Below are 288,358 nucleotides of genomic sequence, written 5' to 3'. Positions count from 1 at the left end.
CGCGATGTTGTTGCGTTCCCGCCGTACCCGGTACTCGTTGCTGTTCTTGTCCACCGACTTCTTGGCCTTGCCCGCGCCGGCCCCGCCACCGCCGCCGCCCGTGCGGAGGTCGGGGTGCGTCCCGGCCAAGCCCTTGAGCGCGGCCCCGGGGCCCGGCAGGCCCGCAGCACCCAAGGCGGGCGCGGGGTGCGGGCTGGGCACGGGCGTGGGTGGCGGCGTGGGGTGGCCAGGCTGCAGGTGCATGGTGGTCTGGCCGCAGTGCGCGATCTGAAACTGCAAGTGGGGGGCGGCCAGGTGCGCGGGAGACGCGTGCGGGTGCGGCGGCGGCGGTGGCGGCGGGGGCTGGTAGGGGAAGAGGCCGGCCAGCGCCAGCTGCTTCGCCTCGTCCTCCTCGCGGGGCTCCTGCTTGATCACCAGCGGCCGCAGCGCGGGCGCCCCGACGCGCTCGTACAGGGGCTCCAGCCTGCCGTCCAGGTAGCCGGCCGCCGCACAGCCGTAGCCAGGAGGGGGCCCGTGCGCCCCCGCGGACATGACCGCGCCGCCGGGGCCCGCCGGGACACCCGGGTAGTCAAAGTCACCGCCGCCACCCGCGGGGCCCGCCGCCGCCTTGGCCTTCTCCTGCTGTCGGCTGTGCTGGAAGAGGTCGGCCAGGAACTCGTCGTTGAAGGCGGCCGGGTCGATGTAGGCGCTGATGTCTATAGACGTCTCGTGCTCGCAGATGCCGCCCAGCGGCTCCGGGGCGGCAGGTGGGGCTGGGGGCGGCGCGGGGCCCGCGCCCCGGGGAAAGCCAAAGGCGGCGTTGCTGGGCGCGTGCGGGGGGCTCTGGAGGTGACTGCTCATCGGGGGCCGCGGCTCCGCCTCGTAGAAGTCGGCCGACTCCATGGGGGAGTTAGAGTTCTCCCGGCATGGCGAGCCTCGGCGGCCTCCAGCCTGCGCGTGGCGCCGCTGTCGCCGCCGCCCACCCAGTGCCCCAACTCGCTCGCGCCCGCGCAGCTTCGGGTCGCGAATGGCCAGGCCCGCGCGGGGACCGCTTTTATAGAGGGTCGGGCATCGCCCCCTGGTGTCCAAGCCTGTTTCGGACCGAGGGCGCCAGCAAGATGGTGCCTGCTGGGTCTTAGAGCCCGCCTCCTCTTGTGACTTTCCAAGGCGGTGAGTGGGGCGGGAGCATAGTGCTAGTCGAGAGAGATCGTGGCGCAACGCCCACTGACTCCTGCGCTGCAAGGCGAACCGGGCTTGCGGCGCTCAGCCCCACCCCGGCGGCGCTGTCGCCCCCGCACACACGTGGTCCGTGGTTAGGCGCCCCTCCTTTAAGCCTCTAAGTCACCCACTGCTAGCCAACACTAGGGAGCCCGGGAGCATCCAGAGGCCGAGCGAGAGGAGATGGAGATTGGGGGGCGTTTGGAGAGAGAATGCTAATCTTGAGCTACCGTAGTGTAGACTTGCCTTAAAAGCTGGAACTAGGCCTGTCTCTCAGCCGGATTTCTAAAAGGCTGTGGCGAAGAGCCGCGGCGCGGGAGGTTGGGGACTGTTTTGGACCAGCAACCTAGCGGGCACCTCCGAGTAACGAGGCCCAGAGCGCTGAGATTGTGCGTCTTTATCTCTGAACTCCAGGCGACCCCACTGCTTCCAGGCAGAGCACCTCTCTTTCGCCCAGCCTCTCTAGAACTCCAGAGTCCCACGGGCTCTTCAGAGTAGTAGGGCGCTAGGACCCTGCGGGGAGCGGAGGCAGCCGCTAACCCTGGAGCCTGGTGGACCTAGCTGGTCCACCCTCCTAGACTGGAAAACTTTCTTTTTAATTATGTCTCCAGGCCAGAGCGATAGGCTTGCTAGGCTTACCAGGCGAACGAGGCTACCCTGCGTGGAATCTCTAGTCAAGTGTTCGGGACCCACCCCCCACACCCTTGGGGACCCGCGGGTGGGTCCTCCGAGACTCGCGGAACAGGACACCAAGGAGAGCGCGCAGGGGCGGGGAGAGGGCAGAATGTTGGAGTGAGAAGAGTGAACTTGAATCGGGGACTGTGATCCCCAGCGGGGCCCATAGTCAGGGGCCTGAAGCCACAGTTTTCTTTCCTTACTGTCATGGGGGGGGGGGGGGGCCGCACTAATCTCGGTAGCTCTGGTGTCCTGTTCCTGGCTACGGAGCCTTTCGAACACCCACTGGGAGCCCCCTGTCGGGTCCTCGGGATCCTCCGCACCGCGCCGCCTACAGGCTCGCGGCTGTGGGTAGGAGTTTGCGTGCATCAGGTCCCCAGCCACGTGGCGTCCGGTTCATTCTCCACCTGGATCGCGGCCGTGGAGGTCCGGGACAGAAGGGGCCTGGTGAACACCCAAGTGTCTCGCTTTTGCACCCCGAAGACCCTTTTGCAGCTTCTGAGCTGAGGCCTTCCGTCCTCTCGAACTCCATTTGTCTGCGCTTCATGCTGGAGGTCTTCCTGTGACACTAGGGTTCGCAGGTCAAGGCCCCCAGTGCAATGGCCATGTTAGGCCAGAAAAGGCGGTGCGATCCGCCCAGGAGGCTCTAGGAGTAGCTGCTAAAAACTGTTGGGGAGGTCTGCTGTGCTTCCACTGTGGTTACAGTAAAGAACCGACTTCGTCTGGAGGACGCATCCTGTACTTTAATCAAATTCTCATTCAACATATTCTCAGTGATTAATGGCCCAACTGCTTCATTTTCTGTCCAGAGCGCATAAACAAGATATTTTTAGCTTGATGCTTTTGAACAGAGCGAATAAAAAGCAGATACACTACATAAACAACCCGGTGTGAGCAGAGGATCGCTTTCTGGGTCAGATGTGTGCGACCCATTAATACACCATGCACCTGTGGAGTGTCCCCTGAAGAGAAATCCTTAAAAGCCGAAAGGGATCTTCAGTCTTTCTACTGAGCTAAAAATAATGTTTGTTTGTTGTTTGTTTGTTTGTTTTTCCCCTGAGGGGGAAGGGGAGCACTGTGAGAAACTTCCTGGCTAAGAGAGACATTAGCGGGAGGCTGATGGCTTTAGTTGTCTATGCAAGCACAGGACCTTAGGGTTGGTGGAAGCTGGTGCACAATACCGTCATCAACCAAAAAAGGTGGGATAAGTGTGAGGTGAGGGGCGGGGACTAGGAGTCCCGCCCCAAAGCCTGCAGGTCCCGAGTACCTGACAGAATCCTTTTTACTGCTCTGAACTGTGAGAAGTGTCCCTGCGTATGACACAGGTAGAGGGACAGATATGTCATATGCAGTCAGCTGGTAGGAAAAGTGTCATCATAGAGAGGGGGACACCAAAGGAGCAGGGGGCAAACCATCACCCATGAAATGGTCTCATGGGTTAGAAGTGGAACCGGTCATTAAGGCTGTATTCACACCCAGCCCCGGGAACTGGGTTCTGGAGAAAGCAGCCACTGATTTCCGGATTTCACTGACTCTGATTTCCAGCCTCCTGAGTGATGGTCAAATATATATATATATCTTTACACAACTCTGTGAGTGGAATCCCACTGCCGTCACTGAAACGTGCAGCGGGAGAGGTCTTCACGCAGGCGTGAGCCTTTGAGGTATTTCCTGAAGTAGGCAGGAAGTCGCTGGAAGGATAAGGAAGAAAAGCCTCCCCCCACCCCCACCCCTTTGAAGGAGGGAACAGCAGGTGCAAAGGTGGAGAGGCTGCTGGGAGCATGGCCTGTTCTGGTAACAAAGGACAAGGGTATTTGACAGGCTGGAGTGTGGGTAGAACTAGGGAGGGGCCTAGATAAGGCTGGATCCACAGACAGGGTTGGGTTGATGGCCAAGGCCATCCCAGGTAAGCAAACCGGCTTTATCTCAGGAAGCATTTCTCCACTTGTGGCTGGTCTGGGAGGTTTTGGTTCTCTCTCTCTCTCTCTCTCTCTCTCTCTCTCTCTCTCTCTCTCATTTTTTTTTGTCCCATTTGGGTTTCTGAGAGCCAGCTGGAATGGAGAGGGACTTTTGTCTAGATGACAAACATGCACCATCATCAAAAAAAGGGGTATGATGGTACATTCCTGTAAGCTCAATAATCCAGAAGCTAAGGCATGAAAACTACAGGTTCACCAACAGTCTAGGCCACAGCGCAAGAACTTGTTTCAACCCACACCCTCTGCCAGAAGAAGCTACAGAGGCAACCTAGGACCTATCTAAACAAGATGCCAGGCTCCCGGCTGGAGTTGACATCTTGTGACATATATGTCTTCCTCCAAGCCCCTGGAGCAGGGAGCATAGGGGACTCGCTTGCCAGACAGCACTGGGCTGATTGGTGGGTTGGTGGAGGGCTTCTTATCCAAAGTTTATTAGTTATTGGAGAAGCTCCCGGAATCACCCAGTAGATTACACATCTTATCAGGAGGCCCTGAGTAAGCGAGGGACTCCAAAGACCCATTAAAATACATACCTCATTTACTAGCCAGATGACCTTAGACAAGCCACTAGATTTCTCAGTAATTCATTGTAGGGCTTGTGGAGGATTACCTGCTGAGCTCGGTTCTGGGCAAGATGTTGATACTGAGAAATAAGGCCGTCTTGCGCTGTTCTCTCACTAACTGCTTCTAGTAGCACTCGTTATTGGGGTTCTGGTTTTCTACAGAAATTTATCACAGTAAGGAACTCACTTCAGTGCGATTACAGGATACCTGGTGTGGTACTACGCTGGGGTTTGAGGCCTGGGGTCTTAGGCAAAGCTGTGTAATATTGTTCTCTACCAAACACCTCAGGAGTGATTTGCCTAAAAGGGAAATGTAGCTGATCATGTGCAAGATCATAACCATGAGTATGTGGTATATCAAAAAAATGCTGAGACCCTGAGAATCAGCTCTTCCTAGTTTTCTCTTCCTATTCACGGACCGCGACTCGTGTGTGTAATTTCTTTTGTTGTTTGTATTATATTTTCCGTTTGCTGGAAGCTATTAGACGATAAGCAAAAGCAGAGATCCTAGAAGAGAATCAAATCAAACTGCAGAATATTTTAAAAAAATCATATCAGTTTTATTTAGCAAATTGGGGAAAGTTCTTTATGGCATTTTGGAGTAAACTCCTTGATGAACCCCGGAGCCATCATCCAGCAAAGAGGCAGCCATTAAAGCAGATGCCAAACGCTCGTCTTCTCCATGTGCCTAAGGGGCCAAGAACAATGGTGCAAATTGCAGTCCCCATTTTGTGTTTTATTAAATACCAAATTAACACTGAGCCAGTAATTTGGTATGTAATAAATAATACTAAATAAATAATTTGGTATTAAATAAATACATGGCCAGAATCCAAGCACTGGGAGGCTAAGGCAGGAGCATCACAGGTTCTGTAATCTCATTGAAAGTTCAAGACAAGTTGAGGCTTTATAGTGAGTTTCAGGCCAGAAAGGAAGGAAGGAAGGAAGAAAGGAAGAAAAAAGGAAGAATCAAACCTAAACACCATCCTTCAAAAATTTCCAAAACCAAGAAACTGTTAGGTAAAATAGTTTATATTTCCTGTCTTAAATAACATTACTTCAAGGCTGGGGATATAGTTTAAGTGGTAGTGCTCAACCAGAATCTCCCAGTGAGTGGTTGGGGTGTGGCTCAGTGGTGGAGCACATACCTGGAATCCACTAGTAAGGAATTAGAAGTGTGGCTCAGTGGTAGAGCCCCTGCCTCGACTTCATTAGGAAGAGGTTGAGGGCATGGCTCTGCAGTAAAGCCTTGGACAGTATTTCCATCCCCAGTACAGCAAAACAAGCAAAAGACAAATTTCAGAATATGCTGGAGGACCAGATTTTGACTTAGAACTTAGCTTTAGAAAACCTGTAATAGGGGAGGTGGCACACACATTTAATCCATTTGATAGACAGAGGCAGGTGGATTTCTGAGTTTGAGCCAACCTGGTCTACAAAGACAGTTTCACACCAGTCAAGGCCACACAGTGAGTCAGTCTCTCTCTCTCTCTCTCTCTCTCTCTCTCTCTCTCTCTCTCTCTCTCTCTCTCTCTCCATCCCCTTTCTCTATACACATACACACACACACACACATATATATGCATGTATACATATATATGTACATACACAGACACACACATGCCAGAGAAGCCAATTATGTGATTATGTCCCTTGTCTTCTCTGTCCTAAAGCCCTCCAGGTAAGCCTTTGGTCCTAAGGCAGCCATTGCTTTCTAGCACTGGGTTGAAATACTGCCTATGTTTTGTCCATGCTTGGGCCTGGGGATATACATACAGGCTAACATCTGATAAAGAAGCCCACAGGAGTCTAGGTAATGGACTCTGAGCTTTGGGGCAGGAAACTCCCAAGTCCAAGAAGAGGACAAGGGGATCCCCACCAGAGGGCATGAGGGGTCAGCTACTGTGGAAGCCCTTGTGCTTGAGGCTGCATGCGGGGGCAGGCATGTGCCAGGCAGAGTCGCCGTGTCCTGGGCTGCCCAGCAGCTAGTCAGCACAAGCAGAGGAGAAGTGACCCCATCTATGTGGATGACCTTGCCCCAGTTGGGAGACATAGCAGTGGCCAGGAACCCCACATTTGAAGGCCTGGTAGCGCAGGCCTACAATTCCAGCTATTTAGGGTGGCTGTAATTTCAAGGGCAGCTTGGGTAACTTAGTAAGACCCTGGTTTCAAAATGAGAAGTCAAATGAGAGAGCCGAGGGTCTAGCTCCGTGGCAGTGCACATGCCAAGCACATGGGAAATGCTAGGTTCACCCCTAGCAACATAGACATATGCACAGTCACAAATCTGCACCCCGTAATTCATCCCTCCTTCACCTATTACATGCTTGCAGGTCACACACACACACACAAAATGAGTCTCCACAGTTCCACTAACAGTTTTTCCTCTTGGTCTGCTTGTCTCCACTCCTCTCCAGCAAGAGAGCCCCCAGTACCTTCTAAACAACACACTCCAGCTATGCAAACATACTTTAACAGCTGGCATCTGAGGAAGGAAGGTTCTGGAAGTATGTATAGCACGAATACACTGTTACCTACCGGCACACAAGCTTGCCTAGCCTCTGGGGGCTACACTTTGTTCTTGTTCCCTGAAGTGTTCTTCGTAAGTTGGCACAGCCCCTTCCTTCCGGTCACTTGAGTGCCACATTCTCAGAAAGGTATGAGCAATACCCTCCCCCATGGCTCTTGGGCCACCACACCACTTTATTTTCCTCATAGCTCACTCAGAGAATGGTCTTGTTTACTTATTTTGCCCATCCCAGCTCCACAAGAGGCAGGGACCTTGTCTGTCCTGTTCTGCATAACTCCCCCCCCCCCCCACTAGAACAGGCCTTGGCTGAGAAGAGAGCCTCAAATACTTGTTAAATGAACACAGAATGAACTATGTGGAAGAAAGCAGCTAGCTACCCAGACGACTCCTTACCCCAGAACTCAGCCAGAGAGGACCGTCAACCCCTGGGCCAACCCCTGGTCTCCAAAGCAGACCCAATTCAGAACCCCTTGAAGCAGTTCCCAAATACCAGACTACATGCAGCGGTGCCTAGAGCTGACTAGAAGGAAGCCCCCCTCAGGCAGCTGTGATCCCCAGAGGCTTGGCCGAACAAAAAAGTGACTTGGAAAGAGGAGAAAGAGCCTGTTTTCTTGGGAAAAATCCAGAAAGGACAAAAGTCTTTGCCAGTGAAGGTTCCCAGAGCTGGACCCAGAAGCCCCCCTGGCTCTATTGTGTATCTGGTCCATAAGGGGGCTGGTTGAAAGAGGGTCCCAGCTGGGCCAGACATAGAACCTGGACATGGCTGGTCCTTAGCTCCCCAGGGGCACAGGTCTGCTTCCCTGCAGGTTCATGTGGTAGGAAGGAGCAGCTGCAGGCTGCAAACCAACCAGGGCAGCCTGTTGAGCATGGTTTTTGTTCCTCTGACCTCATTATGCCAACCCTAGCCTATCTTCCTGCTGATTCCAAGGATCTGTGCCCTTAGTACATTGAACAAATCTAAACAAGGCAAGAGACCAAACTTGGTACAAAATTAAAAGGTGACAGGTGACAGCCCCAATGTAAGCATTTGATCTTATGAGCAGACCCTACTCCCTGAAGACTAAGCCCCCCAACACTGAGTAAATGTCCTCCACGTGTGACATTGAGGCTGTGAGACAAATGAGATGCATACTGTGGGCTACTTGACTTCACACACGTTGCCTTAGACTCATTCTCCCCTAGAGGAAGCCAGCACCAGTGTTCTAGGGTCTGTGACAGTGCACGGTTTACAGATATGAAGGGGCAGACTTTAAAGGTCTCCATGCTTGGAATAGCGATGGAGGTGGGACTTCAGCTCATTGTGGGACAGCATGCTGCTTCCACTTGCTAGGAAAACATTAGTGGGGTGCATATCTTTCAGCCATGCCTAGTAGCATAGACCTGTCATCCCAGCTACTGGAGAAGTTAAGAGGCAGGAGGATTACAAACCTAAGGCCTGCTGGCACAACTGAGTGAAACTTTGTCTCAGAAGAAAAGATAAACAGAGGGCTGTGAATGAAGCAGACCTGTAGAGCTGGGGCAGTGCTCAGTGAGAGAACACTTGTCTAGAATCCCCCAATGAGGGGATGGGGGCGTGGCTCAGTGGTAGAGCCCCTGCCTAGAATCCCCCAGTGAGGGGCTGGGGGTGTGACTCAGTGGTAGAGCTCCTGCCTAGAATCCCCCAGTGAGGGGCTGGGGGCGTGGCTCAGTGGTAGAGCCCCTGCCTAGAGTCCCCCAGTGAGGGGCTGGGGGCGTGGCTCAGTGGTAGAGCCCCTGCCTAGAATCCCCCAGTGAGGGGCTGGGGTTGTGGCTCAGTGGTAGAGCCCCTGCCTAGAATCCCCCAGTGAGGGGCTGGGGTTGTGGCTCAGTGGTAGAGCCCCTGCCTAGAATCCCCCAGTGAGGGGCTGGGGGCATAGATCAATGGGAGAGCACCTGCCTAGAATCACCAGTGAAGGCTTGGGGGTTTGGCTCAGTGGTAAAGCATTTGTCTAATATAGATGCATAAGGCCAAAATTCAATCATCCAGATACCAGGAAAAAAAAAAAAGTCAAGTTGAGTGTGGTGCCACACATCTTTAATCCCACTGCTTGGGGAAAAAAAGCAGGGGGTTCTCAAGGAGATCCCAGTCTACATAGTGAGTCCTAGGACAGCCAGGACTATGTAGAGAAACTGTGTCCCAACATACTACCACCAACAAAATCCTGTAGGAAAAAAAAAAACCCACTAAATTCGTAAACATACGTGTAAAGGAAGAAGTGAGGGCACACACCTGTTAGAGCTTCCGACGATGGGGAAAGGGTTGAGCTTAAGGTCTGAAGCCTGTAACTTAAGTACTCTGCTCTACTGGCCATTTGCATTTATTATGCTTACAGTTTTATAAACCATAAAAACACCTTAAGTCGCTTTAATAGTTTTATTATTTTTATAGTTTTACATACTATAAAATATTTTAAGTTGTCTTCATTTACTCCACAGATATAAAAGGCTGCAGTGAAGACTGGCTGGCTTTGCAAGGCATGCAGAATGCTTTCCAGGTACTATGTTTCCAACGAGAATAGTTAAGCCATGCTTTGAGAATGTTATTCTTCTCCTCTGCAAAGTGAGCTTTCCCAGATGAGGTGCTGTATGTGGCTATGGATACCAATCATGTTCATTTCTGCTGATGACATGACTTTTTTTTTTTTTTTTTTTTTTTTTTTTTGTGAGACACCGGGTTTTTCTGTGTAGCCCTGGCCGTCCTGGAGCTACCTATGTATGTAGACCAGGCTAGCCTCGAATTCACAGAGATCTGGCTGGCTCTGCCTCCTATGTTCTGGAATTAAAGATATATTCCACCACCACTGGGCTGGGCTGATAGCACATTCTTATCCTAAAGAGCAAAAGCTCATCTATGTATGTATAAAATCTGCCAAATCAGAATGAATGGGAATCAAATCTAAAGAAAAATGAGAACACAGAGATGTTATTTTTAAAACAGCTAATGTTTGCCCAGTGGCGGTAGCACACACCTTTAATTTTAGTACTTGGGAGGCAGAGACAGGCAGATTTCTAGAAGTTCGAGGCCAGCCTAGTTTATAAAGTCAGTTCCAGGACAGCCATGACTACATAGAGAAACCCTGCTTTTAAAAAATCAAAACAAGGGAAAGGGGATGGCATCTGAAATGTAAATAAAATATCCAATAAAAAATTTTTAAAAATCAAAACCAGCCAAAAACAAAAAGCAAAAACCTAGAAACAATGACTGATTGAACAGCCATGGAATAGCTGGTTAATAATAACCTATACCTCTATTAAAAAGGTAGAAGAGAGCCGGTGAGATGGCTCAGTAGGTAAAGGCTTTTGTTTTGCAAGCCTGGAAGCCTGAGTCCAATTCCAGCAACCCATGCAGAGGTCACAAAGGTGTTGTCTGATCTACTTACATCTGCCATCACACACACACACACACACACACACACACACACACACACACACACCTTTAAAAACGCTAGAGGGATATAGAAGGATTTCTGATCTATTTATTCATATTTGTTCATATATATTTATTAGATCTATATGTGTATGGATGGAGGGATTAGGAAACATGTTCTAATAGCAGACTTTATTGATTTGGAGCTCTCTCCTATGAAAGTTCTGCACAGTTGTCAACACTAAGCCACATTCAATTTGACATGCAATATGAGTCATTTTTATTGAAGGGAAAGGGTTTCGTTGTGTGTATATGAACTTCTAGCAGGGCAGGGTGGCACATACTTGTGTGGTGTGGCAAAACTTTTCCTAGTGGAATGTAACACACACATCTACTCACCCAAGTTAGGGAACTCATAAGAGACCAAAGTATGGATACACTGGAGTCCAATTTTGTGCACCAATGAGTTTTCTTGGGATTACTTACAGGACTATGTGTGAGAGGTTACTTACATGAACAGAAGTGATTCAAAGACAGCTGCATCCCCAAAGTCCACCTAGCATGGGTCACAGCTCACAAAGCTAGGAGGCTCCGGCACACTGTACAGCCTGCAGACAGCTCAAAAGGTTGGAAGGTTGTCCTTTCTAGGTGCCTCAGTTGGTCTAAACCCCTTCAGGCAGCTTAGCAGGTTCTGCTTCCAGTCAGCTGGTCTGGTCTCAGTCTTCTTTGCAGCTTTGAAGCTCAGCCTGTCTGAAGGTCTGTTGTGCAGCTCAATTTCACTTAGCCTGAGAAAGACTCCTTGGTCTTATTGCTTTCTTTGGCAGGAAGGTGGGGGGGAGGTGGAGAAATTTGGTCAGCTTCAGGTACTTCCTGAAGCTCCTTCCAGCTTAAGGAGCTAGCTAGCCTTGGGAATAGAATGTTTCAATCTCAGAAGAAAATGTTACACAAATTGTAACAAATTGTCATCCCTGCACTGTACTTAAGAGGCAGTGGAGGGAGGAGAGGGATTGTAAATTTGAGGCCAAACTACTACATAGCAAATTCCAGATTATTTTGGACTACAAAGAGAAACCTTTTAAGAAAGCAATGAACCTCCACAGATCACTACAAAGGAATTACTATTTAAAAGGAAATAGAATGCATAGGTACATAGTGTGTGTGGGTACACACACACACATAAGGAGAATGGCACTACAGAAAACACTTGTTCTATATTCCATGTATGCAAAGAGGAAGGGAAGGTCAGTCTGTGTGTATATTTATATCTGGGACCTTTCACACTCAAGGAGAGAGGCTTGCAAGTGGGTGAACATGTCTTCACTGTATGGTAAAGATATATGGAAAATTAAACAGTACATAAGCAATAATTAACTGTCCCTCAATTCCAAACTGTATCTCTATCTACTCAAAACACGTCATCCTTTGGTCCCGTGAAAGGTTTGCGTTCATTTGCTAGAGCTGAAGAGCCAAATGGGCAAAAATATAAAAGGACCTCCATAGGACTTTTATCTTCATCAGTGGCCCCAAGAAAATCCATAAAGCTGTCAGCTTCAGTAGAGCACAAACCTGTTCCCCAGCGTGGAGCTGGATTTTCCCATCAGTACTGATTAGCAGCTTAGGGAGCATGGGCAGGGCACACTGGCCCAGCCCACTTCTCCACTTCTCCCGTTGGTCTCCATTTAAGTGCTTTCAGCCAGAAACCCAAAGGTCAGTTGAAAAGCACATAACCCACTCTAGTGACACTCCCTGTTGGCCAGATAACTTCCAAGGCCTAAATCCCTGTGTACCATTATGGGAACCAAGCAAACACTGTTAGAACTCCCAGTCGATGTCGACAACTGGTAGAAGTGACATTGGGAAAACTGAGTTTCAACAAGCATATTTTAGCCTCCAGTTAAAAATATATCCGATTAGAAAAACCATCTTGCATTCATTCCAAATGCAATATTTTTCAAAAAATAATTTTTAATCTCACCCAAGGTGCAGTAACAGTTAAGGAAAAGCCAGAGTGTGTCAGATTTCCCCATAAAACACTGTGCTTCTGGAGTTCAGTGTTTCTCGGAATGAGAGGCACTTGCAGGTGACCCTCATGAGATGAGGTTGTTCTGGCCTTCTTGTTTTTTTCTGGGAGAAATTACTGGAAGGTAAATAGGTCACTAGAATCTGTCTAGTGGCTTAGTGACAGGGACCTTGCCCCGAGTGGATGCTGACTGCATTTTTGGGCTGCCTGACAACACTAGCTTCTGTACTTCCAATGTCTGGGAATGTTTTCATCTCCTGATTCTCGCCTCCTAACATGAAAAGTGTCCCTCAAAGGAGGCACAGAATGTAAGATTGACAACCTCTCACCTAGTGAGAGCCACGAAACTCAAGGAGAAGAGCTAAGGAAAGACTCAGCTAGTCTCCCACTCTGTGGCTGTTTAACCGGACACGGGCACCAGATCCTCTGTCCTCCTTCCTAAAGCTGTGGTCAATACCTGGCATCCTGTAATATTTGTCTCTTCTGCAGTTGATATGGATGCTTTTGTTTCTGCTTTTGGCTGAATAACTCCTCTCCTCTTTCTTCCCTACCCCACCCCCAACCCCTGCCAGCCAGAACTCCATTCACACTCCAGGGATAAGCCTCTGGTTTGGATGACTAATAAGGTCCTGGCCAAGTTCAAAGTTACAGATGACTCCTGCGCTTCCTGCTCTGAGCTACCACCTTGATCCTGCCACTTCTCAGAACCAGGTTTAGGGAGAAGAGAGCTGTGCAGACTACGGCTTGGTTTAAATGCCACTTGCGCACCATGAGTTTGGCAGGCTGTCTGCCTCTCTTGCTTCGTATCCTCATCTTTCAAATGGGGATAATGAACCTTCTTCTGCAGAGAGCTGCAAGGATTAAATAAATAAGCCTTTCATAGCTCTTACATAAATACTGAAGATTACCTTTGTCAGCAAGGAAAAGAAAACGGCTAGTGTAGGAAGTTTTAAATTCTTTCTTAAAGCCTGGTGTGATGGCATATGCCTGGAATCCCAGCACTGAGAAAGTAAGAAGAGCCAGCAGGATTGTGAGTTCAAGATCAGCCTGAACTACATAGGAACACTTGTGTCTTGACACCTAGGTGAATGAATGAGGGATTTAAAATTATTTGTTAAATGGAATCAAAATCTTCTGACGAGCTAGAGCAGAAAATCTTAATTGTCACACACACGTTTACACACATGGTGAAACACACATACACACGTGTACACACACACACACACTCATGGCATGCCCTTGGGCACAGACTCCTTCAGAACCAGTTATCAAAAATCCAAACTCTGAACAAATAACTACGAATCAACTACCCAAAGACAATGGAGAGTTTATAAAAGCAGGCAGCTGCAGCCAGGAGTCGACATCTGGAAGAAGGAGACATGGCAATGTGAGTTTCTTTCTTTTTAAATCGTGTTTTGCCTGAAGATGAGCCCCGCCTGCAGCAGATGAGGAAGCTAAAATGTGGCAGAAGAATGTGCTGTGCTATTTGCTTGATGAAAAAGGCTAGTTAACAGTGACCTTCATCACCAAAAACTTGAGGAGGGAGATCCTAAAAATGGATGCAAATGGACCAAGAAGTCAGCTCTGTGTAGGAATGAACTAGCTACTGTGAAGTTTATAGGCCTAAAACAGACACCTTGCAGCCAGCCAAGACTGAAGGAATAGTCTGAACTGCCACCTATGACACTTTGAACTCAGTCAAATTAACTGTATGCTAAAAAGGAAATGAATGTTCTTCAGGAGAACATAGTAACATCTCTGGTGTCTCATTTATAACATCTGGAATGTGACATCGCCATACTAAAAACCGTGAAACACTAGCCATTCTTAAAAAAAGCAAATGAGCAGAGACTAACTCCAATGTGACCGACACAGCTAGGGTTGACAGTGTGATGGAATGGTTGTCTTAAATAAAAGAACAGAAAATATTCAGTGAAAAAATTTTTTTAAAAAGAGCAAGTAGAAATTCTACAGATAAAAGTAACAAAACAAGAAAAAAAATTAAACTCACTAGAGGGCCTTAAAAACAGAAAAGAAAGGCTCAGGGCACACCTCAGTGGTAGAGCCCCTGCCTAGAATCCTCCAATGACGGGCTGGGGGTGTGGCTCAGTGGTAGAGCCCCTGCCTAGAATTCCCCAGTGAGGGGCTGGGGGCGTGGCTCAGTGGTAGAGCCCCTGCCTAGAATCCTCCAATGAGGGGCTGGGGGCGTGGCTCAGTGGTAGAGCCCCTGCCTAGAATCCTCCAATGAGGGGCTGGGGGCGTGGCTCAGTGGTAGAGCCCCTGCCTAGAATCCTCCAATGAGGGGCTGGGGGCATGGCTCAGTGGTAGAGCTCCTGCCTAGCATGCACAAACTCTGTGTTCAATCTCCAGCATGCAACAAACAAACAAAAATTTCCCCCAAAATAAAATAAACACGAATTGCCATGGACCACCCCAGTCAGGTATGGGAGTCCCTGGGATGAGGGTCCTCGAAGGCTAGATGGGTAAGAATTCAGCAGCGGCAAACAGAAACAAACACAGAGGCAGTAACTTGTCACAGAATCTGCAGGGGTTGGTGTAGTAACGAACAATAAAGCTCTCCTTATTTTGATTCATTCTTTATTTTTAGTGTGTTAGGGATTGCTTCCAGGGCCTCGGGCGTGTTGGTCCTGTGGTCTACCGGAGCTACAAGCCCAGCTTTTTACATTTTTAAAGTTTATAGCTTACATGTGTATTTTATTTTAAGTAAATTCAAAGTAAAGCCTGAAGAGAGACATTTCAACAGTTAAGCAGATGTAGTGTTCAGAGGACCTGAGGTTCAGTTCGCAGCGCCCACATGACTCACAGCCGCACTGCAACTCCAGTTCTAGGGAATCCAGCAGCCTCTTCTGGCCTCTGAGGACCCCTGCACGCACAAGGCGCACGCGAGCATGAAACTAATAGATAAACAACTAACAAAATACTTGTCTTAAAAGAAAGACATTCAAAGTGTACTAGCATATAGAAGACAAATTAACATATAAATGTTATAAAAATACTATATCTGTTTACTTCTTTACCCCAAACTTCTATACTACTGGAGTACTAAGAGGCAGCTCCTGTCATAAGTGTAGTGTGAACCTTCCGTGTGTGTGTGTGTGTGTGTGTGTGTGTGTGTGTGTGTGTGTGAAAGATATGGACACATGGTGTTACTTTCTAGCTTTAAGAAAAAATAAAAAGAAGTTCCCGCAATACATATGGGTCTCTGCTTGCAGTTTTCAATGATACTTTGTGTTCTGACCATCCTTCATATTATTATGTAGATCTTGATTATTCTTTTCCTTATGTATTAAGTTAATGTGCAAAGTAAAGGGTTTCACTGTGGCATTTCAACACACGTCTCCTTCTACTTTGTTCTATCTGATCCCCTGTGCCCCCTCTGCCTTCCCCTGTGTCTCTCTCCCTTCCTCTGACTCATCTATTTAAAAAAAAAAAGTACTGCATAGAAACCAGGCAAGGTGCTGTATGCCTGTAATCCCAGTACTTGGAAGGTACAAGAAGACCTTCAGCTACATAGTGAGTTCAAGGGCAGCCTGGGCCTCAAGCGAGCAAACAAACCCTGTAGAGACGATGGGAAGTGTAGCCCAGGATGTGCAGTTCTGGGTTCCAGTTCTAAGTCTTCAAAAACAAAACAGCAGCTTCAGCAGCTGCAGCAGCCGCAGCAGCAACTGATGAAACAAAGAAATGAAGAGAATCCACTTTCTTCCAGCCCCCAGACAGTATTGACTAGCAAAGAGTCTGTTACTGACTAGTTACTAGTGAAGTTGTTGGGTCAAAGGGTGGGGGTGGGGGTTAAAATTTAATCGAGACTGCAATTATCCTCCATAAGGCAATATAATGCCACACACCTGCCAATTGATAGGGTGTCCACGTGCCACCTGTGGTGAAGACCTATACTTCCCTGTCTCCTGTGCAAACAACAATATAGTCAGGGTTCTTCAAGTATTTATTTGTTTGTTATTGACTTGAAACTCCTTTTCCCTGGTTACCTAAAAGATTAATAAATATGAGATTACCCAATGTTCTCACCTTGCATTATCTTTCTCACAGTGTCTAGTGAATCCTTATTTTTGTATCCATTCATTTTCAAAGGTCTTATTTGTATTTTGTCCTGCGAGTCTGAGTGTTTTACCTGGATCTATGTGCAGCATGGTGCAGGGCTTGAGGAGGCCAGAAGGGGGCGTCCAGTCCTCTGGAGCTGGAGTGACTGACAGATGTATGCTGCTGTGTGGGTGCTGGGAATCAAACCAGGGTCCTCTGGAAGAGTAGGCAGTGCTCTTAACCGCCCAGCCATCTCTCCAACCCTCTACTTTTTTGAAATAGCAAGTAGTGACCTTCTTGGTTGTGTTTCTAATAGGGCTAGAATGAGAGAAAGTTGTGAAACGTATTAAAGGGCTCTTAATGAGGAATCATGCTTGGTGACACTTTCAGGCCAGTTGGCTTGGTGCAGGTGCCACATGCTTAGATCTTAGCCCTTGAGAGAAGCAGAGATAGCAACGCCCTGTCTGGGAAAACAAACAAACAAACAAAAGCAAAAACCGACCACCAAGGGCTGGAAGAGAATACAGGCTTAGCATTGCAAGGTCCCAGGCTTAGTCTCCACAGGATAAAAAACAAAAATCCTATTGCTGTATATGGTGGTTTGAAAGAAAATGTCCCCCATAGGCTCAGACAATGGCAAATTAGGAGGTGTGGCCTTTGTTGGAATTGGTGTGGTGTTGTTGGAGGAAATGTGTTACTTCACTTCCTGCTCCTTGATGATCCAGATGTAGAACTCACCTTCTATAGCACCATGTCTGCCCGCAGGCTGCCATGCTTCCTGCCAGGACAGTAACGGGACTAAACCTCTGAACCTGTAAGCCAGCCCCAATGAAATGTGTTCTTTTATAAGGGTTGCCTTGGTCATGGAGTCTCTTCACAGCAATAAAATCCAAACTATGACTCTATACGTCATCACTGTTTAGCATACCACTTAACTAATCTGTTTATGTTTGAGGCTGTGCGACTGACAACTGTCACATGGCTCTTTTTCTTCTGGAATGTGTGCCCTAGGAACACAGCCGCTAGGTTGTGAGGAAGCCCATGTGATGTCCAGAGACCCAGCTAGCGTCAGTCTTCCTTGACATGAATGAGACTCCCATCTAAGCACTAACCAGGCCTGACCCTACTTAGCTTTGAGATCAGACAAGATTGGATGCATTCATGGTAGTATGGGCCAGAGAAAAGGTTTAGAGGTTAAGAGCACTGGCTGCTCTTGCAGAGGACCCAAATTCAGTCCCAGCAACCACATTACGAGACTCACAGCTGCCTGTAACTCCAGCTTCAGGTGACCAGCCAGCCTCTTCTGGCCTCTGAGGGTACCAGGTACATATATAATGTATATAAATTTATTCAGGACTCACTTACATGTATAAAATAAAAAACAAATCTTTAGCAATAAGAGCAAAAATACCTTCCAGTTAATAGGTAGAAAAGATAGAACACTACCCGGCCAAATCATGTATTATATTTTACTAATTAATTAGTATAATTAGTATATATTAATTTATAATTTACTAATTAATTCATACTTCTATTCTTCTCAGTGAGATATGTTTGAGTTTATTTATGCTATCTTATAATATTTCTATTTTATTTCTAGCTTAAAAATTTTGTTTGTTTATTAGGTCTCACTATGTGGCCCAGGTTGTCCTTGAACCTGCAACCTTCCTGTACCAGCTTCCTATGTATCTTTTTACACTAAAAACATTTTTACCTGGTTTAGAAGAGGACTTTTGTACTTTGAATTATCATTGTTGCAGTGAAACACCATGACCAAAAAAGCAAGCTGAGGAGGAAGGACTTTCCTCCATATCACTGTTCATCATCAAAGGAAGTCAGGACAGGAACTCAAATAGGACAGAAACCTGGAGGCAGGAACTGATGCAGAGGCCATGGAGGGATACTGCTTACTGTGTTTCTCAGTTTGCTTTCTTATAGAACCTAGGACCACCAGCCCAGGGGTGGCACCACCTATAGTGGGCTGAGTCCTCTCTCACCAATCATTAATTAAGTAAATACCTTACAGATTTGCCTCCAGCCTGATCTTATGGACGCATTTTCTCAACTGAGGTTCCCCCTCTCAGATGACTCCAGCTTGTGCCAAGCTGACATAAAACTATTCAGGACAACTTTCTTAATTGAATTCCTCTACAAATTAGAATATATAGAATTTGGGGCAGGAGGGATGACTCAGTGGTTAAGAACATTTGTTAAATTAGAGAATTTATTTTTAGCTACATGTATGTATATGTGTTTGCATGTGAATTATGCACATGGATGTTGGAGTCACATGTGGTTGTAAGCTGACTAAGATGGATGATGGGAACTCAACTGAATCACTATCTTAGCTAGGGTTTCACTGCTGTGAAGAGACACATGACCAAGGCAACTCTTATGCAGGAAAACATTTAATTGGGGCTGGCTTACAGTTTCAGAGGTTCAGTCCATTATCATCATGGTGGGAAGCATTGCAGCATATGACCAGACACGGTGCTGGAGAAGGTGCTGAGAGTTCTATATCTTGATCCAGAGGCAGACAGAAGGAAGCTGTCTTCTGCTGGCACCCAGGAAAAGGCGCTGATCCCACACTGGGCAGAGTTTAGGCATAGGAAACTTCAAAGCCCATGCCCACATTGACACACTTCCTCCAAAGAGACCACACCCACTCAAATAAGGCCACACCTCTTAGTAGTGCTATTCCCTGTGGGCCAAGCATATTCAAATCACCACAATAACTACCCCATCTTCCCAGCCCCCAATCCCCCCAAAAAATGTTTTAAGTGAAAAATCATCCATAGTCTAAACTCGATTGTAAGTACATATACATGTGGATGCACACTGTTTTCTGTGCGGTTTCAATGTCAGTCATCTTTGTTGCAGAGTTATTTTGTGACTCTGGAATTCCTTACAGAACTTCAGGGGTCACATCTGTACTCAGTTTTATGTCTTTGGGTAACTGAAAATGTCTCTGTTGTGTGCTTTCTAGCTGAGTCCTGGATGGATTTGGCAGAAGCCTCAGGTTCACATTGGGAGCAACTTCCAGGACTAGCTATAGGGCACTCCACCTTCTTATATCAGTCTATGTCCAAGGTGAGACAAGATGCTAATGGGTGTCTCACTGCCTTGTGGGTAATATCTATCTATCTATCTATCTATCTATCTATCTATCTATCTATCTATCTTGGTGCTTTAGAAGGTCAGCTTTTTCTCTCTCCTTCTCTCTTTTCACCATTATCCACACACCTTTCCTTCAACACTTCTGTCAAAACAGCCTTCTCCTTGCCGTCTGGGGGATGAAATTGAAGGCCTTGTTCACACTAGACAGGTGCTCCACCAGGGAGAAGCATTCCCAGCTCTTCCCTTTCTTTCTTGAGGCACCAGCAGTGACCCACCCTCCCTGGGCCCAGGCCTTTTCTTCCTGCTCTGTCCACTTTCTCTCAGCCTCTTCATGCACCATCCACCAGCACTGACCCCCACTGAAAGGTATGCCAGTTAATAAACAAAACAAACAAACAAACAAACAAACCCCACCCACAATATCTCTCACTAGCTTACATCAGTTCTACTTAACTCAAGGTTTTGTTTGTTTCTTTCTTTGAGACAGGATCCCTTCCCTATAGCAGACTGGCCCAGAACTCACTGTGAAGGGCAGGTTGGCCTCTAGCTCACCACAATGCTCCTGCATCAGCCTCCTAAGGACTAGGGTTACAGGTGTGAGCTCACATTCCTGACTCTTCCCTCATGACTAGGTTTGTGACAGAAACCTAACATCTTGCTCACTCATCATGGATAGTTGCATCTTAGTCCAACAACAGCTCTTGGTGAGAGGATCATGGTGTTTACAAATCCAATAGCCTCCTTCCAGGCCCTACTTCCTTTTCCTCCAGGTAACATTGAGACTTGTGGACATTCTTTCATCTCTTTCCTTCAACCCATTGCTTCTCAGTGCCTTTATCAGACCCTCCTCTCTTAGATTCTAATCTTGTTTAGCTTCTCTATACCATTTGTCTGGGTTTTTTTTTGTTGTTGTTGCTGTTGTTCCTGTGACAAAATACCTGAGGCTGAGCACTTTATAAAGTAAAGAGGTGTTTTTTCTCTATCATACACAGTTTTGTAGACTGGAAGTTCAAATCTTGACAACCCCATATATTTGGCCTGTGGTGAGGACTTCATGTAGAATAATATAACAATGATGGCAGCGGTGATGGTGATGGTGATGGTGGTGGTTGTTTATTGGTGATAGTAATGGTGGTGGAGGCTATTTGTTGGTAGTGGTAATGGTGGTAGTGATAGTAGTAATGGTGGTAGTGATGATAGTGGTGATGGTTGTGATGGTGGTGGTGGTGATAGTGGTGGCTTGTTGTGCATATATTTGTTTCTTCCCACAGTGAAGAAACAAAGATTCAGACTTTTGCTTTTTAACAACTTAAGCTTTGGAGAAACTGATACTCTTTGAAAACTTTATTAATCTCTACCAGGGCTGACACTCTCTTAAGAATGAGTTAACCACCTTTAACTAGGTACCATCTTCCAACATCTTCATACAAGAAGCACGCTTCTGGGCCTGAGCTTTTGGGGACACACTCAAACAGTATCCAGACCACAGCATCTATCTTTCATATGGTTTCTCTCTCTCTCTCTCTCTCTCTCTCTCTCTCTCTCTCTCTCTCTCTCTCTCTGTGTGTGTGTGTGTGTGTGTGTAGCCCTGACCTAGAATTCACTGGGTAGACCAGGCTGGACCTTGAACTCATAGAGATCCTGTTGTCCCTGCTTCCTGAGTACTGGGAATAAAGGTATGTGCTCCCACTGTCTCCCCCAGGGCTTTAAATGGTAAGCCCTTTGCTGATCAATCCTAAGCTTATATCTTGTGCCCCCCCCCATGCCCCCGCACCCTCATCAAACACCATTCTTCAGCAGTCAACCTTGCCAGCTGTTCGTTCCCCAGGTGGTATCTCACAGTGACACCTATGAGCCTGGAGTGTGTCTGCATTCCAATCTGATCCCTTCCAATTAGCTAATAATGCCAGCCTCTATATCTGCTCCTCCCTCTGCGGCCATGTCATATTTCTCAGTTCACTGCAACTGACTGACTTTAGGCAGGTTCCATAACCCCCTATCAAGGTCATTAAATTATGAATGGTTCCATTGGTTAATTCATTCATTCATTAAGTCAGAGTCCTCGGATGGGCTAGTCAGTGCCATCCAAGCCCTCAATGCCTCTGGAGGACACTTCACGTTTACACCATCTTAGAAAGGGGAAGGGGATGGGCTTGTTTTCAGACATACTGAACTGCAGTTTGATCCTTTACTGAAATAAATGGGGAACTAGAAAATATTTGGTCTATTTGAACATGTACATAGACATAGACATTGTAGATATAGACATAGACATAGTCTAGACATAGTCTAGACATAGACATAGACTAGACATAAACATAGACATAGACAGACATAGGCACAGACACAGACATAGACAGACATAGACATAGATAGACATAGACATAGATAGACATAGACAGACATAGACATAGACAGACATAGACATACATAGACACAGACACAGACTAGACATAGACATAGACAGACATAGACATAGACAGACACAGACTAGACATAGACTAGACATAGACATAGACAGACATAGACTAGACATAGACTAGACATAGACATAGACTAGACATAGACATAGACAGACATAGACACAGACACAGACACAGACATAGACAGACATAGACATAGATAGACATAGACATAGACTAGACATAGACATAGACAGACATAGACATAGACATACATAGACATAGACACAGACACAGACTAGACATAGACATAGACAGACATAGACATAGACAGACACAGACTAGACATAGACTAGACATAGACATAGACATAGACATAGACAGACATAGACTAGACATAGACTAGACATAGACTAGACATAGACATAGACAGACATAGACTAGACATAGACTAGACATAGACATAGACTAGACATAGACATAGACAGACATAGACACAGACACAGACACAGACATAGACAGACATAGACATAGATAGACATAGACATAGACTAGACATAGACATAGACAGACATAGACATAGACATACATAGACATAGACACAGACACAGACTAGACATAGACATAGACAGACATAGACATAGACAGACACAGACTAGACATAGACTAGACATAGACATAGACATAGACATAGACAGACATAGACTAGACATAGACTAGACATAGACATAGACAGACATAGACATAGACAGACATAGACATAGACAGACATAGACACAGACACAGACTAGACATAGACAGACATAGACATAGACTAGATATAGACATAGACAGACATAGACAGACATAGATATAGACAGACATAGACATAGACAGACACAGACATAGACACAGACACAGACTAGACATAGACATAGACAGACATAGACAGACATAGACATAGACAGACATAGACATATTCAGTACTGGGGATGAGTCAGACCCTTGTTCATATAAAGCATTCAAACACTGAGCTGAGTGCTTACTTAGCCCTTTAATATTTTTTTTCATTTTGACACAGGCTCTCACTAAGTTCCTTAAGCTGATGTAGAACTTACACTGTTGCTCAGGTAGAGCTCAAACTTGTGATCCTTCTGCCTTACTTCCCAAGAAGCTGAAACGATAGGCCCACAGCATTACACCCAACTCCCCCCACACACACACTCACACTAATTTAAGAAGACAGAGTCCGAGTTTCTTGCTGCTACTCAGTGGATCTGTAGAGAGAATGACCTTTCCCTCCAATAAGACAAACTACTTTTGGTGCAGAGGGCTCCAAAAAAAGCACTTCCTGGGGTTCAGGTCTAGCTAGTCCTCATCATAGATAGCATGGTATTGATGGTCTGGGTCTAGTATTGAATTCAGCCTCCTCTTCCAAAGAGGCTTTGCTGTGTGCCTAGTATATTTTACTCAAGACACCATCACATTCCCTTGTGGGCTTGGCGCATGATGCATCAGTACAGAGAGGAAAACAGATGAGCCTAGCCATCCCTCGGAACTTGACTCTGAGCTAATGCCTCCATTCTTTTAATAGCGCTGGTTCCTCTTTGGGCTCTGCCAGCCTTTTCTCTACATTCCTGTGGTAGAAAGCAGCAGCAAAGCACAGTTGGCTTTTTTTTTTTTTTTTCGGGTGTGTCCTACCATACTTCCCTCATCTCGGTGGCTGTAGCTTGCTGCTGGCTCCGTTGGGTTAGCGCCTGCTAACTGGCATGTGACCTTCTCCTGCAGGGGCCTTTGCAATGTCATTGTGTGGTTGTGCTTCCACCAAATATGGCCCCTTCATTACTCTGCACTGTACATTTCCCCTCTGAGGCACGGTCTTATTGTGTAGCCCAGATGAGCCCAGAACTCACTCTGTTCAACCACACTGAGCTTGCACTTGTGTTCCTTCCACCTGAGCCTTCTGAGTGCTTGGAGTTTTTAGGCATGTGCTACCAAACTTGGCTTACGCTGCATTCTATGAATTAACACTTTGCAAATCACCAGCAAGCCTTGAACTGTCCTGGTCCGCATAACCAGGAGAAGGAAGTGTTGGCAAGAGTGTGGAGAGTTGGGGGCATTTGCACAGTATTGGTGAGAGTGTAAAACGATGCCTCCAGCCTGGGAAAAGCTACAGTAGTTCCTCAAAAGTTAAAAATAGAATTCCCAGGGGCTGGGGAGATGGCTCAGTGGATAAGAGCACACACAAACACACACACACACACACACACACACACACCCCACTTACCCTTCCAAGGACTCAGGTCTGGTTCAAGGCAGCTATGTCAGATGGCTCACAACTGATTGGAACTGTAGGTCCAGGAGATCAAATACCTCCTGATCTACACAGGTGCATGCGCACATGTGCGCGCGCGCACACACACACACACACACACACACACACATAAATGAAGTAATTTTTAAAATTTTTTTATTGATTCTTTGTTTCACATCATGCATCCCAGTCCCACTGATCTCCCCTCCCCTTTGTAATCACCCTTGCAACCTCCCCCAAATAAAAAACCCACACAAACAGATAAAACAAACCACAGAAAACATCTCGTCCTGGAAGCTGTAGGCTTCTGTGACACCATCAATATTAATCCTCATTTTTATATGATCCAGCAACTGTGATTTAGGGTATATATATCCAAGAGAATTGGAAGCAAGGTCTCAGAACTGCTTTTGTACATGCTTGTTCAAAGCAACATTACTTACAAAAGCCAGACATTGTAAGTAACTCAAGTATTCATTAACAATGTATAAACTAAAAATGAAGGAATCGCATGTTGCTATATTATACTAATAAGCTTCAAAAGGGGAATATTTTCTATGTGTTGGTTTGTCTGTGATTTGGTTTCACCCAAGGCTGGCTTCCAACCTTCAATCCTCCTGCCTCAGCCTCCTGAGTTTTGGAATTACAGGCATGTACTACCACCCAGCAGAAAAAGTCTGGTGTTGCTGTCATGTGGATGAAATCTGAGGACATTTCGCTAGTGAAATGAGCACGCCACAACGAGGCCGTGCTGCCATCTGGGAGGTCCCTACAGGGGTCACGTTCATAGAAACAGTGAGGAGAGAGAGAGAGATGCATCCTGGGGTGGGAGGGAGGGGAGAGCTGATCCAGTTCACTGGGTCCAGTTTCCATTTTAAAACAGAAAAAAAACCTACAAAGTCATCCTGTACACTGGATGTCGTAAATGTGCTTAACACTGTTGAACAGTGTGCTCAAAGTGGTTGCGGTGGTATCTATATTATTGTGACAAAATTGTCTTCCTTTTAAGTTTTGTTGTAAAGACTTATTTTATTATTTAATTAGGTGTACCTACCTGTGTGTGTGCATGTGCACAAGCATGTCCCAGGAGGCCACCAGAGGGCGCCAAATCTCCTGGAGGTGGAGTTCCACAGAGTTGTGAGCCATTTGACATGGGTCCTGGGAACCAAACTTGGAGCTTCTGCAAAAGCAGCAAATCCTCTTAACAGCTGAGCTATCATTCCAGCCTCCTACATTTTTTTGTAAAGAGTAGAACATGGATCCAAGTCCTATTCTTCCTTCTCTCTCTTCCCTCTTCTTCCTCTCCCCTCCTCCTCTCCCCTCCTTCTCCTCTCCCCTTCTCCTTCTCAATCCTCCTCCTCCCTTCTTCTTCGTCATAGTTTTGAAACAAGGTGGCACCACACAGCTCAGACAAGCCTTGAACTCATGACCCTTCTGCCAGATACTTGGATAACAACTATATGCCACCATGCCTGGGTCACTCATTCAATTCCTTTCTTTTTTAAAATTCTTTTTATTTTACTGTATGTGTACGGTTGTTTAGCCATCATATATGTCCTGGTGGCTGGTTTTATGTGAACTTGACACAGCTAGAGTCATTAGAGGGGAGAGATCCTCATTTGAGAAACTGCCTCCATAAGCTCAGGCCGTAGGGAAGCCTGTAGGGCATTTTCTTAATTAGTGATTAATGGGGAAGGACTCGGCTCATTGTGGTAGGGGGCATCACTGGGCTGAAGGTCCTGGGTTTTATCAGAAAACAGGCTGAACAAGCCACGAGGAGCAAGCCGGCAGCAGCACCCTTCCATGGTTTCTGCATCAGCTCCTGCCTCCTGGTTCCTGCCCTACTTGAGTTCCTGTCCTAACTTCCTTCAGTGATGAACAAGGACATGGAAATAGAAGCCAAATAATTCATTTCCTCTCTAAGTTGCTTTTGGTCACAGAGTTTCAGCAATGGCAACCCTAACTAAGACAAAGTCTACGCACTACATGAGTGCCTGGTGCTTAACCCCTCGAGCTTGAGTTTTAGTTGTGAACTGCTCTGTAGGTGCTGGGAATTGAACCCCAGGCTCTGGAAGAGCAGCCAGTGCTCTCAATTACTGAACCATCACTCCAGGCCTACCATTCAATGTCTTCATAGGTGACATTGCAGCATACACCATTTGTACAAGGCCTGGCCAGATGGCCTTCCTGAGGTCCCTTCCATCTCATCCTCCTGCCAAGGAACAACTTAGCTCATTGGGCCCTAGTGCAGATGGGTATCTTACTTGCTGGCCTTACTGACTTACATGAAACAGAAACTGTGTGTAGTTAATTTAAAGTAAACCTGAAGAAACTTGTAGACACCAAGGAAATACAGAGCAGCCTTGTAGAGTGCAGTAACAGAGAAATAGTTTGCTTTGCTATGTGGGTTTCTAATCTCATGTAACCGTCAATTTTGGCTATTAATTCCTCGGCCACTCAAGTCCTATGCAGAAAGCCTATGCCTGTGTCTTGAAGTATGCCCCCTGTGTTGGCTTTTGAAATCGTTGAGTTTAACACTGCTGCGTTTGGTTCATCCTGGGTTGGGTTTTCTGCTGAGGATCCGATTTTTCCAGCACCACTTGAGCAGAAGCTGTCTTTTCTCCGATGCATGCTTTGGGGATCTTTGCTGAGCTTCAGATACACATGGCTATGTGGCTTTATCTCTGCCTGGTATTCTATTCCATTGGTCCATGTCTGTGCATGTGCCAGCATCAGGCTGTTTGTGTCACTGTGGCTCTGTAGTAGGATGCGAAATCAGATATTGCTTTTGCTTAAGATCACTTTGGCTATTTGGGGTCTTTTGTGTTTCCAAGTTAACTTCAGGGTTTTTTTTTTTTTTTTTTCCCTATGTCTGGCCTCACACATTTTTAGAGAAAGAAGATAGAGAAAGCTGAATTAGAGAATAACCTGTAAAATATTGCCCTTTCTTGTATCATTACTATACTTGATCTTACTTTTTAAAGTTTTACAACACAGTCTGAAAGTCAATCGTTGACAGACTATACTAACTATGCACCAGCAATAATGATAAATATGAATTTCCTTAGCCAATTAAAAGCAGGGTAGTCCCAGCAACTCCAGGTTGTTGGGAGAATCTCTTCTCCAGAATCTCTACCTGTTTCCCCTCCTTCTGTTCTCTCCCCTCTCCTTTCTGTACCCCATTATCTCCTCCCCCTCTCCTCTCCTCTCCTCTCCTCTCCTCTCCTCTCCTCTCCTCTCCTCTCCTCTCCTCTCCTCTCCTCTCCTCTCCTCTCCTCTCCCCTCACTGTATTCCTCTCTCCTCTTCTCTCCCCTCTTTCTGCAAACTCCTCTCCCCTCCCTGCCTCCCTCTGTACCCCCTCTCCTCTCCCCTTTTCTCTCTGCACCCCCTTGCTCTTTAGCATCTTTGTCCTGTCCTCACAGATAACTTTCAAAGTGAGGCGAACTGTTTACCATCCTCCTAGTGGTGAGCTTAACAGATGTTGAACAAACTCAGGATGACTTGAGGTGTCATGCCTGAAGCCAGAAGAATGTTTCCAACCGCATGAGGATTCCTGAGCCAGAGACACTGTGACCTAATAAATATTTCCAAGTACGCTGTGACGTTTGGGTGAATTTATTTTGTAGAAATAAAAAAAGAAATATGTCACACATGACTCTGCTTGACCAGAAAATATAAACAGAAGCAAAACTGTGTGTGGTGCCCGAAGTCAGGGCACAGCATGTGTACTGAGACACAATTTACCACACTCTGTAACATGGAAGCAGAGAAGCCCCATCAAGAGAGAGACAGAGAAACAGAGCCAAGTATGCATGTAAGACAGTTTTATTCAGCCACAAAGAATGAAATTATTGGGGACAGAGGGCCTGCTCACCAGTTAAGAGTGCTTGTCACTCTTCCAGAGGACCTAAGTTCAGTTCCCGGCACCCATGTGGGGTGGCTTGCAACCTCCTGTAACTCCAGCTGCAGGGGAATGGCGTCCTCTTCTGGCCTTGGCAGGCATTGCGCTTATGGGCACCTATAGACACAGCACACACACACACACACACACACACACACACACACACACAATTTAAACATAAAGATAAATTTTAAATAATAAAGCTATGCAAATTCCAGGGAAGTGGTTTTCTCTAAGGTAAGCACTGGCCTCCTGCCTTTGGACAGGAACCCAAAACTGAAACTTATACCATAAACCCTTCTAAATCTGGGCCTTTTAGGCACCATCATCACGTGAGCTGCTTCCTTATAATTAATCTGTTTATACACACATGTGTGCCCATACATTATACTAGGCTCTATTTTTTTTTTTTTTTTTTAGAACTCTAGTGCAATATAATATAACAAAGATTTTAAATTTTGCTTTGCTGGAGACGGGGTTTCACTATGAGGCCCTGAAGGCCTAGAACTCACTCTGTAGACCAGGTTGGCCATGAACTCACATAGACCCACCTGCCTCTGCCTCCTAAGTGCTGGGATTAAAGGAACGTGCCACCAAGCACATACACAATTGTTAAATTGATTAACTGTTCAAGAAAGTAGCTGGAAGGATAATTTCACCAGTAAACAGGGAGAAATCTCAAAAGAATTAGGGGAAAAAGCACACTGTCTTCAAAAGCAGTAAGGTGGACAGCTCAGTTTGCCCTGGAACAAACAGAAACTAGGATACAGGATGCTTGTAAGAACCCTCCTACCTGAGGCAGCCCCTCCCTTCTCCCACACTGACACTTGCTAAGACACTGAATCTGTAGTTAACAGACGGGTGTTGGCATCTCTCACCTGGGAAATGAGTTCACATCAGAGTGTGGCTGGCCAGTGATCCTGCTCCCTGCCCCTTCCCAGCCAAGGAATCAGAGAGCCCAGATGCAAGCATGTGCTGTGAAACCGCCTTCCTCAGAGAGCTATAAGGACTCTGCCCTGTGGGCCTGATTCCTCTCTTCCAAACTTTCTCTGTATCGCTGTGGTCTGAACTCTCCTTAGAGGCCACACCATGCTATCTATATCTGATGCTGGGACCTGAACTCTGTTGAGAATTCCTGCCATGCTCTTTGTCTATCTATTCATCCATCTGTCCATCTGTCTGCCTGTCCATCTGTCTGTGACATTAATAACTCCTCTAATAAACTCCTTATCCCCAGTGTCCCCTTGAAGTTCATATCCAAGGCCTTCCTATGTCTTCTTTGTCCTGGGGCAGGCACAGGGTTTCACTACATAAACCAGGGGAGCCTTGAATTGGTGTATGGGTCACCACATCTGGAAGATAATATCCTTGATAAGTTAAAAGCAACTAGTTGCCAACCTAGAGCTCCACATCCAGTGGAAGGAAGCTTCAGAGATGAGGGTGAAAAAAGATGGGCGTGGTGGCACACACCTGTAATCCCAACACTCAGGAGGCAGGGTCAAGGGAATGGAGGCCAGCCTGGACTACAAAAAAAAGAAGGAAGAGGAGGAGAAGGAGGAAGAGGAGGAAGAGGAAGAGAAGGAAGAAGAGGAGGAAGAGGAGGAGGAGGGAGTGGAATGTTTAGACAGTCAGTGACTGAGAGAGCAAAATGATCCCAGAGTTAAGGAATAAACTATTGGACATGGCGGTGCACGCCTTTAGTCCCGGCACTCAGGAGGCTAAGGCAAATGGATCTCTGTGAGCTTGAGGCCAGCCTGGTCTCAAAGCCGAGTCTCTAAGCAAATGCTGACTGTAAAAACCAAGATAGATTGTCACAAAGCGGGCTAGAGAACGTTACCGAGAAACAAAGCCAGAGCTGAAGCTGTGTGCTCTTGAAGCTAACTCTGATGGTTCATTCTGAGGGAGCGAGGAAGGGAAGGGACTAGGACAGTGTCCACAGAAACAAACAAAGAGTGCAGGCTTCAAAAAAGTTTCACTGTGAGTCTGCAGAGCTTCTCCCTACTCAGAAACTCAGGGAGCCAGCGTAGAGTGCGCCAGAGCGCACAGGAAGAGAACAGAAACTCCAATATGTAACAGGCAACTGTGGTCACTAATTAATCGATGGGCCACAACTCTGGGAAGTTTTTAATTCCCCAGCTCTTCCAGTCTGCTAAGTGCTCCTGGCTCAGCATCCAAAGAAGCCCCCAGGAGTAGTTGAGTCACAGACAGAGGGAGCTGTAAATTGAGCCAATTTAGAAGGGAGTGGGCAGAGCCAAGGGGCCTCCAGCAGAGTGTGGAATGCCTGCATCACAAGATAAGAGAGGGATAACATACTCAAATCTATTTAAATCTATTTTTAATCTTCTTGGAAGAGCTCACTCTCAACTAATTATAAATGACTTATATTCTGACCTTAAAAGTCCAAGATACATCTTTAGGTTAGTTTGTTTATTCATTTGTGTGTGTGTGTGTGACAGAGAGAGAGAGAGAGAGAGAGAGAGAGAACGAACATTTGTTTATGCACACCACAGGAGCTCCTAGAAGCCAGAAGAGAGTTTTGGATTCCCCCTGGAACTGGGGTTACTGGTAATTGTGACCTACCATGTGGGTGCTAAGAACTGAACCTGGGTGTTCAGCAAGAACTATCTTAATGGATGAGCAATTCAGTTAGTGGATGAAAATGTTTGAGCCAGGCAGCGAGGCTCAGGCCTTTAATCTTAGGGCTTGAGAAGCAGAGACACATGGATCTCAGTGAATTCTAGGCCACCCTGTTCTACATAGTGAGCACCAAACCAGCCAGGACTAGTAAGGTCCTGTCTGAAAAATAGAAAACTACACACATATACACACATTCACACACACACTCTTCCTTACACTACTTACACTCACACACACATGCTCACACACACTCACACATAACACACATTCACATGCACATATTCACACACATATTCATACACACACAGACAGATAGACAGACATTTACGGGAGGGAGGGTATCATAAGCAAGGAGTCTTTGGATATTTTTATGCTTATAAATTAGAGGATTCAAATGCAATCTAGTAAAAAAAAAAAAAAAAACAAACCCTATAACAATCTATTAAAAGCAAGCAAAACCTGAGTAGTGTCACATCTAGTGAATACACTCAGTGCATGGTTACATCTCTTCCTAGAAATGATACACCAGGTCCCAGGGGTAGATACCACTAAACAGTCAAGGACAGTAAATATTTGTTTTTCCAAGAACTGCTATCAGGGGGACACTTCCCGACTGGTATAGGAAGACAGAATGACCTTTATCCCCTAAAAGGGTTACCTCAGTTTGATAGTCTTTTTTGTTTGCTTGCTTTATTTTGAGACAGGGTCACATGATGTGTCCTAGGCTGGTCTTGAACTTCCAGCAGTCTTCCTGCCCACAGCTTCTCAAGTGTTGAGATTAAAGGCATGTGCCACCATTGGTATTTTAAGCAAATGATCAGTTCCCAGAATAATGTAATACAGGGAAAAATCATGCGATTATCTCAATAGATGCAGCAGAGGTGTGTAAAAATACAGCACTCATTTGTGGTAAACTTTCTGTCATCGTTAGCTTCAGCCATCAGAGGGAGACTTTAGCTGAGGAAATGGTTCCTTCAGAATGGACTGTAGGCACATCTGGGGTGATTTTCTTGATGCTAATTAATGGAAGAGGGTCGTCAGCCCACCGTGGGCAGTGCCATTCCTAGGCAGGTGAGCCTGGCCTATATAACAAAGGAGAGCCATGGACAGCAAGTCAGTAAGCAGTGTGCCCCCACGGCTTCTGCTTCAGTCTCTGCCTTCAGGTTTTTGCCTTGAGTTCTTGTCTTGGTGTCCCCTGATGACGAACTGTGACCTGGACGCCAAATAAACTTCAAGTTCCTTTCAGTCAGTGTTTTCTCAATGCAAGTGAGAAGCAAGTGGGAAAAATTTTTCCTCCCAAACTAAAAATAAATGCAAGGTTGTAGGATGCCTAAAATACCTACAAATAGGGGAGGAAATGGGAAACTTGTATTGGCAACCTGGAAAAAAATGTATAAGAAATTTATATTGATTCGTTTTTGCATTAGTTGATCTAGGCAGTGATAAGGAAAGAAAGAAGAGGGAAGTGCCTGCCCATGGTTCTGGCACTGAGGAAGCTGAGGCAGGAGGATTACTGCAAGTCAAAGGCCAACCTGAGCTACCTGGCAAGACCTTGTCTCTAAAAGGCAGGGGGTGATAGGTAATGGCTAAGTTGGTAAATGCTTACCTGGCAAGCATTAGGACTTCAGTTAGATACCAGTTAGTACTGGTATTTAAAACAAACAAAAACATGTGGTTGCTCATGCTTGTAAGCCCAGGGCTGCTGAGGTGGTGGCAGGTGGGCTCCTGAAGCTCTCTGGTCAGTTCCAGGCCAATGAGAGACTCTCTCAGAAAAACAAAACAAACAAAACAAAAGCTTGTGTGGAGGACACCTGAGGAATACCACCCACAATCAACCTTTGCCCTCCGCATGCATGCACATACACATACAGGCACCTGCATACACAAAAATATGCATACACACACATACCAGGTATAAGGACTGGAAAAGAAACTGCTATTGTTTATAAATGATTTGACAAAGGCAGTTGCAGCCAGGCCGGGTGACCTGTGTTCCATCCCTGGGACTCACATGGCAGAAGGAGAGAATGGATTCCTTTGGGTTGTCCTCGGACTCCCACCTGCATGCTATGACATAGATGTTCCCGCCCCCCTCCCCAAATAAATAAATAAATAAATGTAGAACGTATTTAAAAGCCTATATTCAAGTCAGTCCCATTGACTTTGCTGTTGGCTCTGCTCTGTCTTGTTTGAGGAATTGGACTAGGGGTGTCACAGGTGCTAGGTACCACTCAGCTATAACCCCAATTGTTTTCTCGATTTTGATTTCCAGACTGTCTCACTGAGTTGGCCAGAAGGACCTTGAACTCTCTCTGCAGCCAGGAAGGCCTTGAACTTTCTACCCCCTGCCACAGCCTCTTGAGTTGCTGCAATTACAGACCTGAACCACTAGTCCTGGCCACATAGTCACACTCCTTGTTACCTGGGGCTAGACCTTCAAGACTGGAGTTGCTGAAGGGGATGCATGACTCCATGCAGGAACTTGATCAACTACCACCTCACAGATCTGCAGAGACTTGATGGAGCCACTCTGGGAAATGACTAGGCAATACTGCACACTGAATTTAGCATGTGACTTTTGTGAGTGGTGCAATTTTCTTCTCTAAGTGAGTTAATTAACATAAATTAATTAATTAACAATAAATAAATAAATAAATAAATAAATAGCTTCAAATCAGCCTGCTGAGGGTCTATATCCAATTTAAAAAACAAATAAAAGACCTTCGTCAGGACAATCCAAATGTCCCTGTCGTCAGGAGCACAAATCATGAGCATTAGAACCATCCAAGCTCCTGACAGCATTTCTAATTAACACTACCATTAGCACCTTGCAAAATCCCTCCTCAAAGACCACACTTTCGAGGCTGGAGATACAGCTTAATTGGCAGAGTGCTTACCCAGAAACCATGAAACCCCAGGTTCGATGCCCAGCACAACCGGAAGCTGAGTGCGGCAGCACTCACATGGAATCAAAGAGCTGGGCAGACAGAGACAGCAGGATTGGAAGGTTAAGGTCATCCACAGCTATACAGAGAGTTCTAAACCAGCTTGGGCCCCTGAGACTCCGTCTTAACAATGACAATAAAGCCAGCTTTTATAGATAAAGAAACAGCAACTGTACTATTCTTAGCTAAGGGATTACCTGGGAGTTCTAGGCACCAGTCCCCCATGCATTAAAAAAAAAAAAATCTTCGTGTAATTTCCCCCACAGCAACAGGTTAGGGCATTATTAAAGCAGTAGAGCTTGTACTATGTACCACAGTTAATTTATGCAATTATGATTTAACACCGCATCTGTGCGAACGTTTGTTTACATTTCTCTGGGTTGCAAATGGCATTGTGCAGTCATGCATAGCATCTGCAAGAGTTCGTTTTGATCCACTGCAGCTTATTATAGTCTCTGCATATATGGTAATAAATGATAAAGCATCACATCCCCTGCAGATATTTCATGTATCTATAGCGTTATCTTTTTTTTCTTAATGTTTTCAAGTTGGTGAAAATCTCCAATAACTGCTACCTAAATCCACACTTAGTAGGTCTACACCATTCAAACCTGAGCTTCTCGAACGTCAGCTGTATTTTTTATTATGGAATTGAGAAGAAAGGTTTCAGAAGAAGAAGAAGAAAAGCAACCTGGAGAAAAACAAGACAAGAATAGACCCAATGCAGCTACCCAGATGTAGTTCTTATCCCCGAGGAATCCAAAACTAATTTTCACCATGGATTCCCCTTAAGGACGGCGTTTCCTTATCCCCCACGGATTATTTAGGCGAACTCAGGCTTTGAGTGTCCCAAAGCTAGCTGAGTCTGCAGTTGCTATGCCCAAACCCCTCTGTTGCTAGTCCCAGTTACCATAGAAACCTGTAATCAAAAACAACCCTTACCCACTTCTTCCTTATCCCAGGGGGCAGAGCTGAGCTCTCCAAGCTGCGGCTTTGGCTACAGCCGACGCGGGGGTGGGTGGGAGTGGGCGTGGGGGTGGGTGGAACTGAGTGCGCTGCAGATTTATCCTAGACTCTTCACAGGATTTGGCATCTGCGGACCTCATGTGATTCTAGCAAAATTCTGTGTCAAAACCAGCTTCGGTTTTCTCACAACAATCCTGGATTAATGAATACCCCAGTATTCACAGGTGGGGATTTCCTACCCAGCTGGCGCTTCCTTGGCTCAAGGCCCAGTCCTTCCATTCTCCACCTAAGGAGGAGGGCATCCTGGCAGGTCTCACGGGAGTTTTTGGAAGTAGGCGTAGCAGCTACTAAACCCGTCCATGAGCAAGAGAACACGCTCAATTCCCGGGTGCTTCCTGAGAGCTCTTGTTTGGACAAGTTTTAGATCGATGGGCCCTTTAAAAAGTAGTAATAATTCGGGCTGGAGGGATGGCCCAGTGGTTAAAGAACTTGCTGCTCTGGCACAGGGTGTGAGTCCGGTGGGATCCCAGCACCCATGTCAGGTGCTCTAAGTAATAGTAATGATTTGTCAAGTAGGTAGCTTGGGTGGATTTTATTTAAAATTCTAATGGTAAGTAAAATTCACCTAGGTGCCCCTCCCTCCCTCTTTCCTTCCCCATTCCTCTCTTCCCCTTCCCCTCCCTTCTCCTTCCTCCCCCTCCGCTCCCTGACCCGCCCCCTACTAGTACACAGAGAGGCTCATCTGGGAGGTGGCGGCAGGAGGATCAGAATTTCAAGACGCTCATTAGCTACATGAGATGCTGTCTTCAAAACAAAACAAAACAAACAAACAAAACATAAAAAGGGCTGACGAGATGGCATGGGGTAACGGAGCTTGCTGCCAAGCATGACTACCAGGAGAGAACTGACTTGAAAATTGTCCTGTAACCTCCACTCTTACTATTGTGTGCACACGGACCCTGCCGCCACTACTAAATAAATACACTTATGTAATTAAAATTTCTAATCTAAAAAAAAAACAAACAAACAAACAAACAAAAAAACCTTTACAAAGTCATTGAGATGGCTCAACAGCTAACGACAACCTGCTACACCCAACCTGACTCCACCTGAATTTGATCCAGGATACCTACGTGATAGAGGGGGAGCATCTCAGTCTGGCCTCTGGCCTCTACACTTGCACTGTGGCAGGTGTGCCCAACGATACGCAGGTGGACAAAATCCACATGGAACTATAAAAAAAAAAAATTAAACATCTTCCCAAAAGAATCCCACCGGAACAGAATTATTTTCCATTGAAGTGTGTGCACGTATGTATATGTGTTCATGAGTGTGACATGTATGGAAAGCCAGAGGTCAATATCAGGTTTGCTCTCCACGTGATTTTTTTTAGATAGGGTCTCTCCTTGAGCCCAGACCTTACCAGTTTGGCTTGACTGGCTGACCAATAAGCTCTAGGCAGCCTCCTGTCCCCCAGTGCCATGGCTTCACACAAGTTGTACCATGCCTGGCTTTCCACACTGGCCTGGGGATCCTAACTCAGTTCCCCATGTTTGCACGGCACGTTCTTTACCCGATGAGTCATCTCCCCAGCTCAGGAACAAACATCTTTAGACCAAGGACCTTAATTTTTTTTCTAAGGAGGAGCTCTCTGCTTCTCCAAGTACATATCCTATACGCAGTCCTCAGAAAGCAGGAAGAAGGGCGAGAAGGGGACTGTTCCCAGAAGAACTTGTGGAAGTCAACAATAGCAGGGACCTTGAGGAAAAAGCATGCTGATTGTTAGGTGACATGACACCTGTGGAAAACCATTTAGGGTATTCTCTCTCTCTCTCTGTGTGTGTGTGTGTGTGTGTGTGTGTGTGTGTGTGTACACCTTGGGGGCTTTAGCATAACCGTGTCCTATGCGTTTGCATTTGCTCCCACCTCTTTCACAGTGGCCCATCTGACTATTGCATTGCACTCCTGGAGCTAAAACCCACAACTTCAAACACCCCATGGGGTAAATTCCCTGCCACTGGGCTGTATCCCCAGTCCCAGCATACTACCAAAAAGGCACAGCATCTGGTATCTCGCACTGGTTCCTCCTCTGCCTCCTGTGATTTCCCCACCGTGGAACTTTGATACAATGGTGGAACTTTGATACAATGTTCGTTCACTTCGCCACTTATTCTATCTATTGTTTGTATCTGATTCCCTCCCCTAAAATAAACCCAGAGAAGGTGGGCTGGACCTACTTGCTTTATTCCTTGGTATATATCAAATGCTTAACACTATGCCTCACATACAGTAGTCACTCAACAAATACTCACAGACAACTGAAAATCCAGTACTTTAATAAAATACCAAGCCTTTTAAATTGAATTACATTTTTTTCTTTTGCCTCCACTCAAACTGGAACATTTGGTCAGAACATCTTTGCAGTGGGCAGGGGAGATGGCTCACTGGGTAGAGGCACTTGCTGCCAAGCCTGACGACCTAAGCTTGATCCCAGGAAACCTTACGGTGGAAGAAGAGAACTGAGTCCTACAGGTTCTCCTCTGACCTTCACGCCCAAGGTGGCATGTTGATGTTCACAGTAATTAACTAATTAATTAGAAACTTTAAGAAAACTTTGCAAAGGGCTTTGGCCTCAGCCCAATGATAGATCATTTGCCTAGCATGCACAAGGCTCTGGGGTCCTCCCCATCTCCCATCTCACAGGAACAAAAAGTCTTTAGTGTTACCCCAAAGTATATTGCAATTGATTTTAAAGATACTGGATCAAGTTGTGCTGTTTCTGATTCTAGTTCCATTTAAAAATGAGTTATTAGGCTAGACTAATGGCTCAGAAGTTAAAAGCATGTAGTAACTGCTCATCCAGAGGACCCGACTTTGATTCCCACCACCCATGTCAGGTGACTCACAATGACCTGTAACTCTAGCTCCAGGGGATCTGAGTCCTCTGGCCTTTGCAGGCACCTGCATTCATGTATTCAGGTACCCACATACAGGCACACATTCATATGTACACACACATGCACCCCTCCACACACACACACACACACACACACACACACACACACACGCATGCATACATACACTTTAAAATAGTAAAAGTAAATCTTAAAAAATAATTATCAGTAAATATTAATCTCCTAATAGCAAGATATAAAATCCTAGAAAAATTTTAGTCTACAACATAAAGTGATTTGGGGGTTAACTAAAGAGTCCCTGAAGAATAATTTAAGGACAACACATACATTTGTCTTTAATCATGGAGTGAAGCATCTGAGGCGCTATGTGAAAAAGGCTGACAGGCGATTAGAAGGACCAAGTAGGAAACTGGATGCCAAACTCCTGCCAGACACTTTGTCTGCCTCTGATTTTCCCTGAGAGAGACATATTTTAGCATACAAGTCTACAGAGGAAGAAACAGAGACCCAGAGGAAGAGATAACCAGCCCAAGGTCACACAGACCCCAGCTGAGTGGGAGCTTTGGTCTGCCCCTCCCTAGAGCATCTCCCCAGACGGTCTTCTTGCTTTCCAGAACACAGCACAGCATGACGCCGCGCACATGGTTTCATATTCCCGGTCAACACATATGTTTTTAGTAATTGTCGTGTTCCTAGCACGGTGCAGGCTTCCTTGGAGATCACTGTAGGAAGCCCAAGGACTCACTGGGAGGTGCATGTTAACCCTGGTTTTATGATAGGATGTGACAACTGATTGGGGTCCATTTTAGATGCCTAGGGAGTTCTGAAAAAGAAGAAGTAGAGGAGGAAGAGAAGAAGAGGAGGAAGAAAAGAGATAAAAGAAGGAAGAGGAGGAGGAAGAGAAGGAAGAGAAGGCGGAGGAGGAAGAGAAGAGAGGTCCAAGTTCTGTCAGTTGCAGGTTTAGTCCATTTTCTGTTGCCAAAGCAAACACCTGAGGCTGGATAGTTTATACAGGCAAGAGGTTTATTTTAGAATGTGGTTCTAGAGTCTGAGAGGTTTGAAATTGGGCAGCTATATTTTTTTTTATTTTGTTTTGTGACAAAGGCTGGCCTTGTAGCCCAGGCTGGCCCATATTCTCCTGCTTCAGCTGTCTGAGTGTTGATGTTAGTACTGTAGAGTGAAAAATTATAAAGACCATTTTGTGAAATATATGCAGGCCTTTTTTTTTTTTTTTTGGTTTTTCGAGACAGGGTTTCTCTGTGTAGTCCTGGCTGTCCTGGAACTCACTCTGTAGACCAGGCTGGCCTCGAACTCAGAAATCCGCCTGCCTCTGCCTCCCAAGTGCTGGGATTAAAGGCGTGCACCACCACCACCTTAGACCTGAGCAGAAAGAGTGCAGATTCCAGAAAGTGGAACTGGATGTAAGATGTCAGGCCTTTACTGCCACTGTCCCAGGATACATTCAGGGAAGAGCAACATTCCTCAGGCCTCAGGGAGGGGGACCCGCCTGTGGGTGGGGAAGGCCCAGGGCAGGAGGACACATTACGACCACAGAAAGGGATGCAAGTCACCTGGGTGGTTCCAAGAAGTAGCTAACTTTCCACTGTTCTTGGTTACCCCCCACCCCAGGTTTTCCCAGTGTTACAGCCTGCTGATGTTCAAAATTTGTAAAACAACCAATCATGTGTAACCACACAAAAATGCAACCAATCATGAGTAACTGAGCGAAAATTCCTCCCTTTCCCCACCCTGTGCTATAAGAAAAGCCCCTCAGCTTGCTGGCCTTTTGTCAAAATTCTGTTACTGCGTGGACGAGCAGTTTTGACCTTGGCTAGCCAACTCTCCCCAATAAACCTCTGCTGATTGCATCCAGGTATGGTTTCTTGTGATTTTTGGGTGGTCGTGATTTCTTGAGACTTGAGGAAGGGTCTCCTGAGCTTGGGGGTCTTCAGTACACCAAGCCCAAAACAGTTAATGTGACTCTTACTGTTATTCTGCAGCATTGATGTTGGAATCCAGAAAGCAAGCACTCTACCACTGAGCTACACCCTCGCCCCAACCCCTCACTGGGGGATTCTAGGCAGGGGCTCTACCACTGAGCTATACCCCAGCCCCTCACTGGGGGATTCTAGGCAGGGGCTCTACCACTGAGCCATACCCCAGCCCCTCACTGGGGGATTCTAGGCAGGTATTCTCTGCTGAGCCATATTCCCAACCCCATAGCCAAATCTTTCCAGGTCCTCAAGCTGTTTCATAGTACAGCACAGCACACACAGCACCACGTGTGACATCGTCCAGCAACAGCATGCCTGAAGATTGATGGACATGTGGGAGAGAGTGAGTGGAGACACCAGGCTCTATTCACAACGACCTGCTATATAGATAACTACCCCTCCAGGGGATTAAGTACATTAATCCCTTTGTGAAGGTGGAGCCCCTGTGACATAATAATCTCCTTAAGGTCCCACCAGCCCTCAATATCATCATCCTGGGAACCAGTTTTTCAACCCATGAATTGAGCACAAATCACTCAAACCATCTCACAGGCCCACGGTTAGGACCTTGGATCTGAAACACAATGACACAGAGTGTGAGCCATCACCAGGGAGCGGTGACTACAGCAGGCAGAAGCCAAACCTGAGAACACATCTGTTCTTAGGTGCCAGTGGCTAAGCTGGTTGAAAGATTTGCCTCTCTGCTCCCATTAAACCAGTAAGCTCATGGAAGCTTCCAGAAACCCATGTATTTGGTTTGATCTTCAGTCTATTAGCCTGTCTTCATTGGGCAAGAATATCTTTCCTTTCGCTCTGTCTTCAACATGGATGGATTACAGTTTATGGAGCCTGTTTAGCAATCATTAGGGAGACAGAAAGTGAAACTTGCTCTCTGGAAAACTGTGGTTTGGGCTGGGGAGGGAGGGGAGGAAGTCGGTGGGAGAGTGTGAGCAGATCATGTACGAGGCTTTAGATTCCACCAGAAAAACAAAAAGGAAACTAGTTCTGACCCTTCTTCCACGGGCCAAAGGCTGCCTGAGTCTTTCTCAACCAACCTGGGAAATGGCAGTTTCTTTCCTTTAGTTCCTGGGATCTACTTGAAGCTTGCTAATTGCACAGGAAGCCACAGGACCAGAGCTGGAAGTCCCTCTGTTTGCCCTGGGAGAGACAGTAAGCCAGGCTGGGCTGGAGCTCTGGCTCGGGCATCTAAGAGGGCTATGTCAGTGCTTCTGGCATCCTGCTGGGTTGGTTCTGTGTGACTGAGGCAGGGAGAGGCTTTCCTGTAGTTTGGCTCAACAACTGAGATATTATCGGTAAAGTTGTGCTGTGCCTGGTCCTGAAACCATGAAAGAATTAAGCTCAGGCTGACGCAGTTATGGGATAAATACCGACCATAGCCCCTGTTCCCTTCCACAGTACCCAGCGTTCACCCCCACTTTATTCTCGGGGCATATCTGTGCCTTTAAGTTCTCCGCACCCACAGTTACAGTGTGGGATAGCGCCTTGAATTCATCAAAGCCAATTACTGCAGTTCATTTTTTTCAGCTTGAAGTTTTTCATTTTAAGTTGTCATGGGAAAATAACTCTTAATAAATCCCTTTAAGTACAAGGAACTAGGGCAATTATGGACATTTTAAGAATTATTGAAACATTTTAAAGTTTTTTGATGAATGTTCTAAAGGACACAAGTAATTTTTTTTCTTTTTTTTCTTTCTTTCTTTCTTTTTTTTTTGTTTTTGTTTTTTTTTTTTTTTTTTTTTTGTTTTGTTTTGTTTTGTTTTGTTTTAGAAGGGCTTCAATTACTTTCAAGGACAGACACCGGGCACACGGATTGTTCCGATATAATTAATTATCTGCCTCTTCCCACAACAGTCACACCTTCAAAACATTGAGGTTGGCCCTAATTATCTGAGATTCTCCCACACTGGAATAATTGCACACACCCTTCGGAGCCATGACAGATATATGTTGGGGATGAATTATAACAACCAAAGAGGGAAATCAAGTTCTGTTTGTTTAGGTGTGAGTAAACCCTATGGTCATGCATGAAATAGTCACAAGTTGATAGAAAGCGTCTGAAAACCCAAAGGAGGTGCCTAAGGCCAAAACCACATAGGTCAAGTTGACCAATGGCATTGACATTTTAAAATTAATTTTTATTATTTTTATATCATCATCATTATTATTGTGCATGTGTGTGTGGATGGTATTTGTGTATCTGTGTGTACAGAGGCCAGAGGAGGACATCAGGTGTCCTAGTCTATCACACTCTACTCCCCTGGGGACAGGGTCTCTTCCTGAATCTAAAGCTCACCATTTTGGCTAAGCCTGGCTGGTCCTTGAGTTCCTGGGATCCACCTGCCTCTACCCCTGTTCTCTCATGAAATCTGAAGTTATAGGCACATACATCCATGCAAAACCTTTACATGGGTTTGGGGAATTTGAACTCAGCTCTTCATAATTGCATAGCAAGCATTATTTTATAGATATAGATATATAGACATATATCCATCCTTCCTATTTGCTGTCCATGATACACTGTGACCAGTTTTTAAAAGTGTCACCTGTAAGGCCAAGCACGGTGGCACACACTTTTAATCTCAGCACTCATGAGACAGAGGCAGTAGACCTCTGTGAGTCTGAGGCCAGCCTGGTCGCCAAAATGAGTTCTAGGCCAGCCAGGGTTACGTGGTGAGACCCTGTCCAAACCAAATCAAACCAAACCAACCATCCAAACATTTTTTAAAATGAGAAGAGAAAGGAAGAAAGAAAATATCACATGCCTTATCAGAGCTGCACTGAGGAGTGGTATGTAGGTCTGGAACACAAAAACAAAAATAAGCTTTTGAGCGGGCCTGGGCACGCCGTGTGTTCATCAAACAGGTCTTTTCTTTGGCACTAGAGTTGGAATGTACAGCTCCAAGGAAACAAATGCCTGTCAATCCCGACCTGGGATACCGATACTGGCAGCCAGCTCAGAGGCATTCATCATGTGACTCACGGTTCCTACAAGGCAGGCGAGCCGGCCCTGGGAGGCATGGGTACCGTCACTCATGATGCACCTTCCAGACCCCTTTCCCACAGGACTGGAAGTCTCTCTGACTCTCAGAAGAGAGAGCTGCAGCTAAAGGAGGGATTTGAACTGAAAAGCTGGACAGAACAGGCCAAATGTTGATTTCCACAGGCTGGGTAACTCTAGGGGCTCAGGCAGAGGAATTGTATGTTTCAGTCTGGGCTACAGAGTTGACCTCATCTAAAATAAAAATTAAAACAAACAAACAAACAAACCCAATCAAACCAAAAGCAAATAAAACCAAAACATTAAATGAAATGAATTATTGATTTCCACTTAACTATTCCTATAGTTTGCCCATCTTAACACTTAAATGTAAACCAGGCAGTGGTGGTGCACGCCTTTAATCCCAGCACTTGGAGGTAGAGGTAGGCAGATCTCTCAGCGCAAGACCAGCTTGATCTATAAAACAAGTTCTAAGACAGTTAGGGCTACACAGAGAAACCTTGTCTTGAAAAAAACAAAACAAACAAAAACCCCCAAATCAAACAAACAAACAAAATAACTCCAACCAACCAAACAACAACAGCAAAAACCACAAAACAACAACAAAAACAAAACAAAAAATAAACAAAGGAACCTAACATCTAGAACCAGTGACATGGCTTAGCGGGGAGAGGAACTTGCTGCCTAGTCTGAGGACCTGAGTCCTCTATCTAGTCTGAGTTCAATCCCTGGGTCTCATAGTAGAAGAGAAAACTGACTCCTACAAGTTGTACATGCTCACGCCCGCACGCACGTGTGCACACACACACTAAATATAGTGATGCAGAGAACCCCAGCAAACTTTGCACTGGGATTTGGTCCTCATTTCCTTCCGAGTTCCCCCTTAGAGGAACTGGAATAGGTATTTAGGTCTTAGGGATTCTACATTTAAGACATGAGTTAATGCTGTGCTCACCAGGGCAAGTGGGTTCTTGACTGGACGGGTTGTTAACAGAGCAGGGTGTGAGGAAACAAGTCAGCTCACGCTTCCCCTTGCCCACCTCACTTCCCTTTCTTTCATGGTGCTATGACCCACCACGAGGCCCTCACTAGCAACTGGTCAGATGCCATCTCTGCATGCTTGGACTTCCCAGAACCATGAGCCATACATACTCTTTTTTTTCTAAACTACCTGGCCTGTGTTATTTTGGTATGGTATAGACTGACACGGTTTTCCTTGGTGACTCAGGAGAGATCAGTGTTTAGACCTGAGTTTTGAACATATGTACAGCAGGAAGGCCTGTGACCTGGGTAGGCTGCCCTTCCATTTTTTTTTCAGAGGCATGGCCTCTCCCCTTCTGATGGACCCTTACAGGAGGGAACAGCACTAACTCCAGCTATGAGTCAGCCTGCCAGTCCCCAAAAGGCCTCCATCTCTTTTGCTTCATATCTTTGGCATCAGAAAAGGAAAGTCACATTAAGGAACTAACTGTATACTTTTTGGCGGTGTGTACCCAGAATCCCAGCATTTGGGAGGCGAAGGCAGGAGGATTCAGAGTTTGAGGCCAGCCTGGGTTACAAAGAGATTTGTTCCAGGCTTACCCAGGGCCATATAGTAAGGCCCTGTCTCAATTTTTTTTTTTAAAGTTACCACAAAAAGACTAAGTGTCAGATAACTCTTTGTTTCAAGATAAAGGATGTCATCAAAATTAACTGAGGAGTCCTTCTTACTAGCTTGCTCCCGTGGCTTGCTCAGCCTGCTTTCTTATAGAACCTAGGACAACCCACCCAGGGTTGGCACCACCCACAGTGTGCTGAACCCTCGAACATCAGTTATTCATCAGAAACAAGTTTGATAGACTTGCCTACAGGCCAATCTTATTGGAGGCATTGTCATAAGAATTCCTCTCCCCAGATGACTCTAGCCGACACTGAGGGCTTGCTCCACTAGCACAGGAGCCTGAGCTCGTAGTCCTGGTCCACATAAAATGCTGGATGTGGCTAAAAGCTACACAGTGAGACCCTGTTTTTCAAAACAAAACAAATCAAAACAGCAAAGCAAAAATGGATCGAGAAACCAAAATTTTATAAACAACGAGAAAAGATATAATCAGGGTTCTACCTGGAGGGCTTAGAAGACTCTGACAAACAGAGGGTTTGACCTCACACTTTAAGAAACAGATGACAGTTACTTGACAGACAGTGAAGATGTGACGTCTGGCTTTGTGGAGCAACCTTCTCAGCCTCCCCAGATCCTTTTCGGCCAGGATCCTGCATCCACTGATTTCCTGTCTACAGCTGTAGCTTGTGTGAAGGTTGTCTCATCTACCTAAGTCAGTGGCTGTGCTTGTGACACAAGCAGTCAGTATAACTGTCACTCACTGTGACACCCAAGCCTTGTAGCTTTGAGTGCAGATCTATCCTGTGTGTCATGTAGCTCCTCCCATGGCCTGGAGAGAGTGACCCTTTAAAATGGCTGAATGATATACAAAAGGCTCCCCTATGGATCAGAAGTCAATTGAGCTTTGGCTCTAGGCCCCCAATTTGTTACTTTTTTTTTTTTTTAAAGACAGTTTTCATTGTATTGTCCTGGCTAGCCTGGAACTCACTATGTAGACCAGGCTGGTCTCAGACTTAAGAGAGTGTAGCCTGCTCTGCCTCTGCTTCCGGATCAAAGGCTGGATTAAAGGTGTGTACTGTCATGCCTAGCCCAAGGCTCCAAAAGTTAATTCATTTTCTTCTCATTATTATTTTCTAATTACAACTAAATTTGCCTTTTAAAAAACACATCCATAAAACCTATGTACCTGAGATTTTAAAATACTCTTTTTCCTTTACAGCACTACACACACACACACAAAAAAAAAAAAAAAAAAAAAAAAGAAGATTTTTCTTTTTGGCTGGTGAGTTACTTGATGGTTTTTCATGATCCTTTTTCTTTTACATCTGGTTTTATTGTAGATAATTGAAATTTGAATTTTTGGGGGAATAGATTTACATTTCTCTTGCTGCCCAATGTGAAATCAGTTTAACTAAATGTTTCATGAATGTTGGAGAAGAATATATATTCCTTGGCCGACAGAACATTGATGTATTTATTATCTAAATATAACTTATTGTCTTAGTTGGGGTTTCTATTGCTGTGAAGAGACACCGTGACCACAGCAGCTCCTTTATAAAGGGAAGAATTTAATTGGGACTGGCTTACAGTTTCAGAGGTTTAGTCTGTTATCATCATAGCAGGAAGCATGGCAGTGTCCAGGCAGACACGGTGCTGGAGAGGGAGCTGAGTGTTGTACCTCCAGATTGGCAGGCAGCAGGAAGAGGGTGAGCCACTAGGCCTGGCTTGAGCTTCTGAGACCTCAAAGTCCCTCCTTCCAGTGACACACTTCCTCCAACAAGGCCACACCTCCTCACAGTGCCAGTCCCTGTGAACCTGTGGGGGCCGGTTTCATGTGTGTGTGCACATGAGCCTGAAGTCAGAGGACAGTCTTGGGTCTCATTCCCCAATCGTTGCTGCTACACACCTTGTTTTTGTCTTTTAAGTATGTGTATAATTTATTTTAAAAATAAAATTTTATTTTATTTATTTATTAACTTTTAAAAGTTTAATTTAGTTTGTACATGTGTGCCTCGGTGTATGTGTCTGCATGTGTGCATGCAGGTGCCCATGGAGGCCAGGAGGGGACTTTGGATACCCTGGAACTAGAATTATAGGTAGTTGTGAGTCACCCAATGTAAGTGCTGGGAACTGAACCAGAATCCTGTACAGGAGCAGCAGTATGTTAATCAGTGAATCATCTCTCCAGCCCCAACTTATTATTTGAGACAGGGGCCTGGAGTTCACCAAGCAGGCTAGGCTGGTGGCCAGCAAGTCCTACTGAGCCACTGTCTCCATCTCCGAAGCACTGGGTTAAAGGAGCAACCCCCTTCCCCTGGGCTTTTTTTTTTTTTTTTTTTTTTTGATAACTTATTTATTTTTATTTTATCAGCACTGGTTGGTGTTTTGCCTGCATGTATGTCTGTGTGAGGGTGTTGGATCCCCTGGAGCTGAAATTACAGACGCTTGTGAGCTGCCATGTGGATGCCGGAAATTGGACCTGGATCCTCTGGAAGAGCAGCCAGTGCTCTTAACTGCTGAGCCATCTCTCCAGCCCCCTCCTTTAGGCCTTTTAATGTGGATTCTGGAATCTATGTGACGTCTACATGCTTGTGCACCAAGCCCTTTACCAACTGAGCCATCTCACCAGCCCTCCCCCTTGACTTAAATTCTTTTCCTTAAATTTAGTTTTTATTATTTTTTATGTGTGAGTATTTTGCCTGCATGCATGTGTATGCAACACATAAACTTGGTGCCTCAAGAAGTCAGAAAAGGGTGTCTGATCCCCTGGGACTAGAGTTACAGATGGTTGTGATGAAGCTATGTTAGTGCTGGGAATCGAACTTGGGTCCTCTAGAGGAACAGTCAGTGCTCTTAACCATGAGTCCATCTCTCTGTCTCTCTTTCTGTGTATGTATGTGTATAAACACACACACACACACACACACACACACACACACACACACACACACAGAGTCTTTTTGTGTAGACAACCAGGGTGGCCTGGATGGAATTTGAAATCCTCTGTGTCGCTTCAGAGTGCTAGGATTATAAGTGTTAGCACTGTGGTCAGCTTGAATCTGGGACATTTCAAACATTCTGATTCTTTTTAAAGACCCTTTAAAAAATACTTTCAATGTTCCTTTCTGTACCCTCTCATTAGGTTCTTAAAGATGCCTTTTAAAAATGCTTTGTACTTATGGTTACATAATTGTGTTTAATCTTGTCAACTGGATGGGATTTAGAACCACCTTAGAAACAAGCCTTTGGGCACGTCTGAGACAGAGTTTCTGGTTTGGGTTGAGGTGGGAAGACTTACACTGAGTAAGGGCAGCATCCCTCCACAGGCTGGAGTTTGGACCAGATGAGGACGGGGAAGCATGGGGAACTGTCACTCACTTCTCTCTGCATCCTGGCTGTGGAGCAGTGTGGCCATTTGCCTCATTGTCTGGCTACCAGAGCTTCCCCATAGCAACGGAGCATAGTGCCCTAGACCAGGAGCTGAGGGAACCATTCCTCAACTAGGCTTAGTAGGTTTGGTTTGGTTTGATTTTATGAGACAGGATTTTCTCCTTGTAGCCCTGGCTGTCCTAGAACTCACTCTGTAGCCCAACCTGGCCTTGAACTTGGATAAATCTGAGACTGCCTTTGCTTCCTGACTGCTGGGATTAAAGGCCTGTACCACCACCGCCTAGCAGCAGGTAATTTATCACAGCAAGAAAAAAAAAAATGGACAATGATCTATATTTATCTGTGTTCAATTTCACTTACCATAACGTGTAATTGTGAAATCTTCTGCTGAAACTTCAATTTGGATCATGCCCTGTCCCTTTTTTAAAACAAGATTCTACATACAGAGTCTCAATATAATAGGGTTTTATATATATATATATATATATATATATATATATATATATATATATATATGGGTTGGCCCTGAACTTACTATATAGTTCTCAGGCTGGTCTTGAACTCTCAGAGCCCACTTGCCTCTGCCTCCTGAGTGCTGCGAGGTATGCACTACCACATCTGGTCTATTGCACTTTCAGATTCAAAATTCCTTTGTGTTTCTAACTAAATAATTTCATCTCGTGGATAGTCTCTATCTGAAGTAATACTGTCGTCTCCTCTTTGAACTCTTTCAACCACATTTTCATTGTGTTCTGTGTGTGTGTGTGTGTTCTGTGTGTGTGTTCTGTGTGTGTGTGTGTGTGTGTGTCAGAGGACAGCTTTCGGGTGTCACCACGCAGGCCTGGGGAATCAGACTCAAATTGCTAGGCTTGGTGGCAAATGCCTTTACCTGATGAGCCATCTTTTCAGCCCTCAATGTAGTTTTGATGCATGTTCTCCCTGTGGCTAAGGACCTGCGTTTCTCTCGCCTACACAGTGCCCCTCCCAACACTGATGGTTATGCAACAGCCAAGGACCAAGAAGGACACAGTAAGGAAACAGGGACATTTTCTAGGCTTTCTGGTGTGTTTCACCCAACTTGGTAAACATCTTAGACAGAAAGCTGGCCAGGGTGGAGGGGCTCTGGACCATATAGTTGGGCAGATGATGACAGGGGCCAGCTGTTGCATCCAGGACTGCAGTTCACCCTCCTCAGCTTTCTTCTCCCATGTTTCCCTAGGAAGGGAAATGTGATGTGTATTGATTGACAGCTTGACTGGGTTGAGAAGTGCTCAGGAGGATAGTAAAGGGCTTTCCAGGGGTTGTGACTGAGGGTGTTTTCAAAGAGGGTCATTAATGAATGTGCTGGGAATCATCCAATGTGCTGCAGGCAGGGATGGACTGAAGGAGGGTTGTAAGCATGGCCCAGTGTGGTGGTACACACCTTTAATCCCAGCACTACAGAGGCAGAGGCAGGTGGATCTCTGTGGATTATGGGCCAACCTGGTTCACATAATGAGTTCCAAGCCAGCTAGGGTGACATGAGTGACACAGAGAGACTCTGGGGGTGGGGGTGGGAGGAAGTGCACACATGCTTTCGCTTTCCTGGCTGCCTCGATGTGAGCTGTTTCTCTTTGCCCCACCTCCCTTGCCATGATTTACTGGAACCTTTAGAACTGTGAGCTAAAATAAAAATGTCCCTCCAAAAATCATTTTTTGTCGGGTGTTTTGTCACAGTGACATGAAGTCTGACTTATTAACACAGGAGGCTGTCTTGAATCCCAGAGAAGCTGTTCACAGATGGACTAACTTTTCAAGCAGGGCAAGGCAAAGCCAGGTTGTGGAAAATGTCATGGTGGATCCTTCAGGCCCCCATTCAGGGTGGGGACATTCATTCATTCCCCGGGGCATATTGTCTTGTTTTTTGTTTGTTTGTTTTTTGTTTGTTTGTTTGTTTGCTGTTATTGTTTTATCAACTTGACACAAGCTGGAATTATCTGAGAAAAGGGAATCACAGTTGAGAAATATCTTCCTGGAACTGGCCTGTGAGCCTGTGTGCATTTTCTTAATGAGTGATTGATGCAGGAGGACCAAGCCCATTGTGGATGGTGCCATCCTTCGGCTGGTGGTCCTAGGTTCTATAAGAAAGCATCTGAGCAAACCAGTAAGCAGACTTCCTCTGTGGCTTCTGCCTCAGTTCTTGCCCTGACTTCCATGGATGTTGGACTGTGATGTAGAGGTATAAGTAAAATAAACCCTTTCCCCCTCAAGCTGCTTTGGCCATGGTGTTTCATCACAGCAATAGAAGCCCTAGCTGACACATGTGTACTCTATGTCTTACTTGGGCACAGTGCAGAGGTGTGTGTCTTCCTCTTAGACGAGGGCAGTGCACAATGCAGCATGGTGGTTGCATTGTGAGATTGTGAGACCCTGTCTCTAACAAAAGAAAAAGCAAAAGCTGAGCATAGTGGGTGTGGTAGTTTGTATATGCTTGGCCCAGGGAGTGGCAGCAGTGGCGAACACCTGTGATCCCAGCACTTGGAAGGCAGAGACAGGCAGATTTCTGAGTTCGAGGCCAGCCTGGTCTACAGAGTGAGTTCCAGGACAGCCAGGGCTACACAGAGAAACCCTGTCTCGAACACCCCCCCCCAAAAAAAAAGCACTATTAGAGGGTGTGGCCTTGTTGGAGTAGGTGTGTCACTGTGGGTGTGGCCTTGTTGGAGTAGGTGTGTCACTGTGGGTGTGGGCTTAAGACCTTCATCCTAGCTGCCTGGAAGCTAGTCTTCTCCTAGCAGCCTTCAGAAGAAGATGTAGAACTCTCAGCTCCTCCTCCACCATGCCTTCCTGGATGCTGCCATGCTCCCACCTTGATGATAATGGACTGAACCTCAGAACCTGTAAGTCAGCCCCGATTAAATGTCATCCTTTATAAGACTTGCATTGGTCATGTTGTCTGTTCTTGCCAGTAAAACCCTAATTAAGACAGTGGATGAAACCGTGTCTATAGTCATGTTGAATTCAGTGACACTTTGAGGAAAAACTCAGACCAGCAATAGTTTCAATAGTTAGCAGATACCAGGAGCTCAGCCTTGGGTAGAGGACCAAGAACTAGGAAAGACCTGGACATGTGGGAATTGGGGAGGAATGGCCTACCAGCCTGTCCATTAAAATTCAGTGGATAGTTCTATTTTTGTTATGGTTTATTGATTTTTATTTAATGCTTGTGAATGTTTCCTGCAGGCATGCACATGTTCTACATATGCGCCTGGTAGCCATGGAGACCAGAAGAGGGTCATCAGATCCTGTGGAACTGGGGTTATAGATGGTTGTGAGCTACCCTGTGGGTGTTTGGAACCATACCTGGTTCTCTGCAAGAGCAGCAAGTACTTTTAACCACAAAGCCACCTCTCCAGCCTGTTGGTGGACAGTTATAGCTTTCCTTCTCCCTATCTGTCCCCCATTTCTTTCTGATCTAGACACAGTCCCACCTCAAAAGCCATTCTGGATACAGTCACAATTGCTTTCATCCATTGTGAAGCCAAGAAATCAACTTCCATTCAGGCCCTTGTGTTGCTATGATGAGCATCTCAAAGAAACAACCTAAAGGAGGAGAGTTTGTTTGGGCTCACAGCTCACGTGGTCAGCTGGCTCCACTGCTATGGGCCCATGAGGAAGCAGGGCATCATGGAGACAGGAGGCGGCCATAAAGCCAAGTTGCTCACTTCACAGTCGTGAGAAAGTTGAGAGGAAGACAGGAAGGGGGCATAGAAAAGATACCTTCCAAGATATATGCCTGCCAGTTTCATCTTTCTCTTTGCTAAACTTGCCTTTCTCCTTTCAGTATTGGTGTGTACCGAGGTTCAGAAGGGCCTTGAGTTGTAAGAGGGCTAAGATGTTTCCTTTGGTAGAGCTGGTATCGAGGTTACAGGTTCTTCTGATTTTCCTTTGAGAGTGCACTTCGATCTTCAGGAACAGACATTACTTTTGGCTCAGCACAACCTTACTGGCCCTCTCCTGCTGCCCAGTGTGAATCTGTGGGTCTATGAGTCTGTGAGTTAAGACCATAGAGCTGCCCAGCTATAGAGCAGCTATAAAGGGCTGTAGAGTTTGCTTCTCTACCTTGTGTGAGCTCAGGATGTGAGGGACAGGAATGCTAAGGAGCTGGGTGTGTAGTCGGGAGGGAGGCCTGTGGGGTCAGGCGGACAGTGCCTCCCCGAGAGCACTGAGAAATGATGTGTCAAGTTCTTAAAGGAGCTGGCAACTTACATGGTGGGAAGGAGGAGACTTGGGGGTTGGGGATGGGAGATCCTGGAGGAGCCAGACAATCTGGTAGCATTAGGAAGTGAGACCCCAGAGGAGGAAATGAGAAGGGAATGACTCCATAATGGCTCTCGGAACCGAGACTGCAATCACCAGGAATGGAGCCTGTGCAGTGGGGAGGGGCAGAACTTAGCTGATGGATGGAGAGAGGAGGGAGGTCCCAAAAAAGGTGTGTGTTTGGGAGGGGTGGGCCTGTAGTGAGGTAGGGGGGAGCTAAAGACATGTCTTTATAAGCTACTTTCTCTATGTCCCACTTCCGATGTCTCTACCACTTTGCAAACTAGGACGGATAGCTGGGAACCATGCGAGCCTGTAGGAAACTTCCATATTCAAACCATAACTGTGGGCATGACTCTTCATTACTGGGGTGGCTGGGTCTGCCAGTCACAGGACAATGTTTCAGCCTCCCAGTATCTCCAAGTGCATCCTTGAATGGTGCTTTATCTTAGTCTATTTCTGGGTACTGACAAGGTACCATTAGCATCTTTGGCTCTCCAAGTCTCTTGAGGACAGACCCCATCTACTCCCTACTTAACTTCACAGGGCTGATGCTAAGGGCGTGGCTTCCTGGGTTTTACAAACACTGGGTCCTAAAGACATTGAAAGGACTCTCTGTATTCATCCTTCTTCCCACTGGACTGGAAGGAGTCTGCATAGAGATGAAGGAAACGTCACTTCCTGTAATGACTGCAAGCAGCCCTCATCACCATTCTACTTCCCACTATTGTAGCCTCCATTCCAACCAACATTCACCTGATACATGCTCCGGGCCCCGGCTCTCCAAGCCTGAGCATCTAGTCCTCAGTTCAGGCTCACGGAGGAACCCATGGTTACTGTAGAATCTCAAAAGGAAAAAAAAAAAAAAAACGGAAAGGGGAAGAAACAACGAACAACAACAAAAGCGTAGAAAGGAACACAAAGTCCTAGCTGGCCCCATGCCCAGGAATTCTGCCCCACAAGCCCATTCAACTTGGCAGCTTCCTCGGCCTTATTTATATGCATTGAGTAACAGCCCCCCAACTTCACAGTCCCGACCTTGTTCCTTATACAACTCTCAGCACTTGGAACAGTGTGTGGCGGGGTGAAAATTCAGCAAACATCTATCGATTGAGACTGATTTAAATGATGATGGGGTGGGGGTGGCAGTGGTGGCAGTGGTGAGGAATGAATAACTGCACACCCATCTTCCTCTGTCTAGGAAGTAGGACCCTTTTTCATCAGACTGTGTCTCGTCATATAGCCTGGTCTCGTCATATAGCCCAGGCTGGCCTCCAATTCAGTCATTCTGCTTCAGCCTCGAAGCTTCAGGTGAGGACTGGCTTCCCTTGCTTACGCAAAGATGGCTGCCTGGGCTCCCACGCAACCTGGAGCTCCACTGTGGCCTCATCCCACAGCTTCTTCAACTTCTTCCTCCGCTCCACTTTCTTTTCCTCCTGTGCTCTTTACTCTTCTGCTTTCTCTCTCTCTCTCTCTCTTTTTTTTTTCCCAGATGTTGGCTTTCCTTGTCAACACAGCCTACTATTAGCCGGTGATAGAAAACGGGACTGAGATTCATTGGCTGAGTTCAGCTTCACTGCTTGGTGTTCTGGGCTTCAGTCAGATCCATTCACTTTCGCGCTGGATCTCCTAGAGCTGGAGTCACAGACTATTGTGAGTTACAAGAGGTGACGTGGGTGCTGAGAACAGAACTCTAGTTGTCTGGAGGAGCAGGAAGCGCTCTTAACCACTGAGCCATCAATCTAGTCCTGAGACTCATTAATGCTTTTTAAAGTGGTTCAGTTAATGCTAAAACTCCAATAGGGTTGGTATTCATGTGTGTGGGTGAAGTAGGGTGCAAGGGGTGAGGGTGGGGTGGTGGTGTACATGGCTGTCATACAGAACTGGGGTTGAGGGGCACAGTCATGGGGAGTTCAAGTTTGAGACAAATGAATAACAAACAACAGAACAAAGCAAACAAAACGCAGTACGACGTTCAAATAGTTTTTTTAAAAACCCAAAATTTTAGGGGCCTGAATGGACGGTTCAGTGGTTAAGAGCACTTGTTCTTTCAGAGGAGCAAAGTTCAAGTCCCGGTACCTACAAACACTGGTAACCCCAGTTCCAGAAGATGCGACACTCTCTTCTGGCCTTAGGGCACCAAGTACAGACCGGCTGCACATGCACACATGCCGACAAAACACAAAATGAAAGAAAAACCAATAGATCTTTGACTGCAGCAAATGGTTTTAGATGGACATCTCAAGAAGATTATGCTCAGTTTACACTCACTGTGCATCCAACTTCTTCAACCTTCCACGTTAGTGCTGGACACTGGGCTAGGTGTGTTACAGTTAACTCAAGTCCCTGCTCTATTTGTACTTCCGGAATGTTTGCATCGTATCCTTTGGTTTGCTTGCTTGTTTTCTGTTCCAGGTCACATCTGAGGATGCCAGGAACTGGGACACTCCTCGGCTTTCCCCATGGTAGTCTTGCTTGGTTATGGGGGCTGCTTGGGAGCCTTATGGAATGTCTCCCTCTGAAGCTTTTTCTGTGGTTAGGCTGAGGTTGCCAGGGCCTGGAAGACAAGGAAGCTGAGTGCTACTCTCATTGGATTCTGTCAAATTCATGGGCACCATCAAGATTTATGAGTTCTGCTGTTGACTCTGACGCGCTGGCTCCTATGTTTGCCAGGCTTTGTCACTGTTAGGCTACTTCTGTCCTATGCTTCTCCTAACACTCCGGTGTGTTCATTTTCTAAGTCGCGTTCTTTCAAGGTGCAGGTCTTTTCTTCTCTTTCTTCCTTCTCTCCTGCCCTCCCTCTTTTTTTTTTTTTTTTTTTAAATCTTTGTCTGTTTTGGGTTTTTTGAGACAGGATCTCACTCCCTAGTTCTAGCTGGCCTGGCAATTGCAGTGTAGACCAGGCTGACCTCAAATACAGATCTGCCTGCCTCTGCTCCTCAAGTGCTCTGATTAAAGGTGTGTGTTCCCACACTCAGCCATCTATCTCATTTTCTCTCTTTATTTAATTGGGGGGTGGGTGGGACTGGAGAGAGCTCACAGGGTGTAAGTTCCTGATGCCAAGACTGTGCACCTGGGCCCACATTGCAGGAAAGAGTAGATTCTCACAAGTTGTCACCAGAGCCCCATATATTTTGCACGCATGCTCCCACGTACATGTACACAGAGGAGTTAGCTTGCTACTAAGGATCCAGAGTAAGTAGATTATAAGGAATTTCTCGTAGCAGATTTAGCTCCTCTTTGCAATTTATGCAATCGTTTGCTAATTGTATAGATTCATGGCTCTCTGTTTTATACTCCAGTTTACAATCCAGTACTACCTTCTTTATTTTGCCTCTCAAGCCATCCCAGCTTTGGGCAGAGAACTCTTCCACTGGATCCTGTGACCCTTTGACATACTGTGGGAATGCTGGTCCCTACCTGCATATATGCTGACAGCCTAACCTGCAACGTGCTGGTAACTAAGGAGAATCGATGGGGCCATGAGGGTGTGCCTTCTTGATACGTCAGTGCCCCTCTAAGAAGAGATATGGAAGAACTTGCCCTCCAATGTCCTATAACCTCTCCCCAACCTGCACAGAGGTCATGTGGGCTCACAAGGAGTTGATAGCCACTGAGAAATGAAGAGAAAATATCTCAAAATGATGTCTATCACAGGGTGTGGTATCATATGCCTGACAACCCCAGAACTTTGAGGCTGAGACAAGGGGATCTCTGTCTTGGCTATAGGGAAAGATAGTCTCAAAAACAAAAACAAAATTATAAACAAACCAGGGGCTGGAGAGTTGGTTCTTGCAGAGAACCCAGGTTTGGATCCTGGGTTCCATAGTGGCTCATAACCACCCCTAACTCCAGTTCCATGGCATTTGACACTTAGTGATTTCTATGAGAATTATGTATGCATGTGGTGCACATACATACATGCGCATAAAACACTTGTACACATTAAAATAAGAAATCTGACTGAAGAGACGGTTCAGCTAGTAAAAGTGCTTGTCCCCAAGCCTGATGACCTGAGTTCAAATCCCTAGGAGCCAAAGGGTGCAAGGAAGAGATTGGTTCCTGAAAGTTCTCTCACTTCCATGTGCATGCCACACCCATGGATGGCACAAGCACATCCACACTCATGAATATACACAAATAAACAAAAAACAAACCTGAAAACAAAAATAAACACAACGCCGGGCAGTGGTGGTGTACGCCTTTAATCCCAGCACTTGGGAGGCAGAGGCAGGTGGATTTCTGAGTTTGAGGCCAGCCTGGTCTACAGAGTGAGTTCTAGGACAGCAAGGGCTACATAGAGAAACCCTGTCTGGAAAAACCAACCCCCCCAAACAAAAACAAACAAACAAAAATCCACAATAATAAAAACCCCAACAACCTACAACATAATAAAGCCAAATGGCAAAAGGTCAGCACTTTAGTCTCAGAGGCCCCCAGCAATCAGATATTGAGAAATTAACTTGTCTTACTTAAGCCAGCTGCTGTGTTATGCTGTTTTTGCAAGCACACAAAGACACACATCCTCATTGATTTGTTCTTGAGCTCTTCCTGTCTGTCTCTACAAGCTACACATCTGTCTTTGCATTTCTTACCCTACTCCTAACATCAGGAATGTCTCCGAGGAACATAGTTTCTTTTATTGGAGAATAGTAATTGGGAACTATCTTAATTAGGATTTTACTGCTGTGAACAGACACCATGACCAAGGCAAGTCTTATAAAAGGCAACATTTAATTGGGGCTGGCTTATAGGTTCAGAGGTTCAGTTCATTATCATCAAGGTGGGAGCATGGTAGCACCAAGGCAGGCATGATGAAGGAGGAACTGAGAGTTCTACATCTTCATCTGAAGGCTGCTAGTGGAAGATTGACTTTCATGGACTTAGGATGAGGGTATTAAAGTCCACACCTACAGTGACACACCTATTCCAACACGGTCACACCTCCGAGTAGTGAGTGCCACTCCCTGGGTCAAGCATATACAAACTATCACAGGAACTGACTTTTTTTTTTTTTTGAGACTGGGTTTCTCTGAGACTGGGTTTCTCTGTATAGCCCTGGCTAGCCTGGACCTCACTCTGTAGACCAGGCTGGCCTCGAACTCAGAAATCCACCTGCCTTTGTCTCCCAAGTGCTGGGATTAAAGGTGTGCGCCACCACTGCCCGGCAGGAACTGACTCTTAAGAGCCACAAGTTTGAGATAGGTAGATATTCTGGGCCTTCTGTGGGTAGGCACTAGCTCCTTTTCATGTCTGTTGTCCTAACCCTCAGAATGACTGTCCACTCTGTGGGTAGGAAGAGAAGTTCACCTAGGTTAAATGACAGCCAGCACTGCCCAGTTCTGTCTCCAAGCCCATTTACCTCTATGATGGACACTAGTATCTCATGCACCACAGACAGACAAAATTCTGTTTATCTTCAGTTTTATGCTAATACACATCACAGATGCTGCAGTAATTTACCCCATAACCATTATGGGACAGAAAATTGTGCTTATTCTGTGAGGGGAAGACACGAAATGAGAACCTCCCAGATCCATAAGAAATACATATTGAGGGCTTTAAAAGTTTGGATTAAGTGCATTTTGTTCTATGTATGACCACGAGGTTATGGGGGCTCCATGGATTGTGGTGGTTTGTGTGAGAAATGTCCCCCATAGGCTTCAGTATTTGGACATTCGACCTCCAGTTGGAGATGCTATTTGGGAAGGCTATGGAATCTTTAGGAAATATAGCTTTGCTGGAGGAAGTATGACACTGGGGAAAGGCTTTAAGGACTTAGAACCTCACTTTACTTCCAGTTCCCTCTCTGATTCATCTTTGTAGGGGTGAAGATGTGGTCACAAAGTTTTCTGCTCTGGCAGCCTGCTGCCATGTGTGCCCCCACCTCCTTCCCTCCCCATCACGAGGGACTCTTCATTTGGAACCATAAACAAAAATAAAGCTTTTCTTCCATAAGTCACTTTGGTCATGGTATTTTAGAAATTGGTATCAGGAGTGGGGTATTGGTCCTTATGGACAGAGATGTCATTACCTCTTCCCTTATGTGCACAGATGGCAAGTATTTATGTCATGTGCAAAGACGACAGACTGAGATGCTCTCACATGTCACACACCGGCCCTCTGTGAGCAGATGACATCTTACTGTATAAGATAATCAATGACATTTGGCATGGTGGGAAAGTGATTTTTCATAAGTATTGATAATGTTTGCCAGTTGCTGAAGCTTGCATTGCCAACTTTTTCTATGTTATGCATGTCATTCATGTGTGAAGTTGAGGCTGGCCTAAGACAATACTAGCTTTTAGAACTCTAGATAGAGATTTTACCCCAGAGGTAAAACTTCAACGATGGTGTGGTATTTTGAATAGGTTTGGCCCCCATAGACTCATGTGTTTGAATGCTTGACCCACGGGAAGTGGCACTATTAGGCCTTATTGGAGGAGGTGTGGCCTTGTTAAAGGAAGTGTGTAGGATGGGCTCACACTCCATCCACTATGGAAGAGACCTTTTTCCTGGCTGCCTGTAGAAGCCAGTCTCCTCCTGGCTGCCTTCTGATGGAGATGCAGAACTCTCAGCTCCTCCAATACTATGTCTGCCTTCACATTGCCTTGCTCCCCACTATGATGATGATAGACTAAACCTGTGGAACTGTAAGCCAGTCTCCAATTAAATGTTTTTCTTTATAAGAGTTGCCTTGGCCATGGTGTCTGTTCACAGCAATAAAATTGTAACTTAAACAGATGGGGACCATGTGTCAGGAAAAAGAACATACCTAAATGTTTCAGACTGACTAAAGCATCCAACAGAAAGACCTGCCATTTCAAGTGGTATTTATGGGTTTGTTGGCTCAACACCCCCTCATTTCACTGAGAACAGTTCCTCCATCTTCTCCAGAGTTGCCATGTTAGTGCACTGCACCCAGTTCCTGGCCATTCGATTATTAATGGAGGAGCACTCAACACAACTGGGCCAGTCTTAGCGACCTTGCCTAGAACTCCTAGGACAAGAACTTTAAAATGTTTATTTCTGAGGCAGTCAACATAGAAGCTGCTAGTAGCGAGCATAAGTGCAAGCAGAAAATAAAAGGGGAAGGGAGGGGAGAGGGGAGGGAGAGGGAAAGGGAAGAGAGAGGAGATGGGGTGGAGGGGAGAGATTGGTTTGGGTTCTGACATGATCTAGGTATTTAATGAAGAGCACCCCACAATTTTTTATTAACCGACTCCCATACACACACCCTTAGGGTCTCGCCTTACTTGACCTGGAATTCTCTGTCTACACTACTTGGCTTCCAACTTCCAAAATTCTATAAATGCCTACACTTGCCTTCTGAATGCTAAGATTATAGATGAGCAACATCGAGCCCCACTTCAGGTTTTTTTGTTGTTGTTGTAGTTGTTGTTTCGCTTTGTTTTGTTTTTTTGGGGGTTTTCTTTTTTGCGGGGGGTTTGTTTTCTTTTTTGAGACAAAGTTTCTCTGTGTGGCCCTGGGTGTCCTGGAATTCATTCTGTAGACCACCCGTCTCTGCTTCTTAAGTGTTGGGACTAAAGGCATGAGCCACCACTGCTAGAATGTTTTTTGTTTTGTTTTGTTTTGTTTTGTGTTTTAAGAGTTCAGGTTCTGGCCATGGTGGTACAAGTCTATAGTCCTAGTGCTATGTACGTAAATATGGGAAGATTGCAACTTTGATGCCATACAGCTCTAATAGACTGTTTCAAAACAAAGCAAAAATTTCAGGGCATAGGAGGGAAAGGCAGGTGGATCTCTGAGTTTCAGGCCAGCCTGGTCTACATAGTAAGCTCCAGGTTCTGGCTATATAGTTAGACTCTAATTTTAAAAAAGCAAAACAAAACAAAATTAAAAACCCAAACAGAACTCAAAATCCTCAAACAGAAATCAAATTAAAAAATAAAACCCCAACTAACCAATTTATTTCTAATCAAAGGATCCCTATTCAATGCCAAATTAATATCTCAAATTATGGTAATACGGCACAGATAAGATCTGCCAAGACTCAAACCTGTGATGTATGACCCCTCAGTTCTCAGAGTATGACAGACACAGTCCAGACCACCAGCTGAGGTGGTTTGTTGTATTAATTTTTAAGGAACTTTGGTCCACTATTTCCTCACTATGATATTTTGGAATGGTGATATATATCCTGTGATGTTGGGGGTATGCGATCTGCCTTTTGCTTTTATAAGGATTACAGAGATTGCATGAATCTCAGAAGAGACTTTGAACTGTGGACTTATAACATTGTTAAGACTCTTGTAGACTATGGGACTTTTGAAGTTGGACTAAATGTATGTTTCATTATGCTGTGGCTAGGTGTGGCCTCTATAGACTCATGTGTTTGAACAAGCTTATGGGGCCAGGGAGTGAAATGTGGTGGTTTGAATATGCTTGGCCCAGGGAGTGGTACTATTAGGAGGTATGGCCTTGTTGGAGGAAGTATGTCACTGTGGGGATGGGCTTTAAGAGCCTTGTCCTAGCTGCCTGTAAGCAAGTCTTCTCCTGTTTGCCTTTAGAACGAGATGTAGAACTCTCAGCTCCTCCAGTACCATGCCTGCCTGGACACTGCCATACTTCCTGTCATAATGATAATGGACTGGACTGATCCTCAGAACCTGTAAGCTAGTTGCAATTAAATGTTGTCCTTTATAAAAGTTGCTTTGGCCATTGTGTCTCTTTATAGCAAAAGAAACCCTAACTAAAGACAGAAGCTTGTACCAGGAATTGGGTATTCAAGGCAACTACAGCTTTCCAGCTTCTTGTTCCAATATCTGGGATCTACACATGATCTTTTGGGTTCCTCCTAAGGGCTTGGGTCACATCTCCAGCTCTGTCCTCTGTAGCACTTTAGGCTCTGGTTTACTCCACTCCACTGCTGCAGCTGTCCATCATCTGGACTTTATATAAGAGGTTTCAAGCATGGTGTTGGGGTACATGCTTATAAAACCAGTGTTCAGGGGAGTGAAAGATGATTCTCATGAATCCAAGGCCAGCTTGGAAGTACATAGTTCTAGAACAGCCTGAGCTATAATGTGAGGCCATATCTAAAACAAAAAACAACAACAAAAAAATTTGGTCTGGAGAGATGTTTCAGTGACTCAGAGAACTCACTGCTGTGTCAGAAGACCAGGTTTCAGTTCTTAGCACCCACAAAGATGATCACAACTGTTACTCAAGTTCCAAGAGATCTGACGCCCTCTTCTGGCCTCTGCAGGCACTGCACACACGTGGTATACCTACATGCAGGCAAAACACACATACACGTGATAAACTGATAGATGAAAGTACAATTTAAAGACAAGTAGACAGTGGCTGGCAAGATGGCTCAGTGGTTAAGAGTGCTTACTTCGTTTGAAGAGATCTGGAGTTTGATTTCTGGCATCCAGGTTGTCTGGATCACAGTTACTTGTAACTTTAGCTCCAGGTGAATCTAATGCCTTCTTCTGACTCTCCAGTTACTGTACTTGGTGCACAAACATGCAGACATAAACATATATCTAACTGAAAAATATATCTGAAAGAAAGATGTATTACAAAATCACTCTCATTCTTATTTTATGGAAACAAAATGAAGATACGATAATTAAACTTACTGTTAAAAAAATCTGATGGGCCACATTAGTATCAACATCTTCCATCTTATATGTATTTGAGTGATTGAGTCATTAGAGCAATGTGAATGTGAGTCTGACTTAACTTTGAACTGTTGCAGTTCACCCTACTTCCATTAAGAGCCATGTTCATTCACATATTTGCATCATGCCAATGCTATCCAATACTTCACGGGAATAGCTCTCACCATGTATGAGGCAGGGGCTCAACATATTCTTTCAGTCTTCACAGTAACACTGTTGTCCTCTCCACTCCAGATGACACAGAGGTTAAGGGATTTGTATAAGGTCACACTTCTATGTGGTTCTCAATCTGGGGTTCCCCTCTCCTTTGGGGGCTAAAGAACTCTTTCACCTGAGTGCCCTAAGACCATTGGAAAACGCAGATATTTACATTACGATTCATAACAGTAGCAAAATTACAGTTATGAAGTAGTAACAAAGTAATTTTATTGTCAGGGGTCACCACAACATGAGGAAGTGTTAAAGGGTTCCAGCAAGGGAAGGTTAAGAACCACTGATGTAAGGATTGGAAGCTGGGAACGTTCTGACTCTGGACCACAGCACTTTGGCAATCCCTGTGGTTAGTCACAGTAGTTGTTAAGTGGCTAGCTTATTTAGCCAACAGGGTCTCCTACTTCTCAAGTCCTTTGAAAGAGACTTTAATTACTGCTGGATTACAATTTCTTTGGGTTTCTAGAATATATTTGAACATTATCAGGGCACAGTTATACACAGGACATTTCCTTTTACTGGGATGGCTTAAGTCTTTGTGGCTTGCAAGAAAATAGACTAGATTTCTTCAACCTGGAGGCAGAGTCTTCCCCGGGGTTCTCATGTCCTTATGCTGAATGTTTACAACTGCTGGAGGTAAAAAAAGATCCTCCTGGGCTGGGTTTTGGCTCAGTGGTAGAGGAGTGTTATCCTGTATGCGACACGCCCTGTGTTCAATGCCCTGCCCCCCATCAAAATCATTGTTGGGCTCACTTGGTCAGCCCTACTCTACTGGGGCTTCTTGCCTCAGCCAGTGACCTTATGTTCTGGCCATCACAGGGCCTCTAAGCAAAGCCAACCCCCCCTCATCTTTTAAGCTTCTCTGACACATTAGATCAGGTCTGGTCCCTTTCTTACAATCTCTCCTAGCATCTTGGACTTCTTTCCTTAAGCGTCTATGAAAATGGGGCTTGAATCATGTCTCTATGGTTCTCAGAGTAAGCTCCCTGTAGGCAGAGACTGTGTGTTTATCTTCTTCATTGCTGAGTCTTAGTCCACACCTTAGCATATAGCTGGCCTGTGCTCGTAAACAGGAAAAGAATTATAGGCTATCAGCTAAAGAGGAAATCTCAAGACTCCTGAATGCAGCTGACAGGGTGGCTGGCAAAAAAAAAAGAGGCTAACTCAATATACATATGATATGCAAGGATATTTTTATTTTCTATAGTTTTTATAGGATTAGAAAATATTAGGGATAAAATCGTGATCTTTGTGAGAAACAAAGCACAGTTTATCTTTGATAGTGATAAAAGTCTTGAAAAAATTTTGGCTCTTAACACAGAGATCCAAACCTAAAGAGACATACTGGTTTTGAGACATTAGCTCCCCAAATGTGCATGGGGTTATCAGGGGTCATTCTCTGTGGTTGCCTTTTTTTTTTTTTTTTTTTCTTTCTTTCTCCTTTTTGCAGGTATTCTCATCTCTCAGGGATTCCTCGAAGTCTAAGTTGAGAGCTGCTCTCCTGGCCTTGGCGATGAAGAAACATTTCCTTTTTGAAAGCCAGCGAGTTTTGAATGATAAACATTGCTAAAGAGGAAGCAATCAAACCTATCCCGCAGGCTGTGCCCTCCATCCAGTACGCTGCTTCCTGTTTTTTTAAAAAACAAAACCAAACAACAATAACAAAAACAAAAACCGCTTTTTGATCCTCTTGTGAACTTTTGGGAGAACCTGGCTTGACTGCTTGTCACTTTTAAGAACACTTTGGAAATAGTGATTTGTCTGGGAGCCACAATCCGCTGTTCTCAAGAGTGTGACAAGTGCTAACCCTAGCATTGGACATTTTTTTTCCTCAACGTGCTTTTGTCAAAATAAAGCTCGCAGATACCTCAGGGCCTGGAGGCCTAAACAAACAAACAAACAAACAAACAAAAACAGTAACTCAAAAATCCACCTGAGGAAATGCCACTTCCCTAAGGCAGGTGAGGCTCTCATAACTCGGACAGAACTTTTCTCGCCACGGGACACTCCCATGGCTCAGAGCCGCCGCCTGCCACCACCGGCAGCCTGAGGGGGAAACCACGGAGCGCTCCTTCAGCCTGCGCCCGTGCTGCCACGCCCACCACGCCTGCTCCGCCGCGTGCCCGCCTCTCGCCGCCACACGGCTTGTGATTGGCTACTGGCGCTGCCCGTCTTGAGGGGAGCGAGCGTCGCTCTTCGAACCTCGATTCTTATTGGTCACGGCGGCGGCGGCAGCGCGCGGACCCGAAGAGGAGGGGAAAGCCGGTGGCCGCGGTGGCGGAACGGGCGGAGGCTGTCGGTTTCGTAACCGTCGCTCCTCCTCGCCGACTCGCGGGCTGCGAGGCCTGGGTCGAGTCGGGCCGCGCCGCGCGGGGCCGCTCGGAGTGAAGGCTGTCTGGGGGCGGGCGGGTCGGAGGCGCAGGTAAGGAGGCCTCGGGCTTCTAGCTCGGAGGGGTTGGGGGGAGGAGGCCGCGGCTGAGCCCGCCGCTCGCGTAGGCGCCGGCCCGGCCTAAGGAGACCCGGCCCTGCCCGATTCAGCAGGTTGGCCCGGAAGGCCCCTGGCGGCTTGGCGGCGCGGGCGGGGGCCCGGAGCGGCGTCTGATGCAACCTGCGGGCAACACCCGGCGGGGTTGAGCTCATCCCTGGCGGCGGCCCAGCGCCGCCGCGCATGGCGCCGACCCCCGCGCTTCCCCGGGCGCCCCCTCACCACAGTCGGGGAAGGGATGGAGTACCAGGTGGCCACTCCAGAACTTGCTCCCCCCCAACGACGTGCAGCGTGACAAGCCTGGCGCGCATTGGCCCCTGGGGATGGAGGGTGTTCCTAGAATAGAAGGTGGGCCGAATCTTACTTTGGAGCCACCTAGGACTCTTCCTGTCGCTTCCCAACCGGCTCGGTCTGGAGGAGGAGGGCCCGGGTCCTAATTTGGAGTTAATAACCTAGTGGTCATCTAGGGAAGGCACTCTATTTTTTTACACACGTAACGTTGCAAGAGGGAGATTTCGCTTGGTTTTTTGGACGCGGCCGTGTGTCCTGCAGTTCACTGAGAAGGGGAGGTCATCCTAGATGAACGTGCACCAGTTCACTAGACGCAGAAGGTCAAGCCATGAAGCCTTTCCTTGGCTCGCCTGGAGGGAACTCGGGAAAAGAGCCAGCGGAGGTATCCAGGTGGAGAAGTTGGGCATGCGTGTGTGAGGATTGTTTCTCTTTCCAAGCGTGCTTGTGTATTTCTGGTCTCAAGGTTGGCATGCTTAGTTTTGCTCTGCTCTTTCCTGGTTTTTGTTTGTTTCTTCGTAAACTGCATCATAAGATATATCGAAATTAGAAAGGTTTTAACCTTTGTGGGTTGCACAACTGCTGGGGGTTGTGTCTCTTGAGTTTCCACCCACTTGAATCCTTACTTGAATATATTATCATTGTATGCAGACCTGTCTCACAGAGGGAATTTTGAAATAAAGCACCACAAGGTCTTTCTTTACTGAGAAATTGTACATAGACGAATTCAGAGTATGGTAGGCAAGCCCTGATACCTCTGAGCCACATCCCTAGCCTTCAAACACTCTAAACTCTAAGGTCTGTTCAGCTGTTGCCACTTGAGTAGTAGTTATGATAAGCTAGCTATCCCTGCGGTTATTTCCCTGTTCCTGAAAAACTGTAAATAATGACAGGATGCTACTGAGCTGAAGAAAAACTTGAGCCTGTTTCCTGAGTCTGATGGGCATGCTTGACTGACTCAGATATTTTTATGACCTATCAGAAACAAATAGGTGGGGACACCGTCACCGTCCCCCATCTTCAGTATCCTTTAAATTCTCACAACACGTCATGATTGCCAGCCCAGCTCTGTGATCTTGGAGAGGTGCTTTCATCCCTAGTGAATTAAATGCTCCCTGGGAAAGTCCCTGGGAACATTCCCTCCTGAGATCATGGGAAAGAGACACAGGACCTGGTCAAAAGTTGCCTCAGTCACAATAATGAGTACTGTAGCAATTTTAGGTTTCCCTCAGAGGGATGGCTGCATAGGTTCTTACACTCGAAAGTTTATCAGTCCTCTCTCTATTCTGTTACCCTATCCTGCCAATAATGAGGGGGAAAATCCTGAACAGGAACTCCTAATAAATGTATATTTATAAACAGTGTATTTGTTTTGAATGTGCTAAATAGTATTATAAATAGCTTTAAAGGATAACATTAAAACAAGCATAGGAATAGGTTTAAAGGTTAACATCCAAACAAGCGGATGGTTTCTTCACAACTCCAGTGGACCACTTAACACTGAAGTCTTTGAAGGAGTCTCCTCTCTTTTGTGGACTCTGCCTTCAACAGTCTCCAGGAAGCTGGAGTTGTCAGAGAAACTGGGGGAGCAGATTGGATAAAAAGCATAAAGAGAAACAAAGAGCATTTAGAAAGCATTAGGTAGTGGTCCTGAGTTGAGCGTATGGGAGCAGAACTTGTAGAGAGGGTTAGGACCTTGGGTTTGATTTTTGTAATCTGGAGTCACAGACATTAATTTTTAGTAGGAAGATATGACATAGTTAGGTTTGCATGGAAGATAGCAACCTCTTTGGGGGTCAAATGACTGACCCTTTTATAGGGGTCACCTAAGACCATCTGAAAACACAGATATTTATATTAAGATCCATAGATTCATAACCGTAGCAAAGTTACAGTTATGAAGTAGCAACAAAAATAACCTTATGGCTGGGGGTCACCACAGCAGGAGGAACCTGTATTAAAGGGTTGCAACATCAAGAAGGTTAAGAACTGTTGCTCTAGATAGTCTAGATAGTGAGTGGTTGGAGGGAGCTCAGGCTGCTACACCTGAGACTAGGGCCCCTGGGAGATGATGTCAGCCTGAGGTAATTTCTGTGGCATTAGGAAAGACAATAGATGTGGGTTATTTTTGTTTGTAAATCTGAAGACTGAACCTTCATTAAGGAAATTGAGTGAAGATTTTATTTTGAGAGGCTAAAGGAGAGATATATGGTTCTATCTAGGTTTATGAAAAAAGTGACAAGCTAGGAAAGTTGTGTACAGGTTTATTGTTCCAACTAAAATTTTTATTTTATTTTACTATTCTAATATTCCAGAGTTTCATTGTTTTATTCTTTTGAATGAACATTATTACTTTAGTTAAGAAATTTGCATTTGAAAAAAGTCTGTTACTCATTTAGTCTCACATTCGTAAAATCCATTGTTTATATGCAGCCATGGTTCTCCATTGTGTCTTCGGAATTATTTTGGGAGCTCCACTAAAACAAGACTGAAAGCCCACATCCAAAACTTGTTCCTCAGACTAACAGCCTGAGAGTTGGGACTTGTAAAAAATTGCTGGTGTTGGTCCAGGGACCACTTTGAGGACAGCTGCCCCTCAGCTTTCCTCTTGCTTCTTGGGTGTTTGACAAGCAAAAGGAAAAAGGCACCACCCAGCTTCCTGTAGACTGAACTTTGGAGTAGATTAGTCCATCCAGGAACCAGACTTTGATTTAGAGTTAAATATCCAGATATTAAATGTCAGATTGCTTTGTTGTAGAACTCAGCCAATATTTGTGGAAAGGAACAAAAGCATAAATGACCAGTGTCTTTGTTCAGTGCAAACCCAAAATTGTTCTGTTTGAAGCCTGTTAACTCCTTGGTCCTCCCTCTCCTCTGTCTCTCAATCTTTCTTTTTTAGACAGAGTCTCTCTATATAGCCCCTAGTTATCTTGGAACTTGATATGTAGAGCAGGCTAGCCTCAAGCTCACAAAGATCCACCTGACTCTACCTCCCAAGGCTGGCTTTAAAGGACATGCACCACTATATCCAGCGTACTTAAAAAAAAAATCATGAATTATGTCTTACTCTCCTTTTTTTCTTGCAAGTTTGTAGGCTCAGTAAACAATACTCTTGTTTTTCTAGCCAAAGGCTCACCCAAAACCTATCCTTTGTTCTGGTTATTGACTTAGCAAAATTAGAACCTTACCCCATACCTGTATCTTTGAGTTCAGAAACAGGCAGAACATCCTGAATTTGGAGCCTGCTGAAAGTTGTTAGTGACTAGAGTTCGTGGTTAGTTTGTTAGTTGGGGCGTCATATCATTTCCACAATCATATCATCTCCTGTACAGATGGAGTTGAAGCTCACAGGAGGGAAGGGATATGTCTAAGTTTTGTAAAACTGAGGGAGCCAGTGCCAAGGAAAAATTTGATCTTGTTTCTAGTCTGTACTTCTTTGGATCATTGCTATCTTTGAGCTTGGCTAAATTGACTGTAGAGATTAGTTTTGAAGAATAAGAATACAAGAAAATAGGCAAGTAAGAGGAACGTGATTTTTGAGGCAATTCCAGGTGAGGTATTGAATTACACAAGCCCTTGAGCTAGGGTTACACCCAGTATACCAACTTGATAAGCCCAGGGTTAAATGGCAGTCCGAGTGGCTTGAGTTAATGTTGAATAGCCAACTCTTAGTTTTTAATTAATTTGTTTACTTTCTTTATTTTGAACAACCACCTTTTAAGTGGGAGAAAAACCTGGCCACAATCATTTTCAAGGGAAGTTGTGAAATATCCATTGTGAGCATAACCCAGAGTCCATATCCATCATGGCTTGGGAGGAAGCTTTCTGTCTTCCTTTAGTGCTGGAGCAAGAACAGATGACCCGCTAGCTCAGGGCTGGCTGGTGGCTTTTAAAACAATTCAAAGTAATGATATATGGATATTTGAAAGCAAAGATTAATAGTAATAAATAATTTTAAAAAGGGCAACTTAATAAGCATGCTTGAAGAAAGGCTTGGCCAGAGTTTGGGTTGGCCAAAGTTGTTGATGTTTACTGACTGAACTTCTCTTCCATGGGTGTGCATCGAGGGCATTTTCCTAACTCTAGCTAACTTCCCTAACTTTGTCCATTGAGGTCATTTTAGCAGTTCTGGGAAAACAGGATAGTTCATGGTTCCTAACAATTCTTTGTACATTTCTAAGGGTGCTGCGTCTCCTAGGGAGATACAGTTGATTCAGCTGTTAGTTTGTAGTAGGTTATTAAAATGTAAAAATGCAAATCAACTAATCAACTCAAAATAGCCCACAAGCCAGGTGGTGGTGGTGGCAGCAGTGGCAGCGGCCCAGGCCTTTAATTCCAGCATTCAGGAGGCAGAGTTGGAGGCCAGCTTGCTCTGCCGAGTGAGTTCCAGGACAGGCAAAGCTAAACAGAGAAACCCTATCTTTAAAAAAACAAAAACAAAAAAACCATAACAGGTGAAGACATTGCTAATTCATCCTGGGAATATTGAATAAAGGAACTTGCCAGAATCTTAGCGGCATCCAGACCCTCATGAATTCTGCAGACTGAGTGTTCTGATCCAGCGTGTGTGACTTGAAACACACCCCCCACCCCACAAATGCAGGCGTTTATTCTACAATAATTGAACTTGTTTTTTGTTTCCATGCTTACCCTAAACAGCTCAGATTTCTCCCTGGCAGATTGTCCACTGATATTAACTCATATGCTACCTAGTATTTCCTGCTATGCTTTAGGTTTTTCGTCCCCTTTTTAATAGTTACAGGTGGACTGGTCTTCAGCTTATGATGCTTCTGACCTTTTCAAGTTTGGAAACTTCAGTATGGTTTGTAGTTGCTCCTGTCAGCAAAACCAATAGGTTGCCTACTGTGTTAAGTTTGTGCAAGTTTAATCTGACTTGATCCTGTCATTTCAAATATTTTAATGCAACTTATTTTCTAACTAGGTTCATGTGAAGATTTTTTGGCAGTTGAGTGTGGCCTCCTTGGATCACATTGCTCTGATTTCTACCTGTTCTGTATTGGTAAAGGAACGTGCCCAAATGAGCAAGCTGTCGCAGCCAGCCGCTACTCCAGGAGTGAACGGAATAAGTGTCATTCATACTCAGGCACATGCCAGCGGTTTACAGCAGGTTCCTCAGCTGGTGCCCGCTGGGCCTGGGGGAGGAGGCAAAGCTGTGCCTCCAAGTAAGCAAAGCAAAAAGAGCTCACCCATGGATCGGAATAGTGACGAATACCGCCAGCGCAGAGAGCGGAACAATATGGCCGTGAAAAAGAGCCGGTTAAAAAGCAAGCAAAAAGCTCAAGATACACTGCAAAGGGTAAACCAACTCAAAGAAGAAAATGAACGGTTGGAAGCCAAAATTAAGTTGCTGACAAAGGAATTAAGTGTACTGAAAGATTTGTTTCTTGAGCATGCACACAACCTCGCGGACAACGTGCAGCCCATCAGCACGGAAACTACAGCAACAAATTCTGATAACACAGGGCAGTAGATCTTCCAGGCTCCACGGCTTTGTGACTTGAACATGAGAGGTGTGACCACCCTGCACCCCTTGGTTCAGTGGCCGAACTTGGTTTTGTTCCATTGGAGGTTATTTTCTAGGCTCGCACTGAACAGCTGATTAGCCATGTAATTTATCTGGTCTTAAATGATAATGGATTTTTGAAGCACTAAAAGAAAACTTAGGGTTTATGGTTAAAACAAAATTCCTGGACTTTAATATTCTTAATAAATCCTCACTTCCCCAGAAATGCTTCTTTTGTAGGAATGGGAAAATGGAAGGTCATATAGAAGGTTCTGGGTTCTAATGAGATAATACCTTGGATTAAGAAATGCTGAATTTCATCTGTGTTCCTCAATTTGTGATTCTTATTCTAAATTGTGTATGGTAAATTCTAGGGTTACAGAAACCAATCATAATAATTTGGCCCTATTTTATAGATGTATAAACCTGTGTTAGTATCGTCAGCATTGTTTTTTCCAACACATACACATTTTTAAAAATGATGTTAGGTAAAGCAATCCCATCAGGTCATGTTGAAGAGGTGGTTAAAAATACAGGTTGCGTTTAGGAAGGAAAGAAGTGGTTTTGTGCTCCCTCCCCCCCCCCCCCCCGTTTGTTTTAAAGGGCATAGAGTGCTGTTGAACTTTGGGGGGGTCTTCTGCTTATTGGATGAGCATTATCTGTGTCCTAAAAAATAGTATCTACTGTGTACTGACATTTTAGTTTCTGTGGACGAAAGTAAAGGCAGCATTTGGTTTGGGGGAGAAACCATTTTTTTTTTTTTGTCAGCCAAGTTAGTAAATAAACTGCCTTGGCTTGATGATACATACCATGATTTAGAATACTACTAATTCATTTGGTTTCTCCTGTGTTTGTTCAGAATAACTGCCAGTGGGGCCATGATTTTTAAAGGTAAAGTTTCTGTGTGTGTGCTTGTGTGAAGAGGCACTTTTTGATGTTTGATCTCAACTAAACAATTAATAGAAAATGAATCAACTTCATGCCATCACTCAGAAGACTAGTCAAAGAAAACTTGAAAGTATGAGGTTTGAATCTTTAATTTATTTCCTAAATCTTTTTATTTTTATTTCTTTGAGGATTTTTTTTTTTCCTAGTTTAGTGGGCTGTTCTTCCGGACTTCATGTGTTATTGCTTCTATTAGTATGCTTTTATGTTCTGTATAAATTATTTTAGAGAGATAGTCTGATAAAACTCAGGATATTGACTCTTTTGTTGTGAAACCAAAAAGCTGGGTGTCAGTAGGCTCTGCTCTTATCAGTGTTGTATTTAGATCATCTTCTTGGTAACTCATGGTTTGTGCACAGTTCCAGCGCCAGTTTGTCGGTTCCTGAGATGGTAACTAAACACAGGGCTTGTGTGATCAGAGTTTGGGTTGCTGGAAATCTTGTTTGAATGTGGTCATTTCTGGCCGTGTTTCCTACTAGGACTTGGTAACCCCAGTGTCACTCAGGTTGTTCCCTAGCATGGCAGGAAGTTGCTGACTGTTCTGGACAGAGGCTGTCAGGGCTCTGGAGCTCAGCAGAGCTGAAGACAGGAGCTGACACTGTTCTTTGGGAGCCAAGAAATGAGTGGGGTTTTAAAAATTAGGGCCCAACACCAGTTTACCTTGGTTGGAATAGCCATCTACTCATAAAGATTGAGAGATGATGTGGATAGCTAACAAGGACACACCCATACAATCCTAATCGTCACCAGCTGATGGATAATTATGTCATGAATTTAATTGGTGACGCAGTTAGGTGATGTATGTACCTATGAGGGTAGGCAGACTTGGGAACCTCTGCTTCTGAATACCAGTTTTCACAGATGGATGTCCTTGTGGAATGTGAGGTCACCAGTGCTAGGACTTTAAAAAGCTGTAGGGAAGTCAGTGCTCAGAGTTTCAAATTGAAACATACAAATGAGTTCAAGCTTTGCTCTTACCTTTGTAAATGAGATTGTTAGCACAAGTAAGTAGTTCCACATTGAACACAGATGTTAATTGGTGTTTGGACTTTCTTACTCAAGTGGGTATGATGTTTAGCTTGATAGATTTCTCTGTAAAGTTGGGGGAAACTAGGTTTGGGGAATGGGTAAACTGTAGAGTAACTTTTGAAAGTCTTGTTACTGGGGAACCTTTAGAGTTTGATCTGTCTTCAGATCAAACAAGGAGTCAAACTGTAGTGTGGATTAGCCATGTCTGTCTCCTGGGATGGCTGCCTTTGACTAGTTCTAGGCATAGAGGAGGGATCAGAGCTACCCTTTGTGTCTGGCCCTTAGGGTCACAGGTGACTTTGGGATCTCAGTAAGGATTTTCCTAAAGTATGACTGGGTGTTTGAAATGCAGGTCATGAGGCCATTCAGTTTTTATGATTCTCAATTTATAGAAGTAGAAACATGTATAGTTTGATAAGAAAGGGATGCAGCTGTTTTTGATGTTTCTTAACCCCTCCCACCTCTTTCCAGGGAAGCTTCGTGCCTGGACAACCTTTGGAGCACGAAGAGTGCTCCTGATGCCTTAGAAATAGGAAAGATGCCTGTTTGTATGACAGGCTGGGGAAGATTGCATTCCACAGCTAATCAGATCTGCCTCAGGAAAAATACTAACTTGTTCTGTTTGTTCCTGGCCTTCAGTTTGTGAGATTACTCTATTTTTTTAAAATATAATTTTATTTCTTTCAACAAATTTAAAAATAAAAAACACCTTTGGAACAATGACTTTTTCTTTGTGGGTTTCTTTATCTTGGACATGAGCAAGAAGTTCACTTGTAGTTGGTCCCAAAGAGCTTGCAAGGTGCCTCTTGCTGCTGTCCTGAGCTGGAGTGTACGGACTGCGGGGTGCTTTGTGCAAGTTTGGATTTCCCTGAGTGGACAGGGAAGTAGTTGTCTCTAAACTTGGAATGCAGCTTCAGTTGATTGTAGTTGTTTGGTCTAACTTAAAACTGCATTCCAGTGTAGGGGGCAGGATGAAAGGGGCTGCCTGTGTCCTGGTGGTTCCTAGCCTGTGGTTTCTATTTGAGGTGTATCCCTAACAGTACATTTAGAGTATGAATACCATCTTGACTTACATAGGGTATATGCCTGGGTATGGAAGTACATTGGCTGATTTCAGAAATATCAAGAGTTTGAGAAACCAGTCTGAATTGTGTGTTCAGGGGGGAGGCCATTTAGATGCTTTGCTCTGGTCCCTTTAGTCTATTTGTGTTGGGGAAGTAAGTTTCTCATTGTGTGGTTGTGAAAGATGTGTGACTGAGTATGGTGGTGGACACCTGTAACCCCAGCATTATGGAGACGAAGGTTGAGCTGAGGCCAGCTTGAGGAGGACCATTGAGACCCTGTCTTAAAAATGGAAAAAAAAAAAAAAATAATTTCTACGGATGTTCTGTCCCACTTCCTTTGAATTAGTTGTAATTTTTTTGTTTTTCAGTTTTAGTGAGATGGTCTTGTAGCCAGTGCTGGTCTTCAACTTGATAGGTGGCTAAGTATGACCTTGAACTTCTGGCCTTCGTGCCTCCACCTCTCAAGTGCTGGGATTACTGGTATGTACCACTACATCTGCTTTTATATGACACTGGGGCTTGAACCCGGGGCTTTGTGTGTGCTAGGTGAGCTCTCTATCAGTAGAGCTGTATTTCCTGCTCTAGTTGGTTTATTCCTAATAACTTTTATTAGAAAACTTTATACATACTTTGTGACAAAATCAGGTCTTACTAAAAAATACTTTTAGAATGACCAGTTCTTAAAGTGCTCTGAAGAGTTAGTAACTTATTTTGTGTATTCAAAAAAAAGTTCCACCCCTCAAAAAAGTTTGCCCCAGTCAGTTCCTTCTAGCCCTTCCCTTGAAACACCAAGTTCAAGCTTCACCTCAGTGTACCTGCTTGCTTCAGACCCTGCTACTCAATCCTGCCTCCCTCAGAGCCACCCGCCTCTCCTGGATGGACTCGATGCCCTGTCTTTCTTCCTGCCTATCAGTGTACCACATGCTCTCAAGAACCTCCTGCTCTCCAATGCTCCCCAGTGATGGTATGTAGCACCTCTCCCCCCTCCATCTCCCTAGCTACCTTTTATAGCTCTTTCTGTTTGGACTGCAGCATCTCTTGCTTTTCACTTCAGACCTTTCTTGGTTTAGTCTTAGTCTAGTACAAGACCATTCCTGTCAGATTGTGCTCATATCATATGGAGTAGATGCTCAATTAATACTGGGCCCTTCCAGAGTGTGGGGAAGGCTTTAGCACTGTAGAACTTTCTGGAAGAGTCTAATCCATTTTTGGAGCTATACAAATTTCTGCAGAGGTTGGAGGAAATGGATATACAACTTCAGAAACAAGGGCTAGAGTGAGCCTGTGTTTACTCAGACTGCTGTGTGTGGTGGGTGGCTGAGGGGATGGGCCCATCTGTGCCAGCAAGAACCCTAAGAATGGGGGTTTTAAACCTAATTAGTAAAGGAGATAAATGGTGCTTTGGGACTTAGATTGACAATTGTTTTTTGGTGGCTTTTATTTTAATGTGGCCACATCATAAGCACTTTTTTGTCATTGCCATAGCATAGGAAGAAGCCAATTTGTAGTAAATAAACCTTTCAGTGCTTTCTTTCTTTTTTGTTTTTCTTTTCTTTTCTTTCTTTCTTTCTTTCTTTCTTTTTTTTTTTTTGGTCAGGGTTTCTCTGTGTAGCCCTGGCTGTCCTGGAACTCACTCTGTAGACTAGGCTGTCCTCGAACTCAAATCCGCCTGCCTCTGCCTCTCAAGTGCTGGGATTAAAGGCATGAGCCACCACTGCCTGGCCCCTACAGTGTTTTCTTGAAGTCTTTAGCTTGGACCAGTTTTTTTTTTTTTTTTTTTCTCCATTACAGTTCCATCTTATTTCTTCATTCGTTCATTTATTGAGTCAACAATCTGTCTATGTAGTCCTAGCTGGCCTGGAACTTGCTGTGTAGTCTAGACTGGTCTTGGCCTGCCTTTGTTTTGAGATAGGGTCTCCTGTCCCAGGCTGGTAAACTCACTGTGTAGCTAAGGATGATCTTGGATTCCTGATCCTCTGCCTCCAGCCTCCCAAGTCCTGGGATAACAGGCATGTCAGTGCTAGGGAAGGACCACTATTGAGCCACATGCTGGTAGAACCTTTCTCACTTGTTCTTCATCTCTGTATCAGAATTTTAGAGGCCAGCTCTGGGGCTAGGCAGGTCTCTAGGAGCATCAGACACATTGTTAAGCAGAGGAAGACAGGTGGTCCACATGGGCATAGCTAATGGAATTGGGGCAGTAGACTTCTAGGTGGGGGGGATGGGGGCTGACAGACAGATTGGGTAGTAGGTCCTCCTTTGCCACACTGCTGCCTTAGGCAGTGCTGCTGACATGTGCTAGCTATCTTTGCTAGTATAAAAATGAAATCAAGGTACAGCATCTCTTACCAAATGTTGCAGTGGTTCTGGTGCCTGCCTGAATGAGAATCCTGACAGCAGGTGACAGTATTGTACTAACTTTGGCAGAATTCCTGGAGTTTGTGGTAGAAGATTCCTCTGGTTTTCCCAAGGCAGTCTAAGACAGAAGCAGAAGTCACAGGGCCTATGCTAACAGTTCTGTTCCTGGAAACAGACTCAAGGCTGACACTTGGTGAACCATCATCCTGAGCCACAGGTCTATGCTCTCTTCTATGAAGGAGTAAAGAGGAAGCTGGGTACAAAGGGCCATTTTTAGAAAAGCTTTTATTGCAAATCCCATTTTGCATGTTGATTTTTGTTTTTGAAGACACAAGTGCATCTTCTTCCCCAAGCATAAGAATTGAGTTACGACTTAAGAACAGGATCTTTCTTCAATCAGCACTCTTAAGTCCCTGTCATTTAAGCAAAATCAAGGTTAGGGATGTGATCTTGTAGGTGAATAAAATGCTTTCTCCTCAGAAACAGCAGCAGTGGTTTTGGTAGGATCAGACATGAGCTCCAGGATCTTGCTGTTGGGGTGCCATGAGCAGGCTGACATCACAGAAAGCTTACAAGGCCAGGGCCCAGTCTCACTGAGTTTCTCAACTGGGTCTACTTTGGGCCAGAGAAGGGCGCAAGGGCCTTGTCGCAGCCTGCCATGCATGCTTCAATTTCCTCCACGGTCCGGGGTACACATGTCAGCAGCTCCATGCCACTGTCAGTCACTACAACGTCTTCCTCAATACGTACCTGGGCCAGACAGACAGGATGCTAGTGTGATCACAATGGCTTAATTTGCCACATTAGCAATGCCAACTTGCACCAGCCTGACCATGCCACCTGGGAGAAGCTTTCTGAGGGATAGGACTAGTCTTTGTGACCAGACTGGTCTCAAAGCCTCTGGGGAAGACAAGGCCCATTGCTTGTAGCACAAGCTTACATGGAGTCTCTGGGACTGGTGGGCATTTTGAAGAATCTGTCTATTGACAGGTGAGTACCTGTTTGGTGACAGCCCACATACAGGGGCTGGCCAGGCCTTACACAGTGCTGTCCTTTCACCTTTTCCTGTGGCAAAGGTGACAAGCAGTGGGGTGATGGACATTTGGAGAATAAGAATGTGGGGCTCCCAGGTACTCACCCCACCAAAGTTGCGAAAGCGCTGCAGGACCTCTTGGTTAAAGAAGCAGGCTTGGGCTGGGTCTGCCAGGGCCTGGTCCAAGAGGTGGTCAATGAAATAGATGCCTGGCTCCACAGTCAGCACCATGCCTGGCTCCAGGTGCCTTGCCGTACGCAGGCTTCTCAAGCCAGGTTCATCGATGCGCTCTACACCCTGTAGAGGGAGGAAACAAGTGGGGGAACCCAACTGTTAGTCCCAGGGCTGGCTACCAGGTCACTGCCTCATTGAGAGGCAGCCAGACAGGGTTGGCTCCAGTGAAGTCTAACCCTGTTGTTTCTGGGCCACCCAACCCTTCTGCCCTCTGCACATACCTCCATATTCGGCTACCCTCAGATCTGCCTAAGGACATCGATAATGCATACATGCAGGGCAAGCTGCCCAGGTAGGCCTAAGACTGGCTTGGTGTCTGGCTGCTCGGGCCCTTCTGCAGGTCAGTAACCAAACCACAGAAGCCAGAAAAGCTCTTAGGAGGTTGCTTGGCTTGCAGGGCCTTGTCTTTACTTCCAGGCAACTCAAGTGGAAATGGCTGGTCCTGGCTAAGTCAACCTTTCTGATAGAGGAAGGGACAGGTGCTGACATCAGGACGGGCCTGTTACCACCTGTACTGGCTTGTGTCCTAGCCTATACCTGGGCCTTGGGAAACAGTGGCCTTATGACCATTGAAGGACCTAGTGATCATTGCTTTCTGCGGAGGCTCTGCTCCTCCCCCAGCTCCCCGGGGCACCCTCTGGCCTCTGGACAGGGCCTCTGAGCAAGTGGGCAGCAAGTAAGCTTTCTGGTTAGGATCTGAGTTTGCCCTGCCCTACTTGTGGCTCCTCCAAGGACGCCCAGCTGCTGGAGACAGAGCTGTCATTTCTGACTGTTTGAGGGCCAAGAACATCAGACTTCAATTAGTGGTTCATGTAAGGTAACTACAAACAGGCTGGCTCAGCCTCCAAGGCTGGGCACAGTAAGGAGGGCTGTGGCTGGGATTACGTGAGGGTAGGGACGGCCACTATGACCTGGTGTGAGCAGGCCAGGATAGAGGTGGTGATAGGACACAAAGCACCATGCTGCTTGTGTGTCATGCTCTGGGCAGAACCCTGGCTGGTGCCATTATCAGCCTTACAACACTTGCCTCTGGACCAGCAAGCTTGAAGGCTCTGGGGTGGAGAATGCTCCTCAGAAGGCCCCAGGCCTCTGCTCAGGTTGCTCAGATGAGAGGTGTCCTGTCAAGGGCAGGAGCCTGCTTCCTCTGCGTGCTGTACTAGGCCTTTGCTCCAGAAGTTTTCAGCTACCCCTGAGAGCCTGTACCTTCTTTGGCATCTCTTACCTGTCCCGTCCCTTCATGCTACATCCTAAGTTGTCCCTTCTTTGTAAGCCGCGGCTGTGCAAGCCTGCTGAAGGTCAAGGCCTGACCCAGGTCATGGTTGGTTGGGTTTTTAGTTTGTTTTGTTTTGGCGATGGAACTCAGGTTTTGAGCATGCTAGGCAAGTGTTTTGTCACTGAGCTTAAACCTAGTGGGCCCATTCTATCCTGTTCCATGGGTGTGTAGGGGCACAGCTTCCTGCCACCTAGGAAAGTGTAGGACCATTACTCCAGCTGGGATCAGGGGATACTTACTATAAAGAGTTTGCACTGAGGGCTAAAGGATACCTGTCTGAGCCAACACTCTTTCAGAGCTGTAGCTCCTAGGGTCTGCTAGGATGGGGATTACAGGCTAGCCTCCAATGGACAGAGCAGAAGTGACTACATGCCCAGGATGGGGACAGTATGGGTTCCCTCCTCTTGGTCACGGATGCCAGCTATGCTGGGTGTGTGTGTGTGTGTGTGTGTGTGTGTGTGTGTGAGAGAGAGAGAGAGAGAGAGAGAGAGAGAGAGAGAGAGAGAGAGAGAGAGAGAGACCATGTCTGCTTCTCTGCCTGGGCAGAGGGCTCATTGAGGCCTCAACTTGTACTGGACTCTGAGAAGAGACCCAGATGTGTCTGTCTGTAGGCCTGAAATAAAACAAATGACTTTTATAGGAAAAGCCATATTTTTTCCACAGTGTTTATCTGTCAGAAGAATAGACCGAGCACAAAGAGCTGCTTACTGGAAAAGATGAAAACAGTTTGCTGCCAATTTTCTTTGGTGGAAAAAAAGGACTGTGGCGACTAATGAATAAGGAACCTCAACTAACAATGTCTGGAAGGGCCTGCTCTTGGCTCCCTGCACACAATAGGATGAACAGAAATTAGGAAATTAAAACTGATTTTGTTTCTCCAAATTTAACTGTTTACACTTGAGAAAAAATAATTGAATAATAATGCTTCTCTTTTGCAATCTTCCCTTCCCCCAAATCATTCTTAGTGCTTTCAAAATACCCCACAGCCAAGAGGCTGGGTCTAGTCTTGGCTAACTGGCTGGTGGGCCCCAGGGTGTGCACCAATTGCACAATCAGCCCCCTGCACGGTAGGCACCAGGCCAGGCTGGGCAGCAGGGACAGGCCCTGAGGGGCTATAGCCACCTGCCCAGCAGGGCTTCTCAGGAGACCCCAGGGACCCTCTGGGTGGTCCTTTGAGAGCTGGTGGTAAAAGAGGGAGAGGAAGCCCTGTCTGAAGATACCTTTTAAGCCTTCCTCTCCTTCCAGTGGCCCAGGAGGGAGAGGATGAGCCAGCTAGGGAGTAGGAAAGGGGTCTGCTGCTGAGCTTCTGAAGGCGGAGGTAAGTTTAAGTGAAGAACATGTGGGGTTTGGTATAACTGTCTATGAGACTTGGCTGCAGTTCCATATCTTTTGGGGACCCTGTGCACAGATACAACCAACAAAGCACATGTCTTGGGGCCTTTAGGGAGAGGCACCTACCTTCAAGCCTGAGGCCTGTGCAGCTAGCTACTGGGGTAGTTCACTCATTTACCCACCCTGTCGTGTCCTGAACCCCAATTTGTGTATCATGGGGAGACCCATTCCTCCTGTTCCATTATATCCCCAGCAAACCCCCCTTCCCCCCCCAAGAAACTCCCAAACGAACTCACTTTACTCCAGTAAGGGCCAGGCTCGGTGAGGCCACCAAGCACACTTACCTCAGGGTAGCCTCCCACATCATGCACATCTAGGCCCAGAAAGTGGCCAAGTCCATGTGGCATGAATACTGCTCCCAGGTGGACCTGGAGCATGGCATCCACACTGCCACTCAGGAGGCCAATGCGTGTCAGTTCTTCCAGGTGGATACGGTCAGCCAGCCGGTGCATATCAGGCCACCAGACACCTGTGGTTTAAGGAGGCTGTGGTAAGTCAGGGCTCCAGAGACAAGGGGTGAGTGTGATACAGCCCAGGTTGCTTTTGAAGCTCAGGGCCCTGAGACTGCATCATCACACTGTGGGGTCAAGCTTCTGCCTCTCAAAGCCAGGGGGTCTGGTTCTGTCCACTCAAGAGCAGATATGAATGGCTCAGGCTCAAAGGAGGCTTCAGAGATTCATCCTAGGCTTTGCTATTGGAGGTGGGGCAGGAAAGGGCTGGAGCCTGGGAGAAGGCATCCCTGTACACCCAAGAATGGCTGACTCAGTCTGGAAATTGCTGTGGGCACAAAGGTTTCTGGGTGAAGGTACAGCTGGCGTGGTCTCACCCTCTGGTGGGCCTGCATGTCTAAGCCCAGGCTACTAATCAAATCATCCCTACCCCATGTTTCTGGAGCAAAGGTCACTGTGGGGAGCCTCCTCTGCTGGCTAGTTTTATGCCAACTTAGCACAGGCTACAGTTACCTTAAGAAGATGCCTCCATAAGATCAGGCTGGAGGCAAGCATGTAGGACATTTTCTTAATTAGTGATTGATGGGGGAGGGCCCAGACCATTGTGGGTGGGGTCATCTTTGGGCTGATGGTTCTGGGTTCCATAAGAAACAAGTCAGTAAGCAGCACTCCTCCATGGGTTCTGCATCAGCTCCTGCCTCTGGGTTCCTGCCTTGGCTTCCCTCAACAAACTTATATATAAACCAAATAAACCCTTTCTCCCCAGGTTGGCCATGGTGCTTTATCACAGCCACAGAAACCTTAACTAAGACACCCTCCAGGCACATAGCTTCAGGGGCCAGGTGGGTTCTGTGGGTCTAAGGCTTAAGGACAGAAAGTATCACTGTTTGGACTAACAGGGAGGCCCCTGTTGGGCTTCAGGCAGTATCAGGGGCTGTCTTGCCTGCTGTAGAGACCCCCTTCAGCTACTCTCTAGAGAGACTACTAGACAAAGACCCTAGGCCTAGGAAGTCTTCAGCTCTGACCCCAAAGGCTGAGCTTAGATCACAGCAGTACACTGTCCAGAGGGTAGTCAGCATAGCCCTTACAGCACTCCCAGTCACGTTCAACCCTGTATCTAGAACTTCAGCTCCCAAAGGCCTCCCAGCTATGTCCTGCTCTGGCTGAGAACCAGATGTGCCCTCAACTACTCCACACCTTGATGATCAAGCTGTAAGAGAAGAAGGCTGGGGACCCTATGTAGTTGAAGGCTCTATAGCATTGGTTCTGAATCTGTGGGTCTCAATGGTTGGAGGTCAATGACCCTTTCACAGGGGTTACCTAAGACCACCTGCATATCAGATATTTACAATTCATGATAGTAAAATTAGTTATGAAGTAGCAGTGAAAAGGATTTTATGGCTGGGGTCACCACAACATGAGGAACTGTATTAAAGGTTTGCAGCATTAGGAAGGTTGAGAACCAGTGTTCTATTGGATCCTGAACTGGAAAGGGCCAGGCCTAGAAACTCAGATTGCTGAGCCTCCATGGCTGATTGAAGCTGGGTAAGGACCCCCTTCCTTGCCAGACATGGTCCCTAGCAAGGCTGGCAGTATGGGGTTTTGAGCAGGTGGTGCAGCTGCAGGGCTAGTTCATAGTGTGCTATGTGACATGGCTGAAGTTGTTGAGATGGGAGATGTTTGTCTCTGAGGCTGAACCAGCCTTCCTAGGGTCTACAATCTGCTACCAGGCAGTCCTGAGGTGATTCTGGTTACTGCTGCCTCACATCTGGGGGCCTCCTGGACATACATAGATCCTTGGCTGACCCAGTCTGTACCCTTGTGGATGAGGCCTTAGGTAACTGGAATCCCAGCTGTTGTTTGTGCTGTGACCTAGGCAAGTTTTCCTGATTGCCTGAGCCACAGGTGCTGCCTCTGTCCAAGAGCCACAAAGCTGGCCCCAGAAAGCTGGCTCTAGTCTTGTGTCTCCAGGGCACTCTCCACTAATGATCTGTCACTTATGACCAGCCAAAGTTTCAGCACTCTGGCCATCATGCTCTAGAAATGTGAGTCAGTCTGTACCACCTCTGGCTGCTGCTCTTTCCTAGGACCCAAGTGGCCAGGCCTGGATAGTTCTGCTCTCCCCACTGGCCCCACTCCTGGAGGACTCTTCGGAGACCAGGTTGCCTTTCTGCTCTAGAAGCACATGTTACTCACTGGGGCCTTGGCCTTGGTTTAAGCTATCCTCGAGGTGTCCCAGCATCCAAGTTGCCTCTCTGAAGGCATTCCTCATCCCCAGTGGTGCTGTACACAACCTGATAACATCTCATCCTCATCAGAATGGTAGTGTCCCCTGTGATACCCCAGGACTTGGCTTGGCAGAGCATGTGCTCCTCAGGTCCGTATGTTCTGAATTCAGGTCCTACAAGTGTCTAAAGAGCTGTGTTCACTCAGCCCCAAGTCAGCCCAGCACAGGGAGCCTAGAAAACGTTTTCCCTGAGTGGGGGCCTTCCTTAGTCACCAAAGAAAGCAAAAGCCTGGACCTGAACAGGTGGGGTTTTAGCCTTGCTCTGTGCCTGGCACTTGCAGAGTATGAAGAGCCTCCAGGAAACAGTCTGCCTCCCAGCCTGGCTATGCCTGGCTGAGCCTCAACTGAGAAGGGGCATCAGGTAGACCCCATGCTTCATGGTGGCTCCTACGGGGGGTGTTGGCACTTGCCCAGACATAGGGCCTGGGCCCCTGGGCCTCTGTCTTCCTTGCTTGCACAGCTCTCTTGGCTGTAAGTGGGGGCTTTCTTTGTGCCTGTGTGTGGTTGTGACAGTGATTAAACCTCCAGCGACTTGGCCTCAGCATCTGGCACCAGTGGTAGTTATGACACCCATGGTTGGGGCAGGGCCCCTGAAATGTGTGAGGGTTGCCTTCCTCAGCAAGACTGTGGCTGGGCACAAGCCACTCCTGGGCTCCTTTCACCCAAGCCTATAGACACCTTGACGGCCCAGGTCCTGAGCTGGGGGGCATCCCTGGATTTCAGCAGGCCCACTCTAGATATTATAGTACCCTTTATGGATGGGGGATGCTGCCTTGCTCGCCTACCTAATCCCATTAGTGCTGCTAAATCTCACTCTGGCTTTCTAGAACTCTCAGAGGCATGGTGGGCCATGGTAGCAGCATCTTGCTCCCTACTGGGGAGCAGCTACACCAGGGTGTCAACAGACAAACCTGTATCCCTCCTGTGGTCTCTTCTTTGTGTGCGCTTCCCACCTGCAGGTCCAGTGGCTCAGATGACTCTTCAAGCTTCGATTCCTCATCTTGAGCCTTTGGTTAAGAGACTTTTTCTAGGAAGTCCTCGCTAATCGTCCCTTCCTGCTCTACCTAAGCCAATCCTCCGTAGCCCAGCAGGGCAGCAAAGCCTGGACCTGAACAGGTGGGGTTTTAGCCTTGCTCTGTGCCTGGCACTTGCAGAGTATGAAGAGTTAGCAAAGCAGTAGCCTTCCTCATGGCTTTTCACCAACTGGAAATACACAGTCCTGAATTCATAAGTGACCTGTACCCCACACTTGAGATCAGAGCACAGTGTGGGAAGAGTATCCTAGAGGTTAGCTCCTAATAATGATGAGACCTCAGAGAGGAGCTGGGTCCTGTGCCCAGGCTCCAGGATGGGTTTCTGCTGGCCCCATGCTCTACCTGGCTTCCCTTACTAGCACTCCAATGGGCCTGAAGCCTGCTGCTGCTGGAGCCAGGAAAGCCTCGAAGAGCTTCAGCACCATCCATCACAGCCCCAGGCTTCCTGCCCAGAGTGTGACAGCCCTAGGGGGCTCCCAAGCCAAGCCAGGAAGGCAGCAGATCCCCCTCGCCTGCCCCCAGGCTACTTGGTCAGACAAAGAGCTCACTTCATATGTGGACAATGGCCCTCACGGGATGGTTGACGTGGGAGCCAGGCCTGTGGGGTGTGGGAGCAAAGGCATAAAGCCCAGGTCTCAGGGCAGGCCCTGGGAGCTACAGTGAGCTAGCTGCATGGCAGGCCAAGTTGGCACCAGGCCCAGGGCCTCTAGCCCAGCCCACCCTGCAGTGTCTACTTCAGGACCTTGGGGACTCATTCACCCTTTAGAGGGGCAGGAAGCAGCATGTGTCCAGGCTGCAGGCGCCTTGATGCTGCTGCTGAAGCGGGGGCTGGAGCTGTCGTATGCATACTTCCTGAAGCTCTTGCTTCTACAGTTTTGAGAGCACACATGCAAGTGCTTGGAGCTAGGCAAAGAGAGCAGGGAGCTTGCCCTCCATCCTACAACCAGTGTGACTGGTGGACCACAGCCTCCAGGTGGCCCTTGTAGGTCTGGCTCCTGCAAAGAGCACCATAGGGTAACATGAGGTCCCTGTACCACTAATGACAGCACAGCCTCCATATTCCTCATCATCTCTAAGGACAAGGACAACAGGAAATCCAGCCACTTCATCTTGCCCTACCTGCCTGTCCAGGTAGGAGGGAGTCAGCTGTTGTGGACACTATCCTGTGCCCCTCTCTACCCCACCTGCTCATCACCTACATTCCTCTCAGCCTCATGCTATCCTGTACACACACACACACACACACACACACACACACACACACACACACACGAGCACACACGAGCACACACGAGGCGGAGGGGAAGGTCGGTCCACACATTTACGACCACAGCAGCTTTCACCAACAACAGCTCAAGCGGGATGTTGTGTGGCGTAGATTGTGGCTGCACAGGATAAGGAGAAACGGTGGGTCCTGGGAAGTGCCTGCCCCAATGCTTGATAGGAGGATTGAAACTTCAAGACCCAGCTGGGTATGGTGGCTCATGCCATTAATCTCCAAGTGATCGGCAGCCTGCACTGCAGCAGCATGGACTGAAGACACCAGAGTCACTTGGAACTTGGACTCCACCCAACTAGGATGAACAGTGTTCTCCCAGGTGCTGGAGTGGCCTGCCCACCCTGCCCACACTCCTGCAGACTCTCCAGTAACCTCCTGGCGAAGCTCACCCCACCCTTACTCTTTGAGTGACAGAGCGTGCTCTTCTTCCTGGCTTAGAACAAGGAGCCAAGGCCTGCATTCTTCAATCCCCTGGGGCTGCTGCTGGTCCATGTGTGTTCTGATCGTTCTCGTTCCTGCCTTTCCCCTGGGCGTCGTTGTGTGATTTCCTGCCTGTCTTTATTTATTCTTCCTTGGAAGGTCTCAGGAAGCAGCCGGGCAGTCTCAGCAGGGCGTTTGTCTTGGCTTAAGAACTGAACCCACAAACCAGGGGCAATTCCACTGAGACGGGCAGGGGGCTGACTTAGCCACTGCCAATTCACCACTATGGTGAGGCGATCTGTCCCCATCTGCTGAGCAGCTTTCTGTGAACACAGGACATTGAGCTCTGCAGGCCAGGCCTATACTGTGTGACCAGACAAAAGTTAGCTTTGCCCTTGTAGACCCTCAGAGTGTCACAGTCTGTGGGAACAGCTGGGGGCTCTGTTCTACCTTCCCACAAGGAATCTTCAAGCCACCAGCATGAGCTCTCCTAGGCCAGGTCTGTGTCTACAATAGCCCAGCATTGACAAGAGTGGGTCTTTGGGGCAGCTCTGCCTTGAGTGGTCTCCATAAGAGCTGAGTCTGGATGATCTTGTCTAGTGACTGCCCCAAGTACTGTGCATAGTGAGGAAAGGAGATCAAGTGGGTGTAGGTATCCAGCCAAAGGCTTCTCTGAGTGCAAGTGAGGCCTGGCTTTGTGACCCTGGCCACTTTCTGGACAACTGGAGTAGGCAGAGCTGGCCAAGCTACTAACTGGTGGTGATGGCCAGTGTCAGCAGGCTTTGCAGTGACCAAGACTCAGTAGCGTAGAGGGATGGAAGCTTGGTGCTCCTGGATGAACAGATGGAGACACACTGCTGCACAGACAAGCAGGACTCCTCTCTTCAGTTTGTCTCCCTTGCATCCACACTCCTGAGGCCTAGCCCCTGCTTCAGCCTCCACTGTGGCATATGGCAGACAATTCTGTGCCCTTCCTTCTTGTGTGGAGGTGGGGTCTGAAGGGCCTGCTCCATGTTCCTATGATGATCACTGCATCATCATGATACGAGTGTGGCTGGGCTCAGGTTTGCCTTGTTAAACAGCAGGCTCTGCTCTGACTAGTGGGAACAGCTTTTTCTGGCCCAACACCCGCATTTAACTGCTGCCTGTAGGGATTTGAAGATACCACCTGATATGACAAAGCCACTGCCTGCTTAACCCGTGTAATGACATAGTTGTCTGCAGAGAGTAGCTTGAGGTTAGTGTCACAGACACTGGATGGCAGAGACCCCAGCGCTCATCCCAGGACTGTGTGTACAGTGGAGGGTCCTCAGTGGGGAGATGGCCCAGTCCTTGGTGGAGTGGCAGTAGTTACACATCATGGGAGACAACATTCCACCCACCTTCCCAGCCTATACCTCTGAAATACTGATCACTTAAACAGTGAGCAAAATGAGCAAAAATGCTTGCCTGCAGAGGCTCCATGCCCCTTAGGTAGCTGTCCCCTGACTTCAGTTTTAAAAGGGACATAAGAAAATAAGACTCCGGCTACAGGTTACCTCTTCTCCCCCCCCCCCCCCCCCCCGGGACTTGATCATAGACCTTAACACAACTGAGAATGCAGGTTCTTGGACTGTTCTGAGTCAAGAGGCTGTGAAGGCCACACTTCCTGTGCTCCAGCACTGCCCTATTGAATCCGAAGAGACATGGTTGCCTTTTGAGCTGCTGTGCCCTGCACCAGCCCAGGTGAGTCAGTCAGTACTGTTGCCCCTTGTAAGACTCTGCTTTCAGATTTTCCTTGTTCTCCTTTTAGGGCATATTGACTTTCTGTCCTGGATGCATCCATCTGTCAAGCTCTGATTCTGCATGCTGAGTGAGGATGGGGGGCTGTAGGGTTGGCTCCTGGCTCCAGTGTCCTCCTGCCATCACAAATCCCTGCAGCTCCTGGCCTCTGATGGGAACTCTGAAGCCTAGTCCACACTGAAGGGCTGTGCTCAACATGGCTCCTCTGAAAATGACGGATATTGAGGTCCCTTCCCTACTGAACGGGGCCCTGAGATCACAATGTAAATCATTCCAACAATGGGAAATGGGGCCACAGGGGACTATTGAGCCAAATGCTGAACCACCAAGTTCTGGGGCTACAACATGCCACATCCTGGGGCTTTACAGTCCTGGGGAGCAAGATCATCTTTTTTGCTTTTCTTTCATTTAAATTTTTTTTTTTTTTAATGGGCAAGTCTGGCCACCAGAGTCCTTAGAGACACTATGAAAATCTAGCTTTCAGGCCTCCCGTGGCCCACCACAGACACGTAGCTTTTTCTTACCACCTCCAGATCACAGAAGAGCTGGATGGCTGCAGCCAGCTCCCTGGCCCTTCAGAAGAGTGTGGATGCCTGGGACCAGAGCTGGCAGAGCCTGCTCTATAGTGGACTCTGTAGTAGGATGGGGAGCTACCCTGCTGGTTGGGGTACAAGGAAACCACAGGGCTAAAGCCCAGTTTGCCAACCAGCATGCCGCTGGGCTGGGGCTGGGGCTGGGGCTGGGGCTGGGGCTGGGGCTGGGGCTGGGGCTGGGGCTGGGGCTGGGGCTGGGGCTGGGGCTGGGGCTGGGGCTGGGGCTGGGGCTTGCATTCTGGGTGCCTTAGGCCCTAATGTGTTGGGGAGATGTCTGGGTTCTCCCTACCCAGGGAGGTCTGGGTTGTCATAGGGCCAGCTGCTTCTCTGAGATGAGGTGGGAGCAGGGAAGCAGGCTTTGAGTACACAGTACTTTGAGCTAGCACCACAAGTTTTCACCTTCAGCCCTCATTGGGGCCTCATGTAGAAGGAAGCGGGGTCTGGGTGCCAGGGCAGGCCATTCTACCTTTCTGGGCCTGTGACCATCCAGTGACCTAACCCTGCTGCTTATAGGCAAAAACGGCAGAGGCCAATGCTTCAGTGGGACATCTATGCCTGGGGTGGTGTGGGTGAATCACCAGGTGGGAGACAGACGGGGCAAGCTGCCCCATGGCCAGATGAAGCCTGGCTGCAACAAGCAGACTTTTAGGTAGCGTCTAGAAGTCATGTGTCCTTAGAGGGCCTGGCCTGGGGGCGAATGGCACCTGAAAGCTGTATTTAGGATGTACACAGGGTGGGCTCAAAATGAGAATTCAGCAGAGCCATACATAGCCCTAAATGCTCCCCTATAGTCTGAGGGACTTATACAAGGCAGACTCCCTGATGCTACTAGGTGAGGCAGGCTGAAACAGCCAATGCCAGAGTTGTAGCTCAATGCTGTGGATGCCAGATCCCATATTTCAACACTGTAGGCTGGGGAGGAAAGCGGATTCATCAAGTAGCATGACCAGTTGTTGAACTAGGACCAGGAGGACCTGAAGGTCCCAGAAGGAAGGCTATAACGTTGGTGTCACTGTTTCCCCTACAGAGAACTGTCATGCAGTGAGATGCGATCGGTAGAGTTTCTAGGGCTCTGTAGGTTGTATGAAGGTACATGGGAAAGACCATACAACGGCAGCCATACAATGGAGAGGGAAGAAGCTGGTTGGATGAAGAGAGGACACCAGGCCCAATACCACCACTGGCACAGGGACAGTGACCATAACAGATAGCTAACACATGCTTGGTGGTCTTAGGTACTTCCTACCATTCAGCTTAGATCTTATGGAGTGCTGTCTCCCCACATACAGGCAAAAACCAGTCCCCATGAGTTGCTTCATGACTCAAGGTCATAGCCTCTGGGTGAGGTTAGAGCTTCCTCTGGAGTTCAAACAGATGCCAGGTTCCAAAGCTGGCCTGGCCTTTCCTCAAGTGGACTCTGTTTTGGGATAAGGCAGGGTACATGTTGCTGTTCCAGTGGCCAGTGTGGGTGGAGGGGCGTGTACAGATATAGGACTAGATCGGACATGGGGTCATGTGGGGTTGAACTTCCAGATCCAGCTCTCTTCCTGTCTGGTGCCAACTCTGTTGTCCTTAAGGATGCTCTGGGGGCGTCATGTCACCTGGAATCTAACTGGCCAAGCATGTGGAATAGATGCAAACAGACTTTAGGATCTGCTTCCTACAGGTGTCTGTTAGTCAGGGTATGTGTCCCATCCTCCCCCCATCTCCCAGCCAGGCCCTGAGCTGGCTCTCCTGCCCCTCACCTGGCTTCATAGTGCTCATGACAGTTCTGCAGCTCCTGAGCACTGCTTCGTAGATGGCCTTCTGGTCCTCTGTGAACTTGCCATTGGCAGGGAAGGAGCAGGTGATGTCAGAAGCAAAGCAGTAGTACTCTCCACCCATGTCGAACAGGCTGTGGGGACAGGACACTGTGAGGCAGGTGGGCAGATGGCCAGAGGTGCCAGCCCCCACACCCCCTTCACTGTTTCTGCTGGGGCCTGGCTGCAGCAGGGAGCTGAGGTCACCTCCTCAGATGTGACTGACATAGAATGTGTCTTTCCAGAAGGGAAAGGAGCTAGACCTCATGGTGCAGGCCTGTCACCTCAGTGACTTGAGAGGTGGAGGTAGGAGGATTGAAACTTTTAAGACTGAGCTGGGTATGGTGGTGCATGACTTTAATCCCAGCATCCAGGAGGCAGAAGCGGGCAGATCTCTAGTTCACAGCCAGCCTAGTTTACAGAGCACGTTCTAGGCAGCGGGTGGGGGAAATCATGATCTGCCTGGCTACAGAGTAAGTTTGAAGCTGGTCTGGAAATTTTGTGAGACCCCCATCTTAGAACAAAGCAGAGAGAGCACAGGCGATATTGCTTAGTAGATTGTGCTAGCCTAGCACATATGAGATCCTAGGTTCAGCCTCCAGAACCACAGGGAAAAAAAACAAAAACAAACAAACAAAAAAAAACGATGGGAAGAGGAGAGTGAGGGAAAGAGCAAGGGAGGGCTGGCTCAGCCTGATCAGGGAAAGCTAAGAAGCATGGCCTTAGCAGCCTTAGTTGTAGGGACCCATTGAGAATAGCAGGAGGACTCACAGCAGGATGGCTAGCTCTCCATTCCCACATGCCAACTGCCTTCCATATGAGCTTGTCTAGAGACTGTCAAGGTGGGGACTTCGCTTGTGCTCAGGATACATTTGCCGCATTTGTCAGTGGGTAGAGCTGCACCAGGCCTTTCTGTTAGGCCCACAAAGATTGGGAGGAACCAGCAAGTTATTGGTGCCTCTGACTCTGTTCTACTGCCTGGTATCATCCTCCCCCTGCTCAGGTAGGATACACGTCTCACCAGTGCCCAAGAGAGGGGCAGAGGAAGTGTCGGAGTAGCTCCCTAGTTAGCAATGCTTTCCTGGGGCTGGATAGAGGGCGCTGCCACATGATCCCCAGGTGGGTGGCTGTGCAGGCTGAGATGGCAAAGGTCTTGCAGTAGAGGAAGCAGAGGCCCAGAGGACCTGAGCCAGTGGAGGCTGGACAATGGTGGAAAACAGCCAGGCCTGCTGGGTCAGGAGAATGGAGATACCACTCTGGATACCATGTGACGGCTCTTGGTACAGCAGAACCCACCTAACAGGTCATGGAGCTCAACACTGCGGACAGAGAATCCTGCCCTGTGCAGCATCTGGGATGAAGCAAAAGGAGGCTTGTGGGTCCAGGCCTGGATTTCAGGACATGGTTCAGTCTCCCATGGCAAGGGTCACCTCAGAATGCCAGAGTGATGAAGGCAAAAAGATGTTCACACAGGGCACCCCTTCCCAATCCAGTCCCCTTTAGCACTCGCAGAAGGGTCATGACATTAATCCCAGTGAACCTGGCTGAGGGACCATGGCCCAGTCTTCCTGCATCAATGGAGGCCACCTCTGCTCAGTGTGCTGGTGCTGGGTGCTGGCCATCCATATCCATCTGCAGCACACACATGCTGGCCGGTCTGAGCCCAGGGTAGATCTAGCTTCCTTTATGAGAGCCTCTCACCCAAATTCCACTCTAATGGTAACCACAAACATTCCAGAAGCTGCCTGTGTGCTAGTATTGAGAGACAGAGCAAGGGAGCAGGGTGGGCCCCTTGCCTTGCATGGAGAGTATGGATTCCAGCCACATGGCTTGCCAGACAGCACTGGCTATTGCATGGCAGCTGATTTAAAAAAACAAAAAACAAAAAACAAAACAAAAAAAAACCCCAATGCTCAGTATGCTTGGACACCATACTGAAATCCAAAGTCCTCGATGAGGCACTTTTTAATCTCCTGACTCTTCTGGTTGCAAAACACCATAAACAGGGTCAACAGTACGGAAAGCAAAGCATAGATAATATCTCAGGTGATTCCTGGGGAGCCACCCTCCAACCCCGAGCATGACTAGGAACTTTGGCTTGGGTCAAAGTCCCTGGAGTGGGGGCCCTGTGTAGTGTAGATTCAAGGAACCTGGGCCTCACTTCAGGAGGACCCACCCAACTTAGTTACAGGAGAGCCATGAAACATGAGTCGCTGGAGACACACCCAGGCATTTGCTCCCTGGGGTGCACTGTGGCCCTTAGGGCCAGAAACTGCTTGTAGGTTTGCTCCTGTGCAGGGTGTGCTCCTCCTTAGACTGGGCACAGGGGACCTCAGCTGGAGGTCTGTGAACACAGACCTAGGAAAGCCTCAGTTGAGGAAGGCAAACATCTCAGTTACCTTGTGTTGACTTGGCCAGTCAACCTTTGGGTCCTCATTTTCCCATCTTTGACATGGGAACGTGTCTCTTGCAAGCTGCAGGTGTGTAAGGGCTCTTGGGGCAGAGGAGGCTGCAGTGAGATACAGGGGTCCCAGTCTTGTGCTGGAGGAAACAACACTTTTATGTAGGCTTTCTGGAGTCAGTAATGCTTCATGGTTTGATGGATTCAGGACATCTGAGAATAAACGACCTGGGCAGACAGGACAGGGCCAGGCACGTGGGGATACTCATTCCTAGGAGGTGCCACATAAAGGGTGACCTGCAATTGCCTCTGGGGAAGAAGAGTCTACTGGTGCTAGTCTAAAGGAAAAACAGAAATGAGCTATTTTTAAAAACCAGGAAGCTCACAAGATGACACAAAATGCTAGAGTCATCTAGAATGGGACAAACAAGATTCTCTGGGGCACAGCAGACTGAACAGAGCTCTCCGAACCTTCCCGAGAACAGAGGTAAGATGGCGGGTGCCGGATGTCTTCAGCCAGCCAGGTTTTCTCCTCCATTGTCAGAAGACTTCAAGTCCTTTTTTTTTTTTTTTTTTTTTTTTTTTTTTTTTTTGTTAAATTCATCCACTTTCTGGAGAAGGAAGTGCACACCCAGCCAGCCAGTTCCATCCTGCCCAGCGACGCTTGGGCACGGGCTTGAGTCTATTTTTGTGTTCTCAGTTCCCCATATTTTCGGCCTTTTTTTTTCCCCCTGTTGTTGTTTATTGTTTTTAAATCCTCCCTCAGTGCTTTTTCATGCATAAGTGATTCCAATTCAAGCCATTTGGAATCCAGGGAAGAAAGCCATCACTTTTATAAATCACCTCCCTCCAGTGTTCAGTCTACTGCGCCTGCTCTTTCCATGCAGAACTATGATAGAGAATTCGGTCACTCTTGGCTCAACCGAGAATTCGAGATCTCCCCTTCCTGGCTGTGTAGGGACACTCACCAGGGACACCTCCATCACTAGCCGAGTGGGTCTGTGTGATAATCTGAGACATCTGGGAGATGACATGTCTTCAAGCAATGTGCTGGCGTCTTTTCCCCACATGTGTTCCTATGGCTGTGGTTCTGGCTGGGATGAACAGTTCTGTCTTCCGCTGGCTCTTCATGGGGCAGCTCCAGGCCTGGGCTACCTGCCACTGCTGGCCCACCCAGACCCTGTCCCGTCCTGCTTAACTCCCTTAGGCCCTGTGCAGGGACCAGCCAGCCCAGAGGCAGAAGGGCTCCGAGGAAAACTCGGCAATGTTTATACAAGGGCCACTTTGTACTCGGCTTGTAGCTTTATTTTAATCTTAGTATGCAGCACACACTCAGCTGCTTCTCACCCAAGACTGACATCTTACATGCACGTGTGTTAAGCATGCTTGCTTTGTGCAGATGCCCCAGTGTGCATCCCAGCCTGGAGGGAGAGAGGTGGGGTTCTGAACAGCAGAATATGCTCATCTACCCAGTCCTCAGCAGGGGATAGAAGGAAGGCAGCTGGCCACTCTGTCTCTGCAGCAGTGCATGTGCCCCAGGCTGGCCACAGTGGGCACCTGCCTCTCTGGTTCACAGGTCAGCTGCACACCCCAGGCTCCCCTCCAGGCCTCTGTGCATGCCAGCCCTCAGGGATGGCCAGCAGCAGCAGAGCCATCCCTCGACTGCTCCCCTTGGTTACAGGTAGACCTATGGAGGAACCCTCTTCCTGTAGAGCCTCTGGGCTAGGTGATCCCCAGAGACTAGGTAGGCAGGGATGGTCCCCCATGCCAGCAGCATATCCCTGTCCCCAAATCCCCAGTGTAGACTGTAATGAGAATAACCCCATGCTGGGGTCCTCCTATGTCTGCAGAGAACTGGCACTGCCCTCTAAGAGATGCCACAGAGATGCACAGCACTGGTACCAGACCAAGCCCCAAGGAAAGCACCATACTGTGGCCTGGACCAGAGGCAGGCACTCAGCTGCTGCCTGCCTCAGCCCTGTGAGCCCAGGGTTGGACACCAGGGCAGTAGCTGTAGTGGGTGGGGGGAGGGGGAAGGAGGAGGCTAGCAGTCATTATCACGCAGACAGCACATGCTTCATTTCACTTTCTGGGTGACCAGAGTCTTGTGATGTCTGTGAGCACTGTCTAGACTAGCGTTTTTTTAAACCATAGGTTGTGACGTCAATGGAGTGGGTGAGACCACAAAACAGTGACAAACTAAATAGAAGGGACAGAAAGCACGTGGGAAGGGCCTCTGCTTATGGCTAGGAGGCATATTGCAAATGTGCTAGTTTGAAGGGTAATGGTCTTCTGAGATGGGACACTGAAGGCCTCGGCCAACTCATCCTGACAGACAGGGCCTTGTGTCTGCAGAACTCTCTCACCCAAAGGCTAGCTTATCTTCCCCCTAGGAAAAGCTCTAGGAGGGGCCCCCTAGTGGTCACCAAGCATCCCTTTGGAAATAACAAGGCTGGGAGGGGATAGGAGTTGAGCCTGGCAGCAGGCAGCTAGCCCTGGATGACATTCTCTAAAGTCTATTGAAATACTAGGCACAGAGAAGATGAACCTTGGATTTACCACCACCACCACCACCACCACCACCACCACCACCACCACCACCACCACACCCCTTTACTCCAGGCCTTCTGCATCAGGGGAAGGGCCCTGGGCACAGATTCACTCTGCCTGCGGCCACAATTGGCAGCCTGACACACAACTAGAGCAGGCACAATCATCTTATCCAATGCAGACTCATGAGATGTAGGGTCTGCTAAAGCCCTTAGTATCTGCAGCCCTGGGCTGAGAATTGGCTTGCCTGTGATGGCAACAGCTCTGCAAGACAGCCTGACTCCAGCTGTGACCCAGATGGAGTGACAGCAGCACAGAACTGGGGGCCATTAAGTACTAACTGTCCTGGGATGAAACTACCCTCATTTCTCTGGGTTTTGGTGACCTCTGGACATGGCCATTACCAGAGCAGGGAGACAGACGAGGCTGGAGGCCACAGCAGGGATGGAAGGGAGGGGCATTAGCGAGCTGCTAAGTGCAGGGCTAGGACAGGCCTGTCCCTAGGTGGACTGCAGGCCCACCTCCCACACCCCAGGTCAGCACAACAAACTACAACCCAGACGACCTGGCTGAGTCCTGAGGCTACACTGCCCTCTTCTGGCCAGTGCTGGAAAGCCCTGTACACCATCAGCTAGACCTGGAGCACATGTGCTCTAATAGGTTTGGAGATGGGCATGGCACCTCTTATTCTTATAGGGTGGCAAGCAGCTGAGGAGACATGTCCCACCTGCTTCCAAAATCTGAGCCCCCACTGAGGAGACATCATCTACTGTTTGGGGTGAGCTTGCATAGGTGTCAGGGGAAGCAGGTGGGAGACTGCACAAGAGTGACTCAACCTGGGATGCCCTGCTTCCTGGTGGGTTTAGGCACAGTTGATACTTTTAAGTTGGCCAAGGTACAGCTTTTGTCTGTGGGCTTAGATGCCCATAGTCTGAACAGACTGTGAGAGGGCTCAGAGGGGTATCTGAGGACCACTCCTTACCCAGAGCCAGTGGGCCATGGCTCCTTCCCTGCTTCTCTAGGCCAGATGTGTTTGCAGCCACTTGCCTGGAGCTAGAGGCAATGTGGAGCATCTTCTGTGGCCTCCCACTCAGGAAGGGCCTCCTGTGATCTTGTCAACACCATCCTTTATTATGAACAAGCTGGAAACACCAACAAGACTGCCACACTTGGCAAGCTGGGTCATCAAAACCCTGCCTGCTTGCCTTGAAAAGGAAAACAAAATGCAGCCGATGCTTCCTGAGGGAGGTGACCTGACCAGAGGGTTCAGGGGGAACTCCAGGGGCACAGCTGGAAGGTGCTCTGGGAGCCAACAGGAAAACTCTGGAGAGGCTTAAGAGCAGCCACAGGCCATGTACAGGCCTCATGGCACTGAACTGAGCTGACGAGAGGCCCAGACTCTGAAGCCACACATATTCCCATGCCTTCCCTAGGATCCACACAGAGCAGCTGAGTATGGGATCTGGCTCAGAGAAACAGGAAGGGACCTGGGAGCTACTGGCTGGATGTGGGATGGCCTGAAGCTCTTGGCTGACAAACTTGATCTGCAGCACAGACCAGCCTGGGCAACATCTAGACCTCACGTGTGACGACCATAGCCCACAGCTAAGTGGCCTTAGTTGACTCTCAGCTCCACCTAAGGTTTACATGAGCAGGCATAGTGGTGTATGCCTGTAATCCAAGCACTTGGGAGGCCATGGCAGGAGTTGGGGGGTACTGCTATAAATTAAGGCCAGCCTGGGCTACAGTGTGAGACCCTAGTTAAACCATTTAAAAAATTGTCCAAATAAAGTAGGCCTGATTTGTGTTTTGCCCTAGCCCAGGGCTGGAAAATGCACTTCAGAGACACAGAAGGCCGGAAGAAGTCCAGCCCGTCTGGCTTTGCAGTTCTGCCTCAGCTTTCATGACTCCAACCCCTTGGAGCCAGGTGGTCTAAGACCCCCATAGACAGAAATACCCTGAGGTGGCAGGGAGGAGCCTCTTGGTTCCTCGTGTATTTCTGTGGGTATATGCTGAGAAGTGTGGGTGCACTCACCCCCGGACTGAAAGAGACTGAAGGGGCTGTCACTTGGCTCTGAACCAGCTCTGACCCCTAAAGAGCCCCATTGCTGTTAACAGATCTTTCTTGTCAAAAGCTAGGTAGAGCCCAGAGCCCATGCCTATGCTTGGTGCCTGGAACACATGCCCTGTCCTGGGGGACACCCAGCTTTGGGACAGCCTCCAGTTCACACACATACTCTGTATGATGATGAAGCATCGTGGCCTTATGTTAGGATAACAGTGTGCTTTATTATTTACCAAACACGCTAGGTGCTTGGCAGATCAATTTCAATAAAACAATGGATTATAAATGCCGCCAGCAATCTGGCAGTAGCAGTAATCAACAAAACATGTTCTAAATGCTGCATAATAAATTGACTATAATAAACTCATAATGATTCCACTGGCTACATTTCAAAGTTAGCACTAGAAAAACAAAATCACCAATTTGAGTTTGGCATGAACGCCCCTGGGTTTCCTCAGATCACTTCTGTCCACAGCTGTATCAGGAGATGCAGGTGCCACATGCTGCCCATGAGGGCTGAGGTCACAGCAGACGGGCCATGGAGAGGCCCAAGGTATATAGGCCCTGGCTGGCCCCTTCCCATCTCTGGGATTCCCAGAAATGCAGGTAGGGCTGGCCTTCTTACAGGGCAAGAACCCCCTTTTGGACAGATAAAGCAGAAAGTGAAGTAGCTGCTTCCTCTGGGGTGTGCTGAACTCAGGAAGAGTCGAGTTCACAGCCAAAGTGGGCTCTAACCAGAGGTCCCCCGGGATGGCAGGGACCACAGCCTCTGTCCCAGGACTGGGTTCTAGCACCCTGTCCTCTGATCCTAGCCACCATAGGCCAGAGCCAGAGAGCATCAGAAAAGCTCTTGGAATTTGTGGTTTAGGTCAAAGTGTCAGCTCCTTAGAGGCTGAGGCAGGAGAATTTAATCAAGTCCTGCCTGGAAGACTTAGTAAGAATGTCTCAAAATAACAAGTGAGAAGAGGGCTGGCAGCACTTGAGAATATGCCAAACATGCTTAAGGCCCAGCTATAGGGAGTGCCAGGAGGCCTGGGTGAGGGGTAGAGGTCACAGAAGGGGAAGCTTGATGCCATCACAGCCTGACGAGACCAGGTGGCCTCCCTGGCTGCCTTTGGCTCCACCATGGCCTACAAGGGAGGGCCTATTCGTCTCTTCCTTGTCAGTGCTGAGGCAAATCTGAGGCAGCCAGCCCTATCCTCGATCCCTATGACCACGAATGCACCCAGCACCCTGCTGTGTCTCAGCCACTCCAGCCCTAGCCAGCACCCAACTGAGCCGACTGGAGACGGCTCTCACAGCTCCCAGGCCCACACATGGCCACTATTCCGAGACTGTGCAGACATTTGCTTTGTGGATTTGTGCTGCTGGCAAGCCAGGGAGACTCACACTAACTGCGGTCCTGTATGTAGGCCCTCATGGAGGAGGTGGGGTGGCAATGACTGGCAGTCCTAAAAGCTGGTGTCCAGGGTTCTTCTAGTCCCCTCTCTTCCTGGCTCCCGCTTGGTTTATTGGTTTGGGCCCCAGGAGGAGGTCTTTATCAGGCACCCCTGCTCCTCATATACCCTTTCTGAAATTATCATGGGGAGTCCTGACATGTGTGTTATCTCCACTCACAGATAGGTAAACTGAGGCATAGGCAGAAGTTTTCCTTACAGGAAGCTGAGTGGCTTGAATGTCTTAGTTGCTGAGCCCTGTGGCAGACTGGCCGGTCATGTGCCACATGGACCCTGGGATTGAGTGCTTGTCTCGTAGTTGGTAGTCACTACTCAAAGCACGGAGTCTTTCTCTACTGCTCCTTATCTGTCTGTCCATGCACTGTGCTAGGTAGACACGGGCTCCCAGGACCTGCAGCAGGGCCAAAGCCATACAGGAGCAGTTATCACAGGAACCCAAGGCTTGGGGATGAGTGTAGCAAGTGGCTGAGAAGAAAACTGATGGTCAGAGTATGCTGTGCCATTGCCAAGAAGCCCAAACGACATCTAGGAACCAGCCAGGCGTGGTGGTTTATGCCTGTAATCCCAGCACCTGGGAGGCAGAAGCAGGAGGATTGCTAAGTTCTTGACCAGCTCTAGCTAGACTTTCTATCAACAAAACAAAACCCAAACAGATATTTAAGGAGTAGGCAGGACAGGAGCCCTCCGCTCAGCTGATGCTCACGTCACATCTAAGGCTGAGGTAAGACGGCTGTGCAGCTTGTGAGCAAGCTCCAGACTTTAAGGCGGCCCTTAGCAGCCCAGGGTGGCTTGAACCAGCCCTGGGCAATGTCTGCTGGGAATCATGGAGTGACCATCAGGAACAGCTGTATCAGTGAGTGCAGATCCCTCCAAGCCCAGGGATGGCAGTCCAGTATGCTCTGCCCACATCTGGCCTATGTGGCCTCGTGAGGAACTGAGGGTATGGCAGAGCCAAAGCAATGGCTGTGTATGGTGAGGAGCCCAGTGGGCAAGGATGATAGGTTTTAGGGTGGGGAGCACCAAACACAGGGAACTAAATGGTTGGAAAGGACAGCCTGGAAGAAGCTGGGGGAAAAAACTCCCCACCCCCTTCACAGGAAACTACTTGAAGTCTTGTTGGCACTCTGCCTCGTGATGTTTGTTTATAGGGTGCAGGTCTTAGGCCTGGAGAAGTTAGAAATTAGGCTGACAGCTATAGCAGAGAAATCTGGGCTGAACGCAGGCCCAAGGCTTTGCTGTGGCTAGCCTTCTTGGGAGACGGGCCCAGAGGCCTCTAGCTGACCCAGATGTGGACCATCTACCTTTGTCCTGGCTATTCATGCGCACAGTGGGGTGACAGCAGCTCAGCCTCACTTACCAAATATCTCCATCCTTGATCGTCCGGTCATTGGGGGCTCCCGCATGGCCGTAATGCAGCACAGCCGCGTTCTCACCGCTGTAGAGAGCCACAGAGGGTAGTTAAGGGCACGCTGTCACCCAGCAGGCCCTGGGGGCTGAACCAGGCCCACGGCCAGGAGTAGAGGAGCATGGTGTCCCTGTCTGACAGAGAGCTGGGAGCAGCTCCTTGGGTCTGACAGCTGCCTTCTGGGCTGACAGTGTAGGCAGCACATGCAAAGATCAGAGGCTCATTGGCCTGGAGAAGGGCTGAAGGCAGGGAGGTTTCACAGGAAGGGTGCTGGCAGTCTCTGGAACATCTTGGTCCTATTCAGGACCAGCGGCTCCTTGTTCCCTGTTCTATGCAGCTATCCTAATGAGCTATCCTTTAGGAAGAACTTACAAGTCTGTCCAAAGGGAGGGGCACCTGGGTGTAATATTTATGGCTCCATTCGGGAGTCTCAGGAATCATAAAAGTAGAAATAATGATTTTTCCCTCTATCCACCAGAGAAGCACATTTCCAAGAGCTGGGATGCTCGGATGTATTATTCATGTGTAAGGATGCTCACTCGCATCTCACATCAGCAAGAGCGCCGACCTCTGTCCAGGCTGCACAGGGACCAGGCTGGAAGGACAGAGCTTGGGAGACTAGCTTGGGTCAGCCCAGACACAAGAGGCTACCTACACCTATGATGAGAGACGGTTCAGACTGACAAGCAAGCTCTGCTTTTACAGATACGGTCACACCTGCAACCAGCCACTCACACAGCTATGCATGCCCTGAGAGCACAGCAATGCAGTCAAAGCCAGTGGCTGTCCCTATGGCCATGGTTAGTTCTACAATGTATTTACGCTAAAGCATATCCCATCATGTGCAGATGACACAGCCTCAGTGTGCCACAGAGACACCCACCCAGAGCCCAACATCTGCCTCCCACCATGCACACACTCCTATAAAAGGGCTCAATACTACAGTCCCTTTACTGACACAGCTTCATCCATGTTTTACTCCATACAGCAATCCACCCATTTGCTACATGCTACTTGTAGTCTACCCTGTTTGTCTTATGCTATGGTGCACATATGTGATGGGGCAGGGAGTGCCAGGAGTAGAGGGCTAGATGACTTCCAGGCACTGGTTGGGGCACAGGAGTGAGCAAGTGCCCCTGAGCTAAGGGTTAGGAAGATGGAGTACTCCCTCTTGCATGTCCTCCCATGAGCCCTGGGCCCAAGACTTACCTGCAGCAGATACAGGTGTAAGAGGTGTGGCGCATGCCACCCCTAGAGTAACAATAGTGCTGGAACAGGCTGTGGAGAGAGAGAGAGAGAGAGAGAGAGAGAGAGAGAGAGAGAGAGAGAGAGAGAGAGATAGAGAGATAGAGAGAGAGAGAGAGGTTACTGGAGTCTATACAGCCTTGTTCTTTGAATGCAGATCCCCTACATGGACCTGCTTCTGCCATACCCCCGAGCAGGCTGGAGTTCCCCAGTGAGTGTGAGCAGACCCTGGAGCACAGACCTTTCTGGGAGAGCTTGCCAGCTACACAGTCAGGTCTCCTAGGCAAGCAGAACACTGGAGCTTGACCCCTGGGAGACAAGCTGGGATGAGGGACACGCTTGTATAGTGCTTGGAGGGGTCTCCTTGTGAGTCTGTGACTGGAGCATGGCTGAGGAACAGCACGCCCCAGGGCTATCCTGGACTGCCAAGAGAGTGCTGTGTGGATGGGATGGCAGGGCGGGTGTAAGTGGGCAAGGCAGGGCAACCTCCAGGGAGGTGGGAAGGTCTTGGGGGTAGGCTCCTGCTTGAGAAAGCAATAAGCCAGCTGGGAAACACTCACACCTTAAACATGTAGGCCAACAGTAAGGGCTGAAAGGACGGATGGGCCTGACCCCAGTGCCAAGGTCTGCCTTTGGGGAGAGGGCTATCATTACAGTGTGCACAGTGACAAGGAGGGCAGGAAGTGGTCCAGCTTTCTACAAAGCTCAGCAATGAGAATACTGGGACCCCTTGGGCAGCCTCAGGAGGCTGTCCAGATGAGGATGGACCAGACCTGTCATATCAGAAGGCTGAACTCTCAGTGGGCACAGTGGTATACACCTGTAACCCCAGCCCCTGGGACACTGAGGCAGGAGGACTACTATGAGTTCAAAATAAGCTTGGGATACATGTCAAAATCCTGTCTTCAAAAATCCAAAACCAACCAAACAAGAACAAACACAAGACATCTAGGGCTGGAGGGAAGGCTCAGACTGAGCTGCAAGCTGTTTTTTCAGTGTGGTTCTAGAATCCACATCAGAAGGCTCAAAACTGTCTGAAACTTCACCTTCAGGAGACAGACACCTTCATCTGACCTCCATGGGCACCAGGCACACAAGTGGTACACATACATACATACATACATACATACATACATACATACATGCATACATGCAGGCTGGTAAAGCACTCATATACATACTTAAAACCAAAAATCACCCTCCCCTACCCCCTGGACAATTCCTCACTAAGAAGTCTTGACTGGTCTGGAACTCTAGACCAGGCTGGCCTTGAACTCACAGAGATCTCCCTGCCTCTCCTTCCTGAGTGTTGAGACTAAAAGCAAGCTCCATCAGCCTGACTTTTTTTTTTTTTTTTTAAATAAAGAAAGCTGAGTCCTAGGGAGGCTGCACTGCCCAGAGCTTTAGAATACCCCCCTTAGGCCCCCGCCCCCCCCCCATGTGCCTTGGACCTCAGCATTAGGACGTAACAGGTCCAGTCTCTGCAGACCATAGCTGGTAAGGGGATGATGGTAGAGAGCTGCTTTTACTTCATCCCAGAGGCTCCAGCATATTCTCCCTGCTGGTCTCTGACTCAACCCTGCCCCAACAAGCCAGCCTAGGGGATCTTATCCTGCCTACTGTCACCTGCAGAGTGCCAAAGGCAGCCCATGGGCACACTGAGAGGCAGCCCTGCCTGCCCTGCACGTTCTAGGCCTGTTTTGGAAAGTGTCTGTGTGGAGGAGTTTAATCTTCTAGGCACCGTAAACACAAATTATGTATAATTGTTATGATTGGGTATTAAGTAGTTGTTATGCAGAAACGGTTCCACTGGATTCGATCGGCTTTCAGACTTGCCTTGAAAAACCTCCCAGGATAATTGGGTGTCTTACAAATGAAATGTTTCCTCAGCACAAAAGATTTGAGGAGCTGGGGAAGGTGGGGAGACACTCACTCCTTCCCTTAGCTGGTCCCATAGTCACAGTGGGAGCATAGAGACCACGAGCAGTCAGACCTTAGTCGAGAGCTCATCCCTAGAACTCCACCTGCCCTGGGCAGTCAGCCTCTACTACGAATCCCTGACAGACAGGCAGCCCCAGAAACAGCCCCTCTCTGTACGCACGCTTTTAGGGCACCCATAGAGTTTCAGTGCTCCTAAGCTTTTGGAAACTTGGTTCTTTCACAAACATCAGGGGGCCACATGGCCATGTTCACAGGGGTGGGGACAGGTGACTTATATATGACCACAGGTGCTACTGAGATTGTCTGGCTTCAGAAAGGATAGGCAGAAGGACAGCCATGCCACTGGCATACATGTATAGGCAGCAAACACATTTCACCAGATGGAGCCTGGGACCTAATCTCAGCAGAGACAACCAACCGTCCTTGTATCCTTGGCTTCTGTGGAAGAAAAAAAGCAATGCCCAATAGGAGGCATGGTTTATAGTCATGTCTAACAGAAAGGTAAGGAAGACCCAGTTTTCAACAGTAAGCCTCAGCCCAACACTGGCCATCTTCCAGTTACAAGCAGGAGTTCCATGGAGGAGAATCACCCCCATGCAGAACATCCACCCCAAAGTGAGTCTGCTCCTCTTCTCACTGGACAGTGACATGTTTTGTTCTAAATGATTGGACACCTGGTGGCTAGCTGTTGCTGGTATTTTGGGAGGCCATGGGACCTTTGGAACATGGGGCCTGCTGGTGGACACAGGCTAACTGGGAGTGGGCCTAAGATAATCCACCCTACTCTGAGTCCAGTTCTCCACCTGCTGATCCTCCAAGATGAGAGAGATGCCGTCCAATCCTCCCGAGGTCACGGCTGGAGCTGTTCTTGTTGCAAGCCTTTTCTGCCACAGTGGGCTGATAGTCCCTGCACTGTGAGCCAAGAATCAAGCCTTCCTCCCTTAGGCTGCTTCAGTCAGCTATTCTGTCATGGTCATAGGAGAAGCAGCCAATGCAAGATCCAGCCCTTACCACTTGCTGTTTGGATTTTTTTTTCTGATAGAAGAACAAGGACATGTGGATGGTTTAGCGGTAATAACAGGTAGACTAAGTGCCACCACAGTGTAAAGGTGCCCAGGTTCTAAGGAAAGTGAGGGTGAGGCAGGGGCCTAGTGAGGTGATGTTGTGCTTATGATCTGTAAGGGATAAGTACAGAGGAGCAAATGCTTTGAACTGAGCCCCAGTTGCCACATGGAGCAATTCGAGGCTCCGTGCAGGTCGGTCTGAGCTCAGCAGGCAGAGCTGGGATGAGCAAGCATGGGCCAGGGAGCAGAGCAACCTGACCCACACATCATATGCCAGGACACTTCAAAGGGGTCTCTCTGCAGCTTCATGGAAAACAGGTCAACTGGAAGGCAGAAAAGGGTCTGGCTAACTTAGCAATGGAAAGGCCAACTGCTGAGGGGTCCAAGTCTATGGTCACAATTTGCCATAGGCTGCCAGCTGTCCCTACGGAAGTACAGTATGTGAACTGATGAAGAGTTGCCACCAGAAAGAAACCTTCCAGCCTCCCACACAGAGGTGCAGCATGAAACAAAACATGCAAGGCAGAAAGCAAGGCTGCAGGCCAGACAGTCAACCTGGAGACCTGGAAGCCATAGCTGAAGTGCCACGTGGGCACACGAGAGGCAGAGGCTTAGATCTGAGAGGTCGTCCACACATCGGGCCTGCATGGTGACGCACACACAAAGGCAGGACGTGAGGCAACCGGGTAACAGAGCAAGCAGCCAGAATGTCTGCTGGGCTATGCAAGGCACATGTATCTCAGGATTCAAACACAGAATTGTTTGACTCGGTTTCCCTATTTGAATGGGAATGATCTTTAGGGTTTGGAAACCCTCAAATAGGATACAAACAAAATTCTCAAGCCTCTGATGGCGATACTCGAGTTATTAGCAGCAGGGTACACAAATCCAAACTGCATAGCCTCAGGACTGCCAGCCAAGGATTACAGATACAGCCATAGCATAGGCCCTATATACACATCTGTCACCCTCAGGCCCCCAGCACGTCACACACAGTACATTCACACACCACATACACATGCACGGCATGGGCTTTTATATACATCATATACATGCCACACATAGCATTCACACATATCACATATGCCATAGACAAACCACAGTTCAGTTCTCACATATGCACATCACATACATATCACACATATACAGTCACTGGCTCATGACACACACATACCCATCACACATGCTACATACATGTCATACTCTAGATACCATACCAGTACATGGCGCAGGCCAAATACACACCTGTGATGCTCACACACAATAAATACATATTAAACCCCACCACTATGAGCTCATAGACCTATCATGCCCTACCTACCATTATGAACTCAGCACAAATACACATCATGCCCTCCCACTATAGACTCACACTCCCATCCTGTCCCACCATGAACTTGCACACCCATCATACAACCACTATGGATTAACACACCCACCACGTCCTACACCCACTATAAACTCACACACCCAAAATGACCAATGCATGCAAAATTTCCATATACAACAAACAGCAGGTTGAGACCTTCTCCGACCCAAAGTTTTCTAAAGACAATACCTGAGACCTTAAACACATAGGGTATAAGTAATACCTAAAAAAGACAGCATGGAGCTGGGTAGTGGTGGCACACACCTTTAATTCCAACACTTGGGGGGCAGAGGCAAGTGGATCTCTGAGAATTTGAGGCTAGCTTGGTCTACCAAGCAAACCCTAGGATAGCCAGGACTGCTACACAGAGAAACTCTGGAAAAAAAATCCCAAATGGAAGGAACTGGAAATGACCAGTCTCCCCACTAGAGGATGACAGACCACATGACAGTTCTGGGAAAACCTGTTTTATTCTGTAAATCTGTGATTTGCACACAGTACAGGGATGGTGCTAGATCCCACTGCTCTTTTGGAAGCATTGAGAATAGGGCACTATGGGGGTTTGAATGGGAATGTCCCTCACTGGCTCATATATTTTAATGTTTCCTCATCAGGGAGTGGCACTGTTTGAGAAGGATTAGGAGGTGTGGCCTTGTTGGAGTTAGTGTGTTGGAATTAGGTGGTGGTGGTGGGGCTTTGAGGTTCCAAAAGCCCAAGCCAGGCCCAGACTCTCACTCTGCTTACAGATCAGGATGTAGCTCTCAGCTACTGCTCCAGTGCCTGACTTCACACCACCATGCTTCCAGTAATAATGGACTAAATCTCTGAAACAGTAAGCAAGCCCCAATTAGATGCATTCTCTTAGGAGAACTGCCTTGGTTGTGGTGTCTCTTTACAGCACTAGGACAGTGACTAAGACAGGCACACTGACCAGGCACCAGGGTGACCAACTTTCTGAAGGCAAAGAGGCTGCCAATGTCCCAGCCATCTACCTGTCCACACGCCCCTGCTGCTTGAACTCCTGGGCCTCTTGTCTGCTTGGCCATTCCTCCAATACCCTTGCTATAAATTTTTCTCAAGGCAGCCTCAGGTAAGAGTTGCATTGTATCCGGGCATAAATGAGAACCTAGGGTAACCTGGGAAAATCTGCCTGGTGAATAACAAGGTGGATGGAGTTACTACAGTGACAGAATGAACTCAGGGCCATTTGTCAGTGTCTGGAGATGACTAATGGGGCAAAACCCAGCAAATGCCCAGGCCCATGTCTGTATAGATCATGTCCCCGGGGACGGCATTCTGGGTCTGCCTCTCTGGCCTTGGGAGTGAGCCTGGGCATGTGGCATGCTCTAGCCCTTGAATAGGATAAGCAGTCCTTGAAAACACAGCAATTTATTAAAAGAACAGCAGGCCTGCCCTAATAGCAAAATTCGGCTGAGCATTTAAAAAAAAAAAAAACAAAAACCAAAAACCAAAATGACCCCAAGACTGGTAGCTCTTGAGGCTGGGGCCTTGGAGGATTGGCAGAGGAATCTCTGGCTACATCATCCCCCAGGCTGGGTTTTGATGGACATCAAGATGTAGAAAATGTCATGAGGTGGCGCATGGGGAGGGAGGATAGCAGGGGAGATGCAGGCCACAATGCCACACAAAAGGGCTAGGAGAGTGCGTGCTCTGGACATTGGCTGTGAGGCTGGGTAGAAGAAAACTGTGTGGCCTGAGGAGCTCCCCCTCCCCGTCCCCTGGACTCTGCTCAGTCCTGAGTCAGACACTAAGCCCCTGATCTGCCACTTGTCACCTATGTGTGCCTGATGGACCTCAGTCTCATTTGTGAAAAATGGGATGGTGGTATCCTATTCCTCTGAGTTTTTGGCTTAATCAGCAGAATATGTGGATCAGTGATTGACACGAAATGAGCACCATGTACACAACATGCCTACCTGTTCAGAGGTATTAAGGAGAGCTCACAGGGTAGGACCCTCTACTGTAAGAAATGGAAACTCTGTGGGCATCTAGCACTGGGCTTTGAAAACCAGACCTGGGCACATGCACACACAGATACTGGAACACCTGAACTGGGGATTTCCTTGGGCCTCCTCTGCCCCAAGAACCCAGGTGAGGACAGACCCAGAGAAAGCTAGGGACAGACATGCTACCGCCAAGGCTCTGTGTGTGTTTTAAAGGATCAAGTGGACTTTATAGTATGTTGCCGAGAAGCGCCTGGCGTAAAGCCTTAGGTTAAAGCCAGCAATGCCATCATTAGTGAAACTAGCACTAGCAGAGGGCCTGACAGCATCACAGCACAGCCTGCACCAATGTGGCATCCATCATTAGCCACATCGACAGTGGTGGCATCTTTGTCTTTAGCAGCCCCCTCTGCATCCTGGTGTTCCCCAAGCCTCCATAATCCTCCCTCCCACCAACCTCACCCTAGTACTAGTCAAGAGGACTTGACTAGGGAAATGCCTTCCTAGCTCAACTTCACAAGGGTCCTGCCAATCTTACCACAGGGTATGGGTAGGGTGTCTTGGGCCTGCACAGACCATCCTCAGCCATTTGTTTTAACTTCTCTGCTCCTGACAGGTAGGGTAGCTCTGTGCATTGGCTACCTCTCTTGCTTCTGTGACCAAACACCTGATAAGAAGCAGCAATAGGAAGGAAGAGCTTATTTTGCCTCAGATGTGAGGGTGCAGTTTATCGTGGTGGCAGCAGGGGTGTGAGCTAGCTCATTCACAAAAGGGCCAATCTTAGCATTGAGCTGGCTTTTTTCTCTTTTCCACCTAGAACTCCAGCCCATGGGACAGTCAGGACGGTCTTCTTCCCTCGGATAACTGACTCTGGTGAAACCCTCACAGACACACCCTAAGTGATCCTAACTCCAGTCAGGATGTTAGTGAAGATTATCACTTCACTAACACTTGCAGGCTAAGGTCCTATCATGGAAGGACAGGGGTCAGTGGGGTCAGGCTTGGTGGCTGTAGAGTTTCAGGTTTGAATGCTTCCAAAGCCTCGGGCCTGTCAGATGTGTGGGTTGGGATGGCACCTTTTGCAGATCCATCCTGGGAAGACTGAATGAGATCATGCAGGGAAGGGCTTCATGTTACATAAATCCTGGTGGCAGAGGGTGCTATGATGATACCCTCTACATCTGTGCTCAGGGTCTGCAAGGACTTATGGCTCCACCCAGTCTGGGGGGAAGAGGCACCAGGTGGCTGGTACAAAGTAGCAGCTGGTACTAGGAGAAAGGATGCTGGGATTCAGGAACCCCAGAGGACCAGACTCACTACCAGAGGCAAGGGCAGCAGCAGCAGCGTCTGCTGTGGTCATGGGGAGGAGGCAGGAAGGTGAGCAGCGACTGTTCAGCAGCTCCCCTCGATTGGAAAGGCCTTATCAAGGTACGAGATAATTAGCATTTTAATTGGATAATTGGGAATTCTAAATTGCCTATCTTCTATTAAGCATAACCGAGGACATAACATGACATTCAATTAACAAATCGTCCCCTTTATTCTTGACATGCTTGATTAAGCTGAGTTTCTGACTTTGTCCGTATCAGTTATTGGAAGACGAAAAAAATATGCCAAACTGAGTTCAATGTGTTGCTTTAATTTGTCAAAGCCCTGGCTGCAGTAGACTACTAAAATTCTCGATTCATTCATATTCCTTCTCTCTCTCTCTCTCTCTCTCTCTCTCTCTCTCTCTCTCTCACACACACACACACACACACACACACACACACGATCTTAGAAATTCTTAAGACATTCTTAACTTTCAGATAAATTATGCACAGTGGGTGCTGAAGAGATGGCTCAGTGGTTAGGAGCACTTGCTCTTCCAGAGAATGTGGGTTCAGATCCCATCACCCATGTGTTAGCTCACATCTGTAACTCCAGTCCCAGGGGGTATCTGAAGCCTTCTTCTGGCCCCACGCATGTAGTCCACTTACAATACATGCAGTCAGAACACCCATACACATAAACTAAAAGTAAACCTTGGTAGAACTGTACACATTGTTTGGCATGGCAGCTCACACCTTTACCCCCTGCACTCAGAAGGCTGAGGCAGGCAGAGCTCTGTGAGTTTGAGGCCAGCCTGGCTAAACAGAGAACTCAGGCTGACAAAAAAAAGCTTCACAGTGAGACTCTGTCAAAACACACACACACACACAATCTTATCAGCCAGTGATAACCTCTATTAAATATTTTGAACATCCTTCTAGGCATTTTTAAAATGCATAAACACAGGTTTAAAAATATAATTAGCTGTCAAGTGTTTTACTGAAATATGACATCCATGCAGGCAGGATTCGATTCAGATCCTAAGGAGGCAGCATAATAACCGGTACCACATACATCATACATGCCTCTTCCTCCCGACGGCCCTCCTGCCCACGTGTGGCCTGACTCCTGACACTGCACACTGGGCTTGCCCATTTTTGAGCTCGCCATAAGTAGGCTCAGGCAGCATGTTCTCCTTAGTGTCTGGCATCTCTTGCCACCAAGCGTCCTGAGTGTGAGATGTGTGGGTGGTGGGTGCTCTTGTCTGTCTGTCCGGTCACTCCTGCATTTTACTGTTGCTTTGAAATCACTGGAACTTAACCACGATATAAAAGCACTATAAGTGCTGAAGGATTTATTTTGGTTCCATGACCCGGGCAGAACATCATGGTGAAGGTTGGCAGGTAGGGCTCAGGAGCTTTTTCATTGTGGGCAGGAAAGAGAAAGAGCACACAGGAAAAGGCCAGGGCAAGATCCTGTTCCAAGCAGACCCCTAGTGACCTAGCCCCAATGAGTACTTCTCCAAGTCGGCCCCCCTCCTACCTCTTACTGCCCCCCCAGCAAAAGTGACACATTATGACAGCATTGAGAGACTGGAGCACTGGTTAGGCTGGAGCCCTTATGATCTGACTGTTTCTAATCATGCTGTCACAGATATTCGGAGAGGCAGGCTTCACTAATCTGTAGCTTCCTTAATTCAACCAAGCTGACCGTAGAGATTAACCCCCAGAGGGCTGGAGACACGGCTCAGCAGGTGAACCCCCTTGCCATCCATATGTGATGATCTGGGTTAGAATCTCTAGAACCCACATAAAAGCTAGAAGTGCATAATCCCTGCACTCCTATGGGGAGACAGGATGTGGAGAAAGAATCCCGGGAAACCCAAGGGCCAGAGAGCCAGCCTAGTGTGTACATCCAAAAGCAACAAAGAAACACTGTTATCAACACAGCTAGGACTGATATCCAGGGTTGTTCTTTGACCTATACACTTGGGCCACTGGCCATGTATAGCGGCATTCACACATAGCCATACATACTATTACACATTACATGAACACACACACACTTTAAAAAATATCACTGGGGCCAGACACAGAGATGGCTCAATGGTTAAGAGCACTGACTGCTCTTGCACAGGATCTGGTTTCAGTTCCTAGCACATACATGGTAGATCACAACCATCCATAATTCCAGTTCGAAGGGTTCTTCCAGCCTTCCATGGTCACCTGGCACACATGTGGCACATAAACATGCATATAGGCAAGACACTCAAACAAATAAGATAAAAATAAATACACCTTTAAAAACAACCATCATGGTCAGGTCTCACTGGCTGAGTAGAGCCCAGCGTATTTTTCCATTCTAGCAGTGGGCCTTCAGGCTGCTCCCACGTCTAGTCTTTTGGAACCCTCATACATGCTTCTCTGTTAAGCTGACATCTGGGAGGAGAGGTATGACGTCACAGGGTCCTGTGTGGATTCAGCTCTAATAGAGAAAGAGTAAGAGGTTTTCCAGGGGGCCACATGCATGGAGCCCCTAATTTTTCTTCCATCTCCCACCTGTGCAGGGAGCTGATCTGATCCAGACAGCTCTACAGACAAATAGCCTGCCAGGTCCGGCTGAGTACCCAAAGATTTCAAAACTCTGCTCTTTGTCAGGAGTCCCCGTGTCTGTGCGGTTTCCATTCTGAATGCTGTGTGCCTAGGAATGAGCGTTTCTCCACACTGCCACTGCCCCTCCCATGCAACCACCTTCTCCTCTTGCCTGGATACTGGTGACCTTCCTGCTCGGCTCCTTGAGGGTTTCACAGGACTCCTCTGCATAAACCCAACAGTTACAGCCCACCTCAGTGTCCTAGTTGCTTTCATTTTGTTAGTTTTCCTTCTTGTTCCTGATACTGCCAGGTGACCTCATGTCTCTGGGCCACTGGGTATGTCCCCATTGTCTCTCCACTGTGGATTCTTGCCTTCTCTAGTAATAATTTCTAATGACTCATTCCTAGGGAGGCCAGTCCTGAGTCTAGGGAAAGGTTATCTTGTTTCTGCTTTAACTTTCACATAGTCATCCACTTAACCATTTGTCTGCCCATCCATCCATCCATCCATCCATCCATCCATCCATCCATCCTCCCTCCCTCCCTCATCTGCTATGGGCTGGGGTTTCACTGCAGTCTGACCCCATATAATGCTTGGCACACATGATGTTTGGGCTACATGTCAAAGAGTGACTGAATAACTAACTTTGAATAAGTATAGCTGGTAGTAGGCAGCTTATGATTTCCTCAGCCAGCCGTGTGCTGTCAGATATCTAGCTTACTTCCACCTGGGTTATGATGGACGCTCCTGGCCATGTGTGTTTTTGCTGGCGTGGTCTCCATTCCTAGCCATGGAATTACTGCAGATATACATAGTGATTAGTCTCAGAGAGTGTTCTATGAACAGTTCCCTGGGCACTCAGAAAAGACTCTCAAGGTCCTGAGCAGCAGCACACCTCGGGGCTGTCTGCCCACAGGAAGGGGCATCTGACAGGCAAAACACCAGGTACTTTATTAATAAACCGATGAATCTGAAATGCTTAGTCCTCATATTTTTTTTTTCCTTCTGAACGGTTTGTTCCTTTTTGAAAAATGCCGACGTTCATCTTCTTATTGATCCTTACGGGATTTATATATGGAGGGTTCTAGGCAGTGGTGTAGCCTCCCATCCATGTAACATTCTCTCCTCTGCTCTTTAATCTTCTTTATGGTATTTCTGGACAGATCATTTACATTTTTATTGGTCCGGTGTTGACTTTTTTCTTTATGGCCTCTTCCTTTGGCATCATATTTAAGATTTCTCTTTCTTATCCCTGCGATTATATAAACTATCCCTTTTGGTGTATATGTGTGTATGTGGCGGGGGCAGGCTTCTGTTTCCCTACTTACTTTCTCAGCCAGCCCTGAGTTTACTGGACTAAGGTTCTGAGGAGGGGCCCAGCGAGTCATCTTAGTGTTGCTGTGTCCACATACTTGACAAGACAGCCGAGGGAGGTAGGCTACTCTGGACCATGTCCTGAGAGCTTTTGTGGAAGGAAGGGGGGGGTGTGGTATAGTGGTGGGGGTGTGAGGTCGAGGCTTGTTCACATGGCTGTGGACCAGGAAGCAGACCAAGCAGGCAAGAGCCAGGGGCAGATAGACTTTTCTAAGGATGCCCCAACTGACCTACTGCCCCTAGCCAGACCTACCTACTAAAGGTTCTACAGACTTCCAATGTATCTCCATCTAACACATGAAGTTTCAAACCATAACTGTTGTTCCCATTTGTTTTCTCTCACATATTGGCCTCACACAATGATCCAGATCATCATCTTGTCAACAGACAAATTCTACACACACACACACACACACACACACACACACACACACACACACGTGTGCGCATGTGCATGTGTTTGTGCACGTGCACTCAGCTCCTCCATCATTTGTCTGTGCTTAAGTGCAAGTCTCCTACCCTCACTGTGACTTGCAAGATAAGTACCACCCTCTCCCCAAGGAGCTGGCACAGCACACACTGACTTTCTCCAGTATTTTTTTTTTTTTTTTTGATGATTTTCAGAGTGACACATATGACAGCAGTCAGGTGACAACACACAGGAGGCAGAAGCTCCAGGCCCATAGTACATGGCTCAGGTGGAAAATTCCAGGTCTGAGCATCCATCTGAGGATAGGCAGGCTCCCTGAGCAAGAGAGCCCCAGCTTTGGATGGCGCCACAGGAGGATGGGAGTGCAGCTTGCTGATGGTTCTCTACCTGATTCTGGCTGGAGTCAACATCTGCTCACAACTGAACAGACCTCTCTAAAAGTGTCTTCCTTTTAGACGCTTTTTTTTGTCCACCCCACCCTTACCCCCACCCCCGCCCTGGAACAGGAATCACCCAGGGAAACTCAGGCACATGACATCTGGGAAACAGAAAGGGTACACCGTGGAGGGAGATGATATGATCTGATTCAATCCAGAGGCCATTTTCTTCCCAAGGAACATTTACTCTGTAAATTTACTCTTTTAAGTTGTTACCTGCCAAATTGGAAAATTATACTTAAGATAAAAGGTTTTCTTTTAGCTGGGTGGTGGTGGTGCACACCTCTAATCTCAGCACTCAGGAGGCAGAGGTACACAGATCTCTGAGTTCGAGGCCAGCTTGGTCTGCAAAGTGAGTTCCAGGACAGCCAGAGCTACACAGAGATGCCCTGTCATGAAAAACAAACAAACAAACAAACACAAAAATAAAATTAAAAATAAAAGTTTTAAAATCTTTACAAGGAGCTGGAGAGCTGACTGGCTCAGTGGTTAAGAGCACTCTCTGTTCTTGTGGAGGCCTGGAGTTCAGTTTGTAACACTCATAGCAAGAGGCTCAGAGCTGCCTGTAAATCTAGGTCCATAGTATCTGCTGCCCTCTTCTGGTATTCAGGAGTAGCTGCATACATGCGGTGCACAAAACTGTGCTGACACACACACATACGTATAAACAAAACTAGATCTCTGTAGAGCATACAGGGAAAAAACTCAATTTAAAGAAAACCAGGAAGTAGCAAATAGTAGTTGTGGGATGAGAAACTGGCTGAAATGGAGAAAATGTCAAGCAACTGGACAGGGCTGGGCTGCTCTGCTCTGAGGTGTCTTGGAAGAAAAGCCTGGCTTTGCTTCCACCAGAGAGGGGTTTTGGGTCTGAACCCTTTTCCGGTACTCTCAAGTTTTCATTTGGCAGCTATGGGATGGACTCCAACAGACTCCAAGTTCACCTCAGTGTCTGAGCCTGCATCTTTGCCTGGCTTCTCTGGACAGCAGGCCAGAGAGGACCCTGTGGACAAAGGCCAAACAGGCCTCTTGATTTTTGGGCCTGGGGTGCTAAGAGATGTCAGGGATTGAAGTCATTTCCAAGCAAATCTGGAGGCTGAGAGCACTGTCTAAGCAGGTGCCAAGTCCTTATGAGGATGGCCTACTCTGCTAACAAGGCTTGGCGTAGGTACCTCCCTCAGCTCAGAGTTCTGGCAGGAGTCACTCCTGGCATGCTGCATCTGCTTTATCCAACACTATGAGATCAGGTCACTAGACACAGCCTGGGAAAAGCATCAATCATTAGGTTTATCAGACTGTGGGTCCAAGGCTATAAAGCACCACTGGTGTCCAGTGGCTGTTTACTCCACTGGGGGAGTCCTTCAAGGCTCCCCAACTCTGTGTTCTTTCTTCAGGAATGAATCCTGAGGGCCTCTGGCAGACAGATGTTCCCTAAATACTGGAACACCAAGTTCCCGCTGGGGCGAGTGGGACAGCAAACCCAAATCACCCGTTAGAGAAGAAAATGTTTGCCTTGTGAACCCCTCCAGGGCGTTTGTTTCATTTTAAAAGACTCCAGTGAAACTTTATTTCTAGATATTAAGTTCCTTGCTCAGCCTTATTATCTAGGATATTTGATAAATGTAAAAACCTGTGAGTTATTTCTCTGAGGAAATGTCGTTTTGGATGAATGCCTTCCTGAGGCACGGTCTTGCACATGTCACCCCAAGCTCTCGGTCTTGGGTAGCTCTCTGCAGCCCCCTTGCACTCTGATCTATTCCTGGGTTCTATGCCCACACATTTCTGCAGATAGTACTGAAGGGGTCTCAGGTTAGCCACAGTTAACCTGCAAGCAGCCAGAGACACAAGTCACCAGAGACACTATGAGGTACAGGACTGAAAGTAAGAATCTAGTCACCCAGGAGCTAGTGGGAGCCCAGTGGTCAGTGGGGTATCAGGGGGCCATGCCAGCTTGGAGAGACCTGGAAGGAACAGGTCAAGTCTCCTGCCACCTTCACGAAATAAGAGCCAGGGCCAAGAAGGCCAGGTTCCAGACACCTATGAAAGTATCTGTTTCCTCCTTGAGAAATTTCTTAAAGCACTCAGGAACTACAAAGCCCAAGACAGACCCAGAACCTCAGAGAAGGGAGGCTGAGGTATAAGGCCAGAACCTGGCGAGTCCTGGGAGGGGTCTCTTTCCACCTTGCATGGGGCTGTGTGGTAGCAATGTGCTGCCATGCCGAGGGTGGAGCTGTTCTGAGCCTTCCCGTGTCACCCCTGCTCGTGGCTCTGAGTAACTTCTGAGCATTAATTTAGCCACAGTAGGCCAAGGGAGCAACACAAATAGTATTTATCATCCTGTAAGTCTTTATCCACTTAGGATGATGGATGGGGGCTGCATTCACCCTGCCCCTCCAGAAAGATCAGCTCTGCGAAAGCGGAGATGCTACTGCCATGGTTCGGTGGGGCTCAGGTCTTGCAGGGCTAGTGTTTTCCAGCACATTCTGCACCTGTCAGAGGGGCCTCAGGCAAGGTTCCGGTGGGAGGAATACATCTACTGGGCAGATGCCACCTACCAGGACCTTGGCACCAACTCATGGTGACCAGAATGTGGGGATGGTGGGATTGCCACATGGTGCTCCCCATCTTTCCCTGTCCAGGGATGTCCACTGGCATCCATAAAGGTTAGGAAAGGAGAGTTAGAACCATATGACCCAGACCTTTCTCCTGCTGACACCCAAAAGACAGAGTAGATCTGAAAAAATTCTTCCAAGAGATGGGTGTCAGAGACAATACTCAAGAATTTAAATTTCTGGTAACTTAGGCCTGCATATCAATAGCTAATTAATAAGGCCTACATCCTTTGATGACAGGATGATTAAACTGTTTTTGAAATAATCCATTTTTAATTAAAATGCTACCTTCTCTTGTTTCTGGATGTATTCAAAAGGAAGCGTTTGCAGATGTCTTGTTTTTAAATACACATTATACGAAGCCAATAATTAGAAAATTTCATGCTTTTAATTACATTTTAATTATTCTTTGCCTACCGATGCAAAGTTGAACATTCTTTCTTTATGTTAATAACACTGCTCACTGAAGCCAGTAGACACTGGAAGGATTTCTTTCATGCATAAAATCCCATCTCAGTGGTCTGTAGTGTGATAGGGGTGCCCAAGGGTACCCCTTCCTCGCAGACAGGGGCTGAAGTTAGCTCTCCTGCTGCCTAGGGAGTTACTCTCTAAGGCCAGAGCAGCAATGACAGTCCTCCCTAGAGCCACAAAGCAGAATATCCCTGGAATTTGCTGCTGCTTGGCCCGTAAGCCCTCACCAGAACAAACCACATAAGATATCAAAACTGAGAAGGTTTGTAAAACATAAAGGAGGGCTTGCGGGGTGCGGAGGTCACATTGTGGAAGGTCTGTTTCCCATCTGCTGTGCTCAGTCAGGGTGGGAAGCACACATATCCACATACCTGTCCAGCATGCCTGAGCTCTCCCTCAGTAAACATCCCAAACCATCTGCTGCCAGCACCCCATCGTGGTAATCTCCCAATCTTAACTATCTCCCTTCTGGCCCACTGCACCCAGGAGGTGGTGGGGAGGGTCTCAATGGCTTCTCAGCACTAGCTACTTGCCCTGAGGTCTTTGGGAGCTGAGCACTCTTACCTCTTATTCGTCACCAAGATCGCCTGCCCCGTGTCCCTCCATACACCAGACCTGACTAACCTCTCTAGGAATTTCCCTGGGTTTCCTCACATGGCCTCTCTCCTCTCAGATACCTCTTTCCTCCTGTCCACCAAAAGCCCTGCATGACTGAGCTCAGTCCCACTTCTACTCCATGGAGATCTCACCCTGGCATGAAGTGACCACAGCACTGGCATCTCTGCTGACTAATAGATGCACATTTAGAATAGGTAGAGTTTTAAACCAACTGGGCAGAGACATTATCCAAAAGAAAGTGGACCAGTTGGTCATTTTCTTAAGGCAGAAAAGCCAGATCCTGCATATAAAAGCCAGAGGCCAACCTCAAGTGTAATTCCTCAGAAGCTGTCCTTATTTTTGTGTCTGTGAGTGTGCATGCCACATTGTAACATGTTTGTAGGTACCCAAGCAGGCTAGAAGAGGTACTGGAACCCCTGTAGCAGGAGTCATAGGTGGTTGTGAGCTGTCTGATGTGAGGTGCTGGGAACCAACCTCTGAAGCTCTGGGACAGAAGCACCTGGTTTTAACCACTGAGCCATTTCTCCAGCGCCCAGCCCCTTGTTTTGACACAGGGTCGCTAAATGGCCAGGGCTGCCCAGTGAGCCCAGGGATCCACCTGTCTCTCTCACTTCCCCAGTGCTGGGATTACAACTGTGACTATACATCCATTCTATATGAGGGCTGCGAGGACCAAACTCATGTTCTCGTGCTTGCACAGTGAGCCATCTCCCCAGCCCTTAATTAAGTGAGGTTTCAGATGAAGAGCTCAATATTAAAATGTAAAACTGCTGGGCATGGCAGGGCACACCTGTAATCCCGGTGCTCAGGATGCTGAGGAAGATGATTAAAAACCTCAGGCCAGGGGCTGGAGGGACGGCCAGTGATTAAAAGTACTTGTTGTACTTACAGAGGCTATATGTTCAGTTCCCAGCACCTACATGGCAGCTTACAACCATCCATAACTCTAGTTCCAGAGTGCTAAACCCTTCCTCTAACCTCCACAAGTACCAGGTACAAATGAGATACACATACACACACACAGCAAAAGACTCAAAAACACTAGTACACATCAAATAAATCTACACACTTAAAATTAAAAAGACCAGCCTATGCTATATAGCAAGATTTTGTCTTTAACAGAAAAAGTAAATCCATGTGCTATATAGTATATGAGGTAGTATTTGAATACAGTTTTATATATAAATAACAAATAAATTTAAATCTTTAAATAAAACTGTCAGGACTGGAAAACACACACATACACATGTTGTACTGCGGTAGTGCAAACAGTAACAGTGCAAATGTGATTAAGCAGAGGTGTGAATAACACAGGAGAGGATCTGTCTGAAAGTTGACACATAAAATTTCTCAACATCACACTGTGAAACATATTTTCAAAATATAGGCAAAACATGAGGCACCCACCCTACTATATACAGTGTTCTTACAAATCAGTCTCTCTACTTCACAGTCCCCGACGCAAACAGAGCAAAGAGCAGACAAGATGGGGAGAAAACCGCTAAGGGGCAAAGATGAACTTTCCCAGCAGTTCAGGGCGCATCCACTAAGATGGCGGAGACATTTCTCATAAGTCAGGGGAAGAAGAATCAGCATAGAGACAGCATCCAAACTCCTGAGACACATGGCGCCTAACTCCGGTAGGTAGGTACATGACCACACCTAGAACGGCCAGCACGGTGGTGGGCATGATGGCCCCTGCAGAAGGCTCACCTGGCTCCTCTTGGTTTGTGTCTTACTAGGCAGAATGGGGGCTGTTCACCCCTCACTGGGTTAGCTGACCCAGTAAGCGCCTAGCAACTGCCCACCAGACACTGCCACCAGCCGTGAGTTGGGCAGCTTTCCTGAAAGGCAGTTGTTCTTTGTGCTTTGAAATATTCCCAGAAATGGCACTGTAGGAATCCATCCCAAAATAATTATCAGTTAGATTCTCTCATGAAATAGTGGAAGCTGAGACGTTACAGTGTCAGTCTCACTGGCAAGGACCTAGCTGTCTGGGCGAAGGACTGGGCAGGTGGATTACACAGATTCCTTTAGAGTGCCCGGGTCTATAAAGAAGGAAGGACATGCCCACCCAGTGTGATCCTCCTGCACATCAGTCTGTTCATTTGGGACCTGGAGAGACCCTGGGTGTGTGAGCTTCAGGGAGACAGCTTCTCCCGAAATCTAGTTTACAGTGTTCTGTGCTGACAGGCAGGCAGAGGTTTCACCTTCCTATCAGAGTAAAGTTATTTTCACTGCTGAACACTTTCCGAGAGTGATGAAAACTGGCCAGCAGTGAGTCCCTCCCTGCAGTGACAACTCATACTTCTTAAGTGTGGCCCAGAGCCAGGATAACTTTTTAAGGCTGCCACAAGGGGTCGCTTGTGCACACCATCAGCATCCAGCTGGGAGCACCTTGAAATCCCAGTATGCTGACGTGAGGACCATCTCTGCTTTCTAGACTACCTTTATAGACAAACTAAAAACTATGCAGCCCAGGCCTACATCTGGCCTGACTCCAAATCAGGAAATCTGGAGATGCTGAAGGCCCCTGGAGGCTTGGACTGGGGTCCCAGGCTCATCATCAGGAGTCACACAGTGACTTTCCTAGAGGGGCGCTTCAGAATGCATATTCTCAATGCCTCTTTCATGGTCTCCATTTTGACTATGTTCTGTCTCCTGGGCACGGAACTTTCCCAGGAGGGACAGCATCCTCAAAGACTCTCCTCCTACCCTCTTATCACACACACTTGGTAGCAGTTCTGCCCAAAGACAGGCACCCTGTCTCTAGGCATGACACTGCTCTTCGGCTTTCTGGTGAGTACATTTGAAGTGGCCACCAGCCAGGGAGTCACAGAAGCCTGTTGAAGGCAGGGGGCAAGAAGAAACCTTACCAGGGCAGGGTGTGCTCTTAGAAGACAGTGCACCTGATCTCCTATACACTGTGTCAAAAAGTACAGAAACAAACTGTAGGCAAGATTCTGGTGTGTGATTCAGGAAACTGACCACATGAACATCTGCTCAGTTCTGCCTCAAAAGCCTTTCTCTAAAACTGGGTCTCTCAAAAGCCCTGTGTAGAGAGGTATCCACAATCTCCACACAATGAGCAGGGAGGTGGAAACAACCTCTTGCCTTCCTCTGACCCCTAGACCCTGTGTACAGTGCATTCTGTCTGTCGGGGGGTGGGGTGGGGAGGGCACCCATGTAAGCCAACACAACCTCCCACCCAAAAAGAGCCCGAGGCAGGCCACCAGGCTAACCTGCAGCTTTTAAAACAGCCAAGGTGCCTCTAGTGCTGACACTGGGCAAATCCCGGCTATCCATCTGCCTGGCCCAGGAAGAGCGACAGGAAGCTTTTCCACTCAGGAGGACCAGGCCATGCTGTGGACTCTAGCTTGCTACCAAGACAGATTCAACTGGCCCAGGCAAATCACCTCAATTGTACAGAGTATCACACGGTCAAATCCTCTGGGACAGAAAACTGAGATTCAGCAAACAGCTTGAATCTGGAAGGATCTTCAGTCACAACCTCTAAATCCCCCAATTAAATGCATGGTTGCATGGCAAAGGTTGGAAGGTCCAGGATCCTGAGGTCTCAGGCATACGGCCTGAAGGCAGTGGCCAGGATATGACTGACCTAAGTCTCGACTACAGATTCTTTTTGTTTATCTTGTCTTGTCTTATTTTTTTTTTTTTTTTGAGTCAGCCTCAATTATTTCAGCTATAGCAGTTTGCAGGTGTACTGGCTTAAAATTACAGGCTTTCCTTCCCATACTACCTGTGACTTGGGGCATCCTTTCAGGAAATTATTTCTACCTTACTGGGTTTGAGATAAGTCAGTGGGTCCCTAAGAGTTACATAAATATACTCTGGCCATGTCCAACCTTTGCTTCCAGCACAGAATCTGCTCAGTGATAGCCAGAGTACTTGCTTCCCTAGAAACCTCAATAACCAAGGAAGAGCTCTAGTTATGAAGTGCCTACAACCTGGTTCCATAGTGGGAACAAGTATTTCAACCTAGACCACAGTGCCCAGCCTGCCCCACCCTGCACAGGAGGAAGTCCCACTCTGCAAACACATAGGGCACAGCGAAGCCCTTGAGACAGTCCTAGAATAATGATGGCTACTTTGTCCCTCTAGGGGCCTTAACTAATTTATAAGGCAATTTTAATAATAACTATATATTAATTTTACATCCCCCCTTTTACCTATTCCAGTGGCTATGAGCTGTAAGGAGTTAGGTAATATATTACATTGGGCTTCTGGGGACTTTTTATTAACTAATGCCCCATATTTCAAAAAAAAAGCTTTGTGTCAGATGAAAAACATTAAGAAATGCTGTCCCTCTCATAATTGCTTCTAATAGACTCAGTGTCCAGGCCCTGGCCTTAGCAGACAGCACGAGCTTCCCTTGATTGCATTTAACTTTACATCTTCTGTGTCGGTCAGTAGACTAATTCAGAGTGGTCAAGTGATCATTTAGCTGTGTCAGCCCATAATTCCAGAGGACACCTGTGAGTCTGGAAGTTATGAGGACCACTCAGGGCTACGGATGCTGCAGTCTTTCAGTCTGAAAGTCAGTGGAGTGGCCCTGGTTTATAGTTCAGTTGTTGAAATGCTCACTAACTCCTTCAATGTGCAGGCATCTCAGGTGTCCAGAGAGAAAGTTCTACAAGCCTTTCTCTGAGGCTGAGACCCAGGGCATTTCAGGTCTCCTAGGGAGCCCTTCTGTCCCCTACCCTATGCTCCTTGTTCCTCATTCACCAGGGTTTTCCCTGTGTGAGAGTTTTATATACACATGAGACCTGTTTTGAGTCCAGCCTTCTGTCACTTGATATTGCCCTCCTGAGTGTTGTCTATTCACCTTGTACGCAGAAGCCATCTGTTTGCTCTCCAGGTCTGAGTTGCCATTCTGTGACTACAGCACGGTTGCGCCACCTATCAACACAGGCCCAAGCTTTGCCTACTTTCGGACCTATCCTGGTCTGTGCAACCAGTGTGCTTACACATTTCTTCTGGATGCTGTCTGCTCAGTGGGGTTGTTGGGGTGTCAGACATGGGATGCACAGTTTTAGTAGCTGCTGACAGCTGATTTTCAGCAAAAGTTCTAGAACCTGTATTTCCTGTTTGTTTTCTCCCTTGACAGGAACTAAACCTTCACATCCATCACCTGCATGAATCTGGGGCCTGAACTTGAATGCAAGTGGGGTTCCCCATGCTTGAGGGCTACTCATTTCCACATGACTCCTATTGCTGTGTTTCTCACACCACACAGAAAGGGGTCAGGGGAGAGCACATACGAATGCTAGGACCATTTGCAAGAGACCCCTAAGGTCAGGCCTGTTGACCATTAGAGAAGGAAGGGGTGGTTGGGTCACTGGCCTCTCATCTGAAATTCCAGCTGATTCTGAGTCATTTATATGCAGTTCTGCCTTGACTGCAGGATTGTCTAACTGGCCTTGCAGACCTGGGAGGCACTTGAGTACAGAAGCTGGAGAAGGTTAAGAGAAACTCTATCATTCACCCTAGGGAAAGACTTGGCAGTGAAGCACTTCTGAGGTTCCTCACTCTCCTCTATGTGGTCCCTCCCATTACCCAATCCCTGTGCTGTGCTAAGCCCAATAAGCTCACTGGCTCCCCAGGGTGAACTTCAATGGGACCTATCTTTGTATTGTCTTGAGGCCTTGCAGAGGCAGTAGCTGTTGATGCCTCCCTGGGGTTGGGTAGATTCTTACAAGTTCAATAGGAAGCCAGAGCTGCCAGCAGCGGGTAAGGTCATGCCCAGTGAGTGGTCCAAAGACCTTGGGAACAGTGTTAGAAACAAGGCAGAAGGAGCTGCAGAAAGCCCAGCAGATCATATGTGAGGCCTGCCCACCCAGGCTTGAGCCCCTCTGTTTTGAGAGCAAAAAGCTATACAGCATCCAAGGACCTCCATGGGATGGGACAGTTACAAACATCTGAGGACAGCCTGAAAAGAAGGACATAAAGTGGACCCTAGCTTCCACAGAGAAAGCACTAGAGACTGGGTCCAGGCCCAAAGACTCAGAAAATCAAAGTCACAAAGACTGAGGGTGCAATGCAGGGCTAGAGAGAGCTTACCAAGCATGCACAAGGCCCTGGGTTCCATCGCTATCCCCAACTTATAAAAACCAAAATTTAGGGAAAAAGATTGGGAAGATGATCAAAGGCACAACCGGAGTAGAGGAGGCTGGATGAGAGTGGGTGGGGTGGCCTTCCTACCCAGCCAGCACTTCCAGGCACCCTCCGCAGTGGCTGCAGAAGCCACTAAGAGGGGCCATCCTTTGTTTTCATTTCCAAACTCCAAGGCCCCCTTGGCTGTGAAAATGTCTGATCCTGACCCAAAACCATGAGGGACCCTTGGCAAGCCGACACAGAGGAGCCTGTGCTGTGACAGCCTGGGGCCTTGGGAAACTGGGGCCCCAGAAGCCCGTTTCAGCAGTTTATGAATAAATGTAATTAGGATAATGGAAAACAGAATTTTGGAACCAAGCAGAAGCCCCAGGACAAGGGAGCTGGTGGGTGAGCTCTTGTCCCTCCACCACTTGGCCCATCACAGTGGATAGGGGGTTAGCAGGAGACAAGCCCGTCTCTAAGCTATAGCCAAGAACAAGAGTCTTGGGGGATCTAGTTTGTCTGGGGGTTTTGGGATTACTTCTACATTGCACCGGAACCCACTCCCATACTTGGTTTTGGATATGGCTGCCCTGGTGGTGGGGGCCTAGATCTTCAAACATGTCCTAGTGACTTCAGTGACAAGCTGCCTTGTCAGTAGGAACACCAGTGTTCTTGGGTTGTCATTATGGGCTGTGTGCCTCCAGGCTGCTCACTTGGATGGCCCTGAAGTGTTACAGAATCCTGGGTGGAACTGCTGAAGGCTGCAGGCACACTGTGCCCCAGGCCCTCACAGCACCACACACCCAACCACTTTCCTGTGCTTGGAGCTGGGTCCTGGGCAGCAGCTCCATAGGATGCTCATGATAGCCTCAGGCTGGTTGGCACGTGGATGCTCCCTCTAGGCCCTTAGCAGCTCTCCTCTACTAGCTAGAGTGGGCTTAGAAGAGTAGCAACAAGGATGAGAGGGAGGTGCAGGCTGGGAAAGGCTCAGCTAAAGTCAGCCCTGGATTCCCTCTGACCTCTCTGTCTCACTTCAGTCTGTTTTCTGTTGCTATAACAAATAGCCAAGACTGGGAAATTTATAAAGCAAAGAGACTTATTTATTTATTTCATTGTCTGGAAGCTGAAGAAGACTTTGGCTAGTTTTGGTGAGGGCCTCACCATGCATTTCAACATAGTAGATGACATCACATGCAGCCTGGGCCAGGCATGGCGGCACATACCTTTAATCCTAGCATTTAGTAGGCAGAGGTAGGCAGATCTCTGAGACCAGCCTGGTATACAATAGCAAGTTCCAGGCCAACTGGGGTAATATAGTGAGACTATATCTCAACACACACACACACACACACACACACACACACACACACACACACACACACACAGCCTGGAAAACAGGCCTCCAGGCTGACTCAACCCACAGAAGGGCATCATCACCTGGGCCTGGCTCAGAACCGTGAACAGTCTTGTCTCACAACTGTCAACTTTTTCCTTTCAAGATTGTTTTAAATGATGGCTTGTTTAACTGCCAACATCAATTGGCTGGCAATTTCATGAACAAATGGTTTTCTGCTTGTCTCTGAGTCCGGCCACTTTTATTTGTCCCTGAGTATTTGGCAGGAACTGGTGACATCAATAAGGAGATGTCAATTTTTAACAGCCACGTGACATGTAAAACCTCAGATGGATTTTCCGTCGGCAAACAGGGCGCCTGGAGGAGCGGTTATTAACAGCCCTGGGAGACACATGGGCAAGCCCAGGAGACAGCACTGCAGATGTAGACTGGATTAAGGAGACACTGTAGGCACCAGACCTCCAAGCATCATAAATAAAGCTGAAATTTTAGACTGTGGTTGAACCCTCTGCTGTCATAATCGTTTAGGTCATGGCGGGTTTGATGTTTTATAGCAAAATGACAAATATCTTTCTTAACTGCTGAGTGAGGAGCCCGTTGGCATAAACCCAGCTGAGCTGCCCACTACAGGTGAGTGGGAGGCTTCTTGGGTGGGAGGAGTCGTCACACGGCACATATGCTCCGGGTCTGTTTTCTCCTTGACTGCCACCACTTCCCATCACGTGGCCTTCCTTCCGCACCTCTGGTGACGCATGAGGTCTGGTTCCCACCCTGTTCCCAGAAATGGCCAAGGCCCACTAGAGCCAAGGAGAGGACAGAAAAAGGAATGGCAGGAGAACAGAGTGGTGAAGTAGCAACAGTGGATGAGGAAGGAGGCCTGGAAGCAGTGGGTGACTCATTGACAGCTGGAGGTCACTCCCAAGTCCCTGTGGCTGACCCAGTGCCCAGACACAAGCCTAAAGGATGTCACCAATGTACACGGACAAGACTTGGGAGTGTCAAGAACTAAGGAAGACTCTTGCAGGGCATGTTCACTGTGCTGGGCATGAGTGGAGATACCCTCTGCCCTCTGTGGCCCAACTTTCAGAGGGTCATGCTATACCCATTCAACACAAGAAAGCTCACCTGTCTACAATTCTACTCAGTCACAGGCCAACACAGTGAGTGGGCTACTTCCTCTTCTAGGCCCATGCCCTGACTTTGTGGCTGTTAAAAAAAATTCTGTTTGTGGGACACCAAGGAGGAAAGGTCAAAGGGTCCTCCCTTGCCTGATGCCCCAGGATGGGTAAGACTAAGACCTTCACTGGGCCTTCTCTGATGACCAGTATTCTTTGAGACCAGGTCTGAATATACATCCTCCTGCTTGTATTTCCAAGTGCTGAACTAACAGATATGCACCACTATGCCCAGCCCTGTCTTAGCTTGTTGAGAAGGAAATCTCCTCAGTAAGAAGAACCGGGCCAAAAGCCCACCACAGGGCCAGGAGAGATGGCTTTCTGGCTAAGATCAAATACTGCTCTTTTGGAAGGTCTGAATTCAGTTCCCAGCATGAACACTGGGCAGCTCACAAAAATCCAATGCCTTGTTCTGGCTTCCAAGGACCTGTACCATATGTTATGTATAACTCTTCTCCTCTCAATACATATAACTAACAAAAACTCTAGAAAAAACAAAGTCCACCACAGACAGTTCCTCAAGTGACCACAGATCCAATAACCAGCACTGTCCTGGCCAGGCCATCCCTACCTTGTGAAGGATCTTGTGATTAAGTCACATCATAACCTTGAAGGTGCTGCTGCCCGCTAGTCTCCCGTAAGTGCCCTGGTTTGAGTGACAAAAATTAGTTCCAAGAAATGCCTTTTTAAAAGAATTATAATTTTACTTATTTTGAGAGGGAGAAGGACACAGAAAGAGAGAAAGAGAGGGAGAGGGAGAGGGAGAGGGAGAGGGAGGGAGAGGGAGAGGGAGAGAGAGAGAGAGAGAGAGAGAGAGAGAGAGAGAGAGAATACCCACTATAGCATATGTGTGGAGTTCAGAGGACACCTTGTGGGAGTCAGTTCTCTACCATGTGGGGACTAAACTGGAGTCATCAGGCTTGGTGGCAGGTACCTTTATCTGCTGAACCACTCACTAGCCCCCAAAATGTTCTGAAATACAAATTCACCATTGTCTTCCCCTCAAGCACAGTACTGGGTTATGCAATCCTCAGTGAAATCCCATGTGGTATGTCATGGGTGGTACCTTAGGCTGGAAATAAACCTTCCCAACGTATGCTCTCCAGGTCTCTCCTTTGCTGCCTCAGCAGGGAGGAGGTGGGTCCCCTCTTTCTTCATTCAGCAGCTGGTGGACACTTGGAGTTGTTCAGTCATCCAAGAAAGCTGGCCCCACCCCGACTTTCTCCTCTTCACCCGACAGCTGTTACCAGGTGCTTGGAGTCAAACTGCTGACATCCTCATGAGATCAGCTGTGCCTACTTGGGGAAGTCCACCAGGGCTGAGCCTGTGAACTATAGCCACTCCTTCCGAGAAGTAGGGTGTGGGGAGGGTCACTGGAGTATTGACTATCCAGCAATTCCTCCAACCATTTGTATACAGTTTTGCATCCCTGCACATGCCTTGAGTCTCTGGGAAGTGCGAGAGTGTATAACATTGGGGATGACTAGCAGAGAGTGCTGGTCTATGAGGGGAAGTGATTATCTATGCTGGCTGAGCTTTGGGTTCACCCACACTTGTCTGGTAAGGGTGAAATCTTACTTTGGTATGTCTTTGAGACCTTGGTAGAAAGGAGTTGGATTGTTTACCTACCCTTAGTCCCTGAACCATCCTCATCTCTGCCATCTTGGTTCTAGACCCCTCCACAAACTCCCTGCTTTGGCTTTTGCCCCTTGCAGCCTGCTCCAGCCATAAGCCCTTTCACCAAGTTTTTTCTCTGCTCAGCAACCTGTCCCCCCAAATCCCGCCTCATATCCTTAACCCTCCTTTCTGATCTGATAGCCTGGGGCCTCTCACCCATTTCAGGTCTCACTGAACTGACACCACTTAAGTTCCACAAGGTAAAGGCTTGGTCCCTTTGGTGATGTTTTAGAGGTAGGCCTGGCTGGAGGTCTTCCAGCCATTGGGCACATGGCCTTAATGGGGACAGTGAGACACCTGTCCCTTTTCTCTGTTGCTTCCTAGCCACAGGGTGAACACGTTTGTTCTGCCACATCCTCCTATCATGATGTTGCCTTGTCATAGGCCCAAAGCAATGTAAGCACTAGACTGTGGACTAGAAACAGTATGTCTGTGAACCAAAATAACCTTCCTCTTTATAGGCTGGTCATCTCAGGGGTGTACCAGGGACAGAGTGCTAAGGCAACTGCCCTCTGGCAAATGACTTCCAGTATTCCCCTCATTACCTTCCCCAACTTCAGTTTTCGACACTGAATTTGTCACCAAATACATGCCATATTTGACTTTACTTGATTTATCTCCAGACAGATATTCCTTGCTTTTGCCTCCCAGCTCCCAGAAGAGGGCCTGACACTTGTCATTACTCAGTAAGTATCTGTGATCTAATAAACTATCACAGGCAGTCTGGGGATATGTCATGCCAGACAGGAGGAACCAGACAGGCTGCCCAGCAAGGAGGGACGATGTGTGGTGGACACCTGTTGGTTTGCTTGGCTCTGAATCAAAAGCTTTCTGAGACAGCCTTAGACGTAATTCCTGGCCAATGTGGGGTCCTCTAGGGTCTGTGGAAACAATCCTGGACACTCCTGGTCTGGGCAGGTAGGTAGTTGCTTATAAACCCAGTACTCAGGACTCAGAGGCAGGAAGCTTGGGAGTCAGAGGTTAGCCTGGACTATGTGACTACATAGCATGATACTGTCTCAGACAGACAGACAGACAGACAGACTACCCACCCTCCCACCCCTGTTCTTGAAGGAAAAATGAACCCCGTGGTTTCTGTTGCTTCTGGGAAGCCCAGAGACAACAGCCCGGAGGCTTCCTGAGATGGTTTTTGCAGAAGCACATGCAGTCATTTAACATCTTTCTGGTGAGGCTGCGGCCTCTGCCTAACCCAGAGGGACCAACTGGCACACATACCTCATTGCAACACCAACAACATGCCCTTTATCTGTCATCCCAGCACTGGGGACCTGATTCCTCGATAACCACTGGGCTGTGACAACCACATCCCCAGGAAGCATGGCTGCTGGAGGGTACACAGACCCAGGTGACCGTGACCTAGATCTGATGCTACTCTGAGTAGCCACCCCTGGCCCTGCCCCAGGTGCCTGGTGAGGAGCCGTGGCTCTCAGTCCCCATGCAGCCTCACTCCTTCTCTTCATAGGAGTGCTTACAGGATACCCGCTGGGTGGCAGGCCTCACTAGAGGCCCTGTGGTAAGCTCTGGGGCTGACAAGCCAATCTCCAAATCCTGGTTCCCCAATTTGCCCCTGGCATGAACATGGACAAATTATTCAGATTCTTTGTTCCTCACCCATTAAAGGAGCTTAATAATGGCCACTGTGTTCTCAAGGCTGCTTTGAGGATTTGATGGATCATACCCTCATTTAATTATAGATACATATGGGGTCCAGACCAGAGCTGGCCTGTAAACAGATCTTCAGCAATGTCCACTGAAGTCCCAAGAGCTGTTGCTATGGAGCCTTAAATGTCCCCCATTAGGCTCAAGTATTTTAACACCAGGTCCCCAGCCAGTGGCACTGTTTGGGAGAAGTTTTGGGACCTTTGGAACAAGGTATCTAGCTCACTGACGCAGACCACCGGGGTGGTCCTTGAAAGTTATATCTACCTCTGCTTCCTGCCCAAGCTCTTTGCTTCCTGAGTTATCATAATACGAAGCAGCCACATATCTTTGCCACATCTAAACTGTGTGCCAAAATAAACCTTTCCTCCCTTAAGAGGCTTCTGCTTGTCATGTAGATGGAAAAAGCAACCAGTGCAACTGTGCCCTACCGAGGAAGACCCTTTCTCCATGACCATATCCCTGGACATTGGGATAGTATCTAATAAATAGCAGGTGATCAATAAAGGTTTGCAAGGCTAATAAATGGGCTGGCAGCAACATGGTTTGACTTGAGAGTAGGGCAGACACTGAGTATGTTTCATGGGTATTGTCATAAATATGCACCCCTACCCTCTGTGTGTGTGTGTGTGTGTGTGTGTGCGCGCACGCATGCCTGTGTGTGTCCACATTCATGAGGCTCATACAGGTGTAGTGGGAAGGCAAAACCTCTAATTTTCACAGGAGGCAGGCAGGAGTCAAGGGATCAAGTCAAACAAGGCAAGTGCCCAGGACCGCCTGGGTCAGCTTTCCTGGTGGGGGACAGGCCATACTCACCAGGCAACACTGCCACCTGGCAGTGGGACTCACTACCATTCTTCCTTTTTTCTCATGCCAGCACTCAAGCTATGTCTGAGGGAATGCTCAGCTTGCACAGACACACACACCAGCCTCCTCACCACCCTCCCTCCATCTACCGGTGCTCAGAGGCCCAGGCCCAGCCCCAGCTGATGGGATTGCAGTCCAGCTTACTTTGCTGTGAGCAGAACTGAGAACCGGCTCTGCTGCCCTCGCCTCCCCTCCCCATAAGGCCTCATTCGCTCCTTTTGCTGCTCATCTCCCCATCATGTGGCACTACAGAGCCAGTTCCTCAATTCCTCAAAGATGCTTTTTACCTTCTGTGAAGGTTTGAAAGAGAATGGATCCCACAGGCTCATATATTTGAACGCTTAGCACTGTTTGAGAAGGATCAAGAGGTGTGGCCTTGCTGAAGGAAGTGCATCACTGAAGGGGTGGAGGTGGGAGGCTTTGAGGTTCCAAAAGCCATACCAGGCAAAGGGTCTTTCTATTCCCCCATGACCCCAGCTGCCCCCTTCCCCTACAGATCAAGATGTAGCTTTCAGCTGCTGTTCCAGAGCCATGCTTCCTGCCATGATGACAATCAACTAACCCTCTGAAACTGTAAGCCAGCCTCCATTTAAATGCATTCTTTTATAAGAGTTGCCTTGGTTATGGTGTCTCTTCACAGCAATAGAATAGTGACTAAGACATTCTTTCTTCCTATGTCATTCTTCTGGATATCATCTGTGCCAGTGCCAGAGGTCAGCCTTGAAGAAAGTAGATGATACCCAGGGCTGGAGAGACAGCTCAGTGGTTAAGAATGCCTACTGTTTTTGCTGAGGACCTGAGTTTAGCTCCCAGCAGTCATATCTACCTGTAACTCCACATGCATACATGTATAACCATAATTCTTTAAAATGTAACTCTCCTAGAAGGTAGCTGGTGTTGAGCCAGAAGTGTGGAGTAGTGACCAAGGTCCCATGCAGGTTTCTGCAGGTGGTAGAGACACTATCGAATACTGAATAGAGACCCTCCTTGATTCACACATGGGGGGTCCCAGATCCCAGAATACGACTATATTTGAAGATGGGGCTTTACAGAAGTGCAGACACAGGACTGGAGAGATAGATCAGTGGATAAGAGTGCTTGCTTTTGTAGATACGAGGCACTGAGTTCAGATTTCAGGACCACATAAAAAACCGGGTATGGCTTGACTCCTTGATTCTGGACTGGCAGCTTCCAGAGTCATGAGAAATAAATTTCTGTTGTTAAACCTCCTGGTCTGTAGGATTTTGTTATTGAACTCTGAGCTGACTGATGCCTGTACCTCTAAGCCAGAGGGATGACAGAAGGGTCCCCAGATACAGGGACCTGAATCACCCTCACTTGAATTCTAAACTGGAAATCTACCTGGGTCAAAGTTAATACCTTACTTAACAGGAGTCAGAAAAAAAGACAGAGGAGCCCTCTCCTCCAGGCCAGTCTCTGACACAGTGTGGAGGAGAGACCTGGGATCATCAGGTGAGAGGAGAGGCCCTGTTTGTCCCCAGCGGAGGTTCTGACCACTCCACCCTGCAAGGACTACTGGTCCCTACCAGATTGTGAGCCTGTTGGATTCGCTCCTTTCCTCTTCAAAGCCTTCTAGATTGATTGCCAAGCCTCGCCATGAATCAAGAGAGAGTCACTCCTCATTATCTACTTAGAATTCCCCAGGTTCTTCCTACAAAACCATTCCTCAGCTGTTTGATCTCCCAGCCACCAGCACTATCTCCAGGCACGCCACCCATCACGGCAGCCACCAGACACTTTTTTCTTCTAGGCGCTTTTCTCAGGCCCCAGATGAATTTCCACCTTTCTCTGACTTTAAGACGAGCTGCTGAGATAAATGATTCAAAGACTCTGGCTGATGCTAGAAATATATAGACTGTGAAAGCTGCTTCTGCATAAGCCAGCATAAGGGAGGCCAGCGCTGCTCTGGCCATAGCCACATGCTCTGCAGTGTTTTCATGTGTAGACCGATGAGGCCTGTGCAGTTTGTGTGGCCAAGCCAGGCCAAGCCCCTGCTGCCTCCTGCACAATGCCACAGACAATCTCAAGGCATAGCCAACTGACTGTGGATAGAGGGAGGGAGGGAGGGAGGGAGAGAGGGAGAGAGGAGAGAGGGAGAGAGGGAGAGAGGGAGAGAGGGAGAGAGGGAAGTGCTCTGTTTGCATACTGTATCCAAAAGAAACCTTATCTCCAGCCCTGCTGCTAGCACTCTCTTGCCTAGAAAGCAAGCCCTCAGCCCCCCAACAGGGCATGCTCAGCTGCTTGTCCAGTCTGTCCTGAGGTGAGGCTCTGCAGGCAACTTCCGCCTCCTCCCTTCACAGTCCTAGTCAGGCATTCCCCACCTATGGGAGGCCATACAGCTTTCATGTGAATCTTTCTCCTCTGTCATCAGCTGTCTAGGAAGGAACTGAGCCTGCTTCTCTTGCTTGGATGAACTGGTAGAAAATAACACAGCACAAATGAAGCTTAGCCAGGTTCAGCCACCCAGGCACCTGCCATGCCAAGGGGCAGGGGACCCATGAAGAGCCTTCTACCAAGCAGTTCCAGGAACTCCATATTGGGAGTGCCACACACTCCTGTATGTATCCTAGAAAGGAGGGCCCAGAGAAGGCCCTGAGCAGCCACAGTGCTGCTGTTGAAGGCTGAGTGACATGGGAACCACTCTAACCAGGTGCAGACACAGAAGGCCAGGGCTTGCCCCTCATAAATTAAAAGGACCCAGAAAGAGTGCTATTAGAGCGCTGTTATAGAGACCCTGTGTCTGTAGAATGAGTTTGAAGAGGTGCATGCGTGTGTGTATGTGTGTGTGAGTAGTGTATGTATAAATGTGTGATTGTGTGGGAGTATGTATAAATGTGTGTGAGTCAATGGGAATGTGAGTGAATGAGTGAGTGGGGTGTGTATGTATGTGAGTGTGTGAGTACATGCAGGATCAGGTAAGGATGCAGAGGTGAGTTCATGAATCTTTCTCCACAGAACCTGGTTGTCTAAGACTGTAGAATTCATGTGAAGGCAGCTGGCTAGGTCTGCAAGCAGCAGGCAACCACTACAGGCCCTTTCCTGCACCCTACCAGGCTCCTAAAGTTGCTACAACCCAGGATACCTGACAAGTATATTATTCTGTAGGCAGGGCAGACTCCTGATAGAGCAGTCCCCTGGCTGGAGGCCTCTGAACAACACTGGGTACCACCCACCACCATCAGCAGCTGGTTCCCTCAGGTGTCAGAGTCTCTTCAGACTTTGCAGAGAGTGGGGGTTGCTCACTCTGTGTGGCAGCTGAAGGCACAGCAGCTGTGTCTAAACAGGGGGAGGTGGTCTGGCATGCTGACTGACTGCCCCAGACATTCTTCATCTACTTGCTCTAGGGTAGCCATGGGAGTCTGGGTCCCACACTATGGCGTGCTCTTGGACAGATGCTGTAAGAACCCAGAGGGCTCACAACACTCCCCATCTATGCCCCTTGACTGAGTGAAGCCAACACAGCCTGACCCGTGGGCAGGCAGAGGCTAGCATGGCCTTGGAGGCTCCACTGCCCCAGGAACTGGGGTCTCTCAAGGAGGAACCCTCTCCTCACCCTGCCCTGTGTGTCACAAAAACTAATTCCAGGTTTCAGGAGCAGATGTGTCTACTGGCGGATATGGAAACGCCTTTCAAAGTTCCAGGGTTAAACCCATCATGACATCCACAGAATTCAGAGCTGGAGGGGAAAAAAACTCCCAGCCCAGAATAATTGCTCCCACAGGGAAAGTCGTTTTGCACTGGCGTGTACAAGGTCTGGATGAGAATTCTCTAAAATCGGCAAGGAAGCTGGCGGCTAATCATAACTGTCTGCCTGTGCCAGGAGCCAAACTGACATCACCTCTCCTCTGGGACAATCCTCCTCAGAACCCCCACAGTTCACAATGGCTCCTGATACCAAGGAGGGAAGACCACGCAGCTCTGAGATGGGCTTGGGATCTCTACAGCCTTTTGATCTACCAAGGGACTCTTTGGGAGTGTGCTAGGAAGGGTAGGGGCTCCTGGGGTGGGAGCAGGGCTCACTCAGAAGCCCAGAGGGTCCTGGCAGGAGCAGAGCCCACCAGGCATTTAGGCATAAAACACAAAGCCTTTTTATTTTTCGCCCACAGCACTGCCCTTTTCTTTTTTAAAATATGTGACCCTTTAGACTCTCCCTTCCCCGCCCTCTTCTTGATAGAGACATTGGTATGAGAAATCCTTTCTTACCTAGGAGAGAATCAGCATTCTTAGTGATAGAAAGTCAGCCTTGGATGGAGGTGGAGGGGCTGGGGGAAGAAAGGTGGGAAAGGGGCTTGGGGAGGACTAGGAGAAAGGTTTGGGAAGGTGGCAGAGGGAAGGGTTGGGAGAGGCCATGTGCTGTACCTGAAGGCTACTGTCACCACTTCGGAGTACTGGGATTAAAAGTGTTCGCCACCACAACCAGTTGAAATGACATAATATTTAATTACAATTTCAAAAAAATTAAAAATTATTATATATAAAAAAACATTGTATGGACCAAACTGAGGATGTCTATTAAGCAGAACTCAGAGGCTACCAGAATATAAACTCTGGCCTTTGCCATGATAAAAAAAAAACTCCTCATGGAGCTGTTGTGGTGGTAAAGACTTAGCACTCCAGTCACTGAGGAAGCAGAGCAGGAGGGTAGCACATTCAAGGCCTGCCTGAGCTAAGGAATAAGATCAAGAATGATCTGCACAGCTTAATGAGACCCTAGGAGGCAGAGGCCTGGTCTACAGATTGAGCTCTAGGACAGCCAGTGCTCCTTAGAGAAACCTTGTCCCAGAAAACAAAGAAAACAGAGGAGCAGGGGTGTGGCTTAGCAGGAGGAGCAGGGGTGTGGCTTAGCAGGAGGAGCAGGGGTGTGGCTTAGCAGGAAGGTGTCCATGGTGTGAGGGCCCCTAGGTAACCACCCTCCCTCAGAGGTTGGCCCACAGGGCCCAAAGTCTACCTTTATAGCTGCCCTAAAGAAAAGACAGGCAGAGCCAACCTCAGCTGGTGAAGATGTCTCAGGAAAGGAGGTACACAGGCAGTTCACACCCCATTCCTTAGCTCTTTGGGGGCTCACCTCCCACAGTCTGTCCACAACTTAAATTTCTACCCCCCTCTGTACCTGAGTACTTCCAGAAGTCGTCCTGGGAGCCCACCTGACAGCTCTCGGTCAGCTGAGTGGATGGGGCCAGATGAGTGGTTTTACCATCTGTTGCGGTAAAATAAGAAATGTCTCCCCAAAAGCTCAAATGTTGTGGGCTCTGCCCCCAGCAGGCCCTGCTGAGACTAGGACACTATTAACTTGTTACTGATGAGTTCAGGCCCTGCTGAGACTAGGACACTATTAACTTGTTACTGATGAGTTCACAGCTCAGCTATGAGGAGGATGAGGCAGGAGCTGGCTGGAGGAAGGAAGTCCATGCAGATAGCCTATCCTTGTTTCCAGTGGGCTCTGCTTCCTAGCTTCCACAGGTGGACAACCGTGCTCCTCCACAAACTTCCACCATGGCCTGGAAGCAAAACCCAGTGGATCATGGACTGAAATCTCCCAAACTGTAAGCCCAGATCAATCATTCTTCGTGTAAAAGTCCTCAGGGTTTTAGTCCCAGTGATAAAAAACTCATACATCACTTGTGGGGAATGGGAGGAAGTCTAGAGATGGCCTCCGACATGTGAGAAATGTTGTTGTTGTTGTTGTTGTTTTCTATCAAAGATGGCTAGGCTGCTGAGGACAAATATTCCCGTAACCTCCGCTATCTTGTAAAACTCTGTGGTGACCCTGAATGCTCCTGAGACCAGATTTGTTATCATACCCTGCCCTCCATGCCCGCTACGAATCAGCCAGCTGTGTCAGACTCTGGGGTCCAGCACCCACCAGTGGGGCTGAGAGTCACAGCTGTGCTGGAGGAGAAGGAAGTGAACGCCACGCCTCCTGTCCTTGCTTCACAGGTGCAGATCCTAGTACACCTATTTTGTGAAAGGAAATTGCCTTAACGGGTTACCCGAGCTCTGTTCTCCTGTTTCTCTGTGCACACGGGGAATATTCTTTTCCAGGGTTGGTGAGTGTGAGGTGGGCAGTTAGGATGTGGGAACACAGTCACAGTGGGGGTCGAGCTGGGAGGGGTTAAGTTACAAACTGTCAGCAATTCATGCCGAAGACCAGGAGGAAGATGGTTTTAGGCAGTGGACCTGGAACTCCCCCCTGGTGTGGGAATGGGGCTTTACACAACTGAAGGTCTCTGAAGAGGTACATCTGTGTTAAAGATCTGGCAGCCTGCTTGCCCTTGACAGAGCAAGGCACAATGACTGTGAACAAGCCTTGAGCCAAAAGTACCCTGGGTTACCGCTAACAGCCAGTTGTCTTGACTTCTATATCCGACCCCACATTCTTCTGACTCACAGGGAAGCTTTTCAGAGTGCAGAGCTATGCCTCACTGACCTCTACCTCCACCACTCCAGAACCTAATGACATCGAAACACTGTCCCCAGCACTGTAACTGGGAATGTGTTGACACACAACTTTTCTTTTGTTTGGTGACTATAAAAGTTCACATAACCTCTTCTGCGATGAGATACCATTCAAGGTAACCTCAATCCATGTTTCTGGGTCATGGTCATTATTATTTGGCTCAGAATAAGGCAGAGTCAGGATTTTATATAAACAAGAGAAAGGGGAGTAGTCCTAGTCTGTAAGAGCAGGAATTTCAAAGATGCATCAGAGACAAAGACAGGCACCACAGGAGCTCGCAGGGACAGCCTCAGGCCTGAGTGCATGGCTTCTGCCCACACCATATTACTTTTAATAACACCATATTACTTTAACATGGAAAGGAGCCACAGAGAGATGGGGGTTGGAGTTCAGAGTGTCATGATAAACCATTCCATCACAGGTCTCAGGTCACAAGACCCCCTGAGGGGGTAAAGGCTTACTGCTGGGGAGTGGCCAGAGGCATGAGGATAGTAATGATGTGCCATGTGATACTGTCAGTTGGGTAGGGCTACCAGCCGAGGATACTGTCAGCAGAACATCCTCTCAGGCCACAGCCTTGACTCCATTAGCCTATTACACACATTAGTCAGCAGGGTGCCCCTCCTCACCTCATCTGCTCCCGTGTTACTCCTCTGGCCAGTGTTGATGAGCTAAAGTCAGAGCCCACCACATCTCTAAGATGTGAGGTGCCACCCACTGAAAAGCTGGAAGCTTTACCAGAGCTCTGCTCAGGCACAGACTCAAATAGCCTCCCTAAACGGTCTTCCAGTGTCTGGCAGGTAGACAGATTTACCCTAGACTCTCCAAGTATCGTCCTTCTGAACAGCACCACGACAGAGCCATGGGAAATACCATCTCTCTCAAGAATCGTGGGGGCAGAATGTCCACTTACCAGACACTTACCAGAATGTCCAAGCACTCCTGCTGACCAGCACACTGACCAGCACATCTAATTCTGCTCTAATCGCACATGGCCTTGGGCAGGGTTCAGAAGTATACAGACTAGGAAGAGCTAGAGAAGGGTTCTCCATGCATGCAGCCATAGGGAAGACACTATGCTAGGTACAGACCTTCTGGTGTCACCTGAACTCCTGCCTGTAATCCTCACCCATTGCTTGCAAGCCTAATTAAGTGGAAATGCCAAAGAACTGTTCGAGAAGTTCCTGCAGCAGCTTGCAGATTCTGTGGCCTCGCCTTAGGCTGGCTGGTGAGCCAGTGATTTCTTCAGGATTGAACGACAGCTGCTGGGTTGTATGTGGTGTCTGCCTGCCTAGAGGACTGGTTTACGGCTGCTTAGTTGTAGTTGGTGTTTGCTATGGGACTGAACTGCTGCCAAAGAAGATTGAGCTCCCCTGCAAAGAACTAGGTAAACAGCTCCACTTCCCCCACATCCTAACAACTTTTCTCGTCCACTACCTCTGCTGGGTGGTGGGTAAGAGGAGAGGTTGAACATTCATTAAAGTAGGTTGTGAAAATTTATGCGTACAGGTGGAGCCCAACATGGGACTCAATCCATTTGCAAACACTTCGTAGATACACCAGCGGTCTAGTTCAGTACTGTTGGAATAGCAGCAGCAGTGGCACAACCTAACAGGAAGAGCCAGGCCTCAGCTGAATTGGCACGAGTCATGGGGAGGGATTTGGACCATCAAGAATGCCAGGGGAAGTTCTCTGCCATGCCTCTCTCAACAAAGCACAGCTAGCTCCACAAGCAAGCCCCTCTCACAGTCCGCTGAGTCCTATTTATACTCCTGCCAAACATCACATGTCTTCCATGGGTCTAGCCTCAGCACGTTGAGTCTGACTTAGCAAAAATCCATGTGGGTCTGTATCAGTTGACATCATTTTGCCAATCGGCCCAAGCCCCAGGGATCGGGAAGCTACTGCAGAAATAGTTCTTTAGCGAGTTTCTCTCAATGGTGGCATTACCACTTCAGCCTAATAAATTCCTTGGTTTCCCAGAGTGAACTCTGATGGACTAGTACCTCACTTTGAAACTAGGACCCTAGGAGGAGGGGTAGACTTTGTTTCCCCCAGGGAAAGAATTTTAGCAACACAAGTTTAAATCACTATAAAAAACAATGTACACGTGGACAGCAATTCAAGGAAATTCATGTTGTATAAAACCCATCACAAACCACACAACTGGGGGGTAAAAGGAAAAGGATTAAAAGGCAAGCACATGCTCGATTTCCAAGTCTTTAATTGGGACAGAGATGTGAACTTAATTTTAACACAGACAGCAGAGAAATGCAAGTCATCTGTTTCTTAATTTACAGGTGACTCCACAGTGAAAGCAGGACGCACATGAAAGAACACAAAGAACACCTCAACTGCTCAAAGCAGCAGGAAAAAAAAAAAAATCAAAGCTATAAAGTTAAAACAGAAACCAGAAAGCATCCAGGAACTGCAGGGAAGAGAACACGCATGCTGTCTCCCCTGGAAAATGTGCCAGGTAAGAAAATTTTCTGGTTTTTTGTTTGGTTTTCTTGCAGTGCTAAGGTTCCAAACCCAGGGCCTCGCGCATGCGTGGCCAGTGTTCTACCACAGACCTACACCCTAGCCCACCACAGTAATGTGAATGGCTCTGCTAACACAGTGAGGCCATTATATTTGGAATAAACTCCAATTTAGAAGCAATAGAAGATATTAAAATAAAGGAAGAGGGGCCGGGGACATAGCTCAGCCAGCAAAGTGCTTGCTTTGCAAGCATGAGGGCCTGAGTTCAATTCCTAAGAGCCCATCTATATTAATCAAACAAAGACACCCAGGCATGGCATTTCTGTGCCTATAAGCCTAGATAGAGCTGGGGAGGAGGAACCAGGTGGAACAGGGGCTTACTGGCCAGCTAGCATTTACAGTGAGCTTCAGGACAGTGAGAAGACTATCTCAAAAATAAAATAAAATAAAATAAAGACCCGGAAGGGGTGTGGCTCAGTGGTACAGCAGTTTTTGCCATGTGTGTACAAGGCTCTTGGGATCTATCCCCAGCACCACAAAATAAATAACAAACAATAAACAAGCAAGGAAACATGGGGTTGGAGAGGTGGCTTAGCACTTAAAAACACTCACTGCCCTCGAAGAGGACCTGGATTCGGTTTCCACCACCAAAAGGGCCGCTTACAACTAGCTAAAACTCCAGTTCCAGAGGATCCAGTGCCCTCTTCTGGTCTCACAGGCACTGTATGCGTGTGGTGCACTTCTAAGCAGGCCTAACTTGCACACACATAAAAATAAATAAATAGGTCTGAAAAAAATAATCCCAGATGTGGTGACACCTGCCTTTTACACCAGCACTCAGGAGGCAGGGGCAGGGGAGCCAACTAGGGCTACACAGCAAGATTTTGTCTCAAAAACAAAAAGAAGAAAGCAAAACCCAACAAACAAAACCAAGAGAACAAAGACAGCAGGAAAGCATGTAACACCAACTAACAAAATCAGATACAAATAAAATTCAGGACTCTGATCAAAGAGTTCAAAGAGTTAAAAGGGACTTCTTGTAACATGAAAAGGTCGACTATGATAAACACAGAACAGCCAGCAACCTGCATCCCTCAAACCGCCCGCTCGTCAGGAACGGATGAGGGGAGTTCACAAAGGGCATCTCTCCATCTGAGAGCAAACAGAAGGAGAGGAAACAGAAGAGGAAGGGGAAGAGATGAGACCAGAACCCGACGGGTGTGCACTGAAATACTCACTCTAAATTAAAAACTAAGCAAGTTTAGTACTGGAAAAATCTCAAAAAAAAAAATTTTTTTTTAAACAAAGGCCACATCTTCTTATTACAAATGGTGACAAACCCAGTGACTAATAACAAAAAGTTAACCAAGAAAAATTCAAACACATCAATCTGGAACGAATTAGTTCATTTCTCGGGTCAAAAAAACAAATCAATCAAAACTTACCAAAATATGACCAAGGGCGCTCAATAACGAATTAGCCCAAATCAATTTATTCTCTGAGAAGAGAGTTAAGATTCATTCAGACAGGTTTCAACATGGACATTCAAAAGAAGCATCAAAAAGAGAAGAGAAAGGACTTAAGGATGAAATTGGAAATCCATGAGTCAAACAAACAACGGACCCAGAAAAGAAATTTAGGAACGCACTGACTGTACGAAGAGATCAATAAAGCAGACCCCACTGTTACAAACTGATCAATAGAGGAAGAACATGGATTCATAGGAGGGAAGTGAAAGGAAATATACCTGTGGATGTGAAGGAGAGACTTTAAAATGGGGAGCATAAAATGGGTAAATTGGTGAAAGTAAAACCTTTCAAGAAGCTATCCTACACTGCTGCTCCTCTGAGAGCCTGGAGTGACGCAGCTCTGTAGGAACCCCACCAACAAGATGGGGTCTGACCGTGGCACAGGATGTCAGCCTTTCATGTTTTCAATATTGTTCCCCCCAAAAAGAAAATTGTGGATGGAGGTGGGCTTGCCCTAAACTATACTATGACCTTAAATATGGCTGAGGGTTGGGGGGAATGGTGTTTGGAGCTAAATCTTCTGTTCTGAGACTATATGAAATTTGAATGGAGAATGCTAACAATAAGCCAAACCCGTACTGACAGATAGTAAGTCACTGTACCAATAACTACACTCACTGAATCTGCTCAGCCAGGCTATGAAGGGTTATTAGCGAAGATCTCAGACGAGGAAATGGAGGTGTGATGTTATCAGCCTTCCCAATGTCACACAGCTGGTTAAGTGGCAGAATTGGGACCCAAACCCAGGACACCCATCTCTAGGAACCCTAACCACAAAATTACAAGACAACCCTCAGACTCCCCACTGACACACACACACACACACACACACACACACACACACACACACACTCAATTTCGCATTGTTTAACACATTGTTTAACACAGCAATGTACCCAGCAGAACAGACTGTGTGCTGGGATGCTATTCTGGCTCTGTGGCAGAAGTCTGCTGTCAATTGCCTGAGGCACACCGACTACTAAACCTTGATTATTTTTTTTTAATTAGTCATTACTTACAAAAGCACATGTATACCACAGGAGTGCCGGTGCCCACAGACACCAGAAGACAGTATTGAATTCCCTGGAACTTGAATTATGGCTATGAGCCACCATGTAGGTGCTGGGAACCAAACCCAGGTCCTCTGTAACGGTAGTGTGTACTCTTACTGGCTGATCCATCTCTCTAGCCCCCAATCCTGGTTTCTGACATGATTCTCCAGTAACAGCAACTAGCATGCCTTAGAGAAATGTCTCCCTCAAGGGCTTGAACAAGGAATATACAAGATGAGCCTGGAGCATCTTGCAATCAGAGAGAAGCCAAGGGAGTGCTTGGCAGGCAAAATGACAGGTGTTTATCAAAGAGACACAAGAGCCAAATGAAACAGCCTTCGACTCTCAAAGTTAGAATGACTGGAGCGTGGAGATGAATGGCCTGAGCTCAGATTGCAATCCAAAATCTAAACTAAGCATCCAAGAGTCTAAATAGAAATAAGTATAAAACATTGAATAAATAAGCAGGAGAGAAGAGAGCAGCGTGCACCTAGGCTTCATAAATAAGGCATTTGGGTCACCCTCAGGGAGGTGGAGTTGCCCTCCCACCCCCCCACCCTCCGCCTTGCCTATGCAGTCTGTGCAAGTGCTCTCCCAGAGTCTGTGTAAGTGCTCTCCCAGAGTGAGCTACTAGAAAGGGAAGGGTGGGAGTCACCTCACAGGAGAAACGAAACAAGCCAAACCAAACCTAGGCAGGTGACCAGGTCTACACTGAGAGGCATGCATCAAGTGACAGCTATGGCCTGCCTATTTTCTGAGGATAACGGAACTGTACTTCCTCCAAGTGTCACATGACCCCAGTGTAAGCCTGAAACAGGGAGACAGAAGCCCTTCCCATCACCAAGCCTGGCTCCTTACAACTGTCAAGGTCATCACAAACAAGGGCGGGCCGAGGGACCGCCACAGCTCAAGGGAGCTCCAGGACACAGAACAACTAGATTCTTAGGGTCTCCTCAGCCAGGTAAAGATACTGGGTGAAAGCTGAGAAACCAGAGCAGATCAGCTAACAGTATCCAGCTATCAGCATTGCTCCTGAGGGACCAAACCTTCCACGCCAATTTCAGCAAAGGTGAAGACAATGCAGTGTGCTCACAACCATCTACTATGTTCCCAACTCTCTAATCTAAAATCTGATTTAAAAGTACTTCCTGCTCTGCAGAAAACCTAAGTTTGGTTCCCAGTCCCCGATTCAGGTGGTTCACAACCATCCCTAACTGCAGCTCCAGGGGATTGATGTTCTCCTCTGGCTCCCCAGGGACACCCCCCCCCCACACACACACACACAGCATGCATTCACACATAGACACTCATAAATAGATAAGATAAAAATGTTAAAGAAATTTTTTAAAAATGAAAACTTTCTGAATCTCCATATGTGTGTGTCTGTGTGTGTGTTTACATATCCCTCCCCCACCCCACCCCCAGCCAAGGAAGATGCTTAAAAGGCAGCTGATAACATTCCACATCCTTTCCTGATACAATCTCCAAGCAAGCCAGGAAGACAGCTTCCTTAAACTTAAGATAAACATTATCTGAAATAAACAGAACCCCCTTAGTGTTGAAACAGTGCAGATCCACAAAAGCACCCAGTGGGTCCCTCCTGGGGTTCTGACACCTCTGACATTGGAAAGAATGCCTGATTCAGATGGTGTTGTCTCTACAGCCTGGACTAGTTCATCACTTGACTATACATTTACAGAGAGCACATGCTTGCACACACTCATGAGTGCACTCGGGGTGACAATGAGGTGGGGGTGTTGCTGACCTCTGTCATGGTGGCCTACTAAGGAAGTGCTGGCAAGAAACCAACATCAGGCCACTAAGGCCATAAAGGATTTTCCAAACCCAGATGTGGGCTCTCGGTGGACTAGCATCCCTTTTGAATGAGCGGAACTACACACAGCTCTCACCCTTCAACTCTGGTTGAATGCAGCTATGTCTGATATGGAAAGTACTGGCACCACCTATGGACAATATAACCAGGCTCACAGAGAAGGGCCATTAATCATCTCTTACCTGGGGCCCAGGTCTGAAGCAATCTGGACTTCAGATTTGTCCCCAATACCTCCTTCTCTTCAAAACCCAAGAATCCTTTACAAGGGGGCAGACAGTAAACTAGGGACAGTCTGACTGATGTCCAGCTATGCCCAGGCTGAAGCCAGATCAGGTCAGAATGTACCTTAGCTGGAAACTGGGCATCTCCAGAATCTTTCAAGAAGGAAACAGACCTCTGAATAACATCCATCACCACCACCACCAATCTTGTTGAATGACTCATGAGGAGTTCCAACACTGGCTATGGACATATAAGGCTGGGTCTGACCTCATGCCCAGTAAACAAGGCATCTGGACAAGCTGTAGAACAAAAGGAGGGCAGTGTGGGCACAGAGGTCATTCTTCAGAGATGACAGTGTGCCTAGAGGGATGGTGAACAAGGAAGCGAGGATCTTGTCTAAAACCAGCATTTAGGAGGCAAACAAAGGAGGCTCTTGAATTTCATGTCAGACTTGGCTATGTAGGGAGACTTTGACAAAATCGAGGTGCTGGGGTCATGGCTCAGTAGTTTTGCTTATGTTCTCAATCCTGTGTTTCATCTCCACGAGAAAAGAATAGGAGAAAGGTGAGGAAATAAGGATGAGGAGGGAGAGGAGGGAGAAAAGGAGGAGGGAAGGAAGGGAGGGGAAAAGGAGAGGAAGGAGAAGAGGACAGAGAAGGGAGAGGGGAAGGAGGAAGATGAGGGAGAAGGGAAGAGCCTGAGAATCATGACTCCAGAGATCTGGAATCAGCTCCAGCAGACTGCCAGAGCAGCCAGTGCTTGCCTACCCAGAGTGAAGGGTACAGTCAGGGGCCCACAGAGCCCATGTGCTACAGGCTGCCTGCTCCCCTGCAGCTCTGACCTCCAGGAGGAGCAAGCTGGGGCTTTGTCTCCCTCCGTCTCCAGCTTTCCTCTGTCCTTACTGGAGGTAAAGTTTCTAATCCCTTAAAGACAAAAAGAACCAGGTCTGCTTAAAGTAAATATGGCTAGGGTTTTGCAACCTGAGACCTTGGTACGTGTGATGTTCACCATTGCCCCAGCACCTGGAGACTTGGATGGAATATCCAAGTTGGGGTGAGTTTAGGGGTTACTAGGGGTTTATGTGTATCTATGAGATGTGTGGTGTGAGTGTGCTAGTGTGTGTGGACTGTGATGTGTGTACAGTATATAACACTGCGCACACAGGAGACGTGTTTGTGTAGTGTATACAGGAGCATGGGGGTGTAGGGATGTATGTGGTAGGCATCAGTGTGTAGTGTGCTTAGGTGTGACATGCATGTGATAAAGAGATGAAGTCCCTCAGGCTGTGTCCCTACCCCACCTCCCCAAATCTGGACATCACAGGCACCCTGAAGACAAAAGACACAAGACTCATTCCATTTGTCCAAAGCGCAGGAAAAAGCAGTAAGACCTTTAATTTTAAAAATGCACAGCTGGGCAAGTTCTTCATTAACACTCGCCTACCACTGTGAGCTATTGCCTGTGACAGGAACCCAGAAAAACCCAGTCCTAGTGGAGGGGTTCCAGGCAGGATTGAAGATTGTCGAGAGGGATTTCTTCACTGGGGAGAATGGGATGAGGAGAAGGCTATGGGACATGGTCATACCCACAGAACCTGTCATCCTCACAGTACCCTCCCTACAAGCGTCATGACAGGGCCCCAAATCACCCCTTCACAGATGGAAGTCGGGGAGACAGCAATCCCAATTAAGGTCCCAGGCTGTCAACGGCATCGAGTTATTAATCTCCTTGTAGTAAATGTGAACCGGGACCTGCTTACACAGCCAATTGAGCATGCTCTAAATTAGTGTTTGCAGGTAATTGATTCAGCTGCCAGCCCCATGCCAGCCAACTACAAGCCAGTTACGCCACTAACATTAAATAATATGAGGTGGTAAAACGGACCGCCTGATTGGGCCCGGAGTCAGATGCTGGGAGAGCCCGATTTGTCCAAACATTAACGTGTTATTGGTTTAACACAATTTACTCCACCTCGATTTTGGAAAATGATTTTCATTTCCTTGCTGGCAGGCGTAGCACAGAAGAGAAGGCAGTGTCTTCATAACGACATCAGCTAGCTTACGCTCTTTTAACGTGCGTGCCCTCGAGACTGTATAATAAATCTCTGATAATTAAAAAAAGGGGGGAGGGGGCAGGGCTTAGCCTGTGGTCTCTAGCTGGCATCCCTGAGTGGGAAAGCTGTGTGTCTGGTGCTGCCCGACTTCCACCCTAGCTTCCAGTCCTGGCTGAGTCTTCCGTCCCACCCCTGCCCTGTTCTGTGGTCCGAAGGTTTGAAGGATGCCTGCCGTCAGTGCAGGGCACCATCAGCACCCATCACACTTGGGCTGCCCTGATCTATCTGCCCAGCAGTCCAGTCTGCTAAAAGGGCCACATCCCCTGGGTAGCCAACAACATCTGCTTTAGAAGGCTCTGATTTCAACTTGAGAATAGTCAAGTCTCCAGTGGCATGCATGATGTTAGAAAAATAGTTCAAATCCCTTTTTTCTCTCTCCCATCCATCTACCCATCCATACAACCCAGATATGTTTCCTGATACCAGCTACTAAATAGGGAAATGAGACACAATTCCTGAGATATCTCCAGGTTCTCATGGACACAGACTGCAATGGGGCCAGAAAGTGGCCCAGGCAGTGACAGGCAGGCCTGCCTGTGGAAAGAGAGCTTAGGACTAAGAGTCAACCCAGTTCATGGCCACAGATGTCTAGGGGGCAGGAGAATGTTCGTGCTTAAAACCTAGGCAGACATCTTCAGATGTGAGGACATCCATGGACAGCTGTCTTGCCACCACATCCAGGAGAGGCTTTACACCACTCCTGTTACCACCTCTTCTACTCTTCCCTGCATGCCCATTCTCACCAGCCTCTTTATGCTAAGTTCTCAGGGACCCAATGACCGGGTGTTCCCACTGGCTGAGGGCCACAGACAGACACTATTTCCCTCTACAGTGGTTCTTAATCGTCTTAATGCTGCGACCTTTTAATGCTATGGTAACCCTCCAACCATAATATTAGCGTGTTGCTACTTCATAACTGTAATTGTGCTACTGCTATGAACTGTAACGTAAATATCTGATATGTAGGATATCTGATATATAACCCCAAAGGGGTTGAGACCCACAGGGTGAGAATCACTGCTCTAGAATCTAGCCATCTACATCTATTAAGGCCATAGGTGGATGTAGCGTACAGGGTACACATGAGAAAACCAGCTGGTCTTCATGCACCCTCTGTATACCTAGCCAGAGACCTGCTGGTGTGCTGGCGAAGCTTCAGACTGCTCTGTCTACAACTCAAAGATCTAGTCACCAAGCTCTCTCTCCCCAGGATATCTAGCAGCACAGTGTACTGCACAGCCTCTGTTTGAATCTTGGTTTAAGGAAACCAAGGAATCCAAAAAGAAAAGGCAGTTTTACATCAATGTAGACCAAAGCAAAGGATAATACTAAGAAACTATAGTCAGGGCACTGGAGGGAGAGCTCGGGGTCAGAAGCACTTGGTGATCTTTCAGAGGACCCAGATTTGGCTCCCAGCACCTGCATCAAGTGGAGTTACTGCTTGTAACTCCTGTTCCAGGGAACCACTGTCTTCCTCAGGCACCTGCATGCACATGGTACATATAAACACACACACACACACACACACACACACACTCACATGCATATGAGAGGGCTGACAAAATGGCTCAGCAGGTAAAAGCACTTGCCTCCAAGCCTGACAATCTTGGGACTCAAGAGTCAGAAGAAATACTCTTCTGACCTCCACGGGCATGCTCAGGCATGTGTGTGCCCCACACACATACTAAACCAACTAACTAACTAAATACAAGAAGCCAGTCAGTCTTTGCAGAAGGAGGCTGACTCTAAGGAGCCCGTGGATACCAACCAGCCTTCCCAGACACCCAAGCCACTTGTACCCACACCTCCTCCCCTAACATTTCAAACCAACTAGAGGTTACTTATAAGGCCCAACACAATGTCCATAGTGGTTACATTGTGTAGCCTGCAGAAAAATGACCAGAAAAGGCCTATGCCTGTTCAGTTACTGAGTCAAACTACATAAAAGTTTGTGCCACAGTTGGCAGGTGGCTGAACCCATGATGCAGGATGTTCAGGTACAGAAAGCTGCTTGCATTGTTTATTTTGATGGTTAGACAGGATAATGGCAGGGTAGTTATAGAAAGGAAAACGTCTCACTGACTGAGACATCTCCTGAAATATTTACATGGGAAATGACATGATGTCTGGGCTGTTCACATACACCAGCAAACCAAAACATAAACACAAAACTAAACAACAATGGATGAGCACCTCGGGGCTCATTATGCTATAGAACGCCTTTACATTTCTGAAAAACAAAACCCTCCATTATACCCAGGCATTCCTTGCTACAGACCCAAAGCCCACGTAGCTCTGCCTATGGTGGCAGTTAGGGTCAGGGTCAGGGCTGAGGAGAGTGTCTCAGGGTCCCATCTAGAGCCAACCTCCTATAGCACAGGGCACAGCTGACTGACAGGCAGAGGTTGTGGGGGCCTCTTGCTGAGATATGCTACTCTTGCTCTGATTTTTGGTTATTTTTATTTGAGGCATCTGTTATGGGTCATTGTGAGTCAACTCAATTGGGAACAAGTTTCTGGGCCAGTGCCAGTCTGAGGGCCTCACTGCTCTGCCTTCCACCCTGGGCTAGCTGGATAGCTCTCGTCTCATCTTAGATCCTTGAAGGGGAAGGGGGATGCTGTGCAAACTGCAATCAAAGAGACTGTGTACTCCCTTCCCCAGTGTCCTTGGTGAGAGAGAGGCTCCCTCAGCTTTGATAGACAGTTGTTACATGCCCCTCCTGGGACATCATAGCAGCAGAGGAAAGCCATTTTAACAACTCCCTGCCCTTCAGGGTAAGGAAAGGACTCTAGATACTCAGCTCACCTTTTAGGGTTAAACTCTGAAAAAGGCCTCCATTTCCCAGCCCACAGTGAACACATGAGTCACGCTGGCCACTGGTGACCTTGCCTGTGTGCCTCAGCACCGCTCTTTACACTGATGTGGCAGGCAAGGCCATGAGGGTTGGGATAACATAATAGTCCTTTCTCTGCTACTATAATAAAATACCCAAGACAGGCTATTTTATAAAGAAAAGAGGTTTGTATAGCTTATAATTTTGGAAGCTAAAAGTTCAAGATGAGGCTCACTGGTTTGGCCGCTTAAGCCAGAGATCTGGGTGTGACCAGGTTGGTTCTTTTTACAACAATCCTTTCTCAAGAACTACCTTTGAGTTCAGGACCCCCCGTGACACAAGGGCCTCTCAACGGGCCCTACCTCAAAGGCCCAACTCTAGTCACATCACCAAACTGTGGTCCCAGCTTCCCTGAGTCATCACTTCCCAGGACAGGAGCCAACTCCAACAGGAGACACAGCAGAACAGAACCAACTCCCCCTGGCCCAGGGCAGGCCTGATGGGCTTGGGGCTGTCAGCATGGGAGAGGGGGTAACAGCTGTCAACACATACAAATCCAGGTAGGAAAGGGAACCTGGGATGGGAACAGTAACAAGTACATCCCCAGGACACTGTGTGTGGTCACCGATGGGAGACCCAGGACAGGGTGGGGGATCTGATCTGGGCCCTAGAGCAGAGCCTGGCTTCCCCAGGCAGCATCTGGGCATGCTGACCACGAGTGGCTAGCCTAATTGGAGCTGGAGGTGGGTGGGGCTCTCCAGGGAGCTTTATGAACCACTTAACCATCCTTCAACCCAGGCACGGAGCACAGCAGACATAATGGTGGTGTTTACACATAAAAATGGCAAGCTGTTTTACTAGTGGCACAATAGTGGCTATTGGGTAAAGTTTCCCCCCACAAATTGCAGAAACAAAGTCCAGGAGTGGAAAGATGGGACACTAAACCAGCCTGGAAAGTTATCAAGGCCCATTACCATCAAACACTCTGCCAGGAGCCAGGAAGGTGGCCGCCACCAGGGGACCGTAATCTCTGCCTAGGATCCCAAGGCTGCACATAATCCCCACTTGATCGTGTGCACTGCTCCAGCCCTCATCAGTTACTTGCTTGGGGAACATAAGTTGCTGGGTTTTACATTTTAATCTTTACTCAGAGACACACAGCTTACCTTTCCATCTCGTATTCCTTCATCCCCACTTTTACAGCCTTCATTACCTAGAGGACGGGCATTAAGCAAAGACATTTGTATTAAGCAGATAAGTAACACAGCCTTATAAATAATGTATAACACTTTTTTAAGAGCTCCTCTTTAAAGGAAAAGGAAGGAGGGGAGATCTGTGCACAGTGGTACAGAAAAGTGACAAAATTGGACCTTTGTAACAGCTCCAAGACCCACAGAGTTTCTGTGGACCATCGTGGAGCACCTTTGTTTGGAAGCCCATAAATGCCAGAAACCTAAAGACAAAAGAACTGACCGAGATGTTTGGCGAATCCTGAATTCGCCAAAAAAGGGTCTTATTTATTTACTTACTTTTATCTAATTTTCATAAGCAGAGAAATTAGCTGAAACAAGAGCTTACACGGGCTTTTGACTATGGGTGTCATCTGTAACACTAAGCTGTGATGGTCCCTGAGCAGGCAGGCTATCCCAGGCACCTGAGTGGCCTTTAAAATACTCGTTTCCTTATGTGCATGTGGAGCTCTCTGTGGAAAATGGGTGATGGGCAGACTTGCTAAAGCACACCTGCAATACTAGAATTTGGGAAGTGGAAGTGGTAGGATCATAGCTTTGAGATAGCCTAGGCTACACAGTGAGCTCAAGGCCATCCTGGGATATATAGCAAGATGTTGTCTTTAAAAGCAAAAAGAAAGAAGAGAAAAAATGGTTCAACGATTAAAGAATGCTTGCTGCTCACTCATGAGGACTGGAGTTTGGGTCCCAGCATTTACACTGGGCTAGCAACTATCTATACTTCCAGTTCTAAAGGATCCAATGCCCTCTTCTGCACCCACATACATCTATACTTACACAGACACAAACAATAATTTAAATTAAAAGAAAAAGAAAAAAAAAAGATGGTGGTGTGGTTTGAAACAGAATGGCTCCATAGGATCATAGATTTGAATATTTGGTCACCAAGGAGTAGCAATTTGAAAGGATTAGGAGGTGTAGCCTTGTTGGAGGAAGTGTGTCCTGGGGGTAGGCTCTGAGGTTACAGCCCATGCCAAGCCCAAAGTCTCTTTCTTCCTGCTGCCTACAGATCTGAATGCAGAACTCTCAACTTCTCCAGCACCATGTCTACCTGCATGCCATCATGCTCCCTGACATGATGTCAATGGACTGAACTGCTGAGACTGTAAGCCAGCCCCAATTAAATGCTTTCTTTTATAAGAGTTGTGGTAGACATGACGTCTCTTCACAGCCATAGAGCACTAAGACAGGCAGCAAGCAGTAGGAGCTGGAATTACAGTTACAGATGTAAGATGCTTTAACACAAGCCAAGAAGTGCAGGATGTCAGGAAAGCCCTGCTCTCTTGAAGTGGGGCCATCTGGTTAGACAGTCCATGAGGACTGGGATCATGGCTCTCATGAAGGTGGGTACCTTAAGATGAAAAGAGGGAGCAGAGAGTCTCCATCCATGCCCTGCATCCACTGGGAGAGAGATTTCTCTCACCTTTCTTTTCCATGCCATTTATCTTCCTTACAGTTCTCCTGCCCTCCCCAGAGCCATGTCCCCACAGACTAGTATGTTGAACACTTGGGCTCCAGTGGGTGGTCCTGCCTGGGGGAGCCTGTGGAATCTTTAGGAGGTAAGGCCTAGCTAAAGGAAGCCAGGTGCTGAGGAGCTGGCACTGAGGGCTGCAGCCCAGGCAGCCACACTCCCACCCCAGTCTCTCTTGGTGGGCTGAAGTATGAGCCATCTCTGCATGCTCCTGCCTCCAAGGATCCACTTATCACTCCACCATGCCAGATTGTAAGCCAGAACAAATCCCTCCTCCCTGAGGTCACTTCCTGTCAGGCATTTGATCATAGCAATTAGCAAAGTCATTAAAGTACTAATGCCCAACAGAAGCTGGTGCCCAACTCACCTCACGATGGGCCTCACTGGAGATCCGATTTGTATAGCGCAAAACCTCTAGCTCCATGTCTGTCTTGAACACTCGGCTGCAGAGAGGAGAGAAAGACAGGGCCAACTTAGTGATCTGGCAAGGCCAAGAAGACTTCCCCAGGGAGACTGACCACCACCCCTGGGAACTAGGCCAGAGAAGCCCAACACCCACAGGAATGTGTAATCCTGAGCTATCTAGAAGAAAACCTGGGGTCAGGGGAATGGAGCAGCTGCCCCTTGTCCTAGCACTAGCCACAGGCAGACAGTCTACAGCAACGATGGCTAGAAGCTCCTAGGGGCACCCAGCCTTGGTGGCCATACAAACCTTGCCTGCCTGAGCCCCCAGCTTCCCGATTCACAGGGCCAAGCACCTATGGATATTATTGTGAACCAGAACAAACCCTCCTCCTGATCTCCTCCTGTCTCGGAGAGGCGTTTTGATGACACAGATGGAAAATGACTGGCATAAGTTCAGACACAGCTACCTCGGGACCCACTATAGAGCACACGGACTATTTGTGGAGTGGATGATATGCATAAACCAGCACTGAGGCAGGACTGAGGGCCAAGGGATAGCAGAGGCTAGACCACTGCATTCCTGTCTACTTCCTTTAGGTAGATTTAGCATGGTGCACAGCACTTGGTTGAATCAAGTATTGATTTTTAGAACGTTCTGGATTTTTTTCCCCCTATCATAGCTGACTGAACCCATGGAAATGAAAGATGACTGCATTACCAAACACTGGAGTTTATAGCAGGCCCACTCACAAAGCTGGACACACCTCAGAAAATAAACATAGCTCCCTTTCTTCTTAAATTACCATTTGCCATGGTCTCACTTATGTAGGTCCCATGAATGGCAACAGATATTGGCTACTTTGCCCTACCTCACCTCCTCAGGCACCAAGGCATTCATTTTCAAGGAGTCACACTGACTCCTTACATCATTTGGGATGTTGCCGGTGGGACCAGCTGAGGTACGGATGTGTCTACAGCCCAGTCAGGCCTGCTTATTCACCAAGGTCCTTCCTCAGGACACTTCCTGATCATTTATCCCAGAGAGAGTTTCCCAGGAAACACAGCCTGAAAAGGCATCTTCATTCCCATTTTGCAGTCAGGCAAACTGAGACTTAGCCAAAACAGTATCAAAGGCAGGCTGCATGGCCCACTATCCTCCAACGGCTCTTTTGTCCTCACAGTCCACACAAAACCAGAACTCTCCAGCCAAACTACAGATCCAATCCAACAGCGGAGGGTCATAGTCAACCATTCAAAAGCTCAGGAGTGAAAGAAATAGTTCCAGGGATAGGCCAGATATAATCAGATGCCTTTAAGATTTATTTTGATTATTTGAAATTATGAGAATGTCTATGTATGGGTGTGTGCACATAAGTGTCATTGCAGATGCAGACCAGTAGCGGATGCTGGATCTACCTGGCTGGAGTGAGAGGTGGTTCTGAACCACCACGTGGGTGCTGGGAACTGGGTCCTCTGCAAGAGCAGCACGCATCCCTGACTACTGAGCCATCTCTCCAGCCCCTGGGATAGTTTTAGAAAGTGACACTGGTCGGAAAGTATAATTAAAAGCAGCAGAAGGTAAGGCAGTCAGCGAATCTAAATAAATAAACAAACAAACAAACAAACAAACAAACAAACTGTAAAAATCAGTGTTCAAAGTATGTGGCTTTGAGAACATCCACCAGAATTGAATGGGTTCATTTCTACACAGACACGAAAAACACTTAAGAATGCTTGATGATGTGGTAAATGAGGCATGAAGTTCTCCTATCCATAAGAGAAGAAAAAGGCAAATGAAACTCTGGATTAAATAGAGGCACAGAAGCTACAGTGACTTGCCAGGCATTGAGGCAACAGCACACATTTCTTTCCCGTGCAAGGGGGAGCTGGATTTAGTCTCGTGGTGGATTTAGCATGATGAGCAGGGTAGGTCAAATCAGAACTATTTGCAGCCTAATGGAGTGCAGTAAGCAACATGGGCCACCTGCGACGGTCCCTATCCTACACACAGTGCTGGTAGGTCTGACTTCCAGTCAATAGGAGACATGGATGTGACAGGTCACACAAAATGCTCCAACACAAATCCAGAAGCTAGAACGCTCTACAGCACAGCAGGCACCCTTCTCAGTGGTTAGAACTATTGTCTGGACCTTAACTGTCCCCGTAGAGGGACCTTCCCTCTTCTGCACTGGATGTCTTGGGGATTTTATCGCTGCGGCACAAAGCTGATTATCATTGGTAAGAAAATGTCACTACATCTAGGGAAAATACGGGGACCACACCAGATGTGTCAAGGACAACTGGGGAAATTCCTGTTGATAATTGTTTTCTAACTTAAAAAACAAACCAGATTTCCTCATTAGCATGTTTTACAGATTTATTTATGTGTGTGTATAGGTACCTGAGCACATGTTTGTGCATCACATGTGTGCAGGTGCCTGAGGAAGCCTGACGGTGGTGCTGGACCTCCTGGATCTGAAGTGACAGACAGGTGCTTACACCTGATATAGGTGCTAGGAACTGAGCTCAGGTTCTCTGCAAGAACCAGGTCTTGGGGTTTATACTGCTGAGATAGAACACTGGGACCAGAAGCAACTTGGGGAGGAATGGTTTATTTCATCTTAGTGCTTGAACTGGAGTTCAAAGCAGCCAAAGAATTCAGGGTCAGAACCCGGAGGCAGGCGCTGATGCACAGGCCAGGAAGGAGTGCTGCTTAGTGGTTAGCTCCTCATGGCTTGCTCAGTCTGCTTTCTTATAGCACCCAGGACCACCAGCCCAGGGATGGCACCACCCACAGTGAGCCAGCCCTCCCAAATGAATCACCAATTTAAAAACATGCGCCACATGCTTGACCACAGGGCCAGAGATGGGGAAAGCACTTTCTCAGTTGAGTTTCTGTCTTCTAAAATGACTCTGGCTAGTGTCAAGTTGACATAAAATTAGCCAGTACAAGCAGCCGCAAGTGCTCTTCACTGCTTAGCCATCTCTCCAGCCCCTCCTTATCAGTATAAATGTGTCATTTAAACTGACACATAGATTTTATGGGTATGGTAACACACACACACACACACACACACACACACACACACACACGCACGTATCCCCTGAGAGAGGGTTTCTCTCTCAGCCCTGGCTATCCTGGAACTTAGTCTGTAAATCAGGCTGGCCTCGAACTCATAGAAATATGCCTGCTTTTGCCTCTGCCTCCCAAGTGCTGGGATTAATGGCGTGCACCTCCATTGCCCAATGTATTTCAATATTTTTAATGATCCTAGTAGTATTATCACCTCAGGCATATTTTTTTCTTTTACTTTGAGACTGAGTCTTACTATGTTGACTAGGCTGGCCTTTGATTCTTTATGTAGCCCAAGCTAGCTTTGAACTTGCAATCTCCTTGATTCTGGTCCTAAAGTGCTAGGGTCATAGGTATGTACCATCATATGTAGCTATATATTATTTCTTGCTTATATTTTTTTCTTTTTTTTTTTTTCTCGAGACAGGGTTTCTCTGTGTAGCCCTGGCTGTCCTGGAACTCACTCTGTAGACCAGGCTGGCCTCGAACTCAGAAATCCACCTGCCTCTGCCTCCCGAGTGCTGGGATTAAAGGTGTGCGCCACCACCGCCCGGCGTTATATCATTTCTTTATATTAAAAAAATTCAAAACTCCTCCCCAGTAGGTAATTCCAAATATTCAATTAATTGGTAGCAATCACGTCTATTCAACTGCACCCTTGTGCCTATTAACCACTATCTCTCCACACATTTCCTTCCATGCTCTGGTTATATTTTATAACTTTAAAAAGTATACAAATGTTGCTTTTACCCTTAAAAAAAGGGGGGGTTTTTAGTTCTAAAAAGATAAACCAAAGGGGAATAAAATCTGGAGTAATTCTTTGAGTCCTGGGAATGGGACCAAGGGCCTCCTGTGGATTAGGCAGCTACTGCAGAGCTACATGCACGCTGGAGGTCAGCAGCTGGTGGTTATGTAAGGGGAAAAAAAAAATCTCTTTGCTTTGCTACTAGAAGCCTGTCCTTGCGGAAGGCTGGATGTTAGGACATGAAGGAGCTGCCTCTGGGAACATTCCTAAGGTGGGCATGGACCACAACCACAGCGATGTCGATGCAAACCCAATTTTATAGTTTTATTCATTTTTATTTTTGTTGTTATTTTTACCTTTTGCAGTTATCTTCTCACTCCGGAAGCATGGAAGATTTACTGCTCAATCATGAGCAGATGAAATGATAAGAATCCTGACCAAAGGAAAAAAGCCACAATGGGAGACAGCGGTGAGGACAGCGGAGGGGACGGTGGTGTGAGGTGTGGGAGGTGATGTGGGGTCCTGAAGCCTCAGTTTGTGAGGGAAGGAAGATGGTGCAGAAAGAGCGCAGAGCAGGTCACGAGCAGGACCCTTGTGTGGCAGGCTGGCAAAGGGAACCCAGAGAAGAGCCAAAAGAACCCCAGCACTAAAGGCACCCTGTGAGGGATGGGGGCAGGATGGTGGGCAGGATTCTGCATTATAGGAAACTCTCTCTTTTTAAATACAATTTATTAGCATATAGTAATTATACAAAATAATGAGATTCATTTTGAGATTTTTGTACTTTTGGGTTTTTTTTTAAAGTAGTGCAGGCCAGCCTTGAACTCGTGAATCTCTGGTTGACTTGGCCTCCTAGGTGACAGGATCAAGGCATGTCTGTCATGCCTAGTTTCATTTATACTTGTGTGTAATGTGCTTTGACATGCTGACCTTTCCACAGTCCTTTTCTGCCCTAATGGTGGACCCCCTCGTCTTCCTAAATAGTCTCCCTTACACACACACACACACACACACACACACACACACTACCCTCCCACATCACACCCCTAATTCTTCACATACACATGTGCTCCCTCACTGCCACGCCACACACATAAGCACATACATACACATGAGACACACACAGTTTTAATCTAAAATGTACACATGAGGGGGAGAATGTGTGCTATTTCCCTTTCTGAACCTTGCTCATTGCTGCACTTAACATGATAGTCTCTAGTTCCGTCAGTTTTCCTGCAAATGACAACATTTCATTTTTTGCGGTGACACAGACTCCTTAGTGTACATACATCAGGTTTTTCTTCTCTCAGCTGTTGGTGGGCTAATTCCATATCAAGGCTGTTTGAAAGGTACAGCAATAAATATGGGTGCACAAGTGTGTCTGTAGTATTCTAATTGACTCCCTTTGGCAAACACCAGGGGTGGTATAGCTGGGTTATATGGTAGTTCTACTTAGTTTGTGAGGAACCTCCATACTGATTTCCATAGTGGCTTTCCCAGTTTACATCCCCCCACCCCCAACGGAGATGGCCTAAAGAGTGGCAGAAAAACCACCTAGCAGGGGACTACTACCCAGAATACTTTTTGGGGGGGGGGCGGGGGAGTCGAGACAGGGTTTCTCTGTGTAGCCCTGGCTGTCCTGAAACTCACTCTGTAGACCAGGCTGGCCTCAAACTCAGAAATATGCCTGCCTCTGCCTCCCAAGTGCTGGGATTAAAGGCATGCGCCACCACCACCCAGCCAGAATACTCTTTAAAAAATAAAAAATAAAATCAAGACTGAAAGGACAAATGGCCCAATCAATAAATGAGCAAATGCACAGGGCAGGAGGTTCTGAAAGAAGGTAATAAATACAGAATGGTCATAAGCACGTGAGAAAACCCTTCAGCAACCTCTGCCATCAGGGAAATGCGGTAAGATCCCACCTCACTCCTCCAGAATGGCTATCTATCAAGAAAACCAGCGGAGTTTTCTAACAAGGTACACATACTGCTTGGGCAAAACTTTTAAACCTTTAATGGGGGGCACCCATGGTAAATGTGCATTCACCTTGCAGAAAGGACGTGCCAAGCTGACATTCCCAGTTGAGAAGTTAAAAATGTCCCTCTCTCAAGACCTGGAGACTCAGGAGAGAGAAAAAGCAATTATAACATGGGAAAGGGAGGCTGCCATGGGAAGGTTGGGATTCTGCAGAAGGTGATGATGGAAAGGATCGAGACTCCTCCCAATGGACCCAGTGAGGAGGCCTCCCACAGCAAGACCTGCAGACTGCAGAGAAGACTGAAGAACAGGCCAAGGGTCCTCACATTGCCTTTAATGTCCAGTTCAGCTCCTCACCTTTCCCTCTAAAAAAAGCAGCAATCAGGCACCTTCAAGATCAGCCAGGTTGGAGATGCCAGTCAGCACCAGTCAGTGCCTGTGTCTCTTCTCAGGAGAACCAATGATCCAGCCACCTGTCCTCTGCTGCCCACAAGAGAGAGCCAGGGGGAGGAACAGGATGGGCTCTGACTGCTGTGAACTCCATCCGAAGCAGCCAGCACTAAGGGCAGCACAGAAGCAGCTGTGTCTCCATGATGCCATACATCTGGGGCAGCCAACCACTGGTTACCGTGAAATGAGGAAGGCCTGCAGCATGCTACTGCTTTCCACAGGCTTTAGAGCCTTCCTTCAGAGTGAGGCAGGCAGAACAATCCCAGCTTGTGAGACTGCTCCCAAACAGACATCCTTTCTTTCCTGAAGCCTGGCTGCACTGTTTGTCTGGCTGAGGGACTGCTGATTCCACAGCAGGAGACCAGAATGCTTGCTGGTATTTCCCCCCCATGTTCTCCCCCAACCCAGCAGCGGTCCAGAGAAAAGGTGGGACTCAGAGAAGCAGCTTCAGGTGACAGCGGAGGTCCTCAACTACACTCAGGGTAACCTTGTGACTGCTGAATCTCACTCCTTACTGCCACCCTCCACAGACTGCAGGCTTCTCCTGGATGCAGTGATGGTCTAGAGATGCCACAACTAAATCAGATATAGGTGTCTCTGATTTTTGGTCCTTCTACTGGGCTGAGACTGTCACCATTGTTTCTGCCTGTACATCACACTCCCTCAGCCTGTGTCCACCAAAGCGCAGGACCAGGAGGGGCAGTTGGCAGGGAAGCTGCCAGCCACCCTGCCTTACCCAATCACTGTATAGTCCCCATCTCTGGGGGAGCATTCAAGAGATGTAGACTCCCAACTCCTGTCAGTCCAGCAGCACAGCCTCCTGGGAACTGCTGCTGGGCCACAGAGAAGAAGAAGCCCAGGCTAGAAACCACCCCCAAACCCCAGTGTCCTTACTCCCCACTGGAGCCCTTCCTCATCCCTGGATGAGACCCAGGTTAGAACCCTTGTCACCTTCACTCCCTCCCACACTCATCCCTGGCTCCTCCTTACAGTGGACTACCATTCCCATGGTGAGAGAAAGAACAGACCCCACAGAAGCTCTCCAGGCAGAGACTATGCTAATATACAGCCAGTGGGGCTGGAGACTCAGAGCCTTGCCATTAGACCTCTAGCTGGTTCATCCAGGGCTACTTAAAAAGAAAAAAAAAAAAAATCTAACTGGAGTAGTGAACCACCCTATAATCCCAGCATTTGGGAGACTAGGGCAGGAAAATGGAATTTGGGGGCAGCCTGAGCTACCTGGAGATACTTTGTTTTGAAAAACAAATTGATAAAACCAAAACCAAACAAACAAAAGTAGAACTAAGGCAAATTATCCTTGAAAGGCAGTATTCAAAGGCCTGGTTGGTCCCTTCCAACTTAATCTAGGCTTAAGCAGATATCTGCATATACTAATGTAGACAATTATTTAGCCCATGGGTACTCTTGGTCTGTGGATTTTCCTAGGCACCAGCAAGAGAGGGCCTGTCCTACCTGGATGGTTAATTCCAAAACACAAGCCTAGATACTGCAGATAACAGTCTGTCTAGAAGGCTGCATGGCTTTTCTGTTGTTGATGAGGTCACTTCTACTAAGTCTAAGCAAGGAAAAGGGGTTTTCTGTCCTCTATAGGTTACTGAACCCGAGGGAAGGATTCTCATCTGTCCAAGCAGGCATGAGATGGCTACTGAAACTAAATGATCGACCCACCAGTTTGGTATCACCACGGAAGGTCAAAGCCACCTCCTATGGGAAGAAACCAAACAGGGCTCAGGCTAGAAAAACATGAGCTCCTTATGAAGCCAGGGCAGGGCAGTAGGCAGCTCTAGCTCTCAGATGGGAAGAGGTACAGGTGATATGCTGGGAGACATGGGTGCTTGGCCTTGGAGTAATGGCTGTGAGCATTATTATACCCAGGAGGCCGCTCCAACAAACAGGCAGGAGCAAACAAGGGCTGACGGCACATACCTGGAACCTCAGCACTTAGGAGGTGGAGGCAGGAGGATCATGAGTTTAAAGCCAGCTTGGGCATAGCAGAAACCCAATGGCTGGATAGGAAGCTCAGGAAGAGCAGCTGCACACACATACACACATGGTCACACACATACACACATGTGCCCTTCTCCTCGTACACACACATGTGCCCCTTCCCCTCATACACACAGAGGCACTACCATGCATGAGAAGATGAGGATCACAGAGCTCACCCTGGAACCAGAAACTAGAGTCTCCTCCATAGGCCAGAAATGACAAAAACTATTACTAGTCAGAGATTTATTTGTGCAATCTTTTTTTCCCCTTAAATATTCACAGGTCACAAAACTGCCTCTAGGTATTAAACCCAGGATTAAGACATCAATTAACTGAGGTCTGAATGCAGCGCTGATTAAAATAGTAGCAAGACAGGATGAAGTATTTCCCAGATCAGTCTCTAAGTATCAAGGTGCCACCTTGTTGAATAAAATTCATTTAAAGGGCCAGGAACTCCATCTCTCCCACAGCTCTCTCAGAGCACAAGCAATGGCTCTGAGGGAGCCAGGTGGGCCCCCAACATCCCCTCCACGCTGGACACCTAGTGTAAGAAGAAAATCACAGTAACGGGAAGAACAAGAAAAGGGCTGGACAGAGTTACATATCCTTGGGAGGCTCCACCAGCAAGTCCATAAATAAACCAGAGGCAAGCTCAGCCCCTAGAGGGGTTGTGGGGACAGGCAAGTGTGGGAGGAAGTCCACTCTATACCCAAAACAGGGCCTGATTGGGTATGCCATGGTGCAGACAGAGCAGGTACTCAGGGTTTTGCTATAAAGTGCAGACTTCTCACTTGGGCACGTCCTCAAACTTGGAGCAGGAGGAAGCTTGGTGTCTCTTCTTTTGTTCTGAGTCAGATTCCTATTCAAGGCCACACATTGTTAATGACTGCAGGGATGTTTGTCTAAATCTGATTGTCTAGAATAAAACCTGACCTATTTCATTCACTCCTCAAGGCTGAAGGCGTAAAAAGTAACTAAGATATTTAGACTCTAAGGAGCAGGAGGCTCGAGCTTCCAATGTGGGCTATATAGTAACACTCAGTCTAAAAACAAAACTAAAGATAACTAAGGTATGGTACTGTGAACTTTACAACATTCTATTCTGACCCTCTGTGCTGGTTGTTTTCTGTCAACTTGACACAAACCTACACATACCTAGGTAAAGGAAATTTTAACTGAGAAAATGTCTCCATAAGATTGGTTTGCAAACAAGTCTTGGGGTATTGTTTTCATTGGTGATTGATGTGGAAAGCCCACTGTGGGTGAAGCAGTCCCTAAGCAGGTGGTCCTGGGGTACATAAGGACCAAACTGAGCGAACCATGGGGAGCAAGCCAGTAAGCAGCATTCTTTCATGGTCTCTGCTTCAGAACTGGAGTGACACTCCAGTGACACTCCACCTGGAGTTCCTGCCCTGGCTTCCTTCAGTGATAGACTGTGATACAGAAGTATAGCCAAATAACCCTTTCCTCCCCAAGTTACTTTTAGTCATGGGGTTTTATCTTAGCAATAGAAACCTAATAAAGACACCCTCCAAAGACACTTTAGTGTCTGATTACTGTTCTGAACCTGCAATCACTTCAAGTTCCAGAAACAGCAGAGTCTCTCAGACAGATCACCCATGAACAGGGGAAGTGCCTCAAAGACTGACAGAACTTCGAAAGGAAGTGTCTCCCCTCCCCAAAACAGGAACAACATCTCATGAGAAGCAGACAGTAAGACTTCTCTGGAGTCACCCACCAGAACCACAGCTGAGACAGGACTAGCCAGACCACAAGCTGACCCAGATTGTTTAACTATACAGATTTTTCCATCCTGCCCTGCCCTCTCTAAAACTCATGCCAACGTCCACCAATGGCTGAGTCTCTTGTTCTCCATCCTCCCAATACAGCCATGGTACCATATACAGCCCAGTATTACCCCTTTCCACTTGATTTCTGAGGTTAGTGACCACAGCCGATTTGTTGGGTCAGATGCCTGGCACAGGACTCTGAGAACAGTGACACTCCCCCATCCCGTCTCCCACCTTCTGGTGCGTAGGAACCAAGTTCTCTCTCTGCTTTGGGAATCTCCAGTCATTTCGTGAAGGGTGCCAGAACAACTCAGCGCGAGCGAGACAGGCGGTGGTCCTACTGCAGTACTTCCCATATGCCAAGAATCTAGGTCATCATGTTTTTTTAATTCTGGATGCATTTTTAAATTTGGGGCATGTTACCCAAAATGTTGGGTCCAGTGCACCTCTGTCCTGAAGCCCTCTGCAGCTTACCTCCTGTGCAGGCTGTAGGCAGGGGAGCAGAAGCAGAAGTAGCTACGTTACCCATAGCCTGCATTTTAATTCATGCAGGCCACTTTCACTCTGCCTAATTAACAGTTCTAAAACTGGCCTATGACTCAAATGAACGCAGTCTCACTTAAAACCCAAGGAGAAACATAGCAGCCATGGATACACTCACTCTTCCATGATGTTGTGCCCTGGCACGGAGCTATGAGGCGGGATGAAGGCGGCTTCTTTTATTTCCTACCCTACCTCCAGATCAATTTCATCCTCTACAAAACAGCAGAGCCGCTGTCCAGGCTGAATTATGGCAGTGACATGCCTGCTCTTAGTAAGTTTCAACTTCTGACCTATACGTTCCAGCTGCAATACTGAAGCACAAGCACAGAAATGTGCAGTTATGATCTTGTGTTTGTGGGAAAGTACAATTATGGAGAAATTTACAGGAAATCAAAAAAGGCACTGCCTGAGAGTGTACAAAACAATAAAACAGTCACACAAAGAAAATGAATGCTACCCAAAACCAAACCCCAAGAAAACTATCTTAGAGCACCAGCTCCCCATGCCGGGAGAGGCTACTCTCCGCCTCCCAATCAGACTGGTCCTGAAAAAGCACTGCATGCCCCAAAAACGCTACCCTGGGCCCGGGGTGTTGTATGGATGCCAAGGACACTTTCATGCACATCCTATGCTCTCAGCCGTGTGGTACTTGACCTGAAACCCAACCCAAGGACTGCAGTCAGCTGGCCTTGCAGAGGGGCTGGGAGTGAGCTGAGGAGGCTGGCACTGGGGCAGGCCCTGGACTCTAGTGTGCTCTGCTGAGCTACAAGACTGTGTAGGACTGTGGAGCCAACTGCTTAGACTCCTGACTTTTCCTTGGCTGAATCATTTACTTTGTGCCTCAGTTTCCTTATCTGCAGCATGGGGATAACTAGAGAAGCTGCCTTATACACAATAACAGCAACCTCTTTAAACAGAGTGGCTTGCTAGTGTTTATTAGCACAAGCCTTACATGGAGTCTTAGTAGAGGCCGGTGTTGCTAAGACATGCCAGCAATTGACTCCTGTCTCACCTCATCACTGTACCAGCCTCCTGCTTTGCAGATGAAGAAATGGGGGTGGAGTGGGGTGGGGGTGGGGGGTAGTAAATCTTTCCATTGTCACTGAATGTTGGATCAGACCGCAGCTGTCATAGAGAAGTTCAGAGGTCTTGAAAGAGACAGAGACTGGGGCTAGTCTATGCCTGAGGGGACAGTCTCCAAGGGCCGAGAGGGGGAGAACAGACAGCCAGGGCATTCAAGACCTGGGGGCAGTTGAGAGTGGTGGGATGTACCTACAAGCCCAGCATTTGGGATGAAAAAGTAGGAGCAGCTTAAGTTTGAGGCCAACTGCCACTGGCACCACCACCCTGCCACACCACCACGAAACAAGTAAGCAAAACCAGGAACTCTCAAAAATGTTAACACCAAATGGTAATTTAATATCACAGAAAGTCCACCTGCTTTGGGAGATGAAGGACCTGCCGCTGTTGCACCCAAAGCCCCTCCTTGGGTTCTAGCAAGGAGGGTAATAATTGTGGCTATGATGGATCTGCCAAGATCAACTGTATCACTGCAGAGACTGGGCCCTGTGCTATTAAAACACACCCCTGAGGCGGCAAGGACAATGTGACATTTCTGAAATTGTTCTACTACCATCAAATGCCAAATAAGTCCTTTTTGCTGCTCGCTTTAATAAAGCTGAGAGGTATTCTTATAAACGCAGACTCCACCTTGGAGCCTTGCAAATGTCACTGGAATTACAGTGAGCTTGCTCTAAAGTGACGAACTAATGGCTCATCCCTCAGGGAGATGCTGGAGCTCACAAGCCAGCTGTGGTCTCCAACACACGCCCAACTGTCATGACCCCAGGGGAAAGTCACAGTGTAGGAGATGGTGAACACAGGCCAATTCCCAGTACCTGGGACTTTTCCTGCTGAGTGAGCTGCAGAGACAGACATTGGCTCCTTGACACAAATAAGAAGAGGTGCCATGAGCCTGAAGGACACAGTCTCCGTCCCCAAAGTGCGTGGCTGTGACTGGCACCAGGCCACGGTCACTACCAACGACGCCTGTCAGCAGCTCTTGGATCTCTACCTGTCTCCCATGGGCACCTGCCTCTGACAACACATGGATAAATCTCAGATCTGTTGCTCTCAGTTCTGTCAGTCTCCATGGCCCCCTGGCTGTCACCCTGACGTCTCCATGGTCACCAGGCTCTTGGAGAGGCATTAGTTTCCACCCCTGCCTCTAACTAAGTCTCCAGTTAGAGGTTAAAATGGCTTCCCGAAATACAAACTCTGCACTCTCCTAAGTCCTTCAAAAGTTTCCTGGGCCTTCTTTTTTTCTCTTGGGAGAAAGCTGAAAAGCCTGACAAGCAACAATGTCCCTCAGGCCACTCTGGGTCCACTTCCCTGACTGCAGAGCCACCCAAGGCCACCACCCTTTTCCCTGGTGTTCTTGAACAAGGGGTCCTTAGCTCTTGATCCCTGACCCCACCTCATCTTGTGACACCCTCCCCTCTGTTGTGTTTAAGACACAGGAGTCCCATGCTCACAAGTTAGCCCTCCCAACTAGGCTGGAAAGTGTCAGCACACAGACTCAGGCTCAGAAGTGAGAAGTCTCCTGCCTGCCTCCCCCCATGGAGTGATGAGCGGCACAGGCTCTGCTGAGGCTCTCTCCTACCTTCAGGGTAAATGAAGCCACTCAACAAAGGAAAACTGTTCTGCTGCCATCAGAGAGCAGCCCCGAGGCCTGGGAAGAAAAGTGATGGCACACAGAAGCCACCCCCAAGCTGAGAAGGTTCACCCCAGAGCCACCTGACAAGCTGTGCTGCATTAAGAGCTGCCTAGGGAAGAGTCCCAGGCATGCAGAGCAAGGATTGCGGAAGAAACTGTCTCCATTCTCCATGAGCTGAGCACAATTAGCTGAGGCAGTCACAATTCATGCACTCACCATTCCACGATCTCTGGGTGAAGAATCGTGTTGTTGACATTGAACCTGTAAAGAGAAGACATACCAATGGCATTAGATGCATGCCTCTCATATCCCAGTTAGACGTATCTCATTCAACACGAACACGCCATGACCAAGGGAGTCCCCGACCTTTGAAATGCCTGGCTCCCTGGCCCAGAGAAAGCTGCTACTACCTTGTTCAGGCCTGGAGGCCTGGGCTGCCACCTATAAGCCTGGTCAGTGGAGGGCAAGCACTCTGACTATAAAACACCACTCCTTCCCCACAAGGCAGACTCTTTGTCAAGTTCATTAACACACAACCAGGAATACCAGAAATGGAGGAGAAAGAAAAATATTTGCAGAAAGAGAGTGAATTTTTCACTAATTTGGTGAAAAACACAACTATACACATCCTTTTTAAAGAACAAATTCATCTTACGTGCGTGCGTGGGTATTTCACTCGCATGTGTATCTTTGCCCCATATGCCTAGTGGTCTGCAGAGGCCAGAAGACAGTGCTGGATCCCCTGGGACTGAAGTTACAGACAGCTGTGAGCTACCATGTGGATGCTTGGAATTGCACCTAGATCCTCTGGAAAAGCAGCCAGTGATCTTAACCACGGAGCCATTTCTCCAGCTGCTTAAAGCTCAATAATCTTTAAGTAGCACAAATCTAAAGACATGCCATAGCCAAACTGCCAAACAACAGTGCGCATGTCAGTGGTCCTGAACTCACAATGAGAATTTAGTCTTTTCAGTTTTCTGACTGGGGTATAATCTCCACCTGAGCGGTTCAACTTCCAGTTTCTAACCTTACAAAAGGCTGACTGAGATACAGCACATCTATCAGTGAAGGAGCTTCTACATCTTGCAAGCACCATGAGAAACTCAATTCAGCACCCACACGGGGTATGCTCTTGGTATGTTCTCATCAGCGGCCAATTCTGCATCAGAATTCTACACCAACCAGGGGGTGGTGGGATAATACAGGAAGGATTGAAAGAAACAAAAAAAAAAAAAAAAAAAAATTGAGAACCAAAAATTCCAGCAAAGATATGCTTCAAAAATAAAGGAAGAGAGAGTCCCACTGTGACCTATGACCCCGACGATATGAGAGACATCGGCAGGGTTCATCAGGTATGAATGCATCTCAGTTCATATGTCCGGTGGGTAAGGCCTGCTGTGAGTTTGTCAGACAAGGATTTAGCCTGATGGGAACTGCTGCCAGCAAACTCGAGTCACAGGCAGTCGCTGTGGATCTGGAGCCCACAGTAACTGGTGAGATCTGAAACGATCCGTGTTGCCAGCCCATGCTGCATATGCTACCCAAAGGATGTCACCAACAACTATATTGGTGGTCATTCCATCACTGCCAAGAAGACCACCTGGCCAGGCTGGACTCAGGGCTTCCCGGGCTTGCACAGCTTTGAAGAGGGCTCTGGCTCCACATCACTGCTGATGGAGCAGCTATCTACTGACTGTGGCAAGATGTCTAATCTGGAGTCCTCGACCTATACAGTGCCTCAAGTGTTCACAGCTGTGGCTCACCCACACCACTCTGGAACACTCAGACTGTGCCTTCATGGAGGACAATGAGGTCACAGATGACCTCAAATATCCAACCTAAACCAGTCTCAGCCGCCTTTTCCCTCAAACTGTCTTCTCTAACACAGCTATTCTGCTCTTCAAAAGGACCTCATGCATGAATCTGACAGAGTTCTAGACCCACTTTTGGCCTACCCTTGTGTCTCCCTCCCTTTGGCCACCTACACTCCAGTCAGCTCTGCAGAGAAGGCCTTCTACGAGAACTGTTGGTGGCAGAGATTAACCTGAGTTGCTCTGAGCTTTCCAATCAGATGGTAAAGTGTGATCCCAGCACAGCCAAGTTTGTGTCCTGTGGCCTCCTGTAATGTAGAAATGTGCTACACAAAGATGTGAATGTTGCCATCACTGACATCAAGACCAAGAACAGCCAGTTTGTGGACTGGTATCTATCCCATGGGCTGCAAGGTTGTTATCAACTACTTGCCTCCCAGTTTGGTACCTAGGAGTCTGGCCAAGGTACAGCATGGTATGTGCCACGAATATTCTGAGCAACAGGTCTGCTCTTGTTGAGGCCTAGGTCTGCATGGGCCTGCATGAACCACAAGCTTGATGATGTACACTAAGGGGACTTTTGTACACTGGTATCAGGGTGAGGACACGGAAGAGGTGAGTTCTCTGAGGCCAGAAGGATATAGTTGTTCTAGAGAAAAACCACAAGGAAGCAGGCATCAATTCCTACAAAGATGGGGAAGTAGAAAAAGAACAGACAGCTGCTTGGAGTGTGTTCACTATGGTTATGGCAAAATCCTTCCAAAACAGTCTCCCTGCATTCCTAAGAACATGAAGGAAAACACTGCAGACAAACAATATACAAGGGACTCATTGCTGGCAAACTTACCCCACAGGGATTCCTTCAGACTGAAGAGACTCTACAGTGATGTGAGCCTACATGAAGACACAGGCACTGATGGGCCAGCGGGATGGCTCAGGGGTAAAGGCACTTGCTGTGAGAGTGATTACTTGAGACTCCCAGGACCCACATGGTGGAAGAGAACCAACTCTTGCAAGTTGTCCTCAAACCTCAACATGAATGAGACATACACGCACACGCACACGCACACACACACAATTAAATGTAAAAAAAGTGAGGTTTTTTTTGTTTGTTTTTTAAAGGCGGTGCTCGGTGCTAGAGAAATGTCTAGGGGTTAAGAGTGTGTATTGCTCTTCCAGAAGAAAGGAGTTTAATTCCCAACACCCATTTTGGGGGGCTCACAACTTCCTGTAATTCCAGTTCCAGGGGATCTAATGCCCTCTTCTGGCTTCTGCAAACACGGAACACACGTGTATACACTCACACAGACATACACACTGATATGAATAAAAAATAAATCTTGGGGGGGGGCACTAGTAAAGATGGCCATATAGGCAAATATGGAGACAGCAGAAATGTAGCTTTTGCTTGTAACTTCTTAAAATTTACCAACAGACATCTCTGTTCACACACACACACACACACACACACACACACACACACACTTCCTAACAGGGCGTTGGGGAGGGTTCTCCCTTCATGGGGATTTCCACGGACCATAATTTGAAACTGAATCCTAAATATTAACTTGATATGCAAGTTAACCGTTACCCAAAAGTCATGGTCCCCAAACCACAAATTGGCATTTTGCTGTAAATCGTCAAGTTTTAATAATGTCCCTCTAACTTCCTAGGTTTTAAAATTCACATCGTTGAATATTAATATCCTTGCATTAGCAAGTCCCAAATTCAGCATTTCATATTTAACTGCTTATTTAAATGGAATTAATTTGTAACCAATTGTCTTTCAAATATGCAAGGCAATTTAACTAAATGCCAAAAGATAAGAAATATGCTTGTTCTCAATAGCCAGCTGATGTGAAATAAGGACCATATTTCTCTCTCAGATGATGGCGTGAAACGGCGAGCTCTGTAATTGGCTGTCTCCACCCAGAATTCATGCGCACAGGTTCTGCATGTCTGGAAGGGTGATAGCCTTGTACCAAGAAAGTGTCCCCACTACCTCTCTAGACTCTGAGAGATGGGTGGCTCTTAGCTTAGGCCACCTGCCCATTCTGTAGAGCCTTCATGACCAGCTTCCCTATTTCAGGAAACTCTGCCCTAGCATCTACTTCCTTGGGCACTAACAAAGATGCATGGCATCTGGCTTGGTCATGGGCTGCTGGAGCTAAGTTTTTGAGGGGTCCTGGGTACCTGGAGTCCACAAGACAAGTTTCAAGTTCTCTTCGCTGCAGGTCTCTCCTCCCTATTTCTACCTCTCCCAGCTCCGGCCTACGGAGCAGCCCTTGCACCCACAGCAGAGCCTGGCAATGAGAACCTGACCACTGCTCCCATCCACCATATGCCTACCAGAGTCTATGGAGAGGCCTTCTTCTAAATGTTCCCTGGAACTTGTGTCTGATGCAACAGGGCCTAACATGGCTCCATGAGCTGGGCCAGCTCCCTCACTCAACACAAACATCACAGAATAATCAGAAGCCATAGCCTCTTGAAAGCCCAGTGGCCTGCAGCTCCGGCAAGATCTCTCTGACCTCACCTCTGCCTTCCTCTTCCCTCTGCTACTCTGTCCCCACCACTCTCTGACCTGGTGCACACCCTGCTGTGGCTTCAGGAGGCCTGGCTCTGGTCTAAGGCTAAGGCTTCACACATATGGGACAGTACCCCAGACAGGTTATGCCATGAAGCTGCATTCTGAAGTGAAAGTCACAAACCAACTTCCTGGCTGGACCACAGCTCAGAGGGTCTGGAATGGGTAGACTACTGAGGCCACTGCCAGCACTTCCTTCATGCAGGTCAAGAGGAAAGGTAGCCTGGGAGGCCCTAAGGACAGACAGAGAGGGCCAAATCTACATTTCAGTCTAGGTAGATCAGAGATCCAAGATGGAGGCATCTCAGAGACATTTAAAGGGGTTAAAAGCAAAAATCTCAGGAATGCGGAGCTTCATCTGGGCAGTGAGAGGTGACTGGGGACAGATCCGTTACACACTGGAAACTAGGACAACAGAAAGATTCATCTTGCTTAGGAAAAGGCTATTATTATCCAGCAGCCAGCTGGAAACTCTCGGCAGGCAGGTAAGTGCAGTCCTGTGTCATGGTGGCCCTTGAGGACAAGGCTTCTCCCCAGCTTGGCACAGAGTCCTGAGGTGCTTGCAGCCCAGAGCCCAAGAACACAGACATGGATTTTTAACAGGGAGGAACTACAGGCACTGAGCATTGGCCAGGACCCCAGGTTAGCTCTCACAGAACATAGGGTAAGACACCTGATGAAGACTCTTGTCCTAACATAGGAACACCAGAAAATTACACAAAGGATGACGGAGTATGAGAAGTGAGGCCCAGAGAAGCGGAGAGTGAGGGACAAACCAACCTTGGACCAGAGGGAAGGGAATATGGGTCCCACATACAGGTCAGACGTTCCAAAGCAGAAGTCAGAAGTCTGACTCTAGCTATCACATGGGCACAGAAACAAAGCCGGCCCACACCCAGCATGGAGAGCTGGCCCCAGCCCAGCTCAGCCGCCATGGGCCTGAGGAGTACCATAGAAGTCCCCACCATATATATGCATCCCACAAGTGAGACAAACTTGTGAAAGACTGAAAAGACTCAGGGAAGGAGCCAGGGGCAGAGGCTGGGATCTGCTCAGAGGAGAGCACACACGTTGGAGTTCACAGCCTGGAATCCTCTCGGTGAGGCAGGATGAGGCCTCTACTTTTGGTTTGCAGTGACCATGATGGTCTTTTTCAGTAAACCTTCCCAGTGTAGCAGAGATGGCCTCAGCCGCTTCATCCCAGGACCTCACCAGTCACATAACCCACAGGATCTCATTCTAGAAGAAACTCAGCATCTCTGTGGCACAGACCAGATGCTACAGCTTATAGTCATGCACGAATCTGGCCACTGACCAAGCTGGGTCCACTTGGCTACAGTACAGACAGGGAGACCAAGTCTCATGGGGTACCAGATTTGAGCAGGATCTGTAGCAGGCAGCCAGATACTGTGCAGGCTCTGGACAGACTGTCTCCTTTGGTCCCCACTACCCAAGCAGTGCTGCATTAGCTGTGGTGACAAAGTCACAGAGCTGGTCGGTCAGTAAGGTACCCTCCAAGGCACCCACTTCCACATGGCTGAAGCCCATACAGAGGCTGCAGATGGTATGGGTTGAGAAAGGTGAAAAGGGTGTTGGGGCACAGGCATCTGACAGTGCTGGGGACCTGGGAGAGGAAAACAGACTTAGCAGGCAGCGTTTCAGCAAGCTGGGCTGGCCACCATCAGGCTGCTTAGGGCAAAATCCCAAGAGGATGCTGCAGTTTGTGCCATGAAAGAACCAAACTAGATGCCCACCCCCACCCCCCTACCCCACCCCCCACCCCCCACCCCAAGCCCCCCCTCCCTGCCCCACGGCTCTTATCACTGGAGATACATACTTATACATATTCATGAGCTCATAATCCTTCCTAATCACCCTTCCATCGCACATACACGGATTCCCTCCCTCCTGGGGCTCAGACTCATACATAATTATAAGGAGCCTCTTCAGGTACCACCTTGGTCTACAAAAGACAACGGAGGACAAAGTGCCTACAGAGAACCTGTGGTTGGGAGGTCACTGCAGCTCAGGTGCAGGAGCAAGGCTGAGGGCTGTTAGCTGGCTCAGACCCAATCACTCCAGCCCAGATCTCCCAGGACACAGCCTAGCCTGGCCACAGCTAGCAGGCAGCGCTCTCTGGGGGCACGGGTGACAAGGAGACAGACCTATTACTCTCCTGCCTAGAGGGACCTGTTTGCTGAGTAGGAATTAAGGGGCTCAACCCAGACTTTAACTAGGTAGTGAGTAAAAGACTAGGCTAATGGAGACAGGGAGTTCTGGAGAACTGGGCTGGGCCAGGACGAGGGGGTGGGGGTGGGGTGTTGGGGTTGATAAAAAAAAAAAAAAAAAAAAAAAAAGAATGATCTCAGAGAAACCAGCCAATGCAAAGGCCATTCATTCCTAGGACAGCCTGGGCTAAATAAATAGAAAATAAAAAACAAGGCTGGTTACATGAACAATATAAACTTGCTCTGCCACCAAGCCTGCCAACATCAGTTCAATTCTCAGGATCTACACAGTGGAAGGAGAGAACAGAACCAGCCCCCAGAGGTTGTCCTCAGACCTCCACACACACCATGACACGTACACTCACCCCCGCATACACACACAATCAATCAGACAATGCTCAAAACAACAAAAAAACAAAGAAAACAGCTACTCTTGCCACACAGTGGCCAGCGCCCCTGGGCTCTTCTGAGAGGGAGCCCAACAAGGAAGGGTGTCTTCCTTAAAGTAAAAGAGGAAGTGGTTTTTCACAAATTATTTCACTACAAAGTTCCTTCAAACACTTGATCCAACCTATCCTCAGCACCCTCCCATGATCCATGTCTTGTGTGGCCAGCCTGGGAAAGATCAGCTGGTGAAGGTAGGAGTGGGTAAAGGGCAGACTCACTTGCTAATGCCCTCGAAGGAGGCCTCCCTGCAGACACTGCCACTGTCTGTGTTGACACCGCGCTGTGGAGAGAAGAGGAGGTGTGAGAACAGGTGTGTCATGTCACACAAGGGCCACAAGCATCCCCAGGGCCTGCCTAGGAGAGTCTGCCTCTTCCAGACACACTCAAATGGAACCACAGCCCAGTATGCCCTTCCCCCAGGTAGCTCTAAGCTGGACCCCAGAACAAAGTTTTTTTTTCCTAGTGCAATGTGAAAAGCAGAAAGATCCAGTTATAGTGGCACATGCTTGTAATTCTAGCACTGGGGAGACTGAGGAAGGGGAAATCACCAGTTCAAGACTAGCCTGAATGGGTCAGAGCATCCCAGGCACACAGCAAGGAGTGGGTCTAGATGGGTTGCTCTGCTCACACTGCTCAAACACTCAGGTCCAGGCAGGGGCTGGGCAAGAAAATCAAGAACCCGAGACACCTTCCCCACCAGTGCATACACAGACCCACTCTCTCCCTAGCCCCTCCCACTAACACATACACAGACACACTCTCCCCATCTGCTCTCTCCAGGCTCCTTATCTTTCATCATACATATACACTGTCACTAGTGTGAGGTTATAGGAATGTAGCCTGCCCTCCATGCTACAGTTCTGTAACCACAGAACCAACAATCACAGAACAAAATATTTTAAAAAAACAAACAAACAAAAAAAAACCAAAAACGACAAAATCATAAAACCGAGAACCAATCATGGCTGCAGATTTTTTTCTTATTATCATCTCCTAAACAAGACAGTGTATCACTATACACAGGGAAGTAGTATCATGTCAACTTGACACAAGTTAGAGTCCTCTGAGAGAAGGGGACCATGGTTGAGAAAATGCCCCCACCAGACTACCTGTAGGCAAACCTGTAGGGCATTTTCTTGATTATGATTGATGTGGAAAGGTCCGGCCCATTGTGAATGGGGCCATCCCTGAGCAGGGGTTTCTACATGGCATAAGAAAGCAGGCTGAGCAGGCCATGGGAAGCACGCTAGTAAGCAGCACCCCTTCACAGCCTCTGCATCAGCCTCAGGATCTTGTCTTCCTTGAGTTCCTGGATGATGGACCATGAGGTATAAGATAAAATAAAACCTTTCCTCCCCAAGTAGCTTTAGGTCATGGTATTTATCACAGCAACAGAAACCCTAAGGACAGGCACTTAGCATTGTAGTAGGTGTTACAGGCAACCTGCAGATGATTTGCTGGATATGGGAGGATGTGCATGGGTTGATGTAATAAAAGGGGCTCCTGGATCTGTAGTGTTGGGATCCCCAGGGGTCTGGAAACCAACCCTCCACGGATACCCAGGGACAACTGTAGACTCAGCCTCCATTCGTCTCCATCCATCTCCAACAAGAACTCAGTCATACACTGCGACTAAACAAGGGGTTCAGAGAAAAGAGAGCCACCTCAGAGAGGGAAGACACTCTCAGCAGCTACAGCTTTCTCAAGAATCTCAGGCTGATCCCTATTCAACTTTGATCCAAGATAAAACACACTGGGCCATCCTGCCCCTAGAGGTACTACTGGTGTGGCTGCTGTGTCCCATGTGCGTCAGTAGGTGGCAGAGAGGAGAGAGGCTGTGTCTACACTCAGTGTTCTGACCTGTAGACATCTGAATGATTCGTAGCCTAACATTCCCTGAAAAAAGTGACCCTGAGATGAGCACCAGTCCAGCACCATGGGGCCGGACAGGGGGCTAGCCTGAGGTGACTACCAGTCCAGCACCATGGAGCCGGCCAGGGGTCTAGCCTGAGGTGACTACCAGTCCAGTGCAGCACAGACCCGAGATGACCTCTGCCCTGAGCCATAATGCACCAGTGGGCACAGCACTCCTGAGATCACTCCTGAGACAACCCCAGACACTCAGAGACCCCAGGTGCCACAAGGAAGAAAAACAGAGGGATGTAGGCACAATGAAGAGAGGCAGAACTGGAGACTCATGGAGGGTAGTGAGGGACAGCCTGATGTGAGTAGCCAGTGATGCCACCTGGGACTAGGGTAGGGTCCTGGCCTGTGCTGCCACTGGAGACACTGGATCTGTGGCCCTGTAGTAGCAGGAGTCTGTTACCACCAAAGGTGGACATCCGTGGTCTGGGCTGTCCCCCAAGGGTGGAGGGCAGGTATGATGAGAGGGGAAGATGAATGGGATTGGGTGCATGATGTGAAATTCACAAAGAACCACTAAGTTTAAAAAAAAAAAAAAATACCAGGCCAGCTCTGGCTGCACCCACCACAGCTACCATTCCTGCTCAGCCACAGAAGCAGCACAGCAAAGGGAACATGTGGGACATGTGGGAGGGGCTATTCCTGTGTAAATCAGTAACAAAGGGGCCATTCTGGAAGGATGAAGGGCTCCGTGTGTGTGTGTGTGTGTGTGTGTGTGTGTGTGTGTGTGTGAGAGAGAGAGAGAGAGAGAGAGAGAGAGAGAGAGAGCGCATGCATATGCATACAGGAACACATGCTTTGAGGCCAAGGCAGAAGAATGTACAACAGCCCAGTCCTGCTTCACCCCAGGCTGTGCACCCCCTTAAGGTGTCAAGAGTCTGATTTCCAAATTGTATTATCATAGGGAATTCAGATGAGAATAAAAAGTGACAATCTATACCTGAAATGCCACAAGCTTAAGGTGGATGCAGTTTATGTCCAAGCTGGTTTTAAGCCCAAGGACTGCTGATGGTACTTTGCCCACTGTGGCCACAAGACCAGACACAGCACATCCCACCGTCAGCCACTAGCATAAAACAGGTGTCCCTACTCACTACAGGTGACCAGTTCTCAGTTTCTCTTTTGTGTTCATTTATGTAGCTCAGGCTGGCCTTTAACTCCTATTCTCCTGCCTCAGCATCCCAAGCCTGCATACCTGTGTACCTAGCTTCTTCTCAGCCTCTTAATCATCACACCCACACTGTGCAGCAATGCCAAGTCCTGCATGGCTCTTGAGACCAGCCACTTACCAAAGTGAGAAGGACAGAAGGGCTCCATGAGGTCAGGACACTGGCAATCTGAAAATCAAAAGGGAAACCCACTTTAGAGCAGAGTTACGGTTTGAATCTGAAATGTCTCAGACAGACTGGTGTATGAAGTGGCCAGGTTGTGGCACTATTTTGAAGGCTGCAAATCCTTTAGGAGGTAGGATCTGGCAGCCAGTGATCTCTGCCTCACTCCCAATCTGCTGTGCTGGGAGCCCTTGTGCTTCACCACAAGCTCCTGCCATCACCAACTGCATCCACTGTGGACTGAAGCTTTTCCTTTCTCAAGTTTCTGTCAGGTGTCAGTCACAGCATCAAGTGACTAATCCGACAGAGTAGTGGGATGGAGATGATATACCATCATGGCCTGATGATTACAGTGCTCATCCAGGAAGCAGGTCCTCAAGACAGGAGACACCACTGCCACCCTGCCCTTAAGATGAGGAAACAGGCTCAGAGAAGTGAAAGGACTCTAGGAAGCCCTACAGCTGTCAAAACAGTAGAGGGTATACCCAGCACCCTCCTCACCATGTGGCCCGCCTTCAGGTACCACAAAGATCCCTGGCTCCAAAGAGCCAGATCTGCCCACTCCCCAAGGCCAGCACCTGTGTACGGGTTTCCTGCTCTCCCTGAAAGATCTGGTCTTATCAGACACAAGCCCCAGTAGCTGCCCATCCTCAGAGCAGACGCCGCCCTCCCTAGCCCCCACTGATCTCCTGGGCTAAACTGAAGGTAGTTAACTTTCCCCAACTCCACTCACTGGCTTCCACCCTGGCCCCCTTGGGCCTCCTGCCCCTACAAGCTGAATGCTTCCTCCCCGGTACCTTGTATGAGTAGACATGGGCTCACCTGCCCACATCTCTGCTAACTCTCACCTATGGCTGGATCATCTTCCCACCATCTTAACTAGTCCATCACATCCTAGTTGGATCTGAACCCCAGCCTAGCCCTGTAAGCAGATTCAGTCACTCCCTTCTCTACTCACTCCCAGCCGAAGTCATCCATCCCCAAACAAGCACCTGGCATACACCAGCTAGGAAACCTTCGCTCCAGAATGCTGACCACCTTGCTGGGAGCAATCTAGTCCTCTGCTGACTATCATGCTCCTCACCCCCACCCTAAGCTCTCTGATACCCTTAACACAGAAGAGGAGGGTGGGCTGTTCCAACAGGCTGGCTGAGCTACTGCTGAAACACTCCATGCCGCACGCAGTTAAGGTGGATATTTTGATAGGTTTTGACATAGTGTATACACACTTTTCAATACTAAAAGGTTTCTGGAGAAAAGCTGGAACATACTGGAAGCCACGAAAGAGAAAATGCACCTGCCATCCCATCCCCAGAGACAGTTCGGCTCTGTGCACAGAAACAGAAAACCATAATGACATTTGGATCATATGAAATTACATGCTTTGCTTATTTCCTGTCATTAAATATTCTTCAAACACGTAATTTTTAGCAGTTACTACTGCTGGGGATGGTAAACGTTCAATAAGTCTTTGATTATGGCCCGTGTCAGTCATCTTACACACATCACCTTATTTAACCACCCACAAAGGCTCTGCTACAAACATCCAGGACTCACGGATGAAACGGCTTGTGTGAGGGTTACAGAACCTGCCTAAATGCACAGGTAAGAAATAGCAAAACCAGGACAGAAGAGACGACTACACAAGGACTAAGAGCTCTGACTGCTCTTCTGGAAGACCCAAGTTGGTCTCTAAAACCCCTATCTGTTGCATTACAACGGCCTATGGCCTATAATTCCAGTTCCCAGGGAATCAACACACTCTTATGGCCTCCATGAGCATGCAAGCACACACACACACACACACACACACACAGAGAGAGAGAGAGAGAGAGAGAGAGAGAGAGAAGCACATACACACATACACACCTTTAAAAAGAAATAACAAAGCCCGGTTGTAATGAGTGGTTATAGAAAAGTCTTAATGGACTACACATCACTTACTTGATCCTTCCCTATGCTAGGCATGTAAATTATTTCTAACGATGAATTATTATTATATGTGAGCACACTGGTATATATAGTTTTTTTAATATATTTCTATATTAAGGGTTTATTTCCTGATACAGTGTGGTGCCTCACATCTATAATTCCAGCATGTGAGAAGCTGAGGCAGGAGAATTGTGAGTTTAAGGTCAGTTTGGAATACACAGTGAGACCCTATTTCCTAAGGGGGTAAAAAGTTTACTTTAAAAGAAATGTAAATAAGCAGGCATAGTATGTGCCTATCTTCCCACAACTTGGAAGGTAGAGGTGGGAGGGTCATAAGCTCAGGGCCAGCATAGAGTCCTTGGAACCCTTCCTTAAAAGGAAGGCAAGAACAAACAGAGAGAAGGGTAATAAGAAAATGAAAAAAATTAAAAATTAAGTGACCTAGTTGAATACAGGGTCAAAGGCCAGTATTCCATACCAACCCTAGTCTAACCAACTAGGCTGGAGCCACTGGCTCCCCAGGAGCAGCCCCTCTCCTTCCCTCACTCAGTAACTGGAGAATGACTGAGCCCCTCTGCGACTCACAAATGAAGGCATGCAGAGTCTCTTCCCAGCCCGCCCCGCCTGCCCCTCCTGGAGGGGAGAGAGACTCATTAAAACCAACAGAGCAGAGTGTGTCAGGCCCTGGGTGTGTTGTTTCGTTGACATGAAGGGTCTACATTCATCAGCACACACAGATGCCGTCAATTACAGCGGCAGAATCAGAGAGCGAGGAGGCACTTGGGGATTGTATCTGCTATTGTCCTTAGGAGAGAGGAGCTGGATAACAAATGTGCGGGCTGATGGTTTTTCTCTCCACAATGACTCTCTGGACATGCTGGTTAGGAATAATGGAGGAGACGGCCCCCTCGCTGCAAGCCTGACGCTCAGAGGCATGGAGGCCGGATAGAGCCGGCCAGGCGTCAGTGAGTCCTGGCAGAGGAGCATCTTTTATTGATCACAGCTGCTTGAGTGGGCCCTAGTTACCTCTATGGCTGCAGAACCTCTCCCAGCCCAGCAGCTCCATCTGCCTTCCCCGTGGAGACCCATTAGTGCTACACTCGTCAGCACACCGATTGGAGGCTGTGCCTCGAAAATTAAGGGAACGCGATGCAGTTCTGTGTCGCTGGCTCTGAATGTAGCCCCAAGACTAGACAGCAGTTTTAACAACCCCAGGCCCACTTCCCAGGAGCGCATGCCATGGCACGGGGGACCCATCTGCTCTCCTTAGTGGGGCTGTTAAATGTTCCTTTCTTGCTGCAGGTCATAGCCAGCATCCATCTCCCAGGCAGCCTTGACTAGGTGGACAGGAACCAGAAGAATTATCAGAGCCCCGTGAGCCCAGATCCTTGCCCTGGGGACAATCCGGAAGCTGCCCAAGGGAACTTTACACAGGTTCCTAACCAGGACTCTGACCAAGCTAGTGAGTCACTCTTAACAAAGGAATTAGACAGGCTTCAACTGTGTTGCTGAGAAAAGCCCATGTGGCCCCCAGTGTGCGAGGCTCTGCCCTACCAGCATTGAAACTCTTGAAAACAAGCCATTATTCATGGCAGTTTCCCAAAAACACCAGTGTACACCAGTGGCCTGAAATGCCCTTAAATTTTTGAATCTGCTTTTAAAATCAAAATAGCACCAAAATATGGCTGTCTGACTATTCTTGGACAGAGTTTACAGCTCCTTTAGAGCAAGGCAGCAACCTTGGTCCCACCATAGACCCCTCTTCCTGAAGCATCCCCCCCCACCCCCCACCCCCAAGCAATACACACTAAGGCTAAGAAGCAGGCAGCATCTATTCCTGGGCAGCTGTGGCTGTTTCTCTTATATTCTGCCCGTCTAACTGCCCCTGCGACCTTCAAACATCTGCTATAAAGCAACAAAAATCATCCTCCACCCTGCCAGCTCCCAGTTAGTTAGACACTAGCTTCTAGACCAAGTGTACACAGCAATATTGTGGAGCCCCCTCCCAGGGGTCCCCTGAGTGACCCCTTCCCAGTAATTAAGCTCTGGCTCTTCTGTGAGGAGGAAGAGCAGGAGGAGGAGAAAGAAGAGGAGGGGAAACATGTCTGTCATCTCAAACATCTGTATTTTTTGAGACAAGGTCTCATGTAGCCCAGGCCTTTGAATATATTAAATAGCCAAGGACGATTTTGATTTTCTGAGCCTCCTGCATCCACAGGCTAGGATTACAGGCATGCACCACTATGCTTCATTAATTTGGTTCTGGGCATTGAACTCAGGGCTTCCTGCATGCCATCCCTTGATACATGCACTTTACACACACATACACACACACACACACACACACACACACACACTTTACACATATGCATATAAGACATCAAGGGATCAGCTTTGCCCTGGGCCACTCCCACCCTCCTTCAGAGCAAGCATGCACCTGCAGTTAGCTGTCTGATTTATAAAGATAGGCAAGGATGGCCAAGTCTAGACAGGGCTGAGCACTATAGAACTTGCCTAAGGAGCTCCCCATCACTTTCCATGATGGACTAAGCCTGGGCCCTGGGTGCTGCCCACATCAGAAAATGCTTTCAGCCCACGGGGCTCAAAGCAGCAGTTTGCTCCTTTTGGTGGGATTCACTCCCAGCTTCAGGAAATCACAGGGACTTGGAAGCCTGTGTCACCTCTGCACAAGCAAACCTCCTGCAAGTCAGCCTTTCACTTCTGACAGGCAAGTGTAGAGCTGAAGGCAGCCTCTGGAACCTGGAAGTCTTTGACACCACAATGCTGCCACACCCCAGCTATGGGACCATGGATGAGGCCTTTTGCCTCTCAGTCTTGATCTCCTCGTCTATAAATAGAGTTAGATCTGTGGTTCACTGAAGGACAGAGTGGAAGGAAATACAAGCAGCCAGCCCCAGAGTGAAGCACCTGTCCTACCTAGAACAGCAGTTAAAGCTGGGGTGTGGTTCAGTGGTACCTACCACCTGATACATCTGAGACCCTCAGTTCTCTCCCTCAGAGAAATAAAAACATTGACCAGCAGTCATGGCGACCCACAGATCTGATCGATGATGGTAATGATTATGTTTCTCCTAGAGTACTCCAGAACCCTAAAGAGGCTCTGCCTCTATTGATGCCTTCATTTAACATTCTGCCTTCAAGACTTAAGAGCAAGCTGGCCTGTCTACACTTTCACTGAGGACTTCCTGCCTGGATACTTCCTCTTCCTCTACTGTCCTGCTTCTGAGGGCTCCTTCCTTTCCCAAGAAATCACAACAGGAGTTTTATTCTCCCCTCCCTCCAGTTACGACAATTCTTGAGGCTGCAGCCCAGAGGGATCTTACTCAGCAGTAGGTGAAGCCCAGCCAAATGCAGGAATCTCACAACCCTGAAACAGAGCCTATCCTAGCTCACTCTCTCCAGGTTTGATGATGGGAAATCCCAAGGTCAAGGCCCAAAAGAGCAATGACATTGAGATGCATGTTAAAGGGTGTGAGAGTAGTGGAGATATACCCGCTGAAGGACAGCATCAGGACCAAAGTCAGGGTGAAGGATGAACAGAGCTCCTCTAATGCTTAGAGATACAATGAAGCAAATGGCCTCATTAGGAGCATGTAAACAAACATCCGTCTCTCTTAAAAACTGGAAGCCACATGACATAAGGATCCATCAAAAGCTGCTTCTCAATGTATGGGAAAAGGAACCCTATACACTACAAGTAGGACTTTAAATGAGTGCATCCACCATGAAAATCAGTATGATGGTCTTCACAAAATTATGTATGAGCCTGCTACACCAGTCCTAGGTGTAAAGTCAGAAGAAGCTAAATCAGCTTACTGCAGAGATGCTTGTATAGCTACATTTACTGTAGTACAGTTCACACCAGTGATGTGCAGTTGGCCTAGTGCCCATCAACAGACAAATGGAGAATAAAAGTGCAGTGCGTATACACAATGGGGTGTTATCTGGCCACACAAGGAATGAGAGTATGTCATCTCCAGCAGAGAACAACTGGCTAAGCCAGGCTCAGAAAGACAAATATAGTGTGTTTTCTCTCATTTGCAGTTGAAAGAAAAAAAAAAAAGAGTAGAAGTAGAAGGGGAACTACGTGAAAAGGGGTCAGCATTGTGCAGGACAAACATGGACTTATGATCAAAGTGCAAAGTGCACATATATAAAATGTGTATGTAACAACGAAGCTCAATCTTCTCTACAATGTACATACACTATGGGGCTAGAGAGACTGTTCCGTGGCTAAGTACACTTGCTGCTCTTTCAGAAGACCAGAGTACAGTTCCTAGCACCCACAATGGGCAGCTCACAACCCCCTGTAACTCGTAACCCCAGGAAATCTGATGCCCTCTTCTGGCCTCCATAGATACTACATGCACGTACACATACACACAGACATGTACATATACTTATAAATTATATCTTTTAAACACACACACTCATGACTATTTTAAACCTCTCAGAAAAAAAAAAAAGATACACTACCTACCTCCCCATGGTCTAACAGGGCAGAAGGTACAGAAGACATGGACTCAGGTACAGGTATGTGAGTGTTTGCCTTCACTGAGGTTTTCCTGGGAATGTGGTAGGTTTCTACTTTGCTTAACTTACTTCGTCCATGAATTAACTTCCTGTGCTGGCCCACACCCTGTGCTGCTAGGTGGAGCCCTGGATCTAAACACCTCTGATACCCTGTACATCTCTGAGACTAGGACGGAGAATGCAGGAGAGATGTGGCAAGGCAAACAACCAGGTTCTCGAGATGGAGATGGGACAACAATGGGTGCAGAGCACTAGACAGCCATTGTTCACAAACTATCCCGAGATCACCAGTGTGGGCCAGTGCAAGGCCTCGAAGGATGGGGATGACAAGGAGTGGGGGACGAGGGGTGTTAGCACTCCAGGGATACAGAACTCAAGACAGGACCACACTGCCCTTGTACAGGATGAGGCTGAAGCTGGTCTGCCCAAGGTCAAAGAAAGCTGTCTATCCCAGGGCCAGTAGGCCAGGCAAAAAAACCCTGAGCAGAGACAGGCAGGCTCTTCACAGTGCAATGTATTTGGCCAGGGTTCCTCAAAACCTGCTTCTTCACCTGGTGCTGTTACCCCCACCTAGCTGTGTCCTGTCCAGAGGGACAGGTTTTGGACGGATCTTATGACCACTTCTACCCTGCAACTCCAGTCCTGGGCCTCAAAGCTCTTCTCTCCCGTCACTACCTCTTCTTCTTCGTCAAGGTCTCACCAAAGAAATTATTAGTGTACATTCTTCTTCTTCTTCTTCTTCTTCTTCTTCTTCTTCTTCTTCTTCTTCTTCTTCTTCTTCTTCTTCTTCTTCTTCTTCTTCTTCTTCTTCTTTTTTTGGTTTTCGAGACAGGGTTTCTCTGAGTACATTAGTGTACATTCATAGCACAAGGTTGTACTTCAATATGAGGTATTCATATGTGACCTCACAGGCCTCTGATCTTATTCTCCATTCTCCTTTCTCACCTCTCTCTTTTCCTCCCTCCTCCCCTCCCACTTCCCAAGCAGTGCCTCTGCCTTCACCCAGCACACAGGCAGGCAGGCAGATGGGCAGGTTTATCTAGACTACATATGAGGGCAAACCTGGGGCATCTGGCTGCCTTCCAGTCATATGGAGATCCCCAGAGCCATCCATTCTCCTGCAAATGACTTCATGAATGAATAACAGTCCGCTGTGGACATACAGCACATTTCTTTTCTCCATTCATCTACTGACAGGCATCTAAGCTGCTTCCAAAGCTTGGCAGCCCTAGCTCTTAGCATGTGTGTACTTTTAAGCTCTGTCTAGGGCAATGCAGTCATGGTGTCCTGTCCAGATGAACCAGCCAGGTCCAGGTTGGATGGCCAGTGGCAGATGCTGACTTCTATCCAGCTCTGACTTGGAGAGCACGTGCAAGGTTTTGATGAATGGGGATGTTAAAGAGTGGGGTGGGATTAGAACATGGAGCTGTGACAGCATCCAGGAATGGAACAGAGTGACCTCCTGTGTGCCAGGCAGTGGCCACTGTAGCAGAGGACTTTGCTCACTTGGACCTTGGAGCTCTGAGCTGTGCTCTCATCTCTGTCTTAGCCACTGTCAGCAGTGGAAGTTAAAAAAGCCCTTTTATCTGTCTGCACAAGGGTTGGATTCACAGCCTCAGGGCAACACTGACACATCTACCCACACTGCCCAACACTGGCTAGGTGACCAGGCTGGAAGGTAGATTTAAGTCAGGGTAACTCCCAATTCCTGTACACTCACTGGCCATTCACAACTTGGGGCTCTTCTTACAAATAGACCCCTCAACACACAAAGGCCCAGGCCGAGCCCACTGGCCGTTTTGATTAGAGCTGTCCCATTTGCAGGCAGGTTGCCTCTCAGAGACGTCCTTTTGTAGGAACCTCAGGGGTCACTGTCACGTCAGCTACGCACCTCATCCACATACTGGACATCGTCCACAGCATATTTCTCCTTGAAATGCTCCTTGGAATGGATCCTGAAAAGAAAGCACAACAAAACCATGGTCAGGGCCTGGCAATGCCCTAGCCTGGTCACCTCCCGCCTACCAAATCCAGGCCATGAAGCTCTGGTCTATCCCTGCCATAGTGTAAGGATCCAGCACCAAGCAGGTATACCCACCCAGCAGTTGATGGTAAAGGGTGTTGTGATGCTGAACCACCTCTGCCACCCTGGGACCTCTGATTCAGTCCATTATGCCCCTGGCTGCCTGCAGCAAGCAGCAGGAGAATATGGTCCCTCCTTCCACTCTTTCCCTCCGTATCACTGACCCTCTAGGCAGCCAGCCAGCGTACCTCGCTTTTAGGGGCATGGAATAAGTGACTTCCCAGCTGCACCTCTTCAAAGGAAGGTTAATACATGAACACTTTAAAGAAATCAATATCAGTGTTTCTCAATGTGATGAGAAGAATTTAAGCTTAGTCATCAGACTCTAAAACAATTAGCCAAGGAGAAAGCACGGAGTAGATGAGGTGACACAGCCCTTGCCTGACTCGTGATGCTTTCCCCTGGATTCAGCAGGCTGCAGCGCCACCCCATGAGTCAATGCTGTTGGGAGCAGTGGGCTCCCATACAGAAGAACGGTCACTACATGGGGTGTGTGTGGGATGTCACCAGCCAAGTGCCACGTCCAGTGACGTGCATATATGCCACTTGCACTACTGCACACCTGGTTGCTACATAAGGGGACATACCCACCCCTTCCCATCCTACTGCTGTCTCACAGCAGGTGCGCCATCCGACAGGTCTCAGTACAGCACAACAGGTGGTTTCTACATTTACCAGGGCCATAAGGGATGTATGGATGGTGGCAGTATTCCTGGGAGTTTGTCTGAGGATGAAACCAGGAGGCCCTCAGAGCTCCACTGTCTATGTGCCATAGCACAGCACTGCTTGGGAACTAGGAGTCCACACCTCTCTCTGGCCCAATATCATTGTCTTTCCACCTAAACAAGCAAAACTTGTTGTTATAGGACCAGGAAATAGGGGAGAGTAGTGGAACCAGCAGTGTGTGTGTGTGTGTGTGTGTGTGTGTGTGTGTGTGTGTGTGTGTGCATGTGTGTCAGCCCGGGTAGAAAACCCACTTCAGGCTGAGAAACTGATCTCAACAGAATGCCCTCTGCTTTTTTTTTTTTTTTTTCTCTTCTTTGGCCTCTGAAAAATTCACTGGGCATCAAGCTCTTGTCATTAATTAAATTTGCACAATTCAGTCCCATTAGCTCCCGCCATGAGACACGGGAGTTAAAAGTTAACTGGCCAAGATCTGACACCTCCATTAGCAAAAGGTCTCAAGAGCTGAGGCAAGAGGTGTCACTTCAACTGGATCCTGGGAGTCCCAGGTGCAGATTGGGGAAGCCAGGGGTAGGGCCACCAGCAGCAAGACAGCTGCTAGCTACCATCATTACTCCCTCTCCAGCTGTGCCAGCTGTGCTAGTGCAGCCCCGCCCTACCTCCAGCCCCAGTCACTTTGTCAACACCAGTTGTAACAGGCATGAAAAGCAAAATCCCTACAGATTCAGAAGCACAAAGATCTGATTCAACCTCCAGGGCTCTGCACAGGAGGTCAGGCCAGCCACTAAAGTGGGGGCCCTAACCTTTTCATATCTACTGCCACAGGGCACCTGAAGCCTCTTTCCAAAATAAAAGTGCTCCCTGTCCTTCTCTTCTGGAGTCTTACAAGTTAGGATTCATCAGAGACTTGCCAGACTAGAGAAGCCTGGTGAGGTCTTGAAGTGGTAAGCCCCAGGTCAAGAGCTTGACCCCATGAAGTCAGGGGAAGTGGCAGCAAAGACAAGATGATGGCAGTGGAATGTGAACACTGGGTGTCCCTCCTGCGTGCTTACCTCCAAACTCACACATGGTGCTTACACTACTCACTTTTACATCATTTAGATGAATGCTTTGCAGAGCAGCCTAAGAAAGGAGCTATTTATTTCATGGGTCCTTGGTTTCAGAGGCTCAGTGTGGGCTGCTTGGCTCCACTCATCCTGAGTGAATGGGGAGGCAGGGAAGTATGGTGGGGGGCATGCACAGCAAAGGCTGTTCCATTTCCAGTGAACAGGCAGCTGACAGCAGAGACGGAGGGGCCTGAGATAAGATGGCACCCCAAGGACACATCCCAGTGACCAATTTCCTCCAAAATCTTCCTTCCTAACAGCACCATCAGGTAGGAAAACCAAGCATTCAATCCATGACCTTATGGGGACTACTGTCAGTCAAGCTGTCTATGGATGGCAAGGTGGAGCAAAGAAAGGCTGGCCCCCGGAAGAGCCCCAACAGGAAAAAGTGGGCACAAGTACTAGCCGCCACCCAAGTACCTTTTGCACAGTGCTTGTTCTCCTTACAAAGGCAGATGCCACAGTCTAGGCTGGGCGCAAACTGGGTCTTAATGTACATCCCATGCATTGTCTTGCCAGGAATAACAACCACCAACATATAAAATATGAAGGGCTGTGGGCATTTTGTCTGGTACTCTGCACATTACATTCTTAGAAAGGGCAGAGATAATTAAGTTTGAACAGTACTTGCTTTTTCATGTTTGTGAGTTAATTACAGTAGAAATCATTTAGACATTACCTGGAGGGACGTATATGGCAGGCTGCATGATCAAACCAGCCATGGAATAAGTACTTGGCAGCCACAACTTGGTGGACCCTATGGGGACGGGGTGACATGTCTACTGGTAGGGAGGGTTACTGGGAATCTCTGAATGCACTGAGGGGCTGCTGACAGGGCACAGAGTGGCCTCTTAGAGGATCTACACCTCACTGGCATGTGGCAAGGAGCAGGCACAGCTCATGCCTGGCCCCATCACATGGGAGATCCCAATGGAAAGAACCAGACTGAAGGGACAATTCAGGAAAGGAGCTGAGCTCATTCGGATGCTCCTCATTCCAGTACACAGTGCAGTTCTGGCAGAAGAGAGAGGGTGCCTCCCTTGACAGGCTACCCATCCTGTATAGGGGATTTGTGGTCTGCCAGCAGCTGGGCCCACGCACAAGCCCAGAGTCAGAGCAAGTGATGCTTGGTCACAGTACCATGGGCTCCAAAGCCCTGTGTGAGTCCTCAGGTGAGAAGGAGCCATTAAATTAATGCCACATGATGCTGACATGATGGAACCTCCCAGAAAATGGAATTTTAAAGGGCAGGTCTTAGTGGCTAGCTGACCACCTGCGTGTGGTTAATGAATAAGTAAAAAGGCCAAATGACAGCAACCACCATCCGTTTCCAGCCCCAGGCACCTGCCTTCAGCTCCAAACAATGCCGCTGCCTTTTATTCCGCTATTGGCACAACACGGTATGTGCAGAGCAGAAGTCAGCAACCATGTCAAGATGTCATTAAGTTGTCAAAGAGGGAAGTAGCTCTCTGCAAATCAGAGCAGTGTCTGAGCCTGGAGACTGCTCCTATGTGTGAGCTGGGGCAGCCACAGCACAGGCTCTGAGATTATCCCGACACAGAGAAGCCAGGCGGAGGAAGGCCATGCTGCAAGCATCAGTGATTGAGACAAGCCTGCCTATGCACCCATGAAAGCTAGGGGCTCTGGCTAATCCCTAGGTGCCGGGAGTCAGGTGCAGGTGCTCGGGAGGAGTGAAAAAGAACCCATTAGCCCCTCCTCAAGACTGCTTCCCTCAAAGAGTCCATCCTTCCTCCTGATAAAAGCAGGAGCCCCAGAGGGGCTCAGGAAGCCCTCCCTCCTGTGGCTCAAGGGGACATGGGGTAGTGCCATAAAAGAGCCCACACCCCATATTTCATGTCACAAACGGCCTACATAACACTAAGTGCAATGGCACCCGCCATGACTCCAATATTCAGGAAGCTGAGATAGAAGAATCTTAAATTCAAGGTCATCCCAAGCTACATTGGAAGACCCTGTCTCAGACAACAAAAGCCACTCCATGTGCACTATTCTACATGACAGACATTCCTGGGTAGCCTGGGGCCAGACAGGTCCTAGGGGCCAATCACCACCTCCCTACAAAGCTAGGCCAGGCACACTATCTGTGCTTTCAGTTTGGTTGGGGACAGGAAGGAATGTAGAGGAACCCCTATCATACCCCAAGCTGCTCACTTTCCATATTGCTAAGGCTACTTGGTGTGGTGTGTCACAGGAGAGACTTCCAGATGAGAGCCACTGTCAGCTAATCTTTTGGATAGATTCCAAACACATCAGGTGCTCCCACCCTCCTGCTTCAATAAAGGTGTAGGGTGAGGCACAGGCCAGCCCTGGGCTTCCAATCTCCTCCCCCAGCATCTGCAACCCTGACGGCAAGGCTGTGCCCACGGAAGCTGTGGATCCTACGGCAGACCTCAGGTTCCCCAAGTGACTTTGGATTGTAGAACCTGCCAGACGGATTTTCAAAAGCCATCAGATAGAGACTCCAAAGGAAGCTGAGGAGCTTAAGGTCAAATGTTCAGTCTGGTGGGTTTTGATTGCAAAGGCCAGGTAATCCCATCAGCCTTGCTCCCGGTGCCCTATTGATCACCGCAGCGTCTGGAAGCAGCCGTGCACAGCAGATCTGGCTGCTTCCCAGCTAGAGCCCAGACAACTGGCCCCTTTGTCACCTGCCCGTTACAACCAGGCCTTCCCTCCCACTCAGTACAAAGAGACAGTGAGTCAGCCCTGAGCACAGAAGGGAAAGTCTGCTGGGGGAACTGTCTCAGCCATGGTGTCAGTCTCCCTTGGGACCACAGCTGCTGGGCCTGGCCTGCACAGCACACATAGCCTCATACACCAGCGGACACGAATCTACCCTCAAGGTTACTCCGGGCTCTATTCTACACTAGACAATGAGCTGCCTCAGCAAAGCAGGGCCAGACTAAAGGAGCACTTTAATAGTCTCAGACTCCTGTATTCTTGAAGACAAGATGTGCATGAAGAAAGCAGACTGTTAACTGCTGATACCTGACCAATCAAGGTCCTGGGCTTTAAGCCCTTCAGTCAAGAGCAATTAATTCCCAGGATGTAACTGTAGGAAACAAAGAGAGTTTACATGGGTTCAGCAACTGGGGTAGAGTCCCTGAAGCAAGAACAGTCCTCCAGTGTACCAGATGCAAATGTCTGCATCAACTCCCAGGCAGCATCCATCCTTTCTTGCTAGAGCCAGTTCTTCATAAGGAAACATCTAGGTGAATAGCTCAGTGGTCGAGTGTCTGTCTAGGTTATGCAGCACAAGCAACATGCACACACACACACACACACACACACACACACACACACACCACCCCTGCATGCATGCAATTAACCACAGAATTCTTTTGGTGGGACACGATAATGGTCACTTGTAATCCCAGCACTTGAGGAGGAAACAGATGGATATGAGTCTAAGGCCAGCCTAAGCTACATAGTGACATTTCAGAGAGAGAGAGAGAGAGAGAGAGAGAGAGAGAGAGAGAGAGAGAGAGAGAGAAAACAAGTGCCAGATGGGGCCAGCTGACCTGGACCTCCACTGTCCATTCCTACTGCTCACAGTTGAAAGTATCTTCCAGCTTCTGAGCTGTTTCTCATCTCAGCAAGCTTGGTTTGAGTGAGGAGGTAGGGCCAAGGGGATGTTGAAAGAACAGTGTCTTAGGAAGGGTTTCTAATGCTGTGAAGATACACCATGACCATAGCAACTCTTAATAAAGGAAAGCATTTCATTGAGGCTGGCTTATAGTTTCAGAGGTTTATTCCATTATCATCAGGGCAGGAACCATGGCAGCATCCAGGCGAACAGTGCTGGATTAGCAGGCAACAGGAAGAGAATGAGTATCTGAGACTGTCATCCCCAGTGACACTACCTATGGCCAATGAAAGCCATTTTTATTCAAACCACCATATCCCACTCCCTGATCCCAAAGGCCATTTCATAATATAGCCAAATCATAATACAAAATGCATTCAGTCCAACTTCAAAAGTCTGCATCCATAGTCTATCACAGTCTCCACACAGAATAAAGTCTAAACTTCAAAGTCTCTTCTGAGACTCATGGAAACCTCCTAATTGTAACCCCCTGTAAAAATCAAATGAAAAAGAAGATCACATACTTCCAACATGCAGTGGCACAGGATATACATTACCATTCCAAAAGGGAGGAAATGGGGCATAGTGGGGAAATACTGGACCAAAGCAAGACTGAAAACCAGCTGGGCAAACCCCAAACTCCGCATCTCCATGTCTGATGTCAAAATACCCTTCAGATCTCCAACTCCTTTCAGTTTTGTTGACTGAAACACACTTCTCTCTTTTGGGCTGGTTCCACACCCATCTGCAGCTCTCCTTGGCAGGTATCCCATGACTCTGGCAACTCTTAACATCTTGGGGTCTCCAAAGCAATTCAGGCTTTGCCTTGACAGCTTCATGCAATGGCCTCTCTGGGCCTCCATTCAGGGACACGTCTGCCACAGGCCTGACCTCAGAGACCTTCCTTAGTCACAGAAGGAGAAGCTATAACCCCTTTCTTCTACTCTTGACTCTAAAACCAGAACTACGTGACTGAAGCTGCCAAGTTTGTCAGCTCGCTAGGGCTGGAACATGGCCCCCTCATTCAAATACACTTTCACCAGCTTTCTGTTTTTCAGGTTTGAGTGCCTAAGCATGGCTATCCTGCAACTCACTCTGTAGCCCAGGCTGGCCTCAAACTCAGAGATCCATCTACCCCTGCCTCCAGAGTGCTAGGATTAAAGGCATTTGCTACCAAGCTTTTCTTTAATTCTTTTTCATGCGCTTGAAGTTCAGCTGGGTGGGGTCTTGCTGAGGTCACAGCTCCCTTTATTCCACTTGGCATCACACTTTCCTTTAATCTGTTCACACCTCCTGGTGCCGCTTTTCTCCACTAACTATACATTCTGAATTTTTCCTTGCTCAGTCTGTTCCTTCTCATTACAGATCTCCATGAGACCGTCCAGTTCAAAAGTTCAGTCCATTATCATCATGGCAGAAAGCATGGCGGCATGCAGGCAGACATGGTACTAGATCAGCAGACAGCAGGGAGAGAGTGAGACACTGGGCCTGGCTTGAGACCTCAAAGCCCACCTCCCAGTGACACACTTCTTCCAATAAGGTCACACCTACTCCAACAAGGTCATAGTGCTACTCCCTAGAGCCCATGAGGACCATTTTCATTGGAACCATCACAAACAGCCACAGTTCTGTTCACAAGGACAGCTTGGGGTGCAGGGGGCACTCTGGGAGCATCTTATGGAGACGAAACATACACTTCCTCAAGGCTGGTTCAGTTTCTAGGTTTTGTACGGTTTTGATAAGAAGGGTCCCACAAGACTTGTATGTTGAAGGCTTGCTCCTCTGTGAGACAATGCTCAGGAGAGGCTTATTATGGTATCAACTTCATCAACAGAGTAACTACTGACAGACTAATAGCTCAGTGGGCTTTTAGAAGGCCAAGCCTAACTGGAGTAAGTAAGGCACTGGGGGGTATAGCCTTAAAACAGTATTTTAGATCCCTTGTTCATCTGTCTGTCTGTCTGTCTGTCTGTCTGCCTATCTTCTCCTACCCCTTCTTTTCTAGCTACCATGAGGGTAGCTGTGCAACATGCTCCTACTACTATAGTATTCTGCCTTATGTCAGATCCACAATGATGAAGCCTGCAAACCATGGAGTGAAACCTCTGAAATCATGAGCCAAAATAAATGGTTTCTCTTTTTAACTTGTTTCTCTCAGGTACTTTGTTACAGCAGTGAAAACCTGACTTACATACTACAGTTGAGTAATACCCAACCCTAAAATTGGGTGGAATAAAAAGCTAAAAACTATTTATCCTTGCTGTGGTTTGAACCTGAGCTGTTCCCTAGAGGTTCATGTGATTGAGCATCCAGTCTCCAGCTAAGTACTGTTCTGGAAGGGTGCAGAACTTTTATTAGCTGTGCATTGGTGGCAAGCTATGTGAATTATAGCCTGATCACGTTTGGTCCCATTCTCTGCTTCCTGACTGCTGCCATGACATGATGTCACACTCCTGCTGACAGGCCCTGAGTTGCTCCTATTGTCATGCCTTCCCTACCATGATGAGCCATGCCTTCTGAGACACCAAACCAAGATACATCCTTCTTCCCTTATGGTGCTTGTGTCAGGAATTTTGTTGAAATAAGAAAGGTCACTAGTGTGTAGACTCTCAAGGTCAGGAAGTGAGACAGAGCCTGGGCAGCACTGCTGACCTCTGCTCCATGATGCCTCATGTTTATGGCTGGTGCGGCACCAGTAGAGGCTCTCCTCATGGTAGGGCAGCTGCGCTCCAGGGGAGAGCATCCCATAGAGAAAACCACAGCAACATCCTGTATTGTGGTCCTGACCAGCGTCAAGCAGGAGTGTAAGAGATTCCACCTCTCCAGCTAGACAGAAGATTACAAGCTCACTGCCAACCTGGAATGGCACAGTGACTTCCAGGTCAGCCATTGGAGGACAATATAACTGCACTCCTAGCAACATCATCACCCCATGCTGGCCTCTCAGATGTAACCAACCTACCAACACACACTGTAACAGTACTGTGGATCCTAGGAAGGAATTAGAGCAGTGGTCAAACTCACTCACTGGTGCCCCATGCCATCATGTAGAGGCCATGACAGATCACAGGCAAGCCTTACTTCTAATCACAGCTGCCACAAGAACAGGCCACGGTGCTGAGCAGGTCTCCCCGGCACACTGAACCTGTTTCCTCTTTAGAGCAGGGAAGTATTAAGGATCTGGCTGTAGATGGAATATAAGCTAGGAAGGGTTCAGCAGGCATGGCCTCTCCCCGGCAGCCCAGCTGTCTACCCCAAAGACATGTCTACTCCCTACCCTGCCTTGATCCCTCCCAGGAGTCAAGCCAAGAAAACTTCACAGGGAAACCAGAGCTTGCGTCTCCCCTGCTGCCAACTCTGCCTCAGCTGCATCTCTAGAGCAAAGCTGATGGCCCAGGGCCAGCCTGGGATGCCGCCAAGTGACCTAGAAGCAGAACTGACGACAATTTGTGGAGTTGACCCCCGGCCCCCAAGATACCTGGCAGAGAGTGAGATGCCAGGACCAGCGACATATGCTGTGCAGTCTGCTTGGAGCAGGAGGGACAGCACACAAAGCAGAGGGACTATGGAGGACAGCCCTTTAGGAGCTCTGGCCCTCTGCAAAGAGCTCAGAGTCCCTGTGGCAGACAGGTGCCATGTCACTCAAAACAGCCACAGACTCAGCAGCCCACCTGGTAATGAGCACGGCGGGGCACCGGGTAGCAAAGGCTGCAATTTACACATTAGCCTGGAATAATCACTCTCCAGGCAGAAATGACAGACTGGAAGACAAGATTCTCTGATCACTTCAAAACATCCCTGGTTACACTGGTTACACAGTATCTGCCTCAATGCTGTGAGCAGGCAGCAGCGCTGCCAGGTATCTTGGAGAACAGAAGTGGGGCAGACTCTTCCAGGGAGCTCACAGCCTGGCCTCTGGTCCCAAACTCCTCACATGGACAGCTCCAATCCTCTACCATCCCTCACAGAGGGGCCAGGGAAGGACAGACCATCTGTGGCCAGAGGTAGGCATTAGTAACACCTCTAAATTAATTAACAAGCCTCAGAAAGGGGGCCCAGACAGCACACACTCCTCCAGCAAGCCCATGCAGAAGCAACCACTAGCTGGTCCAAAAGCCACAGGTATCTTTAGTATTCAGGGAATCTGGGCTTTCCAATAAACCATGCCTCCAACCTATAGGTTTGATCTGACCCAACTGAGGTTCAGGGCTGTGATTCAGTTTGCCAGCAAAGGCCCTTCCTCCTGTCCCCAGCCCATCATCATCCCCAGCAGGCTTGGCACCAAGGCAGGGACCACTCCTTACTTTCCCATCCAGGTGGCGTAGCTAGCAGGAAGCCTAGGCACAAACAGGGTTGATTTTCCAGTATCCACATCGATGACACCATAGCAGCCTGACTCGATGACACCGAAGGCCCAGTGAAAGAAGGACTCCTATGGGGGGAGTGAGGGGCCTTATTATCCAATGACAAGAGCAGAAGCATGAGGTACCAGAGGCAGGTGAGCAGAGGCTGAGGCCTCCCTTCTAGACTCAGGCCTCCTCTTAGGTAGGATATGGCCTCAGCCCTGCACAGCCTGATTCCCAGTCCAGCCACCAGCTGTCCATCCTGCTGTGCTGCTGTTTGTCAAAAGCAGACGGGGGGGCCCCTCTGACCCTGCCTTCTACCCTTTCTTAATTATACTGATCTATTTCTGTCTATGTCTGTGTGTGTGCCATAGCACTCACATGGACGTAAGAGGATAACCTGTATGAACTGGTTCTTTCCTTCTACCTTATGGGTCCTGGGGATAGAATTCAGGATGTCCGGCTTCGCGGCAAGCACTTTTATCCACTGAGCCATTTCCCCAGCCTAACTCTTGGTTTATTTTTAATGATTCAGGTTTCCTGCGTGTCCCTACCTCATCCACCTGAAGGTTGCCTCCTCGAACCATGGCAGCCAGCGGCCAACAGCACAAGCACAAGCTTAATTCAGAAACCCACACAGAATATTGTTAGGCAAGAGGGGGTTCTCACCACCCCCTCCCATGCTCAGCAGTGAGCACTGAGCTGGGGTCACTAAGGTGTGAGGTGGGGGAGGGGCTCTTCTCAGATGAACCCGGAATGACATCAATCAGGGAGCCCACAGCTGAATTTAGAAAAGTGATGATGCTTTTTTATGCTACAAATATCCAGAGCTCTAGAAGCTTCAAGGTTAGGCAGAAAAAGCCTGAGACCTCCATGGTACCTGGCAGCTGGAGACTGCAGGCCTATGGCTATGAGGACAAAGCGGCCATGAGCAGGAGGCTCAGAGCCTATCTGTGTCCTGCTGCAGTGGATGGGCTCCGGCCCGAGGCCAGACCTTGTCCCTTCCTTTCCATAGAAGCTGCCCCTTCACATTCCTCTGTGCCCCCACCTCCCACTCTAAGAAAGGTTCTGGCCACAGCTCTAGGTCTGGAAGTTGGGAAGTAAAATAACAACTGCAGAGTCAGACTTTGTGTGGCATGCGTGTGTGTGTGCATGTATGCATTTGTGTGTATGTGTATGTGTGAGATGGTTGTACTGGGCATCGAAGCCAGAGCCTACTATGTGCTAGGCAGGGGCTCTTCCACTGAGACACATCCCCCACTGCTCACTGCTAGATTCTAAGCAGGATCGCCACCACTGGACAGCATTCTCAGTTTTGTTTTGTTTTAATTTTGAGGTAGGATCTCCCTAAGTTTCCCAGGCTAGCTTTGAACTAGTGATCTAATTAAGCCTCTTGACTATTGGGATTACAGGCCTTCACCAGGCCCAGCTAGAAGATAGGGTTCTAATTCCAAGTCTACCTCTTGGCAAGCTGGCCTTCCCCTAGGCCTCAATTTCCTCCTCTGAAAAGTGGGTATGTTGGATCAATGTGTGTAGGCCCAACTCTGGATCACCCTAGCTTCCTGGGCAAGTGACTTTACTCCTGAGGACTTTGTGTGGCAGTAATTCTCAGCTAAGTACAGGATGTCTGGGATGTACCATAGTTCCAGAGCCTCAGTGAGATCCTAATATACATACAGGGCTGGGAGAAGGGGACATGAGCAAGGCCCACTTAGGGTGCCAAGGGTGAGCACTGGCCAAACCAGATGAAGGTGGAGGCCTCTGAACCCTCACAGATCTCCTCTCCTCCCTGCCAGCACCTGGTCCCAGGAACTCAACCCCTCCTCTGTAGCTTCACTTTCTGCTGTCCCCCTAAACTGTAGCCAGTGGCCCAGACCATCCTGTTTCACCCACTCCTCTGCACACTGCCCTCTTGCTTATCCAAAGTCACCCTGGCTCACCCTGAACATCAACCCCTCTGTGAAGCCTAGCCTGCTTGCGCCCACAAGTTTGTATTTTTAGACCCTAACATCTCTGCTCAACAGGTGAGACTGGAGGTGCTGGCCTGGGATGTGGACCCCTGCTCTCATGCTGCCTCCAGGAGCCCTTAGAACCAACCCCACATATCCCTGACCTCACGCCTGGCAGGCCTGTGAAGGTAGGGTGTGGCTCACCTGGCGGAAGACGATGGAGGTATCGGTGCAGTATCGTTGCATCTCTTCCCCACCCTGCAACACGACAACTGAGCCAGCCTGTACAGCTCCATTCTTCCTCAGCCTCTCACACAGGCGCTGCCTATTCAGGGCGAATAGTGCCAGCGGCACCTTCAGGGTCTCATTCCCCAGGGAGAAGGAAGGGCTGCAGAGACATGAGCATAGGCCAGTTAGTGCCTCCCCGCATGTGTCCATTACCTGTAGTCTGGGCCAGCAGAGGGACTCTGGTCAACTTGTGGTAAGCCGGCCTACACTTAACCAGTTGGGACCCAGAGATAACCCTTCACTGAGCCAATCTAGGCTACAGAGGCTACTCCATCATACTCTCTGACCTTCTGCTCCTGAGCGCCTGGCTTACCTGGGGATGAGGGGTGACTACCTGCTCAGGTGGCAGGCAGGCAAGGCTTATGTGGGAAAGCCCCTACAGGGGACACAGCACTCATGTGCCACCCTCCAGGGCCTGCCATCTGCTTTGGATTTTCAAGAACAGGTGGGAAAGATGAACTCTGACCCAGACAGCGTGGCCAGCACCATGCACTCGCCACTCCCCTTCACATCCGTTCCCAGCCTTACAGTCTGCATTAGTAGTTCCCATGCTCAACCATGCCCAAGCCCTTAGTATACACAAACATGCAGCCCCACAACACCACGCCCCTGTGACCAGCAACTGCAGAGTGCAGACTTCAAGGATAGCAAGGCTGGTGTTCTGGAAAGTCCACTGGAACTGGGAAGGGCCAGGTCTGGCTTCACTGGGAGATGTGCCTCCCTAGGTTTCTAAGATAGCTCATGTCCAGGTCCACAGATTGTGCACAGCCTCCCCAACCCATACCCATTCACAGGTTGCTTCTGCAACAACTTCCTCCCCCACTAGGGTACCTCCAACATCAAGACATATAATAACCTGACCCTAAAAAAAGGAAAACTATTTCCTCAGCCCTCTCAGCAATCCATTTCTTTCTCCACTTTGCTGTTAATACTCTAAAGAAAAACCAAGCTTCTCCAGTTTATCCCGAGGTCTACACACGGCTCCCCTAAGGAAACACAGTACGTCTGGCCACAATGACCCTGTGCTCCTAAATCTGCACTGGATCCTGATCTAGTCCTCACTAGGCCTTTCTGTAGCCATGACGCTGGTACACAATACTGCTGAACTCCACCTGATACGGTTCCTCCATCCTCTCTGTTTTCCCCATCATTTCCAAGCCAACCTTGTACTGGAACCCACTGGGCATAGCTGAGTGCATTCAATGCTTCAGCTTTAAGTACCATCTATTGCCACAGGCCAATGATGTCCCTCTATATGACATGCAGAGGCCCCTGGCCCTCTGACAATTAGCATGACAAAGACCTGAGCCTTGCATCCTCCTGCCACTAGAGGGAGCTGTACTCTGATGGTGCTCAAGCCATCCCTGCCTTCTCATCCCATCTCTGGTCCATCGCCCTCACATACCTATCAGGGGAGTAGCCCAAGTGGTCCAGATTCAGCTCCAGCTCCATCTCAACAACTTTAATAAACTCTTCACTGCTTTCTTGGTCTGGGCTTCCCACCTTTTAGCAGCCTCCTCCTCTGTGCAAAGCACAGACTTAATTTGTGGCTATCTCTCCAAGTAACAAGTGACATGGTGAGATAAAGACAGAGCTGGTATCAATGTCCCGTAATGATACCCAGGAAGGAAGACAGGCAGACCAAGCAAAGCAGCTGGAAGTCAGACAAGAGTGGGTATGCAACAGGGAGGTATGAAACCTCCAGTCAGGGGCAGTGCAAAGGTGAAGAGGAGCAGGCAGGCTTAAGGCAGAGCTACTGCAGCAGAGTAGGCTCTGAGGACCATGATGAACAAGGACTGCAGAGGAACCATGATGAGGCCTCAGTGACCCTCACACCTTACACAGACCTCCTATATACCTTGGCCCCAATGTCACCTTGTAAGCATTCCCAGACTCACTTCTGCCCAACCACTACCACCATTCACCCACATAGCACTACACCAGCCTTCCTGATTGCCCTTCAGATCCAGCCCACCCATAGTGCCTTGGACCTATAGACTGTGAGTTTGTAGGTCCATCGGCCTGCACCCAGCCTCCAGATTCCAGGCTGAGCGTGGTGAGAGGTGGGGGAGGGGAACATGAGCATAGAGCTCCCTCGACTCCTTCCATAAAACTAAATGGCCTGTGCCAGTCTCTCAAAGCAGACCCACAACGTTCTCTCCTTCAGGTTCTTTTTACATTCCTGCAGCTCTGTAAAACCATTGTAGAGCTCCACCAGGGCCCTAACTGAAACAGGCCCTCTAGGAGCTAGAACTAGATCTGTCTAAGTTACTGCGTCCCATGCCTAGCACAATGCCTGACACACAGCAAGTTCTGTTGGGGGCCACACACCAGCTGTGCAGACTGGAAGGTGCCACATCAGCTCCATTCACCAGCTGGGAGGCAGGAAGGGTAGGGGAGTGGGGAATGCCTTCACATACTGGTGGTCCGGGTACGCACTCCCCAGCTCCATTCACCAGCTGGGAGGAGGAAGGGTAGGGGAGTGGGGAATGCCTTCACATACTGGTGGTCTAGTACTCCTACCTCCCAGCACCTGCCCTTCCTTCCTCTCAGGGGAGTGAGCAGGAGGTTCGGTGGGCACAAGTAGCCAGGGCCTCCACAAAGCTGGGGTTGATATCTACTGTTCTCAGCCGCCAGGGTGAAAGAGCAGGAGTATCCTAGCAACAGCTTATAAGCATGGCTCCCAGCTGGCCTGGCTGACAGGAACTGAAAGTGCACCCTCCAGCACCCACACTCAGTGAACCCCTACCCACTTCCTACCCACTCGGTTAACACCCACGGAAGGGAGTCAGCACAGCACAGGAGAGGACTCCTGCAATGCATGGGCTCAGACCAAGTCACCCCACCCACAGTACCACTGGCTGAAAATGCTGGGCTGAGCTTCCTGGCCTCCCACAGCTCCCCTCTATGTGACCTACCGTCCTAAGCCTAACAAGTGACAGCTGTCCCTGGCATGTGATCATCCCATCTAGAAGGTTCTTGAGCTCTTGTCCAAAACTGTCACAACAGTCTAAAGAATCTTTGAACACCCAGACTTGGGGCATTATATGAGACTTGCCTGTCTCATATAAGGGACTTGAGCATCTAAGCATGTTGATATTTGAGGGGGCTTCTCAGACAAGCCCCTGGGATACTCACTTACCCCTCCACAGGGCTCAGTCACACCACCACCTACCTTCTCTGAGTTAAAGAAAGCCAGTTCAGCCTGAGCCACCAGGCAAGGCCATGTGCTCCAGTTACTAAGTACTCCAGGACACTCTCAGCATCAAAGATTACAGAGATACAAAACCCTCAGAGGGATAGTCAGGGCCAGAGCAAAGAGTGACTTCTCTCTGTAAATTCATCTAATATAGTACCAATAAAACACCCTCAGCTCATTTCTTTTGTGGTTATGGGAATTGAACCCAGCATCTGGCACATCCTAGGCAAGTACCCTACCCCTGAGCTATATCCCCAGGCATCCCCCTTTTTAACATTTTATTTTGAGACAGACTAGCCTTGAACTTGCTCTGTCAGCCAGAAAGTTCTTGAACATGCAATTCTCCTGCTCAGACTCCTGTGGCCTCCTCTAGGCCTGGCTGTCCAACTGGTTTCTGGTGAAGGATTTGTTTGTTGATTGGCTGGTTGGTTGTTAATTGACCCTTGGAATTTTAAATCCACAAGCATGTCATTCCTGAGTCTCGAAACAAACAAAGTACAATCCACTACCTGCAGCCAGGGCATAGATATGTATGAGAGAACAAAGTGGCTAGTGAACCAGCTTAGGGCTAAAAGCATGCACAGGATGGACCCTCCCAGGCCAACCACCAACACCCAGGAGGCAGCCTAGGGCCAACAGCAAACTGATTAATAATAAAGCCAGACCCCCAGAAAGCATGCAATGCCACAGCTCCTGCAACCCACCCTTGTCCTAAACTCCCTGTGCCGATGGACTTGGGGTTTCTATTACTATGATAAAGACCATGACCAAAAGCAAGTTCAGAGGAAAGGGTTTAATTTGGCTTACACTTCCACACCACTGCACTGTTCATCACCTAGGAAATCAGGACAGGAATACAAACAGGTCAGGAACCTGGAGGCAGGAGCTGATGCATAGGCCATAGAGGGGTGCTGCTTACTGGCTTGTTCTCCATGGCCTGCTCAGCCGCTTTCTTATAGCACCCAGGAAACCAGACCAGGGTGGAACCATCCAAAGTGAGCTGGGTCCTCTCTCATCAATCATCAATCAAGAAAATGTACAACAGGCTTGCCTACAAAATAATCTGGTGGGGTCATCTTCTCTAGTGAGGTTCCCTCTTCCAAAACGACCCTAGCTTGTGTCAAGCTGACCTAAAATTAGCCAGCACAAACACCCTCTCCTTTGCCCTCAATGGCCACCTATAGGTTTCTGATCAAAGACCCATGGGCAGACCAAGGGCCGTGCATGAACTATTAATACCTTATCTTCTTGATGAGAAATAATGTCTTTGTTTTCTCTAACTTATAATTCAAGTTTACATTTGATTCACTATTGAAGCAAGCAACTATCCTGAGTATGGGCCACACCCAGGCCTCAGCCTCCCACAGAGCTCACCAGCTTTCATGGCAAAGCATTGCTGGAACACTTTCTCATACGTCAAGACTTCAACACCCAGGTGCCTGTTAGACCTGCTCCAGGCTCCTGTTATCTAATTAATGTGTCAATAAAAGTGCATGTGACCACATCACAGATTCACTTAACATCTTGATGGCTGCATTTCCGTGTAATCTGTTTTCCTTGTGATTCCTTACTTATTTAACGCATTTTAAAACATTATGCCCAGCTGGGTATAGCGGCATCCTAACACTTGGGAGGTTGAGGCAGGAGGATTGAAACTCAGAGGCCAGCCTGGGCTACACAATTGCAATCCTTTGCATATCCTGAGCTAATAAATAAATGGTGTTAAAGGAGGATGTTGCTTTGGTCTGTTGCTAAGATGCATGAAGAGGCTTAGTCTCTAGTGTAACATTAGTTGTGGACCTTTAAAAGGTCTGGGGTTTTCTGGGAGATGATTAGGAATTAATGCTGTCTCAAGGGAATGAGTTAGGTCTCACGAGGACTGTTACAGATACTGAGGCACAAGCTGAGGTCAGCTGGCCATCTTGCCACAGAACCTCTCTTTTATGCACAAGCTACATGTCCCTTTCATATGTATTCCTCCCATGTAATGTCATCCCCAAGTTTTAACATCAAGTGAGGTTCTCACCAGATGCTGTTGGCTAACATAGCTTCCAGAACTGTGAGCCAAAATAAAATTATTTTCTTTATAAGGTACCAGTCTTGGGTATTTAGGTACAACATCAGAAAACAGACCAAAATGAGCATATAGGCTTCACCAATACTCACAAGCTCCATGGCACAGACTATAACAAGATCCCTGTGCTACCATGTGAAGCCACATGGATAAGCTCCCAGAGAAAGAGGCCAGCCAAGAATGGCCAGGCACTGAGATGTTCAGCAGCCACTGGCTACCTAACTACAGGAACATATCCCTGACTGGAGGGGCTTTGGGCAGGGGACAAATGCCACATAGCCACTTCCCTCTCTGCTGAGAAGGACTTGAGAGCAAGCACACACACCTAGGGACAAAGACAGGACTGAGTAGAGAGGACCAAGTCTGAGTAGAGGGAAGAACCGGAGAGGCCAAAGGGCACCTGGGCCGGCCTGGCTTCCACACTCACCTGTTTTCCGGAGCAAGCATGAGGACTTTGCTCAGAAGCACAAGATTCACGTGAGGATGCGACAGCCTTTGACTCTGACAACATTTTGTGTCTGGAATGCTTATTCCAGCAGGCCGGTAGCTCATCAGGCACACCCGGGGCAGCTCCTGTGATCTCCTTAGTGGTGTGCAGTGGCTTCTGGAGTGCCACCGCTCAGATGAAGAATGAGAAACCATTCTTCATCCTACTCTTTGGAATTCTGTCCCCCTTCCTCTCCACAACTCCTCTCCTTTGGCCACTGCTGGCTCCCAAGAATACAGAACAGGATTTTGAAATAATTTATATGGTAAATATCTCTTTTCACTTGAATGGCACCATTTCACATCAGGTTGGTGGCCTCAGGGATACAAACCAAATAGCTCCCTGGGCTCCAGGGCTGCCAGGAAAGAAATGACAGAAATCAAGCCCTCAGCTATTTGTGATGGGAAGATGTGAAGATATGTGCTACTAACACAAGCTGAGGTTCTCTGGGAATTTGAGCAGAAGCCCTTCAATGGGAGGCCTGTTTATAGGATGAGGAGCCATCTGGGCTGGACCTGCAAATCTGTGAACAGTCTTTTTAATCATGTTAGAAGATAAGAGCATCCCAGGACCAGTCAGCTGAGCAAGATCTAGGACAAGGAGAACAGAGGGCAATGAATGCAGACAGGTCCAGGTATAGTCTAGAGCCTTCAGCCTCTGTACATAAAAAACTCAACGCATGGCTCCCACCAGTACATATAATTAGGAGATTCTCTCATTGTGAGTTTGTGATGCTACTTAGGGCTTCTACTGCTCCCCAATTCATTCAGGGTACACTTGAGATTCTCATGAGCCTCCTGTTCCCAGATTTTACTAGGACTCTGTAGGAAACCAACTCAGATTCTTTGGAAGCCCACAGCTATGAGTTGAGGCTCATTATACCATACACTCTTAGCTGGGCATGGTGATATAAGCCTGTAATCCCATTACTCTGAAGACTTATGCAGAAGGATCATGAGTTCAAAACCTACATAGGGCAAGTCCCTATCTGGAAAAAAAATAAGCTGGGAATATAGTTTAGTTACGGTAGAACACTTGGCTTGCTTGGCACAAGTCCTGGGTTACAACCTAGGCACTTCCCAAATGGGGGAGACAATTGACATGCTGATCTGTCACATGACTGCAGCAGCAGGGAGCCAAGCTTTCTATTGAACATCCTCCAATCTTGTCCCCTTACGGCATTATAGGACTCACCTCAGGCTCAACTTTTCTGAGATGGCTCTTCCTAAGGAGGCCCTGGCCAACTGTGGAAAACCTCCACATCTGTCGGTTTTCTTAATAAATACACCTCCCCAAGACTTGTGTCACTTTTCAATTACCTTGAATGATGACCTGATCCCAGAGAATCATTTGGCTACAAGAGGCTTCCTTTGAGGATATGACTAGTTCCTATCCCAGACCAGGAATCTTCCAGAAAGAAGCAAGCCTTGAGCCAGCCTGGAATCTCAAACCCAAACACAGCTGCTGGAACTGCCTGTGACCACCTCACCAGCCCAGATGGACAGATGATACCCCACAGACAGACAGATACCTGCCCACACTTATTGCTCACTGTGCTTCTTAACGGAGGGTCAAAGGCTAGGTTCACAGTTCTGGTCCTGGAGACCTACCAGGACTTTGTCTCCACAGTTCTCCACCCTAAGTGTGTCTCAGTGTTTAAAGTTCATCCCAAAGATCACCTAGCACAAAGATCCCACACTCCTAGAGCACATGCCTCTTGCTGGCACAGACCAAGATCAGCGTTAGATGATGACAGAGTTGGATGACAGAATCCCACCTGTCCATCAGCTTTAAAGACCCACTGTTGTTCCTAGAAAACTGTCTGCAGCCACTAAATGATTGCTATGTTCAATGCTCTCCCAACCGTGAAAGCCAACTAAGATGGCACTGTTTCCACTGCCCTCGTTTTATACAGAGAGATGCATTTGCTCCACTAGTTTTTCCATACTTGTCTCAGTTCCTAACTCAGCCGGTGGAGAACTACCCTCTTCTACCTCTACCCTTCCTAACACCGATCACCACCAGGTCCACAACCTCTCCCTTAAGAAGCCAAGTGGTGCTGACACGCACCTTTAATCACAGCACTTGGTAAGCAATTTGGTGGATCTCCACATTCGAGGCCAGCCTGGTCTACAAAGTGAGTTCTGGGACAGCCAGGGCTACACAAAGAAACCCTGTCTCAAAACAAAACAACACAAAACAGATCCCAAGCAGAGTGTAGTCCTATTACGCCTGTAATGTCAGCACTCTGAAAGGCAAAAGAGGATTCAGAGTTCCAGGCCAGCCTGCGGCTACATAGTGAGACCCTGCCTGAAATTTTTAAAAAGCAGATTCCAGATGACAATCCTTCTTGCTCCCCCAGGGCAAAGTCTGGAGAGGTCAGTGAGCACCACACCTACTAGCTCAGGGATGCACCCTACTCTCTGTCTTTATCTCTTAACCTTTGATCAACTGTCCTTCCACAACACTGAATAGAGCCCATCTGTCCAAACGTCCTCCCAGCAGGACCACTGACCCTTTAATCATACAGAATTATGGCAAGCCTAAACCCAGCAACTCACTGGGCTGGCGAGGCCCTGCATGAAGCCTGCATTTGGAGCCAGAGAGGAGACAACTGACGCGCAGAAAATCAGGCAGTATAGAGTTGCTCAGAAGATAGTTAAGGGAAGGTGTCTTCGAGGAGCTGACATTTGGGCCAGGAAGGAATCAGGAAAGTGAGTAACGGATATTCCACGGCCACCCCAAATACTACTCACACTTTCCCTCACTTTTCGAAAAGCGCCTGGGAACCCGGTGCCCAGGCCAGGCTGGCCACCTCATCGGAGGGGCGTGGCAGTGAACAGATTTGTGAAGTTCCCACTTCGGCCTCACACGGTGAGACCGCCACACCGTGGGCTCCAGGGCAGCCCCCTCTCCCCCAGGGCTAGTGGGCAGCTGCGAGCGTGCAAGGGCTCTGCAGGTATCACTAGTCCCGCCCGGCTCTCGGTTCCAGTGCTCCCGAGAAGAAGCGCGCGGCTCGCGGTCACACAGCAACTCGAGTCAGAGCTCGGGGGCTGTCACCCACTGTTCAACTAGGAACACCGAGGCAGGCCACCTCTACGCGGGCCGCAGGCAGGACAGGGGACAAGCTCAGCACTCACCGAACGGTGGAAGCCATGTTCACTCGGCGCTAGCGTCACGTGGAGTGCAGCGTCAGCTGAACCTACCAGCCTCAGAGGCGGGTGGGCGGGGCCGGGGCGGGGTCTTAAATGGGCGGGGTGACTTCGGTCCCTCCCACTCCGGCTCTGTACTGCACACCCTTAAGTGGAGGAGCCCTGCAGCGGATTAGACTACTCAGGTTCCAGCAAGGAGCTAGAAGGAACTTGAACATTAACCCAGAAGGCTTTCCCTCTTGGGAAAAAGTGTCCTGAGACAAGAGATCAATTGATTCTAGGTTAGCTCCTGACCTTTTGTGTATGTAGCAGCCCACCCGCGGTAAGAATATACAGGTATGAGGAAACCATGAAAAGGAGGGCCAAGGATGACAGAGAGCTGGGACAACTGGAGTAATAGAAGCCTCCAGCGTTCAGGAAAGGGAGTCTGGGGAGAAAGTCTCTAGCTGAGAGATAAGCAAGACCTTTAGGGCCTTGTATATAAATTGAGGAGGTTAATCTGATAGGATCTAGTCCAAACCTCTTCAAGTGCAGAATAGAGGAGCTGAAGAAAGAAAAGCAGGGGCGGGGGGGGGGGGAGGGGGGTTTGAAGGGAGGAGGAGAGGATGAGGTGGGGAATAGCAGAGCTTCGCCCTGGTAATAGGGGAGAGTCCAACAGAGAAAAAAGCATGAGAAAGCAAATGTTGTCCTCTCTACTCTCAGTACTTACAGGTACTGGTTCAAATGCTTTGCAGATGTTAGCACTGCTGCTCACAAAAAGGGGTCTCACAAAAGCCCCATGAGGTAAATGCTCTCTTAGCACCATCTTACAGAGGAAGAGACCCAGAAGGGTAAGTTACATGCCTGAGCTCACACGGGTTCACAGGTTCTTGAGAACTTGGAAACACACACACACACACACACACACACACACACACAGTGCATTAGCTCCATCTTCAGCTAAAGAGTCTCGACTCCCTAATAAGGGACACTTTTTAAAAATAGCAGAGGAGGAGCACAGAGCTATTCATGTCAGTTTGTAGTAGGAAAACCTGCCCCCAGCTAATCACAGCCCCACTTCTTCTGACATAAAATATGTCAAAATTAAGCCAACTGCCAGCTTAATGCTTATTAATGTGTAAAAAAAAGTAATTATCCTAAATATTTACAAAAGAGAGGGAGAGAACACCCAGTTATTGAACGGAGCACTCTTTCTGTAGTTGTAACAGGGAAGCACTGCCCACGGCTCCTGCCCACCCAGGCCCATCTGCACAGTGGGCCTTGAGGCAGGGTCTGCTCTGACAGTGGTTTTTTTTTTTTTTTATGTCAGACACCCGCTGCCTCTCCCCATCCCTCCCCATCAGAGGCTCCAGCAAGACAGCCCCTCCCCAACTCTTGCTCAAGACCCTTTCCAGCAACAAGCCTGACCACATCCCTCACAGCTCTCTATCAGACTCCATCATGGCTCCTGCCACTTATCACAATTCCCCATCAAAGGCTGAGGCAGAGGCTCCTCCCCTGCTCCTGCCCATCAGAGGCTCTGGCAGGGACTCCAGGAGAAGCTGCTCAGGGTGTGGGAGAACTTTTTTTTTTTTTTTTGACTTACTCATGCAGGGCAGACCCAGACACCGCTGGGAGCCAGGAGGCAATTGGGGAAAGATTGATTTTAGAGAGCCAGCGTGGGAGTGTGTAAATCAGCTGAGGAAGTGAGCCAGGCAGTTCGCTCATGCCTCACACTGTGCCTCACCTCTAAGGTCACAGGTCCTCCGAGACAAGGTCTGGCCTCGTGATGGACTACAGGTGGCTGAGCGGTACCTGCTGCCTAGTTTCCAAAGCAATATTACTCTTCAGAAATACCCTGCCCTAGCTACCCCCACAGAAGATCCATCCTAGCCAAGGTCCTCCATTCTCCCTGTGGCACTGTGTTAAACCACCTTGCCCTGCCCTACCCACCCACCCCAACTGCCTAAGCCACCACTCCCCTATAGCTGGACATTGGTGACCACTGGGTCTCTGACTCATATTGACTCATGTCAACATGGGGTATGTGTGGCCAGGTAGGGGACAGGAGGATATATTCCATCCTCATTTCTCCCAGGTGGGACAGGAAGGTATGTGACAGACAGGACATGATATATTAGTTACTTTACCTGCTGCTGTGGTCCCAAACCTGACAGAAGCAACTTAAAAGAGGAACAGTTAATGGGGCTCATGTTTCTGGAGGCTATGATGGTTCTCTTGAGCTGTCAACTTGACACACTCAGAATCACTTAGAGAGTCTCAGGGAGGGACTTTGAGTTATGCCTCACAGGAAGGGATTATCTGAATTATGTTTATTGATGTGGGAAAGCCCAGCCCACTGTAGGTGACTCCATTCCCTAGGCAGGTGGTCCTGACCTATATGAGATAGAGAACTGAGCACAGGCAGTCAAGCAAGTGAGCATGTGTGCATTCATGCCTCTCTGCCCTTGACTGCCCTTGATGTCGCTAGCTGTGTGACGTTCCTGCCTTGACTTCCCCAAAGCTGTGGATTGTAACCTAGAATCATTATCAGAAATAAGCCTCTTTCCCCACTAAGTTGGTTTCTGCCAGAGTACTCATCACAGCATCATAAATAAAACTAGAACAAGGGGCCAGAGTCTGTCATAGCAGGGATTGCATGGCTCCTAGGATGGCTCCATCTACAGCAGGAGGAGCACGGGGCTGCAGCTCCTAACATATTAGTGGATCAGGAAGCAGAGAGCTCAGGCCAGAACCAGAAATAGGTATCACCTTCAAACATCCCCTCCATCCCCCCAGAGACCTGCTTCTGTGAACTAGGCCACAGTCCACAGGTTCAGCCATCTCCCAAACCAGCACCATTATCTGGAGACCAAGTGGCCAGAACATTTCTCCTTTAAGCCACAGCACATACTTAGGTGGCTGCCCTGTCATGGTACTAGCATTTCAAAGGTCAATGTGGCCTGCAATGTTCTCCAGGACCACACCATCAGCCCCAAGAAGGCCCTCCATTACATCCCCATTCTCTTGCCCTCCTTCCCTAGCCCAGTCCATCTGGGCATCCATCTTCCTGCAGAAAAGAAGCAGGGAGCAGCCGAGGGGCCTTCCCTGGGAAGCCCCCGTCACTGCGTCAGATGAAGTGGTCCCTGCTGGGTGCTTTGCCAGGGTCTACGAGGCAATTCTAGATGAGAAATGGAACAGTAGCTTCAGAAAAGCAAATCATTCCGGCAGCCCCTTCAACACTTCGAAGAAACAAGCTCTTTTCGTGTGTGTGAAAATGGGGAATATATTGTTTTTTCGGTGTTTGGAAGACTGTTTTCTTGTCTTGAAATCACAAGCTGCTTTCTTCCAGTGAGACTTATAAATACATCCAATTATCGACATTCAATATAGGAAATAAAGTTCTGAAATTGTTTTCCTCCCCATGTACAGAGCTGGCCGACCGGGTTGCACAGGTGATAATTACTTTTATTTCTTAAAGTGAACTGAATCAGTGTGGAGGCACGGGAGGTCCACTTTTTATTTCTTTCCCCTTTATTGCATTGCCCATGTTGTGCTGGGCTATTCGTTGGCGTAACTCCATTATCCTATTTTAAGATCTCAATAAAGACTAATGTAATTCCTAATTTCAGAAGTTAAGACTGCTAAATTCTGGGGTAGGAAGGCTTCCTTCTGTATGAGGGATGCTGGAGAGAAACTCCTGAAGGATGTGCTATCTCTCTGCCCAGACCCAAGTTACTGATGTCTTTGTTGGACAGTAAGTGGGTCTCTGATGGTATTCAGAAGGTGTCCCATTCAAAAACTCCCGTTAAGGTAGCCAGTGGAAAAGCCCCTATATACTGTGCACTCAGCAGTCATTGATCCCTTTGTCTGTGCCAATATCAAGACTGGGTCATCTATGACACAGGTATGGTGAGGCACATCTGTAATCCCAGCACTCAGGAGGCTGAGGCAGGAGGATCACAAATTCAAGGCTAACCTGGCCTATTGTCCTAGTCAGTGTTCTGTTGCTATGAAGAGACATCACGGCCAAGGCAACTCATAAAAGAAAGCATTCAGTGGGGGCCTGCTTAACAGAGGCTTGCTCCATTAGCATCACGGCAGGGAGTGTGGTGGCCCACAGGCAGACATGGTGCTGAAGAAGTTGCTGAAAGTTGTATATCCTAGGAAGAGAGAGAAAGAGACTTTTTGAAACCCCAAAACCCACACCCAGTGATACACTTCCTCCAACAAGGCCACGCCTCCTAATCCTTCTAATCCTTTTCAAGAGTTCCTCTCTCTGATGACTAAACACTCACATATGTGAGCTTATGGGACCATTGTTACTCAAACCACCGCAGCTACAGAGCCAGACTCTGCAACAACAGTGGTGATGAATGGTGATGAAGATGGAGAGGTGTACCTGTGTCTCCTCCGGCTCCTGCTGGAGTTGCTGCTCAGTTAACACCATCTACTCATCCTCAGGGCTTGTCTCTCCTTCCTGTGACGCCTGTCTTTAAGGACCTATTCTGCTACATAACTTCTCTCTTCCATGATCTTTTTCTGCCATGGCATCTCCTTTCTGTGACCTTCCCCTTCCATGGCCTCTGCTTTCCATGACCTCTCCCTCCCGTGACCATTTCCTTCCATGACCTCTCCTTCCAATGGCCACTCTTTTTTCCTTTCATGACCTCTTCCTTCCATGTCCTCTTTTTTTATGACCTCTACTTCCATAATCTCTGCCTTCCATGATCTCTGCCTTTTCTCACCTTTCCCTTCCATGACCCCTCCCTTCAATGGCCCATCTCTTCTGTGGCTTTCCTGTATGACCACCAAGGCCCCCTGGCTGCCTGCCCACATAGTTATATCTCTGCTTATCTCAAGGCCTCACATTAGTCAGACTTTTCAGCAGCAAACAGACATTCAATTTGCTCCTCCACTCAGGAGAAGGATGCATCGGTAGGGGTGGGGGCACATCACAGCATTGAAGAAAGGCAGGCTTAAGAAACAGATTGGGAGGGCTGGAGAGATGGCTTAGCTGTTAAAGGCTAGGCTCACAACCAAAAATATAAGAAATAGAATGGAAGGGGTTGGAGAGATGGCTCAGTAATACTTGGGGTTTAAGAACTAGGACTACATTCAGATCCCTAGTACCCAGACAAAAGCTGGCACATCTGTAACTCCAGCACTGAGTGGGAAGGTCGAGGGTGGTAGAGTCATTGTCTGGCCTGCCTAATGGAATTGATGAGCCCAGGGTTCATTCAGAGAGACGGTGTTTCCAAAGATAAGTAGAGAGTGATAGGGGAGGCTGCCCAATATTGACCTCTGGCCTTTATACATATTACACACAATACACTCATGCACACACACACACACACACACACACACACACACACACACAAATGAAAGGAAGGAAGGAAGGAAGGAAGGAAGGAAGGAAGGAAGGAAGGGAGGGAGGAAGGGAGGAAGGGAGGAAGGGAGGAAGGGAGGAAGGGAGGAAGGGAGGAAGGGAGGAAGGGAGGAAGGGAGGAAGGGAGGAAGGGAGGAAGGGAGGAAGGGAGGAAGGAAGGAAGGAAGGAAGGAAGGAAGGAAGGAAGGGCAATCAACCAGACAGGACCCCAGGAAGGACAATAACCAAGTGTGTCCTTAGGCCATACTCTTGGGACCGCAGCAGCTGTTAATGCTGTCAAGACAGTTGCCACCACCTCTGCCCCTGGATACAACATTGCACTAACACTGCATCTGGACTTCACTCTCTTTCTGGCCACAGTTCCTAGAGGGGCTTGCAAATACCTTGCCTGTCTTCTCCCATTTAGCCTCTGGTGAAGGAAGTACATGGCATCTGTTTGTTAGCTTTCTTATTGCTGTGACCAAACATACAGAAAAAAATTTGAGGAGAAAAAAAAATGTCTCATGGTTTTAAAGGGTTCAGTCCTTAGTCGCTTGACTCTATGTGCTTGGGCAGAACATATTAGCAGCAGAATGTGGCTATGTTCTTCAGCTCATGATGGATGTGAAACACAGAGAAAAAATAAGAGACCACTGGCTACACCTTTAATCCCAGCACTCAGGAGGCAGAGGCAGTCAGTTTTTCAGTTTGAGGAAAGGCTGGTCTATAGAGTGAGTCCCAGGACAGCCAGGGCTACACAGAAAAACCCTGTCTCTAAACAAACAACAACAAAAAGAGGAAGAGGAGGAGAGGAGGAAGAAGAGGAGGAGGAGGAAGAGGAGGAGGAAGAGGAAGAGGAGAAAGAGGGAGTAGAAGTGGGGAGGAGGAGGAGGAGAAGGAGGAGGAGGAAGATAAAGAGGAGGAAGAAGAGGAGGAGGAAAAGGCTGGAGACACAATACCCAAAAGGGTCCACCCTAACTACCTACATCCCCAGCCAGGCCCTCTGAATCCTTGTGTCTAAATGCCTTCCCATACAGTGCTTCCAGCTGGGGACTCTTAGCATATGAAAGCCTGTTGGGGACATTTCAAATTTGAACTATTACAGCACTTCACTGTGTTCTAGTCTCCAAATAAGAAAATGTTGGCAAAGCTCAACAGCACAGTGATGGATCAGTTTGGTGTACAAGCATCCCTCCATATAAAATATTGAAGAGCTTGTCCCCATAATCTTACACTAAATACTGCAGTTGCAGAGTCCCAAACTCAGTCATTTTCATTTCAGCTAAGTACGAGAGTCTTGATTCAGTTTGGTATGATTTTTAATTTCAGTTTATGTGTGGCGATACATGCATGTTTTTTGATTGGCTCTGAAGTTCTGTGGCTCTGCCTCCATGTAACCGCTAGACAAAGATTCCCCAGTCACGAGTGTCCACTTGAGACTGTGGTGAGAGAGAAGTGTGTGGACTACAAAGTCAACAGGCTTGTCCTGAGTCCAAGTAGGGAACATCTGGTCTTCGTGTTCCCCTTTTGAAGCCAAGTGGTCTTTGCTTCCTATGAAGGGAACATCCCAGGGTAAGACAAAGTTTTGAACACCTGGGCTCTAGGGGGATAGTTTAAAACGATACAAATGAGGCATTTTTCTTAGTGTGACATTAAATATTATGAAAGAACATGAACAGTAAAGAGGACCATTGTAGTAGGGTTTCTAGAGAAACAGAACTGATAGAATGAATATATATATATATATATATATATATATATATATATATATATGGCATTTATTTGGTACATATAGGGTATATATATTTATGTATAATAAATATATTAATATGTAAATAAATATATACATGTATATTTCATATGTAAACATATATTTAATGTAAATATATTTATTTATAATGATATATTATTTATAAATATATAATATATTTTTGGATATATATCCCATATATATTATATATTTATTGACTTATATATAATATTAGTATATAATATATAAATATATTTATTAAATACATTATATGTATTTAATTGTGTTATTTATATATTACATAATATATAAATATATATGGGATATATATGGGGTCATTATTAGATTTATTATAGACTTTGGCCCAGCTAGTCCAACAATGGCTTATAAAATTCAAGAATCCAGCAATTGTTCAGTCTACAAGGCTGGCTATCTCAGCTGGTCTTCAGTGTATGTCAGAATTCCTATGAAGTAGGTTTCAGTGCCTGTGAAGTAAGAGTAAGGGCAAACGAGCAAAAAGCAATACTTCCTTCTTCCTTTATATAGGCTGCCACCAGAAAGAGGTGTGACCCAGATTTTAGATGGATTGTCCCACCTCAAAAGGCCTAGATTTCAGGTAGGTTTTCCTACTTCAAATAATTAAACAAAGAAAAAAATTTTCTCACAGTTGTACCCAGTCTCATGGGTTTTAGTTAATTCTAGATGCAGCCAGGTTGACACCAGAAATAGCTATCACAAACACGAATGTAAAAACCTGTATCCCTGGCTTCACCATTTACTCACCGTGTAATGTTACGAAAGGACCCAACTTCTCTGAGTCTCTATTTTCTCATAGGCAAAATGAAAATGGTAGGCTCCAGCTCAGAGGATCAATGAGATTATATTGGCTGGTCCCAGAAGATCCTCCAGTTCAATCCCTGGTCTATGATGAGGTCATCATTATGTAAATGGTCATTTGAGAAGTAGGGGGACAGCAAGAAGGAAATAGCACCATATCCTCAAGGTTGGGAGCTCTACTTTCATTTCTGTTGTGTGATATAAGTTGCCCCGATAAAGGCAACTTCACCAAGAAAGGGGTTTATTTCAGCTCATGATTTCAGGTTACAGTCCACCATTGTGTGGGGGGACAGTAGGCTGTGAGAGGCAGCTGGATGCCTGGTCGAACATAAGCCTCGAACCTTGGACCCTAATGGGATGTTAGGTGTTCGGCCTTGCTCTTGGGCCCCTGATTCCTTTCACTTAACTTCAGCCCTCCACAGCCCCTCCCACAGAGAGGTCTATGGCCATCAGTCACATAGGAACAGTGCCCCAGGCTCTCCCACATGTAGATGAGGTATTTCCAAGCTCTCAGACCAAGCCAATAGGGGTTATCTGCTGTTAGACCCTAACCCACCCCCAAAACTGTATATAAGAACCCTATTGGAGAGAAGTAAAGGTGTGGGAGAATCATCCCTTTGAAAGACAAACACTCAGCCTTTATATTTTACTATGCCTTAAACAGCACAACAGTTGGGCAACTGCCTAACCTCCATGCTGTTAGACTCTGCCTCCCACAGATAACTTCTAGTTATTACCTACTACTTTCTATATCTCATCATGGTTGCTCTTGACCCAATTAAGCAGTCTTCTGGGCTGTGTTCTCTCGGCCCCTTTACATGGTGGCTCTGGTTCTCCCTTCTGTATGTTCTTACCCTTCCATGGCAGCTATCTTTTCTCCTCTCCTGCACACACTCCTAAGGCATGATGACAACCTCCTCCCTTGTGGTCTCAAGCCCAGAAAAACCTAAAACCCCTGTCTATGTCTCTCCTCCCCAACTATTGGCTGCTGGCATCTTTAATTACCAATCAAAATTAACTGGGGCCAGGTTCCCAGAAGCTATGTGCAGACCCTCTCATGCAAACAGTTTTGGGGTGCAAAGATGAAATCTAATCAGCATTAGAATACAAACAGCTACATGACAAGAACTTACAACATCCAGTCAGGTCACATCTACAGTCAAGAACAGAGAGGAATGAATGCATATGATGGCTTGCTTGTGTTCAGCATAATTTCTCCACTCTGACACACTTTGGGACCCCTTGCCTAGGGAATGGTGCCACCCACAGTGGGCTGAGTCCACAGCAACTAACTTAATAAAAATAATTCCACAGAGTCCAGCTTTAGTCTCAAGGCAGCTAGTTCCCCCGCCTGTCTGTCCATCCTCGGAGTCATGGAGAGAGCCAGTCTGATCCAGAAGGCCAAGCCGGCCGAACAGGCTGAACGCTATGAGGACATGGCAGCTTTTATGAAGGGTGCCGTGGAAAAGGGTGAGGAGCTCTCCTGTGAGGAGAGGAACCTGCTCTCCGTGGCCTACAAGAACGTGGTGGGCGGCCAAAGAGCGGCCTGGAGGGTCCTGTCCAGCATTGAGCAGAAGAGTAACGAGGAGGGGTCTGAAGAGAAGGGCCCCGAGGTGAAAGAGTACCGGGAGAAGGTAGAGACCGAGCTCAGGGGTGTGTGCAACACCGTGCTGGGCCTGCTGGACTCCCACCTCATCAAAGGGGCTGGAGAGACAGAGAGCCGTGTCTTCTACCTGAAGATGAAGGGTGAGTACTACCGCTACCTAGCCGAGGTGGCCACTGGTGATGACAAGAAGCGCATCATCGACTCTGCCCGGTCAGCCTACCAGGAGGCCATGGACATCAGCAAGAAGGAGATGCCGCCCACCAATCCCATATGCCTGGGCCTGGGCCTGGCCCTGAACTTTTCCGTCTTCCACTACGAGATAGCCAACAGCCCCGAGGAGGCCATCTCACTGGCCAAGACCACCTTCGAAGAGGCCATAGCCGATCTGCACACCCTCAGTGAGGACTCCTACAAGGACAGCACCCTCATCATGCAGCTACTGAGAGACAACCTGACGCTGTGGACAGCCGACAATGCTGGGGAAGAGGGTGGAGAGGCTGCGGAGGAGCCCCAGAGCTGAAGCAGCCTACAACCTCCCTGGCCCGCCTTGCCCTCCAGTCCCCAGCCCGCAGAGAGGACTAAAACGGAGCGGGACTCTGCCCTTCCCAGACCCTAAATGTTCTGACACACTTTGGAAGGCTCCTTGGAAGGGGTGCAGCCAAGCTGAGGCCACCAGGGCTGGAGAATCTCACTCTTCCACTCTTCGTGTAGCTGTCTGGTGGGTGGTCCCACCCCTGCTCTCTGCATCCTCACTTCCTCCAACCACTCCTGAACCTGTCCTCTCCCTGGGCCTCCTGTTGCTTCTGGATCCTAGGAATTGAGGAGACTCCCCCACCCCCTGTGGCTGAGAACTGGACTGTGGCAAGGGCTGTGTGTGTGTGTGTGTGTGTGTGTGTGTGTGTGTGTGTGTAAGACTGTGTGTGTGTGTGTAAGACTGTGTGTGTGAGAGTGAATGAGAAGGAACACATGTTTGCTAGGTGTAACCATGTGTTACTCAATAAAGTTGCCCTGTGACAAAAAAAAAAAAAAAATCCACAGGCTAACCTGATTTAGATAGCCCTTCCCTGATACTCTTTTCTCAGGTAATTGTAGGTTGTATCAAGCCAATAATTAAAACTACCCATCACAGTGGGCAAGCCACCCTTCCAGTTCAGTCCACACACAAAGCAACCCTTGGTTGAAAGAGGCAAGTTTACCACCCTAAACCAAAGTGGCCAGTTCACAGTTCCAAGAGGATGCCAGTCTAGTCAGAGGTGCTGAAGGAATTCAGGGACAGTGAGGGGGTTCTTCTGCACCTCCCCTCTATCCCAGCCTGAAGCTTCAGCCTACAGGACCATGCTTCTATAAGCATGGTATTGTATGTGCGGAGTGTCTCCCAGGTGGCTTTATGTGATTTTAAAAGGGTTAAGGTCTTGGAATAGATTCCAAATTTTACATCATCATTTTTTTTTTTCTTGGCTATAGCCATGCCCTTCCATTGATTTCCTGGGTCCTCTCATCCCAAGATGGCATTTTTTTTTTTTTTTTTTTTTACCAGTTCTAGACTTTGGAAAACAGAGGGTAGGCAATTTGCTTTAAATAATGAAATGTTAGCAAAAGCAGAGGCCTTAGAAAGTGTGTGGTCTAGTCTCCTGCCATTTCTGAAAGCCCTGCCACATCAATCATGGACCAATGTCACAGCTAACCTGACAAAGGGTGATGCACATGGTTATCAGACACAAGATTGTGGGGCCGTGAAAGGGGTCTTGGGTTTTGGTAGAAGCACTGGCTGGAAGTAGCCCAGAGACCCTGCGAGGAACAGGCATTTATTCCGCCCGTGCTCCCAGAATCCAGACTCCTAACACGTGGCATAGACCTCCATTTAACCTACACCGGTCAGCCATGTAGGACAAAGCAGCCCCTCCCAGAGAGGTTTGCATCCATCCACAGGTAGAGGGCGTGACTACAGACTTCAGCCTCAAGAGATTTTCATATTAATGAATTACCTAAAGGCCAGAAGGCGTAGCTAATTAAGTGACCCTCCTCCCCCTTTCCCTTCCTATTTAAGTCAGCCCCCCCGCCCTTAAGTGGGGGATGTACATCCAGACCATCTACATTCACCACGAACAATAAAGGCATTTTGGAAACCCACGGACTCCTCATGTCTTTGAGGCCTGTCATCGTATTTTTCCGCGAAAGCCCTCTTCAAACAAACAGCAGCAGTCCAAGCCAAGTGAGTAACTAATTTCCCTAGGGGCGGTCGGGGCCTCTCTCTTCCCCCCTCAACTCTCTAACTCTCTCTCTCTCTCTCTCTCTCTCTCTCTCTCTCTCTCTCTCTCTCTCTCTCTTTCTCTCTCTCTCTCAACATGCAAGCCAGCCCTGTGCTGTGTTCCTCATCTCCGGTCTGCCCGGCATCCCAGCAATGTCTGAGAGACCTAAAGAAAAAGACAGGGGAAGATGTGGGGCCGTGTAAGGTGTCTTGGTTTTTGGTGTGGCACAGGCCTTGAACCCCGGCCCCAATGGGGTCCCGGCAGGTGTTTGGCCATGCCCCCAGAACCCAGTGTCCTGACACGGGGGTCTAAGACCTCCATTTGAACTGCGCCATTCAGTCTCATAGGCTATACAGCCCCTCCCAAAGAGGTGTCACCAGCACAGGTAGAGGGCATGACTACAGGCCTCAGCCCTGGGAGAGATTTCCATATTAATGAGTTACCTAAAGGCCATAGGGCATAGCCAATTACCTATTCCTTTTCCCAGGCTCTTCCCCTTCCCCCTCCCTATTTGACTCAGATCTGTCCTGAGGTTTTTTTGTTTTTTGTTTTTTTTTTTTTTTTGGGGGGGGGGAGTGCACATCCAGACCATCTACCATTCGTTATGTCAATAAAGATCTTGGAATCCTGGACTTTCTCGCGTCTATTGGGGTCTGCTGTCTTGCGGCCATTGTGGAGGACTTCCCCACATCCCACCCACTGGATCCTACACAAGATCAAGGGCATCTTAAGGTACTTATCCTCCAGTCAACCCCACAGCAGTCTCAGAGCCATAAATAACTCCTGTGGAGACCAGCTAAGTGGGCTCCAGATTAATGTGACATCTAGCCACTATATGGGGAAGGGGATCATTTTAAACTCATATGTGACCCAAATCAGAAAGAAGGGGCCCTAGAATAATGTTCCAGAGAGGTTCCTAGGGCAGATGATACAAAGGGCTATTTTGCAATGGAGCCAGTTGGGAAGGGGCAGGTCCCTGTAGCACTGGGGACAAAGTATATTCTTCACCTGACCTCAGCTCAGAACATAGTGTGGAAAAGGCTTCCAAGTCCCAAATCTGTTTGGACACCATGATTCATTGCTCACCTAGCTGGACTTAGAATCACCTTAGCTGGGTGACTCTGGGAGAGGGTTTCCATAGAGGATTAACTGGGGAGGGAAGATCCACCCTGAATGTGAGCAGCAGCATCTCATAGTCCTGGGTAGAATAAAAGGAGAAAGGAGAACAGCTAAGCTCTGGTGTACCATTTTTCTTTTCTCTGCTGCCTGGCTGCCATGATGTGAGCTACTCTGCTTCCCCAGGCCCACCCCTCCCTGAAGGACTGAGAACTCCGAGACAGTGAGCCAAATTAAGTAATTCCCCCTTTGGAGGTCAGCGGGATTGTAAAAGTAACTAACATGGGCACTTGATAGTTGTGCTGTATTGGATTCAGAAGGTGGCACCCCACATAGATCTCTGTGGGACTATGGGGGTCAGGCGATGGCCATACAGGAAGAGAACATTCCAGATGGTGTTTCCTGGGCAATACATTTGAAACACATCAGGATTCTGTGAGCTTCTAGGAAAAGCACTCCGGGGACTACCAGCGATACTTAGAAGGGTTTTAGAACTGAGTGAGCTCTGTGTTAGAGAGAGGAACATAAAAAGCCACAGACAGGCGTGGGGACTCCACCTACACAGATGAGGGGGTACAAACAAGACCTATGTGGCGTACACAGAGTAAGTACATTAGGCATTTTGTGTGCCGTGACCACAGTGCCTGGCAGAAAAACAAACAAACAAACAAAAAATAATAATAAGGGATACACGATTTCCTCTCCTGGTTTCAGATCATTTCAGTCCCTCATAGAAGGAAAGGTATGGTATGACCTGCTTGTGTGACAGAGACCATCAGGTTATGATAGACAAGGAAGCAGAGAGTGATACAGGAAATAGAGATAACAGACCTCTGGGGACCCTCCTCTCCCTACCTTACGACTGTTTCCTGATCCTCCCCAAAGAGCACCATCAACTAGTTGTAGGAAGCACAGCTTAGAGTAAACGTTAGAGAAAGCAGGATTGTCAATCACTCAGGCCTGTTTTCTTCAAAGTAACCTGGTCACCTGGGATGCCAGGGAAAGCAGTCAAACAAACTGGTGATCCTTTGCTATTCTATTAGGAGCCAGCCTCCACTTGGATCCCCTCCCAACCCCACAATATCCTGAGCATCATTTTGGCTCTAATCCTGGGATTTGCCTCTCTGTGGCTAGAACTCACCCCTATGAAAGAGGTCACATGGACTTTGCATCCTCCATTAATAGAATCTATTCGTATGCTTATTATATATTCTTCTAGTCTAGGTGTTATGAAATATAATGCATTGGTGGGTGGGGGTAAGGGGGTACCTGGTGGGCCCATGCTCACACCACAGGACAGACCAGGTATAGGGGCGGTTTATTTGGGGGAAGGGAGGGGAGTGAGGGCCTGGAGAAGGGGTAAAGGCAGACAGAAGGAGCAGAGCCATGGGGGCAGAGAAGTGGGAGCAGAGAACAGAAAGAAAGACAGAAAGAGAGGAAGAGAGGCCAGCCAGAACACGTGAGAACAGAGAGAAAGAGTGAGAGAGTGGCAAGCAATCCTCTTATAAGTTGCCAGACCACCTGCACCTGGCAGCACTTAGGTAACAAGAAAGAGTTTGTCTTATATTTCCCTGTCACATGCTATCACTGAGGGAACTTGAGGCTGGAACTGAAGCAGAGGCCGTGGAGAAATGCTGTCTCATGGCTTGCTCATCCTGCTTTTTTGTACAACCTACCTGCTCAGGAATGGCACTGTCCATGTTCTTAACCAAGAAATACCCCCACAGACTTGCCCATAGGCCAATGTGCTAGAGAAACCTCAACTGAGGTTCTGTCTTCCCAGGGGCTGGGGTGGGTGGGGTTTTACCCTACTCAGAATATAAGCTATTATATACCAATCCTCATTCAGCAAAATTAGCCGATACTTGAGAAGTTGCCACTGCCCAGCTCAGTTCAGACAGCAGTACAGTCTCAGAATCAGAAGCCAAGTTCATAGGCTGCAGGGCAAGCTAGCAATATTCTTACTTCCTTCTTTGTTCTTTCTGGACATTCAGGTCAAACAGCCTGTGGGAAAAATCACGATTTTATCCGGATCTCAAAGATCAATATTACACTCTCTATTTAGGGCTTGAGGGAGAATGGATTGAAGCTTGTCTGACAGTGGGAAGGCCAGAGGCGGGTGCCCCAGCACAGGAGGCTCTCCAAAGAGACATCTGATCATGGTGCCCAGCCCACAAATCCACCTGCAGAGCCAGCTGTCTACCTTAGCATCAGGCCTCTCCAAGCTTTCTCAGAGCCTCCCAGCACAGAGGGTGGTGAAGGTGGGCGGCCAAGTCTTTGTTCACAGGGACCTGGGGGAACTGACCTAAAATTTCTACCACATACCACCTATATTTGAAAGAGGGGGTAGCCAAAGCCAGGCCAAGAAGAGCTCACTTAATCTATGTGGATGTTTCTTGAACTCCACACTGCAGAAAACTTTCTGTCTCTTGTGTCCAGAGCAAACCTCATCCTTGCTATCACCAAGGACCACCTGCTGGTATCTGGGCTTTATTTTTTGCTGTGATCAAATGCCTGACAGAAATAACTTAAAAGGAGGGAAGTTATTTTAGCTCACAGTTTTACAGAGTTTAATCCACGATTGCTTGAACCAACATGGTTTGCCAGAAGAATATCATGATGACATCCATTGTGCATGTGTGCATGTGTGTGTGTGTGTGTGGTATGCAGGTGTATGTGTATGTTTGTATGTGTGCATGTGCATGCATGTATGTGTATATGTGGTGTGTGCAAGTATATATGTGTGTGGTGAGTGTATGTGTGGTATGTGCATGTATATGTGTGTGTTTGTGTGTGTGCATGTGTATACATGTATGTATGTGGTATGTGCATGTGTATGTGTGTGCATGAGTGTATGTGTGTGCATGCATATATGTGTGTGAGTGTGTATTTGCATGCACATGTGTGTGCATGTGTGTGGTGTGTATGTGTGCATGTATATCTGCATTTGTGTGCTCACACATGTGCATCTGCAAGTGTGTGTGCATATATATATGTGTAATTGTAGTGTGCATATATGTGTGCACACACATGTGCGTGTTTGTGTGTGTCCATGTATCTGTGTGCATGCATGAATGTGTGTGTACCTGTGCACACATGTGTTTGTGTGTATGTGTTGGAGGCTTCTCTACTCCAATACTACAAAAAGTAGAGACAGAAAAAGGTATAACCTTTAAAGGTATACCTCCAACTAGGATCTGCCTCCCAAAGTTTCAGCACCCCCAGCACCAAGTGTTTTTAGCACATGACACAGTGTAAGACAGTTCATATTCAAGTCACAAGGCTGCATGAAAAGTAGGGGACTTTTCTAAAACTATCCAAAGAGCAGAGCGCCATGCTCCTTCTGTGGCTGTTGTTGAGGAACGAGACCCTGCTGCCCACCCCCAGCAATCCTGACACACAGAGCTTGGGTTTCTCCTGTGCACCTGGACACTGTAGTTTATGACCACAATCTGGGTATGTTGTCTCGGCAGCTACCCAAGGAAACCATCCATACCTGTGCTCCGAGTCTATATGGACACAATTATGAGGAGATTCCTTCTCCAAAGGGGAAGTATGGGCAGGGGACATCAATTCCAAGTTCATTACTCCTTTTAGTTAATTCCTTATCTTCCTCTAGGAAGAAACCTAGAGGAAACCTCTTTACATCCAACATCCTCCAACACTTCTCCCGTGCCTTCCTAATACTCCAGATAAGAAGGCCAGACAGGTGGAGAAGGGTGGAGAGATGGCTCAGTGGTTAAGAGCACTTCTTGTTCTTGCAGAGGACCTGGGTTCAGTTCCCAGCATCTACATGATGGCTCACAACTGCCTGTACCTCCAGCTCCAGGAGTTACAGTTCTTCTGGCCTCCCAGGGCTCACACACGCACGCTGTGCACACATATACACCCAGGCTCATACATATAAAATAAAGTTCAAAAGAGAGAAGGCCCCCTATTTAGGACTATATGAGATGCGTACATCTGGGGCCCAGCTCCTGCTGTCTGGAGCTCACTAGACCTTGCTCCTATCACAAGATGGGTGCCAATTAGATGTTCACTAAGACTAGATATAGTGTCAGGACAGAGAGAAATCAACTAGAACAGCCACTCTGGATGAAGGGCATTTTGGGAATATCTGTTGAAGCCAAAGTGAGTGAAGGAGAAGAAAGGGAGGGAGGAGGGGAGAGAAGGAGAAGCTAAACCTCTGGCCTTGTGATTTCAATTCTCATTATCTCCAGTAAAGAAATGCCTCTCATGCAAGGAGCCCAAAAGTAACAGCTTGTGGTTGTGATGGAGGAAAATCAGAGGTCATGTGTGTCTCTAATAAGTGAACTCCTATCTATCACATGGGACATTGGTGAGACCTAGAGGTCTGTCCTAGCTCTCTGCAGGTGCCCGAATGGGAACTGGCTACACAGTGGTGATGACAGGCTCGAATGCAGCAAGTGTGTGCGCCAGGTCCTCGGAGAAAGAGACCGAGGATTCTTCACAGACGCGGGTTTACGTGCTTAAAGCACTTAAAAGCCTAGGAGAAAATCAACGGAAGCGATTGTTTTCAGGGAGATCGGGGGGGGGGGGGCTTCGTGAAGGAGTCCACTGGACCTAGAATTTATGGGAGCTGTTTCAGACACCCCCTTCGGACGCTGACCCCAACCTGTCCTTTCTCCGCTCCTGGTTCCAGGTCTAACTCTATCCAGAGTGAGGAGGTCAGGAGATGTGCGTGTTGAACGCTTTTATAGAGATCATAGACACAGCTCTCCTGGCTGATCTCAGGGGGATGGCTGAGGTGCTGAGGAGTGGACCTGCCTTGTCTGAAGGACTTTCAGCTCCTATGTACCCACTCCAATCTTCCACTTCTGCCCTCTACCCCCCCCCCCCGAGCCTTTCACACTCATGCTGACACCTACCAAATTCTAATTAGCCTTCGCTACAGAGAGCCCCTTCTCTTAACTCCAGCTCTAATCTCAACTCCTGAACTCTGACCTCTGACCCCCACCCCTATTCTACTAAGGACTATCTGTGGCCCTCCAGCCTCTCAAGGCTGGCTATCCTTCACACCTGCTTCTCCCCTGACCTTACTCTCCAGCCAGGGCCTGCTAACTCCTCAGGAAAGAAGCCAGCCTTTTAGTGGGGTTTCTGTCAACAAGAGAGAAAATGGTATTTTGGGCTTTTCAGAAGGGAATGTCCTCCCTGTCTTGCCCAAGATTTGCAAGACAGCTCTCGGCCCCTCCCCCTTCCTGGTTTCCTGCCTTCTCTTGGTTTCCATGGATTCAGAGATTTGCTCCTAGCACCTGAGTCCCAAGGGAGGGGGAGGAGATGGAGGAGGGAGTAGCCCAGTGGCTAGAGGAGGGGGAGGGGAAAAGCTTTGAATCAGTTCCACACATTCACTGACCCAGCCTCTAGAGACCCTCCCAGGAGGTGTCGGGGACTTTCTGGTACCAAGCGGTCTCACTTCCCTCTGGGGTGGGATGGAAGAGCTCCAGAAATGACTGCTCCCTGCTGATACCCAACATCAAAGAAGCTCACTAGGGGACAGGCAGAGCATGCTGACTGTGACCACCAGAAGAGCACACTGTCTAAACCATATGCTGACTGAAAGAGCTGCCTCAAATCCTTCCATTGTCCTTAGCCTTCAGAGGCGGTTATCTTTCAAATTCTAAGACCTGGGTCCAGACAGCTCTGGGTTCCAACATTCAGTAGACTATAAGGAGACAGGTCAGAGAAGAAGTCAAGGACATTATTGGGTCATTCCCAATCCTGCCCAGAAACTTTATGGGTCCTTTGTTTCTGAGGCTCCCGCTTTATCTGCAAAACTAACTGGTCCACTGAAGAGAATGAGGGGACGGTGTGGCTACTGTCTACTTGGGAGTGTCCAGCCTGTACAGTGCAGCCCCAGCCAGAGCAACTGGGCTATTACTGGCTCCCCCCCCCCCCCCCCCGCTGCTCCCCTCACACTTTGCCAGAGCCTCTGATATATGCACAGTGAAAAGAGAAGGGGTGGGTGTTGTCATTGAGGGGTTCTCTCTCTCTCTTTCTCTCTCTCTGGCATGTGTTTGTGGATGTGTTGTACATGAATTAGCATGTAGGTGGGTGCCTCTGTATGTGTGGGTGCCCATGTACATGCATGTGAATGCATATGTACACACCTGTGGGTTCTCACGTACATGCCTATTGGTGCACATGTACTTGCATGTGGGAGCGTGTCAGATGTCTTCCACAGTTGTCCTTCACATTTTGTAGTCAGTCAAGGTTTCCGGCTGAACTAGCTTACCAGCCCTAGCTAGCCAACCTTTGTAGCTTATCACTGGCTATCTTGTAGGTTCTTCTTTCTTCCACCCTTCTCCACCCTTTTCCCACCCTTTCAACTCTCTAACACTGAATGGGAGAGAAGAAAAGGATATATATATAGCAAGGAAAGGGGCCAACATTATCCTTAGATTAATTACTTCTTGTTGAGTAGGGGCATCAAGTTCCTTGGGGCAAGTTTGATCTTCACCATTAAGATATGTAATTTCTTCTTGTTGTTTCTTCTTTGTGCAGGACTACTTAGCAAACTGCAACCTGCCTCTCGGGGTCCTAGCATTTATATACCCTACGAAAATTTCTAGAACTCCAAACATCACACAATTGCAGAAACTATCTGCAGCTGGCAAAACCATACCCCTGCTAGAGCACGAGGCAAATCCTAGTCAGCTACTGTGGACAATCTGAAGCAGCCCCATGATCCACGCCTGGGATTAAAATGAAACATATTCCCAGCTGGGCAGTGGTGGCACACACCTTTAACCCCAGCACTTGGGAGGCAGAGGCAGGCAGATTTTTGAGTTCGAGGCCAGCCTGGTCTACAGAGTGAGTTCCAGGACAGCCAGGGCTATACAGAGAAACCCTGTCTTGAAAAACAACAAACAAACAAACAAAAAGAAAATATATTCCCATAATATTAAAAAAAAATTCCAAAAGTGTCACCACAAGCCTCCCCTGGGTGCTAGGGTTTCCAGGCAGGTTTTGACAGATGAGGATCCAAGAAATAGCACAAAGTCACACCATACAACAGATCTCACACAAGAGATTTATTGGAGGAGAGTGGTACAGGGCTGCCTCTGAGCCCACACCAAGTCTACAAATTTGAAATGTCCTCTATAGTTCTGGCTTGTGGCACAGTTTTGAAAGCTGTGGAGCTTTAAGGAGATGAGTCTCAATGGGCAGACTCAGCTTTGACCAACCACATGACCAGTGCCTCACTGAGGGCTGCTCCAGGTTCCCTGCCATCCCTGGCCTCTGTGTCCCTTCAGTACCCTCCCCAAATCTCATCAGAGACTTCCCACCCAAACTGAAAGGCTCAAAGAGTTAATCATTCATTTGCAGCCTTCAAACAAAGCATGGTTTAACCCACAAACTGCACTCCTGGCTAAACATCTAAGAGACTCGTGGGCATCTGTCCACCAAGAGATATGCAACAGAGCTCCTAACTGAGCCAGTCAAAAGAGCACTAAATTGGAAAGTACCCATTTTAGGTACTTAAAAGCCGTCTTGTAGTAAAGACAAACTAGGTTCATTCCTGTTTATGATTAAACTCTGCTTCTCAAGAATTGGACCATGCTCTATCTGTAACCTTAACTGCCAATGGATCCGTACTGCCTGTTCCAGGAATGGCAATCACATCTTTGTTTCAAAAAAGTTGCTTGTAACCATCTTGCAATCCTACTTTTACTTCAAAAGCATTGTTATGGATACTTTGTTACAGCTACCTGTAGTCTTGCTCACCTCGCCACCATGTCTTTCAGCAGCCTAGGTAGAACTAACATGTTATGCTTATGTTTTGCTCCTACAACCCCACCTATTTTGCCCACCAAATGCCCCATTTGGAAACTCCTTACCCCTGAGCTATAAAAAGCATTTTCTTCCTCGTATCCAATGCTGACCTCTCGAACCCCACCTTAACCCTCCTTAAGGAGAGGCAGCCCTGTACATGAATTTAAAAAGCTTGCTTGTATTAATTATTAATCTCAATCAGCAGTTTTTACCCCATTTTTGATCATTCAGTTCTCAGATAAAAGAAATGCAACTTTTATATTTATAATAAGTCTTTAAGGCACTAGAGCTGGGCAGGTATTAACCTTCTAAGCTATTTTGGTTACTTTTCTATCACTAACCCAAAGTTATAATTTGCCATGTTCCATTGGGACAGCTCTTAAACCTTCATGGCTGAGACATGCTAGGCCAACTCTATGACAGGCTTCCAACTGGCAGTTCAGGAGACTATGCCAAAATTTCTGTTTCCAAGAACTGAGCAAATCCAGGCCCCGCAACCTGGCTTGAAGCAAGGACAATGGATCTGCAGCAGTTTCCAGACTTCCACAGCAGCAGTTTCCAGCCCCCCACACAGCAACAATGGTTCTAGAATGTCCCTAGAGATAGAACCACCAGATTAAGATAGAGGTCACCTACCCCTCTCCAGAATTCCCCTAATGTGCTTTAATTGGGCCTATGAGCTCACTGGAGTGCCTCCATCTTGGAAGATGGTAGACCCTAGCATGCTGAATTTCTGCAGAATAAAATACTCTTTGCTTTTGCATACTATTTGAGTCTTGGGTATCATTCTTCAGCAAATCATGGATCCTTACAATGGCCATGTTTTCATGACTCACCTACTCTATGGTCTCTTCTCCTTTCTCTCCTTCTCTTCTCCCCTATGGTCCTCCTCAGACCTCAAGCTTGAGAACCAAAACTCCACTTATCTCTCTTCTGCCCAGCTATAGGCTATTGGCATTTTTATTTAACCAATAGTTTTAAATTAAGGAGCAAGGTTCCATAGCATCACTTGATGTATGTGCAGAATCTCTCATCCCTGGGGGAGGCAGTATTTAGAATTACAATACATAGCAAAAGACCAAACTTCAACACTTGCTTTAATTAATTTGGCCATGAGTGCTGGGTTGGAACCCCTGCTTATCCCCTGCACAAGGTAAGAAACTTTCTTTGCCTTTCTTCTCCTAACCCCTCTTGCAAGAAGAAAACTTCAAGCTAACATGTCATCTCTCTCTGTTTCAGTGTTTCTGTCTACCTACCCATGAGTGCTGCCCAAGGGCTCAGCTGCTTTACCTTATATGGACATAATCCCAGCCCCTGGCTCATAGGTTATCACCCCACACCTCCAAAACCCATAAAACCCCCTTGGTTTGGCCCAGGCAAGTGACTTCCCTGACCACGACTTGTGAGATCAATGAATTTGCCCAAGAGCTGCCTCTTCATAAACCTGCCTTTGTACTTTGTACTTCTAGTTTGTCTTCAATGAGCTCATTTCAACGGTAGAGAAACCCATCAATGATGACTTAGGTCAGTGGTCTTTCTGCTCCCATCTTAGGGATTAATAACCCAAATACCAGTGATGTTAGACAGTCAATGAAGCAGAAGCCCATGGAGTCCAGAAGAGAGGCCCTGGAACTAGAGTTAGGGTACATTGTGAGCCACCACATGGGTGCTAGGAACAGAATTTGGAAGAACAGTAAGTGATATTAACCATTGAGCCATCTCTCCAGCCCAAGATTTTATTTTTAATTATGTGCATACCTGTGTGTCTATGTGGAGGTATGTGCTCATGAATGCAATTACCTATGGAAACCAGAAGAGGGCATCAGATCCTCTGGAGCTGGAGTTAGAGGTGATTGTGAGCAGCCCACTCAAGGTGGAAACTGAATCCCAATGCTTTACAAGAATAGTGAATTGTCTTACCCAGTGACACTCATAGATTTTTGTTGTTGTTTGTTTGTTTGTCTCGTGTAGCCCAGGCTAGCCTTCAGCTCACCATGTAGCAGATCACCTGTTCCTCCTTCTTCCACCTCTCAAGTGCTAGGATTACAAACAGGCACTACCACACTCAGAAACTCTATCTACTTAAAGTTAAGGAAGAGCACAGAGAACAATAATGGAAGCCACTGAAAGTCAGAAGAATAGCCATCTTTGGTGAGAGTAGAAGCTGGAAGGGAGGCACAAATGGATTTTCATGATCAAGGACAGTGAGTTTAACTTATCCTGATGCTCTCATAGGGCATTCAGCTGTGGAAACTCACAAAGCTGTATGTTAGCAGGTGTCCACTTCTTAGGACACACGTCATCCTTATGAACATATGACATACTTAACCCCACTGCCCTTGAGGAGGGGACAACGAAGGAGAGGGAAACATTTAGCATTCTCTCTTTCCAAGGCAGTGAAGAAGAAAGCCTACATAGTTAGGTCAGTGTCTTAAAGCCAGCTGTGCACTGGCATCCAAATGGACTTTTTTCTGCTGCTCTTCCAGGGTGGCCTTCCCCCACCCGCTCCTGTTCAAACCTGAAAGGCAAACTCCAAGAGCAAGCCTCAGCTTGGGGATGGAAGGCAGGCATAGGAGAGGAGCAGGCTGTCCCAACCCCAGTCTCCTCATCCCCTGGAGTCTGCTAGGCATTTTTCTACTATGACCTACTTGGCTTCTTTTCTTCCTTTCTCCCTTCCTCCCTCCCTCCCCTCCTTCCTTCTTTCCTTCCTTCCTTCTTTCCTTCCTTCCTTCCTTCCTTCCTTCCTTCCTTCCATTCTCTATCCTTCCTTCCTTTTATCTCCATTTGGTCCTGAGAATGGGGCCCAGAGCCATGAGCTAGACTTCTGTTCTACCACTGTGCTACAACCAGACCTCTTTTTTTGTTCCAGTTTCTTTCTCTGTGTGCCCATTTCTCTCCCTCTCCTGACATCGTTACTGCCATTCTGGTCATCTTCTTCAATTAAAGAGGCTCCAACCACCCCTCCAATAGCAGGGTCCAGGGACTTTTACTGCAGACGTTTATTCTCAGCTCTGTTCAATTGCAAGCAACTTCAGCAGCCTGACTTCCAGGCTCCATTTAGCCTAACAGTCCTTCTCAGGTGAGGTGGGTCATTTGATTATTGTTTGGTTGCTGTTGGTTACAGTTTGTTAAGGAGTCCTGCACAAAGAAGAAACAAAAAGAAGAAATTAGATATCCCGGTGGAGAAGATCAAACTTGCCCCGAGGAACTTGATGCCCCTAATCAGCAGGAAGTAGTCTAAGGATAACGTTGCCCCCCTTTCTTTTCCCCTCTACCCTTTTTTCCTCTCCTATCTAGAGTTAGGGTATTAAAAGGATGGAAAAGGGGTGGAGAAGGGTGAAAGAAAAAAACCCACAAAGTAGCCAAACAGAGCTATACTTTTCCAAGGGCCCCACCTAGAAACATTGTAAGTTGTATGAGGTGCCTTCTAACACTAACACAGTCCTCCGTGTTTGTGGAGCAGTATAAGGAGACAAAGAGCATTAATACCACGATAGATACGAAACATGATGGCGTGTGTCAACGTGAAGGGAAGGGAAGCCCTCAATCTATCTCTGTCATTTGATTTGTGTTTCTTACTGGTTGGAAATCAAAACTTCAACATAACTGACAAAAACCAATAACGATCTGAAGATCACCGCTATAAAGGCAACACTACACTTCCTTTTCTGAGAGAGCACTCAGACAAGCCTGTTAAAATAGCTAGTGAAGGAGGCTTACAGCTGACATGCGTGTGACCTTTGACTCCATGAGCCTTCCTCCCCTAGCCACAACCCTGACCAGTGAGTCTCATGAGCCACGGTACCATTCCAGTTGTGGGAAAAAAAAAAATCTTAGCAAAAATATGTAAACCATTTCATGTGGCTTTTACTTAATTTTAAACTTTGGCTTAATCTTTGAACCTGGGTGGAAGTTACATCCTTTGAGCAGTGTAACTTCAAAAGCCACAAAATCATGTCTACAACCCGAGATGTTTAGCACTTTGGTCTCCCTTGACTCCTCACACTGCAGCCCTGGTGATAACACGGAGGCCCTGGTAGGTGGGCAAGTGCTCCACCACCGGGCCACACCCACAGGCCTTTTTATTCTTACACAGTGGGATGTGGAGGATTCTGAACATCTCAGAGTCATTTCCTGTGATGCTTAAAAATTACTGTCAGTTTGACTGTATTTGGAGACACCATGGAGCCAGTGATATATAACATAGACTGTTTCTGGAGACTCAGATCCCAAGCTCTGGCTGGGTGAGTGGATTAATCCCAGGATGGATACAAAACATGGTGGTACTCCCGGGAGAAGATGAGAGGTAGGAGGTGAAGCCTAGTTGAAAAAAAGTGGTCCCTGGGAAATGTTGCTTTAGGGGTTACATCTTAACCTGGCCTGAATTAGATATTTCTGGTTTCTTTTGAGACTCAGTTGTGTCATGTGATGTCTTTCTGGAAACTGTCTTATGAAAGAATGTTTTGCTGAGAAGAAACACTTGTTTTTTTTTTTTTTTTCTAGAAGTTGCCTGGAAAAAGGGCGCATAATGTTTTGCTATAGCAGACACTTGAGAGGACGTGTAATGTTTAGAAAGGAGACAGTGGACAACACTGTGGCATTGTGAACACCTTGCCACTCTTTGCTGGTCTTCCTTGGACTGTGCTGACACTGGTCTTCACTGACGTTGCTATGGCATTGGTTCACCTTGCCTTCGTCACTGATCATCATTTATTGTGACTTCACAGAGAGAAACTCACCAAAGAACTTCTGGTGTGCTGGCGGCTTGTTGCTGCTTCCCCGGACTCAGGCCAATTGGCAGAGCCTGGCAGTTCTTCTCTGGATTTGACTGGTGTGAACTGAACTCTGCTGCTATCCTGACAACGAAGATTGGAATCACCCCAAAGAACTATTTCTAAACAGCCCACATCCTTCTTTGCCCTGTTAACCTTTCCTTTCCACTATCTCTAGTGGGTGGTGGGTTAGAAGGGAGGTTGAAGCATTCAAGAACCCTTATTAAAGTAGGTTTTGAAAAATGGGCCAGAACTGGAAGGTGATATCTACTTCTCTTTCTGACTGAGCTTCCTGCTTCCTGTCTGGCACTGTGGTGTGAATAGCCACCACAGTTTCCACTGCCCCATGACAACCTGCTCCTGCTGCCATGTTTTTCCCACCTCGATGTACTGTATCCTTTGAACTGTGAGCTGACAGAAAATCCTCCGAACTTAACCAGCTTCTGTCAGCTAATGCACCTCAGCCTTAAGAAAAACCACCCACAGTGTGCTCAGCCTTGGCTAGGGCCTAATTTCTGTTACCAGTTCAGTCTTGTCTCTTGTGGAGGAAATAAGGCCATCTCTATTCTATAACTGGAGAAATGAAGGATCAGAAAAGCAGAGTAAGTTGCCCAAGGTCACACAGTTCTTAGAAGAACGGGGCTCTTATTTCTCTTGAACACCTTTTTCTCGCATGTGAGGCCAGATCCCCAATGAGCCAAGAACAGAACAAAACGTACATCATACAGGCCATTGTACATAGACTGAAAAATCGTATATTTCAACAACGCTAGTACAAGGTTTTGAGAGTCCGAGGCACAGTCTTCTCTCTTTTCCCAAACATTTGTTAATGTGCTTTTGTTGTCTGTATTAGTTGTTTTTTTCAAATCTAAACATTTAAGACATTTCTCTCCCTAGTCGCTTCCATCAAGAGGGCTAGAATAATTGTCATTCAGGAGCGTCTGCTCAGGGGACAAACCAACTATTCAAGGCTGCTCCAAGCAGTGCTTCTCCTGTTTCAAGTCAGACTGCCAGAAAGGCACGCTGGGCACTGCGACTCTCAGCTTTCATACAGAGCTGGCTTTTTTTTTTTTTTTCCTTTCCCAAGCCCCATCTTCTGCTCCCAGCCTCTGCCAAGGATCAATAGACAAAATGTTCGCATGAAGACTCTCTGCCTTTTTTCTTAAAACTGCACTGGCAGACACCATCTGCTGTGTTCCTCACATCCCTTGCAAGGATCCAATTGACAAACTCCCGTTGGCTTCGTAGCTGGGGGGAACACTCTCTTGATCAACCCGCGCGCTCCTGAAGTGTTTAACCATGTCTGGTTTCCCTCATGTTGTTTCACAAAGTCTGATAAATTCCCCAGCCTTAAACAAGTGCTCAAACTATCATTTGTTGAGTGAGAAAAGAGGGGATTTATCGACTTGCACAACTGAGAGTCCAAATAGGTTTTTACTTCAGGAATAGATAGCTCCAGCACATTGCCAGGAGGGGCCCCCTCTGGGCTCTGCTTTCTTGTGTTATCTGCAGCAGCAGCCATTCTCAGGAAGATGGACTTCCTGTGGTGACCAGTCAGGTTCATTTCCATAGTCACTCTCCACCCATCACCTCCTCAGTTCAGATAAAAGACAGCAGCATCTCATTGTCCAAGGCCCAGGCAGGAATCTGATTAGCCGGTTTAGACCACAGGCCCATCCTATGACTATTCAAGTTAGCTAAGGGAATGAGTTCATCTCATTGGTCAGATATGGCCCAAGTCCCACCCCAGCACCGAGGGGGAGGAGTTAGCTGCTTTCACTCAAAGCCTACACCTAAGAGGTCTGGAGGGCCTGTTGAACAGTACCTATGCTTTTGCCCTGTCCAAACTTCAATTCTTCACCTCGATATTTTGCACAATCCTCAATGACCCTACCTCTAGAACCAGAAGGGTACATGGAAACCCGAGGCCACTAAAACCATCCACCCAACAGTCCAACCTCATCCAGCCCAGTGACTGCTTGATCCAAGTCCTTCACACCTCTCCCCACAGCTCTGGAGTGACACCAAGGAGAAGGTATCACACCCATTTTACAGCTAAATAGGTTGAGGCTGAGCTGAACTAATGACATCTTTTTTTTTTCTGCTTTTAAAAGAATTTTATTTTATTTCTTTTTGTCTCCTCACCCACCATAAGTGTAGGTCCATTCTTCGTAGGACATGAGTGAAGGTCAGAGAACAACTCTGTAGAGACAGTCCCCACCCACCCCCACCCCCACCCCCCCACACACATTTACATGGGTTCAAAGGATCAAACTCAAATCTCCAGGCTTGTGTAGCAAGTGTCTTTAAACTGCTGAGCCATCTCCCTGGCCCAAACAATGTCTTTTTGGTTTTGGATATAAGATCTTGCTATGAGACCCAGGTTGATTTAAAATTAACAGTCCTCTTGCCTCGGTTGCCCAAATGTTGGGCTTGTGTGTGTGCGCTGCCACTCGAGGGGTTCTGTTTTATCCTTCTACCATATGGCTCCTGGGTTAGGACTCAGACCATTAGCTCGGCAGCAGGTAGTGGCCTAACCTGTTGAACTGTCTCACTGGCCTCAAGGATGCTTTCCTTAGGGTCATACGGGAAAGAAGCTGGTGGCAGGATGCAGGCACAGTCCAGGCTTCCTGAGAGTTGGTTCAGAAAAGCACCACCATTTCAGCAAAGACCATGAGCACCCATAAGCCAAGCACTTCTAACCAACTTGCTCTTCCTGTCAGTCAGAGCCCCAGAGTCCATGGCTTGGGGACATGGGACTCCCCAGGCAGAGTAAGAGCCACAGCAAGGCCTATGGGTGTACAGGGACTCTATGGCCACTTCCAGAGAGTGTCCTTCCTGGTCATGAGGTTCCAAGAGTTCCTGTTACCATGTCAGGTTGTGGGCACTGGCATAGCAGCCTGGTGTTGTATGTGTAGGTGACTCTCCCCATGAAGTTAAAGGACCCTCCTTGACCCAAGTTTGCTGGGGTCAAATAGGCTCATGGCTTTTATTCAGAAGCACAACACACGGCACAGAGACCACCCAGCTCAGGCTGCCTGAGGGCAAGCACCCCAGGCAGTACACTCTCTGCTCTGTGTGGATGGCAGCCCAGTGCAGCAGTTGTTCATTAGGCTTCTGTATTTGCTTTCAAGTTGTCTCGATTTTCTTCGTTGCAGACCTCCCAGGAAGCAGCCACGATGATGGATTTAGATACTCAACAGGTTCATCAGAGGTGATTTCTGTGAAGGAGACCAGTGGGAGCCATTAGGCAAGGAGAGCTGTGGGCTCTAGTTAAGACCTGATGATGTCACAGCCAAGCTCCTGCGGAGCTCTGCAGCCAGAAGGCTCACAAGACAAGAGAAGACCAGCATTGAGCCTTGCTTCACCAATGGCTGAGGGGTATGCCAGAAGAGCCTGGCTTAGCAGGACAGCTCCGTGAATACAACAGTGGTGTCTGAAAGGGACATACGTGTGCCCCGTGAAGGCCTCATGACCCAGCTTATACATACAGATAGATGCCAGTGCCCAAGAGACTTGAGGACTCCTTCAAAGGGCACACTGCCTCCAGGCTGAGCCAGGAGGTATGGGGGGGGTGTCAGCCCCCAACACTCTACTCATCCCAACCCCAGCAGCATCTCAACTGCTGAGATGCTATGACACCTGCCAGTCACGACTCTAGGGTGGCACTGTTCCTTCATCCTTGTGCTGGTTTGCCTATGCTTGATCCATGGGAAGTGGTATTAGGAGGAATAATGTGGGTATAGGTGTGGACTTGTTAAAGGAACTGTGTCACTGTGTAGGCAGGCTTTGAGGACTCTAGTACTCAAGCTCCACCCAGTGCGAAAGGGATCTTCCTCCTAGATGCCTGCAGAGGTCAGTCTTTCCAGGTTGCCCTCGGATCAAGATGTAGAACTTTCAGCTCCTTCTCCAACACCGTGTCTGCCTGAATGCTGCCATGCTTCCTGCCATGATGATAATGGACTAAACTTCTGAACCTCTGAACCTGTAAGCTAGCCCCAGTGAAATATTTGTCTTTTTACGAGTTGCCCTGATCATGGCATGTCTTCACAGCAATAAAACCCAAACTAAGACAATCCACCAGGGATAACAATATGTAGCTGTCTGAGACAGGGGACTGGAGGATACTGGTGTCCATGCTGGGCCTGGGCTAAAACAATCAGAAAAACGATGTCTGTCTTCCTACCCTTCTCTCTTTCTTCCTTTCTCAGAGAAAGTATTTGTAGCCCTGGTAGCCTGGAACTCATGATCCTCCTGCCTCAGCCTCTAGTCTACTGAGATTACAGACATCACACTGTAGTCTTCATGACTATTACAGAACTCTTGTGCAGCAGGAAGGCTGTTTGGTGAAAAGCCCATAGCCTTTCCATTTGTCCCTATCATCATGGGCACCCCTCTGTTACCACAGGGTGTCTCTCCTCGTTCCCACACACTTGCTCCATCTGCCTGTGTGCCTTAAAGACAAGCTTGAGAGGTCATTGGTGGCTGTGATGTCAATGACCTCTTCCTAATGGTAAGTTCCTTTATTTCCCAGCAAAACTATTCTGGTTTAGGTTTCAAGGACCGAAGAGCCAGGTGTGATGGTACCAGTATCCAGGAGGCCAAGATGGGAAGAGTGAGTTGAAGAACAACTAAGCTAAGTTGCAAGACCATGCTATGAGGAAGTTGGAGTATTAACATGTCCTACAATGGAAAGCAAAAGAAACCAAGGGCAGGTGAGACGACTTGCTGGGTAAAGGTGCTTGCTGGCAAGCCTGAAGGTTCGAGTTCAGTCTCTGGGACGAACAGGTTGTAAGGAGAGAACTGACTCCCTCAAGCTGTCCTCTGACTTGCACATGACATTTCTGCACATGCGCACGCGCACACAGTTTAAGAAACTAAGGTTTCTTAAAAAGCCAACATATCTGATAGATTTTACTACCCCAGACTGCTTTGTGTGCCATTTCCACCTTAAGCAAGGACCCCATTCCCTTGCTATTGCACCTCTCAAGTCTCAAGGGTCAGCGCCGTTTTCGCTACCTCTCTGTCCTCCCTAGTTCTGTGCCATGCACAACTGATCCCTGTACTCAACATTGGCATAGAGCAGCCAGATAGCTCAAGGGTTCCCTGACACCTCTAGGTGGCCTGCCTGCTAGGACTGAACAACTATGCATGTGGGCACTCTCCATCCAAAACTAGAGAGCTGTTGTCATTTTTTATAGTTTCTCATCTCCTCTCCATCCCTATGTCCCCAACACTCAGCGAGAGCAGCCCAGCATCACTCCGTCTCAACCTTGGCTATATTTTTTATACGTGATTTAAAATCTATTCTTTGAGAATCTCACACAAGCATACAATATATTCTAATTATATTTACCCCCTTCCTCTCCTCTGATTCTTCCCAGATTCTCCTATCCCCCTCCCAACTTCATATCCTATTTTTAAAAATAATCCACTGAGTGCAATTTATGCTGTACATGTGTACACCTAGGTGTTTGAAAACCTGCTTTAATAAGGGTTCTTAAATGCTTCAACATCTCTTCTAGCCCACCAACCAGAAGTAGGAGAAAAGAAAGGTTAATAGGAAATGGGTGTTGTGGACCTTTGCATTGTGGACTTTTGAGTCCACAGAAGTGGTAAGAAGCAATGAGAAGTTCCCCCAGCACGTTTCCCACCACAAAGTCAAGACAAGGAAAATTCAGCAAATACCAACAAAGCATTGCAAGGCGAACCAATACAAGAGCGATGTTCACTGTCTGCTGGGTTACACGTATACTCTTTCCAAACATCATGTGTCCTCTCGAGTGTCTGCTTCAGCAAAACAAAAACAAAAACAAAAACAAACAAACAAAAAAACCTCTCACAGGACAGCTTCCAGAAAAAAAAAATCACATGACACAACTGAATCTCCAAAGTAACCAGAAATTTCTACTTCATACATATATGCATCAGTGTGAAGCTACTCACTAGAACATGGTCAAACTACCCAGAAACCCGCCCCTAAAGAAGATAGAGTCTACCTCCCTAACAATGGCTGTACATCTAAACAAATTATAATGCCATAGATTTAGTCTCAAGATTTGTCTGCCATGGAGCCCAGACACTGGGAATTTCTTTAAAGTCAGGATTTCACTATGCAGTTTCTGGCTAGACTAGAACTCCCACAGCTGGTTGTAGCAATCTTCCTAATCCTGCCTCCTGAGTGCTGGGGGATGACAGGTGTGATCAACCACACCTGGCCAACTTTTCTTGTTAGAAATGTTTTAGGGAGACAGCAGGAGCATATGGAAAGGTGCCCCTCCAATGTGTTGACGCCTCTGAATTCACTTTCTTCATGGGCTTATTAGAGTCTTGGCCGTCTTCCTAACTCCATCCACCTCTCTGCAATGCTCAGAGCCTTGCCTGCTATGTTCTTTGTATGGACCAGACTTTCCAGAATTGTCCATGGTGACCTATTCTGCTATCACCTCCCCTCTCAGAGCGATGCTGAACTCCACACATGAGCAGTTTCTGTAAACAACCACTCCTAACTTTGTTGAGCTGTCTTCCAGTCATCCCTGTTAAAGTGGCCCTTTTCTGTTGATTTGATCATGGCCACTCCACCACTCCACCCCTCCACCCTGTGTGCTGAGCAGGCTGCAGGGAGCCCAGACACTGGCACTTTCTGTTTTGTTGGATGAGTGTGCACAGCAGAGCTGGCCATGGGTGGCATCCAGTCAAACTGCCGAAGATCAAGTTTAACCTCTGGGTTGTGACTGTGTCTATGGGATGACTTCCAAGTGTCAAGGCCAAGGCCCGTGGGACTGGCCTCAGCAGGCTGCAGTTGCAAAGCTCACCATGTCACCTTCTCCACTGAACAGCACTGCATGCCAGTGTTCAAGGGGGACATCAGCTGCTGCAGAGTGACTGACTGGGAGGCGGCAAGGTGTTGGATCCGCTCAATTAGCACCCCAAAACCTATCATCACTCATAATATGCCTGAGATAAATCATAGGCAGGTAATTATGATGTCAGGCCAGGTACCAGAGAGAAGTTTAAAAATAGCAATCAAGGAACTTCCTGGCAATTCAAATCCATCCTCACTCCCTCGAGGGGACAAAAGTGCTGGGGCTGGAGAGTTGACCAGGCGGAGAGAAATGTGATTGCTCCATGCAGAATGGTGACTTCTGGATTTAATGTTTCTCTTTGTCAGGTTCCAGAATAGCGCACCTGTCAGAAATGAAATCAATGACCACCCACCTGAAGTAAATCATTTTTTATTCCCCTCTGTGGTACTAGGGATTGAACTTAGGGGTCTTGCAGTTGCAAGGCAAGTTCTATACAGCTGAGTCACACTGCCAGCCACTCACCAGTGGGTCCTAGGCAAATGTCCTATCACAGAGCCATACTCCAAAGCTCTTGCTGGTGGATTGCAGGCAAATGCTCTCCCAATGAGCAATATTACCAGCCCTCTTTTTACTTGGTGAGATAGGGTCTCCTTATATTTCCTAGGCTAGTCTTAAACTTGCATAGTAAACTAAGCTGGCTTTGAACTTGGACTCCTCCTATCTCAGCCTTTACAGTAGCTGGAATTATAAGCCTAAACCATCAGGTTCTGCTCCAAAGTAAATCTTATTGCAGAGATGTTATACACCTTAGATGTCAAGTCCAAACTACTCAGCCTGTTTGCCAGGCTGTATCTACCGCAACTCCAGACTGGAATCAGGGATCTAAAACTCCTTATTTTTATTTTCCCATGGCCCTGGGCCCATTTGTTTTCCTTTCCAGTATATAACCTCTCACCCAAATGCCACTGAGGCCCGACTTAAGTCACTTAGCCCTCTATGCTCCAGGCCTGTCCCACAGGCTCCTTCAGGAAATCCCATCTCCCGTCTCTTTCCCCAAAAAAATCAATGCTAGGCTTACCTCTGCCTGAGCTGCCAGGACTCTAGGGGATGGATAGCTCCAGATTGTGTCAAGAGCTGTTCTCAACCACTGCAACCTGTCATGCTCCTGCCTCAGACTTTCAAGTAACTGAGATTACAGGCCATGTACCACCGGGGCTGCCCAGTCTGCCAGGTAATGGAAACGACTTTGGACTAACTTAAAGAAGGGGTTAGTTTGTTTGGAAAATAATGGATGTAAGGGTGGTCTCCTTGAATGGCAAGGGCAGGAACATTCAAGCCACTCTTCAACACTGAAATCCCCTCCCCCCCCCCCCACACACACACACACTGGTGTGCTTCAATATTTTAGTCCCCAGCTGATTGCACTGTTTTGGAATGTTGCGGAATTCTGGGGACATGGGGCCTGGCTTGTAGAAGTAGGCCACTGGGAACAGGCTTTTGAAGGTTATATTCACTTATCATTGTTACCTGCTTCCTCTCTGTCCTGTCCACCATGTTATAATGATATAAGGAATCTCCACTGTCCCTTCTAAGCCTCTTTCTTTATGATGGATTGAACTCTCTCTGAAACCATGAACCAAAGCCAACCTTTGTCTTTCTATTGGATATTTGTTCATAGAGATACAGAACTAATACAGTCTCTGACAAGCAGACTCCATCCCTGGCTGGCTAGGTAAAGGCAGCACCAGATACAGACACAATCTCCAGGTTCAGGTAGACTGTCTAGTGCAGAATCCTTAGGATATTTTGGATACTGCTTCCAAGTTTCTCAGACAGTGGCCCCAGAGTTAGTTTCAACATGGCCTGATTATTTAACCAGAGGCCGTACACTCAGCCCAATTACTATGGCCACAGGACAGCCATGTTGTGATGAACATGGACTCTTGGGTTATATGCTGCCCTCTCCAAGGGTACAGCTCTACCTACAATATAGGAGTGGAGATTCTCACTAGTGAGTCAGGACCCCTAGAAGGAAGGATGAGTGCTGGGTATTTCCAATCTAATTCATACCACATGCTCTAATGAAGAGAATACTAACGAATTCAGAGAAGTCAGAAGGCCTCAGGGATGGAAATCTTTCTCTTCCATGCCCTGGAGCTGAGCATGCACTCGACTCCTAGTACTATCAGCCATGGCCCCTGGGAGAATCCATCTGGCTGGGTCTCAGTCCCAAGCATGGCAGCCAGGGCCTAGCCTGGAGTAAAGGGTTCCCCTCCCCATGTAGGCATGCGATTGGAAACTACTATATTGTGAATATTGAGCCAGAGAGATAGCTCAGTGGGTAAAGGGGCTTGTCACAAAGCATGATGACCTAAGGTTGAACCACATGGTGGAAAAAAGAGAAACAACCCCAACAAGTTATCCTCTGGCTTACACATGTGCCCTGTGGCACATACCCTAGCCCCCTGCCCCAAATGTAATTTAAAGTTTTAAAGAGGTGAATATTATTCCTGCTATAAATCTGGTTTGAATGGGAAATGTTCTCCCATGAGCTCACACATGTGAACACTTGGTTCTCTATTGGGGAGGTTGTGGAACCTTTAGGAGGTGGAGCCTTTTTGGAGGAAGTATGGCCCTGGACGGTGGTGGGGGAAGGGTGGCTTTGGGTATTTATTACCTTACCCTACTTCCAGTTTGCTATCTCTGCTCCGTGTTTGTAGTTAAAGACTCAATAACTCAGCTTCCTGCCCTGGCCACCTGCAGTCACGTCCTCCCTCTTCCTGTTATGGACTCTCCCACCATTATGAATTCTCCCTCTGGAATGTGTAAGCCCAAACGAACTCTTCCTTTTATAAGTTGGTTTGGGTCATGGAATTTTATCACAACGACAGAAAAGTAACCAGTACACCTCACTCTCAACCCCCCTCCCCAAGTCAAAAGTGTTGTCATTTTCTTTTTAATGTCACTAGTATGTAGTGTAGTTCCCCAGTGATGACCTGCCTGTATAGAACACTGCTCTTGGTGTGTACCCTCCTCTGGCTTAGAGGCAGGGTGAAGCAAAGCCACAACAGGGATGGCACAGACAGGGGGGCTGCCTGTAGGAAGTAGTTGACCACTTTCTCCCTTCTCTGGGGGTGGGAAGAAAGAAATTATGCAGCTTTACCTCTGATCTCCAAGTGGTTGAATCCAAATGGCATTATCTTAGGGATAAGTTCCCAGAATACCCTCCTACTCCAGCTCTAATGGGTCCTCCACCCTGGAAACAACTATGATTCCTTTGTCTTTCTTTCTTTCTTTCTTTCTTTCTTTCTTTCTTTCTCTCTCTCTCTCTCTCTCTCTCTCTCTCTCTCTCTCTCTCTTTCTTTCTCTCTTTCTTTCTTTCTTTCCTTCTTTCTTCTTTCTTTCTTTCCTTCTTTCTTTTTTTTTTATATTTGTATTTCGTTTTTCCAGACAGGGTTTCTCTGTACAGTCTTGGCTGTCCTGAAATCAGGACAGCCTCGAACTCAGAAAGATTGGCCTGCCTCTCTAGTGCTGGGATTAAAGGCATGCATCACCACTGCCCTGCAACTCATTTGTCTTTTGAGATAAGGTCTTACTATGTAGCCCAGGCTGGCCTCAATTTACTGATTCTTGTTTCAGCCTCCCTGCTAGGATGACAGGTATGTTCCACCACACCATGCTAGGAATGCTTCTTACTCTCAGTGTAAGATCCTCCAAATTCCATTTGATCCCCCTGACTTCTACCTTCCTGCCTTTCTATGTTCTCCTTTTCATCCTTGACTTCTGCCCCAGCTGGAGCCTGGGTCCCCAATGGTGTTCCTTGACATTTCCCGGCTGTCTGATTCTCACCAGGCATCCTCTTCCCATCATCTCCACCTAGATACCTGCATACCCCGCACCTTGCCTCCTCCATGATACAAGCAAAGCAGAGATGGCTGCTTCTGCCCCAGCACCCACGTCTCCCCAGTCCTTCTGACTCCATAAGCACATGCTGATCTGGCCATGCTGCCCAACTTTCTCCGACTCTCAGCTGCTCCTCCTCTGGGCTCAATGGCTGCCCTGGGAGCGGCAAATGGTGAGCTGTGTGATGAATGGAATCCACTGAAAAATGGAACCAAGAGTTCTCCCAGCCCTTGTTAGGCTCTAACACCAGGAAACAGGTTCATTTTTATTTTTATGGCTAGCGCTGTAACACCACAGGATGGAGGGCCTTGGGAGCTGAGCATGGCAGTACACAGCTGTAACACAGCGCCCAGGAGACAGAAGCAGGAGGTTCACGAGTTCAAGGTCAGCTCTGTCTACACAGCATCTCAGAACAAATCAGTAAATAAACAAGGCCAAAACAAAAAAAGCACAAGCACATGGAGAATTTGAGAACAAAGCCAAGAAAACCTCCCCTGGCAGCAGGAATCACTTAACAGGAGTTGGCAGCACATTCCGCCCCAGCATGAGCCTGAATAAAATCCTAGCCCTGGAGGATTCTCTCAAGATGGAAGGCAGTCCTGGGATGTCTTCTAGAATCATGCCTGTACTTCAGGCAGAAGTGTCTGGCATATCCGGGATTGCTGCAGTGGGAGTCTTGAACAAGACTCCAGAGCCTTGGGGCCCATCTCTGAGGCCTCACCGAGAAACTGCAGGTGACACCTCTGTCCAGATATCAAAAGCCAGGGGCTGGTACAGTAAGACAAGATAAACTAAAAAATAAAAAAAATAAAAAATAAAACAACAACAAAAAAACCACAATGCAAAGATTTAAAAAGGAAATTATCATTTTTGGCAGATAATATGTTCATATTTATTTAGAAAATCCAAGAGAATTAATTGCAGAACTATCAGGTAGAAAAAGCACCTTAGGCTTGGTGGTGGGGCGTCTCATGCCTTGATACTAGTACTTAGGAAGACCTAGGTGTGAGGATTTTAAGCCACCCTGGGCTACATAACAAGGCAGTCTCAAAAAACCAAAACAAAAGCAAAACAACAGCAAAAAGCAAACAATCAAAACAAACAAACAAAAACAACCCAGAAAGATCCATAGCTTCCTCCTGCGGAGGGAGTGCTGGCAACTAGGTATAAGGGAAAACAAAACAGTCATTCACACACCAATAAGTTTGTGCTGGTTCGGTTTTGTTGTTGTAGTTGTTTTGTTTTGTTTTTTGTTTTTCGAGACAGGGTTTCTCTGTGTAGCCCTGGCTGTCCTGGAACTCACTCTGTAGATCAGGCTGGCCCCGAACTCAGAAATCTGCCTGCCTCTGCCTCCCAAGTGCTGAGATTAAAGGCATGTGCACTACTGCCTGGCATTTGTTGGTTTTTTTTTTTTTTTTTTTTTTTTTTTTAACTATTAACACGACCTAAAATCACTAAGGCTGAGTGTTATTAAATATAATGGTGGTAAGGGGTTACCTGGCAGGCCCATACCAAGGTATCCCCCTGAGAAATCACACCATGCAACCGAACTGGTATAAAGAGGATTTATTTGGGGGAAGAAAGGAGAGTGAGGGACTGGAGAAGGGGTAGAGGCAGACATACAGACGGGAGCAGAGCCACGAGGGTAGAGATGCCAGAATAGAGGACAGACTGGGGGAGAGAGAGAATAAGACTGGCCAGGAACACGTGGGAATAGAGAGAAAGAGCTGGGAAGGCAAGCAGTCCTTTTATATGCTGCCCCCAACCCCACTACAGCAGGTGATGATGTAAGGGGTTGCTGGGTCCCTGGATGGAGCCTAGTGGAATCACCTACAAGCTAACAAAGACAGCCTCGGTGTGGGGTCATGTGGATCAGACTGGTCTGTGAGTATGTCTGTGAGGGGTTGTCTCCATTGTTAGTCATGGATCTAGGGCTAAAGGAGAGTAGAGATGGGAAGTGGAGGAGCAAGCAGGCAGATTGTTTCTCTCTGCCCTTGACAGTGAATGTGGTGTGACCAGCCTGTCTCAAGTTCCCCCAATAAGGACTGAAAGCTGAAACTATTAGCAAAATAAATACTTTTCTCCCTTCCCCCATATTGCTGTTGGTCAGGGTACTTTACCACAGCAACAGAGACAAAACTAGAGTGAAGCTATAAATCATACAGATGTAGCAAAAAACATATGAGATACATATGAAGAAAAGTAAACAACAAACACCACTTTAAAAGGACCAAAAGACATGCCTCATTAACGAGACACCCCCTACCCGAAACAACCCCCTATTGAAGATTCCAGTTTTTTCTAAATTTATCAGTGTCTATTTTTTTAATTGTCATTTTGAATCCTTAAAGTCCCAAAAATATTTCCATGGCAGATTGAAAGGAAATGCTGAGGGTCACTGGACAGAGCAGATGCCACAGGGCTGAGGCACCCCAATGTGGCCACACCAATGTGTCACATACTGATGACCTCAGTCTGAGGACGACAGCTCCTCTCAGAAGGATCCTGCCCTACCCTAGCCCTGAAGGAACACGAAAGGCACACTTCCCTCCCACTCTTGGGTTTCTTCATTTATCATTGGAAGCTTGGCTAGGGCCACTACCGTCTCCAAAAGGGGAGCCTAGAAGCCCAGTTTCTCAGGAGGGCTGTGTGGACCAGACCAGAGACTGGAGGTCGAAGAGGGGGAAAAAATCTGTGCCATATGGGTCTTTTCCATGTGCTAAGGGTGTCTAGCCACTGATCTATCACAGAGGTATGGACAGACAGATCTAAGTCCAGACAACAAATGACCCGGAAACTCTTGGCTCCTCCTGCCTGCCGTCTCCACGCTAGATCTGGATTCTTTTTGTCGCAGAATTCATGGCAGGGCGGCAGGGAGCTGCAGGCTTTATTCCACCTTGGAGCCGAGGTTACTCACAGATTCATGGGCGCCATAAACCCGCGCCCTATTTCTGCTCTAATTGAGGCTATTTGTATTGTGACTAAAATAATCAGAGACAATTTTATGGGTATATTTTTAAAAATAATTATGTCCCATATATTTAAGTTATATAACGGCAGTGGCAATTTAGTTGGGCTCCCCAGGGTCCCTAGCTTAAAGGACCTATGCTGGGGGACCTTCATCTGGTCTTGAGTGTCCTGCAAGCTCCCCAAATATCTCAAGCAGAAGTGATGTTGACTGATATAGGGCCCTAAGGCCTGAGGCATAGTCAGGGTCCTTCCTGGGAACATGTAGTAAAACAGGGACAGCCATGCTTGTCCAGTGACCCTAGAATGTTATAGGATAGTGGACAAGAGGGGGCATTAGGGAACATTTCAAGACCTCTGGCCTTTACGGTGGGCGTCTGTACTTTGCTAGTCAACATAGAATCTTTTGTTTTCTCTTCACCGCATTCACCGGACCCTCCTTCCCTCACTCTAAGCCTCTCGGCTTCTGCAGTTGCTGTAGGGACTCAACTCTGGGGTAAGCCAATCAGAGCATCACATTCTCTAGTCAAGGTGATTGGGCCAAACCTAACCCTGTGACTCATTCTGAGCCAATGAAACAACGGCTGTTCTTTCCATCCCATTTACTTCTGAGTCAATGACAGTGTGAAACCAGAGACAGCCACTTTGTCCTCACGTGGAGCTGATATGGAGAAGAGCTAGGCAGAGAGACCTGGCACAGCAAAGGTCCTGATGGAATATCTGGGCGTTGGGACCTGGAGGTTTGGTTGTTGCGGCAACACTGCTTCCCCTTTTGGTTCAGCCTGTTGAAGTGAGGCTTTTGCCCCCACACCAGACATCTATTGCTATGACTTGGGCACCCGTCCATTTCTCTAGCAGCACAGAGAGAGAAGATGGACTCGTTGTAATGGCCGCACATGGAGGTTACCTGTGCAAGTCACCAAGCACAGTGCTTGATCGGAGGAACTGTGCAATAAGCAGTGACCCCTGACTTCCAATAGGGGCTGGGTTATGGTTTGGAAAAAAGAACCACAAAGAGGTACCACAGTCCAGGAAGAGCCCCCACCCCACCAGACCCCCAGTGGGCAGGAGCACTTTTCCATAGGCCAAATCCTATTGATTGCACTTAGCCAAGGCCCCTTACTGTGCCTAAGTCAATTCTGCATTGATCCCCTGTACAAAGCACAGGCTAAAAGGAATGCCTGGAGCAGTGGGAAAAGGGGTACACCCCACCATATTTGGATCTAACTTTGGATAGTGGTCCATCTAGGGCTTTGGTCACAGTGGGAGGTGCTGACTTAGGTCCTGTGCCTTTTTAGCAATCACTGCACTCTGTGTTCTGTATACCCATGAGTCTGCAAATAACCTGGGCTCCTGCACACAGCTGAGTGGTGTGTAGGCTGCGTGCCCATCAGCTGCCCAGAAGCACCAGGCACAGCAGGCCAGAAGACATCCAAACTTCCACCACTCTGAGCAGATGCTCTTTACCACAGCAGCCTTGGCCGTGAAAGCCACGTCAGTCAAAGCCACTAACAGGGCTGTCCCAAGGAAGCTGCCTCATTGGTTTCAAACCCTGTTCTTCTTGGGGATGAGGGTCTCAGGGACAGCCACCTCTGTCCACACGTGGGAATGACACCTTTATTCCTGCTAGTTTATCTGACATATCTCACATCTGGCTGGAGCGAGATAGTGCAGACACGGAAGCTTGTATTCAGGCATGCTCCTCCCACACAGGCATGAATGGACATGTATACCTTTGCATGTATACATGACTTCTTACATATGCACACCATCACAAGTTTACACATATACATACATGCGTACATACTTACACATATGCATATATTCAAGTGTGTACACACATATATATATTCTTACAGATATACAGCATACACGCTCACAATATACTTGTGTGTTTACTTACACATGTGCATACATGTACACATGTATATTATCATGTGCACATACCAGCATGCTTACATTTTTATAACACATATACATTCATATGTGCATTCAAGCAATATACTCTCACATGCACATAAGCACAATCATACATATATGTGGATACATATGGACATGTTCATACAAATGTACACTCTCATATGTACATATACACATATACTCATGGCCACACATACATATCAATATCTCACATACACATGAACACCACATACATGTATATACACATGCATGTGCACACAATACACATACATGTATACAATACATTGATCACATATGCATACATACCCATGCTCACCTATACACACATTTTCACATATGTATGCACATACGTGTGACCCTCAAGTGTACACATACACATTCTCACAGGTACACATATATATACCAACCTATGGTCATATTCATACATACATCATACATGCACAAACACTCTCAATTCACATGTGCACATACATACTGTCGTTTATGCACACATGCAAGTGTACACATTTATACATGTGGGCACATGAACATCCTCACATGTATACAGTTTCATATATGCACAGGCCATTCCATAAGCACATTCTCATGCACACCAGCACAATCACACGCATTCCAAAATGCTTGCTGTTCTTGCCAGTTACAGAGTGGAGAAGCTTAGGCCATGCCCTTCATGGTATTCCATAGGATCCACACACTCTAGGCAATATTTGCTGCCAGTTTGGGAGACCAACCACTGCTTGTGACAGTGCCCTCTCCACTCATCAAGATCTCAGCATCCACTATTTCTTATAAATATTGACCCTCACCTATCCTATAGGAGGACAGTCTCCTTGCCCATGCCCAGGAGCCTGACCAGAGACCTCTGGTTTCCAGCATCCTGCCATCAGACCATAGATGGCTCAGCTACCTTCACTGGCCTAAGCAAGGTGGATCAGAGGACAGCTGACCCAGCAGGACATAAACCCTGTCTCAGGAAGAAAACAGATTCAGGAGCTCCTCTGGTACAGCTCCAGTGTGTGTGTGGTGGTGTGTGAGGGATGCACTCGCCCCCACCCCTCCCCCCCTTTACATGCTTTCCCTTTTGGAGTAGGGTCCCAGAGGGGGCAGTCTGGCTGTGGGTACCCCCTACTGTCTTTTAACAATGACCTGAATACCTCTTCCTCAGTGATGATGACCCCAGAGGTCACCAGACATCACCCCCTCCTTCTGGGATGCCCTCCACCCAGCCTCCCACAGAGCCAGACACTGTTATTATCTGGTTGCTAGAATGTCTTGCAGGCTCATGCATTTGAACATTTTGGTCCTCAGCTAATGGAGTTGTTTGGGAAGGTTGTGGAACCTTTAAAAAGGCCTCTCTGTAGGAGATGGGCCATAGGATGGGGATTACCTTGAGGACTATAGCCAGCCTTTTGTGTCTCCTGAGCCACTGAGTTGCGAAGCATCCCTGCCCTGGGTTTGTGCCACCATGAACTCCAACAGACTTTCTCCACCAAGATGGTCCTGAATCAAAATAAACCCTTCCTCCCTCCAGGTTTTTCTGTTGAGTATTTTGTCACAGTGATGTGCCAGGTAAATAACACACCTACCATCTGCACACTCAGGACAGGCAGTGTCCCCTGTGGCACTGCACAGTGTCTCTCTCTTTTGTTGTCACTGGCTACAGGGCATGTATCTACCAGACCTTGGCAGTATCCTAAGCACTCCTTGGTGCACTCCTTGGTGACCTCGCCACTCTAGTGTCACTGGGCCAACACAACCCCACTGAGGGACCCCTGGGTCTCCCAACCTTAGCTGGGCTGCTATGCCCTTCCCAAACTCCAGAGTGACAGGATTCAAAGAAAGACAAGATACCTGGAGGGTCCTGAAAAGCCAAGGAGCTTATCTGAGGAAGACCACATCCCTGGCCCTCCTTTTGCCAGGAGGCCTGGGCCAGGGTATAAAGTCCTCTAAGGGGGCATTGCAACATTGTGGCCTTGAGGATGGACATAGAGACAGGCCTGCAGGAGTACATAACACCAAGGAATTGCTTCTGGGCTCATGATGTGGGGCTTTGGGAAATATTGTTTCTGTCCCCATGCTGATGCTGCTGGTCTGGTCTAGATAACCTGGAAACATGCAGAAGAAAGAGGGAGGGATGGAGTTTGGCATGAAGATAACTTTTCTGAAGTCTGGAGCTTGTGGATATCCTATCGGTACCCAGCTGGTAAAGGCTGATAGATGGACAGGCAGAGAACAGTCAGGCCTGTGCCCCATGGTCATGAATGGGTTAACTCCTGTAAGGACTCCAGAAGACTGCTCCTAGGACCTCTGAGGTGGTGCTCCTAAAGACTCCCATCCCCTACTTCTGGTTTGGAGGAGGCCCTGAAGTCCAGAGGTGATGTGTCTGCTTGAGATTCCACCATGAGAGTCCTGAACCCAGGCCTCTCTCGGGGCATGCTAGCCGCTTGAACCATAGCTCCAAATCACTTCTTTCTACAGCCTTCAGTTTTCCTTATAAGCAAAATGAGGCTTTCGGTCATGCAATGCTTCATACTTTTGCCAACCTGATAGGATTAGAGTCATCTCAGAGACAAACCTAGAGTCAGCCATGAGGGATTTTCTAGATTAGGTTAGCTGAGGTGAAATGGTTCACCTTAATTGTGGGTGAGAGCATTCCCTAGGCTGCCATCCTTGACTGAGCTGGAGATGCCATGTGACCAGATGCCTCAGGCTCCTGCTGCCTTGATGGACTGTACCCTTCCAACTAAGAACCAAAATAAACTCTTCATCCTTTCAATTGCTTCAGTTGCTAGATACAGCCTGCAAGACCTTTGGTGCACATTGTGGCTGAGATATGTATACCTAAGACCCCCTCCCTGCAAGCCTGGGAGTGAGCAGTAGCTCTCCTTCCTCCCTCTGCCCCTGGTGCTCAGTACACAGACCTTTTAAAACAGTGCCTCTCAACCTTTCTAATTCTGTGACCCCTTAATACAGTTCCTCTTGTTGTGGTGACCCTCAACCATAAAATTATTTTAGTTGCTTCTTCATAACTGTAACTGTGCCGCGGTCATGAGTCGGTAGTATAAATATCTGATATATAGGATGCCTGATATGTGATCCCGGTGAAAAGGTCGTTTAAATCCCAAACAGAGACCCACGGGTTGAGAACCACTGTTTTAAAACATTAGCTCTGGGTTAGGCCAGTGAAATGGCATAGGAGGCAAAGATGCTGGCTGCCAAGCCTGTGGCCCTGAGTTCAATCTCACAGAGTCACATGGTGGAAGGAGAGAACTGGCTCCCACAAATTGTCCCCTGGGCTCCATGTGTACACCATGGTGTGTGCACCCCGCCCCCCCCCCCTACACAAATCTACACACAAAGAAATGTAAAAAAAAAAAAATTAAATTAGCTATACGAGGGTCTGAGACGCAGCTCCACGGTAGAGTGCTTGCCTAACATACGCAGGGCTGAGTTCAGTCCCCAACACTGAGTTTTTTAAAAAAATAAATTAGTCCTCTGAATTACAGAGGGAATACCTACTTGCTTGTTAACATACTTCAACCAGTTTTTAAAAAAATACAGAATAGAAGCCAGAAGTGTCCCCTATCCTCCCGAGCCTACCTCGACTAGGTCCCATGTGGCCTCTAGGACTTGTGTTCCTGCTTGATCAAATCCCCTATCAGAGTCCCATCTCCCTCTACACACCATCAGCCACTCTTTCCACAGGATTAAGGAGAGGGCACAGATGAGCCGAGGACAGCCCTGAGCTCAGGCCTGGGACTCCCTCACCCGCGTCAGCCCCTACCCACACCAGTCCGTCCAAAGCACCATTCACTCCCTCAGCCATGCTAGCTAGCCCCCTACCGCTGTACCCATCGATACTAGCTCATTATTCTGTCCTGCCTGCCTAGGATGCCGCAGAGTGACAGCTGTTCTGTGTTTAATTACTGATGGGCTCAGGCGATGCCAACCCATGAATAAAATTACAGTTTTTCTGCAATGCAAATGCCGCAAACTCCTCCTCGAGGGTCTGTGAGGTGCGGCGTCTTCTGATTGGCTGGTGGCATTTAATGAGGAAAGTTGTATTACATTTTAAAGAACATTAGTAATGATGCAATTCACACACCTAAAGATTTATATAGCACCGTAAATGAAGAGCGGGGGTGGGGGAGTTATTTATAACTCAACTCCCTCCTGCTCTCTGATTGCATTGTTTTAGGGAGCCAAGAATCTTTAGCTGATAATTGCTTTAATGATAAATGTGGGAACTTAGGCCCCAAAATACCTGAACTGTCCTTGAAAGGCGAGAGTCTCGTGTTTGGATTGGAATGAGTGGACAGGGTTGAGGGTAGGAAAGAGACATTTGTTCTTTAAGGCTCCTGAGAGACAAATGAATGGCATGTGGGCAGAGTTTGCCATCGGTAGGTACCCACCGAGCACCAGTTTGGCTTCTGGGAACCAAAGGATGTGACTCCACCCACGAGAATGCTTCTTCTCCTGTTACTGAACTTTCCCATGCCCTTGCAGTTGGAAATGTCATCCGAGCCACAGCTGGATGAAAGCAGTTTTAATTTGGCTATCTGAGTTGCATAGATTTGAACACAGAACATCTGCTTTGATTTTCCCTTTTGCTTAGAAACCGGAGCCTCCTGCTGAAGCACCTTGTGGTGAACAGGGGTTGGGAGGTGCTACTACTCCCTCAATGAGGTCTCTTGGCAAATCCTGCTCCCTGGGATATGGTTGAATTCGGAAAGCCTCTAGCAAGAGGAGAGAAATTCCAGGTCCTTGTCTCCAAACAGAACCAACTTCAACTTAACACTGGTGGTGGATGTATTTGCACTTTGGTTCTGTCAGCGTATATTCACAAAGGGCTTACCAGATCTGAGCCAATTCCCTGCATACTCAGATGAAGAGATAGTCAGCATGACAAGGACAGTATTATGGTTTGAATCTGAAGTGTCCCCCCACAATCGGCTCCCAACTTGGGGTGATCCTGAACTATAAAGGAAAGGGGAAAGCCAGAAGTTAGAAAGCTAAAAGCTGGCCGGAGGTGAGCAACTCTGGGCGCAAGGAATCCAAGCTGCTGACTTCCTGTCCAGTCAGGGTGCTGTTGGTTTGAAGGCTGAGGAGACCACTCTCCTCATCGAGGTGCTTTCTGCAGCTCAGAGCACGGATGGGGGAGGGGAGCATGACCAGGAGGCAGCTAGAAAGTCAGTCCTTGAGTCTGCTTCCCTTTCCTTGGAGGTCTCTAGTCTGTTTGGCAAAGGGTCTAAGCTGGCTAGTTTTGAAACGTCAACTTGTCACAACTGAAATCTCCTAGTGGGGGCGAGGGAGGGGAAGCCCAAATGAGGAACTGTCTAGATCAGCTTGGCCTGTGGACATGTTTGTGGGGACTTGACCGTTAATTAGTGTAGGAATATCTATCCCACTGTGGGCAGCACCATTCCCTGTGTGTTTGGGGTGGGGTGGGAGGAGATGTCCTGAACAATATAGAAAAGAAGCTAGAGGCCAGCAGGCAGGCAGTGTGGGTGCACTCCTTTCTCTCTGCTTTCCACTGTGGATTTGTTATGCCCAATTGTCTCAAGCTCCTACCACTGTGACTCTGCAACCATAATCTGGAATTGTACTCCAAATAAACCCTTTCTTCCCTAGATTGCTTTGGCCAGGGCATTTTATCATAGCCACAGAAAGGAAATTATAACAGGGTACTTTCCTGCAACAGGGGCTCAGAAGGAGAGTGAGTAGAAGGATTTCCAGAAAGCAGTAAAATGCCAGCAGCATCTTACCCCACTTGAGTATGAGTCTACATGTCTGAAGATTTGCTGCAGGTGTATAACTCTACCTATGTGCATGTGTGCATGCTTTGTGTACACATGCCTATCTACCTGTGTTTGCAGGCATGTGTATTAGTGTTTGTGGAAATGTGTGTAGCATGTTTGCAGGCGAGAGCATATGTACGTGTGTCTCTGTGTATCTTTCACATGTAAACAGGAATGCTAGGGTGGATGTGTATCGCATGACTTTAAAGATATGCAGCTTTACAGATTTGTGTGTGTGCACAGGCACCTGCATTTATCTGCGAATCTATGCCAAACCAAACTGTGGGGTTTTTTTTTTTTTGTTTTGTTTTCCATTTTTTAATAAAGTCTGACACTCCGGAATTGACTCAGTCTGACACCACCACTGGAGATTCTGAAATGAATCCCATACAGCTCCACACACAGCTCATGCCCTCAGGCAGCTCGGGTTGCCAGGTCTCCTTGGTGAAGAGAAGAAAATGGGAAATTAAACAGCAGTGTCTGCCTCCTGGAACAGCCCAGGCCAAGCCCAGGGCACTGGGACAAACAAGCATCTAATGATAGCTAGTCTGCTCTTGCTATTGGGGCTCACTAGAGTCAGGGGGATGGGTGTCACCCTGACCAAAAGGAGACTTGAGGATGAGAAAGGTATTTGAATGCTTATAGCATTTAAGAGGAATGCACATGGGTGGGTGTGTGCAGAGTGAATATGTGCAATATGTGTGAACATGTGTGTGTGTGTGTGCGCACACACATCTGGTTAAGCATGTATCCATGTTGCAGATATTCTCCATGTGTACAATGTATCCTATGTTTCCTTCTCCAGAGACAATCATCTTATTAACTAATGTAATCCAAAAGTGCATTGAAGTTGGTGGGCACAGGGCAGCAGGGTGGACATCTTGCTCTTGATATCCTTTACACTAGCCCAGACCTTCCAGGGCTGGCACCATCAGGAGACAGCCTGTGCTAGTGGCTCCAGAGAGTACCCAGTTGTTACAGGACATACTCCAGGGCTCACTGCACTGCACTACAGTGGGATAGGAACTTACCATCATCAGGGTGCCTGTTCCCTTCTTAATGGTTTACTTGGGGTTTGGCTGATGGCAGGCATGCAGTACAGGGGTCATTATTGGGTCTCTGGAAGATTCTTGGGCTTCCAAAAAGAACTAGAGTTCTGTTTCTGCTTCCCTCCTCCAGGATGATAGGGCAGGGGTGGAGGAGGCTGGGGTCTGGGTGGCATCAAAGGGATTTGGTGACTGAGTGGAAATTGCCAGCTGAGGTCAAACCACTGGGTTAGAATAGGCCTCATGGAGAAGCCCATCTAAATTAAGCTGGAATATATATAATGACAGTTAAATAGAGAAAAGATTTGACAGCTAGGCAAGCCACTGGGCCACAGGAAACAGGGAGTCTTTAGTGGATTCTGTACAATGCCTTTCCCTACACATACTCATTTTTTCAGACCCACAAATTGCAGCTCAGAGAAGTTGAGAAGCTGCCTAGAGCCACTCACAAGGTGTGACCCGAGCATAGCCAACACTGAGGTCACATGAGCCCAGAGTGTGGATTACTCCATGCAGTCCTTCTCTCCTGCTCCTCCAGAAACAAGAGCAGAAGTGCAGTAGAGGATAGAACATAGCCAAGGGAAAAGGTGTGGCCTGTGGCACCAGGCACACACATGGTGCACATGCATACAGGTAGGCAACGACCCAGACACCCATAGAGAGGGGCGTATCCGGGATCACCTGTAGTGATGCAGTAGCATCTTTGACACAGACATTGAACTACCATGATGCTAAAGAGTACATGTGGTTTCTTCTCCTCTCATCCACAGAATACAGAGACCCCTTGCCAAGGTAATACCCATTTGCCAATTGTGCTTTGAGGGGGAAGCCCTTTTTTAAAAAAATTTTTTTTGAAAAGAACACCTGTATGTGGGTTGTAAGGCTGCATTCGGGAACTCAGGAGTCTGAGCCAGAGAAGAATTGGATTCTTGCTCCCAATGGAGAATCCCATCTTATTGGATGTTGTGGAGGTTAAAGGTGAACATGCTTCTAGCTGTCACTGTGAAGGCCCAGGCATTCCTTTGCATGTGTGCATGTGTGTCACAAACAGGTAACCTTTAAAGTTGGGACCATATTCCCAACTGTCATCTGTGGCTTGGTGACACAAACACCAAGTCTAGATGATCTAGGTTCACTTGACACTCCTTGTTGTCACAAGAGATGCATGCAGCTATAGCTGGCATAGCCTGGAACTTCAATGTCTTGTAGAAAACTTTTTTTAATACATAGAAGAGAATTCTAAAACAATGATTAAAATACAAAAGAAGGAGCCGGACGGATGGCCCAGAGGATCTGGGTTCTATCCCTAGCACCCACATGGCAGCTCACAACTTCTGTAACTCCAGTTCCATGGGATTTGAGAGCTATGGGCACCAGCCACACATGGCACACATACATACATGCAGGAAAAACACCCATCTACATACAATAAAAATAAATAAACGTTAACAGGGTGGCTTGACAGCCACTGGGTAGAATTGCCCTTACTCAGAATAGCAGGAGGCCGGGAAGCTGACCATTTCAAGATCCACTTACTAGGATAGTCTTGAGGGTCTGCTGATCATCTGGAACAGTACCTTGCATAAGTCCTTTGACATGCTACTTTGGCATGTCAACAGGTATGTGCACAAAATGTCTCCCTGACACTGGCTTTCCAGGCTGAACAGTTCTGAAAGTCAACAGCCCTTACTTGCCTTTGGCTCACATTTCATCCTGAATCTGGAAGGCAGTGTAACATCTGGATGAAGTCATTTAAGAACGGGTTTGGTGGTGCATTGGGCTGCCCTCTATTTTAATTTATTTCATTTTTATTCTGACTCTTGCACTGCTCTGTGTTACATCCCAGGTCTCATTCCTGGTGAGATCTGTGTTTCTTGCCGTGATTTCCGGATTCTTACAATGCCTTTGAGGGTTCCTATTCATGTTTCATTTTCTTGCTTCACCCCATCTCTCTAATTTTATTTTCCTCCTCCCTAGTAGAATTACTATTTCTGAGTGCTCTAAATGCTTATTTTTATGCAGATGGTTTATGTTAAGCTTTTAACACTTGAGATTGAACTTTCTTCTATAGAAATGCTTGTAATTTTCATTTCTCCCTAATGGATTTAAACTTCACTCTTATTTACTATAAAACATTAAAACTACTTATGCTTGCACAAAAAAATAAATCTTAAAAAAAATTACATAAAATAAGCCACGTGTGGAGGTACACACCTGTATTCCCAGATAGGATTGTCACCTTGAGGCCAGCCCGGACCACACAGCAAGACCCTGGCACCAAAAGCAACAGCAGGAATGCCGTGGAGGGTAGGAAGCAGCCAAGTGCATGCTGGGGCCTGTGGGATTCGCTGATGAAGAAGCTGAGGCAGAAGGATTGCGTGAATCCAGGAGTTCATGGCCATCCTGCATAAGATAAAGAGAACTCCATCCCAGAGAAAAATAACAATGCATGATACATATGTATATATGTATAAAGTACATATACATATATAAACATCAGGAGGGAATCCAATATTTGCACACTAATTAAAACTAACAAGGAAAAGAAAAACATGGCTACAGACATGGCTTAGCAGTTAAGAGCGCTGGCTGTTCTTCCAGAGGACCCAGATTCGATTCCCAGCACTCACATGGTGGCTCACAACCATCTGTAACTCCGATTCCAGAGCACCCAGGCTCTCTTCTGGCTTCCAGAAGCACTGCATGCACATGGTACACAGAGCTACGTGAGGCAGAACACACATACACATAAAAATATTTTTTTAAGGAAAAAAAATCACCAACATTGCCATACTGCCACATTTTTAAGCAGCAGGCAGGGGCTCTTTAAAAATGGTTTACACCAAAATGACCACACATGACAGGTGCCCAATGCCTCTTCCTGTGATTTGACAGTTACATCATCCTCAGGTGACAGAAAAATACCAACTCCATTAAAACCTTTAGAGGCCATTGTCACATTCACGGTCAGTTGTGGATAGAAATATCATTGCCCAACACACTCAGAAACGTGTATGTTTTCTTTATTCTTCGTAAAAAGTGTCTGGGACAAGATTCATTCAATGGGATGAACCAAACCGGTACAGCAGTTTCTCTGTCCTCTCAGCAGTGGCTTGCCTACCCATCAGTGGTCTATAGTCAAAGTTCTTTGGGCTTTGAACGTAGGGCAAAAGGATGATCCCAACCTTAGGGCCCTTTTGTATTTTAGAGATTTTCTGTGCATGTCGCTGTAAATACAGAATGTAATTCCACTGTAGTGTAGCAATTTGACCTGAGAGAGTGAGTTACAACCAGAATAAAAGCGATCGTTTCTTTATAAAGTAAATAACGCACCTAAGAATTGCTTACCCATCTCCCCATGCAGGGCACTGAGCTAAGTGCTTTGTAGGCACAGGCTCTCTTAATTACTTTCAGCCAGAGAACCTGGAATACATCCTATTATTTTCCCAATCTTCAGAGCAAGTTAACCTTCCTCTTTCCCCAAACATGTCATCAGCCTTTTATCACACATACAAAGTATTTTTGTCCCTTCCTAAAGTCTCAGTGGGAAAAAATGACTCACTAGGTTTCTTAGCCATGGCTGACATGGTGTGCCAATTATCAGGCGTTGAGGTGTGTAAATGAAGACGGTAGTGTCAAGAAAAGGCCTCTCCTCTCCTCTCCAAAATGAGAATAATTGGGGGAAAACAAGTTGGAAGCTTGACTAAAGCTTCAGCACCGACTCCAGTTTGCAGTCATATTACTTTTGTGTGAATGTGACCAAAAATACTTGACACATACAACTTAAAAGAGGAAAAACTGGATGGGGGTGGGGGATGCATGCAGATGAATTCTGGCTTACAGAGGCTTCCATCCATGGTTGCTAATTATCATACATTTGGGTAGAACATTATGATGATGGGAGTGTGACAGAGAAAGTTTTGTTTTTATTTGTTCTGTTTTGGAGACAGGGTCTCTCTATGTAGCCCTGGCTATCTTGGAACTCACTATGTAGAGGAAGCTCTACAAACGTATGTATGTATGTATGTATGTATGTATGTATGTATGTGTGTGTGTGTGTGTGTATGTAGGTGCCTCAATCTAGCTAGATATGCCTGCCACCGGTGCCTGAGTTCTGGGATTAAAAGCCCATGGATAGCAAGAGGACTTTCTATACCTCACCATAAACAGGAAGTACAGCATGAGAGTAATACAGAGACAGAGAAACAAAAACAAACAAGCAAACAAACAAAAACAAAACCTGAAATCCCCAAAACAAAAAACAAACAAACAAAAACAGTGACTGAGATAAAGGTTGAGATATGACCAAGACCCGCTTTCTTCAGCTAAGCCCAACCTCTCAACGTTTTCAGAACCAACTAGGATAGTGTTGAGCAGTGGACCAAGCTCCAAGTGTATGAACCTTTTGGGGACACTTTATATTCAAACTCTCACAGTAGATTTCAAGGAGTCTTACTAGGTGCAGGGCAGCACCAGAGTGGAGATGGCTAGTTGAAGTCACTTTAGGTCCCTCTCTACATAGAGGCAGCATGGTGTCAGGGACAGGCAGACAGGATATGCTGGAACACCACGCCCATCCCTTCTTGTCCTGATGAGGCAGTAAGCATGGTCATGGGGATTATGTGGCCACAACCTGCCATGTTTCAAGAATTTCAGAGGCTGGTACCCCAGGATTACAGATAGGCTTGGCTAACCCAAAGCTTGAGGTGATAGAAAGTTTCCCTGACCTGGGTATTTCCTTAGGTTGAGAAATTCGTGTGTGTGTGTGTGTGTGTGTGTGTTTACTTTGGAGCGGTGATTTAGATACAACAGAGTCTATAACAGTGCTATTGATGGGGCTGGCTTGTATTCCCAGATTCTCTTGAGGCTGAGAAAGGAGAATCACAAGTTCAAGACCTGGGTGGGTTATAGAGTGAGTTTGTGTCTTTTCTAGGCAACTTAGTATGAGCATGTATCTTACTAAAAAGAAAGGGGTGTGGCTCAGTGGTAGAGCACTTGCCTAGAATCCCCCAGTGATGAGCTGAGGTGTCACATAGCAGTTGAATACTTGCCTAGCACTGCCTGCAGAACTCCCTGGGCTCCATTGCCATAAAGCATCATAAAGCATGCACACATGTGAACACACACACACACACACACACACACAGAGAGAGAGAGAGAGAGAGAGAGAGAGAGAGAGAGAGAGAGAGCGGGAGGGGGTGAGGGAGCAGCCCTTTGCATATGAACCTCTTGCCACAAGGAAGCTGCTGGCCTGAGAAGACCCAGTATCCTCAGGCCAACTCTGTGTCCTGACTCTTCTTATTCTGCCCTTTACTTCCACATTGAGCTTAGCCTGACCTCAGAGTTCTTTCCTGAAAAAGAGGGGAGCGGCCTCACAAATGGCACAGACAAATGATCTACTTTGATAGGCAGAAACCTGAGTAAATTCAGCCACTCAGCACCTGAAGAGAAGGCAGATGGGGCACAAAACTGTGCTGCAATGATATTAAGAAAAGAGAAAGAACAAAATTCCAAAAATATTTACTCCAGGAAACAGATTTTGTCATTGTTGTTTTGAGACAGTCTCACTGGGGAGTTAAGGATGGCCTGGAAATCATCATCCTCCTGCCTCAGCCTGCTTCGTGCTGATTGCTACAGGTGTGCTTTACCACACCTGGCAAGATACAGGATTTTTTGTTTTGTTGCATATGGTAATTGGCTCTGAAAACAAAAAGACGGAGAGAAGATGAAAACAAGCTGTGACCGAAATGAAGCTGGAAGCTGGGTAAATAATCCGAAGAAAACCCGCTAAATTTTGTTATGTTTGCTTTTATTTTTATTGCTTGTGCTGAAAGGACCAAACTCCAGGCTTGACCGAACTAGACATGTGAGTACCACTGAGCTACACCCCAGCCCCTCACTGGGGGATTCTAGGCAGTGGCCCCTCCATTAAGCCACACCTCCCTCCACCCTACCCACTGGAGGATTCTAGGCAAGTGTTGCACTATTGAGTTACACCTGATCCTAAGCAGTACTTCAAAACAAAACAAAACAAAACCCCTGCTGATTGCGAGTATATAGAAAAGCCCCGTGGACACTGACAATTCAAAATCTCCAAAAACATGAGAGAAGTAAGGAGAAGGTAACACATCTGAAGGAAAAACATTGGAAACCCAAGATAAGGAGTTTTAATAAAGAATAATATATAACAGGAAAAAAAGCAAAGAACAATAAAGAGAAGAAAACTTTGTTGAACTAAAGACAAATCTCCATCTGGAGGTTGCCAGAGCTCTCTGAATAACAGGCAGAACTATCAAGTTTCTAGGGTCTGAATGTGCCCAGATTCATGTGTTATAAACGTTAACCCCACATTTCATGTTAAAGTTGTTTGGGAGAGGAGCCTTTGGATGAGGTAAATAGTTAGGCGAGCTCATGAGGGTGGGGCTAACATCATGTATTAGTGGCTTTATAAAAGTGGACAAGGGGCAGGCAGGATGACTTAGTTGGAAAAGTGATTGCAGCCCAAGAATGAGGAGCTGAGTTTGGATCCCCAGCATGGATGTGAAGGGGGCAGGGACTAAAGTGGACATTTCTGGTTTGTTTGGAGACTCAGTTGTGTCCTGTGATGTTTTTCTGGAAGCTGTCTGATGAGAGGATGTCTTGCTGGAGCAGACACATAATGTCTTTCTGGAAGTTGTCTTGTGAAAGGGCATGTGATATTTTGCTGGAGCAGATGCTTGAGAGGACACGTGATGTTTAGAACGAATATAAATATAACCCCACAGACAGTGAGAGGACACTTTTGCACTGGTTCACCTTGCAACACTTTGCTGGTCTTTGCTGATCTTCACTTGCTGTGACTTTGTAGAAAGAAACACACCAGAGAACTTCTCAAGGTATTCTGGCCACTTCTTGCTGCTTCTCAGACTTACGCTGCTTCAGTGCAACCTTGTAGTTTCTTCTGGATTGAACCGCTGCTACTGACTCATGTTTGGTGTGTGCATATTGGACTGGGTTGCTGCCACTGATTCGTGTTTGACGTTTTGGACTGGGCTGCTGATATCCTGACAACAAAGGCTGGAATCACCCCAAAGAACTACTTCTAAACAGGTCCACACCCCCCTCATCTTATTACGCATCTTCTTCTGCTGTTTCTGGTCAGTGGACTAGAGGGGAGGCTGAAGCTTTTAGGAACCCTAATTAAAGTATGTTTGGACAAAATCTCAGCCTGCAAGGGGTGGTGGTATGAGCCTGCAATCCTAGTTAGGGGTGGATGGACACAAAGGGTATCTCAAGCTGCTGGCTAGACAGTCTGGCTGAATTAGTGAGCTCCAGCTTCAGTGATAGACTCTGTACCAAAACGAAGTGGAGAACAATAGAGAAAGACACCTCATTTCCACCTCTAGCCTCCACATATAAGCACATACATGTGCTTGTGTTCATGTACACATATAAACACACACTTGGACGGAGGAGAGAGAGAGAGAGAGAGAGAGAGAGAGAGAGAGAGAATGGGGTGTGTGAGTGTGTGTGAGAGAGAGAGAGAGGAGCTATCACAAGAACCCTGTCTTACTATATGATATCCAAGGCAGTGGTAAGATGTGGACACTGACTAGAGGACAAGCAGGTGCCAACACAAGGATCTTGGTCCTCCTGTGGCTCTAGAACCATAAGCCAAAGTAACTTTTAGTCCTTGTAAATTACCAAATCCTGAGGGCATGGTGGGGCATGTGAGTAATCCCAGCACTTAAGAACCTGAGGCGGGAGGATAGTGAATTTGTGGCCTGCAGGAGCTACATAGAGATCCCAAGAGACCCTCTCAGTGGGAGGAGGAGGAAGAAATGGAGGAAGAAGGGAGAGAGAAGAGAGAAGAGGAGGAAACTATGGCCCAGGCTCTGGCATTGTGTTATAGTGACACAAATCGATTAAGACAACCCACAAACATTGAGTTGGCTGGTGGAATAGTCAAACCTCCCAGGCTAATGAGCAAAGAGTAGCCACAAAGGTATTAACACAGGCTGGCTCTGGGTTCCTTACCTGCCTCTCTGTGTTCCTGTTTTTCTGGCATGGCCTCTCCTTGCCCTTTTAGCAACTTCCTCTGTTTTTTAATCTCTGCTCACTGCATTTGTTTTGGGCCTGTCACCAGGAAATTGGGGCTATTTATCTGCCTTAGGCAGCAAATGAGTCCTCTGGGAGCACAGGCTGTCCATGCCCTGTAAACTTAGCCTCAGCTGTCCCTCTGCTGCAGGTGAGATGGGCAGAGAGAAGGGGCCTGTCCTGAAAATTTATGTCAAAGATGGGACAAGCCTTGAATAAGAGGAGCCACATTGCTTTGGGGGCACATTTAAGATCCAATGAGTGCCACACACTTACCAACTGGGTGCTGCACACACGCCAAATGGGTACTGCATGCTCCTGAGTCAGATGGTGCAATGCCACCTCATCCAGGCTAAGCCAAATGCCACATAGTGGTGTGAATTCTCTGACACAGGAAGGAAATAGCCCACTACCCAATCTCTTTTGCAGAGATATAATTAAAATCTCCAATGACTTTTCCCAGGGGTCGCTGCAGCTGGAGTGCCTAAATGTCATAAGGGTATGAATGTGTTGCATTTATTATTCTCACCATGGAGACGTTCAAGAAAGCTGACCTTTTCTGCCTCAATAAAAACGGATTTTGCTGTGGGTCCTTTGACAGCAGCTGAGATCATAAGCTGGGTTGAAACGAAATATTAAACGCTAAAGGACTGAAGGAAAAGATGCCTTTCCTTGGTGTGTGAGAGTGATTGGCACCTGTTTGCAATTAGATGGAGAAGAGACGGAGTCATTCTGGGACCCAGAAGACTCAGGTTTCTCCCCCACATCTGTGTGGGACCTGACAGTCACACACTTGGTTCAAGATTTTTTTTACTTGGGGAGAAGACCCAGAAACAGACTGTTCTGGAGTGCTGTGAGACTGAATAATTCTGCCCTGTGTGAGAACCAGTATTCCCTCCTGTGATATGCCTGGGAGCCCAAGCCACCCCATCTGGAAGCCGCTTCCCAGAGATGCAGGCCATAGCTGACCCTCTTGCAATAACTTGGCCACAATGATGTGCAAAACCCTTCCAAACTCAGGACTCCACTACTTCTGACTGTGAGAGCCAGTATACAGAGAAACACAATAGCATTTCTTCACAATGGCTGCTCCTCACAGAACACATGTAAGATGGTAATGGATCTCTGATAGCCACTTTGTCCAATCTTGTCGCTATGAAAGAGAAATCTTTTAGAAAGGTATAAGTTAACAGGTGCAGGACCAGATGAAGTCATAACAGTAATGACAGACTTTGCTGGACTTCAGATGGCAGATGAGGAGGGCAGAATGTGTGGCATTCGTAACTCAGGGAGGAACAGGAGGCGTTAAGCATATTGGTCATAGATTCTTAGGCACTGACAGAGGGCTAGGAAGGTTCTGGAAACTGGAGTTAAGAGAAAGAGTTTGGAGGAGGACAAACAGAAAAGTGACAGCACAGAAGGTGACAAACAGGAGAAATGAATGATGTCATAGACAGTGACAGTGTCGGCAGCCACAGGGACCTGTCTCTTACTCAAACCTTTGTTGAGCTTGCAACAGCTGTCTGAAGCAATCGTGTAGAACTCTGCCATGTACTGAACACTTGCAGGATTCGAGTGTGACAGAAACGCTGGTTTTATTGCTTATTTTTCTCATGCTGTGAAGAACATCAGACAGAAACATCTTAATAAAGAGATTTACTGGGTTGGAGAGACGGCTCAGTGGTTAAGAGCACTGGCTGTTCTTCCAGAGGACCTGGGTTCAATTCTTAGCACTCGTGGCAGCTCACAGCTGTCTGTAATTCCAGGATCTGATGCCCTCATGTAAACATACATGCAGGCAGGAAAACAACACACATAAAGTGAATAAATATTTTTTTTTTTTTAAAAAAAAAAAAAAGGTTTACTTATACCTGGGTGTGTGTCTGTGCACCACATGTATCTAGGTGCTCTTAGAAGCCAAAAGAGGACATTAGGTCACTTGGATATTAAGTTACAGGTGGTTGTGAGCCACCACATGGGTGCAGGGAATCAATTCCAGGTCCTCTGCAAGAGCAGGCAATGCTTTTAACCACTGAACCATCTCCCCAGTCTCAGTTTTTTAAAATGGAAAATAACAACCGTTGGCAGAGATGTCAATAAATCAAAACCTCGTGTATATTCCTAGTAAGAATATAACATGGAAAGCGGTAGCATGAAACCCCGTGGGAACCAGTATGGAACTTAACTAATTCTAAAAGTTAGCAAGGGGTTGGGCTGACACATGAGACTCCATTTTGCATTCATGTGTCTTCCATAACTGTGTATTGAAGTAGCTGTAGAATATTTATTACTGGTTTTAATGTGTCCTGGGTTATACCATAAAATTTAAATGTGTTTCCTTAGTGATGCCACCAACCCTGCTAATATATACTTCTTTAAAATATTTATTGTTTATCATCAGTAGCAGCAGCAGCAGCGTTATTATCAGTGTTGAGTGGGTTGCATGTGGAAGTCATAGGTCAACTTTGTGATGTCACTCTTCTTTTCCACCTTTACAAGGGTTCTGAGGAGCAAGATGAGGTTGTCAAGCTTGCCTGGTAAGGCAGTAGGCACCTTTACCGGCTGAACCATCTAATCAACACTCCCCACCCCTTAAATAGAATCTCACTGTGTAGCTTAGGCTTCCCTCAGACCTGTGATCCTCCAGCTTGGGTCTCCCCAATAGGTCACAGGCATACATCACCATGCCTAGCTTCATTTTTATTTTTAAAAATGCCTTTTCCTTCCAGTTAACATAAAATTGGAAAAATTTTCTCTTTCTCAAAAAAAAAAAAAAAAAAAAAAAAAAAAAAAAGGTTGAGGGGCCATAGAGTTGGTCCAGTGGTTAAGAGTACTGACTGCTCCTACAGAGAACTGAAGTTCAATTCCTAGCATCCACATGGCAGCTCACAGTCCTCTGTAACTCCAGCCCCACGAGATCCAACATGGCTTCTGGCATCCGCAGGCATTGCACACACATGGTACACAGACATGCAAGCAGGATAAACTCTCACACACATAAAATAAAAAAAAAAAAGAGTTTTTAGGCTTAACACAGAGTTCCCATATTCTGACCAACAATTCTGTTCTTGGGTATATATATCTAAAATATCTGAAAATAAAGAAGAAGGTAGATATTTGTGCACCAATTATCCAACAACAGTAGAAAGGGTGGAAACAACCCAGGTCTCCATCAACAAATGAATAGATAAAGACAATGTGCTCTGTACACAGTGGAATGCAACCTGACCTGTAACTGAATTCAGTGTCATGCTACAGACATGCACAAAGCTAGTAGACATTGAGCTGAGTGGAATAAGCCAAGCGTGGAAAGGATGTTATACGTTGTATGACTCTGCTTCCATGAAGCACCTAGAACAGGCAGATGGGGTTCTTGGGAGTAGAAGCAGAAGGTGAAGGTGGACCCCACTCAATGATCAGGAGGTGCAGAGATATTGTGTAGGATAGTCACAGTTTTCTGGAAATGGATAGCAGTGAGGAGTATGAACACTGGGGGCACAATTAAAGCCACTAAATTGCACACTTAAAAGCAGAAAAATGACCCGAGGTCATGAGAGCAGGAGAGCTGGCCCCAGCCCTCACTAGCTGCAGCACAGTAGACCTGGCCCAGGCAGCAGAGGGCGAAGGTGAGCTGGCCCCACAAACAGGAGAGCAGGGGAGCTGAGTCCGCCCCTTGCCAGCTGTGGCATTGGCTGGCCTAGCTGAGCAGTGCTGGAGAGCTCACCCTGGTGGTGCAGGTGCAGGAGAGCTAGTGGGCTGACTCTGCTATCTCCCAGGGATTTGAGTTGCCCCACCCCAACATCTACCCCATCTATAAATTGCTGGAGCATGTGAAAAGGCCAGTCCTGCAGATCCAAAGCTACAGGATCTCCATGACACAGGATAACAATAGGATATCCAAAAGGAGCCCCAGTGAGGATCCAGTATAGATGGTATAGCAGAAGGCAGAGGCCTCAAAACAGACCAATGACTCATTGCAACGAACGTTTGAAAGTAATGATGTGTGGGCAAAAGGATATACTGTGGGACACACCGTGACACACCGTGACACACCGCAGCTACCACAATGAGATTTTTGTGCCTTATTTTATTTTGTGGGGAGGTTGCAAGGGAGGAGGACAGATACAAAGGGAAGATGAGTGGGATTGTGGTACATGGTGTAAAATTCATAAAGAATCAATAAAAAGTGTTTTAAAATAGAAAATGAGTCAGGTGGCCATGGCATGTGCCTTTAATTCCAGAAGTTGGGAGGCAGAGGCAGTCGAATCTCTGAGTTGGAGGCCAGCCTGGTCTACAGACAGAGTTCCAGGACAAACAGGTCCTAAAGAAACTGGGGACAAATGGCTAACTGTGGTGCCTATTAGCACCAAAGCACATGCCGGCCTCCAGGCTGTCAGCACTGCAAGCACCTGTCACACAGACCATGCTGGCCTCCAGGCTGTTACACAGACCATGCTGGCCTCCAGGCTGTCAGCCCTGCAAGCACCTGTCACATAGACCATGCTGGCCTCCAGGCTCCTCTCAGCTCTTCCTGCTCTGTCCTCTTCCCTAAACTTCCCCAGATCGTTGGCTTCCCTTCCCCCAACCTCTCATTTCTGCGGAATTCTGCCATTTGGCCATGCATGCTCTTGGCTCTCTCTTGCCCCTCTTGTTCACCTCTCTTGCCTTCCTCTCTTCCTGTCTTGCTCCTCCTGCCCTCCTCTCATGGCCCGACTCAGTCTGCTGGCCTTCTCCAGTTTCCTTTCTCTCCCTGCTCTGGATTCCTCCAGATGCCTCTGGCTGTGCTCGCCCTCAGATCTAGAATAAAACCCTCTCCTCAGCCATACTTTGGAGTGGTTATGTCCTCACTTTATATATCTGATGCCAAATCCTACTTTATACACCAGGGATACACAGAGAAACCCTGTCTTAAAGAGCCAAAACCAAGGAGGAGGAGGAATAGGAGAAAGAGGAAGAAGAGAAGGAATGAAAGAAAGAAATGATGAGTTTTATGTTTGTATGCATTTAGCCAAAATTTTTAAAAAAGTAAAAGAGGAAGTTAAAAAAAAAAAAACAAGAATTAATGGAAGCTACAATTAAAGTGCTGAGGAAACCCTCTCCCTTGGCATTCCAGCCAGGAAATTGGAGGGTAGAGATTCATTTTGTTAGGGAGTTGACTAAGGAGTTGAACTTCAACTTATCAGATGGAGGAGAGGCCTGTGGACAGAGAAGATGGCTAGACTTCTAACTGGCCAGAGATGGGATGTCATCCATCACACAACCTCATACTCACCCACAAACACACATGCTGACCCACTATGTACATATACACACATGCTGACCCACTATGTACATATACACACATGCTGACCCACTATATACTTATATACATATGCTAACCCTCTATGTGTGCGTGTGTGTGTGTGTGTGTGTGTGTGTGTGTGTGTGTGTGTGTGGCTAGTTTTATGTCAATTTGACACAAACTGTAGTCAAGTTAGAGGAGGGAACCTTAACTTAGAGAATGCCTTCTATAAGATCAAGCTGTAGGCAAACCTATGGGGCATTTTCTTAGTTAGTGACTGATGGGGGGAGGGCCCAGGCCATTGTGGGTGGTATTACCCCTGGGCTGGTGGTCCTGGGTTCTATAAGAAAGCAGATTGAGCAAGCCCGGAGGAACAAGCCAGTAAGCAGCACCCCTCCATGGCCTCTGCATCAGCTCCCGTCTCCAGGTACCCATACTGTCTGAGTTCCTGCCCTCGCTGCTTTTGGTGATGAACTGCTATACAGAAGTGTGAGTGAAATAAACCCTTTCCTCTCCAAGTTGCTTTTAGATATGGTTTTTATCACAGCAATAGCAACCTTAACTAAGGCATCAAATATACACATCCATCCACACACTGAACCCACACATATACTGCATTGTGCCCATACCCACACCACACCACATCCATATACTATTATTGTGTGCACATACAATACATACACGCCATACGCAAAGGTCAAAACAATAATATACATGCCACTCCCCAACATGTATATAAATGCACATCATACTCATATACCAAACTACATATGTCCACACATGGTACATCTATAAAAAACATATCACACAGTCACACACATATACTGAATCCATACACACACATGCATATGCCCATTGAACCCATATGTATACACACCCACATCCCATATGTACAACATACAACATCTACACACATATTCACCCATTCATCCATCCACATATACCACACTCAAACACACACACACACACACACACACACGTATTACACCACATTCAAGGACATAGACAAAACTAAAAACATTCACTATACTATGCATACACTGTATACACAGTACATACACTGCACATAATACATATGTCAATATCAACCCCACATACACACAGCATGGACCACACTGACATACTGTATATACACACCCACAGGGAGATCACACATAATAAACACCACAAGCTTTGGGCTAGAACTTAGCCGGTTCTTCTGGTGTAAGCAGGCTGAGAGGAAAGTCACACAACCAGTCTCAGACTCAGATCCCTGGAAGACCAGAAAGATAAGAAATCTGGAAAACTCAATCCAGTCTACCAAAAAAAAAAAAAAAAAATCCAAAAGAGATTTGTCTGTAAGGCATACCAGGGCATAGAGAAGCAAGACTATTGTCCCTATGGTACGTTCTTTGCTTTCCAGGCTATGTGTGTGCACAGCTTTGATAACACTAAAAAGTCAGGCAACATCAACCCCTCACAGCTATAACCTGGGTGACCCTCAATCTACATACTACTTCACATGCACCCAAAATTCTAATAAGTCACCTGAGAGTCCTGCAGATCTGAGCACAGCAGACAGAGATAAATTGCTCTCTCATGGCTCTTCTGGCCTGGGCACCGACTCTGCCTAATTCCCACCCTCTTTGCTGTCTCACGCCTCTGTGATTTACTTGTCATACCTTGCCCAGCCTCTCTAAGTCAGCTAGGAAAAAAAGAGTTACTGGCTTCTGCAAGGAGCTGTTTGCTGGACAACCCCTTCCCCCATATCTGACCAGGGCACTGCTATCCCCCACATCTGACCAGGGCACTGCTATCCCCCACATCTGTCCAGGGCACTGCTATCCCCCACATCTGACCAGGACATACCTCTTCTCCATATCTAGCCCTGGCTCCCACCTCATGCCAGGGCCCACTGACTCCTTGTGCTGTGTGCTGGAAGATGCCCCCAGGAGTGCCCAGCTCAGACATGGATGGCATATGCATAAGGGCTAGTGAAGAAGAAAGCAGAAAGGAGACTTTGGGTGAGTGGTGTATGCTGTAGCCCCAGCACGCAGAGTTCGAGGCCAGACTGGACTGGAGAATGAGTTCCAGGCCAGCCAGATCTACAAAGAGAAACCCCGACTCAAGCACACAAGACTCAGAGCTTCACTCCGTCCTCTTTAGAGAAGAGTCTTCCTACAGTAAATGGTAATTAACCCAGGGACCCACAGCTGGACAATGTGCAGAGCATGAGAGACTTTGGAACTCTCAGCTGTAAATGGGATGTCTTCATCGAAGCCCCCCCCCCGCCCCCGGGGGGATGTGTGTGGAAAGATTGTTAGAGTCAGACAGACCGATAACTCCAAAGAAAGCAGTATCTTCCAGACACAACAGGACTGATGCCCGCATGAACTCACAGAGACTGTGGCAGCATGCACAAGACCAGACAGCTTCAAACCAGACAAAATCCCAGCACTGAGGGAGAGGTAGATATAAAATCCCACCCCTGACCAAGAAGCTATTTGCAATTGACACCTGCCGAGAAGGGAGAAATCAGGGTTTTTTTTTTCCCCCAGTGGACCGTCACCGTGAATATCAGCCACACTCCAGGGTGGGCCTGTGCCCAGGAGTAGCTGGCAAACACAAAATGGTCTCCATGTCTTTTATGTGTATGCTATTAATTTTGTTTTGGTATCTTTTGTCTTACCAGGGGTTTTGTTTGTTAGTGCTTTTTTGAGAGAGAAAGGGGGAAAGAACATGAAGCTAGGTAGGTAGAAAAGTGGGGGGGGGGCCCTCTGGGAGGAGTTGGGGAAGGGGATGAATATGATCAAATATATGGAAAAAAATTTTTGAATAATTCAGTTTGCTCTCTGAGAATGTTACAGCAAAGACCTATAATGGTCCTTTCTTCACCCAGCTCCACCTCTCAGAAAGAATGATGGCTACACCACAATTCTTTCACTATGCATCTCTCTACACACTGATGACCATGAGAGAAACCACACAAACAGTTCATGCTTACAGCCACCTAGGAGTCTGCACTTTGGTGACCACAGAACTCTTTCCACAACTGGAGGCGTCTCGCCCTGTGTGCTCAGCAAGCTGTGTGCCACCAATCTCAGTAGCATGGGAGTGATACCTTGATGAGCCACCTGGAGTTCCAGCAACCCCAAAGGACTCTGGGAAGGCTCCTGGCAGGAGTCTCTCGCCAAATTTTTTATGTGTTGGGCACCATTCAGGTCAGTTCTTATACTGGCTATTTAATGTTGTTACGGCTACAGTGCCTAATGGAAGCAAGAGAGTACAGATTTCAGTCTGTAAGAGAGTACACTATTTCGGTCCATCATGGTGGGGGAGGCATGGCAGAATCTATGGTGGTGTGAACATGTGGCTTAGGTTCTTCACATCATGAATGACAGGGAGCCAGAGGCCTGACCAGCTAGCGACTGAGATCCCACTGAGGCAGGTACCATAGCCTCCAGAGTAGCGCCACCTGCTGGGCAGCAAAGAGCAAACCACGAGCCTGGAACTGGGGCGGGGGCGGGGGGGGGGGGTGGACGACGGATATTTTGGATTCGAACTCCAAGCTCCTTTGTCTTTTTGGTCCAAGGAGTCTAGTTTACAGAAGTCAACCTTGTCGCTGCTGCATTAGCCAAAACGAACAGGAGGAAAGCCACATCTGTATTGTTTCCAGACTGGATAGGCATCTGAAGTAGAATCCCTTTTTTTGTGAGGGACCGTTGTCTACACAGATGGTCTGGGGAGGTACTGCCCCATATCAAGCTGGTTGACACAGGATGGAGGCTTAGCTCCGGAAGATCCTGGACGTGGATCTTACAGGGTGGCTTTCGGGAAAGAATTAAGATGTGTGCAGCTCCTTGCCTTTGGGCTGTGTGTTCAAATAACTCCTGTCTGTGCAACCCACTTGCCTGTGCCCTCAGGCACTGCAAAGAGAAGTCTATGGAGGGTGCTGTGGAGATGTGCAGCCTCAGTGACAAGGTAAATCCATGCTGGTGATGGAGAGAACATACTGGGTAGAGCACTGCCTAGGAAATACCCCCAGTGACCACTGATGGCAGCACCCCAGCCCAGGTGTCGCCCACGGCCCTCCTCCTGTATTACTTAATTTTCTCATCACTGAAAAAGCACTTACAGAAGCAATGTAAGGGCAGAAGGGTTTGTTTTAGCTTGTAGTTTCGTGGTTGTATTCATAGCAGCAGGAGTAACTTCTGGCTACAGTGGCCACAGGAGTTCCTATTTGTGACAACTTATTCATAACCCATGGCCAACAAAGAAGGAGGAACCTCAGGCCAGGACTATAACCCATAAGCCTCCTACTGCATGGTTCTATGTCTTCCAGCTAGACTCTACATTCAAAAGATTATGCGATGGGGACTGGAGAGGTGGCTCAGTGGTTACAGTGCCTAGCGATTTTGTAGAGGTCCCCTGCTCAGTTCCTAGCACCCACATGGTGACTTACAACTGCCTGTAGCTCCAGTACTGGGAGCTCTGGTGCCCTCTTCTGGCCGCCTCAGGCTCCTGCACACACAGTACACTTAGACTCATTTAGGTGCACACACATACAAATAATTAAAATAATTTTTGACAGCCATTCACATACATTTGGGGGACACTACACACTCATATCATAACACCTCAGGACTTTGGAGGACAAGTTAGAAGGACAGAAGCTTCAGAAGTCCTGAGTGGCAAGGACTCCTCTAGGCCTGAAGAGCCTGCCCTGTCCTCTAGTGCCCAGCCCACTTCCACTTACTTCATCATATTGGCCAGCCTCTGGAGGTCTCATCTCAGGACTGCTTGCTGCTTTCTCCAGAGCCTGCCTACCTGCCACCTATGCAGACACATCCTTCCCCGTCCATCTAGGTTTCTGCCACTCCCAACAGCCCACTTGACCAGGACTCCCTCCTAGAAACCTTCCTACAGGCCATGAGAGGGGAAGGCACTGAGGGTGGGTATACTAAAAGCCAATTGCATCTGAGCTTTGGATACCCTTGAGCATAGTAGGTTTGCACCCAGCCTTAGGAACCCGGGCACATATGGCTGATATCATGTTCTGGTGTCATGTACTCTTGTCTTCCCACCATCAGGCAGGACAGACCCCTGGATGTACCCAGGCTGACTAACTGCTCCTCTCCTAAGGATCTCCCAAGATCCTTGAGTCCTTAGTGGAACTCCTTTATCCTTGGGGGCTGGGTTTGCACTCCAAGTGTACTTACTATCTGTGGTTTTCTGATTAGGGTGGAGCAGCTGGGGAAGTCATGCTGTCCTAAGGAAAATTTCCATGTTATTGGATTCTTACACATCCCACCGTGAGTCAGGAAACTCTCACCTCCCACCAGCCCTTCTAGTTCTCTCTAGCCTCTAAGTCACTGCCAGGTCCGATCGATACCAGTGTAAACAACTTTGTCCTGTGTTGTTGGTTGTCCTTCCTGGTTTGGGATGTAATCCATAATTCAGCTCCCATTCCCTGGTTCCACAGAGGCCAAGAGGGTACAGGGGAGAGGAGTGTCAGATCAGGAACCAAGGTTTGGTGTTGTTGGGTTTAGTTCTAGAGAAAAATACAGATCTATCCTGCAGGATGGCAGCTGCTCTGATCTTGATAGATGCGAGCCCCTCTTCCTGAATCTCAGATCCCTAAACCCTAGCTGATCTCACATGGCTCAGCTGCCCTCATGTCCCTGTCTGTCAAGCCTGCTGAAGACAATTTGTTAAGAACCATCAGCTCAGCCCATAATGAGGCTCGGCCCTTCCATTCCAATTCTGGTTGGGGGGTGTTACACGGAAGCCGGCTTTCCAGGGATGTTCAGGCATGGCCGTGCCGTATCCTGGCAACCAGATCCAAAGCCAAGTCCTCCTGAGATCCCAGCTCTGGTCCAGCACTGGCAGGGTGGGGGGATGGCCACTGCACAGGATTGCTTTCATTGTTCTGCCTACTTCTTGAGGGGTTCCTTCCTATCAGACCCTGAGCTGTGGCTATATTTGGCATATAGAGGTATTAGCTTCCGTTGTTGTCTCCCAGGACACCCCTTGGCTGTAGTTTTAGTTTCCCATTCATAGCATGTGTGGGATACTGTACCTCCAGTCATCTCCCATGCGCCCTTGCTGTACTAGAGGCCTTACCCATCTTAAGGCAGACAATCACGATACACTGAGCTACATCCATTTGAGGCACAATCTTACTAGCTCAGGCTGACCTTGAACTTATAATCCTTCTCCCTCCGCCTCTCAAGTGTCTAGGATGACGAGCAGGTGGCACCAGGTCTGGCTGCTTATAAAGTTATTTAAGAGCTGCTGAGATGACAGATGGGGCTTGGGTTCTGCAGAATTCCAGACATGAACCTCCCTGGCCTCTCACAAGCTCGTCTCATATTCCTGGGCCCCCTTCTCTGCTCCTCTGATGCAGGCAATAGACAAGAATTCTCAGCACACTCTCAAGCCATGCCCTTCTGCCCCAAGTGAGTTCCTTCTGGAGAAAAAAATGTGTCATCCAGGGCCTTCCTTTGCCAAGGAGTTCTACTGAAGAAATCTATCTTGCTCAGTCTGGCTGACCACCCAGCTCCACACTTTATAGCAACGATCCAGGAGGAGCCTCAGGCAGCACTCCTCCAAGTACAGGCTGACAGTCCTGTCCTTGGGGTTGCTAGGAATTTCCTGCATTTTTTTTAAATATTTTTTTATTGATTCTTTGTGAATTTCACATCATGTACCCAATGCCACTCATTTCCCAATCCTTCCATATCCATACTTGTCACCTCTCCACTAAACGAAAAATAAATAATGAAACAAAACAAAAACAAAACAAAAACATTTCACCATGAAAGCTTTGTCCAAACAGCTTTACTTGCAAATGTTCATTGCAATGAGTGATTGACAGGTCTGGTTCGAGCCTCTGGCTTCTGCTACACTACCAATACTGGACCCTCACTGGGACTCCTCTAAGATATCCTGCGATTGCCCTGACTCATGGAGCTTTGGATTGGCAGGACCAGCTCCTTCACCTGCTCCAGCAGCTCATAGGTAGGGTAGATGTTGGCGTGGGCCAGCTCAGAATCCTGGATCTGGGCCTGTGTGGTAGCTGTGTTGCCTCACCCGGCAGGGAAGCATTGCTTCTTGGTCCCAACTACTTTGAGGGTGACCCCAGTTCTAAAGACTGCCTGCCCTATATGCAAATACAAAAGGCTCTTGCTCCTGTTTGGGGCAGCTTTTGCAGAAGGCGAGGCGGGGGCAGGGGGGGGTGGCGGGGGGGGGGGGGGGGGGAGAAACCGGGACAAGAGCGTAGGGGTGGGGGAAGGGCACGGAGGGGGATAGGATGGATCTCTTTCACCACACTCTTTTCATACTTCCTCACAGGGATCTCTCCTGAGAGCCAAGCAAGCGTAAACCTGCTCCAGTTCGGTTTGAATGTATGGAGCCAAGCCTCAGATGCCTGTGGGCACTGGGAGGAACTGGGCAGTTGCAGGTACCAGGCACTTGCTGGGTTTGCCTGCTCAGGAATTTTTTCCTGTGAGCTCAGAGCTGTTAAGCCCTCCTTAGATGTGACCTTTATGAAGACCGCCTGCCTACAATGAACTCTATGGTGGCTGCTCTTTTCCAACCCGCTGTTTTCAGATAGCATCTCACGGGCCTCAAACTCACGTTCCTCCCACCTCTGACTCCCAGGTACCAGGGTTACAGAAATTAGCCGCCACCAGTGGACATTGTGGCTTCTGTTCCCAGAAAACCCCTGGTTCCCCGTGCCTTGCCATGTAGGTGTCTTTGCTACTCTGCAATTGCTGGGAAGCCCCAACCTTCCCTCCCCCCACCCCCCACCCCCCACCCCCCCGCCCTCCTCGAGCCACTGGGAGCTCAGGCCTCCCTGGGTACTTCTTAGAGTACCTGATGGGGTAGAGAGAGCCCAGTTCCCCTGCCTCATGTGAACAGCGACAGTTTTGCAGGATCCCACTCTTGCGTGGCTTCTTGCCCTTTCCTGCCCTGTCCTGTCTGTGGATTCTCCATCTGAGGCTCTGCCCTACCTGAGACCCTTCACTTAACAGGAGAAAAAAAAAGTTCAAAGAGCCCTGAGACATGCACGTTCATGCCTTTGGGTTTGGGAGACTTTTAATTTGTCAGCCTGGAAGACGTTCCTCCCACCCACGTTTCGGCAGCGTGAGGATCACGCACCCACAGGTTCCTGCGTTATTTCTGAGATCTCAATTCGTTATCATGAGATCTTTAATTCACAACTGGAAATTCATTTTGGTACATGATATAAGGGAAAAATCTATTTAATATTTTTTTCCATAAACAGTTAATTATCACAGCGCTGTTTATTTATCTGTGTAATTTTTAAATTAAAAATAAATTAGTACATGAAATAATTCCCAAGAAATTACTAAGTAAGAAGGAAACTAAGAGGGCAGAACAGTGGGTTTAGTGAGCTGTTGTTTTTGTTTGGTTGGTTTTTATTTGCTTGTTCAGTTGGTTGGTCCTTGAGACAGAACCTGCTCTGTAACTCTGGCTAGCCTGGAACTCACTGTGCATCCCAGGCTGACCTGGATCCTCCTGCTTCAGCCTCCTGAGTGCTGGAATCATAGATGTAGCCACCATTCCTGACTCTTCTTTGTTTTCAAGAAATACATACAGAATGGAGGGTGAGGTAGTTCAGTGGGTAAAGGTACCTGCTACCTACCCTGAGGACCTGTGTTCCAGCTGAGGGATTTCCTTCCTCGGTGTGGAAGAGAACCAACTCCCATGAGTTATCCATTGACCTTCACACACACACACAGACCATATACACACACACTATACACACATACACACACCATATACACATACACACACAAACTATACACACATAGTCACATACACCATACACACATACACAAATTATACATACATACATACACACCATACATGCATACACAAATTATACACACAAACATACACACCATATACAAATACACAAATTATACACACATACATACACACCATAAACACACAAACCATACACACATACACAGACCATACACACACACAGACCATACACACACACACAGATACCACACACACACACTATACACACATACACACACACACCATATACACATACACACACAAACTATACACACATAGTCACACATACACAAATTATACACACATACATACGCACCATAAACACACACACACACAAACCATACATACATACACACACACACATACACACACACATATGCACACACACTGTCTTAGAGTTTTACTGTTGTGAACAGACACCATAATCAAGGCAAGTCTTATAAAGGACAACATTTGATTGGGGCTGGCTTACAGGTTCAGAGGTTCATTCCATTATCATCAAGGCAGGAGCATGGCAGCATCCAGGCAGGCATGGTGCAGGAGAAGCTGAGAGTTCTACATCTTGTTCTGAAGGCAAACAGAAGACTGGCTTCCACACAGCTAGGACGAGGGTCTTAAAGCACACACCCATATTGACACACCTACTCCAACAAGGCCACATTTCCTAATAATGTCACTCCCTGGGCCAAGCATATACAAACCACTACACACACACAAACACACTGTACATACATACATACATACATACATACATACATACATACATACAGGAGATTCTATGTGTATGGGCAGCTTCTGAAAAAAAAATTATCAAATGTGTCAGCCGCATTTGCCTCCAGATCATAGGACAGGGGTCTGGTGTTGACAGGATACCCATTGTTCATAAAGAATGCTTAATTCTTTATGGTGTTCAATGAGTACCTTTTAGTGAAAAATGAGTTAATTAAAAACTTCAAGACTCATCAGGCATTGTAAGACACTCCCTTAATCCCAGCACCCTGGAGGCAAAGGCAAGCAGATGTTGAGTTAGATCTGGTCTAAAGAGTGAGTTCCAGGACAGCTGGGGCTACACAGAGAAACCCTGTTTTGAAAAAACAAAAAACAAACAAACAAACAAACAAAACCCAAACAAATAAAACTCTAAGACCCTGTAAGTTACAAGGAACAATGGATGGTTGTGTTGGACTTCAGCGTCAAGTGTGCCATTTCACTGTGTGACACTTGACTTTGTGGCCCTCTCCCCTCAGTCTTCTGAGTTCTGGGATTACAGGCGAATGCCAACACACCAACTGGGGTGCCCTTTGGAAGGATTTAAAAAGCCATCCTGAAGCCCATTCTGGAAGGACAGTCAGTGTTGGGAGGCCAAGGACCAGAGGTATAAATCTTGCAGGGTTCCCCCTCTCTTGCCTGTCTATCTGTTCTGACTCGATGTCAACAAAAAGTGCCTGAAACTCAGCATTTCTGACCACTGGGCACAGAGGTCATTACCTTCTTGGATGAAACCCTTGCCTGCTTCCTCTGAGCTTGGTCTCCATGGTACCAAATACAGGTCGAGTTCTAACGAAATCTCAGCATATTCCATGGACATAGTGAATTTTATTATAAGAAAGGTCATAAGACGGGCGGTGGTGGCGCACGCCTTTAATCCCAGCACTTGGGAGGCAGAGGCAGGCGGATTTCTGAGTTCGAGGCCAGCCTGGTCTACAGAGTGAGTTCCAGGACAGCCAGGGCTAAACAGAGAAACCCTGTCTCGAAAAACAAAAAAAAAAAAACCCAAAAAAACAAAACAAAACAAAAAATTCAAACAAAACACAAACAAAAAAGAAAAAAACAAAAAAACAAAAACAAAAAAACAAAAAAAAAAAAAAAAAAGAAAGGTCATGTTGGACAGGAGAGGTGGCTCCGTGTTTAAGAGTATGTCGTGCTCATACAGACGAGCCAGATTTGGTTTTGAACGCCCACGATGGGCCTCTCACAACCTCCTGTAACTCTAGTTGTAATGGGTTCTTATGTCTGACCTCCACGGAAACCCAAATTCACTTACACACACACAAACACACATACAATTAAAGATAATTAAAATAAATCTTAAAAAAAGAAAAGCCATGTTAAGAGCCTTTGAGGGACAGAAACATACTTTGGTGGCAGCATGCTTTCCTAGGAATCTCATGACTCTGAGTTTGATCCCCAATACTGAGGAGGGAGAGGAGGAGGAAGAGAGGAGGAAGAAGCTACTGGAATAGCCTGAGATGTCATATCAGCAGTATAGCCCTTAATTAACATGCTCAGGGCGCTGGATTCAATCCCAAACACCACAAGAAAGAAACTTCCAGAACAGAATTCCAGGGTACTCATCTTCCAAAGTTGGTAACATCACTTCCTGCCCAGAGAGAATGAGGCAGTAAGAGAACAAATTGATTTCTGTCCTTCCATAATTCTTTTCTGTTGAACTGTTGACCCTGGGGTTTTCTGCTGGGCATAGGAGCAAGCTTTACCCAAAGTCCTGTGGGATCACCCTGCAAAGAAGCCCTGGGGAGGCTTCCCAGAGGGAGCTGGATGTCCTGGAGGACCGAGAATCACAAGTTCCTCTTGGTCAGGTTTCTTTCTTTTTTTTCCTTTTTCTGCTGACACACCTCTAATGAGAACCTGATTCGTCTGATTGCTGATGCCTCCCACGGCCTCACTCTCTGTGGGCTCTTACTCTTAGAGCCAAGAGCCAACAAGCACCGATGATTACTTCTCTCATATGTAAATCCATTGGGGAGGTTTCTCTGTGTGGGTTGGGAAGTCCTCACCACCAACTTTCATGTTCCCATACTGTCCCAGTCAGACCATTGTCTTTCAGAGAGACCGCTTACTTACAGTCCCACTTCTGGTACCAAATTTGATGCCTGTTAATGTGCATCTCATGACATCATGCAATCAGAGCAGGCTTAACACCATCTTTATGTATTTGTTTGCTTGCTTCCCCGTGGTTGTATCTGTCATTAGGACAGAATGCCTCAGGCGGTCAACTTAAAAGTGAAAAAGATTTATTTTAGCCTGTGGTTTTAGAGGCCTCAAAGTACTGGTTTTCTTGTTTCTGGGTTGTGGTGAGGTAGCACACCATGGGGGAAGGGTGTGGATGTATATAACCTTGCTTACCTTATAGTGAACAGGAAGCAGAGAGAGGGAGAGAATGCCAAGGCTTCCTCCTTTGACCCCTTCAGTTCCCCCTGACCCCTAGCTTACTGGACAGCACTGCCTACTTCAGGGTGGGTCTTCCTTGTTTAGTTAATCCTCCCTAGGGATGCCAACATAGACATCCTGAGAAAAGATACTTGTCCATTGCCCAATATCCTCAGTTCAACTAGATCGACCAGTTTCTCTCTCAGGGTTTCACCGTGTTGTCCAGGTTGAGCTCAAGCTGACAAGCTCAAGCTATCCTCCTTCCTCCTCCTCCTTGCTGCTGAGACTGCTGGCTAAAAGGTGGGAGTTTGGGGATTTGGTTTTTTGTTTGTTTGTTTGTTTTGTTTTGTTTTGTTTTGTTTTTTTTGGCTGTTGTTGTTTTCTAAGTTTTCAGAATCCAGAGAGGGAAACCCAGCCAGACCTCAGCAAAGCTGTTTCTCAGACCCTTAGCATCACATGGCTGCAAGCAAGGCTGCCCACTTCTCTTCTCCAGTTTGTCAATGGGAGTGACTGACTACTTGTGGTTCTCACCCATTCTGGTGATTGCTGTTCCGCCCTTGCTCACTTCTTCCTCTGCTTCTGTCTTGGAAGGACACCCTTCCAGTTCCTCCCCCCACTGCTGTATTTATAATAAAGTTTACATTTGCCAGGTAGCCAACTATGAACATCCAGCCTACTTAACAGAGACTTCCTAGCATTTGATCTTTCTTGCCCTCCCTGTTGCATCAGAGAGACAGAATACAAGATCTCACATCTCCTCCTGGGAAGATCTGCACAGTGAGCCCTTCGTGCCCTTGAGGAAAGAAAGGGTAACCAGGTTTTCCGTTGCTAAACGATGGACTTAATGGTTCATCAAATCAGGCCTATTGTGAACGAACAAGAGAAGATGAGGGGTTTGTTGGCATTTGAGGTGTGTGATAAACAATGCCCTTTTCTCTCCACTGTGTTTTGAAAAATAAAATACAGTAATCAGACAGATGGAGAGGAAATCAGCCTTGGGTTTGATGAGGCTGATGTGCTCGGTTGGATCTTCAGCCCCTAGCGCCCGGTGGGATATTCTGATGCTACAGTCCACCCCGCCCCTTGCCAGATGGGGCATAAATATCTGCCAAAAGTGGATCCAGTCAGAGTCTATATGCTTGGAAACATGCTTTAGTGTCTTTCAATATCCGTGGCTTTATGAATCTCCATTAATTGGCATCTGTGTTATTTTAACGGATCATGAAAAGGGCTTCAATGAACATCCTAAGTCCGTACGTATGTTGTTCGCTACCTGTTTGGTGCTTCCTTTTTACGGGTTTATTTTGTTAAGTCATGTGTTTGTGTACAGGTATGGGCACATGTGTGCAGTGCCCTCAGGGGCCTGAAGGGGGCGCCAAGTACCCGGGAGCTAGAATTAATAGTAGCACAGCCATAAGGGTGCTGAGAACTGAATCCAAGGCCTCTGTAAGAGCCCTAAGTGTATTGATAACTCTTCTTACAAACTTCAGACTCCCCACGGTGTTTCTCAGCGCCTCTCTCACATCTCTGTCTGAGAACTTTCACTTTCCAGGCAGTTTTGATACACCCCCAGGATGGGTACCACTGGCTAAAAGGGTTTTATTTACCTTATCAACATCTTAATTTTTCATATACTTAGATTTATCTTATTTCTGCACTGGTGGTTGGGGGAAGCAGCCTAAATATATCAGTTATCTATTTCTGCCCAACAGTCCTCACTGGAAAGCACCTTAGCTTACAGTAGTGACCTTGCACTGTTTAATATAATTATCTGGTTGACATTTGGACCCAGTTCAGCTGGCTGCCTTTTCTGTTGGACTCACCTGGGAACACATACAGGGCTTAGGCTGCCAGGTGGTTCAGGATCCCTCATCCTGCACCACCACAGCACAGTGGCTGGTCTGAGGGCTCCCCGGCTAGCAAAGCAAAGGTTACAATTTGGTTTTTGTTTGTTTGCTTGAGTTTTTCTTGTTTTGAGCGGAAGGTAACTAACCGTGGTCCTGGAACTCATTTATGAAGCTTGGGGGCTGGGCATTAATCCTTCTGCTCCAGCCTCCTGAAATTACAGGCATGCTCTGCGTTGTTTGTGCCCTGCAGTGTGTCTTGAGATGGAGCTTGGTACTTCCCTTAAGGTGGAAGACTCAAACAGTGCAAGTCCGGGAGCTGGGAATTAGTGGGGGAAGGAGGTGTTCTTTGTTAGTCAAAGCAAGTATGGAATCCCATCTAGTTCAAATGTGGAGTCCACTCCTTGATACAATGGACACAAAGCCAGCCAGCCAGCCAGTCAGACAGACAGACAGACAGACAGACAGACAGACAGACACACACACACACACACACACACACACACACACACACACACGGCAGGGAAGTATGATTCACTGGATGCCATTGCTATAATAACCAGCAATCTAAAGTATTAGAACCAGTCATTTTACAGTGGCATCCAGTATTTCTCTTTTAGGTAAAATTTATATCGCAAAATGACTTCAGACATACACACATACAAAGATGCCGGAACATTTACTATATTCATTTCTTCTTTATCTAGTTCTGAGACATTTTTATCACCCCCAAAGGAAAACCTGGGCCCCTAAAGCAATCACTCTCCATTTTCCACCTCATCCCTTCACAGTCTGCCTCGAGTCTTTGTAAATTTATCTCTCAAGGAGGTTTCATGCAAATGGCATCATAGGACATCTGGTTTCTTTGGTCCAGCATCTTCCAGTTAACTTGGTATTTTCAAGATCTACTGGGTTAAAGCATATATCAGAAAGTCATTCATTTTTCCTGGCCAAATAAGATTCCCTGGTGTGAATATGCCACTCTTGGGCTCTCTGCCAGTTGGTGGTTATTCACATTGTGTCTGTGTCTGGCTATTCCTAATGGAACTGCTATGAATATCTACCTTGCCTAATTTGGGTGTGTGTGTGTGTGTGTGTGTGTGTGTGTGTGTGTGTGTGTTGGGGTAATGGGGTATAGGAGGATTGAACCCAGAGTCATGCATGTATGTGTTCAGCAAGTGTTCTACTGCTGAGCTATCTCTGTCCATTTGTTATTTTGAAACAAGATCTGACAAAGTAGCCCAGGGTAGCCTTGAACTCTCAATTCTTCGGCCTCAACTGCCTGAGTATCAGGGATATAAGCCACTTTCCCTGGCTTGATTTTTCTTATCATAAAATACCACCCACATTTGGGCTTCAATTTTGTACACGAGATAAGTAACCTTGAAATGACACAGTGCCCTTTTCAGTGACTTTATCTTCCTACTAATTCTGTAATGCTCTGTGTCCTCGGGCAAGTTAATTAACATCCCTGAGCCTTGGTAAGCTCAGGATCTTTGTAAGCTCAGGATCAGTATATGGGGTATTGTCAAGATTTAAATGAGGTAATAGGCACGGTCCTGTGCCCCAGGCCTGGCGGGTTGAAGTCCCTAGGCCAACTTTCATCATGGCTGTTGGCAACCCCAGCTCCTCACATACGAGAGGGTCACTTACTTATCCATTGTTGTTTCCCATGGGCATCTCTTTCTGTCACACTGTTACTTTTTCCTTTTTAAATTAAAAAAAAAATGTTTTATGCGCATGTATGTGTGTGCTTGAGTGTGTGTCTGTGCACATACACATAGAGAAATCCAAGGAGGCCGGATGAGGGTGCTGGGTCCCACGAGACCAGACTTAAAGAATGGTTGTGAGCTGCCATGTGGGGTACTGGGAACCAAAACTGGGTCCTCTACGAGAGCAACTTACCCACTGAGCCATTCTCCAAAGTCACCCCTCCTCCTCTTCCTCCTTCTCTTCTTCTTCCCTCCCCTCTTCCTCTTCTTTTCCTCCTCCTGCTTCTGCTCCTCCTCTTCCTCCTCTTCTTCTTCCCCCTCCTCCTCCTTTTAATTTTGAGCTCTTCTTAGTCATTTAGCCTCCTTTTCATTGATTTTACCAGCTTCTTCCTTCTGAATCCAGCTAGGACCTTTATTGGAAATACAGTTAGAGATTGGTTTAGGGAGGGGTTTGAGATATTTTTACTATCAAGTCTCTGTAGGCTGTAACATGTCTCTCTACTTATGAAGCTCATATTTTGTATCCCACAGTCGTTTTATAGATTTTTTTTTTTTTACAAATTCAGACGCCACAGATTTCTTTTGCTTTATTATTCCTGGATAGTTTATGTTTTAGTTGCTATGGTGAATGGAACATCCCTTCCCCCATCGTATTTAATTGGTTATCATTTGCATATAGACAATGGTGGATCTCAGTTCTAATTTTGGTTTTGATACTCTGCTTTTTTTAGTTTATTGAGTGCCTTGAAATAATGACCTTCTTTTCTTCTTTGTGTCGATACTTTTTTCTTGACATATTGCACAGGCTGTAATGTTCAAAGGATACTAGACAAGAGTTAATGGCTGATAGGGGAGGGCTTCTGAGGGTTAGGGGTGCATGTCATTGGAAGAGTTTCTGGGGATCAGTGTGAGCAGGCACTTATAGGAAGAAAGATCACACATTCAGGGAAAAGGGCAAGAAGGAGAAGTGGGTTTGGCAAGCAGTGGGTAGCTACCAGACCACGGAGCATCAGACTTCTTTGGCCAGATGTATCTTAGAGTTACGGTTCAGGCCGAGGTAGAAGACCCGTCAGAGGGATGAAAGAGAGACTTGGGTAGAGTGGCCAGGTAAGTCCTTACAAACTGTCAAGCGAGAGGTAGTGGGGACAGAAATGGCGTGTGATGGAAGACAGTCTCATAGTCAGTTGTATGTTAGGTTAGCATGGGGGCCTGAGCAGTACAGAGTAGATTCCTGCTTTCATCAGAAGGGTTCAAGTGAGCCAGAGGTCAAGCTGCTTCCTGTCTGACATCAGTGCCCTCCCTGTCCCAACCGCTGAGCCTTGCACTTTCCTGTCTCACCCCTAAGAGGATGTGCACAGTCCTTGTTCTTCCAAGAAGCATGTGGTCTTACGTGTTCGTTCTTGCTATTGTTCATTACATATAACATAAATAATGATCTAGGTAAACTAACTTTCCCTGGTCTCAAGGGACTGTGGCTTTGGCCTCTAACATAATTTACCTCCCAGCTCAACCTTCTCTTTTGATGGTCAAGATTCTCCCATCCTGTTCCATAACGTGACCTCCACTGGCTCAGACCTATGTGGGCCTGGGACCACAGTGCTCGTCCACAGGTTGGATATGGCTGGATCTCCAGAGTGTGATGTGAGGATGGGAAGGGCTGGGGAGGCAGTGAGTGCCACCTCTCATGCTGCCCAGCCAGCATCTTCCCACTCTCCCCACCGCACCCTCAGAACAGCTATGAGAACTCTCTCCTGTCCCTCACATACATTCCATACAGGAGCAGAAGAGCAAGATCAGCAAGACCCTGGCCTCCATCAGGAGAAGTGAGAAGCTGCTCAGCGCTCAGAGCAAGGACACCCACTGCTCCCAGCAGGAACCACAAACCTTGGCAGTGTGGAAGCGTGCAAAAAACCAGACCGGAGGAGCAGGGCTGGGACCAGGTGGGTGAGAAGCAGCAGGGATTTCGTGGGAGATCTGGACAGAGAAGTGCACATTTAAAATTAAGGATTTTCCTACGACTTTAGTGGACTCAATGTCCAGGGATATGACAATCCTGCTTATAAACCCAGATCATCAATTCTAGTAAGAAATCCAGTCCAGGTGGTGAATTCTCTCTGGGCCATCTTTCAAACCCCATGCAGATTCTGGCTTTTTGATGGGTCTCGCTTCCTCTTATACAGTTGGAGGCAATGCAAAGGGACACTGAATTCATGGGCATCAGGGTCCATAAATGGTTCTATGTTGGGCCTTGGACGAGATAACTCCATTTAACATGCAACCTTCAATCACAGGTAGAGGTCTCCACCTCCAGAGATTTAAATATTAATGAGTTCTCTAAAGGCCAGGGGCGTAGCTAATTAAGTTATTTCCTCCCTCTTTCCCCTCCCTATAAAATTAGGCTCCCCTGGCCTTTGGGGGGGGGGGGGAGCGCATACCACCTACATCCATTTACCATGCCATGAACAATAAAAGCTTTAGAAAACTGGACTCCACATGTTGCCTGATCTGCCACCGCCAGGTTCCCAGCCTTTGGAAACTTGAGCCACCCACCGCCAGCCCGCGGCGGCTGTACCAATGTGGGACCCTCCGCTGGTGGCCGCCAGCATGGGAAGCCCTCCGGGGACCCTGATGCCAGACCGCTGTGAGAGACCCTGCCCGCCGGACTCCCTCTTCCTCCCGCCCGCGAGATTTCTTCCCCACAGTTCTATACACATGCAGCCCTAGATTATGACTGGGAACTTTGACTTGGTAAATAGCAATGGGGAGGTCACTGGTGATATGGGCAGCAGGCTGCCGAGTGGACTGGGTTGTTCCTCCGATGCTGGATGGTCACAGCTTTACCTGGTGATGTACTTATCTGGGGGACTCAGAGATTTACCTGTCAGTTCAGAAACTCAGATCTACCTCCAGATACAAGAGGCTGACCTCCAAATAAGGTGAAAGCTCAGAGCAGCAAGCTGTCCTTTTATTTAAACTGTGAAACAAGATATTTAATTATATATAATATTAATTATATATTATGTATACATTATACATATATACAAATACATAGATGTACATTAATTCTATATTAGTTTACATAATATATATGTATATATGTATACATGTATAATATGTATATCTAATGTATATATAATATATAGGTGTATGTATAATATAATATATAACATGCATATACATATAATAAATATATACAATATGATTATATTTTTACATATAATATACAATTATATATAACAAATATATAATTATGTTGTATAATATATAATTATATATAATAAATATGTAATTAATTATAGGTTAATATATAATATATACACAATACATATTATGTATATGACATCACATATTATATAGTATACATAATATATAAGTATCTAACATATTATGTATATAATATACACATATATGTATATATCCATAATATATAAACACATGTTCATTATTATGTATATAGATGTATATGTGTGTGTATATATAATATATATAATACATTGTATATAATATATGTTTAATCTAATATATATAATATACACACATACATATTATATATATAATCAAGTTACTTATATTTCCAAGTCTGTACGGTGTAGTTGATTCAGCTTCATTTCTGTGCTTTCTTTCTCTCTGCATTGCCCAGGTCCACAGGCGCTCTGGCTCCCATGCTAATGAGATGGTCTCCATCACACCCCACATCTATCATCATTCCTGTCCTCAACACTTCCCACTTAGCAATTTGTAAGGACTTACCTGGTCATCCTGTCTGAGTCTCGCATTACATATATTGGCATCCCCTGCCCTCTTCAGAGTCCAGCCTCTTGCCTGACAACCATACTCAATATACATACTAACCCTATGAAATCTACACAGAAAAAAGAATTTAATTTTCTCCTTAGAAGTGCCACACCCAAACATTGTCCTTGATATAAAGTTACTTATTATATACATACATATATATTGTTTCCTTTTCCTGGTGCTGTGATAAACTATCTAGACAAAAGCAACGCATGGGAGAAAGGTTTTATTGGGCCCACAGTTTGTGGGTGCAGTCCATCATGGTGAGCAGGTCACAGCAGTTAGAAACTGGGACTGGTGGTCATGTTAAATCTGCAGCTAGGAAACAGGGGTGATGAATCCTACAAGTTGCTCATTCTTTTTTTTTCCTCAAAGATTTGTATTTTATATAAGATTTTATATCAGGGACACAGTAATGTGCACATGAGTGCGGGACCCCCAGAGGCCAGAAGAGGGCGCTGAATCCACACTATCTACTAGAGGACATTGTGAACCAGCTGTAGCTCTAGAGAAGTGACGTAGGGCCCTCTGCAAGAGCAGGACACAGTCTTAACTACCGAGCCATCTGTCCTGCCTCATTCTGTTCATTTTTTATTTTGAAATTATGGGCTCAGCTTCAAGGTACAGCTCAAAATTTGGGACTTTCTATGGCATACGAGTGAGATGATGGAGCCGAGGAGTCTTCAACTCTTCAGAACTGGGTAAACCACGATGCTGGGGGTGGGACGTGGCTGCTGGACACTCAGTCTCAGTGTGGCGATGTTGTGAAGAGCTGAGCCGTTGAAGAAGTGGAGCCCAGTGGGAGACAGTAAGGTCTCAGGAGACACTGCCCTCGTGCACCCTCAGACACCCTTAGACTCCCTCGGAAGGACTGAGGTAGCTCTATGACCCTGTGTTGATTCTCTGGTGGGCCCGTCCCATCTCTGCTTGGCTTGTTCAGAGCTGGCCTGAAATCTGATTTTGACTGTGCACTCACATCTGCTGAGGGTAAAGCCCTAGGAAACCAGCATGGCAGGAGTGTTTTAATTAACAGAGCTGCTCTGTACATTAGGCTGCTGCGACTTTGCTCAATGCTGACGATGACTGCAGTTTAGCATCCGGGGGAAGAAAGCTATGAAGGAAATGGATCAGACGAAGCAATACTGGGAGTTTATGAAGTCTGCGCATTTTCTTGAGGCTTCACAGGGACCGCTTTTAAACTGGCTGTCACCCATGCATGAATTATCCCCTCCACCTGAGAGGACAGAGGACGACAAGACATACACCCACACTCAGGGCACGAGCCACGCCAGCCTCATAATTCTTTCTTATGCTGCTCAAGTGTAGAGTGCTGTGAGTGCAGAGAGAAACCCGACCATTGTGATGTCCTCAGAATAAAAAAAAGAAAAAAGAAAAAAAAAAAAAAAAAGAAAACCACAACCCTGGGGGCAGAGGAGAGGCAAGATATAAATAACAAACCAGGATGCTATTTACATACAGAGGGGAGGCCTCTGAGACTCAGCTCCAGGGGCCTTCCACGTCAGTAATAACTCCGTGATGGAAATAAAGAGACTCCTCTGCAACCCCACATCGCCTGAGATGCTATCTGCAAGGTTCGCCTTTGTTTCCTGATGGATCCTAACACAGCAGAGGGGAGGCAGGGCTGTCAAACGCAACTGTGAGGTGGGGTGTGGGGGTGAGTCCAGTGGTCCCCATGATGACTCAATTATGTTGGCTGTGAAGAGATTAATTAGAATCGAATGTTCTATTGATGTAAAACCGCCTTTTGCACCTGCCATTGGCACACTCACTACTGGCTTCCCATTATAGGGGATTATATGGCACAATGAAATGGAGTTTATGCTTCCTGGGAGACACTCTTAACTAGGTTTACTGTACTTAGTTCATGGTGAAGGGGTTACCTAAGAGAACCGTGACTCAGTCTCTGTCCCTCATCTCTGTCTTCTCTCTGTCTCTGTCTCTTTTACTCTCTCCATCCTTTGCCATAAACTATAAACATAGATATTCCCCTGCCCACTGGACAGGCTACAAGCTCAGAGGTAAGTCCTATCACATCTTGCTCACTTTGTGCCTGACATCCTAGGATGATGGAGTCAAAGGGATCCCTGTCTACTTCTTGAAACTAAATGAATCACATCATGTAGCTTCTCCTCCTCACGTATTAAAAGCTTGGTCCCCAGTGTGGGGCTGTTAGAATATGGGTGCCTGGTGGTGCTTGGCTAGGTCATTGTGGGGGTCGACCCTTGGAAGAGGTTAAAGTAGCTCATGTGTGACTTTAGATGGCTGTGTGACAACAAGCTGGTTCCTTCCTACTTACTCACTGGCTTCATGTCTCATCATATGATCTACCCATCTGCATGGTCCTCCCCCATGGTGCCATCTTCCAGGAAGTGATAAAGACAAGAAAGCCCTTACCAGAAGCCAAACAGATGGATCTGCTCAATCATAGACTTTCCAAATGGTTGATTTTTTTTTTAAGTTATAAAGTATCCAGTTTGGGTTTGGGAGAAGGTCATGTTACAGGATTTGAAATAGATCAATGATATGCACACAGGGAATGGCTCTCTGGAAGAAGTGGGGGTACAGAGCCAGAGTCTTTGTGATTTGTGGATTTTGTCTTATGGGAATGGAGAGAGAGATATGTATTTACTGGGGTGGGCAGCATCTGTGGACTTGGAAGAAAACTTTTAAGCCAATATCAGATCAGAGAAACTGCCTCCTGGCCCAACAACACTCCTTTCTTGCGATGCCAAGCTGAGGAGCTCCAGGTCAAGATTAGGACAACCCCAGCCCTAAAGGACTCAGCCAATGCTGGTTAAATGGGAAACAGAGACAAGAACCTGTTATTCTATCCAACTGGCATAAGAGCGACCTTTGGTTTTCAGGTGTCCCACCTACTGAATAGTCACAATCTGTGGGGAGCCGACAGAAGGCAACTATCGTCCTTGCAGCCATATTGAGCCATATACCCTGACAAGAGACTTGATTACAATTGCCTACAACAACTGAGCACACTCTGATAACATCTTGTTTTAGATACCCAGGATTTTCCTTTGGGTGTGTGAGACTTAAAGGTGTGTGACTTAAGGGCGTGACTTAGAGATCAGATTTAGAGACAAGACCTAAGGGCATGACTTAAAGGTGTGACATATAAAAGTCAAGAGGCAGACAGAAGAAATTATTATTATTAGTTATTAGGCACTTAGCACTTGGAGGAAGAACTTGGAATTAGAGAGTAGACACTTGAGACACTTAGAGGCACTAGAAACTAGCAACTAGGGACTAGGAACTCAAGACTTGGGACTTGGACTAAGAAGAGAGACTGAAGAATAAACGGGATTGAATCGCACTGTTTGGTCTCCATTCTTTGAGTCCATCCTCACTCTCTCTCTTGCTGAACCCCAACCCGTGGACCAGAGCATCCTGGGGCAGTGTGGGCTCTAACAATTTAGCCCCCAAGGTTTCTTGCAGTGTGGGTTCCAACACTGATAGAGTGGTCCCCGACATTTTGGCCCCCAAACGTGGGGTAGAGTGGTTCTCAACATTTTTGGCACCCAACATGGGACAGCTCAGGCCGCAACAACAGTCCAGGAAGGAAGGGGCATCAGGAATCAGCAAAGTCTCGGCAACTGGCTCTCATCTAATTCAGTCTGTGGATGCTACCTTTTCATTGTGCCCTAAATTTGGATGACCTGGAATGAAGGTAGATAGCACTACATATTTGTTTGAAGGTACTCCTAGAATCCCCATGGTGTTGGACTCTGTCTTGGTCAGCTTTGTCAAACTGACCCAGCCTGGAGTCATCTGAGGGAA

At 47.5% G+C, this 288,358-nt stretch overlaps 4 protein-coding genes, 1 long non-coding RNA gene and 1 other non-coding gene across 9 annotated transcripts in view; 4 read left to right on the top strand and 2 right to left on the bottom strand.

The window, feature by feature from the left end:
- Positions 1 to 1,019, bottom strand: part of Cebpa (CCAAT enhancer binding protein alpha) — a 2,638-nt gene extending 1,619 nt beyond the window's left edge. Inside the window, exon 1 of the mRNA XM_034489173.2 lies at positions 1 to 1,019. This exon is cut by the window's left edge and continues 1,619 nt beyond it. Coding sequence (XP_034345064.1) covers positions 1 to 882 — 882 coding nt within the window. The 5' untranslated portion in view covers positions 883 to 1,019.
- Positions 1,020 to 64,025: 63,006 nt separating this feature from the next.
- Positions 64,026 to 72,735, top strand: Cebpg (CCAAT enhancer binding protein gamma). Of its 4 annotated transcripts, none has more exons than XM_034518935.2 (2): positions 64,026 to 64,166; positions 69,460 to 72,735. In XM_034518935.2, exon 2 carries the CDS (start codon positions 69,556 to 69,558, stop codon positions 70,006 to 70,008), a length of 453 nt encoding a protein of 150 aa, XP_034374826.1. In that variant the 5' UTR covers positions 64,026 to 64,166; positions 69,460 to 69,555; the 3' UTR covers positions 70,009 to 72,735. The 4 variants fall into 4 exon arrangements, with proteins under 4 accessions (XP_034374826.1, XP_076788258.1, XP_076788247.1 ...); XM_076932143.1 differs by lacking the exon at positions 64,026 to 64,166 and adding an exon at positions 64,438 to 64,577; XM_076932132.1 differs by lacking the exon at positions 64,026 to 64,166 and adding an exon at positions 64,764 to 64,902.
- Positions 72,736 to 75,705: 2,970 nt separating this feature from the next.
- Positions 75,706 to 204,018, bottom strand: Pepd (peptidase D). The gene is made up of 15 exons (XM_034518070.2): positions 203,933 to 204,018; positions 194,949 to 195,132; positions 192,757 to 192,884; positions 182,867 to 182,930; positions 174,448 to 174,495; positions 171,454 to 171,515; positions 164,379 to 164,423; positions 150,818 to 150,893; positions 148,896 to 148,942; positions 100,100 to 100,168; positions 98,843 to 98,920; positions 88,959 to 89,107; positions 79,654 to 79,838; positions 76,576 to 76,767; positions 75,706 to 76,187 (listed from the first exon to the last, which is right to left on the bottom strand). Exons 1-15 carry the CDS (start codon positions 203,947 to 203,949, stop codon positions 76,050 to 76,052), a joined length of 1,482 nt encoding a protein of 493 aa, XP_034373961.1. The 5' UTR covers positions 203,950 to 204,018; the 3' UTR covers positions 75,706 to 76,049.
- On the top strand, positions 154,877 to 156,839 carry LOC143441937 (uncharacterized). Its single transcript, XR_013109691.1, has 3 exons — positions 154,877 to 154,944; positions 155,039 to 155,142; positions 156,730 to 156,839. It is a non-coding gene; the product is annotated as an uncharacterized LOC143441937 (long non-coding RNA).
- On the top strand, positions 172,998 to 173,129 carry LOC117701549 (small nucleolar RNA SNORA17). The gene has a single exon (XR_004605762.1). It is a non-coding gene; the product is annotated as a small nucleolar RNA SNORA17 (small nucleolar RNA).
- Positions 204,019 to 213,195: 9,177 nt separating the features above from the next.
- Positions 213,196 to 215,398, top strand: LOC117719779 (14-3-3 protein sigma-like). Its single transcript, XM_034518083.2, has one exon. The coding sequence runs from the start codon at positions 213,252 to 213,254 to the stop codon at positions 214,002 to 214,004; it is 753 nt and encodes a 250-aa protein (XP_034373974.1). The 5' UTR covers positions 213,196 to 213,251; the 3' UTR covers positions 214,005 to 215,398.
- The last annotated feature ends 72,960 nt before the right edge of the window (positions 215,399 to 288,358 follow it).

The sequence above is a fragment of the Arvicanthis niloticus genome, chromosome 1 (assembly GCF_011762505.2).
Source record: "Arvicanthis niloticus isolate mArvNil1 chromosome 1, mArvNil1.pat.X, whole genome shotgun sequence".
Lineage (NCBI taxonomy): Eukaryota > Metazoa > Chordata > Mammalia > Rodentia > Muridae > Arvicanthis > Arvicanthis niloticus.
This window is presented reverse-complemented; position numbering and strand designations above follow the sequence as displayed.

Bases quoted from the DNA above. Each gene is read 5' to 3' on its own strand.
- LOC117719779 (XM_034518083.2), top strand. From the start codon at position 213,252: ATGGAGAGAGCCAGTCTGATCCAGAAGGCCAAGCCGGCCGAACAGGCT.
- Cebpg (XM_076932125.1), top strand. From the start codon at position 64,849: ATGAAGCCTTTCCTTGGCTCGCCTGGAGGGAACTCGGGAAAAGAGCCA. The intron at 64,984-69,459 runs GTTGGCATGCTT...TTTTCTAACTAG, and splicing joins TGTGTATTTCTGGTCTCAAG to GTTCATGTGAAGATTTTTTG.
- Pepd (XM_034518070.2), bottom strand. The intron at 182,931-192,756 runs GTAAGGAGTGGT...CTTTCTTTTCAG, and splicing joins TACGCCACCTGGATGGGAAA to GATCCATTCCAAGGAGCATT. The intron at 148,943-150,817 runs GTGAGTTGGGCA...CCCGTCCTCTAG, and splicing joins CCAGTGAGGCCCATCGTGAG to GTAATGAAGGCTGTAAAAGT.